This window comes from Juglans microcarpa x Juglans regia, chromosome 3S, assembly GCF_004785595.1.
Source record: "Juglans microcarpa x Juglans regia isolate MS1-56 chromosome 3S, Jm3101_v1.0, whole genome shotgun sequence".
Lineage (NCBI taxonomy): Eukaryota > Viridiplantae > Streptophyta > Magnoliopsida > Fagales > Juglandaceae > Juglans > Juglans microcarpa x Juglans regia.
The window spans coordinates 11,777-300,134 of NC_054599.1; the positions used below are offsets into that span (position 1 = coordinate 11,777).

Genomic DNA, 288,358 nt, shown 5'->3' on the forward strand with positions numbered 1-288,358 from the left:
CCCTGACTCCCGAAGGGCTGGGGCTGTTTGGTTGCTGCTTGTTCCACCAATAATCCCCTTGTTTCCGAGCACGAAGTAGTATTTTTCTCTTTTTTTCGTTTCTTGTTCGTTTTTTGGTTCCTTAATCCTTGTTCTTTTTCAAAAAAATGGCCGTATGCAACAGTCCGCACACCCAACCGGACTTTTGACTCTTGCGTACATTTTGACAAAACAGTCCCGATTAAGTTCGTATCTGGATCACCTGCGGCTCTACCTACTTCTGGCCTGGATTCGTTGCTTTCCTTTCCTCCTGGTCAAATTGGTTATCCAAGCCTTCCCTTTAATTTTCGGGATTTACCATTATTTTTAAACCATTGACTTCAACTTACGCTCAAAACTATTGTGGTTTTAAATTTGAAAAAAAAAAATTCATCATTAATTTTTTCAATTAATTTAAATTGATACTAATTTAAATTTACACCCCAAATTACTATATTTTTTTCAATTTGCATCTCATATTTTTTAAGACATCGTCGTGGACCGAAGAAACCAACCGGACCTACCATTTCGGTTTGGACTGGATCGAACCAAAGCTTGGACCGGTCAATCTCGGTCTAAGGATTTCTCAACTTTCAGTCTTCAGTCCGGTCCCGAAGTGGGGTTTTCTCAGACTAGACCGACCGAATTAGAAAAATATATATTTTTTAATTTTTAAATATATTTTATATATATTATTTTATATAATAATTGTATAATTAATTATATAATTTTCATATAATTTATTATCATTAAACATATAAAATATTTTTTTAATGAATTAGTTATATAATCCACATTAATAATTCACTTAATTTTAATTTAGTAATTTAAATAAAAAAAATTATTAATTTATTTGAAGAAAGAAAAAAATAATTGGGCTAGACCGAAAGGACAGACTGGACCAAACCTGACCGATAACTACCGGTCCGATCTAGTCCCTATGGATATTCGGTCCGGTCCAGACCAGACCGAACCGACCAATTTATACCCTTACCTACAACTCTCAAACAATTATTGGAAGAGGGAAATTGGGGGGCCCATGTCATGGACCAAGAGACTTAAGAGCCCAAGTCATAGAGAGTTCAGCCCATGCTCCATTATGAAGGGGCTTGATTAGCAGGGGAGGGATCTGACTCATTTCATGCACTGGCTTAGGGGACACGCGAGGATTTCCTAGGAAAGGACAAGTCGCCGACAAGAAGCCACCTCATTGGGTGTGGGCGTACGATGATATGTGAAATGGGGTCGCTATAAAGGGGGCAGGTGACATTCTTATGGGGGATGGATTTTTCGGAGTTCTTTCTTCCTCTCTCTCTCTCTCTCTCTCTCCTCCTTTTTTCTCTAGCTCTCCCTGCAAATGCGAATACTCACTAGTTCTAACTTCGGCATTGGAAGGCCTCCGGTATCGGCGGTTTCCTCTATTTCTCTCTCACAGGTGTCTGGTCACGATTGCAGAAGGTGGCACAGTCTTCCTCTTCCAACCCTCCTAGGAATTCGATAGGAATCGCATCAAAAGGGATCTCCTCAACATTCCTGAAAGGCACTCCTACGATAGTCGGAACTGTCGACCTTGGGTCCAAGAAAGTCACGAAGAAGGCTAGGTCTAGCTCCTGGTTGTTGCCATCAGGCCCCACAAGGGAGTCCGACCCACCTAGCATGGTGGAAGCTAGCGCTTGGAGGCGAGTGGGAACTACCTGCAAGCTTGATACGGACAGCCTAGTGCCCATGGCAGCCACATAGTCTGCTTCTGACTGCTCCATGAGAACTTGAACATTGCCAAGCGGGGACGGGTCTTGCTGCCCCACCACAATCCTTCCTCTCCCTTCCGCGACGATGTGGCGAACGACCCGAGCAAGACTGCGGGTGAAGGCCTAGGCAGGCGGGGTGTGCTCTTAGGTTAGGACGAGATCCTCAACCCTCTGGTGCCGTCTTTGAGGCCTTGCGACTCCTCTTGCTCGACTCCCCTATCTGCGGACTATGAGGCATGTTCTCTCCTCTGGAATCAGATGACCCCCTCAGGAAGTCACGACCCGAAACCTCGGATCGGTTCGACAACACCACGAATTGCATGATATTTGCTAGGGTCAGTTGGGCATCGCTCCATACATCATCCTGATGTGCTTCCACCAGGTGTATACTCGCCCGACACGTCCCAGCTCATGAGCAGACATTTTATCACAAAATCCTTGTCATCAGGAACTATACCCCAAACAGCCCGAACGAGGAACTCTTGACGAATCCTTGACACAATTATACTGGGGCTTTAGGTGGGCAACTCGAAATCGCAAGCAAGATCTGAAGTTGCACATGTTGTCTTCACGGTGCTTGATCTGGTTGGTGTGAAAGAACTCCCTTGCCGTTAAGTTCGAATACTCCTCATCCACGTCACGCAACACCCAACGCCAAACTACGTAGCATGACATCAAAATCCTCCAAGAGTTGGGGTGAAGCTGCATTGGAGCCAACCTAATAATGTCCAAAATGTCACGCACGAACGGCAGAAGGGAAACCATAACCCATTGGCGAACATCATAGGATAAAAGGCCACATTTGCTGCAAACCCTTCTGAGTCTAGAGCCCTCTACCATAGGCCTGACCTCTTTAGGTTGATGTACTCCAATATCCCGTAAGAACTGAGCACGACATCAATGTCGGCTAGAGATGTGGACTTTGACCAATGATATCCCTCAAAATATTGTGAAGCGTCACAAGGTACATTTCCCAACCTCCAAACAGGAATTTTGGGACGCGATTTGTTGACCAAGGGAAAATAAGAAGATTTGGGAACCATTCTCTCAAGCAGAGGATTTTGCCGAACTCTGGGCAAAGGTAAGGAAAGAAAGGGAAATGACTAGGCAGTAAGGGAAAAGTGTGACCTAAACTGGGCACTATAGAGGGGGAATGAAATGAAAAAGCATGAGATATGGATATGGACACTGCCCCCAATTGTAGAAGAGTAAGCAACTGCATGTGGCAAAATGATGGGAAAAGGTAAAGAGGGAAACATAAAATTTCTATCGTTCGTACGGCAAGAATTGGCAGGGTAACTGGAAAGGGGAAATTGGGGCATGGGGTCATGGCCTAAGAGACTTCCAAGCCCAACATCCTGAGGGTCCAATCCATGCTTGAAGGGGCTCAATTAGCAGGGGAGGGATCTGCCACATTTAATGTGCCGGCCTCGAGACACGTGAGGATTTCCTAGGAAAGGAGAAGCTGCCAACAAGAAGCCACCTCATTGGGTGTGGGCGTACGATGATCTAGGAAATGAAGTCGCAACTAAGGGGGCAGGTGACATTCTTATGGGGGACAGATTTTTCAGGATTCTCTCTTCCTCTCTCTCTATCCTCCTTTTTGTCTAGCTCTCCCCGCGAACCTCGCAGGATGGTTTCACTCATTGGTTTTGACTTTGACATCGGAGGCCCTCTGGCACTGGCAGTTTCCTCTCTTTCTTTCTCGTAGGTGTCAGGATGCAGTTGCGGAAGGTAGCTACAAAACACGCCTCAATAATTCTTTTACAATTCATTTCACAATCAATCCGTTTTAACGTAGCACTTACTAAAAATGAAATTCAATATTACCAATAAACCCTTCGTTAAATATGGAGTTATAAGAGAATTTTAAGTCAATCATTTTTCAAAAAATTAACTGGATATGTTGGGTCACCCTATTTCTTTATTTATCTAATTTATTAACCGTTAGTTGTTTGTTATTCATTTATTTTTTGTAATTTTTCCTTTTTTGGAAAATCAAACTCCATTACTCAGCATTTCCATTACACCAACCGTTCTCATGAATTTATACCAAATAGTCTTCATCCAGTACATATTTAATTTATGTATACTTCTAGTTAGATTTTAGCTAAAGATGGCATCTTATTATTTCCATGACTCTAGATTGAATGAGTCCACAAAAAGATAGGTGGTCGTGAACCCACCTCCTAACTTTGCTCTACTTTACTTGGTCATATAGAGCTCTTTTATTTCTACCTCCAACCTTCAAGGCATCAAAACGATTACGAGCACCTTCTAACTAATTATTTCTTGGATTCTTTTTAGAAGATTCATATCCATGATGTTCATGCAATTTCCTAGTATGCCTGCGAAGTACCCTAATGACTTGCAACCAAAAATGAAAAGAATTCAATTGGGAATGCTTCTAATGCTTAAGTCAGCAACAAGTTATCATTTTTCTATAACCAATGAATCTATGCCCCTATAATAAGCACCTTGTAGGTTATTTGTAAGGTTTAAGATAGTCCACTATGACAAAACCTCTCCTTGAGGATGACTCTTAGTGCCCAATTTGGTATATTATCTTTTGGAGCACGATTCGGCATGAATACTTCGCTTGGGCTTATCCTCAAAGATCTATATCTTGTTGAGTTACGATTAGTTAAGTTTTCATATTGGTTACAATCTTTTAGGGCTTATTTTTATGGAATGGTCCCAATATTAAAGGGATATGGTGGTTGACTTTGTCCTGAACTCATATGGTGCGTTTGATTTATTTTGAACCTTTAACAGTCTTCTGTCACATCAGTCTCACATGATCGTGGACTTTAGTTGCCTATACCTCATTCATTGCCTACTAAACATATTTATACCTAATAGTTACCCTGCAAATTATTGTTGCACGTGTGCTAGCAGAAATTTCTATATTTAAAATAAGAAAATTCATTTCTTCCTTATGTTTCCATGCTATTCATTTCAAATCTAGTCCCTTTCTTCTGGACACATGTTCTTCCCTTGTATCGCAAGCAATTCTTCTATCCCCTATATCTTATGGTTCACCTATCAACTTATAATTCAATTCATCGTGCAACGTGAAACTCATCAGCTCGTCTAACACACGTCTCCTTGGGTAGCGTAAGATACAGGATTTGTTCAGCGTGTTCTCTCTGATTTTGAAACGTGGCATCCTTCCTTTGGCTTCAACCATTGTGCTCTTTGTCATTCCACATTCCTATAACCGTCACCATCTTCTCCTCTTTAACCTCTGTCGTTCTATTTTCTTGCTCTAAGTGTCTTCTACTTCATATTCTTCATGCATTCTTGAACACTCTTCTCGACCTGTCACCTTTGAGGGAAGTCTTTGGACCGCCATCACTACTCAGGTGGAGTTGGACTTTGTAAGGGATTGGAACATTAAACCCGAATCGGTGAGGATGACTCTTCCCAATTCTCTCGATGACATTGTCGAGCCTTAGGGGGTTGCTAAGCATGTCTAACTCTATATCAACATGTTTCTAATGGGCTAAGACTCCTCTTATGTCGCCCAATTTGCAACTTTTTGGACCTTTTAAGCATGGTTCCCGCCCCTGCTCTTGCCTAATGCATGAAGATCATGTTATCATGTTGCATCGTTTGAAGTCATGCCTTAAAAGTTGCTGGAGAGGAAAACTCTAACACAATTTCTTGCGAATTATTTCACATCTATCGCATTAGACGACATGATGGGAACCAGTGTAGCTTTCACTCAAGGATGAGCTATACAGTTGTGCATTTGGAATCACATTGTTCTCAAGTCAAAAACTAGGTAAGAAAATTCTTTTGTGTTTTTGGAGCTGGATGGGAGCTTCTCGTTGGTGAGGCCAACCATCATAAGTTTCCAGTGAGGGCCTCATGGCGTCGTGTTCCCGACAATCGTGATTGTGAAGTTGCTCCCACTAAGGGAGAGATGGAGCGTTTGGGTCTCATTTATTCATAGGTTAGGGAAAACCCAAACTCTTACATGATCCTCACCTGAGAGAACATTGAACATTTCTTAGTGTCACCAGATTGGTTGCAAGTTGTAGGCCGCCAAATGCCAGGTTTGGTGCGTCCTAGACTTTCCCTTTGGCATCAGAGGGCTGCTATTACTTAGTCAAACCCCAAAGAAAAGAGGTCCTATATTGAAGGTGATGGAATCTGTGATGGGCCAGGTACCTATCGCGACCCGCTAGCCTAAAGAGGGCCATAGAGCGTCTTCAACCACCAACTGCCCTTTTGTTCGGCATTCGTCAAGAAACTCAATGCTCCCCTCCACTATTGCATCCTGATCACCTCACAGATATGATCAACCAATGAGCCCAAGACTTGGACTCCAATCATGTTGGACTTTTCATTTTTTGACTCAATTCCTAATGTCTTCCTAGGCTTATTTCTCGAGGCCTTATACGAAAGGTTTGAGTCGTTGTCCTCATTTTCGATGGCGAGTGAATTCGTTGAAGTGTTTGAGGTTGGTGGGGAGAAGCTTGCTCCCATCACTCCTGAGATTGTGGCAAAGGATGTTGGGGTTGATGTTAACTCACCTTTATCATAACAAGCCATTGTTGGTGGGGAAACTCCTAAGATTGATAGGGAGGTCACCACTTCTCCTGTGGGTGAATCCTCGCCCATCATTACTCTTGGCGAGGAAGTTCCAAGGGCTTCCTTCTAAGCTGAGCTCTAACATTAACAGAGTCAGAAAGCCCAACTCTGACCAAATTGAGCTCTAACTTCAACTTTAATTGGAGCTCTGAAGTTGGAGTCAGAGGTCGGAACTCTAGTCGAAATTGGGCTTCCTTAAAGTGGTCGACTCGCAATGGTGTGTAGTGGAAGAGATGCACAATTCTGGTGATGGCATCTCACGGGCTCATTTTCTTTTCGTTGTCCTCTCTATGGAAAAATAAAACAAAATACTAATGGAAAATAGGGAAATATGAAGAAAAGAAGCAGAAGAGAGAAAAAATACAAAGGGAAATAGAGAACGATGAGAAAGAAGATAGAGGGATTTAGAGTAGAAACATTATAATTGGGGGATTTGAGAAGAAGAAGTATATTTATTTTTTGTTGATGAAGATTATTGAAAGGATAGTGGAGGCTAGGCTGGTAAAGGGAAAAGAGTAAAATGAAAGGACTTTTGATGGTACCAAACGAGGAACATGCTACACTAAGCAACTAGCTTATAAAAAATTTTAAAAAATAACTTGCAACCGAAGTTTGGAATGCTGAAAGACATTACCATACACATTTGCCTGCAACCTCCCTTCGATGGGGATTTGACATCACTGCCATACACCAAAATAAAATCTGCCCACCGCCACACACCTGAGTTTGAAATGCAAAAAGAGAAAATTTTCGGAGTTGGAGCCTATATCGGCTCTGACTCTGACTTTGACAATTTTTTCAAAGCAACTTTTGACTCTGAATCTGAATCTTCTGACTCTGGCGAAGTCAAAGTCAGAGCATGTGTCGCCCAAAATCGGAGCTGCTGAAAGTTTTGCCCACCCCTATTTCCTCCATTGTAGGTGAGTCCTCGCCCATCACTACTAATGGAGAGGAAGCTCCACGGGCTATTGAAAGGATAGTGGAGGCTAGGCTGGTAAAGGGAAAAGAGTAAAATGAAAGGACTTTTGATGGTACCAAACGAGGAACATGCTACACTAAGCAACTAGCTTATAAAAAATTTTAAAAAATAACTTGCAACCAAAGTTTGGAATGCTGAAAGACATTACCATACACCTTTGCCTGCAACCTCCCTTTGATGGGGATTTGACATCACTGCCATACACCAAAATAAAATCTGCCCACCGCCACACACCTGAGTTTGAAATGCAAAAAGAGAAAATTTTCGGAGTTGGAGCCTATATCGGCTCTGACTCTGACTCTGACAATTTTTTCAAAGCAACTTTTGACTCTGAATCTGAATCTTCTGACTATGGCGAAGTCAAAGTCAGAGCATGTGTCGCCTAAAATCGAAGCTGCCAAAAGTTTTGCCCACCCCTATTTCCTCCATTGTAGGTGAGTCCTCGCCCATCAATACTAATGGAGAGGAAGCTCCACGGGCTGCTGGTTTTGTAAGCCTAGCACACTCCCTGTTGGTTCTTGGGAGAGACTTTGCTTTTGTTGAGATTCTGGGGAATTAGCTCACGGTTCTCACGCCAAGCTTAGGGACATATCTTGCTATGGCCTCTCTGGTGGCTCCAGCTGAACAAACGAGCCATCCTTTACCTGGTGCAATTTTTAGAGGCCTAGTTCTTGCATGGCGATGTTGGATCCCTCTCTGGCTCAACCTTCTCCATCCACCCCATAGGTGGGCTATTCTTCATATCCATTAGTCACTCATATTTTATTCTTTACTAAATTTGCCTCCCAAGTGTTGAAGGTGTCAAGTTGATTCAAGGGAGAGTCCCAAGGTTGATTTCACAGGGACTATGGTGGTCAAAAAATTACTCCAAACTAAGATTAATCGAGGATGCTTTTTAATTCCAAAAAATGGTGTAAGTGTGATGTGAAACAATTAAATGCGTTTAACTAATCTAAATTCTAAAAGGGAACTCAGATGGATTAATATATGTTTAAAGAAATGTCATGTACCATATGAAAAAGACCTGCCAAATTCGAATGTACCAATTCAGATTCCTTGAGATATTTGTTGAGTGCATTAAAAATAAAAACAATGAATGAAAATCACTTTGTATGCAATTTTTTTGGTGTCTAAGAAGCAAAGGGTCGAACACCTAAGCTGTAGATTCATTCTTCATGGGTTTTTTTTCAAAAAAGTGCCGATTCTCCAATCCTTTCAAACACCTTCTCTATCGAGAGAAACGTGCTCGAAAAATTTGACAATAACTTGCAATTTCAATTAACACTAAAGCCTCAACTGAATTGTTGAACAATCTTTTCAAAATGAACATCACCAACATGTGTTTTCCTTCCAATCCAAGCATCCATCGTGCCATTTGTCAACAATGAATCAAAGGTCGATGGGAAAAACCCATGTTGAATCTTGTTAAAAGTTGTTTGCAATCCCAAAGATTCAGAAATTAAACCAATAGGAATTAAACTTATAGAAATACAAACCAATCCAAACTTTACCCGAGCTTAGGTATGGATAATTAGTCGTGCATGATGCACTAAAAATACTCTCCTACTAATGCATAAAAATTTGACATCTAAAGTAAGAAATGGAAGAACAACGATAAACAAAGCTCTACTTCTCAGGAATTCTGCCCCAGTCGAATCTATATTTCTCGTCTCCTCCCCCCCTTTCATGTCTTTTTCCTTTGTATGCCTTGTTGTATGTGTAACAAACTTCTTGCTGCATAGACCACAAAATATTCCATCTTCTTCCCACTCAGCTCCAAATCTTTTGCTACTGACCCTTCCATTACATCTGTGGTCTACTTGTGGCAGTGTAGGTATGTAAGTTGGTGAGGGTGTGGGGTTAAAATCAGAGTTGGTTTTTCTAGAAGTTTGCTGGTTTATCACACAGGTGTGGAGTCAATTGGACTCACATATTTATATGGGTCTACACACTTTAAATAGATACGAAGTCCCAAAATGTTACCAGGCCCTAATTTCTGCAACCATTTTTATTCTTAATGTATAATTACGCATGTAACAAATGTTTTGTTCCACATTTACTCAATTACCATGCCTAATTGTACATTATTATCTCCTCATCACACCCCCTAGTTAGCATTTTGCTAGCCTCTAGCAAGTTGAGCGATTGGAAGAAAAACATAAAGTTAACTTCATTCCAAAATTATTGAGATAAAAAACAAAAAAAATCTATGCCAAACTAGAGATTGTCAAAAGCTTGGGTATTAAACTTTAGATAGGTCAAATTATAGCTTTTCTCAAAAGTTGTTGAAATACTCAAGTACTTAAACAAAGGAAACATGTAAAAATGTTGCAAATTACTAAGTGTAATAAGTATGTCACAAGGCTACCAAGGTTGGCTATCAAATTTTATTAAGCACTTCCAATATCAATAGCTGAGTCAAGAAGAATCAAAACTAATCTTGCTCTAATTCAAAACCATTGCAATTGGTGGCCTTCATGCTACCACACTTTAAAAGGATTTTTTTTTAAACCCCAGTGTAGACAACCTTTTCCAAAACACCCAAAACTTTTCTTGATCTCTAGTTTGTCCATTTTCTCAAGTGTTTTGCTCATTTTCAATCAAGAGATGCATTGGTGAAGGCCTTGCTCTTTTATTCTCTCTTTTTTTTTTTTAATTAAACCATTAAAATATGGTTCATTAGAGCTCCTATCAGCTGCAATATTGGTTCAAACTTAGTAAAATAAGAAGGCAACTAAGGTGTCCTAGATTGTGTATAGTTGAGTTTAGCAACCAGCAACTTAATCAAACATTTCCCTTGCCCGACTGATAGATTATTTGATGAACTTCTATGTTAAGCTACACCTAAGCTATTGGAACTTAATAAAAACCCATTATCTAAACAACCCTTTTCTCAAGCTTAGACTTTTAAATATGGTCATTGCACAATTCAATCAAGCATTTTTTTAAAAATCAAAGAAACAAAAACCAAAGAAACACCATGGGAACTTTTAGAAACATATTTTCTCTACACCCCCAGCTTAAATTAAGCATTGTCCTCAATAAGTAAAGAGTAAATGAACAGGGAGAAGGTCCTGAATCTAAAGGGTTATGACAATAAGAAAAGAAACAGAGAAAGGTGGAACAGAACCTGCAAAACAAAACAACAAGAAAGAAAGAGAAAAAAAAAGACAGCAAAAAGGAAAACATCAAGCAAAGCAAGGAGCTAGGCAACTGCAGTGTAGATAGGATCATGCAAAGGGATGGTGGTGTCTTCGAGTGAAAAATTTCCCATAAAAGGTTTGAGTCTTTGGCCATTGACTCTAAAAATATTTCCATTTTGAGGGTTTGTAACCTCAACAGCACCATAAAGAAAAACTGTTTTTATCACATAAGGGCCACTTCACCAAGATCTCAATTTATCAGGGAACAAATGAAGCCTAGATTTATAGAGTAGGACTTGCTGATTTGGCTCAAAAGACTTTCTGAGAATATTCCTATCATGAAAAACCTTCATATATTCCTTGGTCAACTTAGAATTCTCATAGGCATCTCTCCTCAACTCATCTAATTCAAAAAACTGAAGCTTCCTCAAAGACCCAACCTAATCCATGCCAAAATTAAACTTTTTTATTGCCCAATATCCAGTTCAACAGGCAGATGACATGTCTTACCATAAACCAGCCTATAGGGAGACATGCCAAGGAAGGTTTTACAAGCAGTTCTATAGGCCAACAAAGCATTAGACAACCGTAGTGACCAATCTTTTTTGCTGGGATTAACTGTTGTTTTGAGGATTTGCTTAATTTCTTTGTTAGTTAACTTAGTTTGACCATTTGTTTGGGAATGGTAGGGAGTAGACACTTTATAATGAATCTTATACTTTTTCAAGGGGGTAGTAAACGGCTTATTACATAAATGAGCTCCATTGTCACTAATGATAGCCTTAGGCATGCCAAACCTAGTTAAAATATTTTCTTTTAGGAACTTAAACACTACTTAATGGTCATTCTTTTTGCATGGAATAGCTTCAACCCACTTAGAAACATAGTCTACTACAACTAGAATGTGCAAATACCCAAAAGATGAAGGAAATGGTCCATGAAATCAAGCCCCCAACAGTAAAAAATTTCAAGAAGTAAAATAGGTTGAAATGGCATCATGTTTCTCCTAGTGATTCCACCTAGTTTTTGACATGGTTCACACATCCTATAGAAGGTGTAGGCATCTTTAAACATGTCAGGCTAATACAAACCAGATTGTAGGATTTTAGCAACTGTTTTGTGGCCAAAAAAAGTGTCAACCACAAGCTTTAGTATGGCAAGCAACAAGAGCAATAGATATATTACCATTTGGAACACATTTACGGATGATTTGATCAAAATAGTACTTAAATAGATACAAGTCATCATAGAAGAAATGCTTAACCTCTGTTCTAAATCGTTTTAAATCTTGAGCAGTTCAATGGGGAGGTGTTTAGCCTATCACCAAAAAATTTACAATGTCAGCAAACCAAGGAACTGAGTCAACTGAAAGTATATGCTCATCAGGGAAAGAATTAGATATGGGGTTTTCAATTTCTATAAATGTGAGCTTATAAAGGTGGTTAACAACTACATTCTCCACACTCTTTTTGTCTTTTATGGTGATATTGAACTCTTGGAGGAGTAATATCCATATGATAAACTTTGGTTTGACATCCTTCTTGATCAATAAGTATTTTAAAGCTGCATGGTCAATGAAAATAACAACAAGAGATCCAAGGATGTAAGCTCAAAATTTATCTAAAGCAAAAATAATTGCAAGCAATTCCATCTCTGTAGTGGAGTAATTCTTTTGGGCCCCATTTAAAGTTTTGCTAACATAGTAAACAACATAGGGAAGTTTGTTCCTACGCTGCCTAAGCACAACTCCTATGGCAAAATCGCTAACATCACATATGATTTCGAAAGGGAGGGACTAATCAAGAGGTTGCATGATAGGAGCTGTAGTGAGCAAGATTTTTAATTGATCAAATGCGTCTTGATGTTCTGAGTTCCATTCAAAAACAGTGCCATGCATGAGCATTTTACATAGAGGTTTGGAAATGGAACTAAAGTTCTTCATGAACCTCCTATAAAAACCAGCATGCCCGGAAAATGACCTAATGTCTTTCACTGTCTTGGGTGTAGGGAGTTTAGAAATCAAATCCATTTTTTATTTATTGGCCTCAATACCTTTAGATGACACTATATGCCCAAGAACTATACGTTGTTGAACCATAAAATGACACTTTTTCCAGTTAAGTAGTAGGTTCTTCTTTTCACACCTGATCAAAACAACTTGCAAGTTAGTTAACCAATTCTCAAAAGTACTTCCAAATACAGAGAAATCATCCATAAACACCTCTAAATTTGTGTCAATTAAATCACTGAAAATACTGAGCATACATCTTTAAAAGGTGGCTGGAACATTACACAACCCAAATGGCATTCTCCTAAATGGAAAATTTCCAAAAGGACAAGTGAAAGTGGTCTTTTTTTTTATCCTCAGGTGCTATTCAATTTCATAGTAACCTGAAAATCCATCCAGAAAATAATAAAAGGCATGGCCATCAACTTTTTCTAAGACTTGGTCAAGAAATGGCAAAGGAAAATGGTCATTTCTTGTGGCTGCATTGAGTTTTCTATAATCTATGCACATTCTCCAACCTGTGGTTCACTTTTGTGGGAACTAACTCAGTTTTCTCATTTCTTATCACAATTTTTCAGATTTTTTGGCACTACTTGAATAGGACTAACCCATTTACTATTTGAGATGGGATAGATAATACTCATATCTAGCAATTTCAATAGCTTTTTTACTACCTCTTTTATTGTGGGGTTCAATCTCCTTTGCATCTCCTTAGAAGGTTTTGTATCCTCTTCCAAATAAATTTTATGGGTGCACACAAGGGTTTATACTTTTTATATCAGCTAATGTCCATCCAATGTCTTTTTTATGTTTTTTAGAATTCCCAACAACTTTCCCTCTTGCTCACTAGTTAAATGAGAAGAGATTATCATTAGGAAGGTGTTGTGAGGTCCCAAAAAGGCATACTTCAATGCTGATGCTAGGGGCTTGAGATCCAAGGTTGGTATCTGCTCCTCTGAAGGCTTTAGTGTTGCTGTCAATGGAGGGAGTTGTTCAAATTTCAACTTCCATTGCAACTCTGCTCGATTCCCTACAAATAACGCAGAGGGAAGTTCATTAGAAATGTCCATTGGCTCAAAGTCTTCTTCTAAATCAAGAGTTGAATCAATAGTTTGGTAAGATAGTGGAAAAGGTTCTGAAAGGATGCTTTCCAATTGGTTTACTTTCTATACTTCTTCTAACTCTTGGGTCTGCCTGCACAAGTTAAAAATATTTAGCTCCAATGTCATATTTCTAAAACTTAACTTTAGGACACCACTTCTACAATTCATCAAAGTATTTGAAGTAGCAAGAAATGGTCTTCTTAAAATTACAAATACTTGAAATATAGAATTGGCTGAGAGTTGCATGTCAAGAACAACAAAATCCACTGGGTAGACTTATCAACCTAAACTAAAACATCTTCCATTACCCTAGATATTTTGTTAGATCTGTCAGCTAGCTGCAGGGTAATCGAGGTAGGTGTCAACTCACCTAGGCCAAGCTTTTCATGAACAATATAAGGTAGCAGGTTCATACTAGACCCTAAATCTAGCAATGCATGACCAATTTTGAGTTCCAATTATAAAACAATAGTGGATGAACCTAGGTCTTTATATTTGCATGAGGGTGTTGCTTTGTATGATTGCACTAACTTGCTCAAGGAGGAAGACCTTCTTTTTCACACTTAGTTTCCTCTTAATAGTGCATAAGTCCTTTAAAAATTTTGCATAAGTGAGAATTTGCTCAATGACATCTAATAGAGGTATGTTAATCCTTACTTGCTTAAAACCTCTAAGATCTCAGCATGATTCTTATCTTTGTGCAAAGAAGCTAACCTTGTAGGAAAAGGTATAGATATTGGACAATAACTTTTCTCAGCTTCAATTTGAGGTATGTTAGAACTCTTACAAGTGTTGTTGTCTAACCTTGGAGTGGGAGTTTCCAGTATTCTACCACTCCTCAATATGGTGACAGCTTTTACTGATTTAATGCTAGAACCTTTAGCTGCATTAGAAACTTATTGGACTTGGCCTTGTGGATTTGGTTGTGGCTGTGCAGGGAATTTCCCTTTCTCTTGGATACTCAAGGTTGTGGTCAGTCTTGTAAGGGACCCCTTGATGTCATTTATGGCATGTGAGTTCTAGTTATTAATTGTGGCTTGTCCTTGCGTGAACTGCTGGAAGTTTGCTGCCAATTGTTGGACAATGTCTTCAAGATTTATTTTCTGTGCCAAAGGTGCTTGTGAAGGGTATTGAGAAGGCCCTGGTGTTGCTGGATTTGTGTTGGCTGCATACTGAGAAAGTCTAGGTGCATTGGGTGTCAAGCGAGCTGCTTGGTCATTTCTCTAACTGAAGTTTGGGTGGTTCCTACAATTTGGGTTGTAGGTGTTGGAGTATGGACCTAAAAAAGGTTTAGAAACCATATTAATAGTGTTGGATTGATCTAAGAGAACTACTTTGAAAGCTGGGATTGTAGGGCAATCATTAGTTGAATGCCATTGATGCTCACATATAGTACATTTCTCAAAAAAATGTGTACAGCTTGTATCTCATTCACTTTTTTCATATCAATGGTTTCTAATTTCTTAGAAATCATTGCTAATCTAGCATGTAAATCATCCACATCCCTCAAGCTATATTTTCCACCCCCAGTTATGGTCTTTGAAGGCTCAACCCTATCATAGACATCTGAGGTGTTCCATGATTGGGCATTTTCAGCTAGATAATCAAAGTGCTCAACGGCTTCTTCAGGTTCTTTGTTAAAGAACTCCCCATCGCATATTGTTTCCACAAACTACCTCATCTTGGGTTGCAAATCCTCATAAAAAAAATTGACAATTCTCCAGTTTTCATAACCATGATGAGGACAAGCATTAAGTAACTCTTTAAATCTCTTCTAGCACTAATAAAAGGTTTCCGTGTCCTTTTGAGCAAAGTTCATGATTTGCCTTTTTAATGCATTTGTTCTATGCATGGGAATTTTTTTTTTTTTTTTAGGAACTTAGTTTGCATTTCCTGCTACATTCCTATAAATCTAGGTGGCCTCAAAGAATTCATCCATGTTTTGGCTTTGTCTTTTAAGGAGAATGGGATCAACTTCAGCCTGATCACTTCCTCAGTGTAGGTTTGATCCATGAAAGTTGAACAGACCTCTTCAAATTCCTTGATATGCAAATAATGGTTCTCAGATTCTATACCATGAAAATGAGGTATCAAAGGAATCATGTCAGGTTTAAAGTTGAAATTATTTGCATTCAAAAGTTGAATTATGCAAAAGGGTGAAACGATCCTAACAGGTTGTAAGTAATCCCTAAGGGTTTTGTTATGGCTACCCACTCTCCTTTCATCTTGTTCATCCTCAACCATTGTGCTAGACTTTTCTGATATTGAATCAAGTGAAAGGGATGCACAATCAAAATATGTCACTGATTCTACTCTAACCAAGCTAGATGTATGATCTCTATTCTAAACATACATACAAGATAGCAAAATAACTAGGAAGAAAAGGGTTAGATGTCACTGAGAGTGTGAAAAGGTTCGTAAAAAAAAAATCCTCTCAACAACAAAGGAAGGCTCTGAGTTTCACTAGTAGACCCCGACAATGGCGCAAAAAACTTGATTCTTTAGTAAATCTACCTCCCAAGTGTAAAAGGTGTCAAGTTGATTCAAGGAAGAGTACCAAGGTCGATTTCACAAGGACTATGGTGATCAGAAAATCACTCCAGACTAAGATTAATCGAGGATTTTTTTAATTCCAAAAATGGTGTAAGTGTGATGTGAAACAATTAAATGTGTTTAACTAATCTAAATTCTAAAAGGAAACTTAGCCGGATTTATATATGTTCAAAGAAATGTCATGTACCAAATGGAAAAGACATGCCAAATTCGAATGTAACAATTCAGATTCCTTGAGATATTTGTAGAGTGCATCAAAAATAAAAACAATGAATGAAAATCACTTTGTATGCAATTTTTTTGGTGTCTAAGAAGCCAAGGTTCAAACACTAATTGCAGATTTGCTTTTCACAGGTTGTTTTCAAATCAGTCTCGATTCCCCCATCCCTTTAAACACCTTCTCTGTCGAGAGAAAAGTGTTCGAAAAATTTGACAATATCATGCAATTTCAATTAACACTAAAGCCTCTATTGAATTGTTGAACAATCTTTTCGAAATGAACATCACCAGCATGTGTTTCATTACAATCGAAGCATCCATTGTGCTATTTGTCAACAGTGAATCAAGGGTCGATGGGAAAACCCTTGTTGAATCTTGTTAAAAGCTGTTTGCAATCCAATAGATTCAGAAATTAAACCAACAGGAATTAAACTTACAAAAACACAACCCAATCCAAACTTTACCCGAGCTTAGGTATGGTTAATTAGTCGTGCATGATGTACTAAAAATACTCTCCTACTAATGCATAAAAATTTGACACCTAAAGTAAGAAATGGAAGAACAATGATAAACAAAGCTCTGCTTCTCAGGAATTCTACCCCGCTAAATCTATCTCTCTCATCTCCTCCATCTCTTTCATGCATTTTCCTTTGTATGCCTTGCTGTGTGTGTAACAAACTTCTTGCTGCATGGACCACAGAATATTCCATCTCCTTCCTACGTAGCTCCAAATCTTCTGCTACTGCCCCTTCCATTCCATCTGTGGTCTACCTGTGGCAGTGTAGGTGTGTAAGTTAGTGAGGGTGTGGGGTTAAAATTACAGTTGGTTGTTCTAGAAGTTTGTTGGTTTATCACATGGGTGTCGGAGTCAATTGGCCTCACATATTCATAAGGGTCTACACACTTAAAATAGATATAAAGTCCCAAAATGTTACCAGACCCTAATTTCAGCAACCATTTTTATTCTTAATGTATAATTACGCATGTAACAAATGTTTTGTTCCATATTTACCCAATTACCATGCCTAATTATACATTATTATCTCATCATCAGTATTGCTCGAGAACTTGAGCAATTTCTTTCTCCAGTATGTAACCTCATCATTGGTATGCGTTATTTTTTCTTTGTTGCTATCTAACCCAAGTTGTTTGTCTCAGGATTTGCATTCCTTAACCTTGTGGATTGTTTCTCACAAGTCTGGGTTAGAGCAATAAGTCCAGTCCTCTCATTCCTTCATGGAAGGAGCCTAACGAGTTGTTTCTGAGGTAGGGGAGGGGAGGAAACAATGGGAAGCCACATACTCTCGACAAGGTTCTCACTTGCGCGTCCAAGATGTGGAGATTATCATGCTGAAGATCGAGGTATCTGGAGTCCAGCACACTAGCTCGATCTTCAGCGCACCTTGGCTTTGGAAAAGTCTTCCTTGGAAAGGATGCAGATGACTTGGAACAGGCCTTAGAACGTGATTAGGAGGCTAGCCGTGCCTCAATACTCTTGAAAGATGTGTTGGAGGTGGAGCATGCGTATAACGAGCGACTGAAGGCCGAATTGGAGGAGGAGTTGAGGTCTACGTCAAAAGCTAGAAAGTGGTGTTTGGCCTGCGCGGAGAGGGCTTCAAAGGTTGAAAACTCTTGCCAGTTGCTTTATTTGGACCTGGATGTCATTTGAGGGGAGTTGTCCCAAGCTGAGGCCAGGCATCTGTCTACTGAGACCTTGAGGCAGAAACTTGAAAGGTCTTAGCAGAATGTCTATGAGTTGGGTACGATCTCAAGCTCAAGAAGCTATAGAGATTGTTTGCCTTTACCCTCAATTATCTGCGACCTCTTTGGTTCATGATCGAGCATGGGAGTTGGGTACAACCTCAGGCTCAAAATGCTATAGAGGTTTTTGCTAGCTCACCCTGAGGTAGATTTAAGGACTTTGGAGTTGCAGACTGTCCTCCCTGACCCAACAACCTTAGTCTACTTGGACTCCTTTAAAGCTGACATGATGTCAGGCACCTTCTTGAACTAGTCGCCTCCCCCTCCTCCAGATAATGGCTCTACTTCTAAGACTTGAGCTTGTTCCTCATGTTATATTATTTTGTGTTGATTGAATTGTATTGTCTTGTTTTGGACTTATATTAATAAATTTGTAACTTTTAACGGGCATGACACATCAATTTAGGGGTGTAATGGTTCCAATTTTAGGGGTATTTTAGAACTGAACCTGTATACACCGATTTTGATAATTGAATAATAGATACCAGACCGATTCACCCATAAAATCGATACTTCCAGTTTTACCGGTTTCGTTCCAGTTTTACCTATTTTTCATATGAACTAGCAAGGTCGGCTGCTTAGGAAGCCGAGCTTGGAACAACCGATAAATTAAAAAAAAATCGTCTAAATATAAAAATAATATGTAACAAAAATTAAAAATTATAGTAAAACTATTATAGTATACATACATTATTTATAAGAATCATATTATCATATATGTTAATGATAATATGAAGAATCATTATTAAGATCAGACGGTATTATTGATTTTCATAATCTTACATATGGTGATATAATAAGTAAGATTAATAGAACTGGATTAACTATGTGCAATGATTTAAGATTAAAAAAGCAAATGGAGAAAGAAAAGAAGTTTGCTAGAAAAGAATTAGGTACTTTTTGTGAACAATTTGGTTACACTCCTTTATTAGCCCCTCAAGAAGACACAAAAAGGGAAAAAGAGTTTATAACAATTATTCCAATAAAAAACGAAAATACAGAAAACCTTATAGTAAAACTATTATAGTATACATACATTATTTATAAGAATCATATTATCATATATGTTAATGATAATATGATGATTACATAAAATTAAAATTAAAAGATTTTATATTATATTAATTTTATGTTACTTATAAGATTTTATGTTATAAAATTAAAACTTATATATTATATCAAATGTTATTACAAGATTTATAAAATTAAGTTTTTTTTGATGTTATATCAAATACAATATTAATTTGATGTTATTAGATTATTATACATGAATTTTAAGATTTTAAAATTTCATGTTATATTAATTATAAATTTAGCATATAATATAAATAGATCATATAAAAAATTATTTATATATAATAATAATATATATGAACCGGTCTGGTCGAGTGTAAAAAAACTAAAATTGGAATCAGACTAGTTTGGAACTGGTTTTGAAAAAATGAAACCGGTACTAGACTAAATCGGTTTTGCATTGAACCGAATACATTGGTCCGATCCGATCCGGGCTGGTTTACTGGTTTACCAATTTTTACTTTCAACCTTACTCATCATGTACATATTCCTTTGGTGTCTAATTTACTATGCTTTGTTTTGTATTAACAATTTTGTAACTTGTAATGTTTCGTTTTAGGTTTCCTCATAAAAGACTTACGACGTTGAATACATATTCTTTCGGTGTTTAATTATCTATTGTTTGTTCATTTTGATGTCGACTTTGTTTTTGTCATTTATTCCTTGTCATGCTTACCCTACTGGACAATGTGGTTGTTGTTGAGGCGAACGCTAACCCCGGTTGCATGCGCGTGATTAGCCTTTGGTTGTCACAAAAGAGTCAAGTGTTAACCCCGATTGCATGTACGCTGTTAACATTAGGTCAAGTTAAGTGAGCTGGAGATTTTTTCGACCTTTGGTTAGGCGAAGGCAACTTCGATTACATACTTGTTGTTAGCCTTTGATTGCCATGAATTAGCACGAGTGTTAACTCCGATCGCATGTGCGTTGTTGACACTAGGTGTGCTAGGTGAGTGGGAAATTTTCTCAACCACTACTTAGGTGAAGTCTAATCCTAGTTGCATGGGCATTGTTAGCCTTTAGTCACTACGAGTTGGATCTAGTGTTAACCACGATTGCATGTGCATTATTAACACTCAGTGTGTTAAGTGAGCAGAAGATTTTCTCGTCCGATGATTGGGCAAAGGCTAGCCCCTGTTGCAAGCATGTTGTTAGCTTTTGGTTTCCATATTGGCTCAAGTATTAACCCCAATCACATATGCGCTGTTAACACTAAGTGTGCTAAGTGAGAGAGAGATTTTCTCAACCGTTGGTTGGAGGAAGGCTAACCCCGGTTGCATGGGTGTTTTTCACACTCTGAAGGCTAACCCTAATAGCATATGCATTGTTAGCCTTTGGTCATCATGAATTGGCCCGATGGCTAACCCTTGATCGCATGTACATTGTTAACACTCATTCACTTGCCCAAAGAGCATCAATTTTCTTGCTGGAAAAAAAAAAGAAGAAGATAAAATAAGCGCTTGCAAGAAGTGTAGCATACCCACAAGAAAACTCTTTTATTGCATATCTAAGTTACATAAAATTAACTAGACAAAATATTTTCCAAGTGCTCTGCGTTCCATGGGTTTGGTAGACTCTTCCCATTCATGTCTTCTAGGAGGTATGAGCACGACTTGTAGTTTGCTACTATCATGTATGGTACTTTCTAATTAGCCTCGAGATTTCCCTCTTCTTACCTCTTGGTTCTTGTCCCGACTTTCCCAAGCACGAGGTCTCCAACTTTGAATGCTCGGTGCTTGACTTTCTTGTAGAAGTATTATGCATTTATTTTCCTATAAGTTGCCACTCTCGCCTCTTCCCTATTTTCCTTCAACAGATCAAGGTTTCCTACCAAGCCTCTGTCATTTAGCTTTTTGCAGTACTCTTGTGCCAGATAACTTGGCATGCCAATCTCCAATGGTATCATTGTCTGATTGTCTTAGGTCATTACAAACGGGATTTCCCTAGTTAAGGTTCTCATAGTGATTCTGTATGCTTATAGCACCCCTAAGAGCTCTTCATTCCACTCTTATTTTTAGTCCGTAAGCTTATTCCTCTCTATGCGGAACACTGTTTTATTTGTCGTCTTTACTTGTCCGTTAGCTTGAGGGTGGCCAGGGGAGGAATATTTTACTTCGATTCCCAGCTCAATGCACCAATTTCTACACTAGTAATAGTCAAGCTATCGTTTGTTGTTCGAGATTAGTGATCGTGGTATGCCGAATCAACACACGATGAGCCTCCAAAGAAACATTATGATGTTGGCATTGTAATCTCCACCAACGCCTCCACTTCTACCCACTTCATGAAGTATTTGATGGCGACCATTGTGAACTTAACTCCTCCCCTTTCTTGGCAGCATGAAACCTACAATATCGTTTCCCTACTGCACAAATAAAAACCTTGTGCGTTCTGTCACCAGAGTGGTTTTCGCATACTCGATCATGTATTTCTACCATCATAGATTGTGCTTCCTCCACAATGATACCATGTAGGAATGGGGTGGAGAATCCTCTCTTATATAACACCTCTTTTATAAGGGTAAACCTCGTTTCCCTGGATTTCATATTCCTTGCTTCTATTCGTTCGTCTAGGAGTTCCCATGGTTAGGTACCTCACCACATCTAATGCCTAGTACGACATAACAATTCTTATCATTGATACCTTGTTTCCAACTAACGGGGTCTCCAATACATGTGTTGTTATGTCCCATTGGGGAGCGAGCCTTCCATTCTCGAGGTAACTCGTGCAAGTTTGTTTGCACGCTAGTTTTCTTCACTTGGTATTTGTTAGATTCCAAAATATTGGAGTCGATTGTAGCACTCCCATACTCATTGTAGGTACATTTTTAGTCTTTCTCCCTTCACCAAGTACTCCCCTATCATTTGGCTCACCACTAATTGGGAATCTACATATACGCCAACTTCCTTTGTTCCCAGCACTTCTGCCAGGTGAGTCCTGCCAACAATGCTTCATATCCTGATTTGTTATTGGTTGTTTCAAACGCTAGTTTCATGATGTAATGAATTTCCTTGCCTCTTTCAGTTACAAGGTAGAGCCATAGGCAGGTGTATGTTGATGGCTACTTTGGTCGTAGTGTCAAATCTATGTTTGACTTTCTTTAAGAGGGCTTCGGTCGACACCTTCACTACATGGGCTTGAAGTAGGCCCTTAGCCGACGCACTGGCACCATTAGGGAGAATGCCAAAAATTCTATTCGTGGGTAGCACGTTTTTGCTCCTCTTACCCAACTCGTGTAATACACAAGCCTCTACTCACTCTCTTCTTCCCTGACCATTGTGGCACTCACTACCTCCAGTGTAACTAATAAATACAAGTACATGGTCCCTTGTTTGGCATGGCTTAAGAGGGGAGGTTGGATAGATATGCCTTCATCTACTCGAACACCTTTTTGCATTCGTCATTCCAATTTTATGCCTTTCGTAGCACCCAAAAGAACAAGTACCTATCCATTGATCTTGACACGAACATGTTTAGTGTTGCTATACAGCGTGCCATCTTTTGTACTTTGTTCAAACTATGCAGGGGCTTTATCTCCATTTTCACCTTGATCTTTTATGAATTGGCTTCGATTTCTCAGTCCAACACCATGAATCTTAGGAATTTGCCCGACCCCAAACTAAAAGCACATTTGGTTGGGTCGAGTTTCATCTTATACTTTTGCAATATAGTGAAATCTTCTCGCATGTATGCTATGTGAGGGTCCGTCTATTTGCTCTTAACCAATAAGTCATCTACTTAGACCTCCATTTTCTATCCAATCTACTATTTGAACATGCATTTCACTAGCTTCTAATACGTCGCCCCCGTATGAGGTCAATCTGTGGTAGGGAAAGTTGTCATTTGGCCATGCCTTGTTCAGGTTGGTAAAATCTATACACATCTGCCATTTGTCATTTGACTTCTTCACCAACACGATATTTGAAAGCCATTTCGGATAATAAACCTCTCGGATAAACCCTGCCACCAAAAGGCGTTCCACCTCCTCCATAATGCTATGTACTTCTCGGCACTGAAGCTTCTTTGCTTCTGCCATACGTTTTTGGCCTCTAGGTTGACGCAGACGTGGTGTCACATCACTTTTGCATCTATGCCAAGCATGTCCTCATGGCTCGATGCAAATATATATCTATGCTCAATGAGGAGCAGTTTAATTTGCTCTCTAAGCTCTAGTGTCATTTGGGTCCTTATCCAAGCAGTTGCATCCAGTTAGTCTAGATACAAAGTCAAAAGCTCCAGGTGCTCAACTGCCTTTCCTTGCTTTAGCTTCCCTCATCCTGCACCTCTATTCCTGACTCGATGTGTTCCAATGTTGGAGGGATCACTTCTTCAATTTCTGATTCTTTAGTGGCCTGAATGTCCATACCCCATGCCAATACTTGCTAGCAGAGAACTTCCTCGACACCTACATCTGGAAACTTCATCTTCAAGTGGTAACTTAAGGTGACGATCCTCACCCTTGTTCAAAGTTGGGCAACCAATGATGTCATTGTATGACAGATGGGCTTTAACAAAAAAAGAAAAAAAAAAGAACTATCATTGTCGTAATCATGCAGGGCACTGCTCCTGCTATGACGGGCAATGTGATAGCTCCTACAGTTTCCTTGTCTCTTCCTAAAATCCCTTCAACAGTGTGGGGGGTGGGCGTAATCTATCTTGCTCAATGCCCATATTTAGAAATACATCCAAAAATAGGTTGTCTGCTGAGCTCCCATTGTCGATTAAGATCCTACAGATAATGTAATTCGTGATTAGTAGGGTCACTAACAATGTGTCATCATGTGGGTACCAAACACCTTCATAGTCTTTTGTCACGAAAAGTTATGGGAGTAGTCTTCCCAATTTTAGTTTGCTTTGATGGTTTGTCGACAAAAAAAAATTCTTCATACATTGCCCTCATAGCGTGAGCTTTTCTCACTAAAGATGATGCGCCACACTCAGTGAACCCTCTACTCTAGTTCTAATCTCGCCAAAAGGCTGATTCGATCTGGCAGGGATGTGGCGGGGGTCATGCTCCCTTATTGTGTTCTTGCCCCTCCTTAGGCTCTCACTCTTATGCTGCCCTACCGATCTATCCTGTCGTGTTCTGGTTGTTTGCATTAGTGGCGGCTTTTGCTCAGCACAGAGTCGGTCTACCTCCCCATTCTCTCGCATGACCTTTATCCTATGTTTGAGGTTGCAACAGTCCTCAATTCTGTGCCCCTCATTCTGTGGTAAGCATAGAGCGATCGGTTCCTCGATTGTCAGAGTCGCGTAAGTTGTTCCATCGTGTCCATGCCTCCTCATTCCCTTGCACATTCATAATTGAATGAGCCATCCTAGGCTTGACCGTGGGAATGAGAGCTTTAGTCCTTCCTTTTCTCATAATGGATATTCCTCACCTTGTATTTTGCCTCATTTCCTTTGCTATCGTTGCTCGCCTCTTTTGCCTTCTTGTTTGCCTCTTCTACTTCGGATTTTCACATGATCAATGCTCTAAGTGTGTTTATGCAATGATAAAATGTCCACCATATCCATAAATTCTTGCAACGTTAATGTTGGCTTCTTCGCCAACTCTGTCATATAAAGAATTCCGAGCCAAATCCCTCCTAAAAGCGCCACTAGTGTTATTTTCTTGTCTTAGTTGTCCGTCGTTAGGTGCTCCTTGTTAAACCAAATCAAGTATGCTTTCAAGCTTTCATTCTCCCACTATTTCATAATGAAAGCTATGTGGTCGACCGTCTCCTATGCCTATTGGCAATGAACTGCGTTATGAACTACTTACCGAGCTCCTTGAAACTAGTAATAGAGCTTGGCTACAAATTCTTGAACCACCCTATCGACATACCTTTGAGGATTAACGAGAAGGCTCATCATGCAATCTCTCATAGAAGTTTAAAGTTTCCAAATGCTCGATTGGGTCCTTAGACTCATCATAGAGGTCGATCTATGGAACTTCAAGTTTTTGGGAGATGGGCACTGCCATGACTGCTGCACTGTACAACATATTGGTGCTATTAAGCAAGTTATCGACCAATGATGACATTCTCACTTGCTATGACATTGTTCATACTTGTCCATGAGATCGCGTATGCTGTCATGAATCCTTTTCTTTTTTTTTTTTTTTTTTTCTGGTCTCTTGGACTCGACCCTCCTTTGCTTTGAGACTCCTTGTCGAGCTATTTGCTACAATCTTGGTATGTGCTCTCTTCATGTCCTGTGTCACTTTACTTTAAGGCCTCGTTCTCCCTTTGCAAGGCCTCCATCTCCATGGTCATCTTCTTCAGTCTTTATTCCATCACTGTGAAACCTCCTTTCCATTGCAGTTGCTTCTTGGTCATGAATTGTATGAAAGCGCATAGTTGCAGGCATCTGAAAAGCACTTCACTAATAACTTACAAGTTCTTGGTATGTCTACAGCGTGCCTTTATGACCTGCAAGAAGAAATGAAAAACTTGGGGAACGTAGTGGGGAATGCCTCTGATGCTTAAGTCAGCAAGAAACTTGCTATAATTAGGGGTGTAATCGGTCTAGTCCCGGGGGGGTCAGTCCATCATTTTCGGACCAGACCGGACCAATTACCCCTATAGATAGGACTGGACCGTTAGCGGCCAGTCCAATCGGTCCGATTCGGTCCATGAACATTTTTTTTTCTTTTTTTAATAGAAAAATTAATACAAAAAATAGTTACTAAATTACTAACTTAGTATTCATAAATTATAATGGCCTATATTAAAATTTTAACATTTTATATATAGTTAATCAATATTAATTAATTTCATTGTCCATAGATTCTCCATGCTAATATGTAAATTAGGTATCTTAAAAAAAATTACCTAATTAATTTAATTATGTGTAGATTGTAGAGTATGTATCAACATATAATAGCATTATTCATCATATGATATATTAGTTAATTGATATTAGTGATTTTAGTGGCTGCCCAACCATATGTTATGGAGACACGTGGCTGGGCATCAACTATGAGATCTATTTTGGTTTGACATTGAGTTTTGGTAAGTGTTTTGAACTGTGACAGCTGGAAATGGATGATATATTGATATGGTTTAGATTTAATTTCAGACTTTATTTTGTATTTGGCTTGTGGGATTGTTGGTGTATGGCTTGGACTTAATTTTCAAACTTGTTTTGTATTTGGATTGTGGAAACATTGTTGGACAGTTTGGATTTAATTTCAGATATTGTTTTGTATTTGGATTGTGGGGCTGTTGGTGAATGGTTTGGATTTAATTTCCAAACTTGTTTTGTATTTGGTTTGTGGGCTCATGGCTAGTTCAGATATTGTTTTATATTTAGATTGTGGGATTGTTGGTGTATGGTTTGGATACTGCAAATTTATGTGTAGGTTGTAAATCTGGAAATCTGTGTGTAGGCTGGAAATATGTGCTTGTGCATACGTGTATAGGCTGAAAATCTTGTTTCTATGTGCTTGTGCATATTGTTTGTTGTGCATATTGTTTATTGTGCTTGTGCATATTGTTTCTATGTGCTTGTGCATAAGTGTGTAGGTTGGAAAAAATGTGCTTGTGCATATTGTTTCTTTGTGCTTGAATTGGTTTTGAAATTTGTGTGTAGGATGGAAATCTTCTATTGAAGAGGGTTTCCTTGAAGATTGTTTTGGTGTTTGACTGTTTGTGTTTTAGGGTTTGATTTTAGTCTTATGTCTTGCCCCTTTTTGGGTTTGATTTTAGTCTTGTATCTTGCCCCTTTTTATGGGATTGAGTGTATGTTGTTCTATCGGTCTCAACCCATTTCAGTATTTAAAAATGAACAATGTAGTTGGGGTAAAATTTGCTGTCCAAGGTTTTGCGTGGAATATTTGTAAGAGAAGGTGAAAAGAATATTTATCATTTAAGTAAGTCAGAACACAAACAGCTAAATGTCGAGGTTGTACATTGCTATTGGTCTCAACTCCTTCCATTTATGTTAATTAATATTTAGCATTGTTAAAATAAATATTACAAAATATGGACATTAATTAACATTGGAGTGTATTTCCAAAATATGAAAAAAAAAATATTATTAAAATATATAATATTATATTATTATTTTAATTTTAGGATATAAAGTGCAATATGAACACAAATCTTGAATAGCTTTGAGTTTAGCCAAAAATTCTAGTTTTAGGCTACGTTTGGGTAGACAAGTCTTCTCAACACTTCTCAAGTATTTTCGTACTTATAAAAATACTTCACATGCCAAACACAATGAACCATCTTCGTACCAAAGTCTATCTAAAAATCATTATAATATTTATCACTATTAAATATAAATAAAAAATAAAATCATTATAATATTTATCACTATTATATATAAATAAAAAATAAAATCACTATAATATTTATCACTATTATATATAAATAAAAAATAAAATCGCTATAACATATAAATAAAAAATAAAATTACTATAATATTTATCACTATTATATATATATAAATAAAATCATTATAATATTTATCACTATATATATGAATAAAAAATAAAATCACTATAATATTTATCACTATTAAATATAAATAAAAAATAAAATCATTATAATATTTATCACTATTATATATGAATAAAAAATAAAATCACTATAATATTTATCACTATTAAATATGAATAAAAAATAAAACCACTATAATATTTATCACTATTATATATAAATAAAAAATAAAATCGCTATAACATATAAATAAAAAATAAAATTACTATAATATTTATGACTATTATATATATAAAAATAAAATCACTATAATATTTATCACTATTATATATAAATAAAAAATAAAATCACGATAATATTTATCACTATTATATATGAATAAAAAATAAAATCACTATAATATTTATCACTATTATATATGAATAAAAAATAAAATCACTATAATATTTATCACTATTATATATATAAAAATAAAATCATTATAATATTTATCACTATTATATATAAATTAAAAATAAAATCATTATAATATTTATCATTATTATATATAAAAATAAAATAAAATAAAATCACTACAATATTTATTAATATTATAAAATCACTATAATATTTATTACTAAAAATAAAATCATTATAATATTTATGGGATCCATACATTTTTCAACTATCTATCTAAAAGTCAACAATTGAATATATTTTACACATCTAAATAACTCAAAATATTCTAACCTACAAACTCACTCTAAACTTTACTCATAATTATTTATAAATATTCTAAATACTTTTTAAATATTTTCACTATTCAAACGTACCCTTAATTAAATTTTGTTTTTGACCAATGCTCTAACATACTCCCATGCGACACATTCTTTTTTAAAGAAACCTTCTTTACATTTTGTTGGTTTCTTTAAATTTTGTTATCTCCGAGTTCAAACAGTGTAAAAAATTTGCATCGTTTCTAAACGTACTGCATGCTACTGGCTAAGGATTTGTTTAATCTTGTATATTTTTTCTCTCATCGTTGCAGTATCGATTCTCGAAACTTCGTCTCGTCCAAGAAACCTACTGGCAGAAGCCTTGCCCCCTGCCAGTGAACCCACAGCAAACTCATCACCGCCGCACCGCCGACCCACGGTCTTCTTCGCCGCCGCCGAACAAGTACTCCATAGGCGACTCTTCTCTCATCTCCCAGATTTATTTGATTTCTCAACGCAGTTTCGCATTTTTTAGTATGTGAGTTTTTGCTGATTTTTGTTTGTTTGGGATTTAAATTTCGGTTACTAAGCATTTTTGCGGGGGATTCGGAGCAAAATAAAACAAATATTATATGGCGGGCGGATATGTACAATTATCCGCCTGCCGGAATTATCCGTCCACTGCGGAGGCGAAGACGTGGGTGGATTTTATTATCCGCCCAATGCGGATGTGGGGAAGTTTCATGTCAAAACCCACCCCCGCCTCCGCATTGATGGTTCTAATAAAAAAATACTTATCTTTTTGATTTGGTATCTCTCTCTCTATGGGCACCTCTATGATGTCTCTTCCAGCAATTCAGCCCATCTGTGTGTGTATTTGCTTTTCTCCCTTCTTGTTTGCAAGTTCCAAATCTGTTCTGGTGTATCATTTATGTTATAATAACAATAATTAGTATTTTATCATTATTATCAATGCTGATATTAGTATTATCAGATAGAGGACGAGGAAGAGAGAGAGAGACATATAAGAGGGGAAATGCTTGAGGGACTTGTTCGGCAACTACTCTTGGGATATCTTGGCCGATACGTCAAAGATATTCAGAAAGAACAGCTTAAAATCACCCTGTGGAACGGTAATGATTTCTTTCTTTGTTTCATGTTTCTTAAATTACTACAAATACGGGTATTTGGTTTTTGGTGTCTATGGCGTAGTCCTCACTAACAGTGATGTAGGATCTTTTTGGAAGTTTCTTTGAAGGTTTCATGGGCAAAATTATACTCAATCGAGATTAGTTTAAGTGGGAGGGGAATGAGAATTTGGTTGCAGGAAGAAAAATTACAGTTTTCAATGAAACATTGTTGTTATCAAGTGTTGATCCACTGATATTAGAAGTCAATTTCATGTTGTCGTGTAGAGGAAGTATTGTTGGAGAATGTAGAGCTTATTCTTGAAGCCTTTGATTATCTGCAGTTGCCATTTGCTTTAAAGCAAGGTATTGTAACATCCTCTTACAACGAATTTATTTTTTTTTGAAATTGCAAACTGGAGTTTCTCATGAACTTTGTCCCTTTTAACGAAAAAAGTTGGTTTTGCATGATTCACGCAGAAGATTGCTGCGTGGATGATGTATTGCCATTTTTACTTGTCATTAAAGTTATATAAGCATAAAAAACACTTGTGCAATATTTCTTGGTAATTTTTGTGTGTCAAACAGTGGTGCTGGAATCTTGCACTGTATTCTTTCTTGATATTGATATGTTAGGAATCATAAAGTTATTGAGCAATGATGTTTGTTGCATTGGCATGCCTGTAAAAAAAATCATTTTGAAAAGATGAGGATTGATGACTTAAGAACGCTTTGAAAGTAAAACATTAAGAATCGAAGATGATTGTTCTTATTTTCTATTGGCGAACAAAATTTTATTGATCATGAGAATAGGCAAGAGCCGAAGTTTGTGGGACATATACAAGAGCATCTCCTATGCATGCAGAAGATGATTGTTCTTGGAATGTTATGGAATAAAGTCTTTGAGCTTGAGGACGTTTTGGTGGTTTTAGATCAAATTAAGCAGTGGAGCAATTAGAAAATGGAGTGTGAAATATTATCTACTTGAAGGAGGAGACTTTTAAGGTAGCAATGAAAGCTAAAGAAACAGAAAGATAGAAAATTAGATGTATGATGAACTGGATTAGGGTAGGAAAATTTTTTGTATTTGACTTGGTTGCAAGTAATCTCGAAGCTGAAATTGTAATGCATCTGTGGGCTAACTGGGGACTTTTTTAAATGGCAATAAAATGTTCATAATATTGGACTGAAATGCATTTGTTGATTTAGAACTTTTAATTTAACCTAAAATCAGATCCTTGTCGTGTCTTCTTCTTGGGTTCAATTGAGTGTACTCTGTACCTTAATTTCTGTTGTTTTGAGCCTAACCCACACTGCTTAATGTTTTCCTCACCCAAGTTTCTTGGATGTTGTATTAGTTCTTGCCAAGTATGTCTAACCATGTGTTTATTTGATAGGTCGGCTTGGGAGGTTAAGCATTAAAATTCCATGGAAAAAGCTTGGATGGGACCCCATCATTATTATTTTAGAGGATGTATTTGTTTGTGCATCCCAGCGGGATGATCATGAGGTGATTTTTAAATGTTTTTTGAGAAAGAAAATCTGATTTGAAATAAGGAAATAAAATAGAAGCCTTGGTTTTGCATCTATCTTTTTTTTTTTTTTTTTTTTTTGTTGATACATCATCTAGCTTTTAAGTAGCAAACAAGGTAATTAAGGAAAGTATCTTACAAATGATATTAGTTTTTTCTATATTTCTAGGGGGTTAATTACTTTCGCCTTTTACTTATTAAAAAAATTACTTAGGAAAAAAAGAACCAATTATCTTCAAACCAATTTTCCTTTGTGGTAGTGGAGCTTGGATGCTGCTGAGAAAAGAGAATTTGCTGGAAAAAAGGCTAAACTTGCTGCAGCGGAGCTGGCCAAATTATCAAGATGCGTATGTGGTGAGCTTATTTTACTTCCACTTTCACATGTCCATACATTATTTTGTGCTTTTTTTTTTATCAGTAAGAGTAACTTTTTTGGTTCTTATAAATACACTACCACATTTTATGTTTTTGGGTTACTGATGCAATTGGATACATGATGATAAGTAGTTATTAGCCATAGAAAAATTTCATTATTTGATTATAACACAAGTAAAAATATTTAAATATCACTGTTTTAAAAATATTTAAATATCACAATTGTAAGTGAACTGTGGTAGTCTTGTAGAATTTTGCTAAGGAGGCTCAATGGAACCTTCTTAATTGGAGGATTGTTAAACCAAAATCTTTGTTTAATTTTTTTTTTTGATCGGTAATGAAACAATGAAAGTAACAAATGTGGACGAGCAACAATCGAATCGCCAATAAAAAAAGATGATGACCGAAACGATATCTCGGCCATTGTTTAATATAACAAGGATTTTGAACTCTAAATATTTTTAATTTCTTTTTGTGACCTTCTATATGCCCATTTCCAAATTCTCAAAATAGATGGGCAATTTGATTATAAGACTAGAACCTTCTTCTTTGAAACAATGAAAGTAACAAATGTGGACGAGCAACAATCGAATTGCCAATAAAAAAACATGACGACTGAAACGATATCTCGGCCATTGTTTAATATAACAAAGATTTTGAACTCTAAATATTTTTAATTTCTTTTTGTGACCTTCTATATGCCCATTTCCAAATTCTCAAATAGATGGGCAATTTGATTATAAGACTAGAACCTTTTTCTTTGAAACCTTTAAATTCTAGCATTTGCTTGAATACTCTACTTTGGACCTAGCTAGTGACTTGGCTAATAAGATCGTTATTTCAAATGGTAGTATATTTTCTTTGTTTTCTTCTTTGAGGGCCAGGTTATTGTAATGTATTGGTATAATAATGGTCCTTGGGCATTGCTCTTGTATATGTCCCGTATACTTGGGCTCTTGCCTACTCTTTTGATCAACAAAATCTTGTTTACCAATAAAAAAAATGATGGTCCTTGCTCATCATCTCTTTAAGAAAGTAATAGTAGTCCTAGTCCTTTTGGCTTTTTATTCTCTCAAATGTCTGAATGCATTATACCAAATTTCCTCTCCAAATCTACATAATCACATTACCTAGTGTGCTACAAGGTTTATTTGTTTTATCACAGTCGACACTCCTATGCATTGGGCAAAGTGTCCTGGATATGTGTCTTTTAGCATTTTGTTAATTGCTTTGATCTTTAGCGATGCTGCATACTACTTAACTTTTGGGGATTGATGGTCTACCTTAATTTTAGAAGAATTCATGGGCTAGGCTTGCAATCGTGTCTTCTTATGTTTGCTACAATGCATCTTTTAGGCCTTGAAAGGCACATTTTTCTATGCGAATGGATGATTTGATTTGAAAGAACCTGGCACCGATAAAGCCTTTGGACTTCCTTTAGGGGCCACTTGCAAGACCAAGGCAATTTGGAATGAGGTTATTGAGAAGACTCAACAATGTTTACTAATAAATAAAAAGGAAGATTGAGCAACACCTGGTTGGCTTGAAGAGAATGCGTTTATTCAAGGGTTGTTGGATCACTCTTAACTATGAGCACTCTTTCTAACTTACCTACATATTTTGTCTGTATTTCCACGTCCTTCTATTGTGGTTAATTGCATAGAGAAGCTGTAATGGGACTTCCTTTAGGTGGGTTAGGTGAGGAGGTTAGATTTCACCTAGCAAACTAGGCTAAAGTATTTACTTCAATCTTTGAGGGTGGATTAGGAGTTAGGTACTTGCTCTTGTTTAATCTTGCACTATCGGGGGAAGTGGCTTTGGAGATATTGGAATGAGAGAGAGGCTTTGTAGAGGTTAGTTGTAGATTCTAAATATGGATGCTTATGGGGTGGGTGTGTTCTAATGAGGTTCAAGGATCTTATTTATTTTGCCTTGCCCTTCGGATCCACCTCCGTAGGGTAAACCTCGATCCCGTGCACCGCACTCTCGAAAGTTTCCCCACATGGAATTGGTTAAATCACTGGCTTTTCACCAGGGAGTGTGGCCTCAAATGATTGTTTGTACCCATAAGGTGTTGAACCATGGACCTTATAGGGAGTGATACCCCAAGACCAAGGCCTTCACCACTTGGGCCAACCCCTTGGGGTTTAAATGGGTTTCAGGAGTGGAACATTAATCTCACTAGGGAGATACAACTTTTGGAATGATGTGTGGGTGGGAGATATGGCCTTTAAAAATGCTTATCCTAACATTTTCAGAATTGCAAGAGAAAAGGAAGCTATGGTGGTTGATGTGAGGGTGGTTAGACAAGGTTCATAGGAGTGGAACATTAATCTTACTAGGGAGGCACAAGATTGGGAAGTGAGTGAGTTGGTGGATTTTTTCAGCTTACTATAAAACATCACTACCGTGGGTCCAGCTGACGACATGATGGAATGGAGGCCTTCCAAGAATGGGAAATTTTCGGTACACTCTTTCTATGACATTCTTACAGCTCAAGATAGGCCCTATTTTCCTTGGAAGAACATATGGAGGAGTAAAACACCTCCTAAGGCTGTATTATTTGTTTGGACAACAGCTTTAGGGAAGATACTAACCATGGACAACTTAAGAAGGCGTGGACTCATAATTACGGATTGGTACTATATGTGCAAAAATAGTGGAGAAACGGTAGATCATTTACTATTACATTGTGATTTTGCAAGAGACATATGGACTTACTTTTTCAACAGATTGGGAGTCGCATGGGTAATGCCAGGAATGGTGGTGGAATTACTAGCTAGCTGGAGAGGGATCACAGGGACACCACATATTACAGCGGTGTGGAAGATGGCGCCTATTTGTATTTTCTGGTGTATTTGGAGTGAAAATAATGGTAGATTCTTTGAGGATCTTGAATGCTCCTCGGAGGAGTTTAGGAGTTTTTTTTGGAAGATTTTATTTATGTGGGCATTGCTTTAAAGTTAAATGGTCTCAGCTTCCATGATTTCCTTGTAACAATTTCTAGTTCTTAATTTGGTATACTTATATGTATACCTCCTGTGTACTTGGGCTATGCCTATCTTTATCAATACAATTGCTTCTTACTTATCAAAAAAAAAAAAAAAAAGGGTTTCAGAGAATGTTTCATCATCCTATTAAAAATCCTCAGGGAAACAAGAGAAACTACATCAAGAGGATATTACTTGAAGATGATAATGATTCATGATTTCGCACACAAGGATCTTATGGGGTGGCTACAAACAAACATAAGAAAATGAGGGGGGAAGTTCTCTAACCATATTAGAAATGAAGTGCAAGATGGAGCCGTGATTAAAATCTAGCATGATTTGTGGTGTGATGGTAGGACTCTCAAGGAAGCTTTCTCAAATGTGTACTGTAATGACCCAAAGAAAGGCCTAACCTACATCTAGGATTATACTCCAAAAGGACTCGTCAATGTGGCAGATTATATGTACAACTCCAATGGCTCTTTATAGTGGAATGTGAAGCTTATTAGAGCTGTACATGATTGGGAGGTGGGGGACATCTCAGATTTTTACAGCATGTTGTATGTCTTGAATAGGGAGAGTGGTGGGGAGGATAGATTCCTTTGGATTCATCTCGGGAACAAGAACTTTTCAGTCAGATCATTGTACAAGGTTATGTCATATCAACTCTCTAATGATTTTCCTTGGAAGTGCATTTGGAGAAGCCAAGTGCCTGCCTCTCAAGGTTGCTATTTTGGTTGGTTGGCATCTTTTGGGAAAATTTTGACTATAGATAATTTGAGGAAGCATGGTCTAATTATTATGGATTATTGCTTTATGTGTCAAAGGAATGGAGAATCTGTGGATCATCTACTTCTCCACTGTGAAGTGGCAAAGGTTCCCAGAGATTTTTTTTTTTTTTTAAAACGACTTTATTCATAACCCTAGGGGAACGGGGCGTTACAGAATTCTTTAGCCAGGTTAGTTTGGCTTGGGTCATGCCCAAAAGAGTAGTGGACCTTTTTTACTCGTAGAGATGATTAGGCGGTAGCCCAAAATTTGCAGCAATGTGAAGATGGTTCCTATTTACCCCATATGGTGTATTTGGAGCGAAAAGATTGATAGAAGTTTTGAGGATCATGAACGGACAATGGAGGAACTTCAGAAGTTTTTCTTCAATACTCTTTGTTTGGGCAACTCACATAGACTTAAATGAGTTCAATTTACCAGATTTGTTTGGTATCATTTTTGCATTATGTCCTTTTTATATACATCCCCCACATACTTGGATCGTGTCTTTTGTGCTTTTTAACGAAATTCTTATTTTTTTTCCAAAACATTCTTACGTTGATGTCTCTCTATCAAGATGTAGCCTTCTTTTCCTATTGCTAATTCGGTAGATACTTGGGGCAGTCCCCCAATATTTTAGGGGGAGCTGCACCTCATGGAACCAAGGGTACTAATGATTTTTTGTTTGACCCAATAATTGATGTCTGAGAATGATGGTGAAGATTCTTTCATATTACCCCAAGACCTGCCCAGCTGCGAAACTCATTCAGCATCAGCGCATTACGCATGAAGCTATATGCAAAAATGAGCGCATCATTAGCATATGTTAAATAGGAAACATAGAGTTTATGAAATCTTCTTGAATGGGTGATCCGTTCCTGAAGCTACGAGTTATGCACTAAGAGACCTGACTCCAACTGCAGATCTGCTCCTGAAGCTAAACAACAAAGAAGATTTATACCTCTGAATCTGTTGTTAGTGTATCTTCTGTTGGGCAATCGATCAGACTATTTATTGTTTGATTGGCTTAGCATCTCTTGAATCTTCTATTGTGCGGTGCCTATGCACATATGCATACCCTTTCATGAGATTAAAGTTTTGTAATCTAATTCTTTGTTTGTTAGATGTTATTATTTTTTTTCTGATTTCGGTTTTATTTTATTTTCTTTCCTAGGTCTTTGCGCTTAAATACACTGTGCCTTTTTATAACACAGCTCTAGTTGCCCATCTCCTTGTGCTAAATCAAACCATTCCATTCTTTTCCCCCCTTTTTATGCTTCAAAGAAAAAAAACATTTTTTTATGAGATTTTTGCTACTTACAAGCGGGTGTGGATACACAACACTTATTGTGGACCCATTACAGTTATAAAAAGTCGAAACACAAATACTTTTTTATTTTAGTTTATGTGGTAGACTTCCACATCAATATATTAAGCCATTTAATTAAGAGCTTCACAATTTATTTTGGACATTTGGTCTCAATAGCATTTTTTTATTATTACTTTTACAGATAATCAGGCTGGACAAACATTTATCTCATACCTTACTGCGAAGGTGACATTACTTTGGCCTTATTTTTGTTGCTTTTGTTGCTTAGGTTGGCCTTTTGGTGTCTTGCCCCCTTTTTAGTAGCCAAATTGCAGGTCAAGTTCATGCAATAAGGCCCAGGATCAGCATGGAAAATGTATAAAAGATCATTGGGCCATGATGTAGGTTCTCCATAATAATTTTATGAGCCATTCCTTTAGCCAGTTTAGCTCTTAATACATGATCATTCAGTCCTCAAATTAGTAATGCCATAATTGGACTAACTCTTGATGTTATTAGAAATGCATGGATATTTGGGCACAGTTCATGCCTGCACAAACAGATGTTTGGGCACATGTATATTTTTGTTTTGTTCATGTTTTGTTGAAGTTTTATGTGACCTCTTGTCAAAAAAGGGGAAAGAAAAGAAAAACACTGTTCTTTAAAGAAGTTATCATTATTCCCAAAGCACTGTTGATGTTCTTCCCTTTTTCCCCTAGATTCTTGACAGCATCCAAGTCTCCATCAGAAATCTTCATGTCATGTACCGTGATATGCAGAGTGACTTGGTAAGTTTATTTTGTTAACATAACTCCCGTTCATTCACTACACCTAATGATGATGGTCCTATGCTTTAGTTCAATGATTTCAAATAAACAGATAGGGATAGATTAAAATTATTTTTTAATTTAGTGTAATATAAGGGGGTCAGGAATAAATACTGATTTAAGTGAAAATTGGGGGTTATTATTATAGAAAATTTGTAATCAAAAGAAAAGAATAGGAGATTGTCATCTATATCAAATGTACTTTATTTTGATTATGGCGCTATCAAATGTCATGATAGTCTATATTTTATAAAACACAAGGTCATTGCCTTTTGGTATATTTTGGTTCAATTATGTACATATTTTGATTATGGCTATCAAATATCATGGTAGTCTATATTTTATAAAATAGAAGAATTAAATAAATGCTTTGTTAAATTTGATGTAATTGATTGATCACTTGATTGTCATGTTGCATGATGCTCTAATAAATTGAGTTAATCTCATTGTGGTGCATTTGATTGTAAAACTATTTTTATCTAATGTATCTCATCCGGCTATACAATTTGTGGATTTACTTTTATGAAATCTCTTTGTGAACCTAGTAAGGCTCATTAAATGTGCGTTTTACTTAAATTTGGCATGCTCTAGGCAATGTTTGCGCCTAGGCTCTAGGCAGTAATTGCACTTTAGTGCGGCTACCACTTTTACTGATACTGGATCCACCTAACTGGCAAAACGAAAAAGTGCTAAAAAATAATTAAGAAGCAGGGAAATCTACAGTATTTTTGATAACTGTCCAATAAAATAGGGAACTAAGAAAGGATGGCTTAATGTTGTATTGGGAATTTGAACCTTTCCTGATTAAGGGGATGTTTGGAAAAGTTTTTCATTTCATCCCATCTCATTTCTTTCCCAAACATCATTCAAACACAAACACTTTCAAACTTCATTACAACTTTTTCAAACAAATTATTAAAACTTTCTCAAACTTTCAAATAAAAAAATAAAAAACAATTCAAAATTTTCAAATCCCAAAACAAAAATTATATTAAAAAATTATATTATAACAATATTTTAATTTTATAATATTTTTTTTTCAACTTTTTCTCTATCATTTCCCAAAACCCAATAAATACGTAATTGAAACTATCTCACTACTATTCACAAATTATCATACTACTATTCATAAAATTCTCATCTCATCTCATTCCTCAGGCATCCTCTAAGCGTAGGGTATGCTCTCTTTTGTAGACATGGTAGCATGCCTTATAAATATAATAGTGTGTATCTAGTTCCACCAATGGCTCTCCTCGATATGTTCCAAATTGTGGATGCTAATACATACAAATAACAATGAATACAATTTTTTTAATAAGTAAGAAGAATTTATTAATCCACATAATTAGGCAAGGCCCAAGTACACAGGAAGTATGCAAAAGATGAACTTAATTACAAGCTAAGCGCTGTGAAAAATAGAGTAAAAGTCATTAAAACTAGTCCCATTCAATACAATAACCGAAGCCCAAAGTAACAATTTATGAAAGAAAAAGTCCCTAAACCCTCCCTATGAGCATTCCCTATTATCAAAACAACGACCATTCCTCTCGTTCCAAGTACACCACATTAAACATAGAGGCACCATCTTCCAAACAGCCGCATTTGACGACTGCCTTGAATTCCTCTCCAACATGACAATAAATCTACCACCGTTCTAGCATTACCCATGCAATGCCAAGCATAGTGAAAATTTCATCCCATAAAGCCTTAACTACTTCACAATGAAGAAGAAGATGATCCGCCAGTTCACCGTTTCTTTTACATATGAAACACCAATCTATTATATAAAGGCCATGCTTTCTCAGCTTATTGGTTGTCAATACTTTCCCATGGGAGGCCAACCAGCTGAAGAAAGAAACTTTGAGACGAACATTACTCCACCAAATGCACTTCCAAGGGAAAACAATGGAAGAACGGGTCGACATAACCATATATTAGGATCTGACCGAGAAGTTCTTATTCCTTGAATGAGTCCAAAACAACCTATCCTCCCCTCCAGCCTTCAAATTCAGCGCGTATAATGTCCTGTAAAATTCAGTAATATCCCCCGCCTCCCAATCCTGGACAACTCTAATAAACCTCACAGACCATTGAAGAGAATCAGTAAAAATGCCCATGTTGTCAGCCACTGAGGCACCCTTATCCAACGCAATCCTATAAAGAGAAGGGAAAGCATTCTTCAAGGCAATATCACCGCACCAAATATCGTACCAGAATCTGATTTGTGTTCCTCTTCCCACCTCAAATATGAAATTACTGAAGAAATCTTCCCATCCATTCCGGATAAATTTCCTAACTCCCACACCATATTGCCCTCTTACTTCATTTGAGCACCAACCTTTCCAAATACTCCCATCTTTAACATCAATAACATTTCTCCAAAGAGCATCTCCGTCTATCTCGGGCTCGAGAGCTTCAAGCTGGCGGTTGCTCTGGTCACCTCGCATAGCCTAAGGAGGCATTTGATCTGATTACCATTGATAATGATTGGCTGTTCTCTCGTATTCCTCCATATCAAAATTGGTTTCCACAAACCTTTATGTACGCAACATAATAATTGCTACTTGTTTGTATTATGTGGAATATGTACATAGTTTGTACAGACTAGAGCTGTTCTTTGTCAGTGTCGATCTTATAGAAAAAAAAAACATTGCTTCATAGCCCTTGTAATGAAGCATTGAAATAACTTGTCCTTGAATGTGAACATAATGGTGCAAACTGTAGCAAAAAATAAAAAATAAAAATAAAAATAAAAATAAAAATAAAAATAAAAGAGCAGGGGAGAATTGGAACTCAAAGATCTCATTTAGGAGTGTAAAAGGGAATGAACCTTTATGAGTTGTCACTTTTGAAGAAATACCCTTCCCTAATACTATTCCTAGTTGTTCGTCTTGATTAATTCTGTACATTTTTTTTCCTGCTTAATGTTTCCCAGGATCACATTATGTTGGGTTTGAAGTTTTCCAGCTTGACGATAATGAAGCATCGGTAATACTCTTACATTTGCTGGTAGTTGTACTATTTTTCAATATGTTGTCCTCAATAGATTGGTTGGAATCTTACCTTTTACTGAATTTAGGATTATGGACTATCTCCATTTGAAAGAACTATAATTTGTTCCAATATTTGTGTTAAGTGCATATGCACTTAATTTGTGTTTGTATAGAGAGATCAGTACAAAAACACACACATTGATTTAAACATAATACATTTTGTTGTCATTGGGACCATATATCTCTAATTTTTTCCATTTTGTTGTCATTGTCATCATTGTCTAAGTCAATACATTTGACTGGGGTCATCTGTTTGAAGATCATTTGATGGCTTTGCTTAGTGCTATTGAAGCGGGCCACTCTTATCAGGGATTGGCCTCTACTTCTAGGCAATGTGCAAGAGAAAATAGAGGATTGAAAAGACTTTTATGATGTATTAATTATGAACTTTGAGGTGGTAACTTTAATCGTAGTAGTGTAGGGGAGGGTAATGACTGTTTCTTTATGAAGCCTAAATTGATTTCTTGGAGTGTTATAGGCTTGAATGATCCTGGCAAATGCCTTAGAATCAGAAGTCTACTTTGGCAATGGAATAGATATATTATTCGCTTGCAGCAGATTAAATTGGAAAATGTTTCTCTTGAAGATGTGTTCAAAGCCTGTGGGGATCCCCCAAATAGAGTGGTTGTTAGTTAGCCTCTTGAGGGGCCTTTGATGGAGTATTGCTGGTGTGTGACATTAGTGTGAAAGTGATGTGTGTATGGTGGAGCATACTATGGCTTATTCCTTTAGGAATGCTGAAGATGCCTTTGCTTGGGCTTTGGTAGGAGTTTATGGGCCAAATTGCGATTGCAAAAGAAGGTTTCTGCATGAGTTGTCCAACTCCTATAGACTTTATTGGTTTAATTTTCATGTTTGTTTTGTGTTTTTTCTCTTCTTTCTACATGAGTATCTAGTACCGACTCTCAATACCCATTAATGAGTGCAGTCCAAGTAACCACATTCCTACTTGAAGTTTCATCAGCACTGGAGCCTTAACTAATTTACTGAACCCCTGATAATTACTAATCAAATTGTTGTCTACCTATGGGACAGAATCCTGTAAACATCTCACATCCACCATGTAATCTTACAACCTTTTTTAAACTATGAATCAGTCAAAATCAGTGCGCAAGCCAGCCAATATTGAGCCACTAACTATCAAATAGTCATCAGAAAGATTGCCGTTTGGGTTTTCTTAGGGTATAGAGATATTGCTTTGGTTTTGATAGTGGAACATCGAGTTCAGATCTTTTGTACAAAAAACAATGAAAATTCGTGGTGGCCCTATAATGCTTATTATTTCCTGACCGTAATTTTTCTTGTGGGGAATGCGGGGCTTGGCTTGGCCCAAAAGCTGGCTCTCTACCTTGGTGGGGGTGGGCTGCGGGGAGGGTAGCATCCCTAATTGGTTGTATACTCCATGTGTGTTATTGTATATACTAGATAGTCATTCTTACCATGTATAGATAGTTAGGAACTTATACGTTGGCTGTTACCTTGTATATTTCTTACCTTGTAAGGAATGGTTGATTGCCTAGTTAATGAGAAGGAGGCTGCGCACATAGCAGACAAGTTTTTCCAAAAAGTTCTTTGAGTATTCTCGGTTCCTTGGCAATTTGACATGGTATCAAGAGTAGGATCATAGTTTTCCTGTCTTCTACGAATGTTTTTTCCTTTCTTGGGGGCTTCTTTGTGGGTTCTTCATTCTCGGTGCTGTTTGAGTTTGTGTTTGGCCTTTCGTGTGCTTCTCGGTGCCGTCAGAGTTTGTTCTTGGCCTCTCGTTTGACTATCGACATTGTCTGAGTTGAAGTCTGGGGTTACTTGTGATTTTCGGCGCCCTCTGAGTGCTTCTTGTGCATTATCGGTGCTGTCTGTGTCGGTTTTTGGCGTTCCTAGTGTTTTTCGACCCCGTCTGTTGCTCTGTGGGATTTCATCTCATTGTCGGTACTTTTCTTTTTCTGGTTTTTGGGATTTTGACGCAGAGTACTATGTTCTTTTCTTTTTGACGCAGAGTTATTTTTTTTTGGCCTGGGTGTTATCTCTGAATCTAGGACACATGGTTGTTGTCTCTGCAGCAATTGGGTGTTATTTTTTTTGTAGTTCCTAAATCTTGTCGCTGCGACATCTCTCTGGTGGACATTCTTGTGGCTGCATCATGTCATCAGATAAGTTCGATTCCTTTCATCTTCGTTTTACTGGCAAAAATTATTCAGCTTGGGAGTTTCAGTTTCAATTATTTGTCAAGGGGAAAGAGTTGTGGGGTCATATTGACGGGAGTGATCCTGCACCTAGCGATGTAGAGGCTTTGTCTAAGTGGGAAATCAAAGATGCTCAGCTTATGACCTGGATTCTTAGCTCGGTTGAGACTCACCTTGTTCTCAATATGAGGCCTTATAAAACTGCCGCTGATACGTGGAATTACCTTAACAAGGTTTACAATCAAGACAACACGGCTCAATGCTTTCAATTGGAGTATGAGATGGCTAATTTCACACAGGGAAGTCTCTCCATTGAGGAATATTTTTCTGGTTTTCAAAATTTGTGGGCTGACTATTCAGACATTGTTTATGCTAATGTTCTCGCTGCAGCTCTCTTTGCCGTTCAAGTAGTGCATGAAACAAGCAAGAGAGATCAATTCTTGATGAAGCTCTGTTCCGATTTTGAAATTGCACATTCTAATTTGATGAATTGTCATCCTGTACCATCTCTGGATGCTTGTTTGAGTGAACTTCTTCGTGAGGAGCAGCATATGGTAACTCAGGCTGCCATGGAACATCGGGCTAATGTTAGTGCACCTGTTATTGTGGCTTATGTAGCACAAGGGAGGAATAAGGGTAGCGACATGCGTGTTGTCCAGTGCTTTAGTTGTAAAGTTTTTGGCCATATTGCTCGGGATTGCCCCAAGAAGTTCTGTAACTACTGCAAGAAACAAGGCCATATCATCTCCGCTTGTCCCATTCGCCTTGAAAGGAAGCAGGGTGCTGCTTATCATGCCTCCACTAGTGCCTCTAGCTCTGTTGCATTGCCTGCTGTCTCGCCTGTTGTTCCTATTCCTGCTCCTATAGCCTTAGCAAACCCGAACACACTCACTCTTGAAATGGTACAACAGATTATCATTTATGTTTTTTCTGCTTTTGGGCTCTCAGGTAATCATAAAAATTTCTTCTAAGCCATGGTATTTTGTCTCCGGAGCCTCTAACCGTATGACCAATACTGTTGTTACTCTTTCCAATGTCAGAAATTATGATGGAACTCTGAAAAGTAACACCGCTGATGGCAGTTCTTTGCTTATCAGCGCTGTTGGTGATCTTTTCTCTTCCTTAACTGATGTTTTTGTGTCTCCTGACGTCTCCACAAATCTCATTTCTGTTGGTCAATTGGTTGATAATAATTGTAATGTCTATTTCTCTCGTTCTGATTGTGTTGTGCAGGATCAAGTGTTAGGGAAGATGATCGCGAAGGGGCCTAACGTGGGACGACTATTTCCTCTCCACGTTTCTCCTTCCACCATTATCCCTAGTTTTCCTTTACTTTCTTTGCATGTAATGTTGTTGGTTCTGGAAATAAGATGTGGCATAGTCGTCTAGGCCACCCAAACTCTGATGTACTTCGTACTTTGTTTAATTCTGATTTATTGGGAAATAAAGCATGTTCTTCTCTTGATCTTTCTTTTGATTGTACATCATGCAAACTTGGCAAAAGTAAAGTTCTACCTTTTCCTCATCATGCATCTTGTGCCTCGCAATGTTTCGATATTATTCATAATGATGTTTGGGGATTGCACCTGTTGTTTCTCATGTGCATTGCAAGTACTTTGTTACTTTCATTGATGACTTTAGTCGCTTTACTTGAGTTTACTTCCTACGGGCCAAAGCCGAAGTTTTTTTCCGTATTTAAGTGCTTTTTTGCATTTCTTGAGACTCAATTCTCTACCAGCATCAAGGTCTTGCGCTCTGATTCTGGTGGAGAATACATGTCTGATGAGTTTTAGGACTTTCTTCAAAGCAAATGGATCATCTCTTAGCATTCTTGTCCTTCGACACCGCAATAAAATGGTGTTGCTGAGAGCAAAAATCGTCACCTTCTTGATGTTGTAAGAACTCTTTTACTTGAATCATTTGTTGCTCCTCGTTTTTTGTGTGAAGCGCTTTTTACTTCGGTTCATTTGATCAATCGCTTACGCTTTCCTACGTTACATCATGTTTTTCCTTTCCTTAAGTTGTTTGGCCATTCTCCTTCATATTCTGATCTTCGGGCATTTGGTTGTGTTTGTTTTGTGCATCTCCTTGCTCATGAACGACATAAACTTACTGCTCAATCTGTTAAGTGTGATTTTCTGGGTTATGCTATACCTTAAAAGGGTTATGTTTGTTATGATCCCCATACTCGTCGTATACGGGTTTCTAGGATTGTGGTTTTCTTTGAAAATCAATATTTATTTCCATCTCATGTTGAGTTGTCATCTTCATCTTTATCTCTTTTGCCTAGCTTTTTTGATTCTCCAATAATTGTGGAAATATTTAAACCTGGTTTTGTGTATGAACGACGTTGTTGTCATGAGTTTGGTTCCATTTCCTCTGTGCCCTCTCAAGATCTCAACCCGGCACCTGATCCTGCTCCTGTTTCCACCACTCTTCGCCGGTCTACTCGTCCATCTTGACCCCCTGATAGGAATAGTTTCTCATCTCCTATCTCTCTCGTAGCTATTTTATCCTCTATTTCCATTCCTTCTTTCTACAAACAGGCTATGGAACATGAGTGCTGGCAAACTGCAATGCAAGTAGAACTTGGTTTCTGAAAAATGCCGCTTAGCTATTGCCGCTTCACAGTCGTGGTAACTACATCAGATGGATGTGAAAAATGTCTTTCTTCATGGTGATCTCCAAGAGGAAATCTACATGAAGCTTCCCTCTGATATGACTACTCCTCATGATGTTTGTAAGCTAAGACGTTCTTTGTACTAGCTCAAGTAGGCTCCTCAGGCTTGGTTTGAGAGGTTTCGTAGTACACTTCTTACCTTCAGAAGCTATTGCATGCAACTTTTCATATGAAAGATCTTGGCCAGCTTACATACTTCTTGGGACTGGAGGTCCATCATCGGGCCAATGGTATTTTCTTGAACGCACATAAGTATATTCAAGATCTTATCACCTTGGTTGGTTTGGAGGACACTTCTTCTGTTGATACACCTATGGAGGTAAATGTCAAATACAAGAAAGATGAAGGGGATCTTCTGGATGATCCTACTCTCTATCGGCGCTTGGTTGAGAGTCTTATCTACTTGACCACTACTCAACTGGATATCTCCTATGTCGTTCATCAGGTCAGTCAATTTATGTCTTCTCCTTAGCACCTTCATCTTGCTGCAGTTTGCCGCATTATTCGCTATCTTCGAGAGTTGCCTACTCATGGGTTATTCTTTCCTACAGGCACATCTCTTCAACTTGTTGCCTACAGTGATGCTGATTGGGTTGGGTGTTCAAATACGCGTCGATCTACTACGGGTTGGTGTATGTTTTTAGGTGATGTCTTAATTTCTTTGAAATGTAAGAAACACGATCGTGTTTCTAAATCATCCACTGAGGCTGAGTATCGTGCCAGGTCTACTGCTTGTTCTAAAATTGTGTGGTTACGTGGTCTTCTGGAGGAGCTTGGGTTTCCTCTATCCCTCTTTGTGTTGATAACACTAGTGCTATTCAGATTACAAATAATCCCGTATTCCATGAACACACCAAGCACATTGAGGTTGATTGTCATTCTATCAGCGATACCTTGGAGAGTCGGGTGATATCTCTTCTTTACATTTCTTCTGATCTCCAAGTGGCCGATGTCTTCACCAAAGCCGTGACTGGACAGCGGCATCAATTTCTTGTTGGCAAATTGTTGCTGGTTGACTTACCAGCGTCAATTTGAGGGGGGATGTTATCGTATATACTAGATATTCATTCTTACCATTTTTGGATGCTAATAGTTAGGAACTTATACGTTGGCTGTACCTTGTATATTTCTTACCTTGTAAAGAATGATTGATTGCCTAGTTAATGAGAAGGAGGCTGCACACATAGCAGACAAGTTTTTCCAAAAAGTTCTCTGAGTATTCTCGGTTCCTTAGCAATTTGACATGTGTACTTGGATAACATCTTTTTTTTTTTTTTTTAATAAAACCTATTTATTTATTTAGTTTGTTTTATTTCTTTGGAAAAACTTCTGTAGATGTACTCAGGTTGCAGTATTGTACATACATCTTATCTACCTACTTTTGTTACAGAAATCTCTGGGAACTTATATATGTTTCTGGAACTTGTGAATTCATTGTTTAGATTCTTGACTAGAATACTAGATTGTAATTCTTAGGCACTCCCCTAGTGTACTTGGCCTTTCTCCCATTTTCATTAATGTAAATATTTTACCTTTTTTTTTTTTTTTTTTTTTGGGGGGGGGGGGGGGGGGGGGGGGGGGGGGGGGGGGGGGGGGGGGGGGGGGGGGGAGGTGCGCACTTCGCTAGTATTCTGCTGGCTGCTATTTTTGCAACAATATCTTCTGGCATTTTGGGATGAAGTCTTGGACTGCGAGTTTGTGCTTGCAATCTGTTTCTCTCTCTGAAAGTGCACACACAATGAATGATTGTTAGGTTTCTTTGTTTAGAAATTGTACTCATTATATATTGATTAATCTAGCTTACACTTGATTTCAACTAGGGCTTAAATATAAAGCTTAGAATGCTCGATCTGTAGCATTAGTTGGAAAAATATCTCTTTGCTTTTTATTTGTCGGATTTAGAGGTTGGTTAGCTTGGCTCTAGCTGTAAAGTTACCAAATTCTAATTCTTATGTTCATTTTGTGTCAAATGGCAGTTAATTTGATATTCTCTAAACTTCAGGTCCTATAGTGGATGGGCAAGGGGGGCCAAGTCAACAAAGTTGTGGAGATAATGGGTTTTGAAATTTATTGTAGCACATTTCAAGGAAACCTGGACTTGATGACTCTGAATAATACTGGGAACTCCAACTTATGGGTTGATGAAGGGTCTGGAGGAAAATGTTTTGACTCCTTATTTGCACCTTGTGATGTATCATTATCACTTTTGGTATGCAATTTTATTTTAAATCGTTCTTTCACTTCCGAGTTGTCCTTTTTCTTTTTGTTTATAATTTCATTTGAGCCATAATTGTAACTTGCAAAGTTGAGATTTTAACTGTTTTTTTTCCCTTGGATTTCTGTAGATGGTAGCTGACATGTTTGCAATGATATAGTTTCTGTTTATGTATGCAATGAATACATTTGTATGAAGGACATTAATTTTATTGGTCTGGCTGGCTTGCAGAATATAATATTTCTTGTGTCTCTTGTTGGCAGCCTATACAGAACACATAAAGAAGTTGGTGTCTGAACTCGACACATCAGACTATACACTGATCTTAGATTAAAATTCTTGAAATTATGTGTTTTTGCCTCGTCTACTGTAACTGAATGTGTTTGTTATATTTCTACAGTGTATTATATTTGCTTTATCGCCTTCCTTGTTGGATTACTTCTTGCTATCGATGAATATGCTTGAATTTGGTACACTTGGTTACAGAAATGGTGGTGGTGGGGGTACACGTTGGATGAGTTGTTTTGGTGCTTGAGATGCAATGTTGGTATTAAATATAGTTTTTCAAGATGCCTTGGGATATTTCCTAGTGGTGTAATCTTGGTTTTGGACATGAATACTTTCTGTTCTAATCTTAGATTGTCTAGATGCCTTGTGTTTTTTTATTGTCTTAAACTAATTAACTGGCCAAAAAATTGGCTTAGGATAGAAAACTTATCGAGAGTGGGGTAAATGTTTGCAAGGCAAGACAAATAATGCTATAGGGGGCAAGGGTTAGAGTACGTTGTACAGAACTGTGCACAGTTCGTTTAAGAATGGAAACACAGATGGATATATACCTTTGTTGTGTGTGTATTGAAATGTGAACTCTCACCCTCAAGAAATTTAGCAATAATATTTGCTTAGTTAGGGCCTGCTTGTGTGCGAGCTATGGGTGGAGGCAACAAGAAGATTTCTTATGATGGGTTATGTAATTTGTTCTGCATTTTACTTAAAAGTGTTTTAAGTGCTGAAATAAAGCACTTTTGGTCCTTTCTTTCTGGTTACGTCTAGGTGCTTACAACCCATTTTGAGTTGGATGCATGCATTAACCTTCCAAATACATGCCTAAGGTAACCTTGGAAGCAACTTGAGGCGTTTGTTTTTCGCCAAGTCATTCCCTAATCCAAGAGGAGGTTACACAAGAGGAGGGAAATTATATGCTGTATGTTAAATACTGTACAATATAGGTCACAAGGTACATATCACGATCTCTTCCCAAATATGTGTACTAAATAAGAGACGAAATGTGAGGAGGTGACAAAAGGACAAGTATAATTGTCTTAGGAACAAAATGGCTAGAAGCTTGAATAAAAAAATGATATTAGAAGGTAGTTGTCTTGAAGAATTATGGTGGAACTGTTGGCTTGTTGGAAAGGGAGGTTTAGCTGTCCACAGAGTGAACATTGTGGAAGATGATCCTCTGGGTTGTTTGCTGTGATGCATTTGGAGCGAAAGAAATGACCAGAGCTTTGAAGATAAGGAAACTACAGTGGCGGATCTTATGGTTTTTGTTTTTTTTTTTAAATTATTTTAAAAAAACCTTTATCATTGGATAATTGCTCAGTATTGTTATTCTATTTCTAGCCTTCGTGACTTCATTACTCTTTTCTCATTTTCTTATTAGGCGTTTCTCATATGTATGCCTTGTGTACTTGGGCAACACCTTTGCAATCATTAAGAAGATGTAACTTATAAAATGCCATGAACTTGAATTTTGAAATGATAAAATATTGATGTGACAAAATCCACCTTTCAGAGTAGCCTAGGAACTCCAAAGGATCTTAATCCATATGTCTAAAAGGGATGTACAATGAATATATGATTTGCTATTTTGTTGCCCTTCAGCATTGGGGTTGACCGGAATCTATGGTAGACTTGATTACTTCTTGTGGTAGAAAGTTTGAAAGGGAAAGAGCCTAGTTTCTTGGAGAGCATTTCTTCTTATTTGATGTGGTGCATCTGGTTGGAGAGGAATAACAAGTGTTCCAAGGCAGAGAGACATCATCGAGATAGCTCAAATTGGGTTTTTTAATGGCCTTGTTTGAATGTATCTTGGCACATCTGTTGTTTTGATTCTCGTGCTCTTTCTTATGTTTTATTGATGTCCTTAACCTTTTAGAATCTGATATGCAGTTATCTTTGTTGTTTTTCATGGGCGGTGCCGTTCAGTATATGTTCTGTGGACATTGATTACCCCCTTTCTGTTTCTGTTTTTTGCTTTTTTTCCCCTCCAAATATAAATTTCATTTCACATAGTATGGAAAAGATATTGGTGTTTCACCGAATGAAGTTGTTAATGTTTTTTCTTTCATGTACTTATAAAAAAATATTGTTTGTTCTTTCATGTAGGTTAACAGATCAGGAAAGTTTGATAAAGATGCTCCACAATATTCTATCACCGCTGAGTTAACTGGCTTGGTTTGTCCATTGTTCTGGAAACATTTTAATTAGAAAAAATTCTCGATCGTTTGCCATTGGTGTGGCATACTTCATTTTAACATGCACTTTTTGATTCTATTAGGTTATCTCATTGAATGAGGTCCAGTTACAGCAAATTTTGGTTCTCTGGGATTATTTAGGCACATGTCGATTGAGGGAGAAGTGAGTTCATTATTTTTTCCTACTAGTTTTGTATTATTATTATTATTGGCTTAGGATAATTATTATTAGTAATGTTATTGTATTTTTTTTTAATCTTGTAGTATCCATTGAGAAGTTACTCAGTATGGATGACTAATAATAAGAGCTCACTTATCATACTTAGGTCTTTCTCTTCTATATGTCATGTGAACATGGGCTATGCCTATTATTCTCATCAATAAATTATTTACTACTTATAGAAAAATAATAATGATAATAACCGATCTAAAAAAGAAAAATAATAATGATAATATCTCACTTTGGAAATTTTATCTTTTCCCTTTTCCTTTTAGCTGGCGCAGGGGGTTCCTTTGAGCTGGCATCACTTCAAAAAGTTTTCTTGCTTTTGACATGTAACTTGGGTTTGCATTGCTCTCAGTATTATGGTATTTGATTTGTTTTTTAAAAAGGGACACTTGTAAAGAAATTCACCTTTTATGTTTGCATTTTTTAGATTCGCAAATAAGTTAATTTACTAAAAGTAAAATTATGCAACAAAGAGAGTTGAAACTTATTTTGACAAGCTTTCTCATTATGGAGGATATAGTGAAATCATAATGGCTGGAAGTCACTGTTTAGTGATTGGAAACCCATCTGAAACAGAACTTCTAAGAGTTGATACCTTGCAGCTGACATGGGGGATTGCTTGCCTGCCTGCAATAGCATGGAGAGGATGCTTCTGTTTTTTGTTCTTCAGTTTTGGCACTAATGGGTGGCTAATATATCTGGGGCTGATTAACCTATTAAAAAAAACATCTGGGGGTGATTAAATCCAACTTGCATCATCAAGAGTTTCTGATCTTTTTTGTCTTCATTTGTAGATAATGTTACTTTGTGTCTGACTCTCCTATATACTTGTAGACCTATAGATAACCTGTGTGAAAACTCAGCTAGCCTTGTACTCCAATTGCTTCAAGATTTTTATTTTGGCAGAAGATAAGAATGGAACATTTGATTATTGCTATCATTGCCCTTGTTGTTCTTGTTATTTTTACTTTATTGTCCATTTTTGGGTGAGATATTTTAGGTTGCAACTTGTAAGCATTAGTAACGTCTGATGCCCAAAAAGGGGATATATCTGATGTGTTAGCATCGACCTATGTAGGTATGGACGTTATCGTCCCTGGTGTTGTCCTTTATCAAAAAAAACTGGAGGGTTGGCAGATATTGTGGTGGCACTATGCACAGGAATCTGTCCTATCCGACATTCGTAAGAAATTAAAGAAAACTTCATGGAGATACCTTGGACAGCGGCTGTAAGTATATAATTTGTTGAGATGTAAACCTTATTCTGGAAATTGTGCATTTTCAACAAGCATAAGGTTTTATTTGATTTGGTTCTTATCTTGCACGTTTTTTACCGTATAACAAGCAAAGGTACTGTGTGCATGTGTCCTGAAGGTGATTTTAATATTTCTTTTACAGTGTCATGTTCTACACATGGTTTTAGTTTTTGGCAAAGCATGTTTAGTGTCTTCATCTACTGCCCCAAGTTCCAAATAAATTGCTGCTAGTGGTAAATGGCATCTTGTTCTCCTGTGAATAAGCATGTTTAGTTTTCAATACTTTCTTTCGTTGGGCAGCTACTATAGATTTTGATTGGCTCGTTTCATGATTCCGTTGTCTCTATTTCCATTTCTATTTTTAAGTGGTTCTCTTGTATATTGCCTGTGTATTTGGGCCACGCCTTCTGCCTGTAATTTTGCTTATATGCCTCTTTTTTTTTAAGATAAAACATTGGTTAGTTAATCAAAATGAGTAACGAGGGAAGGGCGAGGTCAATTTTTTTTACAGGTAAACAAAAATTTTATTGATCATAAAGAATAGGCATAGCCAGGAGGAAGGGGCGAGGTCATACGTTAAATCCTACAAGGATGTTTGCATGATATTTACATATTCAAATAAACAAACATAGATGGTATTTATTTTGTGTTTGATTGAAGGGCAGTCTCAATTTCTTTTCAGTTAGCTTTCTGGTACTACAATATGTGTGACTTCCTGTTGAAAAACTCATGTCCTTTGTATTCATGGAGGATAGTTTCCACTTGATTTTTATTTTTATTTTTTTTATTAGTAAATAGGAATATTAAATATAGGTGAAGCCAAGTACATGGGACACATATAAGAACCACACCTATGCATGACTGTCTAAAGATACAAGAAAATCATGTATGTTCATGCCATTAAAGTCTTTCACAATCGACCAATGGAATAATGTATGAAGAAAAAAAGTTCTAATCTCGTCCATTGTCTGTTCACGATCCTCAAAACTCTAACCATTCCTCTCCATCCATATGCACCACCATAGGCAAATCAGTATCATCTGCCACATATTTGTGATTTGAGAATTACCTCGAACGCCTTGCCAGCTGGCCAAAAAGTCAACAACCCTTCTTGGCATTACCCAAACAAGTCCCACCCTGGCAAAGGTATCATTCCATAAGCTCATGGCTACATCATATAGCACCAATCCAATACCATCGATTGGCTTTTTCTTATATTATCTAAGGTAAGAATCTTCCCTAGTGAACCTGTCCATACAAAAAAAGAAGCTTTTAGGGGGGCCTTAGTCTTCCATATGTTCTTCCATGGGAATGTTCTTGTAGAATGTGTCATGAGGGACTTGTAGTATGACCGTACAGTAAAATTCCCCTTCTTGGATTGTGACCTCATAATCTTATCTGCTCCTCCAATCACTCTACAAGTATAGACAAGGTTGAAGAAATCTGTAAATGTGTCAATTTTCCAATCTTGGGCAGCTCTAAGGAAAGTGATATTCCACTAGAGAGATCCACGAGCTCTACTATGGGCGATGTCGTATAGTGTTGGGTAGGCTTCTTTGAGGATTCAATCTCCACACCGTAGGTCATTCCAAAATTTAATTCTGGAACCATCCCCAACTGCAAAACGTGTGTATCGATGAAGATTGCTCTAGCCTCTTCTTATTTGTTTCCAAAGCCCATCCCATGTGATCCGCTCATCTCATTTGAGCTCCATCCTCCCCACAGTCCACCATATTTTAACTCTATAATCACCCTCCATAAACCCTCTTTGCGGTATCTCCACAGCCATTTGCTCAATAAAGCCATGTTGAAAACCAACAAATTCCTAATTCCTAGCCCGCTTTCTTGTATAGAGGTACAAACCGTAGCCCAATTCACCAAATGAATCTTGAATTCTTCGTCTGTTCCCCCCCAAAGGAAGTCTCTTTGCAATTTCTTTATCCGGTGAGCCACTTTGCATGGTATTGGAAATAAAGATAAGAAGTAAGTCGGTAGGTTGGATAGATTACTTTTCAATGTAACTCTTATCACCTTTGGACAAATACATCCTCTTCCAACTAGACAGCGATTTAAAGGATGCACCTATTGGAAGACCGAGATACTTCATTGGCAAGGTGGAGACTTTGCATCCCAGCATATTGGCCAAGCTCAAAACACTATGAACATTTCCCACTAGAACTAATTCTGACTTGGCGAGATTCACTTTCAAACCCAAAGCCGCTTCAAAGCAAAGTAAAAGAGCTCGCAAGGCTTGAATATGATTATGACTAGCCCCGCAAAAGACGAGTATCATCTGCAAATAAGAGGCGAGTCATCTCAAGTGTGCCGATTCTTGCCTCCCTTATGACAAATCTAGATAAAAATCTACCTTCCACAAGACCTGCAATTATTTTACTAAAAGCTTCCATTATGAAAACAAAGAGTAATAGAGATAGGGGATCACCTTGCCTCAAGCAGCTTGAACTTCCAAAGAAACCCATTGGGTTACCATTCACCAAGATAGAGAAACGTACGGTGGAGATGCAAAATTTGATCCAAGAGCACCATCTCACTCCAAGTCAACACCTCTCGAGCATATGTAACAAAAAATTTCAGTTTACATAATTATATGCCTTCTCCATGTCAAGTTTGCATAATAACCTAGGCTCACCCGACTTGATGCGACTCTCCAAGCATTCATTGGCAATGAGAACCGAATCAAGGATTTGCCGACCTCAGATGAATGCATTTTGGGGCTTGGATATGATCTTCTCCAATACTGTACTCAATCGGATAGCCAGTACCTTCAAAAGGATTTTGTACATTCCACTCACCATGCTAATAGGACGAAAGTCCTTAATCTCCACCACCCCAGGCTTCTTTGGGATAAGAGTAATGAAAGTAGTAGTAAGGCTTTTTTCAAAAATACCTCGTTCATGAAACTCTTGGAAGAAGCTCCTCCCAACATGCCTTAAAGAAGGCCATAGAGAACCCATCAGGCCGGAGCTTTGTCATCGGCCATACTTCTCACCACCTTGCGAATCTCCACCTCCTCGAAAGGCCTCTCTAGCCAACTTGCTTCTTGCTGATCGATGGACTAAAAAACAAGGCCATCCAAACAAGGTCTCCAAGAAATTTGTTCGGAAAGTAGTTGTGCATAGTAGTTAGTAATATGATCCATGATCTCAGATAGATTCAATGTAATCCTCCCATCTACCAATATGGACTCAATGATATTGTGTCTTCTATGCGAATTAGCCATGCGATGGAAGAACTTAGTGCATTTATCCCCTTCTTTTAGCCATAAAGCCCTTGATTTTTGTCTCCATGAGATCTCTTCCATTAAAGCCATCCTTTCAATATCCGAGGTGACTTGCTTTTTGCAAACCTTTTCTTCTTTTGAAAGCCCCCTCTCCTCCTCCACATCCTCCAAACCCTGTAATTTGTTGAGGAGGGACTTCTTTTGGTGTTCCACATTCCCAAACATTTGCTCATTCCACTTCTTCAAGTCCTCTTTGAGAGCCTTTAACTTACAAGCCAGCACATAACTCAGGTTGCCTTGTATGAGATAGGACGACCACCATTGTCTAGCTCGCTCAACGAAGCCTTCGGATTTCATCCATATGTTCTCAAACTTGAAATATCTTTTACCTCCTTGTATGCCTCCACAATCAATCAGAATGGGGAAGTGATCCGAACATAATCTTGGAAGCTATTTTTGGATTAAATCCGGAAAATATGCTTCCTAATCGGGCAAAATGAGGAATCTATCAAGTCTTGACCATGTTGGGTGTTCTCTATTACTGGACCATGTGAATGTGCCACCCACTAGAGGAATATCCGGAAGATCTTGCTCATAAATTAAGTCTGAAAAATCTGTCATTGCTAAGCTAGAGCTAGGTTCTCCTATTTGTTCACTTGGGAAGCGAGTGACGTTAAAATCTCCCCCAATGCACCAAGGGAGGCTCCATAAGCTACAAAGACCAGCCAATTCATCCCACATACCTCTTCTCTCAGTATTAGTATTGGGACCATAAACACCGGCAAAGGACCATTGATACCTATCTTCTACATTTGTGAAAGAAGTAGCCACCGTATAATCCCCCACACACTCATCTGTTTTTTCCACCATCCTTTTATCCCACATTACCAAGATGCCTCCCGAAGCCCCCTTAGACGGCAAATGCGACCACCCCACATGACAACAATTCCACAAACTCCGTATGATGTTATGGGAGATGAGTTCCAGTTTTGTCTCTTGTAAACAGACAACATCCACTCTCCAACTACGAAGCTGGTTTCATACTTTGGTGCACTTCTCTAATTGGTTCAACCCCCTTACATTCCAAGAGACTATTTTGAGCTTCATAAAACCACCGATTTTGCCCTACCCTTCATAATTTACCGAAGAAGTAAGTCGCTTTAATTCCCTCTCCCTTTTTTGGCTGAATGGCTCTTCATGGTTGCATTGGACTGCCCAGCTTCGATGGCAGCAAGTAAGGCCAAGAACTAATCTTTATAACCGAAACATGCGAGCCCGACACACAATTGAATCTCCTTGGCTTTAAGTAAAACCCAATCTGATGCTAGTTGTTCTTTCAGTGGGGACATTAAATTCAATGGAGTAGGCTCAACCCAATGATCATCAGCTCCCATATTTCCACTTGCTTCTCAGGCTTTGTTCCTTTCAAGATTCTATGGGAGTCGAATCCCAATTGCAGCATTAATTGATTTTTTTTTCTTTCTGTTTCTGGGATGACTTGTATCGATTCACTTCATAATATAGTGGAAACTCCAGTCACTTGTAGAGGTCACAACTCCAGAAAAACTATTAATAGTGACCACTTTCTTATAGTGGTAATCCTAAATGTTTTCACAGTTTAGAAACAGGATCGGCACACCCATTGAGAGTTTGATATGCATTTGGTCAGGAGAAATTGTCAAGTAGTCCTTTTGGCTGAGGAGGTTGGGTTTGGAGTTGATGATTTGGTGGGAGTGATTGATAGGAGGGACGGTAAAGCAATTGCTGGAGGTTCTGGAGAGCATATGGTTATCTCTGATTTTTCTCCTCAAAGCCCTTTTTATATGGATGTTCATGCGTGTGTTAACTGTGGTCAGGAAGTGTGCATAAACCTTCATAAAGTAGTGGAAGCAATGGATTACTGGGACATGTCAATCTTTTTCATGAATATGAGCGATGTTAGTATTTTTTGGGTGTATCTTTTGCAGGCATCTCAGGGGAAGTAATTGCTTGTAGGACGCAAAAGAACTTGAATTTCCCAATGTGCACTTGCGGGAAACTCTTTGCCGAGGGCCTGTGCACCCCCAGGATTAGTTAGGATGCTATTTCCGAACATCCGGTGCCAATAAAAAAAAAGGTTTTTTTTGGGGTGGCATGTGTGAAGAGTTTGTCTTCCCTTGGAAGAGTATTTGGAAGGTTAAGGTGCCAAATAAGGTGGAGGTTGTTTCCTTCTATAGCGTCCCTTGTGTTGATTCATTTGTTACTCCAATGTCCTATTGCTCATTAAATGTGATCTCTTGTTCTCAATGTTGAGAATCACATGGGTCATACCCAAGACACCGGTAGATTTGCTAGCTTGTTGGAATGGAATGTCGTGCCATTATGTCCCTTGTCTTAGAGAGAGAAATTCATCAACAATTGACTAATTGAGTTTATTTTGGCTCTCTCTTTTCTTCTTCTTCTTCTTCTTCTTCTTCTTCTTCTTCTTTTTTTTTTTTTTTTTTTTTTTTTTTTTTTTTTTTTTTTTTTTTTTTTTTTTTTTTTTTTTTTTTTTTTTGCAAATCCTTTTTTTTAAATGGATAGGGAATTCTAACAGTTCTTTTGTTTTGTTGAAATAATTTTTTGTAATCTATGACGTTATGTTTAGGCTTTTCTCTTGTATTATTGTATACTCCATGTGCACTTGGTAAATACCTGTCTTTTTCAATGAGTTTTGGGTGTGATGCTTGGGACCATGAAAATTTCAATATATTAGGTGCGAAATATACCTTAATAATTTTGTTTCTCTTGTATAATTACTTTGTGGCAGGTGTGACCTACTTATTCGATAATTTACCTATTTTTAATAGGAAATATAATTGTTTGAACATTTTAGTCTTGTAAATTTAAGTTTTCCAGTAAAAATTCTGAGTGTGTATATGTATATATATATATATATATATTTCCCTTTTTTTGCCTGAATACAGAAGTTATCGTCGGAAATATGTAAATCTGTACAGAACTAAATTGGAGTTTCTTCGACAGGAACAGGTGATGTTACTTTCCTCGATGAAACATGTGTGTGGTCTTACTTTCTGGCCAAACGAATATTTTGACTTGTGTTAATATTTGTTTATCTGATCTGTTTCCCATCCTCTGTCAATGCTAAGGGGCTCTCACATTTGCCAAAAGTGTTTTTTTTAGATGTTGGTGACGATGCCTCTTGTGTGTGGTACAACTAGATTGTGTATTGCACAGTGTTGGATACTTATTATAGCTTGAGGAAACGAGTTGACTCAGTAGTTGAAATTCTGGCTGAATTGGCTACACTATTTGCCATGTTGTAAAAAAAAATAGAAGCTTTTGCGAATGCCATTTACGTTCCTTTTTTTTATCAATTGCTGATCCTTTTCTTAGTATGGTAGAAGGTTCTCACTGTGGATGCCTTAAATTTTATGGTTTTGATATGTGGATTTTAATGTCATATTGATATGTCATTAGTGTGTCGTCCATACTTTCTCACCTGCTAGCGAGTTAATGCTTTTCAATTTGTATTATTAGTCAATTGATGTAGATATAATTCGGGAATTGGAGCAAATGGAGAAAGAATCAGATATTGATGATATTTTAACTTATAGAACTGCTGCTGAACGTGAACTGGAGGTATGAGTTCTGCCGATATGTTGAGTTTGAAATTAAATGCATATACTGTTCAGTGAATTTTTGAAATAATTTTTGGAAAAGAAGCATCCGTCTGAAAAAATTTGATCTCCCTGGCTTCATTTTATGTTTTCAGACAGTAGGACCATTGTCTTAATTTTTCATGTTTAATGTGCTACAGGAATTTTCCTCGAAGTCTTCCACATCCAGCATGGGAATGAATGATTCTGGTATTAGTGTGGAGAAGTCACGAAATGATGAATATTCAATAGGCAAATCCCGAGGATGGTTAAATTGGCTCTCCCGTGGTATGCTTGGTGCTGGAGGAACAGATGATTCTAGTCAATTCTCTGGTGTTGTTTCTGAAGAACTTATAAAGGTACCCGTGCTCATTGTCTCCTGCTTAAAAAAAGAAATTGTTGTGAAAAGCTAACATCAACCTCTGGCTTTGAGCTATGTTATGGGAAGTCACCGCTGCCACCCTTATCCAGTGACCATTCTGAGTTTTTGTACAGGATATTTATGAAGCAACCGAATTCCGTCCTAGTCTTTTATCCAACGGTGATGATGTTGCGAATGATAAGACCTATCTGTTTGCAATCAAGTTCAGCATTTGTCAGATTTCTGCAACACTGAAAAGCATGTATGGATGCCCCTCTTCCGTACTCTCCAGACAAACATTTATGTTGTGATTTCTTGCACATAATAGTGAAATCAACAGCCTCCATTACCAGTTTCTTATGCCTCTCCTCTTGGCATGACTCAAGCCCAAGCAACCTAACTAAAAAAGTTACTTTGGAAAGCACTAGCATTCTTACAATGGAGTATAAGATAATCGACGGATTCACCACTCTTACATGTGCAGCACCAATCAATAACAAAAATATGCATTTTCCTTAGATTATCAATGGCGAGAATATTTCCTTGGCATTCTTGAAATTAATATTTTCTAACACTCATCTGGGCTCAAACCTCCAGAGTAACAAATGGGTTGGGCAATGTCATACTTTTGGTTCAGTCTTGTTTAACAGACATGCCTGAACTTGCAGCCACCATGGATCTGTTGTGTGTGCCTGAATTTTTCGAGTAGTCTTGTTAATTTACAGCCCTAATTACATCTGTGGTTTGTGACACACTCTCCTCTCTCTCTCTCTCTCTCTCTCTCTCGTCCATCTAATTTCCAAAACCACTGCTATGGGTTTTTAATATCAATTAGTTACACAATTGAGAATCATGGTGTGCATGAAAAATTATAATTTTCTATAGATTATATTGTTTGATAGCTCCTTCATATATAATTTCTAGTTGTTTAAAAATATCAGCTCCTTAATCTGCAAGTTGAACTTGTAGCTGCTTGGGTCCCAGCTGATTTATAAATGAGCCTGACCATAAGATTTGCTCATAACCTGTTTTTTATCGGTACTTATCAAAAGAAAAAGAAAAGACTAAGAAATAACCTCTTTGTCGCCGGCTTGTATACTTTCATCACATTGGTCTAATCAATTAAACAAATGGGCTGAGCAATCTCGTACTTTTGGTTCGGGCTTGTTTAACAGACATGCCTGAACTTGCAGCCTCCATGGATCTGGTATGTGGTCTCTAGCTTTCAATGTTAATATAATTATTGGGGTTGGTCATGTGTGGTTGTTTATTTTCTTTTTCATTAGTTTCTCTGATTCAATTACCATGTACTTCAATTTTTCAGGAAGTGCAGGCAAGGAGTTGCTGATTTATTTCTTCATGGAGTAACTATTGAGTGTAAACTTTGCAAAGAATGTGCAACCATCACTGCCGTGGTTGAGTCGGGGGAGATGGTTTATCCATGTAGCAAGAAAGTCATTCTACTTATGAAAATGGTTTGTAGCTCTGCATGTCTTCTGTACATCTGGCCTTTATTTAAAATTTTGTGGAAAATAATGTGCACTTTTTGGCAAGAAAGTGCACATTATGCTTAAACCAGTTGCCTCGTGGATGCTATGCTCAATGATAACACTGATGAAACTTCTGTGATTGACTTTATTTATTTGTAGCCCATTTTTGAGGAAGTAGTACTGGATAGTAAGCATCCCTCCTGTACCATCCAGGTGGATGTGTCACCCAACCGTGACGTTGAATTGTCGGTAAAGGTATTTCTCCATTTGTTACTCTTAATCCAATGGTCTAAGCGAATGAGTCTTCACTCTTTGTTTCTTGCCTTGTTTTGGTTCATATTTCTTTTGATTCAACTTCTTACTAACAGACTCACATTATTCTGCCGGGGTTGTGTTTAAAGCCTGACTTCACTTAATAATTTTTTGAGATTGGGTTACACACACCACCATATTACTTAGATTTCTCTACCTTGTTGCTCATAAAAAAAACTTCTAACAGTTTCTGTATTATGAACTTTGTCTTCAGGGCATGTTTCAGCCACTTGAAGTTACTTTTGATGCAGAATGCCTTGCGAGTTTCATGAATTTCTTTGATGTGTTAAAATCCATAAGTTTTCAGCATGAAAGGGTAAGCATTACTTTTTCTTATAAGTAGCCCCATTCTGTTACTTTCGATTCCTAATTATCGTTCTTGCTTCTTCTATCCTTCCAGTAGTGAGCTTATTTGTTTAGGGCTTTAAAATGCTATTGCTGCATATTTTAGTGGTCAAAATATCACAAACTGGCCTTGATTTTGTATCTATCATTCTCAAATCCAAATTTATATCTTTAAAGGATTATTGAGCACATCATGCTTAATGTTTTGGGAAGAAAAATTTAATGGTAGAAAATTATGAAGATTATGCTGGAAGAATTAGAATGAATTTTCATTTCTTATATTATTAGCTCACCATTTCCTGTGTTGATCTGTTATGATTTTTTTGTTATTGTGTCCATATTTTGATGGGAAAATAAAGCACCCCCATTGTTTCTTTCTCTTGTTCTCATTGATTTGTTTGAGTCTTTGGATAATGATTTGGTTTAGCACTGCACTCTTGATTTAATTGTTTTGTTTCCAGTTTCTTTAGCTTGTTTAGGTCTAATTTGTTGAGGAAAAAGTCACTTTTATTCTTGATGTAGAATCCCAAGAAGAAAAAGTTGGTTATGGAACAAAAGCACGAATTAATATTTGTTTTGTCATAATAGTTAATGATGACTAGCCTTAACAGGTGCTAGCGAGTCCCAAGGTTCATTCACTTGCAGTTTCCAAACTTTATTTGTTTTTCAACAGTAATGGTCACAAAATTAACCCTTTCACATTTTATGTGGAAATATACTGTGTATATGACAACATAACATGCCGAAATCGAGAAGAGTTTCTGAATAATTATTCTGTGGAAGTACTTTCCTTCCTGTTTGATCTTATTTTGGAAGGCACATGGCACATGCCAATGTGAGGCAGCCCTTTGATTTCTTGGTTAGGGTTCTAACTATCACTGCAGGTAGGGTAAAATGTAATTCCCCAGTTTTACTCTAAGATGGTAGTGAATGGGGATCCCACATTACATTGGCTGTGTTTGTTTTGGGGTTTAGAAATCATTGCCTGAAACAAAAGATGTTACCGTCAAAGACTATGAAGCTGTTTCATGAGTTTTTAGTCATCTTATTGTCATCCTATGTGCACTTTTGAGGGTTTTGACAAATGTGGCGAAATCAACTACAAATGTGGTGAGGTGACATTATATGTCTACAAGAAACGAAATTGGAGTTTATCTCTTTAAGCATCATTAGGAGTTTATGGGCATGTAATTAGGTGGGTTGGCACTATCTACCCTCGAATGGAGCATCGGGGGGGCATTCTAGTGATGTGGGATAAACGGGTGGTGGAAAAGGTGGAAGATCACATGGGAGATTTCACAGTGGCTTGCTTGTTTAAGAATGTTGAGGATGGCTTCTGGTGGGAGGTGTCTACGGTCCTAATATAGATCAAGCAAGACAACTTTTATGGGACAAGTTGTCCAGTCTATGCAGCATCTGAGATATGCCTTGGTGTATGGGGGTTATTTTAATGTCACGCATTTCCCGAGTGAAAGATCAGGTGGTTCCAACTACAATTCAGCAATGGTAGACTTTTCTAAGTTCATTTCTAACCAATATCTTAAACCCATTCCAAACCTCATTTAAAAGCGTCTTCCCTGACTATGCTCAGACCACTTGCCCATCCTTATTGACTGTGGAGGAATATATGGAGGTCCAAGGTACTTCAAATTCGAGAACATGTGGTTGAAATCTGAGAGCTTTATTGACCGAGTTAAACAATTGTGGACCTTTTTTTTTTTTTTTTTTTTTTTTTTTTTTTTTTTTTTTTTTTTTATAAATAAGTAAGAAGTTTTATTAGAAATGAATGTATAGGCGAGGCCCATGTACCCAGGAAGTATACAAAAGAAAACACCTAAGTATGTTCTAGGAAATGGAAAATAATGGTGGACTTCATATAAATTCCAAGGAACTCCAAACTATATTCTGGCATGTAAATTGAAGGCATTGACAAAATATTTGAAGAGCTGGAATGAACTGCCGTTTGGTAATGTGGAAGGCCAAAAGAAACTACTGGAGGAACTTAAGGGTCGAGAACATATTGGAGGTAAGGGAAATGTCAAAAGTGGAAAGGGCTCGCAAAACCAATGTTTTGAATACCGTACCGGACGCCGTACCGGTCAAGGCACTGGAACGAAATATTTCGGTACCGGTACCGTTTCGGGATAGCGTTTTGGGATAACGTTTCAGGATAGTCGATATATGAATAAATTATATATATAAATATATATAAAAATTATATTCCAAAATAATAGTCTATATATAAATAAATTATATATAAATACATATATATATAAATTATAAATAGTCTAGTTTGAATTGGGGGTTAAAAAATAAGCTTGTAGTTTGAAAAAACGAAAAAAAAAAAAAAAAAACACAGGCCGAAATTCATGCCGGTACGGAACAGGTATAGTACCTGTACCGGCTGGACGGCTGAAACGAAAAATTTCGGCCGTACCAGCCGGTACGGTACGAAATTTAAAATACTGCGCAAAACTCAAATGTCTTGTACAGTTAACATGGCGGTGTCCTTAGTTTTGACTAGATTTCTCTCTGCTTTTACTCTTTTATTCTTTTGTTCATGTTTCCTAAAATTCCTGTTTTAAAAATAATAATTGCTCAATCTATGTTTCTTAAAATTCTTGATGTTTCAATAAGATGCAAAATCGAATACTGACTGCTGTACAAGATATAATATAAAGGAAGTCTTAGTATTATTATTTGACTGTCCTTCATTATTCAGGGTGTTTTGTTTCAAAAGTTAGTATGATGATTTTAACAGTAACACCTGCTCTACTGCAGGTCCTCTCATCACTCAATGGTTTTGAAAATGTCAGTGCTAGACTCTTATCGAAAGCTGAGTAAGTTTTATTGTTTACAGTTGAGATCCACTTTTATGCTATGAGAACCATTTATATTATTTTTTTTTTTGGGGGGGGGGGGGGGGGGTTGTATTCATTTTTTATTTTTAGGACTGCTATTCAGAGCTTTCCATTCTAATTTCTAGGTGATATTGTTGTGATCTGTATAAAATCTATACGGCAAACATGTAGGCTGTAATATCAATGTCAATATTTTTGCAGATATGTTTTATCAAGTCGTACGAAAGTGAAGTGGGATATCAGTATCATCAATATCATCCTAAATGTTCCTTGGAGAATTTCTGAGGAATTTAACTTGGTACTTTCTTCTTTTACCATGTCTCCACTGCAGTGTCTTAACATTGACAGAGTTTATGTTTTGGCGAGTGTATGTGGTTCTTTGTGTTTAGTTCAAATGCACTTATCCCTCCCAGTGACCTAGAAATCAGAAAATGTGAAACATACTCTTTTTTTATTTTTCTTTGAAAGTGATGCCTGCCCATGTTAAAAGGCGGTATTGATCCTGAAAAATTGAGTTGTTGCACTTCCTTTCTAATACAAACAGTTGTAGTGTAATGCCCTAACGGAAGCCTAAGCCACATTTGGGCTAAACTCCAAAAGGAGTAGTCAAATGGTACAGTTGGAGCCCCATTGGAATCATATTAAAGAGCAAGAACTTCTCCCCCCAAGCAATGCGGGATACCATGTACCACCTACACAAACTACTCACATTAAAAAAAAAAAAAAAAAAAAAATCTATACTTGGTGGGTGTTCATAGTCCAGTCTGCGAATAGGTTTATGGTCTTTAATTTATATGTTTTTTCTTATATATCTTATTTTTACTGTGATTTTCTGACAGGTACTTGCAGTTGGGGCTCTTCTTTTCATATCCAAACCTGTGGAACAACCTGGTAACCTGAAAAATTTCTTAAATTCAACTCCCACCTCTAACTTATCTTTGAGCATCAATCTTCCAGATCTTTATGATCACTTTGAAGTCAAACTAAATGATTTCGAGGTCAGTTTTTTCCTTTAATCTGTCAGATATTCTGAAAATGAAAGATTTCTTAGCAGCAAAGTAAGACCAAGATTTATGTTATGCAGATGAAGATAAGTACGCCTAGTCATACTCAAACAATCCTTGAGAAATGTTGTCCTTCTATTACTGTCATATCTTGCGCTATCCTGGATGAAGCTATATTCAAACAGTTGGAGGTAAGTTTTAATTTTGATCATATTAAAAGCCAGCATGTATTTATTGTAGTACTTCATTGATGTTATGCATTTGTGTGCTTGATATACATTGCTGGCCAAGAAATTGATTGCTTAAGCTTTTTGAATTTACAGCCTTCAAGGTGTCCTTGGTTCAAGTGTCTATAAACCCTTTTACCCGATGCCAATAAAAAAAAAAAAAAAAAAAATGTTTCTAACCCCCTTTCTCTTACTTGGACTGAACTGAGATCAGCTTAATTCAGTTTAATTTTAAGCTGAGTCTAACATCCAGACACTCAACTCTCAAATCACTAAACTCATCTCAACTCAAAACCTCTATACACTTGGGACCCACAACATTTTTCAACTCAACACCTATTTACACTTAGGACCCACAACCTTTTTCAACTTCCTATAAATACATCTAAACTCATCTTAATATTTAAACACATCTAAACTCATCTTAGGTGGGCCCCACAAAACTCACTTCACCATCTCAACTCACTACTATTCATAAAGAACTCAACTCATCTCAATTCAGCTCAACATCCAAATGGGGCCTTAAGCTTCTGTGTTTGATTGCATCTAATTGTTGTGAACTGAAGAAAGCTATCATTCTTGTTTTGGATTTTGGATTTGTAACAATTGTATGAGATGTTTGAAAGCTAGTAATATATAGCCTCCCTTATATTCGTTACTTCTCCTAATAGTTCTTCAATCCTTGAGAAATTCACATATTTTTTATAAGTAAAACAAATGTGAGTTTCTTGTTTGATGCCTATTAAAGGAATTTTGCATCACTCTACCCTTGAACTAGACTTGAATTGCAATCTATATTTCCAAGTTTGAGCTACTTGAGTGATTGGCATTGGATTATTTATGTCGTATTCTTAGAAGTTCAGCAAGTGGTAAAAGTGGTTTGAAAAAGAGTTTAGGTTGTTGAAGTTTGGGGGTGCTACCTGCCCCTAGCGGGAGCCCAGCATGGGCGCGGGGGGGGGGGGGGGGGGGGGAGTTGGGCCCCGGCCCCATCACTCTTGGCCGGGTGCTCCTAGCAGATTAGCCCCCTGGGCTGTCCGCCCACCCATGGGCCTCAAACAACACAACATCCAAAAATCAAACCCCCAAACACCGAAACTCAAACCCCCAAAAATCAAACTCTACAGCATCCAAAATGCAACCACATCCTCAATTGAAACAATCCCATCCTCCCCATCCTCCATTGCAAAAAATAAAATAGACATATTTCGGAATTTCAAAGAAATTAGGGTTCGAGTTCGAGATAATTACAACTGCAACGTGAGATAGGGGGACGACTGGTTTAGGCAATGGTGTGAGCTGTGGTGACCGCTGGTTGCAGCGACTGTGAGTGATAGAGTTGAGAGGGAGGGTCTGAGAGAGAGAATCGAGACACCAGGGGGGGTGGGAAATTGGGTTTTATTAACCCTTGTAATAATATATGATACCTAAAACGCCGTTGTTTTATTACAAATTTTATTTTTTAATATATATATATTTGTAAGTAAATTTTTTTAAGAAATATATATTTATTTGTATATATATTGGGCTGGATGTGGGGGCCCCCCTACAAGCCTAGTCGAAGTAGGTAATCTCGCACGTTTGCCATTAGCCATATTTGTTGTCTCTAAGTACTTTGGTTTGCATCCCTTTCTCCGTGTCAGATTGTGTGGACATGAGCGTACTTACGACCCCTACAACTTATGATGTCATCATTGATTTGTGAATTGAAATTGTGGCATTTCATTAATTAGAATCACGTGTTGAAGTGGAAAAAATGGAAAAAGAGGATATCAAAATAATACGAAGCAGGAGGTTTCAACATCGATAGCCATAAGGACAAAAAAAGATTTTTTTTTTTTTATCAATAAATAAGAATTTTATTGAAAATAGCAAAACCAAGTACACAGGACATATACAAGAGCCACACCTAGGCATGACTGTCTAATGATACAAGAAAATCATGTATGTTCATGCCATTAAACTCTATTACAATTGACCAATGGAATAAAGGGTTGAGAAAAATAATTATAAGTTCGTCCGTTGTCTGTTCATGATCCTTAAAACTCCGACCGTTCATCTCCATCCATATGCACCACAATAGGCAGGTCGGTATCATCTTCCACATAGCTTCAATTTGAGAGTTACCCCAGATGCCTTGCCAACTAGCCAAAAAGTCAACAACCCTTCTTGGCATTACCCAAAAGAGTCTCACTCTCGCAAAGATATTGTTCCATCAGCTCATGGCTACATCACTGTGCAATAATAGGTGATCCACAAACTCGTCACTTTTCTTACACATCTAACACCAATCCAATACAATGAGTCGGCATTTCCTTAGATCATCTAAGGTGAGAATCTTCCCTAACGAAACTGTTCATACAAAAAAAGAAGCTTTTGGAGGGGCCTTAGTCTTCCATATGTTCTTCCATATGTCATAAGAGACTTATAGTACAACAATACAGTAAAGTTCCCCTTCTTGGATGGTGACCACATCATCTTATTCGCTCCTCCAGTCACTCTACAATTGTACACAAGATTCAAGAAATCTGTAAATGTGTCAATTTCCCAATCTTGGGAAGCTCTAAGGAAAATAATATTCATTGGGGAGAGCCACTAGAGATATCCATAAGCTTTGCTACGGTAGCCGCCTTTCTTTGTACAATGCTTATAGTATTGGGTAGGCTTCTTTGAGGATTTGATCTCCACACCATAAGTCATTCCAGAATTTAATTCTAGAGCCATCCTCAACTACAAACCATGTTGATTGATGGAGATTGGTCTAGCCTCTTCTTATTTGTTTCCAATGCCCCACTCCATGTGGTCCACTCACCTCATTCGAGCACCATCCTCCCCACAATCCACCATATTTTAAATCTATGGTCACCCACCTCAAAACTCCCTTCTCTTCAGGATATCTCCATAACTATTTACCCAATAAAGCCTTGTTGAAAACCAACAAATTCTGAATTCCCAACCTTCGCGTATAGGGGTACAAACTGTAGCCAATTCACCAAATGAAACTTGAATTCTTCGTGTATTCCCCCATAGGATATCTCTTTGCAATTTCTCTAATCGATGAGCCACCTTGCTTGGTATCAGAAATTAGGGGTGTAAATTTAAACCGGAAAACCGGACCGGATCGGACTGGTTGGTCCGGTTTTGAACCGGTTCCTATATTATGAAAACTGGCCGGAACCGATCTGGTTTCGATTTTGTAGTTTCCGGAACTGGACCGGACCGAACCGGACTGGACCGGTTGGAAAAATATATATATATAAAAATTAATTTATATATTATACAAAATATTTATATATATAAGTTTTATATATAATATATTTATATATAATATATAATTATATATCATATATGAAATAATTTCATATTATAATTTATAAATTATAACATAAAATGTTAATCTTAAAGATGAAAATTTAATTGATCATATGTTTTAAACATTATATATATATTAAATTATTAATAACATTTTATCGTAAGAAGTAACACTTTATTATATATTTTTTACATTTTAAAAAAACCGAAAAACCGGACCGGACCGGATCGGAAACCAATAAAACTGGATGTACCTGTTTAGGAGAGTAACCGGGACGTAATCGGTTTTGAAAAATGAAAAACCGGTACATACCGGTTACACCCCTATCATAAATAAAGATAACTAACTAGGTAGGTTGGATAGAGTACTTTTGATCAACATAACTCTACCACTTTGGACAAATAAAGCCTCTTCCACTTCGCTAGTTTGCGTTCCATTTTTTCCAACACCCAATCCCAAATAGACTGCGACTTATAAACCAAATAGGAGACGAGATACTTCATTGGCAGAGTGGAGACTTTGCACCCCAAGATATTGGCTAAACTCAAAACACTTGGAACATTTCCAACTAGAACTAATTTTGACTTATAAGATTAACTTTCAAGCCTGATACCGCCTCAAAACAAAGTAAAAGAGCTTGCAAAGCTTGATGTGATTACGACTAGCCCCACAGAATACAAGAGTGTCATCTGCAAGTAAAAGTTGGGTCATCTCAAGTGTGCCGATTCGTGCATCCCCAGCAATAAAGCCATAAGAAATCCCCCTTCCACGAGACCTATGATCATTTTAGTAATGAAAACATATAGTAATGGAGATAAGGGATCACCTTGCCTCAAACCTTGTGAACTGTTGAAGAAACTCATTGGGGCACTGTTCACCAAAATAGAGAATCGTACAGTGGAGATGCGAAATTTGATCCAAGAACACCATCTCGCTCTGAGTCCACACCTCTCAAGCATGTGTAACAAAAAATTCAGTTTACATGATCATAGGCCTTCTCCAAGTCAAGTTTGCATAATAACCCTAGTTCACCCGAGTTGATGCGACTCTCCAAACATTCATTGGCGATGAGCACTGAGTCAAGGATCTGTCGACCTCGTATGAATGCATTTTGAGGCTTGGATAGGATATTCTCCAATACCTTAATCTATTAGCTAATACCTTCGAAAGAATTTTGGACATACTGCTCACCAAGCTAATAGGACAAAAGTCCTTAATCTCCACAACCCCCGGCTTCTTTGGGAAAAGAGCAATGAAAGTATCATTTAGTTTTTTTTCAAATCTACCTCGTTCATGAAACTCATGGAAGAAGCTCATGATGTCATCTTGAACTACCTCCCAACATGCCTTAAAGAAGGCCATAGTGAACCTGCCCAGACCTAGAGCTTTGTCACCTTCCATACTTCTCACCACCTTGCAAATACCCACCTCCTCAAATGGCCTCTCTAGACAACTTGCTTCTTATTGGTCAATCGACTTGAAGACAAGGCCATCTAGACATGGTCTCCAAGAAATTTCTCCGGAAGTAGTTGTGCATAGTAATTGGTAATGTGATCTGTGATCTCAGATGAATTTGATATAATCCTCCCATCTACCAATAAGGCCTCAATGGCATTGTCTCTTCTATGCGAATTAGCCATGCGATGGAAGAACTTGGTGCATTTATCCTCCTCCTTTTAACCATAAAGCCCTCGATTTTTGTCTCTATGAAATCTCTTCCATTAAAGCTAACCTTTCAATATCCAATATGAGATCCTTTTTGCGTGCTTTTTCTTCTTCTAAGATCCCCCTCTTCTCCTCCACGTCCTCTAAACCCTATAGTTCGTTGAAGAGGGACTTTTTTCGGTGTTCCACATTCCCGAAAATCTGCTCATTCCACTTTTTCAAGTCCACCTTGAGAGCCTTTAGCTTACAAGCCAGCACATAGCTCGGGTTGGCTTGTATGAGATAGGAAGAGCACCATTGTCTAACTCGCTCAATGAATCCTTATGATTTCAGCCACATGTTCTCAAACTTAAAGTATCTTTTATTGCCCTGGATGCCTCCATAATCAATAAGAATGGGAAGTGATAGGTTGCAAAGAACTCCTTATCGTTGGTCGAACATGCCTCAAGGGCTCTAGTGAACCCGTTCTCCGTGGACATTTCTAGGACTAATGCTTTCGTAACCTTTCAACTTCTCTCTGTTATGTGAATCCATCGGCTACCTTCCTCAGTTTAATTCAAAAACTTTGGATTCTATGAGAATCTGTTTCGAAAAAGCCATGATAATCTCGTAGTTATGCACCAGAGATCATCACCAATGAGAAAGTGTATGCAGAGAAAAAAATTGAACACTTGCTTGTTTGTTTGGATGAAAAGTTTGAATGAAAAACAAAGATATATTAAAGAGAAAAGGATAATTCAAGAGGGAGGAATGTGAGTCCCCTTGTAATTAGGTTCGGTTTATCATCTTGCATGTGATATTTCCTGTGCCACCAAATTAAAGCCAAAGACATCTGACCCTAGAGTGGCCTTACCTGGCTTATGGGGGTGTCTCACATTCCAACTTTTGGCACAACAGAACATAGTTGTTTTCAAGCAGAGCCAACTTCCTGAAATTGGCTCCAAAGTCGGCTTGCCAGATTGGTAGTTGATTGCAGCCCAATCATCTTTTCTTAGGCTCTTCTCTAGCCCTCACCGACATTTTCAGCCCTTTCGGGCTTGTTTCCAGCCCTCACTGAATAGAAAATTATATTAGGGGTTTTATATGGTTCTATTTTAAAATATTTAAAATAAGGTTTGGGTTAGAAAATGGAAGAAAAACCTCATCCTACTTCTCACCCGACTTTGGTCAGAAGAAAAAAGCCTATGTCAGGTTGGATTGGATCTGAATTACAGATTAGTATGAAGTTTCATTCCAGTGAACAGCACTACATGCTGATATATTCTGGTGCCTGCTGCCCTTAAGTTGGTGTCTAGTTGTTCATCTCGTTCGTCACAAACCTTGTCAGACCAATTCCTATCAATGCATCATAAACTATTCAATAAGGCAATCCTATTCCAACAAATTTTCTACTTTTCACTTGACCTCTCACAATTATTTACCCCAGGATTTTTGGCCATTTTGGAAAAAGCATATGATGGCATAGGAAGACCACTCAATATATCCGAGTAGCAGGAAATTAACTATTAAAACTTAATAGGTACAGGATGATTATGAACTTCATAGGTGCCCGATGATAAGAATAACCCCTTAAATTTCTTTAGTTCTTCATCAGACAAGGGAATATTTCATAATCCAGATATTTGCACAGCCACTTTTTTTTGGGCAGACTGCAAATCATCTTCTACCCTTTCTTTGGGCCATGCAAACTTTTGAAGCCACCAAATATAGTGGATTTGTAAATAGGATAACATATACTTGGCTAGAATGTTCCGCCTGAGAAAATTCTAATTCATTCTGAGTTTTCTATTTCTCCACTATGTCTGTAAGGTTGACAAATGCAAAAGCATGTTTTTAATGTGATAATAGGCTTTCTTTATCCCATCAGTTTAGGGACCCTAAATCCATTACTTCTATGTGTAATTTAAACTTCTATGCGATGATTTAGTATTCTAGTCACATCTTTAATCGTAGTTGCCCTACTTGTTCACTTCCAAATACTTCTCCCATATAGACTCTCTCAACTCCTCCAGATCCCCCCTGCTTCGCATTTTACAGCACCTATATCCTTTTCTGCCTACATGAGATGGAACTTCTTAATATCTTACAAGCCTTGCCTTTATCTTAGCTTTCACTAAACCAGATTTTTGAACCGGTAAATCCACTATTTGTGCGATTCAACAAAAGCTCTCCTCCATGTGACACCTTGGTCCCACATTGAGAATCAGAGTGGATAGCTGATGCAGGGGGATTCGAGTCCGAATCCGAGACCGATGAGGCTCAGCTGACAGATGCGACATTAAGGCTACGTTTGGGTAGTGAGAATACCTGAGAAGTGTTGAGAATGTTTATGAATAGTTATGAGTAGAGATTGGAGTGAATTTGTGGGTCTCATTGAGAGTATTTTGAGTTGTTTGGATGTGTGAAATATGTTGAGTTGTTGACTTTTGGATAGGTAATTGAAAAAGGTGTGGGTCCCATAAATATTAAAGTGATTTTATTTTTAGCAATAAATATTATAGTGATTTTATAATATTAATAAATATTGTAGTGATTTTATTTTATTTTTATATATAATAATGATAAATATTATAATGATTTTATTTTTAATTTATATATAATAGTGATAAATATTATAATGATTTTATTTTTATATATATAATATAGTGATTTTATTTTTTATTTATATTTAATAGTGATTTATATATTATAGTGATTTTATTTTTTATTTATATATAATAGTGATAAATATTATAGTGATTTTTGGAAAGATTTTGGTATGAAGATGGTTCATTGCGTTTGGCATGTGGAGTATTTCCAATAGCACGAGAATACTTGGAAAGTGTTGAGGTATGTTGCCTACCCAAACATAGCCTAAAAGCACTGGACTACTTAGAGAAAGTAGACCAGCGCAAAGTAGGCAGGAAGTAGGGGTGTAAATTCAAACCGGAAAATCGGAAAACCGGTCCGGACCGGACTGGTTTTACCGGTTTTGAACCGGTCCGGTCGCGGACCGGTTCTTAGAATGTGAAAACCGGCCGGTTCCGGTCCGGTTCCGGTTTCAGGATTTTTTGGACCGGATCGGACCGGTTGATAAAAAATATATATAAAAAATAATATTTGTATTATTGTATATATAAGTTCATACAAAATATTATATATATATTAATATATATAAGTTTCATATATTATGTATAATTATAAATTTTTGTGTGAAATTTTTATATATAATATATATAATTATATATATTCATATATGAAATAATTTCTTATTGTAATTTATAAATTATTACATAAAATGTTAATACTAAATCACTAAAAGTTTATAACTAATACTAATAGTCTAATATAGACTAATGACTATAGTTATACTTATAATTAATACTACAAGTTTTTACTAAAAGTTTATAACTAATACTAATATATAACTTATAATATACCAATAGTCTAATATTAATACTATTGTATAGTCTAATATATTAATAAAAGTATAAAACATTTTTTTTAAATCAGTTTTTCTTTTTTCTTTTTTTTTTTTTTTTTTTTTTTTTATAAACAAATTTTTAATGACAAATTGGGAAACTTACATTTTAAAAAAATCGGAAAACCGAACCGGACCGGAAATCGGTAAAACTGGAAGTACTGGTTTAGGAAGGTAACCGGTGCGTAATTGGTTTTAGAAAATACAAAACCGGTACATACCGGTTCGGTCCTAGATTTTGTCTAAAACCGGACCGGACCGGTTACACCTCTAGCAGGAAGAGATAAAGATTTGGGCGATGAGACTTATCCCTCGATTGGGCAAGGAGACTTATCCCTTGGGAGAAGATGAAGGGTCACTTCCTTCCTGTTGGCTACACTCAAACTCTGTTTCAGCGACTTCACTCGTTGAGGCAGGGCATGAGATCGGTTGATGATTACATAGAAGAGTTCTATCAATTGATAGCCTGTAATGATCTATCTGAGACAGAAGAGGAAATGGTGGCGTGGTATTTGGGCGGATTACGACAGTCCCTGCAGGATGTTCTCAGCCTTCACGCGCTGTGGACAATTTCTGAAACATACCAGTGTGCACTTGTAACGCTCCGTTCCTGGAGGTCAGGAGAGTTAGCTCTTGTAACCTAAAATTATCTCTCATAACATATTTATATACTCCAAATTCTCCATAAAAAATACAAATCCATTTATTCAAACCAAGTATATATGTTCCTCCACCAGAACACCAAAAAATACTTTATGAAATAATTTAAAAACTCCATAAGGATTCAGAAATATCCATGACTCCAAATACTAAATAACATAAAATCATAAACCTACTAAATAAGACTCCAATAAAAACTTGTACCCTCTGACACTTATTCCTTCATGATCATCAAACATTGCTAACACTTCATACTCTTGATTTTCAACTGAGACATCAAAATTATCTGAAAAATATTGTGGAGATAATGAGTGAGTTATCAACAACTCAGTAAGCAGAGAACATATACTAGTATGTAAATATGAGCATTTTCAGAATTTAGAATACAGAACAAAATATTTACTTTCAGAATGCAGAATAAAAAATATTTATTTTCAGAATGCAAAATCAAAACATGTTATCAAAAATATCAGAGCGAAACTTTCAAAAAACATTCTCATTCAAAAATCCTTTGGCATATCAAAATCTGAGACCTCATCTTCATCAATCATAGCATCACATCGGGACAGATACCATGTTTAACTCATGTGGTAGGGTTATAAACCACAATTCTAACCCATGGAAGGGTCGTATCTGCTATTAACCTGTGGTTGGGCCGTATACCATGTTTAACCTCCGTGCTAGGGTTATAAACCGTCATTATAACCCGTGGAAGGGCCGTATACCATGTTTAACCCCCTTGGTAGGGTTATAAACCCAATTCTAACTTGTGGAAGGGTCCTATCTACTATTATAACCTGTGGTTGGGCCGTATCCACTATTATCACCCTTGGTTGAGCCGTATCCACTATTATCACCCGTGGTTGGGCCGTATCCACTATTATAACTCATGGTTGGGTCGTATGCCACTATTATCACCCGTGGTTGTGCCGTAATGGAAACCAAACAAAACATTATAATCAGACTTAATCAGAATACAGAATCAGAATTCATGTCAAGCTTTTCAGATGCCTCAACTTATCCAAATAGAGTCTTGAGCAAATTCAGATCTTTTCACATATTCAAAAACAATTTCAGAACATTTTCGCATCACATGCACAAATTTTCATAAATTTCATATTCGCTCTTTTTGCATAGATCAGAAACAGAATGCACAAAATTAGCTCATGTCTACACTAGTCATGACAGAAAATATTTTCTCTTATACAGCTATCATGCATATGCAGAACACATATCTGAGATTGCTTTCAGATTTCTTTTCAAAACAAATTTGCGTATTTTCAAAATTAACCTCGTTTCATTTTCTTTTTATGCAAAGTGTGGTATAGGAATCCCGTTTACCTGAACTTCTTAACTTTTCAGCAATTTTCCTTAATAATGCCGAACAAAAATTGCTCGTCACCTATAAAATAATCATATAATTTTCGTAAATTTCCAATCGAACACGTATCTCAATATTTAACTTGAAATGCTAAATTAACCTATTTTAACTCAAAAACCTAAACTCTTATAACCCCAAAATACCATCGCTTCCCAAATTCCTCAATATCCACTTAATTTCTGCGGCAAAAACATTAAATTCTAACTTATTTACTATTGAGGTCCAACTAGACAATATAAAATTATTATATCAAAATCTATTAAAGTAGAAAAAACAAAAATATCATTTAATTAAAATAGACTTAATTAGTTTCTGTTTAAAGGGGTTTAAAAATAAAATTTTGCACTTACTATTCCCATCTAACATTCATACTTTAATAATATACGTCAAAATCTTTGTTTATTTTCTTTATAATTTATAAATATAAATATGAAATTATCGTACAACAACACTAGATTTAATATAACACTCATCTAAAGGCAGGGTGTTTTAGTAAATCAACTTAAAGTGCATGGGCTATGGGAAGGCACGGCACAACAGAAACGTAGACACTTTAAGCTTCTTGATTTAACCACGCAGTAGAGGCATGCTCACCGTTCGGGAAGGAGTTGTGTGAAGAGCTGGGAGGTGGACGGTGGCTACATCGGCAAGCTGGGTGGCTGAGCACAGAGAGAGAGAGAGAGAGTGATGAGAGAGAGACCAACTGATGAGAGATAGAGAGATTAGGAGAGGAACAAGAAAAACACCGAGAGGCAATGCATGGGGAGGATCGGCGTGAGCTTACCGAGAGGTGGTCACGGCAGACCAGGATGCATGACCGGCGTCTTCTGGTTACACTGGTGGTTCACGACTACTCTGTCGTGGGTCTGGAGCCCGAATCAACTATGTCAACGTAAGAAGTTTTCTTTGTTTCGGTAGTGAAAAACAGAGCACTCTTTCTACAAACTTTTGGTGGTTGGCACGGTGGTGATCAAGGATTATGGTGGTGGTGCACCGGGGTAGTAGTGTTGCGGGACTAAACGTAGGGCTGTGGCCGTGGGTTGTGGGGAGTTCGTGAGGGTGCAGCTTCGTGGGAGGTTGCGGCGTGGACAACTCGACAGTGGGGTTACTTTCGGTGGTGGTTGGCGACACACGACGTGGAGTTGTGTGCTTGTGGCTGGCCTTTTAGGAGTGTAGAAGAGGTGGAACGGTGGTGCAACGGCAATATTTAGGCATCATCTTTGTTTCTCTCGATCAGGTGCAACGGCAGGGTGCTTTGGGCTATCTTCTATATGCTGGGATGAGGATCTCCACTTATACATATCCATATGTATATCTAGATGACTAGAAACCCTAGTGAAAAAGAGAGGGAGAAAACTGCATAACGTGAATGTATATCTTCTATGCAAGTTGTTGTTGTGGGGATAGGAACGTGCATGCTGTGGAGAAAACTGATATCAAGAGTAACCCTAGGTGAGGGAGGTTCTACGTGCATGAGATGATGCCTAAATAGGTGGATAAAACCCTAGGGAAAATAGGAAGAAGCCTACATGGCGTGATCTCACTGGCTTGGGCTTTAGGGCTCATTTCAAAGTATTTGGGCCTTGACTTACATCCAAACCAATCTAATTCTTTCCATAACTATGTCGGGCTCGATACTAAATAAAATAAAAATCCCACTTGTTCCATAAAATATTAACTAAATTAAACCTAAATATTAAAGCTAATAAAAGTCCATATTCCATAATTATAAATATTGGGCCCATAACCTATTTCCAAAAATACTCGCTAAAACTCAAATGGGTTTTTCCTCCATATAAAACAAATTCGAACACGAGTTTCGTATTGGGCCCGGGTGTTACAGCCACTGTTTTTAATCTCGTATCGTACTGGTCGATACGGCCAGTATTTGCCTTACTGGCCACTGGGCAAGTACAGGTATCATATATATTTCGTACTGGCCCAAGTACTGACCGTACCGGCCTGTACTTATTTATTTCTTCTTTTTTTTCATTTTTTCAAACTACAAGCTTATTTTTTTACTCCCAAAACGGTACACGAAACGATATCGGTATCGAAATATTTCGTTCCAGTACCTTGACCGGTATGGTATTCAAAACATTGGTTACAACGTTCGTCGTGGAAAAGCAATAGAATAGGAGGCCAATGATCAGAAGTGATTAAAGCAACCGAGTAGTTCGCCCTCAAGAACCTCATCCCGCCCAACAACCTCCACAGGGTTAGAGTTCTAACTCTAATATTAGATGTTTTAGATGTGATGAACGGGGGCATTGAGCGATTGAGTGCAGGAAGTCTGCTACTCAGAAAGGCAAAAATCTCCTAATTGAGGAAGACGTGGTAGAAGAAATTGGGGATATTGGAGAGCTTGTGTATGATGATAATGAGGATGGAAGCGTGTTGTATGGTGATGGTCATGAGACTCTGGTCGTTCACAAGAGTCTACTAACTCCCAAGGGTGACTTAGGAGGGTGACTTAGGAGACAATTGGCTGAGAACCAATATTTTCCACACGACCTGCACAGTTGCCGATTAAGTCTGCAAGATGATCATTGACAGTGGCAGTTGTGAGAACGTGGTGTCTGAAGAGGTTGTCCAGAAATTACAGTTGAAGACAGATCATCACCCCAAGCCATACAAATTGTTGTGACTGAATCAAGGTAGTGAGGTAACAGTAGATTGGCGATGCCTGGTGTCTTTTTCGTTCAGCAGAAAATATTTTGGTAATGCTTGGTGCGATGTCATATCTATGGATGCTTGTCATGTATTGTTAAGCAGACCTTGGCAGTACGATCACAGTGTTATTTATGACTGGTGGAAGAATACGTATTCCCTTATACCAATGGGAAGAAGATTGTGTTGGCACCTCGTCTGGAAGGAGCCACTCTTACCCCGATGGCCATTAGTACTAACCTGCTTTCCATGTCCAAATTTACTAGCAGAGGTGCAACAACTGCTAGTAGAGTTTTTTGACGTAACGCCAGGGAATCTTCCTCCTGGGCTACCGACTATAAGGGATATTCAACATCAGATCGACCTTGTTCGGGGTCAAGTTTGCCAAATCAACCTACATATCGCCTCAGTCCTAAGGAATCTGAAGAGTTGCAGCGTCAGGTGGTGGAGTTATTAGAGAGGGGCTACATCCATGAGAGCATGAGCCCATGTGAAGTCCCTACCCTGTTGGTACCGAAGAAAAATGGTTCTTGGTGTATGTGCCTTGACAGTAGAGCAATTAACAGAATCACAGTGAAGTACAGGTTTCCCATTCCACGCCTGAATGATATGTTGAATCAATTGTCCGGTTCTAAGGTCTTCTCAAAAATTGACCTTAAAAGTGGATACCACTAGATCAGGATAAGACCTGGAGATGAGTGGAAGACGGCGTTTAAGACGCAGCATGGGTTGTATGAATGGATGGTCATGCCTTTTGGGCTGTCCAATGCGCCCAATACATTCATGAGGTTTATGCGTTAGGTTTTACGACCCTTTATGGGGAAATTCGTTGTAGTTTACTTCAACGATATCTTCATTTATAGTCCGACATGGGCGTCACACTTTGATTACCTTCGAGCTGTTTTTGATATGTTGAGAACGGAGTGTCTTTCATCAATCAGAAGAAGTGTTCTTTCTTCACTACTTCTGTAACTTTCCTTGGTTTTGTTGTGTTTACTGATACTGTTCATGCAAATCAATCAGAGATAGATGCGGTCTTGGAGTGGCCCAAACCTAAGACCTTGCATGATGTCAGGAGTTTCCATGGATTGGCATCCTTTTACCTCTGGTTTCATCAGAAACTTCAGCACATTGATTGCCCCTATCACAGAGTGCCTCAAGGGGCGTGACTTCCAGTGGTTTGAGGAGGCAAAGGCCAGTTTTCAATTGGTCAAGCAGAAGATGACAGAGACACCATTCTTAGCACTTCCAGATTTTGATAAGGTGTTCGAAGTCAATTGTGATGCATCTAGGGTTGGCATTGGTGGTGTTTTAAGTCAAGAGGGGCGGCCAATAGCCTTTTTCAATGAGAAGTTGTTAGGGTCAAAGAAGAATTATTCCATTGATGATCTAAAGTTCTATGCCATAGTTTAGTCCCTGAAGCATTGGTGTCACTACCTGGTATAGAGGGAGTATAGAGGGAGTTCATCCTTATCATTGACCACGAGGCCCTGAAGTACATCAATGGCCAACACAAGTTGTGCAGGCGGCATACTAAGTGGGTAACATAGTTGCAGGAGTTCACATTTTTGCTGAGGCACCAATCGGGAAGTTTGAACTAGGTTGCAGACGCATTAAGCCAGCGAGTGGCACTCTTCGCCACCGTTAGTAGTGGAGTGGAGGGCCTTGACGCTTTCAAGGATTTGTACGCCGAAGATCCGTCCTTTGGAAAGATTCTTAAAGGAAGTAACTGAGAGAAAGTGAAGTGATTTTCTCTTGCACGACGGATTTTATTATGTCGCCTACAGTTGTGTATCCTAGATTGTTCCTTGAGAGAGCACATTATACGGGAATTGCATGGCGAGGGGTACTTTGGGCCAGAAAAGTCCTTGGCTTTAATCGCCGTTGATTACTATTGGCCTAAGTTGACTAGAGATGTGGCACGATACGTGGCGAGATGTTTCGTGTGCAGAGGGCGAAGGGCGAAGGGAACCCTCACCAATGCTGGCCTTTACACTCCATTACCTGTACCTGATGGTTCGTGGCTTGACGTTCGTATGGATTTTGTCTTAGGCTTACCCAGGACCCAACGCGCCATGGATTCAATCTTCGTTGTGGTCGACCGATTTTCTAAGATGGCCCATTTTGTAGCTTGCAGAAAGACCATGGACGCCACCCGGATCGCCCACCTTTATTTCAAGGAGATTGCTCGCCTGCATGGTGTTCCTCGGTCTATCACTTCATACCGGGATACGAAGTTTATGAGTAATTTCTAGAAGACTTTGTGGGAAAAGCTCGGAACGAAGCTAAACTTTAGTAGTGCCTATCACCCCCAAACAAACGGGCAAACCGAGGTGGTGAATCAAAGTTTGGGCAACCTCCTGAGAAATTTGGCGGGTACTAAGCCAAAGGACCTCGCCTTATCGTAGGCGGAGTTTGCTTACAGCCGATCCAAGAACCAGACTACGCAGTTGAGTCCATTTGAAGTTGTGTATGGTTAAAATCCACCGGGTGTCCTTGATTTGGTCCCTGTCCCACAAATTGGTCGCCTGAACATGAAGGCCGAGGAGATGGCAGAGCACCTTCGGGGAGTACATGACCAAGTCAAACAAGAAATTCAGGCGAACAATGCAAAGTACAAGCTTCACGCCGACAATTGTCATTGCCAGATATTTTTTGAGGTTGGTGATCTTGTTTGGGTTGTACTAATCCGTGATTGTTTTCCTATTGGCGAGTACAACAAGTTGAAGGATAGGAAGATTGACCTGGTGAAGTTATTCAAAAGATCAATAACAATGCATATAGACTACGTCTTCCCAGTCATATGAGAACTTCGGATGTGTTCAACGTCAAACACCTCAGCCCCTGCTTTGTCGACGATGGTGTGAACTCAAGGACGAGTTCTTTCCAACCCAGGGAGGCTAATGCAGGGGGATTCGAGTTCGAATCTGAGATCGATGAGGCTTAGCTGACAAATGCGACGTTAAAAGCACTAGACTATTTAGAGAAAGTAGACCAGCACAAAGTAGGCAGGAAGAGAAAAATTTTGGGCGACTTATCCCTTGAGTGTGCGAGTAGACTTATTGGATGGACAAGGAGACTTATCCCTCGGTTGGGCGAGGAGACTTATCTCTTGGTTAGGCAAGAAGAAGTGGCAACTTATCCCTTGGAAAGCTCTTTTAGGCACGCACGTCGTGGTCACCAAGCTTTGCTTGGTGGAACCTTTCTTGACCCCAAAATCAGCCCTTTTTACCTCCGAAACGTCAACTTTAGCCATCTCTTTCAGTTTTGGTTAATTTTCTTTTATGGTAATGTTTATCTTTAGTAATGATTTTATTCTGGATTCTTAGGCTAGATATTAGTCGTAATTATCTTATTCCGTATTTTATTGTTTTGCCTTAATTACAGTTTTGCCATTTTTCATTAGCTATTTATGCCCGGCTTGTGGGGTTCAGAAAGGATGATTGATTTATGTTATCTTAAAACCTTAATCTCAGAATTTATCTCAGAGTTTATCTCTGTTTGCAATTTTTTCTTAATCTCAATCTCTAGTTTTTGTTGTTTAACCAGCTGTCAGAATAATCTTCTATTCTGCCTGGCATCAATCGGTATAAAGGTAGTAATGGGTGCTAAGTCTCACGTTGGCTACTTTTTACATGAAACTAGCCTTTATTATATTGATATAACATGGTGACCTTTTGGATTAAAATATTCAAAAGTTCTATATCATGATTAATGACACTTCAAATGTTGTTCCTTTATAAAATATGGTTTTACCTTGATTGTCTAGGCTGCTTGGGTAGGTCTTATTGAAGCTCATATTCATCCTCCAGTAAGAGATTGATCTAGCGAATCTTCAAATTGACTAGTCTTTTTGGGATTATAGCCACACATGACTAGTGCTTTCCTTGGGTTGCACTTACGATATGACTCCATCGTTTTCTCTGTTAGATTATTCGTTGTTAAAATCTTTCCTAAGGCAGCCATTCAAACAGAGAAAGTACCCTTGAAGGCGCCTTGTTTGTCGAACTGGAGGGATGAGTTGAAAATGGATTTAGCCTCGAAGATCTGTCTTTTGGATGGTATCCAACATTTATGATCATCACTGCATCTTCTCCCCCTAAAAGACTAGAATTGATTGAAGACCTAAGAAAACAACTCCATGCACCAATCAAGGGCTGATCTAGCATAGGTAACCTTACACTTGGGCATATTATCAGAAATATGCAAGTGTTCAACAACCATAGCCTCCTTACAATGCAGAAAATTTGTATTTAGGTCTGATCCCATTTTTGTCCTCTTAGTTACTTTTCACAAAGACGAGAAAAAGGATAACCAAATGATCACTTCTTGATAGTATTCTATTTGACTAAATTTATAGACAATTAGCTTAATTTTTGCTATTGTGTGTGGTCAAATTCAACTTTAAAGAGATACCCCCGTTAGCCGGCTTTTGTTGCAAATTCTATTTGTTCTTCGCCGCTTTGGGTTGTGGGGCTTACTTCCTAGCCCCAGTGGGAGTAGTGACTAGCGTTATAGGTCGTTGGGCGGCCGGAAGGTTGCCACGAGTAAGTCAGCAAAAGAAAGTAGGGAAGCAGAAGCAAGAGGTCTTTTCAAAGAACTTTTGTGTAATAAGGCTTCTCGGTCGCATTTCATTGGTCTCTAAGGCAAAGTCTCGCTTAATCGTTTAAGGGGACGGGATATTTCTTGTTGAATATTTACAGTGCTTAAATTATTATTATATAGAAAAACTTTGGTAGGTTGCTTTGGATTATAATTTATTTCTGTTTAATCTCATTTTCTTTTGATGGAAGATGAGAAGCTTCTGGGTGGATATTTTTTAATTGTTTCACTTGTTGCATAGAGTGGTGCATGTATCAGATATTTCAGCATTGAAGAATACTTGAAAAATTCGATGATTGAAATTTTAAGGTTTAGGATGACAGTGAATTGGAGTTATTACTGAATGCCTGTTTGTATGTAACACATTTAGATTTCAGTTGCTATGAAGTTATCTCAAAAAGGGACTTGAGTTGCACTGACTGCTTGTTTGTCTGTGTGTTTTGTCATGTGTCTGCACCTATGTATTTATCTTCTCTCTGCTAGATGTAGTATGAGTAGAGTTTGTTTCTCAGTTTTTGTGATTCTGATTTCAGGTGTATATTGTAGTATCTTCACTTCATGCATGCTTGTCTCCATGGATATATGGTGCAGTTCTGGAATTAATTGCACATCTAAGTACTCTGCATTCAAAGTCTGAGTATATGCCATCAGAAACTCTGGATCCACTTAATATGGCATCAAATGGATGGATGACTCCTTATTTTGGTTTCTCTTTTGGTGCGAATTTGGGGTCTGTTAGTTTACAAGTTGATCTTGCAAATAATGGAGATACCAGTGCTGCACTCATGCTTGTTCTGCAAGACTTAGATATACAGTACGCTATTCTTTTAAGATCTTATGTTCTTGCATACATGTAGGCCATGGATACGCTCTCTGAATCACAAACCCATTGACTTGCACCTTTTGCCATGTATAAAACATTGAAACTTGCATTTTGATGTCATGTTGGAGGCTTTTCTGCAGATTTGCTTTGGTCATTGCTCCATAAAACGCTATATTTTTTCTGGAAAACTGAAGTTCATGCACTGTTGTACAATTTCAGGTATGCTTCTACAAAGTTTGAGGAGTGCCGGATCTGTATGAAGGCATTGGAGATCACCACATATCCATTGAGAGGCCAAGGGGAGTGCCATGTTCTATTTTCATGTTCGAATGCATCTTCTACCAGTTCTGTTTATCGGCATGATACTGACATTGGCATTGATGATGGAAATGGAAGTAATAATTCCAATGACAAAAATTTATCAATGGAAGGATGCTTTCTTTTACATTATGAATCTCCTAGAACAGAATCACTTTGCCACAAGTGTACTGTTTGCTTGAATGATGCTGACCTCCACTGCTACCCCTATATAATTGGATTGCTGGTCGGATTCGTTGATAAACTGTCTGTTTATGGTAAAGCTTCTGATGGTGCTGATAGCACAACAGTAGATGCTGAAGTTCGAAATACCATGACTGGCTTTGGTTTTCAAAGATTTGGTTTCTCAAACTTTTTTGAAACTGGGTCATCTGAATATGCGAGTATTCCATTATATCACTTTCCGTTTGTAACTATTTCCAACTCTGGTCCTATTGCTGGCCTTGAGAGTTCACTTCTTTATCCCAATTCTGAGTGGAGGAAACATCTGAATCTTAGGAATAGAAAATTCAAAAGTCCAAAGTTCAGTATAGAGGTGGGGTCTAAACTTTTTCATGCCCCGCCATCAATATCCACACCTGGTAGTGAAGCATTTCATGTGTGTGGGACTTCCATTGTCACTGATCCATTTGTTGTTGATTTGCATTTCTGTCGAATCAGAGTGCATTTTCATGATTCCTCCTGCATTGTTGGAACTGTTACACTACCAGTTTCTCAGTCTTCATTCTTTATTAAAGAAAATTCTATGGATATTTTGTGCTCTACAGAGGGATTAACACTTTCCTCGTCTTGGTGTACACAAAATTTCCATGAGTTTGTATGGGGCCCATCATTACCAAATCTATCTCCCATTTTGAACATGCGTGTGAGGCAAGAAAAAAGTACATCCTTGAGATCTAGCTTTGAAGTAAGCATCAGCATTCAGCATGTGTATTGCGTTTTACCAGCTGAATATTTGGCTATAATCATTGGTTACTTTTCATTATCTGACTGGAGTTCAAATATAAATAATCAGCCTGTTACTGGAGGCCATGAGTACATTGCTACTGGGAATGAGAGCTCCGTTGTATATAAGTTTGAGATACTGGAATCCACTTTGATTTTGCCAGTGGAAAGCAATGAGCGTCAGTTTTTGCAGGTTGATATTCGACAGCTGTTTTGTAGTCTCATCAATGATAGCATTCCAGATAATGTATTGGAGGAAATTCCTCTGGAGTATGTGGTTCCAGCGCATAAACTTGCTAGAAGTAATCAGTGTTTAAATGTCTTTGGACGGGACATGCTCTTATCATTTCTGCTGTTCAAGGATGATGGTTACGGTTGTTCAACATTAGCTAAAACTACTGATTGTGTACGGATTACTTTAGTTTCATCCCTGAGTGCTGATGTTTGGGTTACAATACCCTGTAAAAGGGAATCCCCTTCGAGAAGTTCTCCATCAACCACATGTGTCATGACAAGGATCCTAAATTGTCAAATTATGGCTGATGGTAGGAGTTTTTCCTTTTATAGGTCACTTATAGAGAGAACTGTAGAAATTTATTGTCTCGTGTTTTGTATATGTTTTAATGCATTAGTTCTCTCTTTGTTTACAGATGGGCACTGTCTTGATGGATTTGAGGCTCTACGGGATGTCATAAATCAATTTTCCTTGGTACATGATCAATCAAAAGGATTCAAGTCTGATGTTCTACAGTTTCTTCAGTTAAAGAGGTGTCTAAAACAGATTAGTGCAGTTTCACCTGTTGGCTCTAGCATGATATTCACAGAAGTTAGTTGTTATGTTAATTCATTGTTAATAAAATTGCATCACTGTGAAAATGATTCACTGGAACTGGTTGCCAAGGCTGACATGCGATTTTCATGCTCTGCATCGTTGAAAAATGGTGCTCTCTTAAGCCTGGGTCTTGCTTTCTCTTCCTTGGAGTTAAAATCTTTGCCGAATACCCTCATATTAGCGCAATGCACCTTGACATGTCCACCCTCACATGTTCTTGAAATTTCTCTTTCCAAATCAATTCATGAAGAAAATGAACTTGGTGTTTCTCTTCCATCTCTTGATATTTGGCTACATTTATCTGAATGGACCAAGATTCTTGACCTTATCAACTCATATGCCAGACAACTGACCAAAACCACACTCCTTGAGCCATCATCAAAGAATTTGACCAATCCATTAAAAAATGATGCAGTTGACGTTTCAACATCTTCTCATTCTGCTAGTATTTCATCTCAGGCTCCATCAGTAAATGTGAATAGGGACCCTGTTTTTCTGGTTGTAAGGTCTGAAAATGTCGGCATTACATTTAATGTCCCTTTGTGGGTGAGCAAAGAAGCATGCAGGAAACTTCAACTAACCTACGATTACTGGAATAGACCGCAGAATGGTTCATCTGATGTGCTTGAAGAAAAGGACTGTAAATTCATTGCTGTGAACTTGTATAGTAAAAGCACACTACTCTTTATAAACAGCCAGAATATAAAAATTAAGTCCAGCTTCGAAAAATTGAGTGGCACAGTGTTAATATGTAACATCAAGAGTGTTCCATCTTGGCCTCTTTTCCAGGTATATCAGGTTGATGTGAAAGCCGAGATTAATTATAATCATAAGGAACTTGCGCATGTTGAAGTGGAGATTGTGTGCGACCGTTCAGATGTGTGGCTTTCACATCGCATCTTCTATTTGTTGGGTGGTGTGCATTTCAATGTTCCTGAAGCGGCATCTTCTGAGTTTGCATATGGTGGGGCATGTTTTAAGGCCCACTTAAGGAAGGTCTCACTCCTGCTAAGCGATGGAAGGGTATACCATCTACTTGACCACTTAAGCTTTAAGTTTTGTACGTGCATTATTGATATGAAAGACATACTTTCCAAAATTTTATCTTATCTAATGTTTATACAGGATCTATTATTTAGGTAGAGCCAATTTTATTGTCTGTTGGAATTAAGGTTTAAGTTGAGTTAATTTGAGTTGTAGAGCTAATTGTTATAGGCTTTTTAATGGTATGAGGTATGTAAAGTAAAAATTGGTATAATCTTTCAAAGTTTTTCTTGGTCAACATTGGTGGCATTTTAATGGTATCAATTTAAAAATGAAAAAAATTGATCAGCAGTTTTTCTTAGACAACCCATAATGAAAGTTAAATTGGTAATCTTGTCTCTGTGACTAATGTCCATTATATCCTCTGTTTGATCTCACTCAAGTAGTACTGCATTATTCTCTAAGGGCATGCCTTCAGGAGAGGCGTATCTCTGGCGGTTATTCCAGGAGTGATTTTGCCCTTGATTATTTGTAGTCTTTTTTCCTTGCTTTTAATTAGTCCCATTTTTTAGTATCGTTCTATGTGGACATTGGATTTGTTCTTTCCTTTGTGATTTATATTTTATAGATCACCTAATATAGAGGGCTGGTTCTTTCCTGATTTACTTCATGCTGCTAATATTTCCTACATGCTTTTATTTAGTGGAGTTGTGGTGGACCTTTGTTGGAAGTTCTTTTGAGGAATGTCATACTGCATGCTAATGTGACTGAAAACAACATTGAAATTTCAGTCACTACCGAGTTTCAAGTGAACTACAATAACATTCACAAGGTATATGGTCACTGACAATTGGCGTCTTTCAAATTTTCTTGTATGAATAACATGCTAATAGCTGCTTTATCTGCTAATAATGGCTGAAAGGTATTGTGGGAGCCTTTTATTGAGCCTTGGCAGTTTCAGATGGCTGTGATTAGAAAGTTTGAGATGAGTGCTTTGCTTAACAGCTTCATAATGACAGAAATCCAACTGAAGTCAACAGGGCAGCTTAACTTGAACTTTACAGAATCCCTTATTGAGGTACTTTTGATTTCTTATATTGTGTGCTTGCAAGATCGCCTCTGTACCTAAATGAATTTAATTTTATCACATTGTTTTTGGACATTTTAAATGTGATTCAATTTAAAATCTGTAATTTTAAAAGTGAGATTTAAAATGCATGTGTAAATTCCCTGCAATGCCTCTTACAAACAGAGTGAGGCAGTTGACTCCTAACTGGCATCTAAATATGCCGTAACAATTTGAGTGGTAAGTGGTTGCAAGTGTATATTTAGATCAAGTTTAGTCTTTAATTCCTTATGCGTCAAGCCACAACTGGATGCTTTTTAAAAGATATAACCTTTTGATTGTACTCTTTTGTGTAGCTTCATTTGGTAAGTTTTCATTATTTGTATGTGGTGTTCAATTGGGTCTGTTTCTCTCTGTACAATATTGCTTTTCCGATGAGATTTGTTGGGTTTTAACGGTGAGAGTACATCTGAGATTGTGTTTTTAAGTGCGAGTAATGTGAGTATGGGGCGTCTAAACCTCCTACTGATAGAATCTAAAGTGTTCGACTTGTTGAAAAATGGAAACTCCTTGTTCATTACTCAGAGGAGTAGGAGGGTGGTGAAAGAGATGAGGCTGGGGATGTCCACGTGTAATGGTTTGCCAGAACACTGGAGGACTGCCTGAAGAGTGATAAAAAGGATCTGTACACCACCTCAAGGAAGGAGACCAGAAGTTTCATTGCGTAGAGGTGTTCAAATGCCCGTGGCCGCTACATGGCTCTAGTGGAGTGCAGTTGTGGCAGCAGATGCAGTTTCATTTTTATACCTGAAGAGCCGGGAAGTAAGGGCTGGAGGAGAATGGCGGATGCACTGTGGGAGGTGGTTAAGGAGGGAGGGAATGCGATTCTCAACAAAGGAGGGGTTACTCAGAGGCCATTGGTGGCGGTGAACCACCCACAGAACCGGTTGTATAGGGGGGCTCTGTTGCAGAAGACATTGCCTACTTTACTCTCCTGGGCTTCGGCCATTATTTGTAATGCGGATAATCTCCATGATTTGCTTGTATCTCTTACTAGTGCTTAGTTGTATTTAGGCTTGTTCGATGTATACTCCCATTGTACTTGGGCTATGCCTTTATTATCAATAAAATTTTACTCTTGCTAAAAAAAAAGTTTTCATTATTTTAATAAAATCCATTGCTAACATATTCTTTTGTTTCAGTGTCTTTCCAGGACAATTGAGATGATTGAGGATGCTTGGGATCTGACGGAACCGGATGATCATCCTGAAAGCCTGAGATTCTTAAATTCCCCATTTAGTAAATATATGTCTGACGGAAAGTATGCTCCTTATATACTTCAAAATCTGACTTCTGTGCCTCTATTATATCATATTTACCGGGGGCTGGTTAATTTGGATGAGTTTGAGACCTCAGAAGTGAGAGATGGAAATTATGTGCAACCAGGTTGTTCTCTTCCTATTTATATTAATGAAACTCCTGAAGAACAATTTCTTCGTTTTAGGCCTGCCCATTCTTCTGATAGACTTAATGAGCAGAAATCAAATGGGGTTGCTCATCATTTTATTACCATTCAGCTCGAGGGAACATCTGTTCCTTCGGCTCCAATTTCAATGGATCTTGAGGGACTTACCTACTTTGAGGTTGATTTTTCCAAGACATACAATGAAGAAACTGATGAAAATGCAACATATACCCACAGTGGTTTTGTAGTTCCTGTTGTGGTTGACGTTTCAGTGCAGCGCCATTGCAAGTTATTACGGCTATACTCAACAGTATGTGCAAAGGCAATTTTATTGTGATTCTTAATGCCAATAAAGTTTTCTTGCGTTTCATATACTGTGCCTTTTCTCTCTTTTTTTCCGGTTTTTTCCCTTTATTTCTTTCTTTGCTAAGGCACAGTTAATATGCATAGGTTGTACTTTCAAATGCAACTTCAACACCTTTGGAACTGCGATTCGATATTCCATTTGGCGTATCACCAAAGGTATGAGCAAAAAATATAATCTTATTCTGTAGGCAATTTATGGTGGAAATTACTCTGTGTAACTGTACACGAGAAAACCTTGTATTTTACATTTTCAGATATTGGACCCAATATATCCTGGTCAGGAGTTGCCACTGCCTCTACATCTGGCTGAAGCCGGTCGCATGAGTTGGCGCCCAATTGGAAATTCTTACTTATGGAGTGAATATTATAATCTCTCAAACCTCCTTTCACAGGATAGCAAAATTGGATTTCTTAAATCTTTTGCGTGCTATCCACTTCATGCAAGTGGCGATCCATTTCGCTGTTGTGTATCTGTCAGAGATATCGGCTTGCATTCCTCAAGTCGGCTAAAGAAGACTGGTCAAATCTTGCATAATCTGGATGACTCAAAGAAGCGATTTGTTCACCAAGTGACCCTTAATACTCCATTAGTAGTGAACAGCTACCTTCCCGAGGTAGTTTCATTGACAATAGAAAGTAGTGGAGTTACTCGTACTGCATTTCTTTCAGAGGTTTGTGGCTTAGTTTTTTTATGTAATATATTTTAATTGGAATTCAGATTTCTGCACTACTTTGTTTTTCTCGAGTTTTATTGAGTATGGTGCAAGTACTGAAGAAATATTATATACAAAACTAAAGCAGGTGGAAACTTCCTTTCATCATATTGATCCATCACATGACCTTGGATTGGAAATCCATATGCAACGATTCAAACCATTGGATTTGAAGTTCCCTCGAATGGAAAAATTCTGTGCAATGGCCAAGTTCAGTGGGACCAAGTTTTCACTGTCTGAATATGTGACCTTTCATCCAGATTTGTCAAATGGTACTGGATATTTACCCATATATTTACGATTGAGGTTATTATTTATGATAAATTTGCTAATTATATTGGTGTTACTTTATTCTAGGTCCCATATATGTAACTGTGGAGAAAACAATTGATGCGTTCTCTGGTGCCAGGGAAATCTTCATTTTCGTTCCCTTTTTGTTATATAATTGTACTGGTTTCCCCCTCTTGGTATCACATTCTGCTGATGACATGAATGGAAGGGGCTTCATTATTCCTTCCTGCTATGATTTGGTTGAACATGAACTACTACTGGGCAAAAAAGATGGTCTCAGCCTGCTATCTCTGAATCAAGAGCCACATGCAATGGCTCCACCTAGTTCGTTGAGTTTTTCCTCAAAGAACCGCATCATTTCAACTAGGGAGAATGTAAATTTACACTCGGCTAGATTTCATAGCAAACCTTTTATTTCATCTGATTCCCTCTCATATTCTCACAATATGTTGGATAAAATTGATTTGGATAGTCAAAAAGCTTTTCTAAACAGTCCATCGACTTCAAGCAATCCCAACTCTGTGGGACATGAGCATGGAAGCGTTAGGGCATGCATGTATTCTCCGTTTCCTTTTTCCTCTACAAATGAAGTTATGGTTAGAGCAAGTAGGTGCGTACCTGAATGTGTTTCAGAAACCATGCCAAATTCTTCGTGGTCAAGTCCCTTTTTTCTTCTTCCACCAAGTGGTTCGACTACTATTCTTGTTCCCAAATCATCATCAAATGCTGCATTCATGATATCCCTGACATCTAGTGCAGTTGCTGGACCACTTGATGGGAGGACAAACGCCATTACTTTCCAGCCTAGGTGACACACTTGGCATAACTAGAGTAAACAAAAAATTTCTTTATATTGTTTCAATGCTGTCTTTGTCATGTTGATACTCTTTTTTCTTTGGCAGATATGTTATCAGTAATGCTTGTAATAAGGACTTGTGTTATAAGCAAAAGGGAACTGATTTTGTCTTCCGTTTGCGCATTGGAGAACATGCACATCTTCACTGGACAGATGCTACCAGGTTGTTGCACATCTTCACACTCACTCGCATATCCACATTTCAAATGCATATTTTAAGGATATCCGGTCTGCATATTAGAAGCAAATACAAAGGTGTGTCTAGAAATGTCCAATGAAGTAATTCACTCAATATATGTTTTTATTATATTTTGAGTATTTTCTGAGCCATGTATCAAATCCTATAGTACTTTGCCCCCCTTTTAGGTAATACATAAAATGGGGGTATAATATTATGAACTTAGCTGATGTAGGCATGAAATAATTATTTTTAATTGGGACATTGAACACACCCAATGGGTCTCCAACCCCATGATCTCACACTCCGCCCTCTTGTTACAAGGGGAGGAGGTGTCACATTTTAGCTAAATCTCATTGGCAACATGGGTAAACATAATTAACTTGTAAATGAATTGTTCAGTGCAAAACAGAGGATGCACATCCTTTTCTGTGCCATGCACTTGTCAGAAGCATGTGCCTTTTGCTTAAGCTAAGCCTTTTTGAAGGAGTGTTGTGAGGCTGTACATATGAGCCTTCTAAGCTGCATACTGTAAACGCACCCAGGAATGCTTTAATAGCTCTGAATAGAACCCCCCTTATATTTCATGTAGTGTATTTCCCCTTGAAGAACCCTAATTAATCTGAGACTAGTGTATTTCCTTAAAGGGAAGTTTACCGTCCATTCATTCCACTAGTCTCTGAGAATGCGAAACGCAAATCCATTGTCGTGGTTGGTTTTCCTGCTTTCATTCTATGGATAATGGAATGCATTACCATCTCTAGATTCTCTACCAATATAAATGGGGAGCAGGACAGATCGTGCACGCTTCCCTTAAACATGATTCCCCTTCTTCGCTGCACTAATCCTCCCCAAGGAGGATTGAACTCATAACTCTTAACTCTAATATACGGGATCGTTGCTTCTCCTTGCTCTACGCTCAGTGATAGAGAGTCAATAGAGGTCGTGGGGAACCTCCCCCCCCCCCCCCCCCCCCCCCCCCCCCGGTGGGGACCAAACCCCTTAGCTCACACCTTCCGTGGCTACTGCCACTCTTGGCTCCCAAGAGTCGTCCGCCCTTTACACAGGAAAATTAGGAGGTCCTCAGCAGAACAAAGAAATCTTCATTTTTTTGACACCTCTAGTGAAATTATTTTCAAGATTGAGCACCAGAGCTGCTCATAACAATGCCAAAAACAAGGTTCGGTAAACTCGGACTCTGATAGGATAGGATTGTGTGCACCAGGCACTTTGGGTGTCAAATTTTGGCCGAGTTTACCTCTTGCACTTTGGACAGTCGTCCATAGCATCATAAAGAGGGCCTCCCTTTCAAGGTAAAAAAATGGTACGATACATAGGAGGTTGGTTTCTCAACGTGGTGTATAGCACGAAAACCCGTTCGATAAAGGTCGTTTACATGAACTAAGAGAAGAAAGGACCAATTCTCTTCTTTCTCTTTCTCAGGGGGGAAAGAGAAAGAGGGTCTTATGGAGGGTGGGGGATTGGCCCAACACGCGTGCATGAAACGTGAGCAAAAAATGATGAAATATGCCTTAAAAGCTCTTGGACCCCTACCGATGTCAGTATGTACGGTCATGAATCCTCAAGCATCTTTGGACAACTATTGTCGTCTTGTCTTCTAGCATGTATACATCGGATTTGATCGCTGGAAACAGAACGGTCTACTCTTCATAGCCGTACCCAAGCCTTTCGGCCTTCATGAATCCTGGAATATGCAATTAAGCTTCTGGTATCACCAATAAATTCCGTATCGTCCTCAAGGACGCTTTGGAAGGATCAATGGTCACTTGTGCAATTAAAGAGTCCGAGTTAGTTTGGCATCCAAGGTAACCGAAGTAGCTGAAAGTTGGTGCAGTAGTTGGTTTGTATAATCCCCCAAGGGGGATTTAGGGCAGTAATGGTCCTATCTAATCTGTAAGCAATAAGCTATGGGTTCATTGCAAGCCTGTAACTCTAGCAATCTGCCAAAAGCAATTGAAATATTCCTTAGTGAATAGGGTGAAAACTTGAACTACTCACTAGCTAGCCGGACTAGTAGGGGGGGTGGGGCCTATTTGGAGACCCTAAAGATAGTTTTCTTTTTCTTTTTTTTCCATGGACAACTTAGAAAAGATCTTTAGCTTAGAATAAATATTAAAGGAAATGCCAAATCCTTGTCATGGATTGGTGTTGTATATGCAAAAAGAGCGATTCCATTGGCCACTAATGCTCCATTGTGAGATTGGCATGACCCTATAGAATGACTTCTTTGCTAGAGTGGGGTTAGCTTGGGTGATGCTGAGAATGGTTGTTGATTTTCTAGCAAATTGGAGAGGCCTTCATGGTAATCTACTAATTGCAACAATTTAGAAGATGGTCTCGATATGCCTACGGTGGTGTCTTTGAAGGGAGATGAACGAAAGAAGTTTTGAAGATCACGAATAGTCAGTGAATGAGCTTAAAGCATTCTTTTTTAACACTTTACTCCATTGGTAGATTGTAATTGATTTTTTTTCTTTTTTTGATAAGTAAGACAGACAATTTTATTAGAACGAATGAAATAGGTGAAGCCCATGTACACAGTATACAAAAGAAAACACCTAATTACATTCTAGGAAGTAGAAAGCAACAACAAAAAGTCAGAGATTGAAATTAATTTTAATGGCATGAGCTTTCATGACATTCTTGTATCACTGGATTATCATTCATAGGTGGTGCGCTTGTATATGTCCCATGCACTTGCACATTGCACATTATTTTCTTCAATAAAATTTGTTTACCAATAAAAATAGTTTGTGGGAGTAATTACCAGAGTTCTAGCCCAAAGCTACCATGCGAGGATTTCTTGCAGAATGAGAGAATCAGAGGAGGTGTTTGCTTAAAAGCATAACAAATTAAATATTTAAGCTGAAGATGTTAAACTTGGATGGTACTTATAGATTAAACTTGGGTAATTTCTACTAGACTGTGGACATTGGTACTCTGTTTCACCTGCTGAATCATGGCTATAGCCTCTTTGTTTGCTTACTTTTTTCCATTACTTGGAGTTCCCTCTTCCATTTGAATTTTTTTAAGTATTCTGCTTTTCCTCCTTTATTTACATTTCAACATGCAGCAGGGAGTTACTGGTTTCCATTCGTTATAATGAACCTGGATGGCAATGGTCAGGCGGTTTCTTGCCAGATCATCTAGGTGATACTCAAGTAAAATTGCGGAATTACGTCTCCAATGCCTTGAATATGATACGGGTTGAAGTGCAGAATGCTGATGTTTCCATTGGAGATGAGAAAATTGTTGGAAGCCTCCATGGAAGTTCTGGGACAAACTTGATTCTTTTATCAGATGATGACACAGGGTATATGCCATACAGAATTGATAATTTCTCAAAGGAGGTCAGTATTGTTGTTCATTTAGTTTATTTGCTACATATATCCCAAATTACGGTTTCATGGTTGATTTTGTGTTTTTTTTTTCTGTGATAATGTTTCTAATTGGCCCCCTTGTTTTACAAAATATTTTTCTTCACTCATCTCTTTCTCTGTACCACCCCACATCTATGGGAGGGAAATAGGTGGGATCCCCCATTGCTTGGGAAGAAATGTTCTCAACATTTATAGGATTCCAAGTTAACATTTATTAGTCCTTTTGAAATATAAGCCTGGATGTAGCTTGTGCCTTACTTGGGTCGTTCTAAGTGTTATTCGAGTCAATCCTAACCAAGACTAGGGTGTCAAGCATGAGTGGTGAGATTGTAACACCCCCACATCAATGGAAAATTCTTGCATGGTAGTGTTTACATGTTGGATGGGATTCTAAATTGCCTGGTAGGAAGAAGTTCTAAACATTTTTAATAATGATTCGACCAATTGTAACCTCCATTAGTTCTTTGGGAGTATAAGCTCAGATATGGTTTGGATTTTTCTTATGCTTATCAGTGTAAATTTATCATTTTTATAGGTGTTCGATAGTTATATAGTTAAATGTTCTTGCTTCCTTTAGTCTTTTGCATGTTGCTTGAACCCATTGGTCAAATGTCAAAATGCATGGTCAACGGTGTATATTCTCCACAGTCCTGCACAGCCATGATGTTCAAATCTTGATTCACTATTTTTGGTACTTGCCACTTTGTAGAGGCTACGGATCTACCAGCAAAAGTGTGAGACTTTTGAGACTATTGTTCACTCTTATACATCTTGCCCTTATGCTTGGGATGAACCCTGCTACCCACACCGTCTAGCTGTGGAGGTAAGCCTATTTGGTTTCATTTAATATGATGGTACCTTCTATTGTTTACTAAGGAAAGCTTGTTGGTGCCTTCGGAACTGCAAGGTACCTGGAGAGCGTGTTCTGGGGTCATATTCTCTTGATGATGTCAAAGAGTACAAGCCTGTATACTTACCATCATCCTCTGAGGTATATTTGTTTAGCCTTTATTCTTTATGTTACCCATAACGGTCAATGGTTTGCAAAACATTGGTGTCAAATTCTTTAGTTTGTATCAACTTTGCATGGTTTAATTTTCTGAACTGATCCTTTTTTGAAGTCCCCAGATCATCTGTCCAAAAATGACCAACAAATCGATCTCAATTTCGTCCCTTGAATGTTGTGTGAAAATAGATAACCAACATCAGCTCAATGCTCCTGTAAAACTGTGCTTAGTCGAGTTCTTCCAGAGTTGCATGACAAAAGAAAAAGAGCAACAAATTGAATAAAGTTTTGTTTTTGATATGCTTATCACTTTTTTGTGTTGGCTGGGAAACCTTCTTTGTCTTCTCACTGAAATTACAGACAATATTACACAATTGGAGAAGTGATTACAAAGAAAACAAAATAACACATTGTATAATTTAATCAGATTGGGATGTCATAACAACTGCAGAATTTGTAAACCAAACTATACATGAGCTATCCACTATCATTGCTTTGCTTATATGATCTAGAGGAAAATATTTTCTTAGGAATGAGAAGACAGGGCTTCTCTTTAACAATAGAGATCCAAAAAACTTAATCAATTAAAAAATAGCTGCCTTATAAATCCAAGTAGTCTTTCATTATTGTCATGACTTTCTTAACAGAATAGAATTCAAAATGGCTTCATTAATTAGCATAGAATATGTAGGTAGTTATCACATGAAATTATTTTTTTATGCTTCATATATGATAAAACCAATTTAGCCATGATAAATGCACAGATAAAGTGAGACACAAAACTTAAACTTGCATTGAGTTTTTGTGTTAAAAAAGGGTTTTTCTTTTTAAATACTACCAGTCTACCAGGAAGGTTATTTTTTTTGAAGTAAATGGGTTTGTTAGGTGTATCTCTTGTATAAATCCTGTGTGCTGGAGTACCACTCTTTTTCATTATTAATAAAATCTTTGTTTCTTGACAAGTAAAAAGTTTGAATGACAAAAGAGTTGGAATAGCCTAAGTACACAGGAAATATACAAGACAAAATACCTAACTAGGAAGGAGGAAAGGATCCAAGAAAATTATGAAAAGTAAGCCCATTAAATCAACAGCTACTTTTCTTAGAAATAACATATTGAAAAAGAAAGATCTAAGCTCCTTCAATTAGCGTTCCCAATCTTTGAAACAACAGTCGCTTCTTTCCTTCCAAGTCCACCATAAATCGCAAATGAGAGCCATCTTCCAGATTGCAACAGTATGTGGAATACCTTGAAGGGTTCTTCAATATGCAATACCCTCAACCACCTTCCCAAGCATGACCAAGGCTAACCCGACTCTTCCGAAAAACTCATCCTACAAGACCCTAGCAACCTCACAATGAACTAGTAAATGATCCATTGTTTCACCACTTTTTCTACGTATGCAACACCATTCAATACCGATGATCCAGCATTTCCATAGGTTGTCCGCTGTCACGATCGTCCCCAAAGGGGCATTCCATACAAAGAAAGTGGCCTTTAAAGGTTCCCTAATCAAGAGAGTTTCTCTTTCTTAGAGGGAGCCCACTACAATTTATCCACCTCTTGATTACTGACTCCTGTGGAATACAGCAAGCTGAAGCATTCTGAAATTCTACCTATTTCCCAATCATGGGCCTGAAGAAACTAACATTCCAAGTCTCCCAAAACCAATTTCCCAATCATGCCTCCGGGTGACTCTGATCCTATAGACAAGTGTCATACTAGAATCTGACCCTATAGCCATCCCCTACCACGTATTTGATGTGTCTAGAAAATACCACCCAACCTTTTCTAACGCTCTTCTATAGCTCTTTGTACCTCCCAAGCCCCCCCCCCCCCCCCCAAAAGAAAAAATCCCCAAAAAGAAAATCACCCCCATATTTTGAATCAATCACCATCTTCCACAAGGCCTCTCTCTCATGGTTGTGCCAACAGATCCATTTCTCAAGATGAGTTTGATTAAATACCCTCAGGTTTTGGATCCCTAAGCCACCACCTGAAATTGGACATCATACCAACGTTTAAAAAACCATTCCGTTCCGATTGGAATGGCCGGAATTTTTTGTGCCGGAACAGTAACCGGCACAAGGTAAGTACCTATTCTGTCTCGGGTCAAATTCCGGCTTGATTCCGGTATTCCGGCTGGAATGGAAATTCCGGTCCAAAATTAAGTTAAACGTTTGAATGAAGTTAAAGCAATGGTCCTTTTATAAATCAGCTGAAGAATGAGGGATAAAATTATATTTTTATGGCCCAGTCAACTACCCCCCATCTTCTGATCTGCCCTTCCCCTGCGAGACTCCATCTAGAAATCCCTGCCAAAACACTTTTGACATTTGACTTGTCATCCATGTCTGACACCTGATTGGACCAACTCCATCTCTGGACGTCTAGTAAAAATTTATTTTTGTGTGTTTTAAAATTCTGCGACACCGGATTGACCCAACTCAAAATTGGGACAAAAGTTCAATTTATAATGCTTTTTTAAAATTCTGCATGATGCAAGTCAAGTCGGTGTGTTTACCATGGTTTAAAAATAAAATAAATATACCAATAAATATGTATGTTTTACATATATGTGTGTTTTTAAGACTTATATTAAAAAATATTATTAAGTTTCCCAGTTATGTATATTTTTAAGACTTGTATTGATGTTATTTTGGAATATAGTTTATATATATATAATTTATCTATTTAATGTCTATCCCGAAACGGTACACCGAAATGTACCGGTACCGAAATATTCCGTTCCAGTGCTCCAACCGGAACGGTCACCGGAACAGATTTCAAAACTTTGCATCATACCTTGTCTCAATTGACTAAATGAAATTTGTCCTCTTCACCTAGTCCACCCCAAAGAGAATCATGTTGTGACTTCTGAATCCGATAAGCGTTTATTGGCAGCGTGTGCCATAGTCTCTGTCATTCTTGTAATTAACTTCCATACTTGATGGATATCTGTGGTTCTTACTTGTTAGTTAACCTTATATGCATGAATTCTTGCACGATTCGTTTGCTGGCTTACACTAATTTTTGCCTGCAGAAGCCTGAGAGAACATTGCATTTGTCGGTCCATGCGGAAGGGGCAACCAAGGTGCATTTCTAATAGTTTAGTGCATGCAGTGGACTATTTGGTGTGTTATCTTGATAGCTTAACGTTGCATTCACCCGTTACAGGTCCTCTGTGTTATTGATTCAAGTTACCACATATTGAATGACATCAAGAATTCAAGTGTCTATCACTTTAGAGAAAAAAGGAAACATTCTCAGAAACATGAAAAGCTTGTTGATTACAAGGAAAAAATATCTTTTGTTATTCCACATGTTGGTATCTCCTTGATTAATCATGGCCCACAGGTATATGGAATATAGAATTCTCTTCATCAATGAAACTTCTTCAAACTTTGTTAATCGGTTTATTATTTTGCAGGAATTGCTTTTCGCTTGTGCAAAGAATTTAACAGTCGAGCTGCTACAGAGTTTGGATCAGCAGAAGCTTTCCTGTCAAATCTCATCATTGCAAATAGACAACCAGCTGCGCACTACCCCATATCCGGTTATCTTGTCCTTTGATCGTGAACCATTGGCTTCTGAAAACTCTTGCGAACCTGTATTCTACCTAGCTGTGTCAAAGTGGAGGAAGAAAGATATTTCATTGGTGTCATTTGAATATATAAGCTTAAGGTTACATTTTCTGAAATTAGTATATCTTAAAAGTTTGATACTTTTGGTGCTTATTATATAACTTTTATTGCCTGCAGGGTAGCAGATTTCCACCTTGAGCTTGAGGAAGAAGTGATACTGAGCTTGTTTCACTTAATCAAAAATGTGTATTCAAGGTCCCAATATAGAGTCTTGCCATTTTCGGATCCCTTACTTCATCCTCATATCTATGATGTGCGTTTGGTGAAGGAATCCTTGACAGATGTTCAGACAATGTATGTTCCTTTGTTTAATGAAAACAATAGGGGCAGTCTTTCATTGCCTTCAGTAGTTCCAATTGGAGCTCCTTGGCAGCAAATTTATCTTTTGGCGAGAAGACAGAAGAAAATCTATGTTGAAGTGTTTGATGTGGCCCCCATCAAGTTGACATTAAGGTGAGTCTGTTATTCCTCCCAGCAGCCATGAGTTTGCTGTATATAGCTTATTTCTTACCCTATTCCTTGAAGCCAATTTATTATGATGAATATCTCTTGCACAGCTTTTCCAGCTCTCCATGGATGCTCAGAAATGGGGTTCTTTCCTCTGGAGACTCTCTCATCCATGTAAGCTACATCTTTTTCCTGCTTAGAAAAAAAATGCAGCGTATTTTTCCAAGAAATGGTGTCCAAGATATTATAACTAATTCGTCCAAGCCCACATAGGAGAGTGGCAGTAGGTTGACAGGCAGTACAAAACTCTGATATTTAATAAACATGGTATGTACTAGAAAGGTAGTCTAAAAACTTTGGGTCATGTGGAGTTTTGTTACACAAAGTTGGGTGCTATCTGATTTGTATAATCTCAAAAAAAAATCTCCAAATGGTAGGATGCGTGGAGTGGATTATAAAAGGTTAAAAATTGGGTCTCTGTACATGGGGACATCATACATGAATAGGCATGACAATCCATGTAGAAATCTTTAAGTTGCCACCTGAAGTAAATTTTGAGTTACACATGCACGACACATGTATTTGTATTTTACTTGTATGTATATGCGAAGCCCCCCACTACAGGTGGAGATTGAGTATCCTCTATTTCTGGAAAGAGAATGACAAAGGATGTGGACTCGGAGAAACAGTCTGAACTGATGGATATATCCGCCATATTATGATAACTTTTCTCAGAACTAAAATCTAGCACCACCGTCATTTTACATGAATACTTATGGTGATAATAAATTACAGAGAGGCATTATGGCTCTTGCTGATGTGGAGGGAGCACGTATTCATCTCAAACAACTGACTATTGCGCATCACATGGCTAGCTGGGAATCCATTCAGGAGATCATTATCAGGCATTACACTCGACAACTTCTTCATGAGATTTACAAGGTAAATTATTTATAATTATAAGGTCATTTTCATTACACTTTTTGCTTTATTAAGTATTTTTATTGCATTGCACATCATTGATGAATTAAAGAATGTCATTGTGCAGTAAGATGAGGAGTTGTTAAAAGTGTTATTGATTTTTACTACCATTTAGAAATTAATTTTAGTTGCATGCTTCAAACTTTGCCACAGACTACTGTTTTTGTCCAGCTAATTCTTCTTCCTAGTTTCTAGGTTTTTATTAGGATAAATAATGAGAATTTGTTCCCATGAGGCTAAGATTCAGTTTGTTTAATGTTTACTGCTTTTGGCAGATGTATTTTCTTGCCAGCTTCTCCCATGGGACAGTATTTTCATGCCTGCTTTCTAACTAAAGGGTTTTTTCAATACAACCACCATTATTTAGTTTATCTCGATGAAGCACGTGTGCATATATTGTGTGTTTTCGTGAAATTTGTTAAAATACTTTGTTAGAGTGAGAAGGATATGTTAGTTGAAGGAATAATTTGTTATGAGGGAATATTTGTTCATTTTACTTTATTTGCAACACAACTAATATATAAACACTCATTTATAATGAAAGTCTGACTGAGGCTATTACATAGCCTCCTCTATCTTTCTTTCATGCAATCCTTATTAGCATGGCATCGGAGCATACCGATTAGGGTTTTTAATTGTCTTCAATCCTCTCGATGTTTCCACCTCTTTATTTTCTTCTATATTTCATTCTCTATGTGTCCATTGTGAAGTACAAAACCAATGGGCTTCATGCCCATTGTTAAAGGATGGTGCCAATTTCACTTTCATCATCAGTGTGATGTCATCGCCACCATTGTGTCTGCTGTAGTTAGTGGCCTTGGTGTAAATTGTAAAACCGAGATTGTGGCTGCTATGGTTTGAGTTTTGCATTGTGGCTTCCGTGCTTTGGTTTTTTTTCTTTTTTTTCTTTTTTTTTTTTTTTTTTTTTTTTTTTTTTTTTTTTTTTTTTTTTTTTTTTTTTTTTTTTGGATAAGTAAGAAGCAATTGTATTGATAAAGATAGGCGTTGCCCAAGTACACCGGAAGTACACATATAAGTACACCAAATTAAGAACTAGAAATTGTTACAAGGAAATCATGGAAGTTGAGAGACCATTTAACTCTAAAGCAATGGCCCACATAAATAAAGTCTTCCAAAAGAAACTCCTAAACTCCTCCGAGGAACGTTCATGATCCTCAAAGAATCTATCATTCCTTTCACTCCAAATACACCAGAAAATAAAAATAGGAGCCATCTTCCACACAGCTACAATCTGTGGTGTTCCTGTGATCCCTCTCCAGCTAGCTAGTAGTTCCACTACCATTCCCGGCATTACCCATGCTACTCCCAATCTGCTGAAGAAATAATTCCATATGTCCCTTGCAAAATCACAATGTAAGAGTAAATGATCTACTGTTTCCCCACTACTTCTGCACATACAGCACCAGTCCATAATTATGAGTCCATGCCTTCTTAGGTTGTTCATGGTTAGTATCTTCTCTAATGCTGCTTTCCAAACAAAGAACGCAGCCTTGGGAGATGCTTTGCTCCTCCATATGTTCTTCCAAGGAAAATTGGGCCTAGCTTGAGTTGTAAGAACGTCATAGAAAGTGCACACCAAAAATTTCCTTTTCTTAGAAGGCCTCCATTCCATCGTATCTTCAGCTGGAACCACAACAGTGATGTTATATAGTAAGCTGAAAAAATCCACCAGAGCACTCACTTCCCAATCTTGTGCCTCCCTAGTGAGGTTGATGTTCCACTCCTGTGAACCATGTCTAACTACCCTCACATCAGCCACCATAGCTTCCTTTTTTCTTGCAATTCTGAAGATATTAGGATAAGCATCTTTAAGAGCCATATCTCCCACCCACACATCATTCCAAAAACTGATTCTATTGCCCTCCCCCAAACACAGCCTAGTATTACTCAAGAAAGCCCCCCACCCTTCCCTTATGTGCTTCCACAACCCAACACCATAAGCCCCCCTCCCCTCATTAGAACAACAGCCCCCCCTTGCACACCCATACTTTTCATCAATCACCCCTTTCCATAAGGCTTCCCTCTCACGATTTTATCGCCACAACCATTTTCCTTATAGAGCCTTATTAAAGAACCTAACATTACGAACCCCCAACCCACCAGCTCTCAAGGGGGTGCACACTTTATCCCATCCAACTAAGTGAAATTTAAACTCATCCCCTAGTCCACTCCACAAAAAGTCACGTTAGAGTTTCTCAATTCTAGATGCAATGCTTGCCGGAAGGGGAAATAAAGACAAGAAATATGTGGGAAGGTTAGATAGAGTGCTCTTGATAAGAGTGATCTTCCCCCTTTCAATAAGTATAACATTTTCCGCCAGGCCAACCTACGCTCTAATTTCTCTAACACCTCATCCCAAATTGTCTTGGCTTTAAAAGTTGCACCCAACGGACACCAAGATACTTCATAATTAAAAGTTGCACCCAACATTTGGGTTTTGCCCAGTGCTCAAGAAAAATCATCCACAAAATAGTGAAAATACATCATAATTAACCAACTCAAAAGCCAAAAATATCTCTGAATAGGAGAGCCAAATGAGTGCAAGGTATTGAAGATTCTTAGATGGTAACCTAGTTACTTGGAAAAATAAAAGACGGCAGTGGCACAGTTTATTGTCAAAGCAGACTCTGGGGCAATGGCGAATATTGCTAGTGAGTTGATGTGATTACAGAACTTTCTTCTAGAGTGGATTCTGATCTCCTATTCCTATTCCATTTTGTGATAACCAAACTGCTTTACATATTGCATCTAACCCAGATTTTAATGAATGAACCAAGCATTTTGAGGTTGATTGTTATTTGGTTCAAGACAATATTTCTACACGATTCTAGAATTCTAGAGACCAGTTGGCCAACAAGTTTACAAAATCTTTATCTCAAAATCAGTTAAAGTTTATTTGTTCCAAGTTGGGCTTATGTGATATATATATATATATATATATATATATATGCTTCAATTTTAGGGGGGAGTGTTAGTGGACTTTGTTAGAGTTAGGATATGTTAATGTTTGCTATTAAAGGTTAAACTGTCATGTTTCTCACTCAAATAGTACAGTGGAGACAATTTTTGAATATTTTTTCTTGTCATATGTTGAAGGATCTTCTATTAGATTTCTAGAGTTCTTTATGAATTTTCCTATTGGATATCCCTCTTCGATATTATGAACTGCCTCTTCATTCCTCCACTCATTAGTCAGTCGATCATGCAGTCTGAGGACCATATTTTGGGGGGGGGGGGGGGGGGGGGGGGGGGGGTGGTTGATGGATACATTGGAAGACTTTGCATCTGTTTATTTGGACTGCCACAGTTTCTACTGCATAATTTTGCATCTGTTAGTAAGATGCCTTAGCTTTGCTTGAGTTGACAACCTATTCGCTTGAAGTTTTATCGAAATTGGTTGCATTTGTGATAATATGACTTGTAATTTTAATTCATAATCTACTCGCAAAATAGAAAAATTAATCTTTTAAAGATTATTGGCTGCAATAAAATTTTCACTAGAAAATTCGCTGTAAATGCTGAGTGAAGGAACGGGGAGAGAGAGAGAGAGAGAGAGAGAGAGAATATAAGGGTGAGAAAACATCAAATCTAATAATCTTAGCAAATTTTGTTCATACACCCATTGTGCTATGGGTTTCTTCGATTTAAGGCATTCTGCTAGTTTTTTTAACTATAACCACATGCAGTATGAGTTTATATTGTAAATAAAATCCTCCGCCATGCGGTATGAGTTCATATATCACCATTAACAAAAAATACATGCACCAATCACAGACCGCCATGTTTCAATTTTATTTTTTTCTTTAAAATAATTTATTTATTTTTCTAAATGAGAAATATAATTTTATAATAAAAAATTATTGTATATTTTTAAAAACATCAACAAATTTTCTGAATGCCACTTGTAGTGGCTACAAGCACCACGGGTGGCCGAACTTTGGCCTCCATGGGGTGGCCAGATTCCGGCCACCTCACGAGTGGCCAAAACAAAAGTGGGAGATAGTTGTTTTCTACAGTTTTAAGTTTCTAAATATATAAAGATCAGTTTTTATTATAAAAATATATATTTCTTAATTTTAAAAAAATATTTAGTAAAATAATTTTAAGAAGAAATCGACACATGGTGATCTATGATTTGGCCACGTCTATCTTTTACCTGACAGGCCGAGTGAAGCAAGGGGGGTGGAATGACTTACAGTCCTGGAGAGGGGCAAGTCATTTTCCACCCCCGACACATGGTTTTCCCATTGACCCACTACTTTTTCATTGACCTCTCTTTTCTACCCTTTCTGAACAAGCCAAGAGATAAATATGTTTTCCCACAAAATATTTTCATCTGAAACAAACACCGAAGTATGTATGAATTTTCTTCTAGATGCAAGTATTTAGTGGTTTGTAGGTTTTGGGGAAAATGGGTCTGAAAAAGTAAATATGGGTTTGTATGCTTGAGACCTTAATCATCTACTAACTAGTTATTTGACTACTTTATTTACCAAGTTTTCAGCTCTATTGGATATCCTAGACTGATGAAATGGTTGTAGATTTTAAATTTTCTATTAGAATTCAGGGAGAGTGATCTGGAACTTCCAAGTAGAGATGAGTTAAACTTGTCATCAGCAGTCACATCATTCCTTGGGCTTCCTATTTGCTCTGTGCCTGTCTGGAATGAAGGTCACGGCATGCTCTTCTCATTCATCCGTAATTATTTTATGTGCAGGTGTTTGGTTCTGCTGGTGTTATTGGTAATCCCATGGGATTTGCAAGGACGCTTGGGCTTGGGATCAAGGATTTCTTATCAATGCCAGCCAGGAGTATTTGGCAGGTATATAGTTTCTAAGATAGTTGGAGGGAGATCATCAAACAAAAAATGATGCCAACTGTGAAGTTGAGGAAGATAAACACAAGATCAAATGTACCTACCAAATATAATAACTCCTAGCTAGTGACTAGGATATTGTAAATGATAATGTAGATATCTCATAATTAACGTTCTTATCCGGTCAAAAGTTTATGTAAATCTGATTACATAACCAAAGGATAAAATAACAGAACTCGATCTCCAATTTTTCGTGTGGCGACTATAGTTTATGCATTTTCTAGGCTATAGTGTTTACTTTATTAAATGATAAGTTCCTTTCTCTACTATTTTTCTACAAGCAAGCAAGCCTTGTAGAACTTCATCAGTTTCGGCATAGGAATAGATAACAAGCAAGAGAATAAAAGATCAATGAAAAATGAAAAACGGAAATTACCTTGTTCAGTAATATACAAATCTTCTATTGGCAGAGCCCTACTGGACTTATTACTGGCATGGCACAAGGTAGCACTAGTCTTCTGAGTAACACGGTGTATGCTATAAGTGATGCTGCCACTCAGTTCAGTAAAGCTGCGCAAAAGGTATCACTTCTTTCGATAAACATTTGAATGGTACCAGATCAGTTTTCTTATATATTTAGTGGGTTTCTTTACATGTAGGGTATTGTTGCATTTACATTTGATGACCAAGCTGTTTCAACAATGGAAAAGCAGCAGATGAGTGCTGCATCACATAGTAAAGGTGTGATAAATGAAGTCTTGGAGGTATGTTTATCACACTTTAGTGGTTCCCATTATGCAAGTATTTTGGGCACATCCCCCGATTTTCTCCATTTTTCATATAGTGGATCTATTGGGCACTGTCTGAAACCAATTTGCAATGGGAAGTCAGTTATATTTTCGTTATTTTTTTCTACTGTAAAAGTAATATTTTATTAAATCAAACATTGGAAAACCTCATAATATATACGCCATGTATTAGGCTAATGAGCAAGTCACAAGGGCCCACATCACATCTGCACTCGGAACTATTCCAGGAAATTGAATCGCATGTACAGTCTATGTGCATGGCGTATATATAAATTGATATTGGGGTAATGAGCAAGTTACAAGGGCCCACATCACATCTGCACTCGGAACTATTCCAGGAAATTGAAATGCATATACACTCTTATGTGCATGTCATATATATTATGAGGTTTTCCAATGTTTGATTATTAGATCTTTGTATGACTTGAGCAAATACTAGCCAGCATACGCTTCTTTGAAAAGAAACTAAACGCCCTATATTATCTGTCTTTTGTTGATTTTGGATGCTTGGAGTATCTCAGAATTTTTTGAATGGTAGTGAAATGGTTTAAGTGAAGATGTTTTGAAGTGAAAAGAATTTAAATATTATTTTTGTTTTGAAGTTTGTAAAAGTTGTATTGATTTTTGTGTTTTATTTTGAAGTTTGTAAAAGTTGTATTGATTTTTGTATTTGAATAATGATTAGGTAATGATTAGTTGAAAATTTTGAAATTGAATAGTGTTTTGTGTTTGGGAATGAAATTATGAGAAATTTGAGAATTCTCATGTTTGCCAAACATCCCCTATTGAGCTATGTTTACACCATTAATTTCAGGGACTCACTGGCCTTCTCCAGTCACCGATTAAAGGAGCTGAGAAACACGGCCTTCCTGGTGTTCTCTCGGGTAATCCGTCTGCCAACACTGTAATTGTATGCATCATATGAACATGAGTACTGCTACTCATACGTATAGGAAACGTAGGGATTTTTACGTGCTGGCAGCCTCTTTAATTTTTTTCATAAAAAAATAAAAATAGATCAAAACGTAAAAGAAAGACTTGCCCAGCTATTTTCAATCTAATCATTACTCATTTCGAAATTGCTCCTACCATCTTCTCCCAAATCCTGGCCACTTTATCACTGAAATTTGGACCAATCTGGGTTACAGATTCTGGGTTTGTGCCACATGATTTCAAGTTTACAGATTCTTGGGTAGAAAGGAGCTAGAGTCCAAATGAGAAACCAATTTGATCTGATCTGCAGTAGAAGGTTATCTGGAAGATAATTGGATCTGGAGACTGATTGAGACAGAAACCATCGAAACTGAGAACATTAACGTTTGGATGTTGAGCTGAGTTGAGATAAGTTGAGTTCTTTATGAATAGTAGTGAGTTGAGATGGTAGAGTGAGTTTTGTGGGACCCACCTAAGATGAGTTTAGATGTGTTTGGATGTTAAGATGAGTTTAGAAATGTATATATGGGAAGTTGAAAAAGGTTGTGGGTCCCGCGTGTAAAGAGGTGTTGAGTTGAAAAAAGTTGTGGGCTAGACTTAAATTTAAACTCAACTCATATGAGTTAAGTTGAGATGATTTTAGATGAAATTGAAAGTTGAATAAAATATTATTAAAATATTATTAGATGAGATGAGATGAAACACTTTCACTATCCAAACGGGGCCTAAACCATTTGACATCGAAACCCACTATTAACAGGGTAAAAAGCTACTGCAAATTTCATGTTATTTTGGCTCTACATTTTCTGCAAATACCACTTACAGCTGCCTTGTACTCGTTCTCTTGCTCAGATTTGAGAGAATGGAATGGTTAGGATTTGAGAGGATGGAAGAAACAGTAAAAGAAATTGGTTTGAAGAGTATAATTTCATCTCCTTGGTCAGGGGTTTGGTAGTTTATCTCTTGTTTCGACTTTTGATTGGTTTTTATTTTTTAAAATAAAGTCAAAGGTTAATGAGGCAGACAGCACGTAATGAGCCATATGTTTTTTGCACGTAAGGATAGCATTATTCTATGATCATCACCATAATTGCCTTAAAGAACAAGATCCTCATAAGGGATCACTGACACAAACATTGTCACTTGAGATGCAGAGATGACTGGCTTTGTTTTCCTGGCTCTTGACATTGCCTATCTCTTGGTGCAGGAATAGCTTTAGGAGTCACTGGACTTTTGGCTAAGCCAGCAGCTAGTATCCTTGAAGTTACTGGAAAAACTGCACAGAGTATCAGAAACAGAAGTAGGCTATATCAATTGGGGCCACAGCGCTTTAGGGCCCGTCTTCCAAGGCCTCTAAGCATGGAAACTCCCCTGAGACCCTACTCTTGGGAAGAAGCAGTTGGAACATCGGTACTTGTGGAGGCTGACAGTCGTTTGAAGCTCAAGGATGAGGTCTTAGCCATGTGCAAAGCACTTAAACAAGTTGGTAAGTTTGTTATCCTCACCGAGAGATTTGTATTAATTTTTAGTTGCCCCAGCTTGGTGGACCTGGGAAAGCCTGAATTTCGAGGCATTTCTGCTGATCCGGAATGGGTGATGGAATCACAAATTGGTTTGGAGAGTATAATACATGCCAATACCGATCAAGGAGTGATACATATTGTCAGTAGTCCGGATACAGTATTGAGGCTGAACCAGCATCGTCCCCGGAAAGGCAGTGGAACAATGACAGTGCGATGGGATAATCCTCCTAATACTCTTCCTCTTTTTCAGACGAATTTAGAACTGGCAAGCGAGGAAGATGCAGAAAACTTATTACAGATTTTGTTATCTTTGATTGAACTTGGGAAAGAGCGAGGCTGGGGTTATGGGCATCTTCTGCATCAAAGTAATATCAAATAGCTTGGATGTGATCATGTAGAGCGCATTTATATGGTACTATGAAAGATTGGATTCATTGCAAGGCCTGGCGCCTGCTACACACTTGCCTCGTCCCCACTCTGCTCAAACAGTTGGAGAGAGAACCAATAACCAAACGTTAAATAACTGATCCATTGATGCCCTAATTGAAATGCAGCTTTAATAGCACGTTTAGCACACTGCGATATTTTTTTGTGTACCGTGTTGTATACTTTGTATAGCGGCCATCCCTTTTCCTTTTTTTCTTTTAATTACTTTGGTAGGCAAGTTTTACGAATTCTAGGCTTCATGTACAGTATCATCGTGAACTTTTGGCCATTTTATCCCTTATTTATACATGTAAATATAGAATTAAGGCACAAAACTTGCGTACTGTTTTAAGATGGCTTAATTCGAAATGGCCAAAAAGGGGTTGTATATTCTTCACTTTTGAGGTGGTTTTGTCCTGTTTATGTTTAGTTGTTATTTTTAGTGTGTTTAGATTGAGCAGTGCTACATCCACCGAGGATGTAGCACGAGACCAGTCCGAACAAAAATGTTTTTTATTTTTTTATATTCTTAAAACAAAAATTCACAACACCACTAAAAAATATTTTCTTAATCATTAAGTAAAAAAAAAAAAAAAATTGTCGGAACCCAACAATCTGACTAGCATTTTTGGTTTAGATTTCACGTGTGCTTTATCGACCAGCAAGTATGATTAAAAAGTTAAAACTAACAGCTTCACATGCTACCCATACGACAGTACAACATAAAGTTGTATTACTCTCGCCTCCTCAGACTCACGTCTAGGTTCTAGCCATAATCAGATATTGTGAACGATGACAGAAGGAAATCATCTACGCCCAAGAGGTGCTATTGTGCAGTTAACTCAATTAGGGTTGTACAAAATCCAAAAATCAAACTTCGGCATTGACTCCGTACCGTCAAAGTTGAAGCTCCGATAAAACGGAGTCGGGGGTTTCTTTGTAATTTTAGTTGGAGTTGGAGGTAGTCAGAAAAACTCCAACTTCCGACTTATACCTCCAACTCAAATATTAACGTACATAGGTTATAAAAACATATATTATTTATTTATTGATTATATAGACCAAACCAGCCAACACTCTTGATAAAATTAATCAAATATTTGCTAACTTAAATAAATAACCTTCTACCAGTGCTTTAAGTAGCAAAGGTGAAGAAATGGTTGCTGATTTTTCTACAGAAGAATCATCTTATTTTGATTCCTCTAAAAATAAAGATGTTCTTTTACTTAAAAAGAATTTTGAAAAAATTGAGCTGGAAAAATATGGGATTAAACTATTTTAATCCCATGACTATTACAAAAAATTGATATTCCAAGCCTATTCCTGATTTACAATTTGAAGAAATATTTTTTCAAACTCAATTTATATATACAAATAATTCAGGGAAATGCTAGATGTTTCAAGGATGGGTCCTAATATAGTTTTTTTTTACTTAGTGATTAAGTAAATATTTTTTAATATTATATTTTTTAAAAAAAAATGTTTAAAAATATATTTAAAAAAATGTATGAAAAAAAAAAAGTATTAGCCTTCTTGAGAGAATTCATCAGGCTACACCCTCAATAGATATAGCACGACTCTATAATTAAAATTTCTTACCTCATTTCATCGGCCCCATTTAAATTTCTGATCTTATCTACTCTTTTGATTGACAGTACGAGTAGGCCGAGCAACAAGTCCCTGCTACCTAGGCCTCAGTGCAAGGTAACAATGCACACCTTGCCAAGTTAGGGGTCTACTATCTTGTCATTTGAGTTTTTATCTCTAGTAAAATAACAAAGGTTTTTCAGGTTTAGCAGTAGAAATTAGACTTTTAATATTTTCTTTAATATGATCTAATTGTTGACTAATAACATAAAAAATTTTATTGATAAAATTATTTTATTCAATAATTTTCTTTGTTTCAGTAAAAGTAGTAGCATCAAAATCAACATTAGGTAATTTAAAATGAGAAGTATTTATATCTACTCCTTTATGGGAAATAATCATTGTCTCTAAAGGGGAATAACTAGATCTTATAACCGCTTTCCTTCTTCCTTGACAAAATTTATTTTAACAACATTTAAAATATTTTTAAAAACATAATAATTTTCAACAAAATCAAATAATAATATATGCTTTTGTAAGGCATACATTTTGTCTTTCCATTTCCGTTTAATACGTAGTTTTTTTGAATCAGAAAAATTAGTATGATAAGATTTTCTTTTATCACAATTTTTAACATAACTATATTCATTATATAAAGCAATCAAATCAATTTCAAAATCTCTATCGATTACAGTTAATTGGCTGTGATGAATAGGAGCGATCATATCTGAAGTTGTTGGGAATAAAGATGAAGCATCTTTCTTTCTTTATCGGCTTCTTCCTTTATGGCTTTACGTTTGGATACTTTTGTATCTTTGATAGTGTAGTAAGCAGAAGTAACTTGAGATGATGTAGAAACACTTTTCAATTTTAAATCAGGTTTAACAGTTTTGATTGAATCTTCCAAAAAGTTTTTGGGATTATGGTCTCTTCTATCAAGATTGTAACACCCAGTTCCAGCACTAAGCCGCTTTTTAAAATTTTTTTTATAAGGGATTTATACGTATGAATAACTCAGTTAATTTTCGAGTATTATTTTTTTTTTTATATTGATTTCGGGTCCAAACTGTATTTTGGCGGATATCAAATATTTTTTTAATGGACTTGCTATTTTAGTAATTTCCTTAAATATTTTGGGGTCAGATGGAAAATCTTTTATAGGCCGAGAAAATTTAAGTAACAAGTATATTTTTCTTAAGGATAAGTCGAGGCCCAAAACTCTGGGAAGACACCATTTATTAAAATTCTTTTTGTTCACTACGAAACATGGTCCAAATTTTTGAGATGGGCTAAAAGCCCAAGCTCATGTGATCTGGTATCGACTCCCATGGCATGCATGTCCATTTCTTCTGCATGCGCGTTTGTTTCCGCTAGGGTAAATGACAACACTTTATATTCACATGGTTCACAAGTTCACACACAGCCCCCACATACTCCTTTTCATAAACAACTTCATCATGTCCGTTTTCCACAGCATGCATGATGCACGTCACCCTCCTACCTTCTCTAGGGTTTTATTAGTTTTCCTATATATATTCGTTACACAGTATCACACATATACCCCATAAGCCATCCTCAACCTAAAAACTAGGGCTGTCATTTCATGTTCCTCCTGCCTTCAAGGTACTGTCACTGCTGCCACTTCAACACAGCCACCATAAACAACCACCCACCGACGCTCAGCCCCTTGTTCGGCCACCCACGCCTCCACGTCCAGGAAATGCCAAGCACCACAATGCATCGCAGCAACCCATGCTTCATGGCTCCTTCACACCATGGTAAGCCTCCACTGCACCAGAGAACCACTGCCATCCCCCCTCATGGAACCGCAATGTCAAGCGGCTATTGTGTGAAACACCAAAGTCGAAAGTCAGTTCCTTCGAGTCCAACCGCCAGCCCTTGGCCGCCTAGCCGTGACCACCAAACCTCACTGCCCACCCTACCCCTCATCCACTCGTGGTGCCACCACCATAACCCAACCGTAAATCCACATTGGAGCCATCGTTGGTCATTACGCCAAAGGCTCTGTTTTCACCACACCGAAATAGAGCAGCCCATTCTCCTAGCTCACGTTTTTGTTAGGTGCCACCAACCTCGGCACTGTGAAGTCCAGCTTGTCGGTGTATCCACCTCAGCTGCCCAGCTCTGCCCGAGTGCCCTCTGCACTCTTTCTTCCCTCTCGGTAAGCCCATTGTGTCTCGTCGTCTTTCTTCTTTTCACATCGAGCCCCCTTTCTCCGCTCCCTCTCTCTCGCTCATCTCTCTCTCTCTCTCTCTCTCTCTCTCTCTCTCTCACAGAGGGTTCAACCACCTTGCTCCACCCAAGTCTCCTCTGCATCTCTCTCTAGGTAAACTCTTCATCCCAATGTCAGTTTTTTTCCTTTGATTTCTGTCTTCTTTTTTTCTCTGTTTTGTTTTTTTTTTTTCCCTTCAGAAACAAGTATTTGTCGTGGACTCTGTGAAAAATAACTGTTAGCCAACTTTAAACCTGATGGTCATGACCTGCCTAGTATTTACGAAAAAGCCATCAAGCCCTTTTGTCATTGATTTTCCGTAAAGCACCTCAAATCTTTTGAATATTTTTACATTTTTGCCCTAATAGGAAAGCCTTGGTAGAATAAGGGTTGGGCTTGACATTTTAAAAATTTGGATATGTATTTTAAGTTGGGTTTTGGTGTTAAATAAACTTGTGATTCAATTGGATTTATGTTAAATGAATATTAAGTGAAGATGTATTTTGCATGAGTTTAGTTTTAATGGAGTACATATATAGCCATACACGTTATTTAATAGTAAAAATTTAGATTTTAATGTATTAGTCGAAGACATTAAGTGGATATCGATTTATTTAAGAAGTGATTTTAATTTTAGGGTTACAAAAATTTTTGGATATTTTCTAGAAAAATATATTGTTTTAATATTTTAGGCTTGAATATCAAATTATGTGTGTAATAAGAGATTTAAGTTAAGTGTGTATTTTATAGGTGACGAGTGTTATTCCTTCGGTACTATTGTGGAGAAATTCAGAAAAGTTAAGAAGTCCAAATAAACGGAATTCTTATATTAGACTTTGCATAAAAGAAAATGAACTGAGGTTGGTTAATAAAAATGTGCATGATATGTTTTTTTGAAAAGAAATGAGAAAATAACCTCAATTATTTGTTCTACATTACTCATGAGATCCAGATGAAAGATAAAAGTATTTTTTGTCATGATTGGTGTAGACATGAGCTAATATTGTGCATTCTGTTTTCTGAATTGAGAAAAATGAGCGAATATAAAAATTTAATCATTTTTGCATTTGACGTGAAAATATTCTGAATCTGTTTTTTTTTTTAAGATGTGAAATAATCTAAATTTGTTCAGTACTCTGTTTTGATGTGTTATGGCATCTGAAAACCTTGGCATAATTTTCTAAAGTTGTATTATGATTAAAGTCTGATTTTGATATTTCTATTCTGTTTCGATACGGCTAGCTACAAATGATAATAGTGGCAAATAGCCCAATCACAGATGATAATAGTGACATCCAGCTCAATCATGGGTGATAATAGTGGCATACGACCCAGTCATTGGTGATAATAGTGACTTATGGGCCAGTCACGGGTGATAATAGTAGCATACAACCATTCCACATGTTATAATTGTGGTTTATAACCCTACCATAGGGGTTAAATATGGTATACGGCCCAGCCACGGGTGATAATAGTGGCATACCCTCCATGAGTTATAATTATGGTTAATAACTCTACCACAGAGATTAAACATGGTATCTGTCCCGATGTGATGTTCTGATATGATGAAGATGAGATCTCAGATTTTGATATGTTAAAGGATTTTTGAATAAGAATGTTTTCTGAAAGTTTCGATTTGATATTTTTGGTAACATATTTTAATTTTGCATTCTGAAACCAAATGTTTCTGATTTTGCATTCCGAAAGTAAATATTTTGTTCTACATGCTGAATTCTAAAAATGCTCATATTTACATACTAGTATATGTTCTCTGCTTACTGAGCTATTAACAACTCACCCCTTATCTTCACAATATTTTTCAGATAATTTTGATACCTTAGTTGGAATTCAAGAGTAGAAAGTGTTAGTAATATTTGATAATCGTAGAGGAATAAACGCTAAATGGGTACAAGTATTTATTAGAGAGTCTTATTTAGTAGATTTATAATTTTAAGTTATTTTGATGCTTTGAGTCATGGATATCTTCAAGTCTTTGTAGAGTTTTTAATTTAATTCACTGAGGTATTTATTTGGTGTCTTGATGGCGGAACATACATTTTTGATTTTGAATAAATGGGTTTATATTTTATGGGGAATTTAGAGTACGTTATGAGAGAAGGTTTCAAGTAACATGAGCTAACTCTTCGGACTTCCGGGACCGGGGGCATTACAGAGATTGTCAGTAATATATCTAGCAAAGGAACTTCTAGTTCCAACGAAAGAATTTCTTCCCATTGTTTACCGAAGGTTGTTCAAAAATAATTTAACAATACCATTTAAAAAATGTTAAATATAATTAAAGTTAAGTTGGTTAGAAATAACCTTAGCAGTGAGAACTTTATGTTCCAAAATCCATTCATTGAGAAGAATAATATCTTTCCAATAAATCATTTTTGGAACTTGAATAGTAGCATCAAGAGTAGAACTTTGGATTAATAAAGTTTTATTTCTTGAAGTTTTCAAAATAGTTTTAAGATTTAAATTAGTTTTTAACACGTGATAATAAATATAGTAAACTATGGCAAGAGGCTTCCTGTCTTCTTCTATATCATAACCATATGTTAGAATATTTAAAGTTAAAGTTTTAAGGATATTAAGATCAACGAAAGCAAGAGTTAAATCAGGAAAACAATCAAAATGAACAGAATCACTAAATAGAGACGATTAAATCATACCAATTATGCTAGTCTCATTTTTTTTGAATCTAGCATCTCCCAATCAAAGAAGTACCAAAGCATTGATGCATTTTCTTGTGAGAGGTTTAACAACTTGAATAGAACCAATATATAGAAATTTGTAACCTTTTACTAGAAATTCTATTCATACCAGAAATTCTTGAATAGATTTTATGTTAAATATGCAACATTTTTCATGTGATTTTGAAATAACATAGGTTTGTGCAACAATTTTAACATTGAACTCGATTTTAAAAACAGTTTGAGTCGAGGTAGTTTTGTAAATAGATTTAACATTAATTTTTGGAATACTCCATTTATTGAGATAAATATTATTAGTTTCTTCAACAGAAAAATATTTCTCATTGATAATATCAGAATGTATACTAGATCTAGAACTAATAGACGAATTAAATCTAAACATCTTATTCATCTTGAATTCACCCAAAATCTAAATTTAATATTCACTAATCGTGTCTTCACTCTTGTCTCTATTACATATCGTAACACATACCCTAGCCAACCGTCTACCCACTCATGCCCACTCATGCCCTAAACGCTATATCTAGCAAAACAGATCTTATAGACATGGCTCTCGGGATTCACTGTACGATTGGGGTGGCGCCAATAGAGACAAGAATAGAATACAATTAACAAAGTACCAAGGAAGGATTGGAAGATAACTCAATGAATTGAAATGAGCATATATAAATTATCTACCAGCAGCCATAATAGTGGCTCTGATACCAGAACGAGGTTGAAGCAAGACAAGAAGCAAGGTAAGTAGCAAATACCATATGACTAGAGTTGAAGTACCCGATAACTGGAGTGATAATGCAAGTAAATAAAATAAGTAATTGAAAGTTGAGACCAAATAACTGGAAGCCAATTAAATGAGGACTAGTAAACAGAGATAATTGAATCATACCAAATATGCTAGTCTCAAATCTTTTATTGAATCTAGCATCTCTCAAACAAAGAAGTACCGAAGCATTGATGCATTTCTCATAAGAGGTTTAACAGCAACTTGAACAGAACCAATATGCAAAAATTTTTGAATAAATTTTCTGTTAAATAAGCAACATTTTTCATCGAATTTTGAAACAGCATAGGTTTGTTCAACAGTTTTAACATTGAACTCAGTTTTGAAAACAGTTCGAGTTCTGGTAGTTTTGTAAATAGATTTAACATCAATTTTTGGAATATTCCATTTATTGAAATCAATATTATCAATTTCTTCAACAGAAAAATTTTCGTCATTGATAATATCAGGAGATATACTAGATATAGAACTAATAGACGAATTAGATCTAAACATCTTATTCATCTTGAAATCACCCAAAATCTAAACTTAGTACTTATTAATCATGTCTTTACTCTTGTTTCTATTGTATATCGTAACATATACCCTAGCCAACTGTCTACCTACACATGCCTTAAACGCTTTCTCTAACAAAACGGGCCTTATAGACACAGTTCTCGAGATTCACTTTACGACTGGGGTGGTGCCAACAAAGATAAGAATGGAACACAATTAACAAAGTACCAAGGAAGGATTGGAAGATAACTCAATACATTGAAATGGGCAAATATAAATCATCTACCAACAACCAGAATAGTGGCTCTGATACCAGGAGGTAGGGGTGTGCAAAATTCTGAAAATTTCGACTCCGTCCGACTTCCGCTCAGACTCCGACTTCGTCGGAGTCATCTGAATTCGGAGTCGGAATTCGGAGTAGCTCCGAATATCTATTTGGAGTCCGAGTCGGAGCTCCAAGAAGCTCCGATTCCGACTCCAAAATTTTTTTTACTGTACACTTGCGCTCGAGCGAGGTGTCGAGCGCAAGTCGAGCACACGTTGTATTGAACATTAGCTCGATCGACATGTCGAGCGGAAGTCGAGCGAACCTCTCTGAAAGAGTTCCGCTCGAGCGCTACGTCGAGCGCACGTTGAGCTCCGATCTTATGTCGGAGCTCCTATAGGAGGTCGGAGCTCCGACCGGAGTCGGACTCCGACTCTTGTCGGAGTCGGAGGTCGGAAACGAGCACTCCGACTCTGTCGGAGTCGGAGCCCAGCCCTACCAGGAGGGGGCGGAAGCAAGATAAGTAGGAAAGACCAAATGATTGGAGTTGAAGTAGAGACAAGGTAACTCAATAAATTGAAATGGACAGATATAAATCATCTTTAAGATTGGGGTGGCGCCAACAGAGACAAAAATAAAATACAATTAACAAAATACATGTAGCCTAATAATTCCTTATACTTAAAAAGCCTTTATAAGATATGAACAGTAATGAATAGTGATGAACAATAATGAATAGTAATTCTTGTTTAACATTTTTATTCCATCAATGCCCTTGGTAGTTAGGTGTTATTACGATTTTAGTCTTACTTTTTGTGTTTTACTTTTTCCATTTGCACTTTGTTAGCCACTCTTATTTGATTTGTCATTATGGTTTTAATCTTCTGGTTTTGTCAGCCAACCCTTTATCTTGAGTTTCTAAATTTGATCCAACGGTAGAGGTTAAAACATTTAAAATAAACTAACTTAAATAGATAATTAAAATATAAATATCATATCATACATTTAAAATTAACTTTAATTTATAAAATACTAATATTTCATCATTAAATAAATAATGAAATTTTGCTAAATATTTTTAAGAGAGTAAAACCATAAATAATTAGAAAATTTAACATAATTTAAATTTCATAATAATTAGGCTATTTACTAATCAATCTTATGTACTCTTTTAATTTTGATGATTGTGAACTAACATCTAATTTAATTATTCAAGATTCTGTGCTGCATGTATAGAGTCACACTTTATTTACAGTTTGGATACATTATTTTTAAGAATTTTATTTTTTCTTCCAATTAGACAAATGTGGCAAACGTACTTTGCTAGTGTATATATATATATATATACACATCTGTACGCATAATCCTAATTCTCTCTGTTCTCGCTTTTTTTTCTTCCTCTACCCACTTTTTTCTTCAAGACTTGACACTCTAAATTTGTACAAATAATTTTTGAAAATATTTACTTGCAGGGAAGGATGTTAGGCAGATTTTCCTATTTTAAAGTCTGAAATTCACGATCCACCCGAAAAACCAAACCCGAGCCGGTTCTGATGACCTGAAAATTGAAACCCCCAAGAGGAGAGTCGTTGTGACTTGTGAACCTATTCAAGCCCTCGAAAAGGATCTCCCACGTCAAAGAGCGAACCCTCGAAGATCTCAGCTGAGCCTTTTTACTCGCTTCATTTCAGTAATAAACCTTAGCCCCCACTGTCGCAGATTTTCATTGCTGCTGCCACTCTTCCTTCTTGCTATATATATATATATATATATATATATATATGTATATTCTTGTTTTTTACAAGTTAAAATCACTGCTCATTTGAATGCTTTTGTTCTATTTTTCCCTAACGATTGAATTAATGTCCAGTGCGTGTGGTTATAACTTCTTCTTGATATATTGCAGGGCATTGATGAATAACATATTCCTTTCAATTTTCACTCCGCATATTTCCGCTCGAGGAAGACCGACACCGATATTACATTAGCGCATCGAGTGCTCTCGTATCGGTAAAATGGCTGGGAGAGTGGAATCTGCCGCATTTGATTGGATGGAAGAGAATAGCGTGCATCAATATGAGACTCCTGTAAGAACTAAAAGGAAGGTAAGATCGAAGAAAAAGGAGTTTCTTGGTTGGGGATCGAGACAGCTCATCGAGTTCCTTGAATCGATTGGAAAAGATACGAGTGAGCATATCTCTCAATATGATGCTGCCGCCATTATAAATGACTATGTTAATAACAACCACCTTCTTCACCCCACAAAAAAGAAGAGAATTCTTTGTGATGAGAGGCTCCATTCAATTTTTGGAAGGAAAACAGTAAGCCGAATCAAAATCCACGACTTGCTGGAACCACATTTTGCCGAAAACCAAGAGGAATCGGATGAAGTTTTTTCATACAGCTCTGATGAGAGGGAGAACGTTTTGGAGACGTATGAACGGGATAATATCTCGAGTATGGAAAGAACAGCCCACCAAAAGAAAAAAGTTTCCTTAACTCCGACAAGTTGTTTTGCTGCCTTAAATCCTCACAACATTAAGCTTGTCTACTTGAGAAAAAGTCTAGTTGAAGATCTTCTCAAGGACCCTGAAACCTTTGAAGATAAACTAGTAGGAAGCTTCGTCAGGATCAAATCTGACCCTAATGATTACCTTCAGAAAAACTCTCACCAGCTTGTCCAAGTCACAGGTAGTCTGCTAATTTCTAAACCCTCTTGTATGGGCTGAAAGTTTATCTCGAGGCCTTTTTTTCCGCTAGTATAGTTTCAAAAGCATTCAGCAGCTTGTATTTACACACACCCAAAAAAAAGTAATAGAAACTTTATATTATACCACTTGAGAAAAGATAAATATAAACCGTTGACACCTAAGAAAAATAATCTCTCTTTATTGGTTGATTTGTACTTTTCTTAAGCGATTATAATTGAACTTTTCATTTTTTTTTTTTTTTTGATAAGTAAATAAGTAGCTTTATTGAATAGAATGAAACTAAGCAATGCTCAAGTACACAGGAAGTATACAAAGTGAGACACCTAACTACATTCTAGTGAACTGAAAAGAGGATAGAAACTCATGGGTATTCTCACCCTTCAATACAATAGCTGAAAACCATTGTAAAAGAGAGAATACAAAAAAATTTCAGATTTCCCCCACTGCACGCTCCTTGTTATTAAAACACCTATCATTCCTTTCTGACCATAGACATCACATTAAGCACAAATGTATCATATGCCATGCTGTTGCCATTTGTGCACTGATATGTCTCTAGTTCCAGTACGCTAGTAGTTCCACCACACTCTTAGGCATTACCCAACTCAGTCCGACTCTATCAAGGATACTAGCCCATAATTCCTCCGCCACCTCACAATGTAAAAGCAAATGATCTATCGATTCTCCATTCCTTTTGCACATGTAGCACCACTCCATGACCACCATACCCTGCTTTCTTAAATTATCAACCATCAAAATCTTTCCAAGCGTAGCTGTCCAAGTAAAAAACGCAACTTTAGATGGAGGTTGTGTTTTCCAAATACTCTTCCACAAAAAAAAGGTGGCTATTGTACTGTCAAAGCCTTGTAAAAAGATTTAACAATAAACTTTTTTCTTCCTGTGTGAATCCACAACATATGGTCTCCCCCATTTCCTCCTACCTTTGCTGAATACAAGTGACTAAAAAAGGCTGCCATCTCATCAAGTTCCCAATGCTGAACATTTATAGTAAAAGTGACATTCCAAGTTACCGTCCCATTGGCACAACACAACAAATCTGAAACTGCCGCTTGCTGATTTCCAACCATGTTAAAAGCAACTGGAAAGACAATGGAAAGAGATCTCTCCCCACTCCAAGTGTTTAATCAGAAGCGGAGTCTTGCTCCATCACCCACTCCAAACCTAATATATTTTTCAAAGGTGTTCCACCCATTTCTAATAAATTTTCATAGGCTTACTCCATATGACCCCCTACCCTCCTTAGAACACCATTCCCCCCACTCACTACTATACTTGTGTTCGATTACCTCTCTCCACAACGAGTTCCCTTCCATTTGATACCTCCACAACCACTTACCAAGAAGGGCCTTGTTGAAGATGCTCAAATTTCGCACCCCTAATCCCCCATTTGCAATTGGACAACACACCCTTTGCCAACTTACAAGGTGAAATTTGACTTCCTCCCCCATGCCACCGACAAGAAAGCTCTAAACAACTTTTCCATACGGTTAGCCACTCCCACCGACAATGGAAAGAGGGAAAGATGGTAAGTAGGAAGGTTAGAAATTGTACTTTTAATAAGTGTTAACCTCCCCCCTTTTGATAGATATAGCCGCTTCCACCTCGATAATCTTTTCTCAATCTTCTCTACCACCCCATCCCAAATGCTCTTTGCTTTAAATGACCCCCCCCAAGAGGAGTCTAAGATATTTTATAGGAAGTGAAGCAATTTTACAACCCAAAAACTCTGCTAGAGAAGCAATATTACTCACAACCCCCACCGGTACCAACTCCGACTTCCCCAAGTTCACCTTAAGTCTCAAAACAGCTTCAAAAACAACAAAACCACCATTAGAGCTTGAATCTGGTCACTAATAGCATTACAAAAGATAAGTGTGTCATCTGCAAATAATAAGTGAGAAATAGAATTGACAATATTACTGTTGTTACCCACCGAAAAACCAGCAATAAATCCCCCCTAGTGGCAGCCTCCACCATGCGGCTCAAAGCCTCCATGACTAAAATAAAGAGGAATGGTGATAATGGACTCCCTTGTCGCAAACCCCTCGAAGGCTGAAAAAACCACAAGATTTTCCATTGACTAAAACTGAAAATTGAGTGGTCGAAACACAGTGTTTAATCCATTCGCACCACTTGTTTCCAAAACCACATCTTCTCAACATATAAAAAAGGAAATCCCAACACACATGATCATAGGTCTTTTCCATGTCTAACTTGCAAAGGACCCCCGGAGTGCCTTCTCTTAACCGGCTGTCCAAACACTCATTCGCTATCAAAACGGAGTCCAAAATTTGCCGCCCCCGAACAAAAGCATTTTGAGGTTTGGAAATGAGTTTGTCCATCACCAAACTCATGCGATTAGCTAACACCTTTGAAATGATCTTGTAGATCCCACCTACCAAGCTAATAGGCCGGAAGTCTTTCAAATTATGGGCACCAACTATCTTTGGGATAAGAGCAATAAAAGTAGCATTTAATGACTTCTCAAACTTAAGATTAGAATGAAAAGCATGGAAAATCCGCATCACTTCTTCCTTCACTATCTCCCAACATTCTTGAAAAAAAGCCATAGAAAAACCATCCAGACTTCTTTTCATTATAGAAAGAAGTCTTGTTTCTTATCAACACGACTAATCTTCCTAATAAAATTCATTTGCGTCCACTGACAAACCACTAAGAAATCTTATTCAATGAGCTTAGTTTTCACGATTTCTTTGTACCTATGTCTATATCCTAACTAGATGTTTTTCTCTTGTATACATTTGGTGTACTTGGGCTATGCCTATTCCTCTGTTAGTATTAATAAAATCTCTTTTACCTATCAAAATAATAGTAATAATCCAAATTGCTCTCAGTATATAATTAATTATGTTTTGTTATCATTGGCAAACACTAAAAGCATTAAGTGTTGGGAGTTTGTATATGCAATCTCAGAAAGTTAATCTATGGTGGTTTTATAATATATTCCCTAGGTATAAAGAAGGCATTTGGAACCGGTAGTACAAGTATGGAAGTCCTCCTTCAAGTTTCCGGTGTGGTAAAAGACATCTGTGTTGGCATGCTTTCGGATGATAACTTTTCTGATGTAAGATTTTTTCAAATTAATTTACAGCTTTCGGCTTAATTTTGAGGAGCTTTGTTTGCAAATTACAAGTTCGTCAGTCAGCATTTTCATGCTTTCAGTTGATAACTTCTCCTACATAACCCCAAGGGGTTGGCCCAAGTGGTGAAGGCCTTAGCCTTGGGGTATCACTCCCTTCAAGGTCCAAGGTTCAACACCTCATGGGTGCAAATAATCATTTGGGGCCACACCCTCTAGTGAAAAGCCAGCGATTTAACTAGTTCCCTGTAGGGAAACTTCCGAGGGTGTTGTGCATGAGACTGGGGTTTACTCGCCAGGGGTGGGTCCGAAGGGCCCTGCCTTGGAGAGGTTCCCTGACATAAAGAAAAAAAAAAAAAAAAATTCTCCTACATGCTTCCTTCTTGATGAGCTTTTGATTGAGGTGGGCACTTATTGCATTTTAATTTTGGATTTGAGGCATGCCTACACATTGACCCCTTTCATATCTCAGTTTTGGGTTTGATCTGTCATTTGCCTGCCTATCAACATGTTGGATGCCTCTGGGGTCTTCCTTTTCAAGATCCCCCATCTTTGCTGCTTTAAAGATTGTCCACTTGGTCAGACGCCTTAGTCGGTTCCATCTTGTGGAAGTGTAATTGAGTGTAGTCAGTTACTTTGCTTTGGTCATTTGATTTAAAAAATAAAATGAGGGGGGTGGGGTTGTTTGCACCTTTGATGGTTGTTTTTTTTTTCCTTTGGGTTTCCATAGTCCATTAAGTTAACACTCCTGAATGAGAGGTCCTTGAAGGTTTGTGGTGGAGATGGATGGTCTTTGGATGCATATGGTGAGAAGAAAGTAAGGTCATGGGTGGATTTTTTGTATGCTTTCGGATCCCATTTTGTAACACTCTTCAAACACATTGATATCGGATTGCATATCTTTACCTGTATATCTGGTTGTTGGTGTAACTGCTCCATATGGCATAGACAGAGAGTTTTATATGTCTTGCTTACTGGCTTCTTTTAATTTTGAAGACTGTAGTCTTGCACAAGAGACAAGACTACAATCTTACTGGCTATAGTGTTTTTCTTACTATAGTTTCTTTAATATTTTAAAATATAAGTCTTGTACATTTGTGCAATTGCATTTCTATGCATGGACTGTCTTATCTTTTTGGATTTAGTTGCAGGAAGAATGCATGGATTTGAATCAGAGAGTAAAGGATGGCTTGCTCAAAAGGCCAACTGTTGTAAGTTTTCCTTTTGGAGTTTATTTTACAACTAAGATACAATTTTATCAACAATGAAAGAGGGTGTAAACTTGGTACATAGTAAGCATTCAAGAGATCCACGTAGCTAGCAGAAGGAAAAAGTGATAGAAAGTAATGAACAGTAGTCATAGAAGTATACTAATTTCGACCACTATCGTATAATGCAAAGTATGACTTGAGCCCCAACATTGTTTGTTTGCAGTCTTCGAAACGACATTAACTTCTTTCCCTCTGAATACACCATAACAGAGCCAGTGTCATCTTCCACAACAGTTCACAATGGTGGCTCTTAAACTGTGCTCTCCAACATGCTAGGAGATCCACTACTCAGAAAGGCATAATCCACTCTATACCAAATAGGCCAAAAACTGCCTTCCATGAAGTACTTGCAAACTTCCAATGTAGGAGAAGGTGATCCACTGTTTTACCATTCTTCTTGTGCATGCAACACCAATTAATCATTACAATGCCCGACTTTCTCATGCCATCCAGGCTAAGATTCCTCCCCAATGCCGCTGTCCAAACAAAGAAATTCACCCGGGTTGAGCCTTATTCCCCTAAATAAGCTTCCAGTGGAAAGAAGTCTCATCATGAGCACATAGGACATTGTAAAAAGACTTCACATTGTACACTCCTTTCCTAGAAGGGCACCAAAGCATTCTTTCGTCATTGTTGCTTCCAACCCGACTTCGAATACAACCTATCAAAAAACAAAGAGAAGAGATCCACTTCCTAATCATTGGCCCCATTTTTGGAATGTTATTCTATTAATTATCATTTAGATAACCTGTCGAGGCATAACCTATTCAACTTCTAGGATCTTTGTAACACCCCCTTCATGTAGATATAAGAATGCTACTAAAACATGAAACTTGTGCCAAGTAAGAGACATAATAAAAGGGGTTAGTGTGTAGGCATGCCAGTTACAGAAAGCAGAAACAAAACAATGTCTTGTAATAATAGAGTGGAAATAAAGGGCATTTAATAATAGCAGTTCAGACCAAAATAACCTTTGGCATAAGCATAACTGAAACAATATCATAAACAGAAACAGAGGCCTTGTTTACCTCGATGGCAGGGTTGTGCATCTCTACTGTTAACCAAGCAGAAACAAAAAACCATAAGCCGCATTTTATACCTGTGGCTAGGCCAGAAACATAAACAAGAGGCCACATTTTATACCTGTGACAAGGCCAATAACAGAAACAGAGGCCACAATTAAAGAAACAGAATCTTATGCACTAGGATTTTCAAATTCAGTACATTAACAGAAATGGTTGAATAAGCAAATAATATCATGTAATCAGAAAACTAATCCGGAAGTCACATTTGCATGTTATGCAGTGGAGAATCAGTGTACAAATTGCTCATGTCTATACCAGTCATTAGGGGTCCTACACGCACCCTACGGAGCAGGGTTGCCCCCTTTCCACACCCCGCCCCCACATGGGTGCCAGGGGGGGGGGGGAGCAGAATCTGCCACCGTATCCTAGGGACGAGGCCCCCGTTTGTGTGCTGGTGTGCAGGGGCAAACCCCTGGTCCGTCCGCCCCCATCCACTGCTTGAATGGGAAAAAAATTCAGAAAAAGACAACAAAATGCAAAAAACCACAACAACCCAAACTTGCAATCAAACCAATCAACCAAGGTATTGGAATTCCTAAATTTGCCACATCAAGAATTTTTTTTATAAATTGCTTGAGATGCCACCATAATCTCGATCATTTATTTTAACAACCTGAAACATTTAAGACATCCACTTAAAGATAACCATTCACGTCACCCTCTACCTGTATAGACGTCCTCAACCAATTTATCCACGAATTGAGCAAGCCAACAACAACTCAAGCATTCCACCAAAACCACACATTCAAGCAATAGTCAGGCCTTCTAGCAAACCAAATATTCCCACCATAAACTCACGCCTTACAGATCCTATCGCACTAAAACAACAGCCACAACTAGCTTCTTAGTTAGTCCCAATCCAACAATTTTAATCCTGCGGACTAAGATGAAGAAGGGATTGCGAGACAACCCTATTATTTGTTCAAACCAACATCAACTCAATCCATAATAAAGTCTAGGAATTTACCTACTGTCCAATGGCAGCAATTTCATTGTAAGAGGAGCAATGATGTTAAAGCATTACAATGGCGCGGTGGAGATATTGTCTGTCCATGGCTATGGCAATGGCACAAGAAAGAGGGAAAACATTGTGAGAGGGAACCAACAAAGAGGTATCAACTGGGCAGGGAGAAGCCTCATCTTACCGAATTGGAGTGGTGTAGAGCTGGGGCTTGTGACTAGACGTGGTGTAACAGTGTTTGTGCTTGTAGAGGAGTGGCTCGGCTTGATGGTGTGCGGCAGTGCAACATCGTTTGATGTTGTCGGTGGCATGGAACTTGGTGGTGGGGTAGCAAGGCGACGAGTGCTCGGTGTGGCGGTGTAGTGAAGTTCCAAGTGGCAGTGCGGTGGGATGTTGGTAGCAAAACAGAGAATGTGGTGGTGTGGCAGCAATTGAATGGGGTAATGGCAAGGAAGAGATGCACAGAGAGAGATGTAGGGATGAGGGAAGAGGAAAGACCGAGAGGGAGGGAAAGGGCGGTGACATTTGGTAGCCTAGTGTTGGACGACCACTTGAAGTGCAGAGAGAAAGGGAGAGACCGGGAGGGATGATTAGGGGAAAAGCGACTGCGGTGTGGGCAGGGATGAAAGAGACATTAGGTGGTGTGTGATGTAGAGGGAGGAAAGCTTGGGCTTCAAAAAAGTTGGGTTGTGACAACATGTTTCAAGGATGCATAAATGATCAACGTGTTCTTTACATAGCTTATTAACCTTGTCTTCCACTTGCTTATACCCTATACGAATGGACCAAACCTTGAAAACATCCTTTAGTCTGACCACAACCTGTCCCACTGCTTGTGATCACAACGGTGACTGCTTAAGTCACTCATAACTTATCTCTGATGGACCACACATTCATGTAAATGTTCTTCAGTGTAACTACAATTGGTCTTGATCACAAGGATGATTGCTTAATAGCTCATAACATATCTATGATGTATTTATCCAGAGGTGGTAGGGTCACTTTAATCAAAAGTAGCCTTTCCAACTTGCGAACCTACTTCCTATCGCTATTTCTACTTCCCACCAAGGTGGCTCATCGCATGGAGAAACTCCAACAATATTTCTTATGGAGGAAATGAAGGATGAGTTTAAATTCCGCTAGGTAAAATGGGCCATAGTGAGCTCCCCTGTTCCGAAAGGAGGATTGGGTATTCGGAACTTGCAATCTTTTAGCAAAGCTTTGCTTGGGAAACGGCCATGGATATACCACAATGGACAGGGAGCATTGTAGAGAGTTGTCATAGTATCGAAGCATGATGGACCATGGGGAGGATCGTGTTCAAATGAGGTGAGTGGGCCATATGGGTTGGGGCTATGGAAACACATAAGAAGAGGATGAGACATATATTCAAGAAATATCCATTTTGAGGTGGGTGATTGGTCCAAAATCAAATTTTGGCATGATGTATGGGGTGGCAATAAGGCACCCAAGAAGCTTATCGAGAATTCTATAGCATAGCAAGAATGAAAGAAGCCTCAATTTTGGACTCCTATCCAATGGTACTCCCCAAGATTAGGAAGTTGACGCTTCTTCGGAGTTCTATGATCTAGTGTACTCTACCCATATGATGTGGGGAGTTGAAGATGATTTTTTAGCACCCCTCTAAGAAAGGGAAGTTTACAGTACGTTATGCTCATGCATAATATAAATCCATTGCCATGGAAGAGTATTTGGAAGACAAAGGTGCCCCTTAAGGCAATTATTTTGTATGGATGGCTTCCTTGGGGAAGATCCTCACACTAGACAACCTACGGAAACGCCACATCATAGTCTTGGATTGATGTTGTATGTGTAAAAAGAGCAGAGAGTTTGTTGATCATCTATTACTTCATTGTGAGATTGCTACAACCTTGTGGAATGAGTTATTTGTTCGGATGTGATTAGTTTGGGTGATGCCAAAAAAGGTAATCGACCTCCTAACTTCTTGGAGATGCATTCAAGGCAACTCCTAGATTGCAACAGTATGGTTCGGATGGTTCCAATTTGTCTATGTTGGTATATTTGGAGGGAGATGAATGCATGAAGTTTTGAAGATCGATAGCAGTCTGTGGATGAGCTTAGAAACCTCTTTTTCAATGCTCTATTCCATTGGTCAATTGTAATTGATTTTAATGGCATGATTTTTCATGAATTCCTTGTGTCACTAAACTAGCATGCATAGGCGATGCTCTTGTATGTGTCCCATATACTTGGGCCTTTGTCTTTGGGATGTGATATGATTAGTCATAAATATGTTTTCTGAAATCATAAAGTTAGAAAATCCGAGTTGGGCTTCATGCTTAAAAAATGTGACAAGCTCTAACATCTTACATCCAAACCAGCAACCTATCACTTGGTTATCATCAGATACACCCCCCGTGTAAGCCACAAGGTTGGTCCAACCACCCCTGTAGGTTTTCCTGGGTGGCTGGGCACCAAAAGTGGTGTCTGGCCGGCCACCAGTATTTTTTCTTATGTTAAACAAATCCAAAAATACAAATTTGTTTTAAAAATTTGCTATTCCAAAGCCTCAAGAATAGTCACTCCTCCCATTTTTTTGAGGAATAACTATTCCTCATTTGGTGGAATGACTTCACACGGAATAGCCATTCCTTATCCTAAAAAGGCAACCAAACCTAGGATAGTTATCCCACGGGAATATCTATTCCTTTCCAGCATTCTATTTTGTGAACCAAACAGACCCTTGGTAGTTTTCTAGGGTTTTTTAACATAAATAAGCCAGCTGTGACAGATTAGGAAGCTAGGGATCATGTTAGGCAAGTTTTCCCCTTGGAAATTTGCCTTAAATGACATATTTCTACCAACAATGAAATCTGAAGTCCAACCAAGAGTTAAATTTCACCCATATTTAAATAATAAATAAATAAGCAGAAAATAGTCAGACCCGTGGGCCTACAATTCGAAAAGACCTAGATTTCTGGGCTGGGGTGTGACAATTTCTCGGTACCTTCCCATTCCTTGGAGAGTTAGAAGTCTTACTAAGTTAACCAATGAACTTTTGGCAGATGCTAGAGTGAGTATTTCTATGGTTTCTCTTATGACAGCACTGCTGTGCAGATCCTAACCTGTCTAGGACTGGTTTAGGGAAGTTTGCTAATCTTTGAAAACCTGCTTAGGTGGCTGACTTTTAATGAAAAACAATCTGTCTGCTTTTAATAAAAATGAAACAATATCTAAACTTCCCAATTATTTATCACAAGACAACAATCCTAAAATACGAATTTCACCCCAAACCTGGAGATTCTAGGGCCAGGTGTGACAACCCGTCACCAGAAAGCTTCCCTTTCTGTAGCGTTACACCATAATCACTTCCCAAACAACACTTTTTTAAACCAAGTCAAACTTCTTATCCCAAAACCAATTATTTACTTTGAAGAACAAATCTTCGACCAATTCACTGAATGAAAAATTTTACTTATAAAAAAAATTCACTGAATGAAACTTAAAAATCATCACTAATCCCACTCCATAGAAGATCTTGTTGAAGTTTCTATATCCTCTTAGCCACACCAATCAGAATGGGGAAAATTGACTACAATAAGTGGGCAAATTTAATAAAGTACTTTTAGTCAAGGTTAACCTACCTTCCATTTGATAGATAAGGCCTCTTTCAACCAGCTAACCTCTTTTCAATTTTCTCTGCAATATCGCTCCATATAATAGTGGACTTATGAGATGCACCCAAAGGGAGACCTGAATACTTCAATGGTAATGAACAACCCTACAACCCACCCCACAGTACTGGCCAAGCTTTCCGCATCTCCTACCTCACCAACTGGAATAATCCTGTGAGGAACACTCTAATCCTGTTGAGATATTGTGATAGCCTCTGCCTGCTGATAAAAGGTTGATGCCCAGAAATCCAACCAGAGTGGCTAGTGAACAAGGCCAAGGGAATGAGTTGAGAGGTTTTGAAGGGAATAGATAGCCTTTGGACCGTTGTTGGTGAAAGCACCAGGCCCAGTTTAGCGCAAATGCTGTTTAGAGCCTAGGTGCAAAGAGCAAGCGCACGCTTGACTGAAATAAAGCACATAATTTTAAAAGTTAATGTATATTAATAAAAATATACACAAAATAAAATTAAAAAAAGGTTTAAATAGCATATTATGCAACATGAAAATCAATTACTCAACTAATTACATAAAATTTAGAAATTTAAGTCAAACACTACTGTGTTATAAGGTACTTATGTTATGACCCTCCATGGCAGTGAAGATAAGAATAGTAGCTGTCGAGGAATGAAGAAGAAGGAAGCTGGGCAACGTCGTTCACTAGATGGAGAAGAAGCAAGCTAGGTGGCGTCGTTTACTGCTATGGTCTAGACAATGTCGTTTTACCTAAATAAATGAAGTAATGCATTTTTATTCAGTGAAGTACACGTGACTCCGGTGCGTACCTGCTGGGAATAGAATTAGTTAGAGTTTGTTATTTCCTTTTATGTAATTTCTGACATCCAGGGATATAAGAAGGGAAGGGAGGGGAAATGGGGGAGGATCTGAAATCTGGAATATCTTGTATCTAGAGAATTATTGTAGACAGTAGAGTTTTTCTTGGAGGAATTGGGGACCTCGAATACCCCAAGGCGTAGCCATTTTCATCTTTAAGCTGTTGTACTCTCTCATTGTCATTTTATCAAACACTTTATATGCATTCTGTTAAACACTGTAGCACTCACCAGTCCATTTCCACACTATTTCCTTACTACAACACAGTGAAGAATAGCAAGGACCATTACAATTGGTATCTAGAGCCAACGATCTTGCCATGGAGTTGAGTAAGGAAGAACTTCAAATATGTTTTCAGAATTATCATCGTGCACTCTATGATGATTTCTATAGAGATCCAGGCCAAATGGTTCTTACAGTGAAGTCTTCCGACGGTAAAAATCTAAAAATCTTAGTCGATTCTTCCTTCACTATTTACTATGTGAAGCTCAATATCGAATATGCTTATGGGAGAAACATCTACCCGTTGGAGCAACACCAAGTGAGACATAGAGGAATTGTTGTAGAAGACGATGTTATGTTGATAGGGACGACGATATTTGACGATGGGTATGTTGTTCTTGAAGCGAAGAAGATGGATTCAACTGCTGAAAATCAAAAGTCGGTAGTGCACGAAGCGACAGAGGATGTCCGATTGAAGGGGGAGAACAAGCCATTTCCCGCGGATACCATTTCATTCGGGAGGCAAAAAACTTGTAAGTTTAATAGAGAGATGGTGCGATACAGGGAAAGTAGCATTTCGACAAAGAGGTCTTCCTTTGACACGTACGACATCGATGGTGAGGAGATGAACGTGAACTCTTCTGCTCGTCATTTCATTGATGACGACGATGATAACTTCGTTGGTGGCGGTTACGGATCCGGATCCTACTCCAGTTTCCCAGCTGCCGTAGGAGACTTCTCCGGAGGGTTCCCTGTGGACGATGACATCGCTGTCGAAAACGCTGCTGACTATCATGGGCTTTTTGGATTTGATGATCCAAATGCTAGCTACTTCCAGTCTCCGTACGATCAGATCCATGCGGCGAACGGAAATGGTTACGGTGTAGGTGAAAACGATGCTAATGACAACGTTTTGGTCTCGGATGGGCCCGTGCTCCCACCGCTGACTGAGATGGAGCCCGAGGAAGGGTTTGCTCTTCATGAATGGAGGCGTCAAAATGCCATTCAGCTTGAGGAGAAGAAGAAGAGAGAGGTAAGAAAGATCAGCAACACCGAATTTATTTGTTACTTCAAATAGAAATTTGTGGGAGCCCCTCAAGAAGTTCAGAGCAAGAGTTTAAGCCGTTGGAAAATGTTGGTGGTGATTACGAATGTGTCTCCACTTTAGAGGATCATGGGAATGATGTAAAAGGTGTTTCGTGGAATGCATCGGTAACGTTCCTTGTAGTGTGTGGCCAAGATGAATCAGTTTGGATTTGTGAAATGCAGCCTGCCAACGAGTTCGAGTGTGTTTCGGTGTTGCAGGGACATATTCCAGAGGTTGAGATGGTTCAGTGGCAGCCAACTACGGATATTTGGTTCACTTATAGCTACGATAACACCATTAAGGCTTGGACGGATGAAGCTGAAACAATAGAGGAATTTGGTGATACTCTCAGGGGTAAGTACATTTTCCCTATCTCCATTTTTAATTTCTATCAAAATTTGGGAGCAAAGTATATCACTGAAGGCAATTTTGAGCTATTTAAAAACCTTTATGCTTCTCTTGTAATCTTTGGCGGGGGGCAATGGAGAAAACTGCTCTTAGTAGATACAAATGCAGCCCTTCAGTTGCTCAAGGAATTGCTAATTAGAGCTGTTTTTGAGTGGTATGGGATAAAACTGCTAAAGCTTGGGGAATATCACTTGATAGAGGAAAAAATCTGGTGGCATTTTGATAGAGGAAGAGAAGGAAAATGTGAATCGACCTTGATAATTGATAATGCGTTTCTAAATGTATATGGTAAAATGGGTAGGCCTTGGAATAAAACTCAGAATTTTGTTGAGATGTCGATGTATACCTCAGCCGCTAGTAGTTATAACTTCGAGTTGATTGGTCATTTTTCTGGAATGGGATCTTCTTAAAAAAAAAATAAATAAATAAAAAAAAAAGGAGGCCTGAAGTTTAGTTTATCAAGTTTAGGGGCAACTGGTAGTCCATATGAGGATGAAGATGAGATGGTGTTCTGGGTGGTGAAGGGGGTGAAGGTGATGTTCATATACAGTCACATTCACGAAAAGCCACTCCCTTATTATTCTTTGAGTGCTATAAACCTTGTGGACAAGGTTCTTTAAGGGGGGGAGAATGTTATGACCCTCCATGGCAGTGAAGATAAGAATAGTAGCTGTCGAGGAATGAAGAAGAAGCAAGCTGGGCAACGTCGTTCACTAGATGGAGAAAAAGCAAGCTAGGTGGCGTCGTTTACTGCTATGGTCTAGACAATGTCGTTTTACCTAAATAAATGAAGTAATGCGTTTTTATTCAGTGAAGTACATGTGACTCTGGTGCGTACCTGCTGGGAATAGAATTAGTTAGAGTTTGTTATTTCCTTTTATGTAATTTCTGACATCCAGGGATATAAGAAGGGAAGGGAGGGGAAGTGGGGGAGGATCTGAAATCTGGAATATCTTGTGTCTAGAGAATTATTGTAGACAGTAGAGTTTTTCTTGGAGGAATTGGGGACCTCGAATACCCCAAGGCGTAGCCATTTCATCTTTAAGCTGTTGTACTCTCTCATTGTCATTTTATCAAACACTTTATATGCATTCTGTTAAACACCGTAGCACTCACTAGTCCTTTTCCACACTATTTCCTTACTACAACACAGTGAAGAATAGCAAGGACCATTACAACTTCGCTTTAAGATCCTTCAAAATTTTTTTGAGAATAACCTCTTGTGGTTTGAGTTAAATAGAAAGAGGACTGTGTTAATTTTGTCCATCAACATTAACTGAAAATGCATGGTAATAAATATGTAAATGCAGGTGCACCTCAATCTCACTATTTCATTATCTATATTTCTACTCCAGGGAAATAAATATGTAAATGCAGTAAACTATAACACTTATTTTCACATATATGTACACATTTCTGTATTGTAAATTATTGGAACCTGAAGAAAAGAATCTTTCCCTTATCGGAATCTGAAGGAAAGGGAAAGAAGGAAGAAACTAGTATAAATTTTGTTTATTGGAATTTTCTTTAGAAGCTTGTGGCAAGAGCAATAATTGTTTTGCCAATGTCCTTTAGGCTTAACGTCACCTCCACTACCTGTAAAAAGGGAATGCTGTACAACATCACCAGTTTAAGTCCTGAGACATGTGAGTTATATAGCAATAGAAACAAAGAGGAGGGAGGGAGGGAGATGTAATCATTAAAATCTGTTGGTAACCTTATTGACTTTTGAATTTATTTGGATCACTGGCATAATATTATACTTCTATATGAAGCTGGAATTTCCTGAGATTTTGTTGAATTATATTAATAGCAAGTGACATGTCAGCAGTATTTTTTTATTTTTTTTACCTTCTTACACCTATTTCAAGTCCATTTGAATAGCTCATATCATCATCAAAGGGTATATTGCATACTTAAATTTCTTCTCTTCTTGTTTTTGGCTAAACATTATAATCAGTTGCCTCTTTAAATTCTCCAGTCTCTTGTTTCTTTTTCTTTATTGGGTCATACATGGTATTTCAGGTTTTTTCCCATACTTCATTTTGTTAGTGTGCTTCTTAAACCTTTACAGGTGGATCTTCAACACAAGGCGCAAATATTGCACGAGGATATTACAAAGCATGTAGGTGTTAAGTATACAAAAAATTGACTATTTGCAAAGAGATCTGCTTGCATTTTTCTTTCTCATATTTTTATTTTTATTTTGCCTGTTGGGTGCAAGTTTGTCAATATTACGTCTCATGTAGTAGTATATTGTTGGCTAACTGTAAAACAGTAATTTCAGTATCTTCCATGAGAAAACACATGCTTATCAATGCAAACATTAATTTTATCTCATTCTCTTGGTGTAATTGGGATTGATTTATTCATCCAACTCACTTTTTCTATGCGATGTGGTGGTTTTGTTGCAGTGGCTTGCAAGAGAAATTCCTTTATTACAAAACCTCATTGATCGAGCCAATGAAAAAGGATGGCGTAGAGAATATCCTTTCATGATATTTTTAGATTGCAAGCCATGTATGATAGTGTTGGCCTCTTGCTGTATCTTGTGATGTAACCAGGGATTTGGTTTAAACATATAATTGAGTCATCTCTGACGCTTTTGAACCAATTAGTAAACAAGAGAGAGGGTGCAGCCACTACATATTGAGAAACATTTGGCCATATGAAACTCTCTGGCAATGAAGTCAACTTTTTGGCTCAGAGGGTGCAGCCACTACATATTGAGAAACATTTGGCCATATGAAACTCTCTGGCAATGAAGTCAACTTTTTGGCCATTACATTGGAGTTATTCTCATTGGAGCCGATGGTGATCAGAAGAGTGTTGGCAATGTTGACATTGTTGGTATTGAGTTCTTTGAGGAAGAGATCAATGATCTACAGTTCTTTTACTCCTTTCAGAAAATCTTTTCTACTGGGTGACTCGTAGGAGGTGAAAAGGGCCCCTTACTTTATCCCACACAGTGCACTACTATCGGCCCTACCAGGCAAAATCTGCCTGCACAAGCTCAATCAGGAGAGAGGATCCATCAGAAGTACAAAATTTCAATCTAATTCTCTGGTGGGCTCCTCTGGGGGTATAATCTTGTGGCATTGGTCATGGATGACAACTGTAGCAACATGAACAAAGATGGTGTGTTTGAACCAACGGTAACTAGGCATGGTTACTTGGAAATGTGACATTTTGCCTCGGCGTATTCGTTTCAATGACATTTTTTAAAACAAATCTATTATGAGATACATGTTGAGCCTCATTGATGATGGGATACTTTATTATGGGATAAATCTCAACCTTCTCTCAAATATTACTTATGAAGCAATTACAAACCAAAGCACAAATGCAAGAATGGTATGCTTGTATGGTATGGGCAGGTCAAAGAATTGCCATCCCAGATTTCCCAAGGTCCTTTATCATCTTTGTTAAAGTTAATCTGGTGGTGGTGGATCTGAATATAAGTTCAAACTGATGCTTTGCTGGATTCCATCTAGAGTTGGGTATCTTTCAGAAGTTGGTTCTCATCAGAGTTCACAGACTGGAGCAGCGTATGATGGCCTGTGGAAAGAGAAATAGTTAAGAGGAAAGACTAATCGTATGATGCGAGTACGGGATTCTCTAGCCCCTTGGAAGTTGACATCTTTAACCTTGTTTGCTTTTTGGGATAAAATATACCATACTACATTAAAAATTTAACAATTTATAGGATAATTTTGTGCCACATCTAAAATTTGTCTGCTCATCCATTATTACAGTTCTTGCTTCTGTAGCATCTCTAACAACCAGGCATCCTACTGTGGAGGATTGTTCATTTTTGCCTCTGTTAATATTGAAAGTGAGAGACTAAACCAAAAAAAAAATGTTTATGGTGAGAGAAAAATAGGATAATTTACAAGGATGTGCCTTGCATCATCAGATTATAAAAATTTTACGTGAGGCATTTGTTTGAGTTTCTTCAATGGATACATGGGATTGTCCTTTTCATTGTAATACCATATCTTTGAAGGCTGTCTTCTCATGGTTTTTTTAAGAAGAGGATGGTATCCGGATTTTCTTGATCATCTTTCCATGGTAATGTGGTACATTTTATATTTTGTTTGAACCCACGCTTTGTGTCACACCCATGTTATGGAAAGAAACATATCCTAGTGAAAATTGTAAGTCAACTTGCATGTAAATCATATTTGGATCCTTAATTCATTTACGCTTGATCAGTACCTGGAGAAAAAGCAGCTGCTTGAGACACCAGATGAACAGTCACGGCTGTTGCATCAGGTTCCAAAAGTAAATGCAGATGCAGTAGAACCGGAAGCTACACCGAAAGATATTCTAGATAACGTGGAACAAGGAAACAATGGTTCACCCAGGTCAATCCTCAATGGAGCTTCAGAAGTTCCTTTTCACATTATAGCAGCTAATGGTGCTGCATCAACCTGGACATGTCAGAGCACAGAGTTTGCAGGTGCATCATTTACATCTACTCTTTTATTTCCCTCAGGTACCTCTTTGAAATGGTTGAGGTCTCTAATCTTCTGTTTTTACACATTTCTGCAACGTTCGTGCATATGGTTTTTTGTGGTTTGGAGAGTTTTTTACGTGAATCGTGAGAAAATACTGACCTATTGTGGTAAGAATAAGTGAATGCATTAATTTATTCTCAGAAATATTTCAATTTAGTCCATGTTATTCATGCAGCATTTGGAAGTTTTCATGAAAATGATGCGTGAACCTGTGAGATACATGACTTTTTTCCTTTCTTTTTGCCAGAGAGCGTCCTTGGATAGCGTTACATAATAAGATAATCCAATTTATGTCAAAGATTGTGGGATGTACTTGTATGTTCTGATACAATGGAAATCTAAACTGGTTCATTGCATGTGCATGCAATTTCCAATCTGCCCATCACATAAGTTGCCCTGCACTTTCTGCTCCCTGATTTCAGTTTGGAAATCATACCGATAACCTAGAAATACAAGCATGTGGAGGTCCATTGTCATTTGTGCAAGTTACAGAAGTTGTTGCATCCCTTGATGCTTTTACTTAGAACCTTAAGTATTGTTGACTGTCATTTGTGCTAGATAGGAAGTTGTTTGTCCGTTGATGCATTTAGATAGACATTAAGTATTTATTTATTAGTGTCTTTTTTTTTTTGGGTGGGAATGGGGAATGTTGAAACAGCATTTTTCCCAAAAAAAATAATAATATAGTTTTTGATGAACGTGAAGAAAAAGCAAGCTTAGGAAACTGATATTTGAGAAAAATAGCTTCAGGCATTACTGCCAATTTGATGCTATGGCCTAAATTGCTTTTGTGAAGGGATTTTTTTCCTTCATTGAAGCTGTAACCAATGGAGTATAAGTGAGAAAATTTTCAATTTTTAGTAAAAAGCTGGCCCTGATGGACACTTGTGCTCCAGTTTTGAGGTCTTCAGTTATTCAATTGTCAGGGACATCATAAAAACATATATAGAAGTTGGGCTCTGTGGTAGTTCTCATTCTATCTTTACTTATCCCACAATTCCATAAAAGTGGAGAAATAATCGATCTATCTTCAGGGGATTCCAAAATTATTTTCTCTCTCGTCTGAAACTATCCACTTGACCCTCACTAGGTGATTGTGTAGGCTTGTGGAAGCATCACTCAGCCATGGGTTAGAGGGCTTCTCCACTCTGGCTCATTATCTTCTCCTCCTATTCTCTCTTCTTCCTACCCTTTTCTTTCTGTTTTCCTTTGATCTGCTTGCTCTGTATTTGGATGGCATCCTTGAAGTAGCCTGCTGGGTGTACCAATGTTGCAATTGGAGATGATGGGCAACTGGTGATTGTTCTTGGAAGGAGTGGACTGTAACTCTGGGAGAGAACATCTGATCTGTCAAGGGTTCCCGAGACTCAACCATTGGCATTGGTAGTGATGAAATCTTCAGGTTTTGATAGGGACTTGGTTGGCTCCCTAGTGCTGATTTCTTGAAATGGAGGTGTCAGCCCTGGAGGAACATTGGATGCCAGATCTACAAATGGCAGGAGGCACTGTAGGTTAAAGGTGGCAATGGGGGCAGAAGAGGCCGAGGAACCAAAGGTAACTTCTGTAGAGGTCATGGAGTCAGCTCTACTCTAGTCCAATTGCAATGAGAGCTGTGCACTGGGTCCAAGTGTCGCCAACGGACTTTGTTGCTCTGGAGTGTGCGGAGATAGGGAAGGGCAGGGTTATAGTTAGGCACCTATGATTGGGTTCATTGAAGCCCTTGATAGGGTCCATCAACCTAGTGGGAACAAAGCTTCGAAGTCTTAATCCTAGATCATGGAAGCTCATGTAGGTGCAAGTCCAGAAGCTCCAGCTGCAAGGGGTAAGGCTTCCAAATTGAGATTTGTTGAGCTTTAGTAGAAAATGGGAAAATCATAATTCAGCCATTAGAGATCACATCTTTTCTTTTTATGAGTAAAATATTTTATTCATACTAATAGAAGAATAGGCATAGCACAAGTACACAAGGCGTACACCAGAGGAAACACCTAATTAAGAGGAGGAAACAAATACAAGGAAATCGTGAAAATCAAGCCCATTGAAACAAATAGCTTAGCCCTAATTCAACTTATTAAAAAAGAGTGATCTAATCTCCCCAAGAGAGCGTTCCCGTTCTTTGATGTTCTGATCATTTCTTTCCTTTCATATGCACCATAGAATACAAATAGGTACCATTTTCCAGACTGGTGCAACTTGTGGAATGTTAAAGTCAAGAGAACAAAGGTATACGAAGAGATTGTTTGGAAAACTTGACTGCTATGTGCAGTGGAATTCTCATTAAGTAGTAGGTATCGGCCCATGATGCTTTACAAGGAAAGAAAGTATTACTATACATAGGAAGTTCTAATGTAAAAGTCCATAAGAATTAGCATCTATACATGTTAAGAATATTACTTGTACAGCTGGTATAAACAGATAAATATACATGGTAACAATGAGCATTTATTATATGCGGTAACATCCCCCATCAAATTGATGCTAGTAAGTCAACCAGCAACAATTTGCCAACAAGAAATTGATGCAGCTGTCGAGTCATTGCTTTGGTGAAGACATCGGCTACTTGGAGATCAGAAGAAATGTAAGGAAGAGATATCACCCAACTCTCTAAGGTATCGCGGATAGAATGATAATCAACTTCAATGTGCTTGGTGCATTCATGGAATACGAGATTGGTTGCAATTTGAATAGTACTGGTGTTATCAGCATGAAGAGGGTAGAAGTAGTATGAGGAAACCCAAGCTCCTTAAGAAGACTGCGTAGCCATACAATTTCAGAACAAGCAGTAGACATGGCACGATACTCGGCCTCAGTAGAGGATTTAGAAACACGATCTTGTTTATTACATCTCCAAGAAATTAAGGCATCACCTAAAAACATACACCAACCCGTAGTAGAGAGACGCGTATCCGGACACCCAGCCCAATTTGCATCACTATAGCAACAAGTTGAAGAGATGAGCCTGCTGGAAAGAATAACCCACAAGTGGGCGAACCTCGAAGATGGCAGATTATGCGGTGAACTGCAGCAAGATGGAGATGTCGAGGAGAAGACATAAATTGACTGAACTGATGAATGGCATAGGAGATATCAGGGCGAAATAGATAAGACTCCCATCCAGGCGCTGATAGAGAGTAGGATCATCCAAAAGATCCCCTTTATCTTTCCTGTATTTGACATTTACCTTCATAGAAGTATCAACAGAAGAAGTGTCCTCCAGACCAGCCAATGTGGTTTGAATATACTTATGCTGGTTCAAGAAAATATCATTGGCCCGATGATGTATTTCCAATCCTAAGAAGTATGTGAACTGACTAAGATCTTTCATATGGAAAGTTGCATGCAATAGCTGCTGAAACTTAGTAATCAAACCACAGTCAGTGCCAATAATGATAGTGACTCTTTGAGCCCATACAAAGAATGCCTTATCATCCACATAAACCAGAAAGACGTTCTTCACATCTATTTGATGCAGATGCCACGATCGTGAAGCGACAATAGCTAAGATGGTTCAAAGCGTGGTCATTTTGGCAACAGGAGCAAATGTCTCCTCATAATCAACCCCATATTCCTATTTGTTACCCAGAACTACTAGGCGAGCTTTGTACCGGTCCAAAAAGCCATTAGAACGAAGCTTTACAGAGAAAACCCATTTACTCCCAATAGGCTTGACTGTAGGGGGACAAGGAACAATATCCCAAGTGTGATTCTCCTCAAGTGCTTGAAGTTCTGTTTGCATTGCATTTTGCCAACACTCATGTTCCATGGCCTGTTTGTAGCAAGAGAGAATGGAAGTAAAGGATAAGGTAGCCACAAGAGAGATAGGGGAGGAGAAACCATACCGATCAGGGGGTTTGGAAGGGTGAGTAGACCGGCGAAGAGTGGTGGAAGCAGGATTAGGAGCCAGGTCAAGACGTGAGGGGGCACAGAGGAAGTGGAACCAGACTCATGTCGACTACGTCTTTCATATACAAAACCAGGTTTGAACCTTTCCACAATCATTGGAAAATCAGAGAAGCTAGGCATAAGAGATAAAGATGAAGATGGCAACTCAACATGAGATGGAAAGAAATATTGATTTTCAAAGAAAACCACATTCCTAGAAACTCATATACGACGAACATGGGGATCATAACGAACATAACCATTTTGAGGTATAGCATAACCAAGAAAAGCACACTTAACAAATTGAGCAGTAAGTTTATGTCATTCATGAGTAGGGAGATGCACAAAACAAACACAACCAAATGCCCGAAGATCAGAATATGAAGGAGAATGACCAAACAACTTAAAGAAAGGAGAAACATGATGTAACCTAGGAGAGGGTAAGCGATTGGTCAAATGAACTGAAGTAGAAAGTGCTTCACACCAAAAACGAGGAGGAACAGATGATTCAAGTAAAAGAGTTCTTACCACATCAAGAAGGTGACGAGTTTTCCTCTCAGCAACACCATTTTGCTGTGGTGTTGAAGGACAAGAACGCTGAGAGATGATCCCTTTGCTTTGAAAAAAGTCCTGAAACTTTTTAGACATGTATTCTCCACCAGAATCAGAGCGCAAGACCTTGATGCTGGCAGAGAATTGAGTCTCAAGAAGTGCAAGAAAGCGCTTAAATACTGAAAAAACTTTGGCCTTAGCCCGGAGGAAGTAAACCCAAGTAAAGCGACTAAAGTCATCAATGAAAGTAACAAAGTACTTGTAATGTGCATGAGAAACAACAGGTGCAATCCCCCAAACATCACTATGAATAATATCGAAACATTGTGTGGCACAAGATGGATGATGAGAAAAAGGGAGAACTTTACTTTTGCCAAGTTTGCATGATGTACAATCAAAAGAAAGATCAAGAGAAGAACATGTTTTATTTCCCAATAAACCAAAATTAAACAAAGTACGAAATACATCAGAGTAAGGGTGCTACCCACCCCCTAAGGGGCAGGGCGGGGCCACCCATTCCCCGCACTGCCCCTCATTGGGGGGGTGGGGTGGGCGGGGTTTTCACACCTTTCCCCAGCCCCTAGGATGAGGGGAGGGGTACCCCGCTCTGGTGTGCGAGGTGCGGGGCGGATTCCCAATCGGGAATCCGCCCTGGCTGTCTACTTAAAAAAAAACTACATTTTACTTGGTTTAAAAATTATTTCTAATCCAAACGTAATTAAAAATACATTTTAGACCCAAATTATAAATTTAAATTTTGTAAATATGACTATAAGTTAAAAGCTATGTAATTTTTAAATTTGCTAGTGCATATTTTATGTAAATTGTAGTGTATTAGTTTTTAAACTATGTAGTTTTTAAATTTGCCAGTGTATATTTTGTGAACAAGTCTAACAAATTGTAATATATATTTATATATACACAAATATATATAAAATAATATATATATATATATATATAAATGTAAGCGGGGGCAGGGCGGGGTTGGGTTGGGCCCTCCTCGCCACCCACCCCCGTTAGGGGCCCTAGATGCGGAGGGGGGTTGCTGGGCCCCGCTGCCCATCCCTACATCAGAGTTTGGGTGGCCTAGACGTTTATGCCACATCTTATTTCCAGAACCAACATCACATGCAGGAAAGTAAAGGAAAACTAAGAATAATAGTGGAAGGAAAAACGTGAGAATGAAAGAGTAGTCCCACTTTAGGCCCCTTTGCAATTATCTTCCCTGACACTTAATCCTGCACAACACAGCTAGAATGAGAGAAATGAACATTACAATTATTATCAACCAATTGACCAACAGAAATAAGATTTGTAGAGAGGTCAGGAGACACAAAAACATCAGTTAAGGAAGAGGAAAGATCACCAATAATACTGATAGGCAGAGAACTGCCATCAGCGGTGTTAATTTTCAAATGTCCATAATTTCTGACATTTGAAAGAGGAACAACAGTATTGGTCATATGGTTAGAGGCACCGGAGTCAAAATACCATGACTTAGAAGAAACTTTATGATTACCTGAGAGCCCAAAAGTAGAAAAAGCAGAAATGATCGTCTGTTGTACCATTTCAAGAGTGAGTATGTTCAGGTTTGCTAAGGCTGTAGGAGTAGGAACATGAACAACTGACGAGGCAGCAGGCAATGCAGCAAGACTGGAGGTACCAGCGGAGGCATGATAAGCAGTACTCTGCTTTCTTTTAGGTCGAATGGGACAAGCAGAGATGATATGACCCTGTTTCTTGCAATAGTTACAGAACATCTTAGGACAATCCCGAGCAATATGACCAAAAGCTTTACAATTAAAGCACCGGACAACATGCATATCTCTACCCTTATTCCTCCCTTGTACTGCATAAGCCACAGTAACAGGTGCACTAGCATTAGCCTGATGTTCCATGGCAGCCTGAGTTACTATACGCTGCTCCTCACGAAGAAGTTCACTCAAACAAGCATCCAGAGATGGTACAGGATGACGATTCATTAGATTAGAACGAGCAATTTCAAAATCGGAATGAAGCTTCATCAAGAATTGATCTCTCTTGCTTGTTTCATGCACTGCTTGAATGGCAGAGAGAGCTGCAGCGGGAACATTAGCATAAACAATGTCTGAATCATTAGCCCAAAGATTTTGAAAAGTAGAAAAATATTCCTCAATGGAGAGACTTCCCTGTGTGAAATTAGCCATCTCATACTCCAATTGAAAACGCCTAGCCGTGTTGTCCTGATTGTAAACCTTGTTGAGGTAATTCCACATGTTAGCGGCAGTTTTATAAGGCCTCAGATTGAGAACAAGGTGAGGCTCAACGGAGCCAAGAATCCAGGTAATGACCCTAGCATCCTTGATTTCCCACTTTGACAAAGCCGCGACATCTCGAGGTGCCGGATCACTCCCATCAATATGACCCTAGAAACTCCCAAGCAGAATAATTTTTGCCAGTAAATCTAATATGGAACGATTCTAACTTATCTGATGACATGATGCAATCGAGAGACATAAAAAAATAGTCCACCAGAAAGTTGTTGCGAGAAGCAAAAGTATATATTGTGCCAAGAACACCCAGACCAGAAAAGGCAAACATAAGTTGCCGATAGTTGACTCACACCAGAAAGTATAATCAGAAGATGTCGAAAAAAAAGGAGCCACGCAAGAACAACAAAAAAATTGCACCAAAAAAACTAGCACAAACCAGAAACGGAACAGATTGCACCAATGTGCAGAGGAGAACCAGAAACTGCCACAGAGGGTGCTAATATACACCTTGGAACTAGAAATAGCCAACTGAGGCGCCAAGAACCACAAACCAACCAGTCTACTGTGTGGAGAAATCTTCCCCACAAGCCCTTGGCACCTCCATAGAACTCCAACACACCATGTAACAACCCGATCCTAAGATTAGGATATAAGATAAGTTTTATGTATTTTTTTATATAACTAGAAATATTCTATTATTATTATTATTATTATTATCATCATCATCATCATTATTATTATTATAAGATTTTACAGTTGTTAATTTTAATAATTACTATTATAATTTTGTTTGAATTTATTAGAATTTTGTTTTATTATTAATAATTATTACTAGATTTTATCAGATTACTAGAGTTTTGGGTTGAATTTAAATCTTGTTTCTTCCTATCCCTACGACATTCACGGCAACAACTTGCATGGGAGATACACGTTCACATTACGCAGTTTTTCTACCATTTGTTTCTCAAGGATTTTTATCAGTTTCTACCTATATATATGCGTTACACACTTCACGCAACACAGAGAAGGAAAACTCATGCACTCGTCAAAACTTCCCCACGTCTCAGCCCTGTTCTACGCTCCTCAAAACAGAGCAACCAAACTAGGCACTGCCGCAAAGTTGAACCGAGAACCACCATAAAGCAGCCCTGCCGCACCGCCAGTCATCCCCAACCTCTTGGAATACTCTGTTTTTCTATATGAAAACAGAGCATCTTGAACGTCCGAAACCACCATCACCCATGTTCCACCGCGGCAACTCCACCATCCAGACCATGCACAACCGTGCACGCTACTGTGAAGAGACTTCCACCACCGTGACCTCACTTCGCACCACCAGTCGAAGCACCACGTTGCTACATCAACAGCCCCCATGCACGACAGTTCGCGTTAGGGAGCCATGAAGCCGAAGCTCGGATAGCCACCACCCAACGCACAGAATCAACTGCCGACCACCCCAGGACGTCGGAGAACCACCCACGGTGCCAGAAACCGCCGAGCATCACAACCCCGTGGCACCTACTCCATCCCGGTTGGCCTACGACTCTCAACCACCTAGCTCAGCACGTGCTCCTCCCTCCCTCTCGGTTGCACTGCCGCATGGTTCACTACCTTCGGCGTCGCACCACCATAGACGAACCCCTAGTCTCGTCGCCGGTCACTCCCAGACCCCCATGAGCCGCCGTCGCACTCAGCCCTCTCTCAGTGAGTCTTCCTTTCGCAGAACCTCTCTCCCTCTCTCGAACTCTCTGTCGTTTTGTTAGCCTGTGTATTTCGGTTCTAGAAGAAACCGTGCGTTTTGATGGGCCCTAGGCCTTTATGTGCGTGTGTTTGAGCTTGCTTTGTTGGGCTCAGGTAGTAGTAATAATAGGTTATGGGCCAGGTTATTTTTTTCAGAAACTATTCTAATTATTTTAAATGAACTTGTATTTTAATTTGGATTTGATCTTATTCTATTTCAACAACAGTTTTAATAATTTTATTGGGCTTACAATTTAAAAAGTCAGTTTTCTTAAATAAATATATTAGTCAAAGGCTATTTTTATAAGGATGTTTTGCGAATATTTTGTTAATATTCCTTAGTCTATTTAGTAGAATTTTAATAAATTATTATGTTAAGAATATTTAAACAATATTAATATTTATTAGGTTTCTTATAAGATTTAATAATTTTTGTTAAGAAAGGAAACCTATTTTAAGAATTTAGGTTTTTATTATTTACTTTAATAGAATTGATCATATCTCAAAGTATTATATTAAGTTATATTTTGAAAGTAAGAATATGCTATTAGTATTGTAAATAATTTAAGATATCAGTATTCATTAATTTTGTGATAAACAGAATATTTATTTGATTATGTTCTACGATGTGATTTTAATTAAGTAGGATATTAGTACTTATTGTTCCCAGACAGATTTAGTGATAGATATTATTGCGTATAGGTGTCGAGTTACGAAGTGTATTCAAGAAGAAGCACAGCGAGGTAACTAATTTGATCATAAATTAGGATCATCACAGTTTAGCTTATATATAAGTATTATTCAAGCCAGTTCATTGACAACCATTATTTATGAACTGCTCATGTCATATGTAAGCATGTCATCCAGCATAGTATACGATCATGTTATTCCACATCATGTTCAAATTCAGAAATTATAATTATGTATGTATTATGTCATGCATCTCATGTGTATAAGACACATAAGCTATCTTAAATTCAAAGTGCAAGATAAGATCAGATCAGTTAATAATCAGATGGCCATTCAGATGCATGGTACCAATGTAGTTCAGTTTCAGGGTGGATGTGCAAGCCACGAACTCAGTCGTGGTCCACCATAGTATGCCAGAATACTATTAGCGGCTCCCCTTGCTGCAGCGGGACGTGGGGCCGATGCATAACCTCACACATAGGGTTAAGTGTGTTGGCCAGTCAGTTAAGTTAGATAAATCAGTTAAATCAGATAGATCAGTTAGTTAATTCAGTTAAATCAGTCATATATAGCATAAGCATCAGTATGATCAGTCATGAATTTAAACTCTCAGCATGAATTTTTTATGAAAACCTTATGTTTATTACGTTTACGTTGTGATGGATTTCTTACTGAGTCTTCGACTCATTTTAGTTTGTTTTCATATTTTTAACCACCCAAGTGAGGATGATGATCACGAGCAGGCAGGCTAGGGTTAGGAGTAGTTGTTTTAGTTTCAGACCTTTTAGAATAAAATTTCTTTGATGACATAAATTTTTATTCAAATTATTCATTTAATATTTTTTGAAGACATTTTTTGTTAGACAGTTTTTCTACAACATAAATCCTAATTTCAGTTATTAAATATGAGATCTCTTGCCGGATTTATTTTTATGAAAAGTACGTGACACTCCTTGCCTAAGGGAAATGGGGTGTTACACACCCCCTTGTCAAATTGGATTGAATGACCTCTTTGTGAGGGTTCTCCTCATTATATAGAATGATATCACTAATTACAAGGCTGAAAATCAGCCATTACGACAATCAAATCTAACTAAATAAGGAAACTATAAAGGTCCTACTAATTTACACAATCATGGCTATGATCAAGCTATTTACAACTTCAAAATATTGTCTAAATAAGGAATACAAAATATTGTCTAAATAAGGAATAAAAAAATATTGCCTAAATAAGGAAGGTATGACTAAAATCTGTACAGTGATAACTACATTCCTGCTGACATCTCCCCTCAAATTGATGCTGGTTGGTCAGGAAGCATCAATTTGCCTAAAAGAAACTGATGACGTCATGTCATGGCCTTGGTAAACACATCGCTATCTGGAGGTCAGTGGAAATATGAGGAAGACAAATAATACGAGATTCCAAGACTTCCCGAATGGAATAATAGTCCACCTCAATGTATTTTGTACGCTCATGAAAGACGAGATTGGTAGCAATCTGAATGACACTAGTATTGTTAGCATGGAGAGGAGTAGGATCCGATTGAGCACAACGAAGCATAGCTGCGAGCCCACGAAGCCAGAGAATCTCCGAACAAGGAGCTAACATCGCATAGTATTCAGATTTAGTGGAAGATTTAGAGACATGATCCAGTTTCTTGCTCTTCGAAGAGATCAAAGAGTCACCAAGAAACATGCACCAACCCGTGACAGATCGTTGTGTATCAGGAGATTCAGCCCAATCAGCATCACTATAAGCAACAAGGCGAAGAGGAGTCCCAGCGGGGAAGAACAAACCACAGCCAGGGGACCCTCGAAGATATCTAATAATGTGATGAACAACAGCTAAATGTAGATGACTTGGAGCCTGCATGAATTGACTCCTGCTGGACAACAAAAGAAATATTAGGTCGAGTAATAGTCAAATAGTTCAGTCTACCCACTAACTGTCAAAACACAGTTGGGTCAGAAAGGAGATCTCCCTCCTCACGATGATACTTCGTGTTTACTTTTAGAGGAGTATCCACAGAAGAAGTATCCTGAAGGCCAGCCAAAGTAATCAAATCCTCAGTGTATTTATGTTGATTAAGAAAAATGCCGGATGAATCAGTATGAACTTCCAACCCCAAGAAGTACGTAAGAGAACCAAGATCCTTCATATGAAACGAGGCGTGAAGATGTTGCTGCAGTTGAGTAATCAAAGCGGAATCCACCTCCGTAATAACAATATCATCAACATAAACCAGAAGAAGAACAATACCAGTGGATGTCTTGCAGAGAAACAGAGAGGAGTCATATTGACTTTGCTTAAAAGAAAGCTGAAGCAAGGTGGATCTAAATTTATCAAACCATGCTCGGGGAGCTTGTTTCAGCCCATATAACGAGCGTTTCAACTTACAGACATCCAAGGAAGAAGAAGATGGCAATCTAGGTGGAGTGGTCATGTAGATATCTTCTCTGAGATCACCGTGAAGAAAGACATTTTTAACATCCATTTGATGAAGGGGCCAACCTTGGGAGGCAGCAATAGATAGAACAGTCGCACTGTAGTCATCTTGGCAACCGGAGCAAAAGTCTCCTTATAGTCCACCCCATACTCTTGTCTATTGCCGAGTGCAACCAACCGTGCCTCAGAGTCCCATCAGAACATAGCTTAATCGAGTAAACCCACTTGCAACCAATGACCTTAACAGTAGCAGGACAAGGAACAACATCAGGACAAGGAACAACATCCCATGTGTGATTTTCCTGGAGAGCCCAAAGTTCTTCAGCCATCGCTTCATGCCAACATTCATGTTTAACTGCCTCGGAATATCCTGATGGAATGGGAATTGAAGACAAAGTAACATGGAGAGAGGTATGTGAAAAACCATACCGATCAGGGGGATGTGATACTCTGGTCAAACGTCAAGGAACTGTGTGGAAGTCCAGATCACCCGTAGAGGAGGCAGTCTGAGCAGGGCCAGATGGCTGATCAAGCTCAAGAAGGGTCAAAGTTGGTCGTCGTCGCTCATACACAAGCCTAGGTTTGAATCGGTCAAGAGAAGAAGTCAAGTAATCAAAATACAGCAAAACATGCATCTCAGGTAAAGACTCAACATGAGTAGAGAAGAACACTGATTTTCAAAGAAAACAACATGACGGGAAATACGAAATCTGTTAGAGCATGGATCATAGCGAATATTGCCTTTGTGTGAAATACTATAACCCATAAAAGTGCACCTAATAGATTGAGCAGATAATTTATGACGTTCATGGGATGGCAAATGAACAAAACAAACACAACCAAAAGTATGCATATCAAGATAGCGAGGGTGCTGATGATAAAGACGAAAGTAAGGAGTGTCAAAATTCAAGACACTAGTAGACAATTTATTAATTAAATAAACCGCCATAGACTTCAACCCAGAATTTAGGCGGAACAGAGGATTGAAGTAATAACGTACAAACAACATCCAACGAATGTCTATTTTTTCGTTCAGCAACACCATTTTGTTAAGGTGTATAAGGACAAGAGCGCTGGAAAATAATGCCTTTTTGTTGGAGAAACTCATGAAACTCACGAGACATATATTCGCCACCTGAATCATACCTTAAAGTTTTGATCCCTGACGAGAATTGAGTCTCAACATAGGCAATGAATTGTTGAAAGACAAAGAAAACCTCAGATTTAGAGCATAGAAAATAAATCCAGGTATACTTGGTATAATTATCAATGAAAGTAACAAAGTATTTATAATTCGCATGTGAAATGACAAGAGAAATTCCCCACACATCACTATGAATCCCATCAAAACACCGTTCAACACGACTACCATGAGAGGGAAATGAGAGGGACTTACTTTTACCTAATTTGCATGTGGACCAATCAAAAGAAAGATGAGATGAAAATTGATCTTTATTGCCCAACAAACCAGAGTTTATTAAATAAGATAAAACAACAGAGTTAGGATGACCCAACCGTTTGTGCCATATTTCACCCTTATTGTTTGCAGTGTTACAAGCTAAAGAAATAACAACAGGAATGGAAAAATGCAGAGGAAACAATTGTCCAACTTTAGGCCCCTTCGTGAGTATCTTTCCCGACACCTGATCCTGCGCAAGACAACCATCACGAGAAAACGAATGTCACAGTTATTATCAACCAACTGGCCTACTGAGATAAGACTAGTAGAAAGCTCCAAAGGTACAAAAACATCTCTAACTGTGGAATTAACATCACCAACAACATGAATAGGTAACTAACTACCATTAGCAATCTTAATATGCGACGATCCATTATAAGTCCGAACATTGCTAAGAGTGTCAGAAGAACTAGTCACATGATTAGACGCACCAAAATCAACAAGCCAAGATAAGGATGGTAGTGAACCGTTACCTTGCAGCCCTAAGGCTGAAAATGCTGAAATAATCTTTCGTTGAACCATCTCAGGAGTAAGAGCAGATGAATCACCAACAATAGCAGAGTTAGTGGAAGTAGATGGACTCACAATGGCCTGATAAGCATTAGCCTGACGATTTTGGGGACATATAGGACATTCTTTGATAATATGCCCTGACTTCTTACAATAGTTGCAAGATTTCCTCGCACAGTGGGCAGCAATATGGCCGTATTCCTTGCAGCTGAAACATTGAACTTTCTGAATGTCTCGTCCCTTGCCTTTCCCGTGAGCCACATAAGCCATTGCATATGGTATCATTTTGTCTTGCTGGTATGTGGCCTGGGTGGCAAGACGCTGCTCCTCACGAAGTAACTCCCCAAAACAAACGTCCAAAGAAGGCAATGGATCACGGTTCATCAAATTGGAACGAGTGGCCTCAAATTCAGGTCGTAACTTCATTAAAAATTGATCTCACTTGCTTTGTTCATGAACTTCCTTGCACAATAGAGAGATTCCTTCAGTACCTTGGCATAAGTCATATCAGTAAATTCTCCCCAAAGATTATTAAACCCAGAAAAATAATCTTGAATGGAGAGATCGCCCTGAGTGTAACTAGCGATCTCGTACTCCAACTGAAAACGCTGGGCAGAATTGTCTTGATTATACACTTTCCTTATGTATTCCCACATAGTTTTAACAGTCTTATAAGGCCTCAGATTGATGACTATAAGAGGATCAATAGAGCCTAAAGTTCATGCTATCACCCTAGCATCTTTGATCTTCCACTGAGCCAACTTAGAAAGCTCAGTAGGAGCGGGATCACTACCATCTATATGACCCCATAATTCTTTCCCCAAAACAAATAAGCAAAATTGAAATTCCCATGCAGAATAGTTCTTACCCATGAATTTCATAGCAAAGGAGTTTGAAGACATGATGCTCATAAAAGGAAAAAAAAACGGCCAAGAAGAATACCTGCCCACATACCTACTGAGCACCAAGGTTCTGATGGGTTTACTTAGAATATCAAGAAGTGAAAATGTCGAGAACCAAAAGGACAGAACTACCGTGAACCAAAAAACAACACAGAACTGCTGTGAACCAAAAAACTCCACAGAACTACCGAGAACCCCAAAGCTTCCATAGAAATTGCCGAGAACCCCAAAGCTTCCACAGAAACTGCCGAGAACCCCAAAGCTGGCACAGAAACTGCCTAGAACCACAAGCCCAGACAGTGCCGGGAACCAAAAAAAAAAAAAAAACTCCAAGGTGTTGCAGCCCAGCAACGACGAAGAGACAAAAAATCCTCACAGACAGTGCCGACAGTGGAAACACTATTGTCCCCCAATGAAAAAAAAATTCCCAAGAGAGAGCACCAGAAATATTTGGTAAGTTATGGCTCTGAAACCATGTCAAATTGGATTGAATGACCTCTTTGTGAGGGTTCTCCTCATTATATAGAATGATATCACTAATTACAAGGCTGAAAATCAACCATTACAGCATTCAAATCTAACTAAATAAGGAAGCTATAAAGGTCCTACTAATTTACACAATCAAGGCTATGATCAAGCTATTTAGAGCTACAAAATATTGTCTAAATAAGGAATACAAAATATTGTCTAAATAAGGAAGGTATGACTAAAATCTGTACAGTGATAACTACATTCCCGCTGACACCCCCGGGCAACGTTTTCCCATATTTGGAATCAATTGCCATTTTCCAAAAGGCCTCCTCATGGTTATACTGCCAACCCAACACTCGAAATCGGAGGGCATACCTTGCCCCCACTTAACTAAATGAACTTTCAACCATATCACCTAATTTTCTCCCAAGGAAATCATGTTGGAGCTTCTCAATGCGATTCACCACACCAAAAGCTAATAGAAACAGTGATAAAAATTTAGTCGGAAAATTGGACGAAGTGCTCTTAATTAAGGTAGTCGTATCACCTTTCAACAAATACATTTTCTTCCAACTTGCCAACCCATGCTTGATTTTCTCAATCACTATGTCCCAATTAGATTTAGCCTTAAAAGGAGGCACCCAAGGAAGGCAAAGGTACTACATGGGAAGGGAAGATAGCTTACACCCTGAGGTGTAAGCCAAACTCTGAAGATTGTGGACATTTCCAATTGGGACCAATTCAGACTTGGATAAATTCACTTTTAAGCCAGAAACAGCTTCAAAGCATAGTAGAGTGCCCTTCGAGAGTGAATTTGGCTTTGCTCTACATCACAAGAAATCAATGTATCGTTAGCAAACAATAAATGGGAAATGTTGAGGGTTCCCCAATTAAAACCTCCTACCAAGAAGCCCGACATAAAGCCACCTCCAACCATAGCTAACATCATTATGCTAAAGGCTTCCATTACATTGATGAACACTAGAGGAGACAAAGGGTCACCCCTCCTCAGTCCGCAAAAACCATTGAAGAAGCCAATTGGAGTGCCACTTTCCAAAATGGATAACCTAAAGGTGGAGATGCAATACCTAATTAATGAACACCATCCATCCCCAAAACCACACCTCTCAAGCAAGAACTGCTAGTTGACTTGATCATAAGCCTTTTCCATATCCAACTTGCATAAAATACATAGTTTACCTGATTTTATTATCTATCCAAACATTCATGCAATAAGAATCAAATCCAAGATTTTTCTTCTTCTGATAAATGCATTTTTTGGCTTCAATATACCCCAAAATCTCACTCAAACGATTATCTAGGACCTTGGATGTTATCTTATATCCCCACTATAGTCCTTAATATCCGAAGCCCCAACTTTCTTGGGTATGATTGCAATAAAAGTGGCATCGATACCTTTCTTAAATTTCCCAAACGAGAAAAATCTGAAAAAAAACCATCATTCATAATATCTTCCTTCCCCACATCCCAAAAGGATTGGAAGAAAGCAAAAATGAATCCATTCAGGGCAGGTTGGACTGTAGGGCTTTGGTGAAAAGGATCGTTCATGTGCTAGAAGCTGGACATGTAATTACCCATCCCGTGCAAAGAGGCTCCAATTGATTAAAACAATTCTTTCTTTCCATTCAATCATACTAGTCAGACCTATTAATTTTGCGTTAGTGTGTCATCAAGCAAGCGGACAAACAGTAAGATTCTTTTTATGGTAGGGGAGTGAACATAGCCATGTTTGCCTACTGAAAAGGGAAGGAGGTCTCTGTTTAACTTGTTTGAAAAACTAGATCCTAGCTGCAATGTTGAAGCACTTGCAGCACATTCTGACTGATATGGATGAGTCTATGTGTGTGATGGTGTTAAGGCCTATATACTCAAGAACAAATGTCCTTGGGATTTACCAAGGAATAAAAGGCTTTGTGATTTGAAATCCCCAAGGGATTGCACTTGGACCTGGCAAAAAATCCTCAAACTTAGACACTTGGCGCATAATAGGGTCATGCATATAGTAGGTGATCGAGCTTCCACCTTTTTATGGTTGGACAACTGGCCCCCTTTGGGCTCCATTATCCAAAGAGTCAATAGAGATTCTCTAGACATCGATCAATCTATCATAAGCCGCTCTGTCATTTTTTATTTTTGGTTGTTTAATCACACTCGGAATTATGTATTAAGGTCCAGGAAGTTATTAACAGGATAGAGTGGAGTCGGCCCTAGGGAGCTCCAAAATGTATGCTCAAGTATAGCTAGAGAAGCGCATTGGGATGTAAACCAAATTCCACATAAAGTGATAGGGTACAGTGGACGGTAGATCCCAAGGGTACCTTCTCTATTAGAAGGAATCTATTTGTTCCAAAGATCCTAAGGTGCAATGGTACAAGCTTGTTTGGAATGGTAGTATACTACCTGGCACGCTTTCATGTTTTGCCATTTGAGATTGGGATTGGGCCACGTTTTTCCGTTAACGTTGATGGATGGAAACCTTAAGGAAGGGTCCTATGTCTAAATAACTCATATCACAGGGTATTATTCCTAAAACAAATTGCACAGAGACGCAAACCTAAGTCAGCCATAGCACAGGATATAATAGTCCAAGTTGGCTTTGAAAATGGATTGATATTGGATTGCTCTTGTCAGCATAGAAGTCAGTACCTACAATTCTTGAGATTTTTATATATTTTGATTGAACAATGTATTTTAATTTGGTTATAATTATCAAATTTTTTTTATGAGTGCCTATTAGGTATCATATATGCGTGTATTAAGTAAGCAGAAGAGAATTTTATAAAATGTTATGTTTAAGCACTTGTGGTAGCTGTTCTAGTTTTGATATTTTTTAATAAAAAATCTGTTTTTACTATAAAATTTAATTTATTATTTAAATAAGGGTTAAGTACTAAAATAGTCTTTGTGGTTTGCCTCTAAGACAGATTAGTCCATAAGTTTTAATTTTGGAAATTTTAGTCTTTATACTTTCAACTTTGATCTAATTAATCATTTCATCACTATTCCGTTAGTCATCTACTAGAAGTGCCAGATCAACACCAATAAATATTGGGCATGTGCATCATATTTTAAAAATTAAGAAAATACAAAAATAATAGAAAAACAGAAAAAACAAATCTAAAAAACAAATTTTAATGTAAACTGCTAAAAATAGTTTTTAGGATTTAATTTGAGTTTAAAATAAAAAAGCTTCTAAAAAATCTTCAACCTGAAAACCAAACTTCTAAAAAGCCTCTGTACGTGTCAAACTGACTTTATTTAAACAAAAATAGAAATCATAAGAAAAACATAGGTATTTATTTTAAATTGATTTTTTTAGAGGTTTTTTAATTTTTAAATGACTTTTTTTTTATATATTTTTTCGGTATTTTTTAATTTTTTAAAATATGATATAGATGTGTCAAATATTTATTAGAGCTGACCTGGCAATTTCAATAGTTGACTAACAGAATACTGATGGAAGGATTAATTTGATCAAAATTGAAAGTACTTTGGTCTCCCCATGGGGGTGTCACACAAGGCAAAGTCAATATGGATGACATTGAGAAATGGAAAGGTGACTAGCCAACTAGAAACATCTATATATGTTAAAAGGGGGTTGGATTTACCTTAATCAAAAGTACTGTCTCTAACTTATCTACCTTTCCTATCCCAGTAAGTGTGGCAAAGGGACGTTTGCATGGTCTCCAGGATTCCTAGTCATCAAAAAGCAAGTGTGGCGAAGGGTATTGAGAAGCTAGTCAATACCCAATGGGGGGTGGCTTGTAAGGCATGCCTAAATGTCATCTAGTCATTTAATTGGGCATTCCTTGGTAAATGGTTGTGGCATTATGCAATAGAGAAAGGCTCTATGCTGTTGGTGGTAATTGGTGATGGAAAAAATTACAGGGTCTTGCGGGCTGAATGGTATACTAAGTTTGTCAATGGGCCCTTCAGAGTAGGGGTGTGGGAAAACATTCATTGAGGATGATGAGATTTTTCTAGATCCATTAGATATAAGGTGGGAGATGGGCCTAGCATCAAGTTTTGACATGATGTGGTGTGAAGATCAGGCCCTGAAGGAAATCTGCCTAGAATTGTATTGTATCTTCTTGCATGGAGGCTTCCATGGCTGAATTTCTCCTAGTCATGAATGGTGGTCCATAGTGGATTATATCCTTCATCATATTAGTGCAAGAGTGGGAAGTGGAATCGATCACTTCACTGATTCAAATATGGTGTTCAATAAGGATGGGGGGAAATCATGAGGACAAAATGGGGTGGACCCATTCTAGAAGAAGGCAAATTGAGGTCAGATCATTTACTGTTTTCTACATCCTATGGTTGTAGGCTCCTTTTCTTGAAAAAGTACATGGCAAAACAAGGCACCTATAGAGTGGCCTTTTTGTAAGGCTGAGCACCGCCCCTACAGGTAGGGCTCAATCTTGTCCAGGCATTGGATCCACCTTTCCAGTGGGATGAAAGATTCAGCACCCAGCTTTTTTCCCTTTCTAATGGTACCTTCCACCTGCAACATCCGCTCTAAACAGAAATGATGAACTAGCCAAAATCAACCCTAAATTTAGAAATGAACCCCAATATAGAAATGAACCAAAAATGATGAATAGGTGTTCCCTTTGTATACCCCTAATTTATTTAGATTGCACCCTTAGTGCTTTTTTAATAAAGTGTGGTATCTTTACTTATTGGAAAAAAATTGATGCAAGGGTTTCAAGGTTCTCAAGAGAACTAGTGCCTTTGCAAAAAATGGAGTTTCTCAGACTGTCTTGAAATCTGGACAATCAACTTAGAAGTTTTCTTTCCACTTTGGTGTTACTTGATGTTTGCTATTTGGTCTTTCTGCATGCTCTTGCTGTATTCTTGTGCTTGTTCTGCTTGCTCTTGTTGCTCTGCTGTCACTTCCTGCCCCAAATTGGTTGTTGTGGCTTGAACGAATTATGAAAGCCTTCTTGTTGGGTTGAATTGTTGATTATCCGGCTGTTGTGTACAGACTTTCTGGTGTGGTTCTGCTAAATCTTGGTGGCTGGTAGCCTCTTGAGTCAATTTGTTTGTCTTGGCCTCTAATCCGATGGCTTAGTTTGCTTGAGTCTGAATGTATATATCTATTTGATGATTAGGTAGCAGCTGGTTGGTTGTTATGCTGCTACCGTGATGATGCATGTTGTACAGATCTCTTGGGTTCAATACTAATTCTTACTCAGCAGTAAAAGGAAAAGGCCCAACCCCCTTCACCACCCACTTTCACATTGCTCAACCAAACATTGATGTCTATATGTTATGGTGCTCTTTAATCTTCAAGGACGATTTCATTTTGTTGCATCTCAAGTTCTCAACTATCCTTTAAATTCCATTTATTTCATTTTGTGCATTCTAGGTTCCTTTATAGCTTGAAAATTTTCAATATTCCTAACTGTTGAGTCTTATCATTTGCTTGACTTATTTATAAAATAAAATTAAAAAAAAAATTGTTTGAATTCTCATGATTTTGTTGCAGAGTTTGAAAATGATGTTATTGAAGAACAGCCAAAGCAACCATCCGGCTACATAGACAAAAGTAATGGTGAGACACAGCTTGCAAATATAGAGAGGAATAACCAAGTGATTGATCTGAGTGATGATGAGGAGAAGGAAGAACCAAGTGTTGGCAAACGAATTCCTGATGACCAGTTGGGAAGCTTGCTGTGGCATTATTTAGATCCCCAAGGAGAAATACAGGGCCCTTTTTCTTTAACATCCCTCAAACGTTGGAGTGACGCTTATTACTTTCCTCCGGATTTCAAGGTCTGGAAGACGGGTCAAAACCAAGATGAAGCTGTTCTATTGAAAAATATTCTACACTAGGTTTTTGCCCAATTGATTGTACTAGACTAGATTTGTTGCTTATAGTAGGGCGTAATCTATAAATAGCAATTGCTTGGTATGTGAATGATACGAGGTTTCTGTGGAAGAACTAGCAATTGTACCATGATAATATTCACTATCGGGGGGTACATCTGATTAACTTTTAGTTGAATAGCGCAAGAGAGAATGAGAGAAAAGGCAGCTTGTGAGGAGAACTAAAAGATTTTAGTCACGTTGTGAATGTGGATCACTACAATTTGGGCTTCCAAGTCAATGGGCAGGGTTGATTCTCAAGAGGCCTCTGTCCTTGAACTCATCTATCTTAATGGTACAGTTTCTTTTTTGCAATGCGTACTTTAGCATGTGTACGCCATCTCACTTGTATCTTAATGCGTTGATACGGTAATGTGTTAAGAGTAATGCTAGATATACTCGTGGAGTTGAGTCTTATATTTATTCACTTTTTTTTTTAAATAAGATTGCGCGGCACTTGTGCATTTTACAACTGTAAATATCATTGCACTATATATTAACCTTTAAAATGGTTATTTTAAAAAATAAGAGATAGATTTTATGATTTATGGACAATGGCACATAAATACCATATGATGAAAGTAGAATGAGCATAGAACATAACATCCCCCTTAATTAAAGACCACAAGGCGAGAAGAGAATAATTAGCAACTAACATGATCTCACTACAAAAAGCCTTTATTGTTTGACCTTAAAATGACATAACATAAGAAATATACCATTTCTTTCGCAAAGTACCCATGACCAACCCAGGACAAATAGAAACGGTATCTTAGACAGGAATTAAAAGGTATTCCTCCGATTTATGCATCGAGCAGACACAGGGACAAGGAAAGGTGATGACCGAGTTACTTAGGAAGGTGTTACGCACGTGATGATGCCTTTATAACATATAATTGTAACCCACAAAATAAGAAAACAGACAGAAAAAATCCATTAGTCTTCAGCTCACATTTTTAAACTGTAAATTACCATTCTCCCAACAATTTCTCGCTCTATATATCCCCACATCTCTAGGCAACAGTTTTGGATTTCTTTGGGAAATGGTATCCACCAACCACACAGGCGTGGTCCCGCTCATAAGGCTCAAGCGTCACTTGTTCAAAAGACTCGAACTGATCCTGCTTTAGCTTGTTCACTTCGCTCTGGATTAGCAGCAAAAAGAAAATTTCTACTGGTATGCGGTATTGTTTATTTGAATATAGAAAAGTCCCATTTAACTATTAAGAGTTGAAAACAAGAGAAAAAAGTGTACCTCATATTGTTACTAGTCTGATCAAATCATTAGAATACTCCATATAAGCATAAGTGGTAAATAACATCACATGCTGCTTGAAAATGAGATTTTCTTGCGGTTTTATAATGATTCCAATGGACTCTAATTTTTATTTTTTTTCTCTGATAGATGACCTCTATTTAGAACATTAACTAATCCTTTTTCAATGTAAACTCCTGTGACTTCGATTTTTCTTAGATCTTAAGGTGGAGATTGGAATATCCCACAGATTGAATGTAGAATGATGGTTAATTGGGATCCCACTTTGCCCGTGTAAGCGAAGCTATTATGAACTATAATCCACCCTTAACATTTGATTTAGCTCATTTAGAATATAAGCCATCATGCAGTTTATAGTTTCCTTGTGTCACTATACAACATATATTACAAGGATGAGAGTTAGAAGGCCAGAGACATGTCCAAGAAAAACAACTCCAAAAGAGAACCGGACAACGCTAAAAATATCTGTTATCTGACAAAATTTGTGGAGCCAAAGCAACAATTCATGTACAAACTGAACAGAATCAACTTGGGGGCAATCCAAAAGTATAACTTCAACTGTTATTTTCAACATTTAGCTTAAAACATATTAGAGTAAACATAACATAGCTGTTAAATAGACATCATAACATTTAACAAATATTAAATTAGAGAAGTACCTATGTAAAGCATTCAAAATTCTCTTTTTTATATATAAGCAAAGCATTCAAAATATCTGATTCAGAAAAAACACCCACAAAGGGAGATGCAATATATAAGTATATATTAAAAATATATCAGCAAAAGCGAGTCTGCCACCATGAAGACTGATAAATTGTTGTCTAAAGAATATGAAAACTGCCACCGCCAGGTTTCCACAAGGAAATTTCATATTAAACACAAATAGAATAATGCTAAATGACAAAACACAAGATAAAATGTAAAAATGCATGTATGAATAGATATACAATGACCTACAGAATGATAGTAAATTCAACAGTATCTCTCTAGGAGCATCTGAAACGTGAGCTTGCATCAATCATAACATGTTGAAGGGAAACCCAAGTAACTCACATAGATTTTGCTATACATTAGCCACTATTCATCCCCACCCCCCATACCTGATTTTTTATTTTTTTTTATTTTTTTATAGAGTGTGTGGTGTTTTTTATAAAATAAGAAACAAGTTTACGACACCATGAGAAACTCGATTTTGCATCACCCATTATGTCTTGAAGGGGAATCCGAGTTAACTCATCATATGGTCATGATATAAAATAAGATACAAAATTAAAATTTGATGTAATAAGTGTAACACAAAAAGGAATGAAACATACAAATCCCAAGTCCAAAATGTATAAATTAACTAAATGATAGACAAATAAAAGCCATCCAGGAATATCCCTTAAAGAATCTTATTATCCCATAACGTGGCAAGTTTGAATGTTTCCAAAAAGCACAAAAATAAAATTCAAATATACCAAAGGATCTAAGGTGGATTTGCAAAAAGGAACCAATCAATAGCAAAGGACAAAACACATTCACTGTAGAAATGTCATGGGACCTTTTTTAATAGGTAAAAGAATTTTTATTAATAGAAATGAAAATGGGCGTAGCCCAAATGCACATGGCGTATACAAGTGAAAACGCTTAGTCAAGAATAAGAAATTGATATAAGAATCATGAAAACTGTGTTGATGTTGTGTTTCACAGCCTGAATAGTTCTGCAAAACCCAAGCTTCCATGTACCTGCAGCTAAGAAGAAGATGAGGCTCCCGTGGCCTCCGAGATTACTCCGATGCCTAAGTCAGTGATTGCTCTTTGGAGAAGGAAAATATAATGCAGAATAAGAGTTGCACAAATTGAATCGATCTCTTCCCGTAAGAAGGTTACCCCTATTTATACCTGAGTCGAGCCCTCCAGTCGCGGGAGATCGTGGCATGTCAGATGCTAGGCCTGCCACTACTCATTCGTTGTCCCCTTAGTGGGGGCTAGTCTGTGTTTTTGCGAGGAATTGCACCATGTCTATTGTCCTACAACTGTGCGGCCACCACCTCTCTGTCATGCCAGGAGATGTCAGATTGTGTGCCAGCTGTCCTTGGCTCGTGGAACACTCCACTGTGCGCTGGATTTCCTGACATCGATCTAGGTTGGCTCGTGCTTGGGATTTGATATCCTGGGGTTGGAGGTATGACGATGTGTTGCCCATCGGGCCCGGTAACTCGATTTTGCAGACCCCGATCCTCCTGAAGCCTGAATGGACAGGCCCGAATAGGCCGGTCCCATGCTTACTTAACTCCCCGACCCTCTCGCCCCAGGTCTTCGGCCCCCTACTCAAGCCCGGACTTCGCGGTTCAGCTTTCCTAGGCCTGGGCCCTTCAGAAATGGGCCTCGACTTTCTTAGGCATGGCCCCTACTGGAGCGGGCCTTCCCTCACACCTTGTCCGTTTAGATTTATAGCAATTGACTATGACATTAGTGTATCGAGGAAGAAACGTCTAAGTTCATCCACTGAGCATTTCATGTCTTCAAAGTTCCGATTGTTCTTTTCCCTCTAGACGCACCACAATAGACATATGGGAACTATTTTCCATAATGCAACAATTTGCACGATGCCATATAAACCTTTCCAACTGGCAAAGAGGTCAAAGACCCTCCCAGGCATAACCCATGCCAGCCCCATTCTACTAAATATATTATATATCATCCCATAGGGCCCTAGCCTTCTCAATGAAGAAGCAAATGATCCATTGTCTCTCCACTTCTCCTACACATACAACATCAGTCAATTACTATAATCCATCTTTTCCCTAAGTTCTTCATGATCAAAATCTTCCCTAAAGATCCAGGTAAAGAAAGCGGCCTTACAAGACGCCTTACTCCTCCAAATACTCTTTCAAGGAAAATGATCATGGTTTTGAGTAGTGATGACATCATAAAGAGAGGACAAAGAATTTTCCTTTTTTGGAAGGAATCCAACACATCTTATCGCTTTCTCCATCCCTAACTTTCGAAAAATATAATGAGTTAAAGAAGTCAGAGATACAAGAATATCCCAGTCTTGGGCTATCCAATGGAAATTGATATTCCACTATGTAGAGCCCCTTTTGAAACTCCCAACAAAATTGCAAGCAAGGCTTCCTGCTCAAGTGCTAACCTATACACTGCTAGAAAATAGTCTTTTAGGACATTATCTCTCCACCATATGTCATGCCAAAATCTAATCTTGGAGTTATCACTCACCATGAATCCTCAATGCCTCCCTATCTTGGTGGTAACACCACTACTATCTCCCAAGAAGTGCCCACTTGAACATCCTCAAGTTCCGAACTCCTAACCCACCACCAAATATTGAAGAGCATACCTTCTCCTAGGGGTGGGTAGCGGGGCCCCATACTTTACTGCCTCGCTAGCAGGGCAAAACACTGGCTAGGGCGGGGGCGGTTTGGCCCCAACAGGGCTCTGCCCCGCCTCCCATCCCGCATATTGTCAATTTATATATATATATATATATATATATATTTATACATAGTAATATATATTAAGTAGAATTTTTACGTAATACTTTATATAAATTATAGTGTAATAGGGTGACCCTTTTATAAGTTATTTTACTAATACAAATTTCACATTTAAGCAATATAAAACTCTCGTATTGTCTTGACATGAATATGAATTTTTTATTATTGTATTGAAAATAAGCAGTCTACATGGGTATGATTCTCCATTAATATTTTGACTACTCAAGATTTTTACTGTAGTCATCCCACTTAATTAATTTCTTTAAGCTGACAGTATTATCCCCAGCCCACAAACTTTATGCATGCCATTTCTACATTAGTCATCATCGATTCCTTTACGGCTCTTCTTTTTAGTACTGTCATAATTTACGGCATGTTTTCTTGTATTTGTTGAGAAATTTCCTATTGTCCATGCTCATGTAACACTTAAGTGTCCTTTGTTTTCGCAGATAAAGTGGGATGTGATGAGAGGAGATGAAATGAATTGAATTAAGTTAAGTTAAAATTAAAGTTAAAAATTAAATAAAATATTATTAAAATATATTTTTTTAATATTATTTTTATTTTAGAATTTAAAAAAATTGAATTGTTTATTTTATTTTATGTAAAAAATTTAAAAAATTTATAATGATTAAATTAAATGAGAAAAGATAAATTGAAAAGAATTGTAAAAATAAAGGAGTGATTAGAGAGAGACGTTGCAGCTTGCTTAAGTGCTGTTTAATGCAAAAAGCTTCTCATCAGCCCACTGGTTTCATCAGCCGTTGCACCCCCTACGTGGCAAACCGGGTTCACTATCAAGTGAACTGGTTCTGCGCTCTTTCGCCCGAAGCCTCCCTCACCAGTCACCCCTCTTCTCAGCCCTAGACGATTTCCCCCAAAATCTGGTCCCCCCATGCTTCATCTCCCAAAACCTTCCTCTCCTCTACTTGTCTTTTAGTTCTCTCTTGCCCGACTCCACCTCTTTGCAAGTCTCTCATCGCTCTGTGATTCTAGGGCTGGTCTCTCCCTCTTTATCTTCTTCTGGAAACACACAGAGTAAAAATCCCTATGAAGAAAAATGCTTGCTAGAACAAAATAAGCGGGTACAGAAAGAAAACATTGCACCTGTAGACTTTTCAACTTTTATTATAGAAGGTTTGTGTCATGAAAAAAGGAAACGGAGCGAAAATGGCGATTTAGGGCTGCCACTATGTTTCCTGGAGCAAGGTTCTCTAGTATGAAACTCAATTTCTTTCCATTTCTTTCTGTTTTCTCCCCTTAAATCGCCATTGTCACTCTGTTTGAGAAAATAAAAAAATTTTCTTCGTTTCCAAGTGCGATTCTATCCCTTTCTCCCACTTTCTCTTCCTTTCTCTCTATTTTCTCTCTTTCCTCAAGCGTTGTCTCTCCATTCCATTCCAGAAATTTTTTTTGGTCCGTTTCCTGATTATCTCTCTTCCCTTTTTGCGATTTTCTCTCTTCTTGAGGTTGGTTTTTCAATCGCTTAACAATTAATCTCGTGTGGCAGCTAGGTAAAAATTCATTTTCTTGTTAATCTTGTAGTTGGTTTTTACTTCATTGTGTTCTAGTTTTTAATCCTTCTTGGTGGTATTTTGTATATATTTTAGATAAATTTAGGGTTTTTCAAGTTATTATCATTAGATTAATTTTTTACTGGTTTCATTAGATTAATTTTGTATACTGATTTGATTAGATTAATTTTGTATACTAGTTTGATTAGATTAAGTTATTATCATTAGATTAATTTTGTATATTGGTTTCATTAGATTAATAGTTTGCATACTGGTGTTTGTATACCTAGAAAATGGTTAAAGTACTTTTGCAAAATTTATGTCTCTACTTCATGGGGTAAGGCTGTTGCAGTCTTGTGGCATTAGAAAAGTGGAACGAGAAATGGACTCAATGATTCTTGTGAATTGGATTATTTATTCCTCTTGTGTTGTGTGGTATCTGGAAGATTTATGGGAAGAGTTAAAAGTTAGTTTGCAAGACTTACATTCACCATTAGGCATGTTTTTCGACGGGGCAACATGGCTCTGAATTCATTACTAGGTTCGGATCTCAGGTAATTACAAGTAGATGGGATTCTATGGAGACTATTCCAAGCATGCTGAGAGGACTTATTCATACAGATAGGAGTGGTATCCCTTATGTTAGGAACTTCTAGTAGTTTTTTTGTTATTCTTGGCAGCATCTGATCTTTTTTTCAATAACCTTTTGTAATAAAGCTTGCCTTCGCTATAGTAAGGTATTGAAATAAAGGTTCTAGTGGTGATTCCTCTGTTTTTATTAAAAAAAAAAAAAAAAAAAAAAAAAAAAAAAAAAAAAAAAAAAAAAAAAAAAAAAAAAAAAGAAGCTGCTTCATGTTACAAAGGAACCAAAACAGGTAATACAAAATTGCTTGCATATGATGGAGAAAATAAAGAGGATAGAAAGAAGAAAATCAAGCACAAAAATGGATAATTGAACAACAAATGTTTTCCACTAATTGGATAATTGAACAACAAATGTTTTCCACTAAGTTTGTAAAGATGTTTCTATGACAACAACTTTTTGGGATGTGAACAGGCAAGTAGATAATTTTCCTTTTCTGTTATGGTTCCTATTTGAATAGTTAATAGCATTTTGTAACTTCTCTGTCCATCCGTCACTTGTGCAGATTTATTGATTTAATTTTCCATTTCTTGGTCTGTGAATGGCAGGTATAGCTTGAGCTACATCCCTTTCGCAAGGTCCATGGTTTCAAATCATGAATAATTGTGTTTCTGCATCTAAATCAAATCATGGATCAAAAGGATGAAATATTGGTGCAACTATATCTTGTCTCATATAAAATCATACTGCCTATTAATTGGGCTCTTGCCTATTCTTATAATCAATAAAATTGTTACTGAAAAAAAAAAAAATCGTCCTGCCTATTGTACTTCCTTTCAATTTGTTGGTTAGTTAATTTTGTTTTTGGTGAATATTCAATGCAATGCAAGGTGTGCATGCAGACATTTATGTGCACCACTACGAAGGTGAAGTGCAGGGACCTTGCGGAAGGAAATCACCCCAAATCTGATGTTTATACTTGCTTCCCTCATCTCAAAAAATGAATGAATGTGGAGATGGATTGAGAGTATCATCATATGTAAATCTTTCTATTATGATGTGCTTACATCGTGGTTGCTTTATGCATGTTGTGGTACTGTCTGTTTAAGAGAGGGAGAGGGAGAGGGAGAGGGAGAGTGATGTATACTTGCTCTTTGTTCAAGTGGAACTCAGTGTTCAATTATAATGAATATTGATGCCATTGGTGATGCAAGCTTATTTAATTGTGATGAGAAATGCATTGATCATGAAAAGCTGGCAGTCATTTTAATTATTTTCAATAGCTAAGCAATCGATCTAGATATTTCTTGTATGAGCAATATTGTTCATGTTAAAATTTGTCATTCCCAAAAAAAATTGCCATGTGGCTTGTTTTACGGCTTATTTTAAGTCATCAATGCATGAAAGTTGCTTAAAATGTATCACAGCAACAAGTGCAATGAAGAATGATAAGATATAGGATGAGAAAAATGTTGCCCTTTCAATAGTGAAACAAGGTTCCCAAATTGTCACTTATGATTAATCACTCAGATGGGTAATACATGATGAAGTTTTAATTTCATGCATGCGAGCTCTATTCTCCGCATCTTGGCTTCTAGTTGCTAACTTTCCCATGCTTGGATTTTTATTTCCTCACGCTTATATCCGAGAAAATTTAACATACTCCTGTCATATTAGCACTCATCATACAGAAAAATATATACATGGCCTTGAACTTCAAAAGAACTGCGATTTGGTATTAAAAAAACCAAGAAGTATGTGGGTTGTGGAAGACTCTTTACTAGGGAACCATTTATTCAGTTCCATTTTATCACTACACTGTTTAGTCATTAACTATATAATCAAGCAACATAAACATTCCATCAAGAGTCTCCACTATCGAAGGCTAACAAGCTGTTCTTCACAAACTCAGAATCCTCAAGCTTGGAAGGAGAAGTTCTCGCAGAGTTACCATTTGATCCATCCTTTTTTTTTTATGATTGCGAGGCCCAATGAGCTTCATCCTCAAATTACTAGGAGAAATAATACCAGTCTGTAATTGAAGAAACCAGACCAAATACCAAATCAACCTATTAATCTAAAAGTAATTTAGGAAGCTCTAAAGCTGTCAAATTTCAACAAATTCATATCTTCCTCATAAAACACCAAGTGTCTCTGTATTCTTGTGGCTTTCCTCCTCTGTGAAAAGCAAAGTAATGGTTTGCACTCTTAATCAAAATCAAATGACGAATACATGCAGTGCAGTAGGAAAAATTTCCAGCCCTACTTGCTGAAAAAATGGTTTGTACATGGTTTATCTGAAAAAATGGACACAATAAAATAAAGATAGCATGAGATTTGAAACTGCTTGTGCCAAGTTTTAAAACGTTGAAAGTGAAAATAGACTCCCACTCTCTGATTTAGCTTGTTTGACTTTGCAAACACTGTAATGATGAAACTTTAATAGTCAAAAGACTCCATTACACCTATCTGCACATAACAAATAGACATAATTGCTCTAGAAACAAATCCCATAACTAAATATTGCAAAGTTGTTCAAGAAAAAACTAAAATACAGTTTGTTGGACATGTGCATTGGATACTCCCATGAGTGGGTAAAAATTTATTGCCCTTGTAATGAATTTTAAACTGTTTGGGATAAGCTTGTGTGAGCACAATGTCTAAGGTGCTAGGGGTTGTGGGTGAGGCAGACAAGTGTGGTCCATGTACGATATTGGTGCTCACTTATGTGCAACAATGATTGAGAGTTGAAATGGCAGTAATGGTCGTTGTGGATGAGATAAGGTCTATGCTTGATCAATATCCTCTAGGATTACCAATTACTAGTCCAAATATTATAGCAGATTGAAAAAAAAAATATACATTCAAAACGTGTGAAATATAGCTTTCAAAATATAAGACTCACATACTCTATTAATTGCTCCAGAACAACTCTCCATCTCACATTATTTTAACACTGTAGATTCTGGATAATTTCTGACTTAAGATTAGTCTCAGTATTGTATTCACCAGAAAGTGCTCTACCCCAGCAATAAGTTATGTGGAAATGGGTTGTCTTTTGTATAGTTTTATATCATTAATGGTTCATTTGCTTTTTATTTTCGAGTATTATTTCTGGACCCCATCATGCGGCTGCCCCCTCGGTCATTTATATGCTAGTGGTTCTTCATTTTCTTGGTAAGCATTCGACTCAATACGTTGATTGTAAGAGAATTTAGAATGTACCCCTTGATTATAAAAAGACAGTAGCATCTACTCAATAGGGACTGAAAATGGTCACATTTAAAGGGGAAAATGATATGAGAATGGACTAGAGTCCGTTTTCTCGATTAAAAATCGTAATTTGTTTTTTGGATTTTTAAGAAAACCAAGAATTACATGTACCTTTGTTGATGTATTAAAATAAGATTTTTTTTCCAAGTTAAGGAGACAGTGAGCACTAAATACCAACTAGATTATATTTATGTCATTTGAATCTGGTCTAAAATCAAACACCAACAAAGAAAGAAAACTCTTTCCTCACTAAATACCAACTAGATTATATTTATGCCACTGAGATTTGGATCTGGATTGAGCTATGGAATCATCCCAACTAGATTGTATTAAAACGAATAACAAAAGCAAATAGCAGTCAAAAGTTTTTTTTTTGTTGTAACAAAAAATTTAAGAGCACAGCAAAGAAGTGGAACAAAAAATATTCACATACCCCGAGATTTTTGGTTGATGGTCAGACAAGATGCAACTCATACAGATTGGCATTGAATACCAACTAACAATTTTCAACTAGAATGGCAACTCATACAATAAGGTGCAAATTAATTCAAGAAACAATCCTGATATATTGAGCTTGAATACCAACTAATAATTACAAGCTTAACAGATTTCTGAACACACCTTTATACCAAGGGTTTCTAAAGAAAAAACAATATGCATAGATCTTTTTCTCGAAATTGAAAATGATTTGGATTGAAAATCTTTGGACACAATTGAATTAAAAAAGGTAACAAATATTGTAGCTCATACAACAATTAGGAAGTTAAGGACATCATTCAAACTATCGTTATTTGAAACTTTTTGTGAATTTCTGTAAGTACCATCTGAAAATTGACTCATTGAAGGAACTCACGAACAAAACAAAATCAAATGACTAACTTTTAGAGTCATTCGAGTTTCGAAGTCCAGATAATTCAGACTTCAATGAAAATAATCAACAAGTACGACTTATTCGTAGTCGTAGAAAGCCAGTTACAAATGCTATTAATCCCCTGTTCTTCTATGAAAATTTATGAAGTCCTTGTAATTTTCTCCATTCTATATGACGTCCAAAATGAGGTCTCTTTACCTTGAAGGATATGATTATTTCGTGTTCGATCTAACGAGACATGATAGAGTTCAAATTCAGGTACAGTGGATCTTACAGCCATAATGAAAACTTAAAACTGTATATTTGTTTGAAATTAGATGGCATTTTCATCCCTCAAACTCTATTAAACAATAAAACAAACAAGTTCCAAACAAGAATCATATCTTCCAAACCCAAAGAACAATTTTTTCTCCATTCCCTAAGCCGCAATACCCCTATCTCACAAAATCCAAAAATCACTTCTCTCAGTACACAAGAAGAACATAATAGTATGGAAAGAAAAATGGTACAACATTTACCTACGAAGCTGATGGTGGGGCGGCGACGAAACAGATCCATTAGAGCAGTGTTGCTAGTTTGGTCCGTTCAATCAGCTCGCGGGAAGTGGCAGATGGAGGAGCGTCGCGAGGTGGCGCTGAACAGAGAGACGCCGTCGTTGGGTGGCGTTGTGGTAGGAACCCATGTGTTGTGGCCCATGGGTCAACTTGGTCCATGTCAACTATGTTATTTTTTATTATTTATTTTTATTTAATTATTTATTTTTCAAGGGACTTATTGGGAGTTTTCAAGTTATAATCCTTATAATTAGGACTCTTAGTCTTTGCATTTATATCTTTTGACAAATTCCCTAGTGTGTAGACTATTTTGTTCTTGAGATCACCATCCGGTGCTAAGGCACTTGGGCTCTTTGGGGTGCAATACGTGAATCTCTTGAGAGAGGATCACACCTTGAAATTCATGAATAGGTGTGGTTCAATCTATCTTGTTCTTGCAACTTGGTGCAATTCGTGAATCCAAGTTGTTATTCTCTTTGTTATTTTCAAGTTTATCAATAAAGAGGTTTATTTCATCTATGTGCAATTCGTGAATCATAGTTGAATTGGCTATCTTTTGTTCACTTGTTTTTTATTATTTATCACTTGTTCATCGTGTTCATCATTTGTTCTTAGTGTTCATCCATTCCATTACTCATTTGATCCATTTCATACCACATACTCGACCACCATCTTGTTTGTCATCCTTTCCATAAATTGACAAACTTTATATAAAGCATTCCCATCATCCAACTTGCCCTAGCCGAAATACCTAGCCACCATCTTCCATCAAACCCTAGCCATATTCCCCACTTACCATACTCGACCAACCCTAGTGTTGCCCTACTTTCCATAATAGTTCACATTCCCATAATTGCCATTCATCCCTCATATTCATTGACCTAGCCAATCTCATATTTCCTACCAACTTCCATAATGCCCACTTACCATATTCAACCATACCAAAGTCACCCATCATAAGACCCTAGCCCTACCATCCACTTACCAAATTCGGCCATCCTAAAGTCATTCATCCATCAAGAGTCCCACTTGAGTCAATTTCCTTAATTTTAGGAAAGTTGATTCATCCCAATCACATCTTTAAAATCTCTCCATCCTCTTTCCATATTCAAATTCAAATTCAAATTTCAATTCAAATTCAAATCCCAATTCAAACCCCTTAATTTAAGGAATTGCAAATCCTCTTCAATTCCTTAAATCACTCTTCCTACAATCTCTCTAACTCAACTATTGACTTGTCATCTTAATTCAAATTCAAATCCCACTCTTCACTCAAAGATTCCTTCCATCATTCAAACTTCCCATATCCACTCCTAAACCAACAAAATCTAGCCAATCTTCCTAAGACCAAGTCAATCCCAATCCGTCCACCTTAGCCACCAAACCCTAGCCTCACTCTTCTATCTCATTCCCAAACCCTAGCATCATCCTAAACTCCAACTCTAAGCCAACTCTTCTAAATCTCGAAATCCACCCTAGCCACCTCACAAAACCCTAGCTACATTTCACCTTACCAACCCTAATCACCATCCAAGTGCCCAAACATCAAGGGCAACCCTCAAGCCATTCCCATTGCATCAAAAAATTCTAATCAACTCTTAGAACACTCCCACTCCATCAACTTGGCGCCACTCTCCAAGAATAAACCCTAACCTCATCTATTTCATTCAACCCTAGCCTCCATCATCTTGGCACCTCACTCAAGAACAAGTCTAGCCACCCACATTGATTTGCCTTAGCCTAAACACTTAGCCTACCCAAGTGCATCATCTTCATCATTCCATTACTCAAACACCATTCATTTGGTGAAAGTCAAGCAAGATAGCAAGATCACTCAGTCATCATTTTCACCAAGGTATGCTCGTGGACCTTAGTATTAGGGACAAGACTGGAGTCCCTAACACGTTGGGAACTGGAGTCCCTAACACGTTGGGAAGGGGAAGCCGACACGGGTCCTGACAAGGGAGGAGGGTGGGCACGGATATGAATCAAAATTCGAATAGAGTGAAATGTAAAACCCACGAAGCAAAACGTGTGTTTTGCTTGAAAAATAAATAAAAAAAACTTTAAAGCGGTGTGCAACGGATGATCCCTTGTATTACTCCTTTTTAATTGTATAGAAGTTACCAATTAGTCATATATGATGACTAATGCTAAAGATCAATGCCGCATGGATGCATTCATACATGACTGATGTATTACCACTTCTGCTAATTTTTTTGGTCGCTAGCTAGCAGTTTCGTCTCATTAAACCAGCTGGGAGAGAAAAGAATTAAGAGTGAGAAAAAAGAAAAAGGTACGTTTTACGTACAGTGAATTCTATATATATATATATATGTATGTATGTATGTATGTTTCTATATATGGCTTGATTTGGTGATTCGAATTTAAATCACAGCCAATATAAAAATGTCAGATAAGTTTTACAACATATATGTATATGTAGGAGAAACAAAGTCTAATTAAACTGCATGTCTTGTTAAAAAGAAGCATTATATTATTTATATATCTGAAAGTGACTTCTGCCTTTCTGGACATATCGATATATATATATATATATAAATATATATTTAATTATAAACTATCCTGATCTTGAGGTTAAAAAATAAAAAATAAAAAACAAAATATTTTTGTAACTGGTATTCAATAAAATTTATTCAAAATTTGATTAGAGAATTCATTGTTATAAATTTAGTTAATCATTTTTCAATAATATTAAATAATAGATTCTCTAAATCTATCATTATTTATTAAAATATTAATTGTGATATTTTCATATTTTAATTTTAATATTAATTTAAATATTTATTCGTTATTAAAAAAATATATATTAATTTTTTAACATTAATATTAGATTTTAAAAACAAATTAACATCAACTAATTATAATATTGCAAACTTGAAAAGCAATCCACCGTTACCTTCCCTATACGTTGCGTTTAGAGTTCACTTCTCACTTCGACAGAACACTTCCCTCCTTCCATCTCAACTCTCAAGTACCTCCTCGTCGCCTCCCTTCTCCCACTTCCTCGAGACGCCATAACACTCTTCGAGATGTGGATATTAGTCGGTGCGATAAAATAACCACCATTGGTTTTTCCGAGCTTGTGCAATATTGCAGACATTTAGATGCGAAGGTTCCCCAAGGAGTGACTACAGTGCACGTAGATGCTTGGGTATATTTAAACCAAAGCAGAATGATGTGAATGGTGATGCATGGGAGGAACTTGATACCTCTATACTTGATACGCATGGCTGTATGAGTTTTGCGCATAACATGTTCGCTAAAATGCGTAGGAGAGGTTTATGTTCCTTGATTGAAGCTCGCTAAGCTAGTTTCACCAAAAAGAATGGCACTCTAGGTGATATATGCGAAACTGTCTCCGAAACTGTCTCAGGCAGTGATCTTGTGTTGATACGATTATCTAACTCCGCACAGGCTATTAATTATTAAAAAGTATTCACCCACATGAAGCTAAACAGCATGCAGCTTGGACTTTCCCATGGTTTTCTTTTTGGCCATTTGCAGTCAATAGGATTTGATTTCCCCAACGACTTCTGTGTGATTGGGAATCTACTTGTCCTTGAAACTTCAGTCGATGGTGTTTGTGTCCTACATGGTGATCTTGACTACTCATCTGACCCCTAGCCTAGTATCTCCGACGGTGCAAAGGATTTAGTAAAGAGAAGGCTTGGTTGAGATCCTAGAAGACGCCTAACTGCACAAGAAGTTTTGTGTGTTTTGCTTTTGTGTATGTGGCACGGAGTCTCGAAAATTCACCTTGAATGGTATGATTTTAGCAATCACAATTTTCTTCATTTTGCACCAAAAGTAACCTTGAAATCTATAATGAATGAAGATGCATTAAAATTAGTTATATTAGGAAGGGTTCTAGGCATCCTATTGCAAGCCATATTTCAAAATAATGGCTCTGAAGTGGATAAGGATGAAAATGGAAAGAATATCAATTTGGGAAACAGTCTTCCCAAGTGGTGGATTGAACAGAAGCAGCAACCTATCAACTCCCACCTCTTGTCTATCTCAACTAATGAAAACTTCTCATCAAGTTGGTATTAGATTCGTTACTTTTTTTTAAAAAAGTTGGTATCAGATTCAACCACCGAAATTAAGGTTCAAGTTCTGAAGTTTCAAACAAAGAATTACACATTGCCTGAGTTTGCGGAGAATACTAGTTATGGGGTAACTGGGTAGAACATTTTGTTGTTAAAAGATTATGGTCTGGGTTTGGCAGCGATTTCGGGTCTCTCAGAGTTCTTTTCAATGGAAGTTGCCGAAAAGCATCAGTGGACCTCTGCTGATAAGCATCTTATGAGTTCTCGTTTATCATTTAAGTATTGTGAAGGATGGAAAACTAAATTTGTAAAAGATGATGACAGTGTCCAGCTACATTTATCAAAATCTAACCTTATCTGTTTGGACTATCAAGAACTAGTTGGTGGCAAGACATGTGGAGGGGACATTAGAGGCTGCAAATATATGGTTGGTTCAGAATCCAATTTTAGTTCATTTTCACACAGTCTGGTGCAGATAGTGTCAGCTTATATGATGCTATACCTCCAGCTGACAAGAACCTCCTCGAGTCTGCAGTTGGTGGAAAAATTAAGGTGGATGGTAAAGCTTTTAATGAAAATGTGTTGTTACAGATATATGAACCTTCCAAAAATACTTGAGAAAGTTGGACTTCCAAACCGAGTTGAGTCACCTGGATATATGGAACGCATCTTTGAATTTTCTTGCTGGCTGTGAACTCCATGAAGCACTTGGACCAGTTTTTCTCAAATAGAGTAATTATTTTTATTTGGAAGCGGAGAAGACTGAAAATAATGTAGTTGTTAAGATGCTAGAAAAATTGTTGTTAAAAGTGAGATTGTATCCAATATTTGTCCAAGTGGCAGTGATGTTAAATCTAAGATGGAATGCTGGCAGGAGGCAAGATGCTCTTCCACCTCGCGGGCTAGGTGTTCTAATGGGGGAGGACTTGTAATAGTCCGACATGTGAAAATATTTGTAACTGGGTCTTGGGCTCATGGGCCTCATTGTTATTTTGCTATGTTATTTTCTTGAAAAACTCTGGATACAGGCGTTTTCGCGCACCCCTTGTGAACGAAAATGACCTGGCAAATTAAAATGCTGCGTTTTGGAGTGGGACTGAGAGAACCCTTCTCCACTTCTGAATCATGCCTTTTCATTCTTAGGCGGGTTCACTTTACCAACACCACACACTGTGACGTGGCGAACCCGGTTTGGTCGCCACATCACGGTTTCTCACTTTCCTCTCAGACGGGGTTCACTTCGCACGCTGTCCAGTTGAGTCCTTTCCCTTCCTCCCCCATCTCCCTCACTTCCCACTGTCTACAACCCCCTTCAGATCCTATCGTCTCTGTCTCCGTCTCCCTCACACAAATCAAATCTCTGCATTTGCATCTGTCCAGTTGAGTCCCTTCCTCCCCGTCTCCCTCACTTCCCTCTTTCCGTAACCCACCTTCACATCCCATCGCCTCCATCTCCGTCTCCCTCACGCAAATCAGATCTCTGCATCTGTCCTATTGAGTCCCTTCCTCCCCGTCTCCCTCACTTCCCTCTGTCCGTAACCCACCTTCAGATCCCACTGCCTCCGTCTCCGTCTCCCTCACGCAAATCAGATCTCTTACCCTCACTTCTCTCACTCTGCCGAATCCCTCTCCCCCGTCGATACCATCTCTCGAGAAAAACCCTAACAGATCTCAGAGATTCCCCTCGAAATCCACTTCACGATAAAGCCCTAACACTGGCCACCATTTCGTTTGTATTTTTGTTGGGATAAAGAGATGAGCTGCTGTGTGGAGACGCTGCTTCGGTATCACACTGCCACTACTTCCGCATTGCCCAACTCCATGCTCTCCGCCTCTCTTCGCAGCACCAAGTTGGAGTCTTGAAGGTAATTTCAGTTTTTTTTTTTTTTTTTTTGTTTACATTCCAATGATTTGGAATTGATAATTCAGCATATCATTTGTATTTTTGTTGGGATAAAGAGATGAGCTGCTGTGTGGAAACGCTGCTTCCGTATCGCATTGCCACTGCTTCCGCATTGCTCAACTCCATGCTCTCCACCTCTCTTCACAGCACCAAGTTGGAGTCCTGAAGGTAATTTCAATTTTTTTTTTTTTTATTTTTATTTTTTACATTCCAATGAATTGGAATTGATAATTCAGCATAAATTTTTATTCGATTGTCAATTTTTATTCGATTGTCCATTGTGTGGTGGTGGAACTGCATTTTTGAGTTATCTTTGCCTGCAAAGAGATTGAGCTTCAGAAATGTTCGTCTGGTTAGACCAAAACTCAAATTTCCTTCTTTTTCTTTTCCTGAAATAGAAATGTGTGTGTATAATCACTGCACTTGCAATATCCATTTTCTGAAAATCTTCCTTTGATATGTTCTTGCAAAGAACGATGGAATTATTCCTAATCATCCTGTCAGCGACACAGCTTACATAAATTGCAGCAGCCTTCATGGCGCTGCATTAAGATAAACTTGAACGTGGAGACATGGTTTTGGTACATGATACTGAGATATGGTTTGGAAAGAGCAGAGCATTCTATATTCTGTATGCAATAAGAGAGATGTTCTCTCTAGTTTCTCAAATTGAAGAGCCTATTGTACCATCGACTATTACCTGCTTGGAATTAGATGTATTACCGCACAACGCATTGTAGGAATTAAGCACAGAGAATTGACTTTTGACCAAACCATCGTCATCTCAATCACAAGCATCACAAAAAACTAATTATTATTATTTCTTAACATCTGCAACCATGCTTCAACAAGTCTGAAACAGAAAAATGGAGTTCTAATTAATTGTTCGTGCTCCGTTGATGAGTGTAAGAAAGTGCACTCTAAATACCCTATTACTGGACTAAAATATTAAAATGTTAATAGAAATCATTGGAATTAATATGTATTCTTGAATTGAGTTTCTATTTACTTTGGGATACTCCTAAGCAGATTTTTATGTTTAATTTCAGAGTCTATAAAAGAGTAAGTCCAAACCCATTCAAATTCAAAGGACTTTCAAGGGGGCAAGACGTTGGAACAACTTAAGAACTTTCAAGGAGTGTAGGACTCTTCAAATAAGGATAATAATGGGGTTTGAGAGTAATTCAGATCAGAGTCCAAAATGCGTTAGGAGACAGAATGGACACACTTTATTATTTTAATCATAACTTTTCGCTCAGATATTGGATTGATGTTATTCTTAATGTGTTGGAAAGCTATCTTAAAGGGCTACAAAGTTGTCTCTAATAAGGATTTTCAAATTCGAACTCCTGAAGTGCGTACGTGGCTGCCAAGTTGAGTCCTAAAATTTAGGCGATTTTGTGTGCGGGAATATGAAGACATTAGGGTTTCTTTCCTACCCTATTTAAGCACATTATTAGCATGAAATTGGGGGTGAAGAAGAAGAGGGGAGACGGCTCAGTTTAAAGGAGGAAGATCTAAAATTAATTTCCATGGCCACCGTTTGCTTTATTTTTTCTCTTGAGATTTTTGTTGTCCATTATATTTATGGATAACTAAATTCTCAAGTAGAGCTAGGGATGAACTTGCACATTAGATGGCATTTTTAATTTATCCTTGATTTATGTATTTGATTTTCAATTACTAAAACTCTTTTGTTTTATCATTCTCAATTCATCGTTAATGTTTTCTTCTCCAAATAATCATAGAATTTATTCTATTTATAGATTCAGTCATGCTTTTTCTATTGAATGGATTGACTCTTTGATTATATTTGGATCAATTATTTTTCTATATTGATTTAATTCTTTGTTGCAATATCGCTTCCTGAGTATATTGTCGTCGTTGGGTTTTCTCAATAGTGATAATAATTTATATATTTTAAAAGTGGTGAATGATTTTTCAAAGAGTTGCATATGGTTTGATCTTGGTTTATAAATCTATACCTTTCGATTGTGAATATTAGGAATTGAGTTCCCAATTGAGTTATTCAATGAATTAATAATAATTAAAATACCATATTTGTGCAAATGATTCTGGACGTTTTACTGTTTGTCAAACTTGAGTATTTTTTCCGTTAGTCACTTTCTTTCACTTTAATTTGCATTTAAAATTAATCTTTGTTTTCCCATTAATAATTTAATCTCTTTATTTAGTTTCTTTGTTCTTTCTACAATTCTTTTAATTTGTCTCTCTTTGGAATCGACACTCTAAAGTTGTGCTACAACTACCGCATTATTCTTTGGGTGTAATCAAATTTTGGCGCCGTTGCCGAGGAGACAGTAGAAGAATTGCTAAATAGGTTTTTATTTTAGCAATTTGTAAAGGTGGTAACTTCGTTCTCTCTTTTGGCTTGTTGCATTATTGTTATTATTATCTTTTTTTTTTCTTTCCTTTCATAGTATTTTTAGTTTTTAGTATTTTGTTACCTTGCATGCACAGATATAGAGACACTTTGGGTAGATTTGCTTATAGGCCTGTGGAAGAGTCAGAATCAAGCTTTTTAAATCCTTTATTTGACAATCCATCTAGTCCCGAAGAAACGAGTGAACACGAAGATCAACCCATTAGAACTCTTCATGATTACCTCCACCCTACACGCACAACCACACCGTCATGTATCATGTTTCCAGCTAATACTCGCCAACTGGATTTTAAAACAGGGATGGTACAATTACTCCCTACTTTTTATGACTTGGAAAATGAAAACCCATATGTGCACATTAGGGAGTTTGAGGAAGTAGTTGTAACTTTTCATAGTCAAAATGTAACTAATGACGTTGTGAGACCTAAGTTCTTTCATTTCTCTTTGAATGATAGAGCTAAGAGTTGGCTATACTCACTAAGACCCCGATCTATTGGGTCATGGAGTGAGATGACTCAGGTCTTCTTTAATAAATATTTTCCCCAACATAAGACCAATGCTTTAAAAAGATAAATTTTCACCTTTGTACAAAAGGACAGTGAGATTTTGTATCAGTCTTGAGAGAGATTTAAGGAGTTGTTGAGTTTATATCATCACCATGGGTATGAGAATTGGCGCTTAGTGAGCTATTTTTATGAGGAACTTACACCTAGAGAGTGTCAATTTGTGGAGATGATGTGTAATGGTGAATTCTTATATAAAGATCCTGATAAGGCCATAAAATACCTTAATGAGGTTGCTGAAAAAGCTCACACTTGGACTGGACCTAGTGCTACTAAAAGCACAAATAGGTCACAACCTGCAAGAAACCCAAATAGTGGGGGAATTTACCATCTCAGGGAAGAGGATAGCCTAAAGGCTAAGGTTAAGATGCTCACTAGGGAGTTAGATGTGTTAAAGACTAAGGAATTAAAGCCAACACACGTGGCTAATCATGCAGAGTCTTTTGGACCATGTTTTGTGTGTGGCGGGGTAGATCACCTCTCCCAAGAGTGTCTCACATTTGCTGAGATGAGAGGGATGTATGAGGAACAATATAATGCCTTAGGTATGTACAAAAAGCCTTTTACACCTTATTCCGATACCTATAATCTGGGGTGGCGCAATCACCCAATTTTAGCTGGAAGTCTGAAAACCAACCACCTGCACAACGTCCTAGATCATATCATGCACATTCATCTTCTAGAAGTCCTTTAGAAGACACTTTACACGCTTTTATTGAGGCACATGGTAAAACTAATCAAAAGTTTAAATCTTTGATTATGCAAGTTGTTGAAGAAAACAAGGAGATAAAGAGCCAAGTGTCTAAATTGATGAGCTCCTTAAGTGTGAATGAGCGTGACAAGTTCCCTTCTCAAGCTCAATCCATACCCCAAGGTCAACATATAGCTAAAGGAAATTTGAAAGATGTCAATGCCATTGTGACACGAAGTGGTAAGTCCTCACACATCCCAACAACTGATAAGCCGGAGGATGTTGAAGAGGAACAAAGCAAGGATAGTGCTGAATTGCCCAAAGAAGCCGAGGTAATCAAGAGCCCAGTTAAGGTACCATTTCCTCAAGCTTTAAAATCTGGTATGCGAATTTTAGATTCTAGCAATGAAATTTTGGAGAACCTCAGGCAGGTAAAGATCAATCTTCATCTTTTGCATGTTATTAAACAAGTTTGTACTTATGCAAAAGTTCTCAAAGATTTGTGTACAGTTAAGAGGAAACACCATGTTAAGAAGACATCATTTCTAATAGAGCAAGTTAGTGCTCTAATTGAGCAGTGAATTCCTTCTAAGTACAAGGATCTTGGTTGTCCAACCATTGCATGTAATATTGAGAATTATGAGTTTGGACAAGCGTTGCTAGATTTAGGAGCTAGTGTAAATTTGATGCCTTATTCCATTTATATGCAGCTTGGTTTGGGTGAAATTAAGCCTATTTCTGTTGTGTTTCAATTGGCTGACCGTTCAGTTAAGAAATTAAGAGGGATAGTTGAGGATGTTTTGATCCAAATTGACAAGTTTTACTACCCTGTTGATTTTTTAATTTTGGATACTTAGTCGGTTGTTGACTCTGACTCTAAGATTCCTCTCATATTAGGTAGACTTTTCCTTACTATGGACAATGCACTTATAAACTGCAGGAATGGGCTAATGAAACTATCTTTTGGAAACATGACTATGGAGGTCAACATTTTCCACATCAATAATCAGTCCAAGCAGGATGATGAGTGCCACCAAACATACATGATTGACACACTCATAGACAAGGGAGTTCACACAACTCATTATTTTGATTATTCTGAATATTTTCTTGTTAATTCTAAGTTTGATACTATGAATGATTCATATGATGTTGTTGATGTTTGTGCTATTTTTTATGAACCTCAGGATTATGGTCCACATATTTGACAATCGAAATTAGAGGAGCTATCTAAGAAAAAGGAAAAGCAGATTCTTTCATGCATGGATAGTCCCAAATTGGAATTGAAGCCACTGCTCTCAAGTCTTAAGCATGCATTTCTCGACTGAGGCGACACTTTTCCTATTAGTTTTTCTTCGAAATTGAATGCTGGTAAGCATAAGAAATTTCAGTTGACCGGGTTGAAGGAGTTGAGAAATGATGTTTATGAGAACTCTAAAATCTATAAGGCTAAAACGAAAGCGTTTTATAATAAAAATATTGATAGGAAGATGTTTAAGCCTAATGGCCTTGTGTTCTTATATGATTCTAGACTCCATAAGCACTCAGGAAAACTTAAGTATAGGTGGACTGATCCTTTTGTTGTGAAGAATGTTTTTACAAATGGGGCGGTAAAAATAGAGGATCCTAAGGATGGTCGGATCTTTAAAGTAAATGGTCAACGCCTTAAAGTATTAAATGGTCAGGCGCTTACTTTGTTGTAAGGGACTTGAGTCATTGTCGTTTGGCGCTTGGACACAATTCGCATTTTCTGTTTTCGTCGCAAAGAATTAGAGATTGATGCGTTTTATTCAAGTTAGATGAGCGATTCCGGTGCTTATTTGCTTGTTTCTTCCCCATTAACTTGAGGTGAAAAAGTGTTAGTTTCAGAACACAATACAAACTTAAACGTGAAACAGCTTTTGTGCAACACATACCATGACTTTTGGAAAGGAATAATTCTGTTGTCATGCCATATTATCTTGAGAGATCTGTGTTGAATGTCATTCCCTCAATTCAGAATATAAAAAAAGCACAAGCCAACAGAAGCACCACGATGTGGGTGTGGTGTCAATTAACAAGAGGCTACGAATATAACATTACCATGCACCTACTGGAACAAATCCACCCACAGTGTCATCAGATCCACATTAAATATAAAATCTAAATATTACTTTCCTTCAGAATAATAAGTTAGCCAAGTTTATAATTATTATCTAAAAGAGGGCATTCCATTACTTATCATCAAAAAGTGGTTCAACCACTGAAGAATATATATTGAAACTCGTTGATCACCAGTACAGTACTCCTCTTTTAACATGTATCGCATAAAACAAGAGGCTACGAATAAAGTCTTCATCATATAATTTGTTGTAGTATACCTGCCAGACCAGATTACATCACTCTGCATCCCGCACTACTTTCATATCACCAACCACAGTTCCGTAAATATAAAAATAGAAATAGAAAGGTACTTGAGCAAATAAAAAAAAAAATTGTATTAAAAATATATTTCAAAAATAATAATATTTTATTATTATAGAGAATGAGATGACTAATCCAACGTAAAGTTCAAGTTTTGAATAATTAGTCAAATGTCAAAAAATGACATATTAACCAAATTTTAACTTTGAGATAGCAAATCTGATAAAGTCATCTTAGCTTTCATCTACAAGTTGATTTTCAACATATTTGGACAATACCGTAGCTTAGCCATCTTAATTTTTAATTATTATTTTTGTCACCGCCGAACATTGCCTTTCCTTCACTCGATTTCAATCATATTTCCTTTTTTATATACATTGTTTTCTTCGTGCAATTTGAGGACATTGATTTTATTTAATTTGACGTATAGATTGCTTTCTTGAAAGTAATGAAAATGAAGCTAATTTAATGGATTTAATATATGTATTAAAAAAATAAAATAATATTTTAGAAAAAAATAATAAAAAATCCGAAAAAAAATTATATTTGATTATTTATATAGAATTTAGATAGAGTGCCATAAAAAAAGATAAAAAGTAGGATAATAGGTAAAATTTGACTAATAGACTAGTAATAGTGGCAAGGAGAGAGGCAACCCTGACAAAAATAATAATAATAAATAAATAAACAAATTTTTCTAGATCCACAATAGCCCCTCCTTTAATATTTTGCAGTTTTTATTGTTTTTTTCGTTTTTGTTTTTACCTTTAACCCTCCCTATGTTACCAAACCTATAGCATCTGCCGTTTAAACTATCGAATTTTAACACTTTGTCAAGATCTAATTGTATAGAACTACGAAAAATATGATGTATTGCCTGATTTTTCCAGTCGAATCTTTGATGAATGGTACAAATTGCCAAAGCTTGCTAATTTAAAATGGAAGTTATATTTCTATTATTTTTGTGGAAGACTAAAAATGTAGTGACAGTTCATTAATGCGAAGTGTGATTTTTCCCAAGTATTCTAGTGATTTGCTGGATCTTGAGTAAAGAGCACTTCCCCTTATCAAACGTCACTTGTAGGTGAAGCCGTGAAGGTAGGTAGGTAGGCAGCAGGAGTTTGTCTACATTTCTCGTCTTGTGTATTTCCTTGTCAATGTTCAACCTATCAAGTTTCCCGAGAACGATGACTTTGGGCTTTCTAGTAACAAATTTACGTCCAAAATGCTTCATCAGTAGCAATTAATCCGCATGCTCAAAATCCATTAACCTGTCGATGGCTGTGGATTTTTCGGGAGTTCCCTTCATAGTAAATAGGAACGACTTATGATATAGCCATCAATGCAAACTTGCGTGAATGAGCCTATCATGCTGTCATGGACCAAAACGCCTTTTGTCCGTACTCAAATCAAGGAAGAGTAGCATTTCTTAGTTGCAGGGCTAGCTTACTAAAAAATCATACTCTACAATTAGTAAACACCGACAAGTTGTGCTTCGTTGTCCTCTTGAAACCAATACAGAAAACTTGAACTCTAGCAGTTAACAATTTCAAAGAAAAATGAATGGGAGCAGGGAGGGGGGTGGTCATCATATACATGGAATTTCATGCCAACATAGGGCTTGTGAAATACCTTTCATTTTCCTTCACGAGGTTTGTTTCATTTCTCGCTTTCAGTCTCTTGATGTGGAGGCATCGTAGTGGCAGCTTCTCGAATATTAGCTGAGATCAAATCACACAAACAAAATTAGAAAGAGACCTAGAGAGAGAGAGAGAGAGAGAGAGAGAGAGAGTTGTTGAAGAATGACTAACCTTGAGGCAGAGTCTCAGTTTCCAACTCGCCTTCTCCCAATGGAGATGTCTGCACCTGCTGTTGGACAGCAGATGCCTTTAGTTGCTCTTCTGTTATCTTTAGGTACTCTTCCGTGGTGTATGCTCTATTACTGGATGGAGCACCATCTGCAAGTTTTTATGGCATGGTTCTATCAGATTTGTTTTAAAGGAAAGGGTGGTGGGTCGAGGTGGGGACGGGGTGAAGGAAGAAGAGAACAGGCCGAACTTTCCACGTAGTTGTAAGGATATGAAATGGCATGACCATAAAGCAAACAAAAGGCACTGCATCTCAAACGGAGATAGAATTATCTTTGTTTAAAGAACGCAATACTTGGACTGGACCTGACAAAATCGAGGATCTATTTCCAGACAGGAGCAGGGTATACATTGATAGCCATTGATCATGACAACTGCATACATGCCTGACATATACATCAGTACCACGGCCCTTGATATGCCCGCTATCCTAATCGGTGTTTCAGTAAAGTGACCACCTAGATTGTACATAGGCAAAACAAAGATGTTTAGTAAACTTGTTGGAACTCCTCTCATTTTTAGCAACTTGAGACATTTTTTTTATATGTAAAAAGTACTTGATGACTTTTTTTTTAAAATCACCAAGTAGCTTTGTCTTGGTAGCAATTTGCTTGTTTATAAGGGTGGAATGCAACAGATGAAATTAGGTGTGGAAAGACTTTGTAGCTTTGTCTTGGTGGCAATTTGGTTGTTTATGTGGAATCTAACAGATGGAATTAGCTGTGGGAAGAGTTCACTTCCTTGTTCAGACTTTGGCTCAAAGTCCAATCCTATTGTTGATATATATCCTAAGTACACAAGGCGTGCACAATAGATACACCTAGTTAGAGAGAGCAAAAAGATTTACTAAGTCCTGAAGGCTGGCACCAGGTTGTAGTCCTTGATAGGGATGCGATGCCATCTTCCTCCTCCCCAGGTTCTATGATGACTGTTTCAGGAGCTATGTATCCTGATACTTGCCCTTCTGAGTCTGTAGACCTCGTTGGAGATGGTAATGTGGTTCTGGAGGCTAGGGTTGCTCTTGACAAGGGAGAAGCCTCGGGTAATTGGTTCTTGACATTGGAAGGGGGGAACCTTTTTTGCTGGGTTCTAAGACTAGGAGTGCTGTTGTGATTCCAGAAAGGTCCAAGAATTACATCTGGCGACGGGGGGGTGATATGTGAACTGCTGCAGGTCCAATTTCTGCAATACCAATTCAAGCAAGGGAGGGGACAGATTAGCTTTGGTGACAAGGAGTGATCTGAGCAGTGCCACAGGGACCAGGGAGGAGCCCCTATGCTGTTTGCCCCTAATTATCCATTGCACCAGAGAGAGATTAGTTTTGTAGGGAATAGGGTAGCGTCATGAGCTTGGGTTTTGCAGAAAGTGAAGACTTCTAGACAATTTGTGAGGATATCAAAACAAGAAGTCGTGTGGTCCTTGGTGTGTACTTGCACTGGTTGGCAATAAGGTTTCTCTAACCTCTAACCTCCACCATATTCAGCGAGAGCCAAATATCTACCCTCACTGTTGGAGCAACATTGAGCAATATAGACTCTATTTCCTACCATCAAGAACTTGGTGAAATCTCTCAATCCTTCAGCTTGCATGAGAGCTTCCCTGGAGGACAATGACCAGAGCACACTGGCTTTCCCCAGAGGCCACTCCTGTTCCTCTTTCCCCAGAGGCCACTCCTGTTCCTCTCTCACTAATGTGCATCACTCAGATACATTCCCCTGCCAAAATCTCAGAACGGTTTTTGACTTGATGAACCAACTAGAATATCCCATCCCCATGTGAGAAAACAAACACGCTCACAGACTGATTGAAGATTACAAGCAGCTAAACCAAAAATGGTAGAACTCTTGTAAAGGGACCACAAGCAAGAAAGATAAGAAGGGAAGGAGAGAGTATTACTGGCAAATGTCACCAGGGACACATCAGAGAGAGAGAGAGAGAGAGAGAGAGAGTCTATGTCACCACCCTACCGCACTTTATTGGTAAAACAATTTCAAACAATATTTAAGTTTCTTGCACCCAAAAAAGAATCCAATACAAGCTAAATTCCAAAAACCTTAACTCTTATTGGTTCATATATTAAATTATTTTTAACGAAATGGAAGCACTAAAACAATTCACAACAAACCTTAAACATGGGAACCTGCAATTAAATGGGATTCCAAGGGCCAACTTTTCCTAAAGTGGACCTATTTTCCTATTAGAATCCAACTAAATTTTCTTTCCCAAAATAGAAACCTAACCCAGCGAGTTGCTGCAAACAATAATGAATCTGGAACAGAATAGAAACAGTTCTAATAGAATCCTTTCCAATCCAATTTTCGAAGAGAATGGAATGAATGTTTCCTGGAAAACAAAAATGAGAAACTGACATTTCCTTCCTTATCTCTGAAAGCATACAATGAAACAATGATACATTTATACAGATTAGAAAATTCAAGATTTCTCCTAAAACCAAAGATGGCAAAAACTCAGGGGAAGCTTGGGGAATGAGATGAGATGAGAATTTTGTGAATAGTAATAAGATGGTTTGTGAATAGTAGTGAGTAGGCCAGCACATTGGCCACCCAAACACTTTTTTGGCCTGCAACTATGGACAGGGAAAAATAACCCAACCCGACCCGAACCATTCGGATCAGTTTCTTTTTTTTATTTTTTTTTATTTTTTTATTTTTTTTATTTTTTTATTTTTTATTTTTAATATATACCTTCCTTTCTCACTACTTGAAAGCCCTTCTCTCTTTGCCTCTGCCTCAGAGACGCAGTCCATGGCCAATAACTATAAAACTCGTTCAAAGAACAAAAAAGATGTTAAAGACTTGAACTTTGATCGTCTGGGACCCAAGAAAACTAAAATCTTTGATTTTCCTTGTTGTCTAATGAAGACGGAAACCGGATAAAAAAGTTTAATACTTTAGGAGAAGAAAAATCAACGAAACCCATTATCAATTTAAGAGCTCAAAAGAACTCCAAATAAAAACGAAGTGAGAAAGAACAAAAAAACCGAAGAAAGAAGAAGAAGATATTTCTGGGTTTGTTTTTTATTCCCACATGGTTTCCAAAGAAGATGTATACTTGTATAGATATAGATATTACGTACCTTGAAAATCCGGAACATTATATTCTTGGAAACAAGACACAGATTGAAAGGAGACGAGACACAGATTGAAAGAAGGAGACGAGAGGTTCTGGAGGAGGAGCAGTAGAAAATACCTGCCGATTGAGAGGCTTTTTCTTTCGTTTTGTCCGAATGGGATTTCAAGGTACAACCTCGTCTTAGTCCAGATCCGGCGATGGAGAAAGGCAACGTGGAACAAAAAGGGTGGCTACACTGGCTAGGGTTCGAGTGAAGTGCAACTACGGTGAAGGGAATTGCCCTGAATGGGCAATCTTAGAGTTGCAAGGCGCAGTAGAAGCTCAACCTTCCTTCCAAGACCGTCTCCAAAACCTCCAAATCGGCATCCTTTGCCGCCCTTCTTCTTAGGAGGTGTATACTTTTACAGTTGGGTATCATGAATTAACAGGATCGAAAGTCTTGTTGAAGAAGCCACTATTGGTTCTGAAGAAAACTAAACACTCCGACCCAGACCGTGAGATCGGTGACGGTGATTTTTCGTCTAGCGTGGAATTAGAAGTTACCGGCGTCATTCGGCATCAGATATTGTTCAAGACGAGGCCAAAGGTACTCTACCTTTTCGGGTCATCGGTTTTGACAAAAATTGGGTGTTTAAACCTAATAGGAAATTTAGATCCGATGAACCTGTCTTTGATCGGGTGGGCTATATCGGGTATCTCGGACGGAGCGGGTCCCAGCGCTTTATGCACAAGTCTAGTAGTGAGATAATCTGAGTTAAGTATTTATTAGGTTTTAGGAAATGAGAGAGAAAAAGTTGAATAAAAAATATATTTTTTTATAAGTAAACAAATTTTATTGATCAAAGAATTAGGCACTAATTAAAAGGGTGCAAAAGAGACAAGAAATTCATGTAGGTCCATGCCGTTGAAATCAACAGCAATGGCCCAAGTACATAAAGTTTTTTTTTTATCAATAAAAGATAGATATTATACATATGAATGAAATAGGCATAGCCTTTGTACACAGGAAGTATACATAAGAACTCCTAATTACATTCTAAGAATGATAAATTAAAGACAAGAAATCCTAACACTATCCCCATGTAAAACAATAGTGGAAAACCTCCACATTAGAGTGTGGAGAAAAAAATTATTCAGCTCGGGCAATGTACGTTCCTTATCTTTGAAGCAACGCGCATTCCTTTCCGTCCAAGTGCACCACATAATACATAACAGAACCATCTTCCACACTGCTGCCACTTAATAGCAGCCTTGCATCTTTGACCAACAACCCAACAAATCCACCACCCTCATAGGCATAACCTAAGCAACATCAACCCTTGGAAAGATCTCATCCCACAACACCCTTGTTACCTCACAGTGTAATAAGAGATGGTCCACAGATTCTCCATTCTTCTTGCACGTGTAGCACCAATCTAACAGTACACATCCTCTCTTTCTCAAGTTGTCCGTGGTCAATATCTTCCCTAGAGCAGCACTCCAAACAAAAAAAAAAACTGCTTTTGAAGGCACACGAGACCTCCAAATAATCTTCCAGGGGAATGGCATAATATCTTGCGGTTATTAGACCTCCACTTCAAACTATCTCCCTGTGCCATAGGAAACTCCGTGGAATATAGTATGCTGTAAAATTCTGAAACAATAGGTAATTCCTAATCATACAAATCCCTATTAAAAAGAATATTCCACTGGTGCGCACCATGAGAAAATAAACGCACGTATACCACTGAAGCCTCCCTATTCACTGCAATATGGTATAAGGCCGAAAAAGCCCTTTCCAAAGCGTGGTCTCCACACCACACATCCCTCCAAAATCTGATACGAATGCCCTCGCCAACTACAAAGCGAATTTGATTTGCAAAACATGGTCGTCCCTTCCTTATATACTTCCATAAACCCACACCATACCCCCCCTCTCACTTCTTTAGAGTACCAGCCACCCCAATCGACACCATATCTAGCGTCAATAATATCCTTCCACAATGAACCCCCCTCCAAATGATATCTCCAAAGCCATTTTCCCAAGTACATAAAGTGCTGTAAAATAAAGCTATAAGTTCTCCTAGCGATCTCTCTTTGTCCTTGAACGTCCTCGCATTGCGCTCCTGCCACAAACACCACATGATGCATATAGGGATCATTTTCCAAACCGCTTTAATCTGCTATATGCCTCTTATATTTGTCCAGCTAGCCAGCACTGCCACTACAGTCTCCAGCATAACCCAAGCCAGCTCTACTCTACCGATCACCTCATTCCACAACACCCTAGCTATCTCGCAATGTAATAGGAAATGGTTCACCGAATATTGTTATAATATTATTTTTGTTTTAAGATTTGAAAAAATTGAATTATTTTTTATATTTTACTTGGAAGTTTGAAAAAGTTGTAATGATTAGTTTAATAGTATTTGTGCTTGAGTGATGTTTGGGAAGAGAATGAGATGAGATGAGATGGGATGAGATGAAAATTATTTCCAAACAACCCTTCAATGTAATAACCCGATCGTAAAATTAGGCCATAAAAGAATTTTGATGTATTTTCATATTAATATAAAAATTCTATTATTTTTATTATATTCTATTAACATTTTATCAAATTTTAGGTCATTAATAAGTTATTAATTTTTAATTCGGATTATTACTATTAATTTTAATTGTTAATACGATGAGTGTAGTGGATTACTTTGAACTTCCACGTTCTCCCTCTCCTCTTGTACGTTACTCCTATAACTGACTAAAACAAGCATCTTTAAAACCTCCATCAGCAGCAGACACCGCCTTTAGGTGTTTTCTTGGTTCATAAGATTTTGACAATTTTGTAACCGAATAACACACCGGAATTCTCAACTATTTATATATCTTCATTTCCTTCCCCCATGACATTCCTCCCTCAACCCTCGGCAAACAAAACGTCGAGCCACTCCCTCTATCATATGCATCGTTCGGCAAGCACCACGACCAGTTTCTCTCTCTGCCAACAAGCCACAGCACCACGAACAAGTTGCTGCCAACGACGCAACCTCCACGATGGCACCATGAAATCCACTACACGTACCATCACTATGGAGCATAAGCCCCTGATCTTGCTCCTCAAAACAGAGCAGACCCACTGCCATGAACGGTGAAGTCCAGCAGCCGCAGCCCACGTAACTTGTAAGTGACACCTCCCTCCCTGCCGAGACCCAAGCAACCATAACCCTACTCCTCCATACAACCACCAAACCAGTGGAAACTGAGAAATCAAGTCAATATCATCGTGCACCATGCCCATGTACGCCGCCTGTGTTTCCTGATTAGTCACCTCCCATCATCTCACGCCACTCCAGTTAATATCTGTCACACATCACTCTCTCCCACGTCAAAAGCCCCATCCAACCACCGTCACATATCTCTCCTCCGCACCGCAGTAGTCACAGACAGCCACCTTCCTCCACCAGCCCTTCACGTCGCTACATTCGCACAGTAAAACACCACCCGACGCCAAGCAAGCGTTGTTGTGTTGCCAAGCCGTGTACCCATATGTGCCCACAGCCTTGTGCCGCTACAAACAACGTTGGAACACCACCCACGTTCATTTGCGTTGCTCTGTGAGCCACCATCAACCCATGGCAGCAACCATTGTTGTGTTTCTCTTCGCTCGACACCCACCACCATGCATAGAGGAAGCCAACTAGCAACCACCGTGAATCTCAGCCCAGCCACTGTTCCGTCAGCCTCTGTTTCTCTTGCATGGTAAGCCTCCATCACATTGCTCTTTTCCTCTCAAGGGAATGTAGGCTCTATGTAAAAAATGATGCTTTCAATTCTTCCGCGATCATGTTACTCGTGTACTGCTAGGGTAAATTTTGGGTGTCATCACAACTTTACCCTTATCTCTTTTCACATGGAATTTACTTGTTAGCCTGTTCATAAAGTATGTGCAGATCGTAGTCCTTTTTCTGTAAAACATGTACAGATTTAATTTTTTACAAAAATATGCCCTTTTAATCCTTTGTCGTGTAGTGTTTTGTGAAGCACCGTGAAGAATTGTTTTAAGTATAATTAAGTTTGTGCCCTTAGGTTTTAAGTATTTGTTTTAAGCTTCTCTCATTTTCGTGGGCTAGGCTTAATTTTCACATCGGCTTGGTTTATTGTATTTCAGGAACTGTTATAATATTTTAAGTAGACTGATTTTCATATGGGCTTTGATGTTTAAGTTGGGCACAGTTTTAATCTATGATTAGCCCATAAACTTTATTTTTCAGAAACCTTATTTTTCCTACAAAAAAATATTTAAGGATTTAAATTGTGTTATTAAGTATTAAATTTTTCAGAAACCTTAATCTTTATTTTGAATACTTTAAATGTGATTGAGTCTAGTTTATGAAACAAATGCCATTGTTTATTTTGTCAGATTAGATCAAATTTGTTCTATTACAGTTATAATTATAAAATAAAGAAATATGTTAAGAATATTTAAATGATATTAGTATTTATTAGATTTCGTATCTCTGAACGCAGCAAAATGATGGCTAAGTTTCTATGAAGGTCATCGTCTTCATGGGTTGCTAAGGGTATAGAGGATTGCTTAGAACTCCTTTGTCATGACGGATTCTTCAGGGAGCTAAGGATGACAATGGAGTTCTCATCATTCAACATCATATTAACAAAAGGGGCAGTTTTCTGCAACTTTCAGGATTCTGGAATGGGAGGAAAGGTTTGTTGGTGATCCCTGAAGGTGCAAATGGCATTGGATGGAAAGGTTTTGTGCATTCCATTCGAAGCATCCCTGGGTCCAAAGCCCCTACTCTGGAGCATGCAAACAGAGGGCTGTTCGTTGATGGAAAGATAGTGGGAAGGCCTTTCTCGGTCAAAGGTGCCTCATATGCCTTGGTGTTAAGGTCACCAGCATGTATTCCGGCCGAGAGTAGCTCCGCGGCGGAAGGAAAGGGTAAAGCACTTGTAGGAGACAAAGGTTGTCAAGTGACATTGGGAGAAATGGAGGGTAAGCACGTTCCTCATGAGTTGCAAGGTCGAATGGGTGCCTCTGTTGGGTGTGTGTGGGTGGGAGAAGTGGAGGGGATCTTGTGGTTTGTCAAAGCTCAATTGACGAAGTTATGGAGAATGTGAGAGATCTAATGATTAAAGTGAATAAGGGGTTGGACCTGGTCATTGGTTTGGGTGGTGGGCCGAAAACCGGGGGGGGGGGGGGGGGGGGGGGCTAATCGATCCTATGGGTTTGAAGGCTCAAATTCGTTAGCGCAAGGCACATCAACACCGTCACAGATAGGGTCGTCAGATGCTGGCATCTTTGTTCACGTCGATGTCACTCAGTTCATCGGCAGGTTGCCGTCTAACTACCCCCAGTCACCAGTTGCAAATGGGATTGGTACTTTTTTCCAAGGTTCACTTTCAGTTGAAGATGGGGGTCCTTCCAGGGTTTTAAGTACTTTGGAAGTAGACGAGTCTCTTTCAGAAGATAAAAATGGTGTAACAAAAGGTAGTGCTTCCCCACCTGTTTCGAAAGGCGGGGATGAGCTTATAGCCCTATTTCTTCTATGCCTCTTGGGGCATTTTGAAGCCGTCCTCATAGAGGGAGCTTCGGTTGGATAGAGGTGTAAATTTTAACAGGAAAACCGGTCCAGACTAGCCTGAACCGGTTTCTAAAATGCAAAAATGGCCGGAACCGGTTCTATGATTTTTAGGACCTCACTATAATATATATTTAAATTAATTTTTTTAATATTATATATAATATTTTTATATTATATATAATTTTTATATATAATAATATAAATTATAATTATATATAAGATATTATATAATTATTACAATGAACACATATTATTATATAGTATTAGTATCACTATATCATTGGTTAAATGGAACTGGCTAAATCACTGACTTTTTACCAGAGGGTGTGGTCCCAAAGGATTGTTTGCACCCATGAGGTGTTGAACCTAGGACCTTGAAAGGAGTGATACCCCAAGACCAAGTACTTCACCACTTGGGCCAAAACCTTGGGGTTTAGTTAGATTTAGGACTAGTTTAGATTCAGAGATAAGATAAGATGGTTTTAAATGAAAGATGAAAGTTGAAAAAAATATTGTAAGAATATTATTTTTTAATAACATTATTGTTCTGAGATTTGAAAAAGTTGAATTGGGATTTGACAAAGTTGAATTGTTTATTATATTTTGTGTGGAAATTTGAAAAAGTCGTAATGATGAGATGAGATGAAATACTTTCTGAATCCAAACGGGGCCTTATTCAGTTAAGAAATCTTGTTTGGCTTTATTTACTTAAGAACGTAACATTCCTAGCCCTAGGGAAGGGGGGTTACACTCAGCTTCTTGAAAAGATAAGTACTTGACTAATTTAAAGACAACTCTACAACTGACTCTTTAATAGTGCTATAAACAGCTGGATACTTGTATACTTTGAACTCATAGACTTTCATCCTTATCATTATTCAGAAATATTTAGGCATATTATGCCTTTATTCCACTTTTATTCCACTTTTATCCAAAACTTACAAAAAGTAGCCATATAGAAATATTACTACAAAAAATTAAGAAAGAATTTTTATTTTTTATAAGTGAAAAAAAATAAAGTAAGAAAATACATACAATAACTTCAGGACATCAAATAAGGATATGTTTTTGCTTAAATGAACTTCTTTATACTTGACAAAACGTATAGAGTTCTGCAAGTGTAAAAGGTTCCCAATCCACATGCTAGACCTCAGTATAATGTTGGGCTTTAGATGATTGCTTTTATAGAAAGTTAGGTCTCCAGGGAAAAGAGATCAAGAGGTAGATGTGATGTTGTGGACTCCCTTTAGAAAAGGGAAATTTTCTGTTGGCTCCTTCTATAGAGTCATCGCCAATTTGGAGGACAACTCTTTCCCTTGGAAGAGCAATTGGGGAAGTAAGGTTCCTTTAAATGCCACATTCTTTGTCTGGAAAACCTCGTTGGGGGAAGACCATGACCATGGACAACCAATGGAAATGGCAGATTATTGTAATCAATTGGTATTGTATGTGCACGAAAAGTAGCAAAATAGTGGATCACTTGCTTCCTCATTGCGAGGTTGCTAGGACCCTGTGGGATGATTTCTTCAATAGAGTAGGGCTAGCATAGGTTATGCCTGGTAGGGTGGTTGATCTTCTCACCAACTGGAGAAGTCTTAATGGTGTTCTGCAAATTGCAACAATTTAAAAGATGGTTCTCACATGCCTTTGATGGTGCATTTGGAGGCAAAGAAACAACTGGAGTCTCAAAGATAAGGAACGTTTGTTTGAGAAGCTTCGAAGTTTCTTTTCAACACGTTATTTCTTTGGACAATGGCTATATATTACAATGGGCTTAATGTTCATAATTTCCTTGTATCTATTTCTTCTTGTTCTTCCTAACTAAGTATCTTTTCTTGCATGCACCCTGTGTACTTAGGCTTCACCTAGATTTCTATTAATAAAATTTTTACTTGTAAAAAGAAAAGTAAGATTCCCAAAATGAAGAGAAAGTGTTTTCAATTAACACTCATATTTTCCATTTCCGCATACTTACGAAACCAGTTAATGTCAGAATCTATCTAACAAATTCTATTAAAAGTTAATATGTAGCTATAATATCCTAAAAGCTTATCTCTTTGTAATGGACAGCTTCATTAGGGAAGATCCTCACCTTAGATAATCTCAGGAAGTGCCAAATCATTGTGTTGGATTGGTGCTACACATGCAAGAAAAGTGGGGAGTCCGTGGACCGCTTATTATTGCATTGTGATGTAGCCATGAGCTTATGGAATGATATCTTTGCTCGTGTGGGGCTACATTAGGTGATGCCACGAAGGGTGGTTGATTTGCTAGCAATTTGGAGAGGCATCCAACGTAACTCTCAATAGTAGCTATGTGGAAGATGGTTCCGATCTGCTTATGGTGGTGCCTATGGATGGAGAGGAATGGACGGAGTTTTGAGGATCATGAATGTACAATGGACGAGCTTAGAAGGTTTTTTTATTAATACCTTATTTCATTGGTCAATTGTAATAGATTTTAAAGGCATGAATATGCATGATTTCCTTGTATCTTTAGACAATCATGCATAGGTGTTGCTATTGTATATCTCTGGTGTACTTGGCTATGCCCATTTTTCATATTCATAAAGTTCTTACTGATAAAAAAAAAAAGGCAGCAGGGGGCTCAATCAACAATATCTTTTGGAGGATAATAAGCCACACACAAATTTAATGCCCATTGCTCTGCGAAATAAGAATATAGACGCTGAAGTACTTAATCACTTACTGGGATCGACTAGAGTCTGAGAACCCTCGGTGCTGGTTGTAGATGATGGGTTTGCTGTATTGGGTTTACTGGAGCTGTATGTATTTTCCGTTGAAATGTCATCAAGACCAATCTCCCGTTCAAGTGTGCTCTTAAATTCCTTTGAAACTTCCTACATACAAATAAATAGGCACCGCTACTAAAACTAGAGCTTCTCATGAGTAGCATAACACAACAAATTCAACCTGAAGTTCTCTAATGGTGGGTTGAAATGCACGCAATGTCTTCCCCAAGTTCCGAGCAACCTGCATTTAGCCAGCTTAATCAAAATACCAAATAGATCACCACGCATACTGACACACACAAAAGAAGACGGGGAAAAGAAAGCCTTTAATACTGAAGCAACCAGTATCCCCCTGTAATTGGGCAGATCCATTGCACTCTCATATTTCCACACAGTCAGCCTAATCCTTTGAGAAGATAGGGGAAAAAAAGGCCTAATAGTACTGAAACAATCAGTATCCCCCTCTAATTTGGCAGATCCAATGCACTCTCATATTTCCACACAGCCATTCTAATCCTTTTAGAAGTACAGTGTTATCAATTAGTGTTGTCAAGAGTTAATCTTTAAGTCATAATTATGCAAGACAGACTTCGTTACCACTCACTCACACACTCAAACGTGACATAAACAAAGTTGTGACTACTTAAAGAGCCTAGAGCAAGCAGATTAGGAAGATACTAAGAGCTTCCTAGGAAAAGGCAGCTTGGAGTTCAGATGATGCATCATTATGATCTTTCTCTTGTGGGAAACTTCATGATCGATTGATAACATCCATTCCCATCTGCCATCTGATTGGCAACTCTTACCATTAAATCTAGATTACGTTACACCCTAGAAACACATTATTGGCGTAATCCCAATTCCTTCGGGAAAGTAAGACATAACTATCTAAGTCATCCCTATAGATCTATTTTTCCAGAGAACCAGCATGGAATCGATTCAAATTAAGACCATCTAAATATACATAGACTATTAATAATTTAGTAATCCAAATCTTTAACAAACTAAAAGTAAAATAAGGTCTGAGGTCACTTATCAAAAAACAAATAAGGTCTGAGGTTTTAAGTTTATACACACAACTCACCTCGGCAAGACCTTTGGGACCAAAAACCAACAAAGCCACCACCCCAATGACCAGAGCCTCGGGAGCTCCAACACCAAAAAGAGATGCATAAATCACCATACCTTTACCCCTCCGCTTCCTCTCTGCACGAACATCATTTCGAGAAAAAAAAATGAAAAAAACGAAAGAAAGATAACAAGGAATCACATTCCAACTAGATTCAACAGATTAAAAAGAAAATGAATAATGAATGTCCAAAAGATAAAATACCCACGAACCGAGTTGAGAAGAAGAATCTGAATTGAGAGACTTTGGCGTGATTGAGATTATACCCAGATGCTTCAAACCACTCCATGGAGAGAAAAGACTGGCGCCCAGTGGAGGAACCGCTTTGGGGAGATGAAGTTTTGGGGTTTTAGAGTGTGCCGCAGGAGAAGAAGATGTTGTGTAAATAGCTGATTTTGTAGAACAGACGGGTGATGATAAAAACGTGGGAGCACAGATTGCCGAGGCCATGACCATGCGTGTGGTCGTTTGCAGGTCAGTCTGCTTATTTTGAAGTCTGGTTTTTGAGTAAAATGGCCTTGGAAGCATCATGAGTCTATAAATATTCTCCGGCAAGTTAAAATGGACCTTGAGCAGATTTTGGACTTTGCAGATAAAGGTTTTAACCCACTCAACCCAACTGTGAGTGCTAAAGGATTGGGTTTTGGACTCATTTTGGACCCACAACCGTTGCCAGAGTCCAATGCCAACCAATTATCCCTGAAATGCTAAAAGCACCGGCTTCGGCTTCCTGGAGATATTCATCGAGTTTATGGAACCAAGCCGCTTTTTTCTAGTTTTAGGAAAAGCTTTAAGATATACTTATTTATTTTTCTCAATCTATATATTATTTCTTTGTAATATTTTTTGTCGATTATCTTTTCAAACCATAAAATTTATGATAGCTGTTAAGGAATAAAATGTAATAAAAAAATGGTAAGCTCAAGGCGCCCATGACAAGTTGAAACCCATCATGAAATGAGAAAAGGGAGACAAAGAGAGCTTGTCAATTAGAATACACAAAATAAAGTAATAAAGTGACTTCAAACTGAAAAGTAAGGCTTTGCAAATCCTTCACTGGCTCCGACTCTGGCAGACGCTAGCTTCACCTCTGGCAGTAGTCTAAATTCTAATTCGAAATCGGAGCCAGAATAACTCCGAAATTTAATGTTGGAGTCGAAGTTCAAAGCCCAAAATCAGATGTAAAACGACGTCTGTGTGAGTTTTAGTTTTTTTTTCTTTTTTTAAAACCATACACACATGGTTTAAAACACATATTTTCTTTTCAAAACAATATGCTTGCTAACAAAAGAAAAATCCCAATAGGTTGTTTTGAAAGAGTGTTCTAGCTAGATTCTCATTCCGTAAATTGATCTTAATGTGTTTCCAATGTCTAGATTCTTTTTGTGCCATGTCTTTGTTGGTTGTTTCTTAATTGTTACGGCGCAATTTATATGGATATGGATGCTAAACCTACTCGGGACGATCGTCCACAAGGGATGTCACAGTTCCTACACCGACAGGTACTTCCACCCCTAGACCCACGTCTGGAGCAGTTACTTCCTATGCAAGTAATCAAATACTTATAGATAAAAAAAGATTAGGGTATTCTTAATAAGGAGGAAGATTTGGATATTGATGTCGATCGACCACCATGACCTAGTAAAACAAGGTCGTGGACATGTGAACATTTCACCAAGCAAGATGCCACCACTATAGGCAAGTTTATGGTTGTCATTTGAAGAGGCAAAGCAATTCTATATTAATTGTACATCTTATGAATTGCTAGCGATATAAGATACATAAGGGGCTGGTGGCCAATGACATATAAAAAAACATATATATAGCGAAGTCAGTGGCAAAAAATGAAGTCAAATAAGTATAGTCGTGTTGCTTCATTCTTCATCATTGTTTTAAAAACTAGAGAGAGTAAGATGCATCCACAATTCAACTATAAAACTAAGCCCAAATAAACATGATAATCTAAATTTTTATAGTCCACAAAAATCATTATAAATGAAAACCAAATTGAAGGGGTCAAAAAATCTGAAAAGGGTGTCGAAGCTGTAGGATGGACAAATTGAGAGCTTGAGAATCCGAGCCAAAGATCATGTAGAACTTCAAATCAACAAGCCAATGGAAGATTGAGCAGGTAAACTATGAGACCTAGTAAAATGCACAGGAAAGAACAAAGAGAAAAGGAAGAGAGAGAGAGAGAGGCCCAAAAGGTGTCATGGACATGGGAATGATAGCAAGGGGTACTTAGTGAGAAAGGAAGAAGAATATGAAAATCCCAGCGTTAAGTACAATGCATTTTGGGTGTTTAGGAAGTATCACAATGCAGGGCATTTTACTTTCATACTGATATGGGTTTTGTACTTCTATTAGTATAAAGGGGCAGGAAAAGATGACATTGGATCATCTGAGAATTGTATGATGCTTGTATAGTGGAGGGTAGTACTTCCTCGAATTAATTCTGATTCTTACTTCAATAAAGATTTTCCAAGATTCATTCTTTTGCATTCTTTATTCTGCTACCATATTCTTCACACACTCATAGTTAACAATTGGTATCAGAGAGTCTATCCTCCCATGGCAGACGACACACGTTCCATGACACTGAAAGCGCATCAGAAGAGTATCGAAAGGCAATAGAAGGCAATACAAAGGCAGTTGGATGACCAACAGTAGTCAATTCAGACTATCACAAATAAGTTAGACCGAATGAATGGCATGATTTGCACTTTGGTTGAACATCATCTTGTTAATCCTTCTAGAGTGGGAATTCAAGAACACGGGTAGTAATTCAAGAAGATAGGAATGCATTGCCGATGGGGTATAATTAGATTTTTAGATTTTTCTCCATTTTGATGGGAATAATAAGCTGGGATGGGTTTCAAGATAACCCAATATTTCGAGTTCCATCAAACACTTCTACATCAAAGGATGCAAATGATCTCTTACTATATAGAGGGTGAGGCCTTAATATGGTATCAAGATGCACTGGATGGAGGACAATTCACGGGGTGGGAATCGTTTGTAAGGGTTTTATAGACAAGGTTTGGTCCACTAGCTTATGATCACCCCATGAAAGCCTTAACTAGGTTTAAACAGATAACGACAGTAGCTGATTATAAAGTCCGGTTTGAGAGTCTCTCAAATAGGTTGAACTGTCTCTTAGATAGACACAAATTGAGTTACTTTTTGAGTGGGTTGAAGTATGAGAAATCATTACCAGTATGGATGCTCAATCCTATTAATTTAAGTGCAGCATTTGGGTTGGCAAAAATCAAGAGGAATACATTTGGAGCTCTCAAAAGGCTTTAAGATCTACGATAAATGTTGTTAATAATCCTTGTTATGGGAGTGGAGAGGAAGCAGAAAAAATATTTTAAAAGAATTATGTTCAGGGAAGAAAGATTTCTTCTTCTCAAATGGATGAAAAGAGAAGGAAGAGACCGTGTTACCATTGTGAGGAGAAATATTTGTAAAAATCTCAGGGTGTACCTCTTGCTAGTGGAAGATAATGTCATGCATGAGGAATCAACACAAGAAAAAGGTTTTGATCATGAGTTAGCAAGAAAGAGCACAAAAAAGGGGCAGGAAGAGAATTTAGAAATATTAATACATGTTAGTTATGGTTCTCCTAGTCCTAACACTATAAGGATTATGGGGGTATTTGGGGCACAACCAGAATTAATTCTAGTAGATTCAGGAAGCACACACAGTTTCTTGGACCTTATGGTGGCACAAATAGAAAGCCTAAAGGTGGATGATGGATCTAAGTTGCAAGTGAAAGTGGCAAATGGTGAAGGCTGCTTAGTAAGGGTAGATGTGAGGAGACCAATGTTAGAGTTCAGGATAATAGACTTCCTATTTATTTCCATCTATATTAGCATTGGGAAGGTGTGAAATAATGCTTGAAGTTCAGTGGCTGAGAACTCTTGGGCCAATTATATGGGATTTTTTTACAAATGAATATGGAATTTCAGTTGATGGAAAGGAAAATAATATTGCAATGGTGGAAGGGTTACCACTCTCACATGGAGCTAGTGTAGTCTTTTCAGTAATTGATAGGCTTACCAAACATGCTCATTTTTTCCATCTCTCTCATTCTTACACAGCCATTAAGGTAGTTCAAGTATTCTTCTTGGGATGTTCAAGTTATATGGAATGCCCAAATCAGTCATTTTAGATAGGGATGATGTATTTACTAGTGCCTTCTAGAATGAGCTCTTTTATCTGTAGGGTACTACTCTAACTTTTAGTTCTGCCTATTATCTACAAATGGATGCACAAACTAAAGCTCTTAATAAATTTCTAGAAGGGCATCTGAGGTGCTATATCGGGTCCAAGCCAAATGATTGGATTTGTGGCTTCCTATGGTTGAGTGGTGTTATAATACCACAAGCCACTTTTCTGATAGGATGACACCCTTTGAAGTATTGTATGGCTACTCTCCTCCAAAGTTATTGTCCTATGTCCCAAGCACTACTCTGCTAATGCTGTTGTTGACCAACAGATTAAGGCAAGTGACGAGATTTTGTGTGTGCTAAACGAGAATTTGCATCAGGCCCAATAGAGAATGAAGTTCTTTGCTGACCAAAAAAGAACCAAGAGAATTTTCGAGGAAGGTGACTGGATATTTTTGAGGTTGCATCCCTTTAGACAAAAGATGGTAGCATTGCACCATAACTTGAAATTAGCACGATATTATGGTCACTTAAAAATCCTAGCTAAAGTAGGAGTCATGGCCTATAAGTTGGACTTGCCAATTTCATCAAAAATTCATCCAATGTTTCATGTGTCTTGTCTAAAAAAGAAGTTGCAAAAGTAGATTTCATCATTGCCAACTTTACCACCAGTTGATCGGGAATGAACCATTCAACCAGAGATAGAGGCTATACTTGACAGGAGAATGAAGAAGAGGGGCAATCAAGCTGTTATTGAGGTCCTTACCGAGTGGACAAGTACACTTCTAGAGGATATTTTGTGGGAATCTTTGTGGAAGCTGCATGAACTTTGCCCTCACCTTGTGGGCAAGGTTCTTTAAAGGTGGGACATTGCAGTGACCATGTGGTCAAGGCTTTCTCAAGTGGAAGAGAATTGTCATGGGCGTGGGAATGATGACAAGGAGTACTTTGTGAGAAAGGAAAAAGAATATGCAAAATGTGATGCTCAATGTATTAGTTAAACAAAATGTTTCATTGTATTAGTTAAACAGTGCATTTTGAATGTTTAGGAAGTATCACAATACGGTGTGCTTTGGGTGTTTACAAAGTATTACAATATGGTGGTTTTACTTTTATACTAATCTGGATTTTGTAGTTCTTTTAGTATAAAAGGGGTTGGAGAAGATGACAATGGATCATATGAAAATTGTAAGATGCTTGTATTGTGAAGGGTGAAATTTTCTCAAATTAAATCCAATTCTTGCTTTAATAAAGATTTCCAAGATTTATTCTTTTTCATTCTTTGTTATGCTACTAAGGCTGAGCTCTGACCTCCGATCGGAATTCTGGCCTCCGATCAAAATTTCAGCCTCCGTTTGGAGTCGGACCGTTTGTTTCTCTACGTTTCTTGCAGATCGAGTTGTACGTCGGCTTAGGGCGTTTGTTTTGTGTATATAGGACGTTGTGGAGACAAATTAAAATGCATTTGGGGTGCCAATACTACCATATATATCAAATGATTCAAAACTTTACTACCGGCAAAAGAATGAAGAATCTGATACTAATAAAAGTTTTAAACAACATGACTCAATTGTCCAAAATCCTAATTGCAAAGAAGATAATAAATATTGGAGAATATGAAAAAGAAAAAGACAAAAATAAATGCGGCTTAAATAAGAGTATCACGTGGTGGGTCCTTGTTTCAGTCTTTGCTTGGATCAAGCACAATGTAATTAACTACATAAATATAACTACATAAATATGATTACCAAAGCCCAAGTCCAAATCTGTAAAAAAAAAAAAAAAAAAAAATACTGAAAAGATATATAAAAAAAAAAACCTTAAATACAATAGTTTAAAAACTAAATAACATATATGATGTAGCAATAAGTTATAACAGTCTCATTTATAACGCAATAACAACATTGACCTAGCTTTGAAATATAACTATATAAATATTAAACACGGATTTCACTCAAATGCTTTTTGGTCCATTGGTCATGCTTGAAATGAAGATAGAAAGTTGCAATCAATAAATGAAAAAAATTAATAATAAAAAATTGAATATGGTAAAAGTAGAATTTGATTCTTACCAGGAAAGGGGGTTCTCTTAACTCCATCCCAACTCTCAAGGGGTATCAGTCTCAGACTCTCAGTAATCGGTAATTATGTTAGGGTTCACAATTAAATCTTTAAAATCATAAAAAGTAGAAGTTACAAACATTAAAAATAATTAAATAATTATTTAAAAGCATATAAACTTACCCGATTCAAGTCTATAACTCTCGGCATCAACGCCAACGATATCTAGTCCAATAGGCGTTTCACTTATCCAATTATGTGTGCAAATGAGGGCCTCCACGATTGACGGTGACAATGAACTCCGATAAGCATCCAACACGCGACCTCCAGTGCTAAATACAGACTCTGAGGCAACCGTAGTGACAGGAATGACTAGCACATCTCGGACTACATGGGAAAGGACTGGAGACTTGGTGGAATTAACTTTCCACCAAGTTAATAATTGAAATACATCACTAGGTGCCTCGACAGCTTCCATAAAATATCGTTCAACCTGAGATGTACAATGCATAATATTCCTTTTCGACATGAGTTGATGATACAATTGTATAATACGATGGCCTTTAACCCCTGCAGATGGGTCAATATCACCCGAGGAAGCTGTCGACCCCATCGGCCTCGAATATAAGGAGCTACAACTATTGTTGTAGTGATTATATATGTCATCTATATCACTTTTTAGTAATTTAATAAACTCTACAGCCTTCACTGCCCCGAGGATGAAATTTACCCAAAATTCTAGAACGGCCAACTTATATCGGAGGTCAAGAATCACAGCCACGAATAGCAACCTATTTATCTTCTCAATATTCTCCCAATATTTATCATTTTTGGTCTTCATCCTTGTAGCCATAGCAGATAACAATCTACCAGAGTCAATACAACTATTTTCCACCTAGAAGTGAAACTCCGAGAGCTCGCTGAAGAATAAGTTCGCAGTTGTATATTTGGATCTAGATAGTTGCATGGTTAGGTCATAAAAAATTCTTAAAAATTCAACAAAATAGCTCACACTGGTCCAATCATGTGCATCCGGCGCACCGAGCCCCTGTCTTGCTGGCTCCAACAAAGCATACCTGAGGCCCCCATCCTCGACCTCCATTCGCTCGAATACTTTTTGGTACTTCTGTGCCACATCCAACATCATGTATGTAGAGTTCCATCGAGTCAAAACGTCCAAGAACAACATACTAGAACATTCAATTTTTAGATCTTCTGTTATTGCCTTAAACTTGACAAGCCCTTGAGGGGAACCCTTCACATATCGTACAATGTTGCGGACTCGGGTAATAGAATCATCAACCTCTTTTAACCCCTCAACAACGATGAAATTAATGATATGAGCACAACATCGAACGTGAATATACTCGTGGGCCCGAATGACATCATCTCTCACCATCGTGTTCCGCTTAAACCAATCAATTGTTGTTTCATTGGCATTGGCATTGTCAACTGTAATACACAGCACTTTTCAAATTCCACAGTCCTTTAAACAATCATCCATCTTCGCCTGAATGGATATACCTTTATGATCCACAATATCTTTAAAGCCAATAATTTTTTTATGCAAAATTCACTCACTGTCAATTTAGTGTGCTGTGATACACATATAGCAGACGTTCTGTATGGACGTTCATATATCAGTCGTAAATGACACCTCTGGCTAATGGTAATAAACATCTTCCTCATCTCTGCCTTGTCTTTCGCATGCATTTTCATACAATCTCGCATCACCGTATATCGTGATGGAATGAGAAATCGTGGCTCAACAAAGTTTAGAAACTTTCGAAAGTCTCTTTTCTCAACTGTGGTAAAAGACATCTCATCAGTAATTATCATCTCTGCAAGCATGTCTCTCAACATCTTCTCATTGTATTGAGGGATGACTAATTTCTTAGTCTGTGTACAATCAGTGGCTGTAGAAGTTTGGTAACTGAGGTTGGTTTGATTAGTGGCCGCCAATCCCTTCGCTATCTTATATCGTTGGCAACCATTTAGATGTGCTATTAACACACTGGTACCTTACTTCTTCGAATGACATCCACAAAATTGCCCACAGTAATAGTATCTTGCTACCAGGTTCGCGATATCACCAAGAATTTTGGTGAAATGCTCTCATGTCCATGACCTCCTTTTAGAAGACCGTGGTGGTTGATTTTGCTCAATAAGCATCTCTTCCTCTTCGTTGAACATATATTCATCCTCTATATTTACTGGGAGTGGGAGTCGACTACTCGTACAAGATGTAGCTGCTCTAGATGTAGCTGCCCTAGATGTGGCTCTAAGGGTGGAAGCACCCACCGATGTAGGAGTTGTAGCGTTGGCATCCACCACATGCCCTTGTGGACGATCATCTCCACTAGGTTTATGATTCATATTACAATCAATGAAGCTGAAAAAATAAATTAGAAGTAAAAAATTATTTTAAAAATAAACTAGGCTATATTAAAAATTTAAATCAACGCAAAAATATAGGACATGTATTATTGTATCATAAAGTGTTCCAAAATATTACTAATTTAAGCCAGCATCTGATTAAGATCAACTTTGACAGATAAAGAACATATGCATGTAAACCTCGGCCTCGACAATAATTCTAGACAAAAGGTGATTACAATAATAGTATGCGTATTTTGTCTAATCTATCTAGCTTTTGCACTTGTTAAACACTTGATGATAAAAAGTCTATCCACCACAGGCCATGGTACCACACACGCCCAGCTAACTAGCCAATAGTCTCTCATGTGGCGTTGTCCTATCGACCAAATTACAAAAATTGTTATCATGTCATTAAAAAATATATATATATTAAATTTTCCACCTTCTAGCTAATTAATAACCTTAATTATATAAAATTGTTATGTATTTATATATAGATCAAGATGCATTAAATTTATCTAATTCAAACGTACTTCTATATATATAAATATATATGGTCATGCATGTAACAAAAATAAATTATTTGGGGTATTAAATTAATAAATGGGTTTAGCTAGGGGTTGTTAAATCGAGCTTTATGGAAGGATGTCCCTTTCTGCTTGCACTGATCTTTATTGGTTTTGGATTATTTTTAAACTATGATGATTTGTGTTATTTTGTATGATGTGTGTGGCTTGTTTAGTTGGTCCATCACTCATCTCCCTTTTAGACACTTAGATTCAGTAGTGAAAGTGAAACCCCACTAAAGAGTGGTACTTGTGTCTAGCTCATTTGCTTTCTGCTGATTAGGTAAATTCATGATAGACAACATTCCTACTCAAAGAAAGTTAAATTGAGTAGTTATACGTGGTTCATGAATTAATGCTTCTCTCTTTCTCTCACACACATTCTGTGCATATATACATATAAACACTGACTATGTTTTCTAATAATTCAAGCTCAAATTTTAAATTTATATATAAAGTTACAAGAAAAAAAAATATTAATATACCCAAAAGAAAAAAAATAACATTGCAACAACAAACTTGTGAGTCCATTGTTTTAGTAAAATCATATCTGGAACCATTGATTATTAATTATTATTATATGTGCATATATGGACTGTCACAGGCTCAAGGTCTCAATTAATCAATTATATCTAGGCTCAAAGTCCCAAACGTCCCAGCTTGTAGACTATTTTCTATGTATAATATATAACAATAAGATACTTTCGGTTGTTCTTGATACTTTCAGATTAAACGCATTCCAATATTGCATGCATACAACACAACTTATAAACACATTACACATTTTATCAAACACATTTCTTTACTACAAATTTACAAAACAAATTCATTTCAATCACAACAAAATACCTACAAGTGCATGCTATGAGAGTATGAGTAACGGAACACATAAAATTAAATCAAGCAATTTAATTTTAGGGCTCGGAATCGGGTTCTCACCGTAGGTTGAAGCTCGGATTGAAGTCGCGCACTACAGAGGAGCAAAGACTCACGACGACAACAGAGAGGGAACGAGGCGGCGAGGTGGAGGTTCACTGGTTCAGCCGTCTAGACGTGAGACTTGAGAGAGGAGGAAGGAGAGAGAAGGGAGAAGGGAGAAGGGAAGGGAAGGGGGTCCTGCGTTTTGGACCCCCCATATGATGAAACGACGCCGTTCCACGTTGTTTGATTTTTTTTTGAAAAAAATCAGAGTTAGAGTCGGAGCTCCTTCGAGCTCTGATTCTGACTCCAACTCCGACTCCCTATTCGAAGCCACTCCGAACTCCGACTCCGTTTTCCTACCAATCCGACTTCGACGGAGTCGGAATCGGAGCAGATGTCGGGCGGAGTCGAAAATTTTGAAATTTTACACAGCCCTATCTGCTACCATCTTTTTCACACACTGATACTTAATAGAGGGGATGAAAAAGTTAAGAATGGCAAAGAGGTGTGGGGGGACAATAGCTAGGGTTAGAGGAGAACAATGGGTCATCAATGTGTCATTGCAGGAAGCATAAAATGAGGAGGTTGGGGACCTCAATTTTGCCGAACGTTTTATCGAGTTAACTATGTTCAACCTGACTTTATTCAGGAGAGCAGGATTGGGCTTCACAGGCTAGCAGGGCCCATTTTATTTTTACATAGACCTACCAGTTGAACCATAAAATTCTAGTCATTCACAACAACGACACAAACATGTGTTTTGATTTTGAGGAGGATTTGCGACACACGAGTTTGTTAATGCTGGCAGCACATGGCTAGAAAGAATAACTAACCTCTTGGTGCCTTTTATGCTGCAAATTTGAAGGCCAAATCAAACCTGCCTCATTTATCATATGGAAAGTAACAAGATGGCTACATGAGTTTAATGGTAAGCTTAAGCCATCGATAGTCTAGCAAAACAACATATTATTACTTTGAACTTGCTCAAGGTGCCTGTACTTGAGGTGAAAGCTAAAACGCAAGTTTTGGTTTCTTGGATGCCTCCTATGAGAGGTAGATTGAAAGTAAATTTGGATTGAGCCTCTAAAGGGCTGGAATCCTAGACTGGTTGTATGTGGTGGTGTGATTCGTGATTCTCAAGGTCTTTTTTATGTGGTTTTCTAGCAATCTTGGGCGTTGGCACTAACGCCTATGTTGAGCTTTCAACTTTAAAGCTTGGACTTCTTATCTCCTACACGTTGAGCATCAATTATCACCTTACCATCTCACTTCCATTTTAAAATTGAACAAATTTTCAGAGAAGGAAATTTCCTTTCAGTGGTCTTGCTAATATAAACGTAGCAGTCGGTAGGGGTGTGCAAAATTCTGAGAATTCCGACTCCGTCCAACCTCGCTCCGACACCGACTCTGACGGAGTCGAAGTTGTCGGAATTCGGAGTAGCTCTAAATAGTCATTCGGAGTCGGAGTCGGAGTCGGAGCTCATTGTAGCTCCGACTCTGACTCCGAATTTTTTTTTAAACCCAGCTGTAAAACGACGTCATTTTACAGCTGGGTTTAAAAAAAATTATTGAACGACACCGTTCCACTTAATATGGAACGGCGTCGTTTCATATGTCTTCCTTCATACGTTCCCTCCCTCCTTCTTCTTCCTTCTTCAGTTCTTCTTCCTTCTCCCTTCTCTCTCGCGTCTCCCGTCCCAGTGACTGAACCATCCCTTCTCTCTCGCGTCTTCCGTCCCAGTGCCAGCGTGCCGCTGTTCGTCGTTGCTCCTCCGTGCCGTCGTTCCTCGTTGCTCCTCTGTTCAGCTTCCACCTACGGTGAGCTCTAAATTTAATTCAAGCACGTCTCTTATGAATTGGAGCCAGCAGTTGTGATTCTTGTGAATTGGTTGTATTGAATATTCAATATAGTCCCAACACGGCGCTCAAAACCCTGAATTTTACATTGTATTGCAGACTTGCGCTCGAGCGAGGTGTCAGCGCAAGTCGAGCGCACGTTGTATTGAACATTGGCTCGAGCGATATGCCGAGCGAAAGTGCGAGCGCCACGTCAAGCGCATGTCGAGCGAACCTCTCTGGATGGATTCTGCTCGAGAGCCACGTCGAGCGCACATCGAGCAAACAATTCTGGATAGGTTCTGCTCGAGCGTCACGTCGAGCGCACGTCGAGCGAACCTCTCTGTATGGATTCTGCTCCAGCGCACGTCGAGCGAACCTCTCTGGATGGGTTCCGCTGAGTCGAGCGCACGTCAACCGAATCTCGATGTAATAATACATCGATACAATAATATATTATGATACAATAATACATGTCCTATTGTATAATACAATAGCCTAGTTTATTTTTAAACTAATTTTTTGCTTCTAATTTAATTTTTTCAGCTTCATTGATTGTGATATGGATCCTAGACATAGTAGAGATGATCGCCCATAAGGGGATGTGGCGGATGCCAATGCTACAACTCATACACCGGTGGGTACTTCCACCCCTAGAGCCACATCTAGGGCAGCTACATCTAGAGCAGCTACATCTTGTGCGAGTAGTCGACTCCCACTCCCAGTTGATATAGAGGATGAGGATATGTTCAACGAAGAGGAGGAGATGCCCATTGAGCAAGATCAACCACCACGACCTTCTAAAAAGAGGTCGTGGACATGGGAGCATTTCACCAAAATTCCTGATGAAATTGCAAACCCAATAGCAAGATGTCATTATTGTGGATCACTTTGTGGATGCCATTCGAATAAGCAAGGTACCAGTGTGTTAATAGCACATCTAAATGGTTGTCAACGATATAAGATAGCGAAGGGATTGCAAGCCACTGATCAGACCAACCTTAGTTACCAAACTTCTACAGCCACTGATGGTACACAGACTAAGAAATTGCTCATCCCTCAATACAGTGAGAAGATGTTGAGGGACATGCTTGCAGAGATGATAATTACTAATGAGATGCCATTTACCACAGTCGAGAAAAGAGGCTTTCGAAAGTTTCTAAATTTTTTTGAGTCACGATTTCCCATTCCATCACGGTATACAGTGATGCGAGATTGTATGAAGAGGCATGCAAAGGACAAGGAGGAGATGAGGGAGATGTTTATTACCACTGGCCAGAGAGTTTCTTTTACGACTGACACATGGACTTCCATACAGAACGTCTGCTACATATGTATTACAGCACACTACATTGACAGTGAGTGGATTTTACATAAAAAAATTATTGGTTTTAAAGAAATTGTGGATCATAAAGGTGCATCCATTGGGGCGAAGATGGATGATTGTTTAAAAGACTAAAGAATTCGAAAAGTGCTGTGTATTACAGTTGACAATGCCAGTGAGAATGAAACAGCAATTGATTGGTTTAAGCGAAACACGACGGTGAGAGATGATGTCATTCGGGCCCACGAGTTTATTCACGTTCGATGCTGTGCTCATATCATTAACCTCATAGTTGTTGAGGGATTAAAAGAGGTTCATGATTCCATAACCCGAGTCCGCAACATTGTACGATATGTGAGGGGTTCCCCTCAAAGGCTTGCCAAGTTTAAGGCAATAGCAGAAGATCTGAAGATTGAATGTTCTAGTATGCTGTGCTTGGACGTTCTGACTCGATGGAATTCTACATACATGATGTTGGATGTGGCACAGAAGTACCAAAAAGCATTCGAGCAGATGGAGGTCGAGGATGGGGGCCTGAGATATGCTTTGTTGGAGCCAGCAGGACAGGGGCTTGGTGCGCCGGACGCACATGATTGGACCAGTGTGAGTTATTTTGTTGAATTTTTAAGAACTTTTCATGAGATAACCATGCGGCTATCTGGATCCAAATATACGACTGCGAACTCATTTTTCAGCGAGCTCTCGGAGCTTCACTTCCAGTTGGAAAATAGTTATACTGACTCTGCTGGATTGTTATCTGCTATGGCTACGAGGATGAAGATTAAATATGATAAATATTAGGGGAATATTGAGAAGATAAATAGATTACTATTTGTGGCTGTGATCCTTGACCTCCAAGTTAAGTTGGCCGTTCTAGAATTTTGAGTAAATTCCGTCCTCGGGGCAGTGAAGGCTGCAAAGTTTATTAGATTGATAAAAAGTGATGTTGATGACTTATATCATCACTACAATACTAGTGCTCAGCCTTCATCCGCAGTTGGTAGCTCCTCACATTCGAGGCCAACAGGATTGACAGTTTCCTCAGGTGATACTGACCCATCTGTAGGGGTTAGAGGCAATCGTATTATACAGCAGTATCATCAACTCATGTCAACAAGGAATATTATGCATTGTATATCTGAGGTTGAACGATATTTTATGGAAACTGTCGAGGCACCTAGTGATGTATTTCAGTTATTAACTTGGTGGAAAGTTAATTTCACCAAGTATCCAGTCCTTTCCCGTGTGGCCCGAGATGTGCTAGTCATTCCTGTCACTACGGTTGCCTCAGAGTCGGCATTTAGCACTGGAGGTCGCATGTTGGATGCTTATCGGAGTTCATTGTCACCGTCAACCGTGGAGGCCCTCGTTTGCACACAGAATTGGATAAGTGAAACGCCTATTGGACTAGATACCGTTGGCGTTGATGCCGAGAGCTATAGGCTTGAATCGGGTAAGTTTATATGCTTTTAAATGATAATTTAATTATTTTTAATATTTCTAACTTCTATTTTTTATGATTTTATAGATCTAATTGTGAACCCTAACATAATTACCGATGATTGAGAGTCTGGAACGGACGCTACTTGAGAGTTGGGATGGAGTTGAGAGAACCTCCTTTCTTGGTAAGAATTAAATTATTCTTTTACCGTATTCAATTTTTTATTATCAATTTTTTTCATCTATTGATTGCTACTTTCTATCTTCATTTCAGGCATGACCAATGGAACAAAAAGTATTTGAGTGAAATCCATGTTTAATTTTTATGTAGTTATATTTCAAGATTGAGTCATATTGTTATTACGTTATAAATGAGACTGTTATAACTTATAGCTACATCATACATGTTATTTACTTTTTAAACTATTTATATAGTTATATTTATGTAGTTATATCCCGAGCAAAGATGTGAGATAAATACTCTTTATTCTATAATTTCTATTAGTACTTATCCATCCTCTCTCAAACGTTTAGAATTTATTATCCAACTGAAATTAATCGAATTATAGAAATTCGTACCATCATTCTTTTTTATAAAATTTTAAATTTGTGTAATTTTCAACTCATGAGTCATGAATACTTTTACTGCTAAATTTCAGGCGGACATAAAACAAATTAAAGATATAATCAAAATTCAGTAACAAAATCAGAACGAATATTTAAATTATTGAAAACTCTTGAATAAACCAAATATTTGTAGATCGTTCACTTTTAAAAAATATATATATATGTTGCTCACTATCTGAAACGAAATTGAACAATAAAATTTAAATAATAATAAAAAAAGAACAAAATTTCCAAAATTGAGTTCGAAAATTTTGTTCGGAGTCAGAGCTCCGACCTCCGTTCGGAACTCCCTCCGAACTTCAGTCAGAGTTCCGATCAGAGGCCGGAGCTCCGACCTCCGTTCAGAGTTCCGATCGGAGTTCGGAGCTCCGACCTCAGATCGGAATCGGACTCCGACTACGTTCGGAGTCGGAGTCAGAGGGGACATTCAGCTCCGACTTTTGTCGGAGTCAGAGGTCGGAAATGACAACTCCGACTCCGTCGGAGTCGGAGCCCACCCCTAGCAGTCGGAATGCCTTTTTCTTTTCTATATCCATGCTTCCAAAACTATTGGTAGGTGTTTTAACACTTGATAAAGTTGGTTTGCCTTCTTTTGATGTAGATAGTTTTCTTTGTTTCTACATACCTTGTAAAAAGATGCCTAGATTAGTGCTATTTAGGCCTGTGCAAAAAGCCCAATGGACCGCTCAACCCGCATGACCTGACCGGGCCCACCCGACAAAAGTCGGGTTCATCGGGTCAAAACTTAAAAACGGGTTAATAAAGTCGAGTCCGTTCAACCTGTCGAAACTGACATAGTCTTTTCTCCCACAGCGAAACCTTAGCGTCCATCGCGCTCTTCGTTGCATTCTCCCTTCTGTTGCTAGTTTCCTGGCCAGGGTTAGTTTCTTAAAAGCACTGAAATGCTTCTTACCCCTTCCTTCCGCTCTCTGTTTCACTTTCCACGATTCCAACTGTCTCTTCTTCTAAAACCACTCTATTTTGGTTCGATTTCTCGTCATCCATTTCTTCTCTTTGTTTCTTCTCATTCTTTTTATTATTTGAAGAAAAGAATATGCTTTTTTTTCCCTACTTTCGGAAAGTTGATTTCCTTTTCTTTTCCGCTTGAGGAACTCTTCGATGTTGATTTCCTGGTTCTGGAAATGGCTGTATTTTTGTGGGTTTATGGTTTTTTGGCAATCGTGGAGTATACTTCGTTTAAATGATGCCGAAATAGCTTCTTCATGTTGTAGAACTGCCCGAAACCTGCATAGAAATTGAACTTCTTCATGTTGTCTGTTATGAGGCCCGTGGCTGAAGGCTAATGAAGAGGAGAATGGGCCAGATTTGATCGATTCTCTTCTATCCACTCTGATTTACATTTACATTTCCATATACATGCAAGATCATAACATTGTCTTAGGTTTTAGCTAATACTTTCCATGATGATTTTATATTTGCTGCAGTTATTGGCAAGGTAAGTAAAGGAGTTCATCATGAATTGGATTTTGGATTTTTTTGATTTTCTTCAATATTGTTTTGTTAGAAACCTTCCCTTTTAGTGTACTATAGTCTGTTTGTAATGTAAATGGTGAAGAAAAAGGTAAACAAAATGCTAGAAGCCACAAGAAAATAGATGCACAGTCAGTGTTTGATAAAAGTCCTCAAATGGAATTGTAAAGGATCTAGTCAATTTTTAATAGCTTGAATCCAACTTTTTGTATGTCTTCATGGATTTTGAGATCTGAATATACTCTCAACGTTTTTTATAAACTCTCAACTATTGTTATTATTTATTGAGAAAGTGGCTAAAAAAAAAAAACACACCGACCCGACCCGCACATTAACGGGTTGGGTTGGACCGGGTTCGCTCGTAAATGGTAACGGGTCGGGTCGGACAGGGTCCAGACCTGGTTAAATGTCATCGGGTTGTAGGCCTAGTGCTATTTGATGTATGTCAGACCCGGTTAAATGTCATCGGGTTGCAGGCCTATTGCTATTAGCATACATCAAAATGTATTATAGATAGCTTGATAGTTTTATTTTCAAAGTTTAGGTTTTATGATTTTGTTACTTCAAAGTTTTCTTTTTATACATGGTATTCGCATGTAGAAAGTGAGATTTATTAACAAAACTAGAGTACCGTCTGCCTTCATTAAAAAAAATCACACTTATTAATGTCATCGAAGTGATAGCCACTCAAAATGTGCCACATGACAAGTATAATTGGGGGATATATTTCTCTTTTGACAAAGAAGTCAAATAGAAAAAGAGTGAAAAAAAAAAGTACTATCTTGATAAAAATACCGTTTCTATTTAACTATGATAATTAGCTTTAAATTATTTGTCCTTAATTTAGAATAAAAACATTAAAATACAAAATAAAAAATGAGAGATGCTAGGAGCCGGATGTAGTGAAAAACCCAATTGTACACCCTCCCTCCAATAATTGAGCGACACATCAGCGTTTCAATATGCTTACCATATACTCACATACAACTGATAAAACTCATTTGTTTCCTCTTTCTCACACCCGTGACTCCCTCTCCCTCTCCCTCTCCCTCTCCCCTCAAGATAGGAATACTACGAGAAGGATAGGGAAAACATGGCTTTGCTAACTTCGGTTCCAGCTCTTCGTTCTTAGGCTTTTCCGTTAAACTTTCAACTGGGTAAGGTATGCAGAATTCGGGAAAAGAATCGTCGCAACCCATGCTATTTTGTCCATTTCCAGGCGACAAGTCCTCAAAAATTATTTGTAGGGTCAAAAATTTACCGTCATTCCCTTCCTAAATCATTTGTAAAGCCCAAATCCAAATTTTTGTTTTGCCTAAATAAACACATACAGGGAAAATCCAAATCATTTGTTAAAAAAAAATACTTCGTCTAAAAAAACCCAAAACTTTCTTCCAATTCACAGCTTCCCGTTTCTTTCCCTTGAAATTTTTTCAGTCTTCACATCTCTGCTTCCATGGTTTCTCTAGGCTGTCGTTGTGCCACATTTGCTGCTCCTCTGCTTGTCTGAAGTTGCTTCTTTAAACTCAGCATCGTTTCGTCGGTAGCAACGCCATCGCACCACCCTTCCTCTCTCTCTCTGATCTCGCGTGTTCTCTTCCTCTCCCAATTCAACCAGATATTTCGTCTTCCTCACACACGTATTTCTTTCCCCATCTGTTTCTCTCTCTCCTAAAATTTGTGTGCTCTAAACCCAGAAGATCTTGTTTATGTTGTTTTCTCATTTGTTAAATGGAGAGAAGTTTGGGACCGACGATTTTGGGGCTTGTTGTGCCTGGTCTTTGACTCAAAAGAGTGAACCAAAAATCCAGAGCAGTTTTACCTGCAAGTATATAGGTGTTGTATTACCTAACAGGATCGAATCCAGGGATCGACTTATATGATAAAAGAGAATAAAATTTAAACAATGAAGACAAATTTAAAAGGAACGTGCAATCAAATAGTGGAGATTACTGAGATTAGGATTGTTTAAGTAACAGAATATAATTGAAATGATAAAATAAATCAATATAGAGAATGACTAAAGTTTCGAGGATTTGTCTAATAATTTAGAAAGTTGTTTCCAATCAATTTAGCTCAGTTAAACTAGAAAAATGATTCCGTCTAGCTGGAAAATTTAACAATTAAGCCGAGAAAATTAATCAATAAAGATTAAGTTGGAACACTTGTTGATAGCAACATTCATAAGCCCATTTGAATATTACACGAATTTTTCAAGCATCCAATGTATTCGAAAATCACAATAGATCAAGATAAATATATAGATAAACAAAATTTCTAATAATAAAATCTTTCAATCGATCAAACTCACAGTATAAATTTTATTATTGATCTAAAACAATATTTAAATCATTAGACTTCACCTCTTAACCTTAGTATGAAAATTTAGCCAACCATGTTCATCACAAGAACCATGGAATTCAAGGATAAATTTTCCATAAGAAAACTAAAATAAAACACAACACCAAATATTACAAAAACAAGTTTGAAGAAAATAATTTAATTCTCAAATGAAATAAACTCCCATAAACTCTACGAAGGAAAATGAACTGCAATTCTCCCTCCTCCTTTCGTCCGTATGATACCCCTTTATATAGAATTTCATTTCATTCATCTCCACTGACAAGCAGGTCCCATTATTTTCCTTTCCGTGTTTTCCTCCCTGCATTCCCGCATGAGTTCATGTCCGTTTCTCTTCTATTTCTTTCGTGTGTTTCTCCTTCCCGTGCCTTTCTCTCTTTTCTATTTCTATTTTATTTTTTCTGCTTTCCTCCATTACTAACTGAGAGAGATGGAGCCGAGAGGTAGAGAGGAAGTTGCAACCGTGGAGGGCTACAGAGTGGCTGTGCGTTGTGCTGTGCATGTACTGAATGCTTGCATGGAGTGTGGGTAGAGGGAGTGGTGCTTGCATCGAGTGATGTGGTTGGTAGTAGCAGTTAATGGAGGCTGTGGTTGAGCTGGTGGCTGAGGAGGAGGAGGTGTGGAGGTGCTACTGTTGGTTTTTAATCTTAGAAATGTTTAAAATATTTGATGTAAAGTGAAAATAACGTGAGCCATTATCATTGTTCAATGTATCGGTTCGGTTGTCTATATTTAAATGAAAATGTGTCTTCATAACTTGAACCAATGTATAGCTCTTGGGGATATGAGCCTTAACTGCTTCCCAACCAAACAAAGGGTTGTGTCCTTTAGTAAATTAGAAACTTTTTCAATATATTCTCTAATATTTGAGAAGTTGTGACTTCTAAAAAATATTCCTTCATTTTAGTTGTTACTGTTCACAAATACCCTTTCATTTATATAAATTGTGACTTTTCACAAATACCATTTCATTTATGTGATATGAATTTTCACAAGTGCCATTTCATTTTCTATAAATAGGGAACCTCACCCACAAATTCATTAACTCCAAATTCTCTACAAAAATTAGAGAAACACTTCCTCCTTCCTTTTGTCTTTCTTTTTTTGGATTTTACCTATTTTATATCGGATTCGAGGATCTCCTTTTGTGTGCACTGAAAAGATTAATGGGAATCGACGTTGTTGTATCTTGGGAGTAGACTGTCAAGAAGTCTAGTGCATGTTTAAAATTGGAGGTGGCAGAATCTACTCTAAGAAAAGCTTCTATCACAATGTGCCTCAACACCGGGTTCTCTCTTTCTAAATTGTTCTTGTTATTTTATATATTCTCTAGTTTACAAAGCATTTCAGAATATTCCCAGCAATCTTAGAGTAGATTCCCTTTGTTAAACTAGATGTGTATTTTAATTGATTGATTGTCACCATGATTTCAAACAAACCTATTGCACCCGAGAAATTTGGAAGAGTCAATTTTAAGCGTTGGCAAGAAAAGATGAAAATCTTTCTTACAATGCTTGGATTATATTTTGTTAATGAAAATAATCCTCCTTCTAATGATTTACATGAGCCTGCACGTACTATAGAATTGCAAACATATGCATAAAATTATATTTTGTGTAGATGTAAGATTTTAAATCATTTAAGTGATTCCTTTTTTTATGTTTACCTATACATTAAATCTGTCAAACATATTTGGAATGCTCTTGATAAGAAATATGGTGTACAAGATGTCAGAATGGATAAGTACACCGCAAGCCAATTTCTTGGCTTTAAGATAGATGATTCCAAATCTGTGGTAGAGCAAGCCCATGAGTTAACTATTCTTTACCATGAATTGGGCCAATGGGGAGTGGGTATTACCGAGCATCTCCAAATTGTTTGTACAATAGACAAGGTGCCTCCTTCATGGAAGAAATTTGGCCTAGTTCTTAACTATAAGGATCCAAGAACAACACTTGGAAAATGATCATATCCCACCATTGGTTTTTGATTTTCGGTCTAAAGTAAATATTGTAGAAGGCCATAAAACATATAAGAACCCATTACATCAGAAGTCTAAATTCAATAAGGGTAAAACTAATTATGAGAATAGTTTGAAACCAAAGTCCTATATTAACAAAGATGATAAGAGACCCATTTGTTTTAACTATAACAAACCGGGTCACTTGGCCAAAAATTGTCACTACAAGAAGAGGAAATATCAAGGCAATGAACAACCAAGATCGCCTAACCTACAGGCTCATATGGTGCTTTCCGAGACCGACTCTGTTAGAACCGATGAACGATATGTAACCATAAGTCCCCACGTTTATCTAACTTGTAGTGCTACTGATTGAATAGTAGACACAGGAGTTAATGTACATGTTACTTCTAACCGTAATATTTTTTCAACATATCACGACACAAGCGGCATGAAAGTGACGATGGATAACTTCACCTCTGCACAAGTATTTGGAGTAGAAAAAATTGAACTCAAATTGACGTCTGGAAATACTCTTCCTTTAGAAGAAGTATTTTACCTACCAGAGACGAGGAGAAACCTAATTAGTAGATTTTTACTTAGTGGGGCAGGCTACACATTATTATTTCAATCTAATAAAATTATTATAGCTAAATATGGGTCATTTGTGGGGAAAGGCTATGTGAGTGGTGGTTTGTTTGTAATAAATACTCAAAATAATGTAGAAGACAAATTTGATTCTAATAATAAATTTGTATTTTTTACATGTTTCTCTTCAGTATGGCATGCTAGATTAGGCCATGTTAATTATCATAATGTAAAAAGAATGATAGATTTAGAGATTATTCATAAAGTTCCTGTTGATTTGGATGAAAAATGTTTAATCTGTGTTCAATCAAAATAGCCTAGAAAGCCATTTAAATATGTTATAAGAAATTCATCACTCCTTGAATTAATTCATAGTGATGGTTGTTATTTAATGGTATCTCCTCTAAAGGTGGTAATAAATACTTCATTACTTTTATAGATGATATGTCCAAATTTTGTTATGTTTACTTGATAAAAACAAAAGATGAATCATTTAGTAAATTTGTCGCCTATAAAACTGACGTTGAAAACCAATTGGAGAAAAATTAAAATTATCAGGTCTGATAGAAGAGGTGAATACTCCTCTAATCAATTAGTTCAATACTGTGAGGAGAATGGTATTATACATGAGGAAGTTGCTCCATATTCTCCTCAGTTCAATAGTGTTTCTGCAAAAAAAAATAGAACCTTGGTAGATATGGTCAAATGCATGCTCTCTAGTTCCGGCATACCTGAGCAATGGTGGTGGGAAGCAATACTTGCATCTTGTTTTATCTTGAATAGGGTACCATTTAAGGGATCTGACAAGACACCGTATGAACTCTGGAATGGTAGAATACCCAATATTAATTTCTTTAGAATTTGGGGTTGTCTTGCAAAGGTTAATGTTCCAAAAATTAAGAAAATGAAATTAGGTCCTAACACAGTAGATGCAGTATTCATTGGGTATGCTAGACATAGTTCTGCATATAGGTTTTTGATTATCAAATTAGAAGCCCAATGCATTGATCCCAACACCATCATGGAGTCTAAGGATGCAACATTCTTTGAAGATCTATTTCCTTTAAAAAATAAGTTAGAAAGATCTTTACCTATAATAAGTTTTCCTTTCACCAGTAGTCAACCTACTATTATATCTAATCTTAATAGTGCATCAGGATTAGAAAATGAACTTGGAAAAGGAAAACGACATGATTTTATACTTATTCTATGGAGGAAAACCCTTTGACTTTCAAGGATGTTATGCTTTCCATTGATTCTACTTTCTGGAAAGAATCAGTAAATAATGAGATGGAATCTCTTAAAACTATTGATAAATTTAAAGCTAGGCTGGTTGCAAAGGGCTTTACACAAAGAGAGGATATCGATTATTTTGATACATATTCTCCTGTTACTAGAATAACCACAATTCGTATTCTAATTGCTCTAGCAGCGATCCATAAACTTGAGGTCCACCAAATGGACGTAAAGATCGCATTTCTTAATGGCGATCTAGAAGAAGAGATATATATGGATCAACTAGAGGGGTTTGTGGTTCCAAGATAGGAAAGAAAAGTTTGTAAACTTATTAAATCTCTTTATGGTTTAAAGCAAGCCCCTAAACAATGGCACCAAAAGTTTGATGAAATAATTTTATCTTATGATTTCAAGATAAATCAATCAGATAAGTGTTTATACACTAAAATAGTTAATGGTGCATGCGTTATGCTATGTCTTTATGTGGATGATATTCTCATCTTTGGTACCAATATAGATATTGTTTTTTATGTTAAAAAATTTTTATGTAAGAATTTTGACATGAAAGACATGGGAGAGGCACAGGTAATTCTTGGTATTAAATTAATGAGATCTCGTGATGATATTAGCATAAATCAATCTCATTATATTGAAAAGATTCTTAAAAAGTTTGAGAAGATTCGAATGCAAACCTGTTAGTACTCCTCTTGATCATTGTTTGCATTTAAGTAAAAATATTGGAGATCCTGTGTCACAACTGAGATATTCCCAGATTATTGGTACGCTACTGTAAATTGCTAATTCTACTAGACCTGATATTTCATATGTTGTGAGTAGACTTAGCAGATATATTAGTAGACCTGATGATTCTCATTAGAAGACATTGGACAAAATTCTTAAATATTTGAGAGGAACCATGACATATGATATCCATTATTCTGGATATCCCACTGTATTAGAAGTATATAGTGATGTTAGTTGGATAACTGACACAGTAGATTATAAGGGAACAAGTGGATATATTTCTACTCTCGGTGGAATAGTTGTGGTTTGGAAATCTTTCAAGTAAACTGTGATTTAACGATCTACAATGGAGGCTGAATTAATAGCCTTGGATAATACCTGACATGAGGTAGAGTGACTTAAGAATTTATTATCAGAAATTTCACTAGTTAAAAAACCAATGCCATCTATTTCTATTCTTTGTGAGAATCAGGCTATGATAAGTGTTTGTAATAATAAACACTTTAATCATAAGAGGAGACATTTGAGTATCAGACATTCTACGATAAGATACCTGATACAGAATTGATACCTGACTTTAGAATATGTAAAGTCAGAAGATAACCTATCGGATCCTTTGACGAAAGGACTGGCAAAGTCGAAGGTTATACGTACATGAAGGGGGATGGGACTAAAGCCCATTAATTAGGTCACCGGTAGCAGCAACTCAACCTTCCTGACTGGAGATCCCAAGAAGAAGGTTCAATGGGAAGAACAAACTATTTGAGTGACTGGATAGCACTATTAAAATATTATTATAGGTTTATCCCTAGGGTGTGAGTGCTACAAATGCAATGGTAAAGGAAAAGAAAAATGTTTTGAATGAGTCCAAGACTAAGGCAAGGTATTGAATTGCAAGTGACTCACCTATGTGAGTGTGACTGTGGGGCCGCAGTCTATGGTAATTGGGCTAATCCCTAGAGCGCTCATGAATCCAAGATACGGTGCACGGCCTTTATGCACCATCTTGAAAGGAACCTAATATATGATGTACTATGTGTGTGGTGTGAAGAAACCTGAGTTAAAAGATTCTGGTTCAAGACTTCGTTCACCATGGATCTTCAGATGGAAACTTGCTAACACTAGGTAAATGTTCAAAGCCGCAAGCTACCTCTATTGATGCATAGTACTTAGTCCAAAGAAAATTGTATTCTATTATGTTCTTTAAAATATTTTAATCAGATGGGAGATTATTGGTTTTTAAACTTAGAAATGATTAAAATATTTGATGTAAAGTGAAAATAATGTGAACCATTACCATTGTTCAATATATCGGTTTGGTTGTCTAGATTTAAATGAAAATTTGTCTTGGTAACTTGAACCAATGTGTGCCTCTTGGAGATATGAGCCTTAACCGCTTCCTAACCAAACAAAGAATCGTGTCCTTTGGTGAATTAGAAACATTTTCAATGTATTATCTAATATTTGAGAAGTTGTGACTTCTCAAAAGTAATCCTTCATTTTAGTTGTGACTTTTCACAAATACCATTTCATTTATATAAGTTGTGACTTTTCACAAGTACCATCTCATTTATGTGATGTGAATTTTCACAAGTGCCCTTTCATTTTCTATAAATAGGAAATCTCACCCACAAATTCATTAACTCCAAATTCTCTATAAAAATTAGAGAAGCACTTCCTCCTTCCTTGTCTTTCTTTCTTTGGGTTTTGGCTATTTTATATCGAGTTCAAGGATCTCCTTTTGTGTGCACCGACGAGGAGATTAACGGGAACCAATGTTGTTGTATCTTAGGAGTAGACTGTCAAGAAGCCTAGTGCATGTTTAAAATTGGAGGTGGTGGAATCTACTCTAAGGAAAGCGTCTATTACAACGTGCCTCAATACCGGGCTCTATCTTTCTAAATTGTTGTTATTTTACATATTCTCTAGTTTACAAAACATTTCAGAATATTCACAATAGCTACCACTGCAGTTGCTCTGTTTTGTGGAAGAAAACCAGAGGAAGAGCTCATGGCTGGTGGAGAGTTGCAGCTGCACTGTGCATAGAGCTTCAGTGGGAAGAGGTGCACTGTGGATTTTTCTACGACAACATGGATTGATGCTACCGCTGAAGGAGGCTGGGCACGGCTAGACAGTTCAGTGGTGCTGCGGAGGAGGATTGCAGTTTGTGCAGGAGCATGTTATTGATGTGTATGTGGGTTGTGCAGAGGCTTAACATATGGTGGCAGTGGATGAACTTGGCGGAGGTTTACGTGAAGATGGAGGAACTGGCGGAGGTTTACGTTAGCTCATCTGAAGGTGCAGTGCGCTGTGGACGTGCGGAGGAATGGTGCTGCTATTGGAGGCCGTGCATGGTAATGGTGCAGTGCATGCGTGGCTCACGATTGTGGAGAGGCTGAGTTGCAGTGCATGGTTTCAACGTGTTGCTATGCAGCGTGGAGTTGAGTGGTTCTTGGCCGTGCATGGTGATGCACTGCAGAAGTTTATGTGAAGGTGCAGTGGTGCTGCCAAAGTGCAAAGGAGCATGGAGGTGTAGCGTGTGGTTGTGGATGAAGGGTGGCAGCGAGGTGGTGATGCACAGGAGGTTCACGGCTTCGTGTGGATGCAGTGTGGAGGTAATGGGTGGAGGTTGTAAAGGAAATAGCCGAGAATCATGTTGACAGCAAAGACTAAATCACTCTGCACCATACTTTGCGCAATCTACACTTATGTTGACTAAATCAATTTGCAACAAGTCTTATGGGATTTGCAATATTAGTTAGGAAGCTTTCCTTGTGTAATGCCTCAACATATTACTTTGATGTAAATTAGCTGTTGTAAATTTATTACTCTAGGACAGATTGTTTCCATATTTGTACACTCTATTATATGGACAAATATATATAAAGGCACCACCTCTCGCAAACATAGGCACGAGAGCATTTTTCATATTCATGTCTTGTTCTTTTATGGTATCAAGAGCTTAATCGTGACCCCTGTCATTTTTTTTTTCTCACGATCCAGAGATATGGCCTCCCCCCCTTCCAACTCAATCAATCTCATTAGCATCCATAGCCTCGTTACTGTCAAGCTCACAAAAGACAATTACTCCTATGGAAAACACAAATCATCCCTTATCTTCGTGGCCAACACTTATTTGGCTTCGTTGATGGCACAATATCCAGTCCCTCACCAACTATTCTCAACCCTAAAGCTGAAACTGCCGCCACTGCTCCACTCTCAATTCCTAATCCCAAGTACATCACCTGGTATGATCAAGACTAGGTTGTTCTTAGCACTCTAGTGTCTTCATTGTCTGAAGGCATCTTGGCACAAATGGTAGGACTCTCTATTGCTAGAGAAGTCTGGGTTGCATTTAAAAAAATGTTTACATCCCACTCATCCACCCGAGCCATCCAAACTCAGCAATTCTTGGCTTCCACAAAAAAATGCTAACTTGTCCATTTCAGATTATTTTCAAAATATGAAGTCCTATTCGGACAATTTGGTTGCCATTGGACAACCTTTTCAAAGCCATGAATTCACAGCTTACCTCCTCGGAGGTCTTGATTCCTCATATGATGCAATTATTACTTCCATTTCCACTCAAATTGATAAAATGTCCTTTGTAGAGATGCTTAACCATCTCCTTGCTTTTGAGTTATGGATTGAACAACAACAATCTACTTTAGAAGTAACAGTTGGCTCGGTGAATGTTGCTACCCGCAATGACAACCGTTCTCATGGTGAGAAATTTCACTCTCAATAACGTCCCTCACAACAAAGTTCCAACTCCAATTACAGAGGACGGGGACGTAGCAACCTTGGACGAGGTGGCTCATCGCAACACTTCTCCAATCCGAGACCCACATGTCAAGTATGTGGCAAAAATGGCCACACTGCAATACAATGCCATTATCATTTCGATCATGCCTATCAAGGTATACCTCCCAATATGGTAGCATACTTGACCTCACAATCCTCGACTACAGATGTTAATTGGTACCCAGATACCGGCTCCACAAATCACCTCACAAATGATTTCAGCAATCTCATGGTGACTTCTAAGCCTTACAATGGAACTGATCAAATTCATGTAGGCGACAGGGCAGGTTTGCCTATCAAAAACATTGGTTCTACTACTCTCTCTACACCAACTCACTCATTTTATTTAAATCGGTTATTGCATGTACCACATATAAAAAAAAAAATTTTAATTTCTGTGAGTCAATTTACAAGTGACAATAACGTGTATTTTGAGTTTCACTCCTTTTCTTCTTTTGGTGAAGGACGAGGCAACGGGGAAAATTCTTTTGCAAGGCAAAACTAAAGACGGGCTCTACACATTTCCGCCCTCCATCACTCCCATCAGATCTCATCAAACATACCTGTCTCAACGTGCTCCTCTTGATGAGTGGCATTGCCGAATGGGCCACCCCTCTTATCAAATTGTCCGTCATCTTGTCTCTAAGTTTTTCTTACCTATTTCATCAAATAAAATTGCGGGTGTATGTTCCACATGTCAACAAGGAAAGAGTCATCACCTTCCTTTTTCTAATTCTCAATCAATTTCAAATTCACCTCTTGAGTTAATTTTCTCTGATGTTTGGGGTCCATCTCCCATGATGTCTACCAATAGAAATAAATACTATGTGTCATTTGTTTATCACTTTAGCAAATTTATATGGTTATATCCAATCCCAAACAAATCTCATGTCCTGCAAATATTTTGTTCTTTCCAAAAACTTGTGGAACGACAATTTAATTGCAAAATAAAATCTGTGCAAACCGACTGGGGTGGAAAGTATCGTCCTCTTAACAAATACTTTGCATAAATTGGTATCCAACACCGGATTACCTGCCCTCATACATCACAACAAAACGGGTCCGTTGAATGGAAACACCATCATGTAGTTGAAACCGGTCTATCTCTTTTGTCTCATAGTAGTGTCCCTCACACCTATTGGGATGACGCTTTTCTTATGGCCACTTACCTCATTAATCGGCTTCCCACAACTCCTCTTAGAATCTCCCATTTTGAAAAACTCTGCAAGCATGCACCTGATTTTTCAACTCTAAAAATTTTTGGTTGTGCATGTTGCCTTTATCTCCACCCTTTTGAACGCCACAAACTTGATTTTCGGTCAAAAATGTGTGTATTCATTGGCTTTAGTAATATGCACTGTGGCTTCAAATGCCTTGATACAACCAGTGGAAAATTTTTTGTATCTCGGCATGTTATCTTCGACGAACACACGTTTCCCTTTGCAAGCACACAAATCATGCCGAATCTGCACACTCTCATGTCTAGCCCCATCGTTACCCTTCCATTCCCTCTATTCCCACACGACACGTCCTCACCCCCTCAAAATAATCATTATGTCTCCTCCAATCCACTAAACACAACGACGTCGTCTTCCCATAATCTCCCAACGTCACCCCCTCACTCACACGACATGCTATTCTCACCTTCATCTCCGTCTATGTCCTCTTCTTCAGAGGTCCTTATAACCTCATCCCTGCCCACCATAAATTTGCCCCTACTACTTCGTCTCTAGAAGATGTCGCTGCTACAGTACACTCTGATCCTCATCCTCATCAAATGAGAACTTGCTCTAAGAACAACATTGTCAAACCAAAGACATACACTGACGGCACGGTTCGGTTCCCGCTGCCACAATCCTTTCTTGTTGCAGGTAGTGTTTCGGAGTCTCCATCTTGCTACAAAGAGGCTTGTAAACACAGTGAATGGCAGGCAGCCATGGATGCGGAATTTACTACCCTTATGAAAAATGGCACTTGGTCCCTAGTACCTGCAAAACCAGGCATGAATATACTCGACTCCAGATGGCTTTTTAAATCTAAATGCAAGTCCGACAGTTCTCTGGAATGCCGGAAGGCCCGACTGGTTGCCAAAGGCTATCACCAACAACAAGGCGTTGACTTCGACGACACTTTCAACCCCGTGGTGAAGCCCACCACCATCCGCCTAGTGTTGAGTTGTGCTATCTCCAAACAATGGCCAATCTATCAAATAGACATCTAAAATGCCTTCCTTCATGGGAATTTATCTGAGGAGGTATACATGTACCAACCCGTTGGTTATGTGCATCCTAGTTTTCCCAATCATAGATGTCGGCTACACAAAGCATTGTACGGACTAAAACAAGCCCCACGGGCTTTGTACCATCGGTTGCAAGAACACCTTCTATCTCTTGGCTTCCTAAACTCCACCTTCGACACATCACTCTTCATCTACAAACAAGGTTCGACTACATTGTTTGTCTTAGTCTATGTCGACGACATCCTAATTACTGGCTCAAGTGCAAAGGCAATTTCACAACTCATTTCGAACCTCAGCACCGAATTTGTCGTGAAAGACTTAGGCGGTCTAAGCTTTTTTTTGGGTATTAAAGCTCATCAAGTGGCTGAGGGCCTTCTTTTGACACAAAGTCAGTACATTTACAACTTACTTCAACGCACCAAAATGCTTAAAGTAAAGCCGGTGTCGACCCCAATGTCTTCCTCACAAAAGCATTCACTCTTCTCGAGTGCACCATATGAAGATCCCTCAAATTACAGGAGTGTTGTGGGTGGCCTACAGTATCTCTCATTGACACGCCCTGACATTTCTTTTGCAGTCAACAAGGCTTGCCAATTCATGCACAAACTAACTAAGGAACACTAGACTGCAGTGAAATGGATTCTACGGTATCTAAAATTCACCATCAACTATGGACTTCTCATTCGGCCCAGCTCCTCGACTCAACTTCTCATTTACTCCGATGCTGATTGGGCTGGATGCGCAAATGATCGGAAGTCAACATCTGGTTTTTGCATTTATTTTGGTGACAACTTAGTCTCATGGAGCTGAAAGAAACAATCAACTGTGGCCCGATCAAGCACTGAAGCTGAGTGTCGAGCAGTTGCACATGCCACATTCGAGACACTTTGGTTACAGTCACTCATGTGTGAACTTGGGATTTTTCTATCTCGAAAGCCTATACTTCGGTGCGACAATATCGGGGCCACATATCTCACTGCCAACTCGGTCTTCCATGCACGTACAAAACATGTTAAAATAGACTACCACTTTATCCGAGAAAAAGTTCAACAAAAGACGCTGGAAGTTCGATTTATTTCAAGCAAAGATCAGCTAGCCGATGGACTGACTAAACCATTAGCCTCACCAAGATTCGGACTTCTTCGATCCAAGCACGACGTGTGTGCCTCCACACTGAGCTTGCAGGGGTGTGTAAAGGAAATAGCCGAGAATCATGTTGACAACAAAGACTAAATCACTCTACACCATACTTTGCGCAATCTGCACTTATGTTGACTGAATCAATTTGTAGCAAGTCTTACGGGATCTACAATATTAGTTAGGAAGCTTTCCTTGTGTAATGCCTCAACATATTACTCTGATGTAAATTAGCCGTTGTAAATTTATTACTCTAGGACTGATTGTTTCCATATTTGTATACTCTGTTATATGGTCAAATATATATAAAGGCACCACCTCTCGCTGACATAGGCACGAGAGCATTTTCCATATTCACGTCTTATTCTTTTAGAGGTGCACTACGTGTGGTTGTGTATGAACGATGGCAGCGAGGTGGAGGTGCTGCCATGTATGGACACTAGACAAAAACAAAAACAAAAACAAATAAATAATTAAAGACAAAATAAAACTAAATAAAGAAAATAAATAAATAATTAAAGACAAAAAAATAAAACTAGACAAAAAATGAAGAATAAAATATTAAAAGTGTGTTGCGCATGTGAAGAAATATTATCCAATTAAGTCACAAGTCATAAAATTAAACATAAATTATGCTATTAATCAATTTAAATCACAACTCGGATTTATGCCTCTTAATCATTTTTTTAATCTAAAACTAATAATAAAATAATAAAACAATTAAAAATATATTGATTTTAAATGTATAAAATATACAATAATGTAGCTCAATCACATCCCTCAACTAGAATTTTGATAGTCTCTGAGCAAAATAATAAAAATTAATTAAGATGAATATTGCATAAAGTTCGAGATCCAAACAAAAGCAATCAAACACAATAATGAATTCTCACAAAATGCGACACATGACTACTCAACAAGAGTTATATCCACCAAGGCTGTCTCAACAATCTTTCACAAAGAAATAAGGAAAATGTCTCAGAACTCATATGTGTGTAGGTAAACTGTTCTTCATTACTGGATATGATTTATTCTAGGATTTTTCAACTTTGAGATTAATCATTGCTGATTCTAACTACCTCAAAGCCAAAGGGATTAGTAATTTTCACGCCAACTTTGTTTAAAAGTTGAATACTCAACCCCCAAAGTTTTGAGTAACCGTTTCTAACCTTTTACTTAGGAAAGCTCCATACGCTTCATCCTTTATTATTATTATTATTTCAAAAGGATTCAAATAGTGGGGAATCGAACCCAAGACCGTGCACTTAACCCACACATTCCAAAGTTCGCCCTTACCACTAAGGCAGATCTGTAATTTTTTTTTGTAAAGGCTCAGTAGTCCTGCAGTTTACTTTTCTTGTGTTAAATCAATAAACAGTAATGAAGTACACTACAAGTATAAGCATGTGTAAAATGTCCTTCAAGATTTTTCCTTCATTATATATAAATTATGCCAAGTCTATCTTAATAAATATAGCATCCCGATGTTTCAAGTCACACATCAAACAAAATATGATGCATCAGAAACTATGCTCTATGCTCAGGTTTGAAAATAAATCTTCATAAAAATAATTCCGCTCAACCACTCCACCAAGATATTCAAATTTCACAAAATGATATAAATAGAGTGTGTGTCAATCATGTGTATAACAATGCATATCGCATTAAGACAAAAATTTTGTAATCTAGTGCGCACACACTAATAAAGAAAAGATAAGCAATAAAAGAAATATTAACACAAAAAATAAAGAAAGAGACGTAATAATAGAAACAATACTTAAATAAACAAAGAGACGCAGAAACATCATTCAAATATGTATGCGAGAGTTGTAAAGAAGAACTTCCTGACCAAGTGTGAAATGCTAAGGGTAAAAAAAATTCATGCGAAAATTTTCATCCAATTGCCCTAAAACCTGAAACCCGACAATTCTCGTAAATCCCGGAGTCCGACAACTACTGTAAATCGTGGAATCTAAGGTCATTGATTTGTGCTGTAAAGCTCGACTGACAACGCTTTGGAGCCTTAAGCTCTGCCCTGGGTCCCGCCTAGATCAGTTTTCGTAGAGCCTTGAATGGTCTGGGTCTCTATATAAGGGACCATTTTCACCCTTCGAAATACAGAACAAGTTCTCTACATTTCTCACATTTCTCTCAATTCTCACAACTTCTCTCAATCTCTCAAATGGCCGAGCAACATTCTGTTAATAATATTCTTGATTTGAATCAGGTACTTGTTACGCCTCAACCATTTTCTTCTATCCTGATGTTATCAACGCCATGATCGGAGTAGAGATACATTTTTCTACCCGGTCCAATGCTGAGGTTGTTTCAGGATCGAGAATGCTCGGTGCCTAATATGTTGCTACTGTTACAACCATGTCCCGGAGATTACTGTCACAGGTGAGTGAGGTAGATGAACTTAAAGATCAAATTTCTAAGTTGCAACAAAGGCTTGCTAATAAAAGTAAAAAAATTAAATATTAAAACAAGAAAATAAGCAGTTGAAGAAATGTGTGAACTGGTACGCTCAAAACATGTAACCACGAATAACAGAGCTGGAACAAGAGAAAGAACAAATACAAAGCCAACATCAGCAGTTAACAGCAGAGGTCCAGCATTTACGAAAAACATAGGGACAATCTGAGTTATTTTATTTTATTTTTATTTTTTATTTTTTTTGGCTTCATTTGTTTTGTTCTCATTTTCTTCTCTATAAAATTAGTTTTTAGTTTTATTCCATTCACAAATCTTCTTTTTCTTCTTCTTCTTTTTTTATTTTATTTTATTTGTTGCTGCAACTTTACGCAATCTATCTCTCACCTAAGACATGAAACTTAAAAAAAAACATAGATAAAATTCAAACGACTGAACTTTTTTTTTTTTTACAAGTAGAACAGCGAATAAACACATGCTAAAAAAATGAATATATATTTGAAATAAATCTGATAAAACAAACAATGTAAGAACAGAAAAGAAATGACTCGTTCAAAAACGAGTTTTCTTAGACTCAATATCCCTAAAGAAATACTGCCAAACAAATGGGATAACAGGCAAGACAACTACTCTGCCAAAGCGAACACTTGCGATCATTGTGCTATCGCATGTCGGTATCACTTCATCATGACAGGGAATCCCTTTTTTTTTTTTTTAACATAAATCAAAGACTGGTGGAGACGAATAAATAAGTAACTAGCATATTTTCAACAGAAACCCACACCCTAACTACATGTGACATTGTCCTCAATGTTAAGCAAATATGATGAGATATTCTATAAAGGCATGAATTAAACCATGATCAACACCACATAAAACAGGAAAGAAATCGCCTGAGATAATTGAGTGCACATAAGAAGTAGATTTCTGTCAAATTTAGAAAACACAAAAACAAAGGAAGGAAAAAAAAAAGAAATAAGGTTAATGAAAAATAATAATGAATAAATAAATGAATAAATAAATAAAAACTTGAGGAAAGAAATTAATTCTGATAAGATCCTCGAGAGCAGTGGATTCAATCTCTGGAGTAAAATCACCCAAAAATAGTTTCAACCTCTATCCATTGACTTTAAAAATATTACCATTCTTTGGATTTTCTATCTCAATAGTCCCATAAGGATAAACAGTTTTTACAACAAAGAGACCAGTCCATCGAGATCGAAGCTTGCTAGGAAACAAATGGAGCCTTGAATTATACAACAAAACCTTTTGGGAAGGTTCAAAGGACTTTCGAAAAATATTTTTATCATGAAAAATCTTCATTTTTTCCTTGTAAACACGAGAGTTGTCGTAAGCTTCATTCGTGATATCCTCTAATTCATTAAGTTGAAACTTACGAAGAGAGCAAGCTTTGTCCATATCAAAATTAAATTGCTTGATTGTCCAATAAGCTTTGTGTTCCAATTCCACAGGCAAGTGACAAGTTTTTTCAAAAATAAGTCTATATGGGGACATACCAATCAGGATTTTAACAGCAGTACAGTATGCCCAAAGAGCATTAGTTAGTCGTAAAGACCAATCTTTGCGATTTGGGTTAACCGTCTTTGCTAAAATCTTTTTAATCTCCCGATTGGATATTTCAACTTGGCCACTTGTTTGTGGGTGATAAGGGGTAGCAATCTTATGAGTAATACCACATTTCCGCATTAAGGCCTCGAAAGGCTTATTACAAAAATGTTTACCCCCATCACTGATAATGACCTGAGGTGTTTCAAACCTAGACAAAATATTTTCTTTCAAAAATTTCAGCACAATTTTATGATCATTTTGTCTACATGGAATTGCCTCAATCCATTTGGACACATAATCAACAGCTACCAAAATGTAGAGGTTGCCAAAAGCGATTGGAAAGGGTTTCATGAAATCAATGCCCCAACAATCGAATATTTCAATAACCAAAATTGGATTTAATGGCATCATATTTCGGCAGGTAATTCCTCCCAATTTTTGACAACGTTCACATGCTTTACAAAATTCATGGATGTCCTTGAAAAGAGTAGGCCAATAAAATCACATTGTAAAATTTTAAAGGCTATTTTCTTACTAGAGAAATGGCCACCACATGCTCCAGAGTGACAAAAAGATATTACACCTTGGAATTCACTATCCAGCACGCATCTTCTAATTATCTGATATGGGCAATATTTAAACAGATACGGATCATCCCAAAAGAATTTTCGTACCTCTACAAAAAATTTCTTCCATCCTTGTTGAGTCCAACAGTGAGGAATTTCATTTGTAACAAGAAAATTCGCAATGTCAGCATACCAAGGCATTTGAGATATACCAAGAAGTTGCTCATCTGGAAATGTGTCTTTAATAGGAACTGTCTCCATGGAATCTAAAAAAACAAGTCTAGACAATGATCAACAACATTCTCAACTGATTTTTTGTCTTTAATTGTGAAATCAAATTCTTACAGCAAAATGATCCATCTAAGCAACCTGGGCTTTGCATCTTTTTTAGCTAAAAGGTATTTCAAAGCTGCATGATCAGTAAAAATGACAATTTGGGACCCAATCAAGTAAGAACGAAATTTGTCAGGTGCAAAAATTACTGAAAGTAGCTCTTTTTTAGGTGTTGAATAATTCATTTGAGCACTATTTAAAGTTCTACTTGCATAATAAATAACACTGCTTTTTTTTTTCCCTATGTTGGCCCAACATAGCTCCAACTGCATAATCACTTGCATCACACATAATTTCAAATGGCAACTTCCAATCTAGTGATTGCATAATTGAGATTGAAATCAACATACCTTTTAGCTTTGTAAAAGCTATCGCACAATCCTCAGTCCACGCAAAAGAATTTTCCTTTGACAATAAATTGCACAAAGGTTTAGAAATTGTACTGAAGTCTTTAATGAACCTCCTGTAAAATCATGCATGACCTAGAAAAGATCTGACATCCTTAATGCTCTTTGGGATGGGAAAATTAGTAATTAATTTAATCTTGACTTTGTCAACTTTGATACCTTGAGTAATCATAAAATGACACTTTTCCCAGTTCAAAATCAAATTCTTTTCTTGGCATCTAATCAATACTTTTTCTAAATGAGTCAAACATTCATCAAATGAATCACCAAAAATAGAAAAAATATTCATGAATATTTCAACAAAACGCTCTACCATGTCACTGAATATGCTCATCATGCATCTTTGAAATGTAGCAGGAGCATTACAAAGTCCAAATGGCATACTTCGATATGCAAAGGTACCAAATGGACATGTAAAAGTTGTCTTTTCTTGATCTTCAAGAGCAATCTCAATTTGGTTATATCCAAAATAACCATCTAGGAAGCAATAAATTTTATGGCCAGCTACCCGTTTAAGGATTTGATCCATGAATGGTAAAGGAAAGTGATCATTTCTAATAACTAAATTTATCTTTCTGTAGTCAATGCACGCACGCCAACTAGTAGTAGCTTTAGTTGGGATCAACTCATTTTCTGCATTCTTAACTACAGTCATACCAGATATTGTAGGTACCACCTGTGTAGGACTAACCCATTTGTTGTCAGAAATAGGGTAGATGATCCTTACATCTAGAAGTTTCAACACCTCTGCTCTAACAACCTCTCTCATGTTGGGGTTGAGTCTATGTTGCATCTCTCTGGAGGGCTTAGCATTGTCCTCTAAATATATTTGGTGGGTACAAATTAAAGGACCGATTCCTTTGATATCAGCTACGGTCCATCCTATTGCATCTTTGTGTTCAATGAGAACATCAATTAATTTCTTTTCCTAAATTTTATCGAGTTTTGAGGAGATGACAACTGGTAATGTCTCTGCTTGGCCTAAAAATGCATATTTGAGTTTAGCAGGTAGAAGTTTCAAGTCAAGTTTTGGTGTTTGGACACTTGAGGGGAAAGGCACAACATCACAAGGTGGTAACTCCTTAAAACGTGCCCTCCACTTATTAGTATCTATTATAGGAATGGATTCTAGCAAAAAGTTCGTAGAAGCAAGCACATAATCATCATCAAAATTTTCATAATGAACCAAACTGGTCTCTAGAGGGTTAGAAAAAATTGACAAATCAAATTGATTTTGAACAAGAGTTTGAATCAATTCACTTCATGCACATCATCATCATCACCAGGTTGTTTACAAATATTAAAATATTCAACTCCAAAGTCATGTTGCCAAAAGAAATTATCATCACACCACTCATACAATTTATTAAAGCATTCAAGGTTGCAAGAAATGACCAGCCTAAAATTATAGGAATTTGAGTGCAAACGTCAAAGACAGGTTTTGTGTCCAAAACAATAAAGTCCACTAGGAAGTAAAATTTGCCTACATGCACTAACACATCCTCAACTATCTCTCTCGATATTTTCATTGAACGGTCAGCAATGTGGAGTGTTACCTTAGTGGGCTTAAGCTCACCAAGACCCAATTGCTCATATACCGAGTAAGGTAGAAGATTAAGACTAGCACCAAGGTCTAGTAAAGCTTTCTCGATTTTAAAGTTCCCAATAACACAAGAAATTGTTGGACAACCTGGATCTTTATATTTTGAAAGAGAATTATTTTGAAAGATAGCACTTACATGTTCTGTGAGGAAAGCCTTCTTTTGCACCTTTATTGTACGCTTCACTGTACACAGATCTTTCAAAAACTTAAAGTAAGATGGAATCTATTTAATAACATCCAACAAAGGAATATTAGTTTTTGCCTGTATAAAAAATTCAAGAATGTCAGCATTTTGAACCAATTTATGAGAAGGTTGCAACCTTTGGGGAAAAGGGGCAAGTATTGGGGCTTTGACAGGCATATCTAACTCAACAGTGTCAAGTTGACCCCCACTCTTGGAATTTGAGAATTGTTGGTTTTACCATCTTTCATTAAAATACTTTTATCAATTATTTTTCCATTACGTAGAGTGATGATGGACTTGGCATGTTCAGATTTTGAATCATAGGAATTTGAATTACTTACCTCAAATTGTCTTTTGGGATTTGGCTAAGGTTGAGTAGGAAACTTACCCTTTTCTTGAATCCGCAATGCGGAGGTCAATTCACAAGTAGAACTCTTCAAGTCATTAATGGCTTGCATTGTCTGACTATTAATATTAGCTTGACCCTGCATAAAAGTTTGTAATGTCTCCTCAAGGGTTTTCTTATGTGGGGGCACATAAAGAGTAGAAACAAAAGGCCCTTGAGGATTTTGATGTGAATTGTAGTCATTTCTCCAACTAAAGTTAGGGTGATTCCTCCATCCAAAATTGTATGTATTTGAGTAGGGTGAAAGGGGCTTTTTATACATGCCAAGAGAATTGCAATGTTCTTTATACACTCATCTCATCTCAATAAGGGTTGGGCAATCTTGTGCAAGATGATCTACTTCCTGACAAACAATACAAAGTTTAGGGGCATCAGCTTGGTGAATAATGTTAGCTGCCATAGTTCCCTTCATCTTTAGTGCCTCTAACTCTCTAGTTAGGCCCTCCATCCTGCCTTCAAGTTATCTTATTCTCTAAGATGATAGATGCCTCCACTAGAATGAGTTTGATTGGGGCGTGCCCAATTGGTAGTGTCAAAAGCATTTGGTCCTGTCCAAGTGTGAGCCTTTTATGCAAGTTCATCCATATACTCTATTGTTTCATCCGGATCATTCTGCAAAAACTCACCATTATACATCATTTCAACAAATTGACGCTCTTTAGGAGTAAGACCTTCATAAAAATAGCTAACTAGACGCCAACTTTCATAACCATGATGGGGACACGAGCTAAGTGATTCTTTAAAACGTTTCCATGCTTGATACAAAGTCTCACTATCCTTTTGTTTGAAAGTTGAGATTTGCCTTTTCAAAGCATTAGTCTTATGGTGATGAAAGTATTTATTGAAAAACATTTGGGTCATCTCAGCCCATGACCCGATCGACCATGGTATCAATGAATACATCTGGCTCTTCGCCTTATCCTTTAGTGAAAAAAGGAAAAAACTTAAGTTGAACAGCATCCATAGTGGCACATTGACTATGAAATGTAGCAACAACCTCTTCAAATTTCCTAATATGCACATATGGATTTTCACTCTCCAGATCATGAAAAGTAGGGAGAAGTTGTATCATGCCAGGTTTGAAATCCATTGGAGGAATATTAGGAGGAAATATAATGCATGATGGTGTTGCTGTGAGTGTAGGATGAAGGTACTCTTGTAAAGTCTTAGGTTGATCTTCGTGCACACTCATGTTATATGAAAAAAATAATGAAATAAAATGTGTATCAAAATTAGATGGTGTGTCAAACAAATTATCAAAGAGAGTATCAGTGTCTACTTCAGCTCTCTTTGCAAATCTACCCAACTCATCTCTATATCGATGCATGCAAACACTGATAGACAAAGGAACGAGATTACAAAATGATATGAATATGAAAGCAATGCCACTCAATCCTTTTTTAAACAAAACTCGTATTTGCGAAAACAAGAGAAAGTTAACAATTTTTTTTTTTAATATCACATGTTACAATCCCCGGCAATGACACTAAAAACTTGTTGCGCCTGCTCTTTGGCTCAAAAGAGTGAACTAAAAATTCAGAGTAATTTTACCTACAAGTACATAGGTGTTGTAGTACCTAATATGATCGAATCCACAGAGATTAACTTATATGATAAAGAGAATAAAAATTAAACAATGAAGACAAATTTAAAAGGAATGTGCAATCAAATAGTGAAGATTATTGAGATTAGGATTTTTAAAGTAACAAAATATAACTGAAATGATAAAATAAATCAATATGGAGAATGACTAAGGTTTCGAGGATCTGTCTAATAATTTAGAAGATTGTTTTCAATCAATTTAGCTCAGTTAAACTAGAATAATGATTCCTTCTAACTGGAAAATTTAACAGTTAAGCCCAAGAAAATTAATCACTAAAGGTAAAGTTGGAACAATTGATGATAGAAACATTCACAAGCCCATTTGAATATCACAGAGATTTTTCAAGCACCCAATGTATTCAGAAATCACAATGGATCAAGAAAAATATATAGATAATCAAAGTTTCTAATAATAAAATCTTTCAATCCATCAAACTCACAATATAAATTTTATTATTGATTCAAAATAATATTTAAATCATTAGACTTTACCTCTTAACCTTAGTATGAAAATTTAGCCGGTTCATGATAGAAATTGTTGGTTGAAGTTGAGAGAGCCTTCCCTTTCTCTGGGAGAAAGTGTGAGGTTCTAGTGCCTTTGTTCTATCAAAGGTTAAAGTCTCACCTTCTGTGAGCTTGTGTAACGTTTCTTTTTACTGTTACTGGTCTTTGGGTGGTGAGACGTAATGGAGGTTGAGGATTTGGCATCACGATGGGAGAGGTTTTCCAAAGAAGAGAACACCTGTTTCCATTTCAAGCAAGAGAACACAAACAGAGAGAAAAAACGAGACAAATACTGTATAGTGGGGAAGGCTCTGACCGAGAAGGGAGTTGATAGCGAAGGTTTCAGGATCACAATGTCTCAAATATGAAGATTGGAAGGGTGGGTGACCTTTAAGGAGCTTGGTGAACAATGCTTTTTGATCGAGTTTCAGAATATAGAAGACAAAGAAAGGGTCCTGAGTGGACGTCCATGGTTCTTTGACAGACACCTCCTCACCATGATGGAAATGGATGATAAGGTATCCATATATGCATTGCAGTTTCGCTTTGAACCCTTCTGGATACAACTCCACAACCTTCCACTATCAGTCATGACAGAAGGTTTTGAAGAGCAGTTTGCAGAGACCATAGGCCCTGTCATTAGAGTTGATGCAGAGGCAGATGATCGTGCATGAGGTAGGTGTCTTAGAGTAAGGGTGGCTGTGGACCTCAACGAACCATTGTTACGAGGGAAATGGTTAAAGCTAGACGACAAGCAGCACTGGATTTCTTTTAAATACGAGAGATTGTAAAATTTTTGTTTTCATTATAGTGTTCTTAATCACACAGGAAATATGTGTGGTTTTGACGGAGATGCAATTGAAGTTGTTTGGCGATCAGCGCCACATCGATTTTGTATCCAACGGCGTGTGGGCCTTGAAGTTCCCCACCGACCAGGTGTTTAGAAAATTCGTCTTTGAATTTCAAGATTATTTGTTTGAAGTGTTCTAGATTTCGAGTTTCAGAAATCGGCAATTAAAAATTACAAAACGACGATAGTGCAATCCGCACCATTTCACTAACCCCACGTGGAATCCTGGTCGGTAAATAGCATTTTTGCTTAAAAAAGGCACAGAAAACGACTAGGGCAGCGGGCCGCCGCCATGACGTGTGACGAAAAGTTTTGAACTTTTCTCCTGTCTTTTCCAAAGAAGTCGTGACTCATGTGTTTGAGGCTCAATTTATAATTAGGCAGTTCGTTTCATCCACTTTCTTTCTTTCTACTCTGGCCCAAAAGTTTCAGTGGAATCTAATCCATCCAATCCCAAAGCAGGAGGCAGGAGCTGAATACAAGTTTCAACTTTTACACGCAGCACTTTTCTAATTTTGAAAGTTGCAGATTATTTCAACTCCCTCTTTGTTCAGTTCAGAGGTTGAATGTGACATCTTAGTTCCTCAATCTCAGGTTAGAAATTGTCTCTTGGGATTTACCTTAGAAATCCACCGAAACGGCCATCGAAATCGCACTTCACTACCTATAGATTTTGACTCGTGCGAGTCATGCCGTCTCAATCCTCCTGTGAAATTAAAGAGGGGCTTAATATATATTGACTTCTTATGCATTCCCTCACATTTCTTTAATGTATGTCGAAAACTTCTGATTCTGGATATTCTGGTTTTCTGAGACTCAGTTCGGAATCTCACTGAGATTAGCTGAATAATACGTTCCGTTGACCAACCAAGTCTCGTCGATCGACGATCAGTTCGTTTGGGAATACAGATATTTTTTATTTACTGATTAAGAAAATGATAATAGTAGGTTACTATTTGCCTACTATTTTTTTACTATTTTTTTTTTATATTAAAATATATTTTTTTAATTTTTTATTTTAGAAATGATTATTTGTAAAATTTTGTATTTTTTTTTTTATTTTTTTAATGATTCAAAATGTTAAAAAAATACTTAAAAAGTATGATAAAAAAAATAAAGAACTTCAAATTAGTAAATGGATAGTAACCTATCACTGCCATATATCCAAACCGAGTACATTTGACGTGCCTCGGAAACAGAAAAATTCAAACATTCATTTCGGCTGGATTTAGCTTTCAATATGAATCCTGGGTTCTCCTCTTATAAGCAGTTCTAGATAAAAGAACAAGAAACAAGAAAAATCTGGATTGTTAGTGCTAGTTGAACTTGTCGATCTCTTGTATTACTTGACATGGGCTTATTGTCTGTTAGTTTATTAACTATAGAGTATTCGAAGCTGCAACATATCTGCATTCGTATCTTCCTAGAATTTTTTTGAGCTTAGTCTTTACCTTCCAGCTGTTTAGTCGCAGTTCTTCAATGAATTTTGCTATCATGTTAGTGCGCTTAATGTATTATAGTGTCGGAAGATATATTCTCCACAGAAATTTAATTTTCAGTTGTTTTATAGTAAGATGGCGTCAGCTAGCTGTGGAATTTCAGTAATATATTGAGCCCTTGGAGCTGTAGAGTTTTTTGGCTTACCAAGCCGAAAAGATGGCCTTGGCTACTTCTGGGAATGTGGTTCTAGGCTCCCTTGCTTTCGCAATCTTCTGGGTTTTGGCTGTTTTCCCTGCAGTTCCTTTTCTACCAATTGGGAGGACTGCAGGGTCCCTCCTGGGGGCCATGCTGATGGTTATATTCCAAATCATAACTCCAAATCAAGCATATGCTGCAATTGATCTCCCAATACTTGGTCTCCTCTTTGGGACAATGCTTGTCAGTGTCTATCTCGAAAGGGCTGATATGTTCAAGTACTTGGGAAAGTTGCTCTCATGGAAGAGTAAAGGAGCAAAGGACTTAATTTTTCGAATCTGCCTAATTTCTGCCATTTCAAGTGCGCTTTTCACTAATGATACCTCCTGCGTAGTTTTGACTGAGTTTGTTTTGAAAATTGCGAGGCAACATAATCTCCCACCTCATCCTTTCCTTCTTGCTCTGGCGTCTAGTGCGAATATTGGGTCTTCAGTAACTCCAATTGGCAACCCCCAAAACTTGGTTATAGCTGTTCAGAGTAAGATATCTTTCGGGAATTTTCTAATCGGCATTCTCCCTGCGATGCTCTTGGGAGTTTTTGCCAACAGTCTAATTCTTATATGCATGTACTGGAGGTTGCTATCTATTCCAAAAGATGAAGAAGATGCGGCTATAGAAGTTGTTGCGGAGGAGGACCTGAATTCTCATCGCTTTTCACCAGCCACCATGTCACATTTTACATCCTCGAGTTCTCAGGAATGGAAGTCTACAATGGAAGCTATAAATGTGCAAAGTCCTCCCGACATAAATAGGAGCATGGGCCACGTCGAGACCATTAGAAACCGATTAACTCCCAGTGAGAATGATATCCACAGTGTCCATAGTGATATGTTGGAGTCCGCGAGAAATTCTAATGCATCAAAAGAAGTGGCAAATGATGCATCTTCTCAGAAAAGGGAAGAAACCACTACTTCACACAATGCTGCATCAGTGGAGAGACTAAGAGACGCACTTTCTGTACAGTCTTCAGAAGGGAAGGAAGATTTGACCTTGAGATGGAGAAGGATGTGGAAGTCATGCGTTTACCTTGTCACGATAGGGATGTTGATTGCTTTGCTTATGGGTCTGAATATGTCATGGACTGCAATTACTGCTGCACTTGCTCTCGTGGTTCTTGATTTCAAGGATGCTAGGCCATGCCTTGCAAAGGTATAATCTATTAACATGATGCTCTTTCTTCTTCTCCTTATTTTTCCCTTCAACTATTGGTGGAACTTGAAAATATTAGAGCATTCCTTGTAGTAGATAAGGAACGTGGATTGCTTGTTTGAGAGTTATATCTGAAGTCTATTTATGTTCATTGCTAGGTCTCCTATTTGCTTTTAATTTTCTTCTGCGGAATGTTTATCACGGTTGATGGCTTCAACAAAACTGGCATCCCAAGTACGCTATGGGACTTAATGGAACCCTATGCACAAATTGATCGGGTTAGTGGGATAGCAGTCCTGGCCATTATCATTCTCATCTTGTCAAATTTGGCTTCAAACGTACCAACTGGTATGTTGTTGGATTTCTTCCATGTATTTTTGTGTCATCCATTTCATCATTGTTCTTGAAAAATGAACCCTAGAAACCACTTGAAATTAAACAAAACCTCATGGACCAATACAAGAATTTACCCTTTTCATTACATGCTTTGTGTTTTCGATTGTTCCCATACTCCCTTTTAAATACTTGAGATTTTCACATGCATTTTCAAATCTCACTCAAGTTGAGAGTGTACCGTCATTCTTCTAAGCAGACCTTTCAATCTGAAAAAGTTTTCTAACTTGCACTCTTACACAATCTGGCACTTCTTAATTATTTCTGAAGACTTGAATAATTGCAATAATGGTTAGATCCCTCATGGTGGTTTGTCTCTCAATCACGGCACAGGGTGTTTGGGACAAAGTGCCAACTAATCTCGGAGATGCACAAACTCTCAGTAAGGAATTTTTCACAATTGCACCTCTAGTAATTAAAGGGAAAATTCGTCCAATCCAATAGCCCTAAGAGTGTGAATGCGGAGTTTCGAACCACCGCTTGGGCTTAGGGCCTTTTTCTCTTGCAATGTGCTAATTTCTCCTTTCCCAAAATCCTCCTTACCATTCCTAATCTCCTCAGGTTAGGGAGAATTCACCCTCAGATTTTGAAAGTCTTTGCTTCAATCCTTTGAATGCTGGGTCAGTCTCTTCTTTTTATTCAACATCACTCTATCACTCTTGTGCCTGTAAAACTCACTAAGATTGAAATTTCTTGCATCGAATTGATGGAAGCCAACAACCTCCCACAAAAATCGAGCTCTTCTGACAACATCTGACTGAATCCAAAATCAACAATTTTCTCAAGAAAAGTTGAAATAAAATTTTCAATCCCAGCAAAACCTACACATTCAGTTTTCCTAAAATTCACTGGCATCTCATCTTCAGACTATCACCTCATACTCTAGCATATCATTTGCTTGAATAAATGTAATAGAATCACCCAAACATTATTCACCTCCACAAGTTCATTCTCTACTGTCGGTTCTTCTTCACTTGTAGACACCTTGGTTGACAACAATTCCCTCTGTTTCCCGTAGTGGGTTTACATTTTTACTAGGTAAAAAGACAACCTTAACATGCTCAACGGTAAAACAGTAAGTGCTCCACTTTTCACTTTGAATGGCACCTGTATCATATTGCCAAAGTCTAATCTACCAAAGATCACACGCATCCATCTTAATGACATATCACCAAAGCTTATTTTTATATTTTGAATCAATAGAAAAAAAAAAAAAAAAAAAAAAAAAAAAAGAAGAAGCAACATTTAGAAACTGTTACCTCATCCTTTTGTGAAGCCAAGCCAATTTGTAAGAACTAAGATGTATCTCTGTCTGCAAGTTCAACTTCTTGACTGCTTCCTCGGAAACCTCATTCTTGAATCTCGTAGTTACTCGAATCAATCACTAGTTTACAAACCTTACCTCCACTAATCAGGTTGAAAGAAACATGTTGTGCAACCAATCATTAACCTCTATCTTATGAGGCATATAGTGCGCTATATGAACTGTTAACATAGGACCATTGTCTCCCTGGACCAACTCCTCTTCAGGTTGCCCCTAGACCCATCGTTATAAATAGGTTCCGAATCCACAATATACCCAAATCCTCATAAACAGGACTATGGGCCTCAACAAACAATCCCTTCCATACTTCCCACCCTTTGTGCAGTTTGCCACCCTATGATCCGATTACCATACTAACTATCGTGTCTGTGAGCAAGGTGACTGATTGGGTTGTATGTTTTTCACCCTCCTATTTGGCATGAGGGATGGTGGCCCACGTGCTGTAAGTGGTGGACTAGTGTTACTCGTGCCACCACCATCCCACCCATTGGCTATTACATCCCATTGTCTCCTAAACATGGCCTTTTCTAAATGAAAGGCTCACTGATGTTTCAGACACACTAACATGGTCAAAAAATTCAGTGTACTGAAATTATTGTCTCTTACCACCAAATATTGAGATGCCAATTAGTCTATAAAATTCATTAGTCTATGCATCTATATATCTGTTACCTTGTCGGAGATTTTGAAGTTGATGCATTGACCACAATCCAAGAATTCCTCTAAGTCAAAGACATGCTTGAAACTCCAGAATTTCTCTTGCAATGTGTGATTTACTCCTTTTCAAAACCCTCGTTGCCATTCCTAAACTCCTCCATGCATTTGATGGTGATGTAAGTTGCATCAAATATCCAAAACCCTCAGGCACATGATATCGAAAATAAATAATCACAAAAGAAGCAAGGGTTATTTTTATCACATTGACTGTGAGGTTATTTTTCATAAATAATTTGGTCTTTGATTGTATACTTTTTTCGTGGTTTAAACTGCATCTCAAGTGGGAACTTGCTCAGAGCTCTTTCACATAAAAAAGTATCTGGGTTACTTTTAAAAAGTATCAAGGGATTTTAAGTCGGAAGGTTGCTGCTATTATATATTGCTTGATATGAATTTTAACAAAACACGATTCATTTGAGCTCTTAAGTATTTTACTCCAACAAAAACATTGTGTTTTGAATGCACATAGCAACTTATACTTGATTATTTCAAATCCACATGTTAATAAAACTTAAATTCATCCACGAATTTCTGTAAGAAAATAAATTTTACTTGTCATTCTTTATTGAAGCAACTTTGGAATAAAAACAAAATCGAAATAATTATTTAAAATTCTTTTAATCCAACTGAATTGACTTACGAGTTGGGTGATACGTTTTAAACTTGGTACCACTGTATGTTATTTGTTGTGCGGTTCTAAAGATTCATACTAATGTTGATCAGTTCTTTCCGTTTGGGGAAAAATGTCTATACTACTGATTTATGATTACATGGCTATATATCCCTGATCTAAAGTACCATTATTGATCAGCTAGCGTTATAAAGGCCATTTTAAACTATTTTTATGGGGATTGCTTATATAGCTCATGCTTCTACCATGCAGTTCTCTTGCTTGGAGGAAGAGTGGCAGCATCTGCAGCTACAATTTCCGCGGCTGATGAGAAAAAGGCATGGCTTATTTTAGCTTGGGTCAGCACGATAGCTGGGAACCTCTCATTATTAGGATCAGCTGCCAACTTAATAGTGTGTGAACAGGCTCGCCAAGCTGATCCACACCTTGGGTACACTTTATCCTTTTGGAGCCATCTCAAATTTGGAGTACCCTCGACTCTTATAGTCACCGCTGTTGGTTTGGCACTTATAAGATGACTTTGACGATCACAAGAATTTGGATATTTTGTGTGTATAAAAAAGTGTAAATGTAGATTGTCTCAGACTTGAGCGACCAATAATGTGAATTGTGCACAAATATTGTTCAATATATTCGTTCCAAATCTTAGCATACAATATTAGATGTAATTTATGAGTAAAACACATCATTTCATGCAAAATTAAATGGAGAAAAAGCGACAATGTTTTGAGATGGGGTACGTGGACACTGTACAAGGCAAGGTATTGAATAATAAGCGACAATGTTTTGGTTTTGGTTTTGGTAGGCAGGAAAATTATATATATATATGCATATATTGTATTAAAAATATAGAGAAAAGAGAGGTAATTTATTGCCCGCATAAATTCAATGGTGAGTACATCTGTGAATGAAATAGAGGCAGAGATTCCGGAGTTCATTGTAATGGACTGGGAATTTGAGCGTAATATTCTTATTTTTTGTGTACACAATTGCATCTCATATATAAATCATTGAGCGACTCAAAAATAATATCCCAGTTAGGTCAGTAATGGGAATGCTACCCTCAAAGAGGTTGCTCGTGCATCGGATAGGATAAAATTGGTCAATTCACCAATTAATGTTATAAAACCACCATCCCATTTGTGTTATCACAATTATTAAAACACCTACAATATATATATATATATATATATATATATATTTATTTACTTGAAATACTAGCTGCATAAAGTTTTACAACTCAAAACATTGACCATTTATCAGAAAGGAATGGGTACTCTTAAGTACATATTTATTTTCATCCACCAATCAGCTAGTAATTGGGCATAGCTCATAAACCAAGTAATTACTCATATTCCCCGGTCCATTCCGGCACTTATCATCCACAGATGCTCAAAGGTTGCATTCATTTTTTCCCCACTCGCTCAGTTTAAACGCTCAATCAAACATTTTCTCAACGATAGTAGTGTAGACGCTGTACCATGACTTTCAAGGACATCGACATATATTGCTATTTTCATCTCGCCACAGTTCCCGGTGTTTTGCAGAAATCAGATGTTATGAGAATGGCAGATCTCTAGTCAAATTATTATAAATAAATAAAAAAGTAGAAAAAGGTAGCAAAAAGAGATTATGCGCGCACACACACGCACGCACATATATGATAAGACTCTCTTCGATTCGGGACATGATAAATATAGTTTTAATAATGTCATTTTATCTATATATTTTCAAATGGGAAGTATGAAAATCTTTGATGAGTTGAGTACATCATCTAACCAAATTCATGCTGAAATCCCAGAGTTTCTTTGCCAACTCGATGTCCCTACCTTGTTTGCTTGCCTCGGATCGGTTACTATCCACAAAGAATTCGCCACTCACCCCCTTAACTTGAGGGTGCAAGGCTGCATAACAAGTTGTCGCAGCTCCCTGTGATCATTTATAAACAATCAGAAGCAAGAACTTCTTTGTAATGATATGATGGCTGGATTGCATTCCCAGTAACACCCACGTGAACTTCCAGATTTTCATTCATTTTGTTGGAAACTAGGATTCAAGAGCATTTTAGTACCATCAGACAAGGCATCTACCCCTATAATGGTTATGAAAGGATGTACAATATGGTCACCATACTTTCATGAGACCTTATCTAAACGGTACTCATGAGACATTATAAACAGATTTGTTGGCGAGTAAAGATCTATTTGAAGCATTGATCTTCTTGTAGAACAAACAGGAGATTGAAGAGTTTAGAGACTATGTTAACAATAAGAAGCTCTCCCATTGACCCTTCTTTGGCATCCAGACAATGAGAGCAAAACTCAAGATGTCTAACACTTTCACGATAGAGGCAATTAAGAATTTAAAGTCTATTTGAACATTTAAATGAAGCGAATATCATCATAGTTCCCGGAAAATGTACGAAGGGTTCACGTATCTTAATTGATTCAGCTAACAGGTATAATTAAAATAATGCTTACCTGCTGAACATTTTTAAGCACAAATCGACCAAGCTTATCAACAAGACCTGCACCAGAATAAAGATATCTATTAACCCATGATATTTTGAATCAATCATGAAAGGAGTCATCCATGACCTTTGAGATTTTACACATTCTAATGTATCAGCCCTGCATATTTAAAATAGCGAAAAGAGTCAATAGCTTGCTCTAAGAAATCAAACATCTCCAACAATAGGGGTTTCAAAAACCTGTGAAAAGCCAATATATGAAAACATGGAGGAACTGCTGCATAATTTCTAAAAATATACCATGGTATATTCACAGGTATGGCTATGTTTACTCAAAAAAACTAAAAATCCATAGGATTGAAATAAACTAGGAAATCCAGTGGAAACTATAGTTCCACGATAGAACTACACCTACACCTACACCTATATACACGTATTTATAACGAGATTCAATAAAGTGGGTACCATTCACAATGTTGTTCTGGCGAAAAAGATTGGTGACAATTGTGCCAGGGTGAAGTGAATTTGCAGTTATATCCACCCCATCTTCCTGTTCAAGAAACAAGCACCAAAATAATGGATACAGCTTCAACATGACTTCATACAGACAGAAAAGTAAGCTCATGTATGTGTATATTAATATATATATATATACATATATATAAAAGCTAATACTGTAAATATTGCACAGAAAGGAGTTGCCAAGGACTTCTTTTGAAACTGTACATAAATATGACATGTAATAGGACAATGACAAATAACCTTGGCATGCTCTATACTTGTTAACTTTTTAATTGGCACACAATGTCAGAGAACAAACTCCCGACTAATCTTGGGGGTGCGCAAGCCCATGGTAAGGAGTTTCCTACAAGTGCACCTCGGGTAATTCAAGGAGAAATTCTCCCAGTCTGATGGCCCTTAGAAATTGTCTGCACCCAAAAGGATTCGAACCTTAAGACTTAGAGGGAGCATACCACCAAGACCAAAGCCCTTATCACTTGAGCCAACCCTTGGGAGTCAACTTGTTAATTGTTAGTTGAAGGTTCAAGTCTAAACTGCAAGAGCAGATACAAAGTTCAACAAAAAAAAAAACTTAAGCAAAATTTCACCTCAGAAATTCATCATTTTACAACAAAATATCCCTGTTGCTCCTAAAGATTAAACCACTAGGAAATGATTAAATATATATATCTTTATGCACAATAAGCAAGACTCTGACAGTCAAATTTGAAATTTCCCTCGTAGTCCACAATTGTAAATTGTCATTCCCTTCAAAGACTTATTGTACTGCAACTATTGAAGAATGAAACATGATACTCTTTATTAACTAAATAAAGGGTTTGTAAAAAGATAACATGGTCGGAAGCCAGAATACAATCATTAGGAGAAAAGAAGCACTTTGGATTAATTATAGGCCAGATAGCCTGCTAGTCATAAATAGATTGCATTCCACATAATCTATCACTTCAGCTTCTCTTTCCTAACAGGTCGGCATGGTGTTTCCATTCAAAGGCGTTAATTCCCCACTAATAGAGAATGAAACCATAGTGCGCTTAAGTTTGTTTTTTTGTGGCAAGTATGGTATTGTTAAGTCACTAAATACTACATTGTAAACAAATTTATATGTCCAGAAGTCTGAAGACATCCTGTAAAGGAAGGACTTAAAATAATCTTAGGCCACATGATCTATTAGTCACAGTTGGTTCCATATAGGGCAGCATTACACAGTGTAAAGCATATAAGGGACAAAGGGGTCCACATGTATTATCACCTAAAATTCTCTTAACATACCAAAATTTCTAACATTAATCTCAAACCATGAAGGAAGACTGAAATCCTGTCTTCATCCCTCTTCAACGATAACCAACACACATACAAAAACACACATGTAGATCCTATTTCATTCCTGTTATAGGACACTCAGTTGACCATGCATGTACTCAGACACACAGCAGAAATCTTTTTCTTAGTTGTCACAGGAGAGAAGAACACATGTAAGGCCCCTCTCCAACTTGGCCACTGAGAAGCTCCCCTCCTGGATGAAATGTTTAAGTATATAGTAGTGTACCTACATGGTTAGAAACAAGCTCTAACTTCTTGATTGCCATTCCTAGACTTCGAAGAAGGGAAAAGACAACCCCATTGGGCTATCCAAGAATATTTCCGATCACTACACCAAGGAATGACTTTAGCAAGCACACAGAATTTAAGATAAGCTATCATAACTGAAATACGTATCAAAAGCCAAATAAAAATATGAATTTTAGAATTAATTCAATGTTTACTAAAATATAATCCTAAAAATAAATTTATGAAAAATGGAAAAGAAAAGTTGCAAATAAAGGTAGATGAGTTGCAGTATTAAGCTATAAAAAGCATAAGCATCACAACAAACAATAATGTTGAGTTCAACAGTTGCCAACAATCAGAAAAGCTGCTTTTCTTTCATACGTAAATCATAAACTCTTTACTGCAAATTCATCTTCTTTTTCACTGCTCTTCTGGAGAAGTTCTGATACCTTGAAATGTCTTGCAAGCTCATTTGCGTGCAAAATATTGGCAAGTTTTGATTGGCCATATGCAGCTAGACTGCTATACCTGTATGTATGAAATTCCAAACACTATCAAATGTATGCAAAATTATCTGGTCAAAATATACCATAAAAATAAAATAAAATAAATAAGTACAGTTAGCAAAAAATACAATGTGACTAAAACTTTTCAGATTTTTAATTCTCAGATTAAGACAGTAATGTACATAAAGGTCAGATACTAACGGTGGATTCCGACTAAATAATTATTTTTTTAATTCACATCATATAACTTCAAGATTAATAATACTAAAATTATCAAGCAATTCATTAGCAAAACTCATTTATGAAGATAGACCTTGCTATAATGAATGGAAGAGGCTGACAAGCTATGCATTGCATCAAATTTTGAAAAATAAGAGTTTTTCTGTGAACTTGTTGGGTAGTGATGTAATTGACATATTGGTATGTGGTCTATTTTGTCAAGTGGCTTACGGTATCAAAGAGGAGCCCCTTTTGATTCAATGCTCAATGTGTCCAGGGCAACTATGTGGACCCAATTACTGGCTTCATGCAGAATGAATGAAGCCTAGGAATTAGGATCATATCTAGGAACCCACTTTGATGTGAACAGTATAGGTAATGATCTTTAGGCTATAATACGACAAAAGTTGGATGCATAACATGCACAAGAAATCCATTAGCCCCTGTTTGATACGATGCTTAATGTGTCCAGGGCAACTATGTGGACCAAATTACTGGTTTCATACAGAATGAATGAAGGTCAGGTCATATCTAGGAACACACTTTGACATGAACAGTCTAGGTAATGACCTTTAGGCTATAATACCACAAAATTTGGATGCATAACATGTACAAGAAATCCATTAAAAGTAGCTTAGGGTATCAAAGAGGAGCCACTGTTTGATACGATGCTCAATGTGTCCAAGGCAACTATGTGAACCCAATTACCGGTTCATACTGAATGAATGAAGGTTAAGAACCCACTTTGACGTGAACAGTCTAGGTAATGACCTTTAGGCTGTAATACCACAAAATTCGGATGCATAAAATGTACAAGAAATATGTTAAAAGTACATTCTGTAGATATAAAATGAAAACGAATGACAAAAGTTCTCTATAAAACTTAATAAGCCCCTTACAATTAAGAAGCAACTACATATTTATTGAGCATCCCAAGTGCTGATTTATCTGATAGGAACGGAATATCTTCTTGAAAGTGGATTCAAATGACAGACTAGTTAAGATTAGATTGTAGTACCCATGTTTATCATTTATTCTATCGAAACGGATTCCTTCACGGTATGAGAACCGGTGAGCTCCTGAGGACACATTAACAATTCTTCCTTCTTTACCACTTTTACGTGCTGTTCTTTTCAGTGTCCAACAAAAGATGTGTCAAAAGAAAATGACCTGCAAAAGAAAAAGAAATGAGAAAAAGACAGGACTAGTCCACTCCCACACAACTCAATTTAGCATCGAAAGAGAGCATTTGGTGATGATGTACGGACTGATGGGTCATTAGATAATAGATTCTCCGATTAATGCAAAATACCTAAGTGATTTATCGCAAACTGTAGTTCTATGTTGTCTTTGGAGAGCACGAATGGTGTTGCCATAACTCCTGCATTGTTGCTTAAAACAGAAAAGACAGAGTCACCCCTTGTTTAATCCCTTAGCTGAGGCTCAAGAAACAGAAATGTACAAAAATGTTTTCATGGGTGTAAAGCAGTGCAACAGTAATACATTTATGGACTAGTAAAAACTAACGTGGAAGTACAGCTACCATTACAGCTTGCACCCGTTTCTTACACTAGGATGTTCAGCGGAAGCCCAGAGGAATTGAAATCTGACGCAAATTTCCTTACAGACGCCATTGAGCTAAGATCTAACTCCATGGCGTCGACCTTGGCTACGGGGATTTCCTTAGCTATTGCTTCTTTGACATCTTTACCAGCAGCCATATTCCTAACTGCCATAACTACATGGACACCTCGCATCGCAAGAACTCGGGTAGTTTCAGTGCCAATACCACTAGATGCTCCTGTAATTGGAGGATCCACAAGCAACAAGTACGCCAGTTAGTGCAAGTAGCATATGGTTTTGAAGAAAATGTTACGGATGACGTTTTAAGATACTGACACTTTTTTGTGCAAAACAAGAATTCATGGAAAATTCCCATCAAGTCGAACAGATACATGGATTCCAGTTCTACTGATATAAACAGTCGAGATAATTAAATTTTGACAGCCAGAACATACAAATAGCTAAGGCTCTCATGGATTGTGAAAGCCAGAACATACAAATAGCGAAGAGAAGCAAAGCACAAAAATCATGCAGAAACCCCCTACAATTCAGTAACTTCGTCAGCAAGAAGTCTTCTTTCCTCGAAAATGAATGGCAGAGTTTACTCTATTTGAGCGGATGTGTGCTCTACACACCATCCACATCCTCGTCACAATAAAAAGAATTTGTCATAAAAAAAAAACGCGTCTTTTCACAACTTTCTTTCCAAAATCAAGCAGCAGTCATCTTTGATAGATCAATTTGTCAGAAAACCAAAGACAGATCAAGTTGTCATATTTCCGATACCATCAATGTGGGGTTCCCAAGTTGTCATCTTTCCGATATCAAAGACAACAAATGGGTAGTAAAATTCATCCTTCACGGAAAAATGAAATTTAAAAAGAAAAAAAAAAAAAAAAAAAAAAAAAAAGATAAGAACATGAACCTGTTACAATGGCAGTGAGACCAGTTCCATCAATCCCCTGAGTAACTTCCTCTGCCGTGGAAGATGAGGAAAACCCGGATGGCCCTTTTCGGTTAAACGGCCACATTCTCTCTCTATCTCTCTCTCTCTCTCAATCTCCCTCTACCTCTGTGTTTGTGCTTTCCTCGACGGTTCTCATCAGACTATAAAAGATCAGAATGGCAGCTCTGAATGACAAGTGTCAGGAATGAAATGATGGAGAGAAAAAGGTTTAAGGATCACTCGAGCTGCTCGCGTACTTCTAAAATAAGATAATGATAGGCTTTTTCGTGACATTCTTTTATAGAAAATCATCTACACACAATATTTTATATAATATATTATATAACAATATTTTAAATAAAAAATATTTTTATAAAATATCTTAAGTAACATAATTTTATAAAAATATTCTTATTTTATAACATTATTATACAATGTATTGTATAATTTATTATGTGTATATTATTTTATAATGTATTTGAAATTTTTATTTTTTTTTTATTTTTTTAAATATTCTTTAACATACTTAATTATTAAGAAAAAATTAAAAAAAAATATACAACTTTACTTATAGTCACTTTCCTAACCATTAAGTAAAACAATTTAAAAAAAATTAGAGAAAAAAAAGTAATAAATGAATAGTAAGAGGATAGTAAGCTTATCATTACTCTTTAGAAAATAACTTTTTCTTGAATATCAAAATTCTCTACTTTGCTGTAGACATGTCGAACAACATTCTAAATTCATAGTATACCTCAACCATAGTCTTCCATGTAATAAAATTTTATGGATTGTCATTTTTGTAGAGAAAATCATAGTATTTGTTAGTATTTTCTGATAAATAAAATTTGTAATATAGTATTTTTAAGTATAATAAATAAAATTGAGTGCATATTAAAGTTAGATTCATGTCTTTTTTTTTTTAAATAGAACTTACATTGATGTGAAATGCAAAGACAGAAATCTATCAACATTACATAGACTGTTCTAAATAAACAATAGACATAATCTGCATTCCATCTTCTATCCAAATTTGTTCATCTTCATGCACTAGACCAACTTTTACTAGTTGATGTGCAGCACAGTTTGCTTCTCTGAAAACAAAAGCAACCTGTCAGCTAGGTCTTTCCAAAAGCATTACTCTAGCATCATGTACTGAAGTCTCATAATCTAAACTTAAATCTTCATCACAGTTTGCAGCCTTGACAATAATCTGAGAATCACCTTCGAACACAACCCTTTCAAATCCCAAATTAGCACAAACTTTCGTTGCCCTTCTCAGTACCATGCCTTCTGCCACCACAAGTTTCACACAAAGTTTGCCATGATAGCTCCTTGATCATTCCTTATGATTATACCTAAACCTGTTTTATTCTGCTTTGTACAAACAGATGCATCCCAGTTTGCTTTAAGCCAGTTGTAGCATGGTTTCTTCCATCGTGCCTCTCATCTGTCACCTTCTTCATCAGCAGTGATAGACAATTCTTTAATTAGAAAATTTAATAACAAATTCCTATCTGAGCTTGTTGCCATCACCACCTAATAAGGACTCTCTAAAGCTTTCCCATGAACTACATAATTCCTCCTTATCCAAATCCTTCTCATTATAAAACAGACCAACTGAAAGTCATCCACCAATAACTTAGCAATCAAATCTGACCATAAAACACAGAAATCTATAGTTGAATTTGACCATTTGGTTATAGGACTTGGAGACTCAACCCAAACATCAATTGCAACAGGGCAACTCCACAATACATGAGACACTGTCTCTACTTCCCTTTTGCAAATATCACATAAATCAGATTCTAGCATCTTCCTTTTAACCAAATTCTGCAAAGTAGGTAGTAAGTCATGGACAACCTTCCACACAAACATTTGAATCTTCATTGGTATAGTTAAGCTCCACATCTGTTTCCAGTTGATCAAACCTGCAATTTCACCAGAGCACACTCCCTTCACTTGTCTGTTGAGAGTTTGTTGCAAGTAATAAGCACTTCTTACATTGAGTCTACCATTTGCAGTATACCCCCATATCAATTTATCCTGAGCATCTTTTCTGCTTATTGGAATCTTGCAAATTAGCTCCATTTCATCCACCTGAAGCAGTTGTGAGATCAAATATTTTTTCCAATAGCCTTCCTCTTTATCAATCAACTCAGAAACTGCTGCATCACTACTTAGAATTGTTATAGGGGATTGGACTTTTAAAGGACAGGTCTTGGAACCCATCTATCATGCCAAATTCTGATACTGTTACCATTACCAACTCTCCACACACTTCATTCTTTTATTAATTCTATTGAGGACCATAAACTCTTCCATATCATTGAAGAATTAGAACCCTTTTTTGCATTCAAAACATTACCATCTCTATAATACTTTTACCTCATTATTTTTGCTACAAGAGAACTTGGGTTATTCAGGAACCTCCATATTTGCTTTGCCAACATAGCTTTATTAAAAATTTCCAAGTCCTTAAAACCCAAACCACTACTCCATTTTGACTCCCCCATACTCCTCCAATTCTTTCACTGGATCTTCTTCTGATTTTGACTGTACTGCTACCAAAACTTCCCCATCATCGAGTTAATCTCCTTTAACAGTTTCTTTAGTAATTGAAAAACACTCATAGTGTAAGTTGAGATTGCTTGAATAATAGCTTTCAACATTATTTCCTTCTCTGCTTGTGATAGAAAATTGTTCTTCCAGCTTAAGATCTTAGCCCAAATCCTCTCTTTAATAGCTCTAAATGATTGCTACTTTGACCTTCCAACCATAGTTGGAAGACCCAAGTATTTTTCATAATTGTTGTTAGCTGAAACCCCCACAACACTTAAGCCTCGTTTGGTTGTTAAACTCATCTGAGTTCAATTCGGTTCAATCTAATTTTAAGTTAAGTTTAACATCCAAACACTCAACTTTCAAATTACTAAATTCATCTCAACTCAAGACCTCTTTACACGTGGGACCCGCAACCTTTTTCAATTCAACACTTCTTTACACGTGGGACCCACAACCATTTTTCAACTTCCCATAAATACATCTAAATTCATCTTAACATCCAAATACATTTAAACTCATCTTAGGTGGATCCCACAAAACTCACTCTACCATCTCAACTCACAACTATTTATAAAGAACTCAACTCAGTTCAAAATCCAAACGTAGCCTTACTAACACCTGCTTCATTTCAGCACTGGTATTGGAGCTAAAAAACACAGCAGTTTTGTCTCTATTGAAACACTTTCCAGAAACCTTCTCATAAAGTTGTAGCAAACCTTGTATCCTTTGCCACTCTTCAAGAGTTGCTCTACAGAATAAATAGCACACTATCATCAGCAAATAGGAGGTGGCTAATTCTCAAACCACCGCTTGCAGCAACACCACCTTTAATCTCTCCCTTTTCCTCTCCATGATTCCATAGCACTAAATCCCTCTACACATAAGATGAACAGGTAAGGAAATAATGGATCTCCTTGTCTTATCCCTCTTTCTAGTTGAAACAACTCACCATGCTTTCCATTTACAATTACTGAATATGTCACAATGGTAATGCAGTCCATAACCAGCTTTATCCACCTATCCCTAAAGCCCAACTTCTTCATAATTGCCTCCAAGAACTTCCACTCAACACGATCATAAACCTTGGAGATGTCCAATTTGATGGCCATAGTTCATGTTCTTCCTTTTTGCTTGGTCTTCATTTAATGTAACACTTCATAGGCAGTAATTACATTATCTGTAATTAGCCTATTTGGAATGAAAGCGCCTTGATTACTCGAGACTATGAGGTGCAGCACATGCTTCAACCTGTTAGCTAAAACTTTGGATGCCAACTTATATAATACATTACATAAACTAATTGGTCTAAACTTATTAACAACAGAAGGCTCTTTAGTTTTTGGAATCAAAGCAATAAAAGTGGAATTAACCCCTATATCCATCCTACCCCCATTAAGAAATTGTAAAATAGTATTACAAACCTCGTCCCCACAATATGCCAATAAGATTGGAAAAATTGGACATTGTATCCATCAGGTCTCGGTGCTTTTAATGATGCCATTTGATGTAATGCTTTTTCTATTTCTTCTCCTGTAAACAACTTCTGCAATCTGTCATTCATATCAGCATTCACCCTTTCCTCAATGTAGCTCAAACAACTGTCCAAACCTTCTTCAGTTGGTCTTGTGGAACTAAATATCTCTTTAAAATATTGAGTAAAAGCACCTTCAATTTCCATTTGGTTCTCCCATGTTCTTCCTTGCAAGTCTTTTATAACTCTGATTCTACTCTTCTTCTGTCTTTGGGTTGCACATAAGTGAAAGAACTTCCTGTTTTTGTCTCCAATCTGGTACCAGTTAACTTTTGCTCTTTGTCTCCACTTGAGATCTTCTTGTTCCAACATAAAATCAAGATCCTTATGCAAAATTTTGATAGCAGCAATATTCTGAGGACACTTTTCATCTTACAGTTTCTTTAACTCATATGTTTTCAATCTTATTTCCTTATCACAGTCAATATACTCCCCTGTACTCCAATTGGCAAGCTTACTGCTACAACCTGAAAGCTTACCCTTAATCTTCTCCCAGTGATCTTGCCTGTCTACCTCATCATTGCACCATTCTCTAATCACTTCCTCCCCCTCTACATCCTTAACCAATTTTGCCTTAAACCTGAACCTGTTACACCTGTTCATAGGCTGAACTTTTTTTTTTGTGACGTACCAATAAGATTGGCCTGTGATTTGATCTCCTTGCAGTCAAAGTTTCCACAACATATCTCTTAAACATAGCCTTCCACTGAGAATTGGCCAATACTCGATCAAGTCTTTCTTGAGTAAAATTAGAACCTGCCTGCTTATTACTACAAGTAAAAAGGTTTCCATTCCACCCTAATTCATGCAAACTGTTACAAAACACAGCATGCCTAAAATCTTCTATTTGTCTCTCATGCCTTTGCTTCCTACCATATTTTTCATGAGATAACAAAATCTCATTGAAATCCCCCATAACACACCAAGCTTTATTAAAACCTGGTCTGAGCATAGAAAGTAAGGCCCAAGTTCCACTTCTTTTACTAGTTTCAAGGTGACCATAAAACCCTATGAAAAACCATTACAACATGTCCTCTTGCTCAGTCACTAAAACATGTATATGGTTTCTAGAATAGTTAATAATTTCCATTGCGTACTCACTGTGCCAAAGCATAGCTAATCCACCTTTCTTTCCCATAGAGTCTACTACAAAACAGCAATCAAAGCCAAGCTTCCTTTTAATATTCTCAAATATGGCACTCCTTAGTTTTGTCTCCATGAGAAAAACTAAGTTGAGTCTCTTTTCTCTAACTAACAAGCAGAGATCATGAATTGCCTGGGGGTTCCCAAGCTCCCGATAGTTCCAACTTAAGTGTTTCATAATGATTGGCGGGGCTGCTGAACAACATTTGCCACTAAATTTGCCACCATGTTCTCATCAGTCATTTCTGTATTTTTTCCTTTTTTCAACAGCCCTTGGCTTTTAGAAGTATCCACATCTTCCACTAGACGTTTTTTACTGTCATTCCCACTATTGCATTGAGTATCATACTCCTTAGTGCCTTGGGTACCATGTAACCTAACTTTTCTTTTCCATCCTTTGGTACTTACCCTGTTTCCCCCCATCATTCACCATAGTCATTTATACAGGATGACTTTTGTTGCCTTCATATTCAATATAAGAGTTCATGGACCATTCAGCCATGTCCATAGAACCTGGACCTGCGGAAATGGGCCTTAACACTATTGGCCCCTTACTTGGATTTTCACCCTTCATTAGATTCGATTACACATCCCTCCCTTCCCCCATTGTTGAATTTTTGAAAGTTCAACAACATTATCCCTTTTATCCTCAACAACCTTATCATTTTCAGAATTAAACCCACCAGGTTGTATGCTATCCAAACTCTCTTTATTTGAATTCATACTCTCATCCCTATCATTCCTTATCTTATCTTGATTAACATAATTCCGTATTTTTTCTCTCCTATCCCCCGAAATCTTCTGCATGTCATCTTGCCTCACCGAAATATTCCTTATCTCAAAGTCTTCCCTGTCCACCACCTTCTTCCTTCCTTGTTGTTCTGAACTAGTCCACCCCTTTTGTTCATCCCTACTGAAATGATCCGTAGGTCTTCTTCTGGACACTGGCTTAGCACGTAGCCATGCACCAAATTGATCATGATTAGTAGCCCCTTCCAGATTACTGACTCCCTTACACTCTTGACTATCATGCATCATTCTTCCACATTTAAAACAAAGTTTAGGACCTTTTTCATATTTCACGGGAATCCATATATCAGATTCCTTAACTTTCAACATTCTCCTCCTTGCAATCTCGTCTCATCTTATTTAATCATTACAATTATCCTAAACTTACATCTAAAATATAATGAATAATTCAATTTTTTCAAATCATAAAATAAAAATTATATTATAATAATATTTTATTCATTTTCAACTTTTATATTGTCTATCTTGTAATTAAACACGAGGCCTATTTTTTTTTTTTTTTTTTTGAAAAAGTGATTATGTTTTACCCTTCGGTTAATGTGCAGTTGTCTTGATCTCATTAACTTTGAGCCCTTAATTTCTCACTCTGCACTCGGCCGGATCTTCCGTTTATGGTGCAAAGCTCAAATCGGTTTTAGTGCCTTTTAGATCAATGTCATTAGTGGCTTCTTTAATTCTATTTACTGCTAATTGCCGTTTCTTTTGTTTTTAAGCGTCCACTATATATTTAAATCATATTATTTACTCTATATATTAAGTAAAAAAGCCAAATCTCTTTATCACCCAATTTTAGCTGATGTCTTTGAGGTAGGAGTAACAATTTGTATTCGCGGATCGTATTTGTATCATTTTAAGTTATGGACATTTGACTATATGAGTTAATTTAAACTCGATTCATTAAGCTCAATCAGTTAGACCTTTAAACCTTAATACAATTCATTTAAATAATGAGTCGTGTCGTATTACTCGTTTAATAACTAATTTAGAAATAAATCAACACGACTCATTTTAACCCGTTTCATATAAATGAGTTGAACTAATCTGCATAAGCAATTTGATCTACTTAATATAATTTTACATAAAAGTTAAATTCTATATATATTATTAGCTATAATATCTAAAAAAGAGATTATTTACTAACAAAAAATATTAATATTTTTCAGACTTTTAACTTATAATAAAACCAATATTACAAACCCAATATAACAAATATAAAATTACAATCCTAACTAGGGCTGTAAGTAATTTGGTCCAGACTAGCAAAACTGACCAGACCAAAATTTTCAGTCTAGACTGGAACGGACCGAATTCTGTACCGGTCGATCTCGATCCCAAAATATGTGGACCGATAAAATTCAGTCCGGTCTCGGGATCTACAAATTTTGGACTGGACTGGACCAAATTGGACCAAACTCCTATATAATTTAATTTATTAATTTATATAGTAATTATATAAGTTAATAATGTAATTTTCATCTAATTTATTATCATTGACTATATAAAATAATATATACTATCAATTAATAATAAATCATAAATCATATGATAATTTATGTCATTATATGTAAATAGTTAATACATCATACATTCATTTATACTTTACTATTTACACTTAATTAAAATAATTAGGTAATTTTTTTTAATACCTAAGTAGCAAGCATGAATAATCTATGTATAATGAAATTATTTAATATTCATCAACCATATATAAAATCTATGATATTATTAATAATTATACATACTAAAGAATAAAATCTAAGTTAGTAAGTAGTAACTATCAACATCATAAATATAATTATAGTAAAATATTTTATTAATGAGTTAGTTACTTAATCCACAATAATTCACTTAACTTTAATTTAGTAATTTAAATTTTTTTATTAATTTATTTAACAAAAAAAGATGAAAAAAATAATAAAATAATTAGATCGGAACAAACGGATCGACTGGACCGGACCGATAGCTACCAGTCTGGCTTGGTCCCTATGGATGTTTGGTCTGGTCCGGTTCGGGAAAAATGATGGATCGAAAATTTCAATCCATCACCAGACCGGACCGATTTACACCCCTAATCCCAACAATAAAAATATAAGGATAATGAAAAATATCAATATTATAATCCAAAAATAATAAAATTGTAGTTTAGAAATAAAATTTAAATTGGTTATTTCAAGTTAAGTGGGTTGATCCATTATTGATCTATTTATATCAAATCAAAACCCGTTAATTTTATGTCATGTTCAAATTGGATCACGAGTGGTATTATATATTGTCATCCTTATTTTGAAGTCATGTTTTATTACTCTTACTAGACTTCTCGACTTTCTGACAATTAAAGTGTGGTAGTCTGCTTTTTTTTAGTACAAGAGAAAGAAGTTTAATAAAAGTTTAATAAAAAGGAAAAAAAGTTTGTGGATACTCATGAAAATTTTGCCAGAAAAGAGAGAGGTATTTTTTCTAGTGGTGCTTTGGGCTCAATATTTTTATAGAATTGGTTCGAGCTATATGATAATTAGTTAGATTTTTGTATCGACTCGAAGAAGACAAGTTAAGATGAGGTCTATTGTAATGGCTCATTTGAAACTTTATTTACCACAATGAACTTGAATCTCTTTAAAAAAATCGAGATTTTCGTGCTTAGTCGAAACTAGTTTTATTTTAATTTTAATTTCATTGTAATTATTATTTTATTACTGTGATATCTCCAACCATATTTTTCTTTTTCAATAAACTACTCATAATCAATTTCAAGTTTCAATGAAGAAAAAACTTATTTTATAGTGGTAATAGAAACAAGAGGAGTTAACACTGAACCAATAAACTTGTCGATTAAGTGATAAATCTTTCACATTTTCAAAATTGCTAATCCTCTTAATAACTCAAAGTAATGTCAATATATTCTAAAATAAGTTTTGCTACTTGCAAGTCTGGTGTCTCAACAACACATCACTTATTGTAAGATCTATTATAGTTATAAAAAAGTTCAAATACTAATATTCTTAAACTTTTTGGGAATAAAATAATGATATAGCAATTGTTACACCTTAGAGCCCGATTTAATAAGCCTAGTATTTCCCATAACACCTAAGCTTAATTTGTATGTTATTGTCAAAATCAACCCACCAAATTGTTTGAAGGGCCAAAGAATTTAAGCAAAAATAAATAAAAATTATTAAAAAATAGATTAAAATCAAGAAATATTAACTAATTTTGGGTGGCCCAAGCCACCACATAGGTGGCTACGTCCTAGCTACCACTGGGATGGTCCTAGCCACCCTAGAGGCCGAGTCCTATCAGGGGTGGGAAAGGGTTCACTTCCAGCGCCTTCTCCCTCACATCAATTCCTTGTTTTTTCGGTATATTTATTACTATTTGTTGAATTAGTTAATAATTTTTTGTTTTAATAATGCTTATATATTTGTTTTGTATTTTTTTCTTGAAAACTTTTTTTTTTCCTTTAAAGGAAGACTTCATTTCATAAAAACTTTAACTATTACATAGCTTTTCTCCCAAGATAATATAAATAATCTCGGAAGGGCACTCCTTTAACCACACCCTCTCACAATCTGTTTTCATAGCCAACTGTGCTACCATATGAGCAGCCTTATTACCAGATCTATAGATAAAAGAAAGCCGCCACCGAGAAAACAAATCTATCATCTACTTTATATCATCTATTACTCGCCCCATCCAGGAGTTATCATCTGGATTAGAGTTAACAACATCAATAAATGTCTTGACATCACCTTCAAAATCGACCTGAGTAAAACCCAATTCACTGCACAGTTCGATAGCTCTAAATAAGGCATAGCTTTCAGCTAGAAAAACTGAGGATACACAATCCCTTGGAGCAGAGAGAACAACTTACAAATCCCCTTCACCATCTCTTATAACAACACCTATGCCTATCCTTTCATTCCCCTTATTATAAGCAGCATCAAAATTGACTTTAAAATAAGGTGAAGTTGAAGGTCTCCACCTCTGTCCTCCTTCCCCTATCTGATCTCTTACTGCTATACCCGCCTGCATTTGATGCACTTGCTTGTAAGAACACAAATCAGCCATAGTCAATTCTAAAATTGTTGTAGGGTGTTTAAATTTGTTTTCAAAAACAAAAGTATTTCTCCTTGACCATATTCTATTAAGAATCACTGAAACCTGCTCCAATTGTTTCAAGTCTAACCTCTTGTATAATGTAGACCACAACATCTCAAAATCAGCAAAATTCTTTTGCCATTTCTTAATAGGGCTTGCATCTCCACCCCCACACATATCTGCTGCTGTAAATCAGGTCCACAAAACATGCACCACAGACTCTTCATCCCTTCTACAAATTGTGTATAAACTGCTGTCAATCACTTGTTTTTTAAACAAATTACCTTTAGTAGGTAGAATGTTGTTTAGAGCTTTCCACACCAATTGTTTTAAATTCCCTGAAACCCTCATTTGCCATATCTTTTTCCATTGTTCTTCATCCTTCATGCAGCCTGAAGACTCTCATTGCTTGTCTGTTATACATGAAATCTTCATAATATGCACTATTTACAGTAAACAATCCCTTGGTTGAACCCTTCCAAATAAACCTGTCATGTGTTCCCTTCTTGCTTATTGGAATAGCACGAATTACTTTTGCTTCCTCTTCATTAAAAACAGTTGCAATTACTTCTTTTCTCCACATCTTCTTATTACCATCAATTAATACATCCACTCTTGCTTCAGAATCAAGACTATTGATTGGTGTTTGTACCTAGTATGTGGATGGCCTAGGCAACCACTTGTCTTTCCAAATTCTTATGCATTTTCCATTCCCCACCCGCCACACAAGACCTCTCTTAACCAAATGCAAGCTTGACCAAAGGCTCCTCCAGATGAATGAAGGACAAGATCCCAAGTTTGCCTCCAACAACTCACCATGCTGAAAATACTTATCCTTAAAAATGCAAGACACCGTTGAAGAAGGTTCCTTTAAGAGCCTCCACCCTTTCTTAGCAAGCAAAACTCTATTAAAACAGTTGAGATCTCTAAAGCCTAAGCCTCCCTTTCCTTTCATCACTCCAAGCTTTTCCCAACTTCTCCATGAATGCCTCTCTCAGATCTCTTATGACTCCATCAAAATTGAAACAACATTGCTTCAATTTTCTTCAATAAATTCCTTGGTAATTTGAACACACTCATAGTGTATATAGGTATAGCCTGCAAAACACTTTTAATAAGTATTTCTTTCCATGCAGTGGATAGTAGCTCAGTCTTCCAGCTGTTAATTATCTTCCATATTTTCTCCTTCAGTCCTTTAAAGGAATTATACTTTGACCTTCCCACAATTGTTGGAAGCCCCAAATACTTGTTATAATTATTGCACATCAGCTCGTCAGCCTACTACAAAATGAAATTTCTGGTTGCAACCTTTGTATTAGAACTAAAGAGAATGCTAGTCTTCTGCTTGTTTAAAGTTTGGCCTGAAGCACTTTCATAATGAGCCAAAAGATTATTAACATAGCACCATTCCTCCTATTTAACTCTACAAAATATCACACAATTATCAGCAAATAGTAAATGATTAATCCTTATACATCCCCTTGAAACTGCTACTCCTTTAATGGCCCTTCTGGATTCAGCTTTTTGAAACAAAGAACTAAGGCCCTCAACACAAATAAAAAACAGATATGGAGACAAATGATCACCTTGTCTCAACCCTCTAGTAGGTAAAATAGTCTCTTCTGGTACCCCATTAACAATAACAGAATAACTCACTGATTTAACACACTCCATCACCAATCTTGTCTAGTTCAGCCCAAAACCAAGCTTTAACATCATGGCCTTTAGGTAGTTCCATTCTACCCTATCATAGGCCTTTGACATGTCTAACTTAATGGTCATACTACCTTCTCTTCCCCATTGTCTAGTTTGCATTGTATGGAGTAATTCATAAGATACCATTATGTTATCAGTAATTAGCCTACCAGGTATGAAAGCACTTTGATTCCAAGAAATAACCTTAGCCAAAGCATGCTTCATTCGATTTGCCATAACTTTAGAAATCAGTTTGTAGAAAACGTTACATAAACTAATGGGTCGATATTCATGCATAGAGCTTGGTGAATTTACGTTGCGAATCAAAGCAATATGAGTATGATTGAGATCCCTTAGCATCTTCCCATTCTTCAAAAAATCCACAACTGCTTTGGTAACTTCACTTCCTACTATCTCCCAGTGATCTTGATAGAACCCTACACCAAAACCATCAGGGCCAGGAGATAAAGGGCACATCTACTGAAGAGGTGCTGCTACTTCCTTATTAGAAAATTCTCTATCTAAAATCCCTCTCATGTCATATGTGATCCTCTCCTCTACCCCATAAAGGCATTGATCAATGCACATTACTAAAGGATTAGTAGATTTCAACACGTTTGAAAAATGGTTCCAAAAGCCAGCTACAATTTCACCCTTCTCAGTCAAAACCTTTCCCTTAGCATCTAGTACCCTTTTTATTGTGTTCTTCTTTCTTCTTTGGTTCACACAAGCATGATAAAATTTAGTATTTCTATCCCCTCATTCTAACTAATGTCTTTTGGCTCTTTGCTTCCATCTAGTATCTTCTTGATTCAACAAAAAACCAAGCTCATTTTGCAGCCTTTTCTATTCTACCATGTTTTTTAGGCCCTCATTCCTTTGTAGTTGACTCAACAACTTTGTCTTCTCTCTAATTGTAGTTGTTCTTTCTTGTACAAAATTTCTACTCCATTTCTGAAGACCCCTTCTACACCCTTCTAACTTTCCTTGCACCATTTCTACCCCATTCTGTCTAACACCCCCTTTCTGCCACTCAGTTGCAACAATAGCACTGCAACCTTTCTCTTAATCCAATTGGCCTCATAATTAAAATGAAACTGACTTCTTCTAACAATTCTTCTCTCATGCAAACAATCCAACACAATAGGTATATGATCTAAGCATAATGTAGTCAATGTTTCCATAGCTCTATACAACCTCTCATTGGTAAACAATACATCCTCATGAAGATTTCACCAGGTGAATTTATCCCCTCTCCATCCTAGATCAAATAAATTCTCATCTTCCAAAACTCATCTAAACATACCCATTAGATTCTCTCTTCTTGGCCTTCCACCCATTTTCTCATCATTCGTCAAGACTTCATTGAAGTCTCCAATCACACACCATTCCCTTTCTTCTGGCCTAAAAGAACCCAACAAACTCCATGCCTCTCTTCTCAGATTAGCCTCAGGTTGGCCATAAAAAACATGTTAACAGCCAGTTAGAATTGCTCTCCTCATCCTTAGCCATCACTTTCATGTCTCTGTGAATAGTTAACCAACTCAAGTTGATCTTGTTGTTTCCACAACAGCATCAAACCCCCACTTCTCCCCACAACTTCCACCACAGTACACCCTTCAAACCTAAGTCTTCTTGCAACTGCTTGAGCATGAACATAGGACAACTTAGTCTCCATTAAGAAGAGCACATGGGGCACTTTTTCCTTTACTAAACAGCAAAGGCTTTGAACTGTTTGGGGTTCCCAAGCCCCCGACAGTTCTAAGTTAATATTTTCATAATGTTTGGCAGGGCTGACCAGTCGCCACTGCCAAATCCATAGAAAAATCATCATGTCTTTGCACTTCCTTACTACGAGTCTTCTTAATTCTCTCTGTGGATGAAAACACCTCAACACTACCCTCCAAGCACCTCTTTTTACTAGATAAACTCAAAGATTGATCAGAAGGGGACACACCTTTTTCACGGGCTCGTTGCATCCACCTGCCACCTCCTTTCTACTACTTTAAAATCTGAGGTGATGCCGATAGTGAACAGGCCCATTAAGTAGCACATGGCCCTGAATGAACCCATCCCCTTCCCCTGGCCCATCATGACCCATTATGTTGTCTCTACCTTCCCGCCCACTATCCTCTAATGTTTTCTTTGAGAAGTCGTTATTTGGGAAGTTAGCTTTTGAACCTTTTGAAATCCTCTCCATGATCTCCTATCTATCCCTATTTGAAATGAAACTACATGTTTCGCCCTCTAACTTCACAACTCTCATCCCTCTCTTAACAGCTTCCAAAATTATCCCTTGATTCTCAGCCTTTCCTTCATTGGAATCACCACCATTATTCCCTTTTTGCCCCTGATCATAATTCTTCACCAACCACCCCTGAGCTGTATTGTCGACGGATCCCCTCCACCTCACCTCCCTCCTTTCTAGTCTCAGCCTCCTTCTTCCACCCCCCATTACCACTATATTCTGCATCTGACATGAATGAAGATGACCTGTGTTTCACATTACCATTTGCACGAAGCCATGAGCCAAATTGTAAGCTTTTGTTTGCCTCAACACCCAATCCTCCCTTACCAGACGTGTATCCTTTCTCCCCATGCACTAACCATCCACAGTTAAAGTAGATTTTAGGTAGCTTTTCGTATTTGAAATGTACCCACGCCCTCTGTCCCTGCAAGTTAATGAATTGCCCCTAGCAATGGCCTTCTGCAAAGGCATCTCCACCTTCATTCTCAAAAAGTTCCCCCATCCAATCCCATCATCCTCCACATCCACTTCTATAACACGACCAACTGAACTTCCTACCTGCCAACCACACTCATTCGTCATCTGTCCCAAAGGTAGATTATGAATTTGAATCCAAAAAACTTCATATTCAAACTTAATCTTCCCCGGTTGCAAAACTCCGTCATATGGTGAGATAAAAAACAAAACATTGTCAAACAACCAAGGTTCTCCTTCGAGAATCTTCTACTTGTTAGCATGTGTCACGAAAGTAATCACGAACACATTCTTCTCCATTTCCTGAAAAACGGCACGCTTGCTTATTCTCTAATTCCTCGTTATTGTGTTAGCAATAACGTTTTTTCCAACGAAACACTCTCAACAGACCTTCCCAATAAGACCCCTCTCACCCTTTTTCTAAACCTCCTCCCCATTCCCAGCAGGAAAATCTATAGTAACATCCTCCTCCTCCGTCAAACGGAGGTGCCTCCACATATCCTCTATACCCTTCATCATCACTCACTCATCCCACCTCACCTGGAACTCAACTAGGCTTCACAGAAGAAACTTGTTTTCTACACCACCTCTAGAGTCCATGAGAGTCTTACTAGAGAGGAGACCCTCTTTTATGAGGATCAAATATTTCTTTTTGAAGAATTTTTCTTAACTCTTAAAAACTCTTTGAGCTTTTCAAAACTAATTTCAGATTGTTCAAATTATTATTATTATTTAATAAAATGGCTAATGTGATATTTTTGTGCCAGGTGTAAGATTCAGTTAGATTGCCAATTTGACGTGTATTGATCAAGGTTTTTAATATCATTCTGTTTTGACTGAAATTGTTGGAATTTTTCGTATTGAAACAGTAGCCAGTATATTTTAGGTAAATGTTCCGTTTTGGGTTAAATTCCAGTCATTTCGAGATATTTATGCATTTCGGTTTGGAATGAATGTTAACGGCATTTTGGTAAATTTCTTGAAACATTAGGATGAATTTGACATTTTCTATTTCCTTTTCACCTACTCAGAGAGGCTGGCAAGCTATGATGAAGGCAAACATGAAAGATAGTTGTAATTTTTTATTTCTTTTTCACCTACCCACATGGTAGGGGTGGGTAGCTGGGGCCCGCACTCCACTAAGCAGCCCCGTTCGCCCCACCTCGCAATGAAAATACCCTAGCAGAGGCAGGCTGACCCCACATTACTTAAGTATGACTATTGTATTGTATTGACATCCTATATAAAGGTTTTTCTAAAAGGCTAAGACAATCTAAAATACAACTCTAATGAGTTTAAATTCTTTTCGTATTTATAAATTTTAATTTAAAATTTTAATTATATTATAATTTGAGTTCAAAAAAATATTTTTGGACTCAAAAATAGTTTTTAGACCCAATGGGTCAAGGGTAAGTATTGGTCTGGGCGGGGGGCCGAACATATAAGATTTTCAACCCTACCCCCAGCAGTTGGGCGAGGGGGCCCATTGAAAACCCTTCCCCAGAATGGTGCGAGGTGGGGTGCGGATAAGGGTTCACCCCACCTCGCATCATGCAGGTATCACCCCTACCACACAGAGGCTTTCATGAAGGCAAATTATCTCCAATTTTTTAAATGAATCTAATCCCTAATCTCTCTCCTAAGTCCTACACGTAGATTAAGCATTATCATCTTAGTGAACAATTGGATCATTTTTTTTTCTTCAATAACACTTTTTAAGATTTGGATTAAAAAAGTATTATTGAAGTATTTTCGAATATAATTTATATATATATATAATTATTTTATCTATATTATAGACTATCCCGAAATGATATATCAAAACGGTACTGATATCAAAATATTTCGTTCCAATACCTCAATCAATACGTTCACCAAAACTATGTTCAAAACTTTTGTATTGATGCCACTTGACAATCTTACCCATGGATCTAATGAGAGTTGAATGGAAAGAGTCAATTAAAATGCTAAAATTAAAAACTCAAGAACTTTCTTGGCCTACCCTGCCCTAACTCCTATCTCTTTCTTATCCAATATTGGATAAATGCCATCCTTCACTAAAGTGAAGAGCAATCAGCTATGCACTCAAATCGCTTGTTATATACATTAGGGGTGGGCTCCGACTCCGACTCCGACAAAAGTTGGAGCCGAATTTCCCCTCCGACTCCGACTCCGAATGTAGTCGGAGTCCGATTCCGATCGGAGGTCGGAGCTCCAAACTCCGATTGGAACTCCGACTGAAGTTCGGAGGGAGTTCCGAACGGAGGTCGGAGCTCCGATTCCGAACAAAATTTTCGAACTCAATTTCGGAAATTTTGTTCTTTTTTTATTATTATTTAAATTTTATTGTTCAATTTCGTTTCAGATAGTGAGCAACATATATATTTTTTTTTAAAAGTGAACGATCTACAAATATTTGGTTTATTCAAGAGTTTTCAATAATTTAAATATTCGTTCTGATTTTGTTACTGAATTTTGATTATATCTTTAATTTGTTTTATGTCCGCCTGAAATTTAGCATTAAAAGTGCTCATGACTCATGAGTTGAAAATTACACAAATTTAAAATTTTATAAAAAAGAATGATGGTACGAATTTCTATAATTCGATTAATTTCAGTTGGATAATAAATTCTAAACGTTTGAGAGAGGATGGATAAGTACTAATAGAAATTATAGAATAAAGAGTACTTATCTCACGTCTTTACTCGGGATATAACTACATAAATATAACTATATAAATAGTTTAAAAAGAAAATAACATGTATGATGTAGCCATAAGTTATAACAGTCTCATTTATAACGTAATAACAATATGACTCAATCTTGAAATATAACTACATAAAAATTAAACACGGATTTCACTCAAATACTTTTTGTTCCATTGGTCATGCCTGAAATGAAGATAGAAAGTAGCAATCAATAGATGAAAAAAAATTGATAATAAAAAATTGAATACGGTAAAAGAATAATTTGATTCTTACCAAGAAATGAGGTTCTCTCAACTCCATCCCAATTCTCAAGTAGCGTCTGTTCCAGACTCTCAATCATCGGTAATTATGTTAGGGTTCACAATTAGATCTATAAAATCATAAAAAGTAGAAGTTAGAAACATTAAAAATAATTAAATCATCATTTAAAAGCATATAAACTTACCCGATTCAAGCCTATAGCTCTCGGCATCAACGCCAACGGTATCTAGTCCAATAGGCATTTCACTTATCCAATTATGTGTGCAAACGAGGGCATCCACGGTTGACGGTGACAATGAACTCCGATAAGCATCCAACACGAGATCTCCAGTGCTAAATGCCGACTCTGAGGCAACCGTAGTGACAGGAATGGCTAGCACATCTCGGGCCACACGGGAAAGGACTGGATACTTGGTGGAATTAACTTTCCACCAAGTTAATAGCTGAAATACATCACTAGGTGCCTCGACAGCTTCCATAAAATATCGTTCAACCTCAGATATACAATGCATAATATTCCTTGTTGACATGAGTTGATGATACTGTCGTATAATACGATTGCCTCTAACCCCTACAGATGGGTCAGTATCACCTGAGGAAACTGTCAATCCTGTCGGCCTCGAATGTGAGGAGCTACCAACTGCGGATGAAGGCTGAGCACTAGTACTGTAGTGATGATATAAGTCATCAACATCACTTTTTAGCAATCTAATAAACTCTGCAGCCTTCACTGCCATGAGGACGGAATTTACCCAAAATTCTAGAACGACCAACTTAACTCGGGGGTCAAGGATCACAGCCACAAATAGCAATTTATTTATCTTCTCAATATTCCCCCAATATTTATCATATTTGATCTTCATCCTCGTAGCCATAGCAGATAACAATCCAGCAGAGTCAGTACAACTATTTTCCAACTGGAAGTGAAGCTCCGAGAGCTCGCTGAAAAATGAGTTCGCAGTCGTATATTTGGATCCAGATAGCCGCATGGTTATCTCATAAAAAGTTCTTAAAAATTCAACAAAATAACTCACACTGGTCCAATCATGTGCGTTTGGCGCACCGAGCCCCTGTCCTGCTGGCTCCAACAAAGCATACCTCAGGCCCCCATCCTCGACTCCATCCGCTCAAATGCTTTTTGGTACTTTTCTGCCACATCCAACATCATGTATGTAGAATTCCATCGAGTTGGAACGTCCAAGCACAGCATACTAGAACATTCAATCTTCAGATCTTCTGCTATTGCCTTAAACTTGGCAAGCCTTTGAGGGAAACCCCTCACATATCGTACAATGTTGTGGACTCGGGTTATGGAATCATGAACCTCTTTTAATCCCTCAACAACTATGAGGTTAATGATATGAGCACAACATCGAACGTGAATAAACTCGTGGGCCCGAATGACATCATCTCTCACCGTCGTGTTCCGCTTAAATCAATTAATTGCTGTTTCATTCGCACTGGCATTGTCAACTGTAATACACAGCACTTTTCGAATTCCCCAGTCCTTTAAACAATCATCCATTTTCGCCCCAATGGATGCACCTTTATGATCCACAATTTCTTTAAAATCAATAATTTTTTTATGCAAAATCCACTCACTGTCAATGTAGTGTGCTGTGATACACATGTAGCAGACATTCTGTATGGAAGTCCATGTGTCAGTCGTAAAAGACACTCTCTGGCCAGTGGTAATAAACATCTTCCTCATCTCCTCCTTGTCCTTCGCATGCCTCTTCATACAATCTCACATCACTGTATACCGTGATGGAATGGGAAATTGTGGCTCAACAAAATTTAGAAACTTTCGAAAGCCTCTTTTCTCGACTGTGGTAAATGGCATCTCATCAGTAATTATCATCTCTGCAATCATGTCCCTCAACATCTTCTCACTGTATTGAGGGATGACCAATTTCTTAGTCTGTGTACCATCAGTGGCTGTAGAAGTTTGGTAACTGAGATTGGTCTTATCAGTGGCTTGCAATCCCTTCGCTATCTTATAAAGTTGACAACCATTTAGATGTGCTATTAACACACTGGTACCTTACTTCTTCGAATGGCATCTACAAAGTGATCCACAGTAATGACATCTTGCTACTGGGTTCGCAATTTCACCAAGAATTTTGGTGAAATGCTCCCATGTCCACGACCTCTTTTTAGAAGGTCGTGGTGGTTGATCTTGCTCAATGGGCATCTCCTCCTCTTCGTTGAACATATCCTCATCCTCTATATCAACTGGGAGTGGAAAATAAACTAGGCTATTATATTATACAATAGGACATATATTATTGTATCATAATTATATCGAGGTTCGGTTGATGTGCGCTCGACTCAGCGAAACCCATCTAGAGAGGTTCGCTCGACTTGCGCTCGAAGTGGCGCTCGAGCAGAACCCATCCAGAGAGGTTCGCTCGACGTGCGCTCGACGTTCGCTCGAGCAGAAACCATCCAGAGAGGTTCGCTCGACGTGCGCTCGAAGTGGCGCTCGAGCAGAATCCATCCAGAGAGGTTCGCTCGACGTGCGCTCGAGCAGAATCCATCCAGAGAGGTTCGCTCGACCTGCGCTCGACGTGGCGCTTGAGCAGAACTCTTCTAGAGAGGTTCGCTCGACTTCAGCTTGACATATCGCTCGAGCCAATGTTCAATACAACGTGCGCTCGACTTGCGCTCGACACCTCGCTCGAGCGCAAGTCTGCAATACAATGTAAAATTCAGGGTTTTGAGCGCCGTGTTGGGACTATATTGAATATTCAATACAACCAATTCACAAGAATCACAACTGCTGGCTCCAATTCATAAGAGACGTGCTTGAATTAAATTTAGGGCTCATAAATTTAGAGCTCACCGTAGGTGGAAGCTGAACAGAGGAGCAACGAGGAACGGCGGCACGGAGGAGCAACGACGAACGGCGGCACGCTGGCAAGAAAGACACAAGACGTGAGGACGGCTTCACAGTTCACTGGTTCAGTCACTGGGACGGGAGACGCGAGAGAGAAGGGAGAAGGAAGAAGAACTAAAGAAGGAAGAAGAAGAACTGAATAAGGAAGAAGAAGGGGGGGAACGTATGAAGAAGGAAGACATATGAAACGACGCCGTTCCATATTAAGTGGAACGGTGTCGTTCAATAATTTTTTTTTAAACCCAGCTGTAAAACGACGTCGTTTTACAGCTGGGTTTAAAAAAAAATTTCGGAGTTGGAGTTGGAGCTACAAGGAGCTCCGACTCCGACTCCGACTCCGAATAACTATTCGGAGCTACTCCGAATTCCGACTCCGAATTCCAACAACTCCGACTCTGTCAGAGTCGGCGTCGGAGCGGAGGTCAGACGGAGTCGGAATTTTCAAAATTTTGCACACTCCTAATATACATCACTGCGAGTCGAAACATTGGTGGTATATAAGTCGAAACATTGGTAGTATATAATTTAAGGCCTCGTTCTTTTGGTTACACAGATAAATAAGATGAGATAAAAGTTTAATAAGATATTATTAAAATATAAATTTTTAATATTATTTTTATTTTAAAATTTGAAAAATTGAATTATTTATTATATTTTATATAGAAATTTAAAAAAATTGTAATGACTATACAATGAGATAGTTTTGTTAGTATAACCAAACAAGGCCTAAATCTGCATCAACACTACACCTGTATTATTTTATTTCCAGCTTCCATATTATAAATAAAACAGTGGAAAGTACATTTTGCACTCTCAAGCTGCTACTATTTTTTTTTTTTTTTTTTACTTTGTTTGAACCTTAAACCGTCAAAACTGTCAATTTACACCTCAAATTACCACTTTTGACAATGTGCACTCTCAATTTATGTCTTACTATTCAAATCTAATGAAAAAAGATGCAGCACGTACCATCTTGACAGTCAAACCATGAGCGAGGTGAAAATTGTCAAAAAATAGTGTTTGAGGTACAGATTGATGGTTTTGATAGTTTATAGGGCAAACTGAAAATATTGATATTTCCTCTAAAACATAAAAGTGGATAAGAAATCATAATCGTTGCTGCCACTCTAGAATTGCATTTTGAAGGGCATAATTAGGGACTAGGTCACAGTGTTGAAGCTTGAGATTTGTCATGGGCGAAGTGTTGTGGCCGCTTTCGAACCATCCTCTTATTGCCTCCGATTCGTATGTGTACCCATCTGCGGCGATTTGTGGATCTGTCATGACTTCCTGCAAAGTTACAATAGTCATGGTCATGAGATAAGCCTATCTATAAATATAAAATGTATGTCAATATATATGTAAGTCAATATAAGCCTATAAAATGTATGTATGTATGTATGACATATATGTATATATGTATGTATACATGAGTTAGTCATGGGATGGGTCTTAAACTTATTCTACTCATCATAGCCAAAATGCATGCAATTTCCTCCAACTAACACGACTTTCAAAGCTCCATCACTATCAATCACAGCGCAATCAAAATAGAAAAGGGTACTCTCATCAATGAAAAAGGCAAGAACAGACTGGTTTACTTCTACTTTCTACTATACAAGTGAAATGACAGGTGCACCCACTTCGATACAAGGCAGCATGTAGCAACTGCTGATAGCATATTGCAGAAGAGTGGCCCAAGGCTTTTGTAACAACAGATAAGTTGCTCTCCAGTTAATGAAAGATGAGTAGTTCCAATAAAATACACAATTGTGTGTGTGTGATGCTAGATTCTTACCTGATAAATGGGACACATAAAGTTGGATGGAATCTTGCCATTCTTCTTAGAAACCAAGCATGATGCTGAGGCAATGCATGAAGCTCTCATTTGCTCAAGAAGACTCCATATCTCGGACAGGTCTGGCCGATTCAACTGGTTCGTCTCACAGCACCTCAATCCCAGCTGAGCCAACTTTTTGGCTTGCTTAAGGGGCCAATCCCCAGCGGAAACATCCAACACTGCCTCCAGATTTTCATTTTCTAGTGCACATTCCACATCCTTCAATATTCTCAAAATTGGTCTCCCAGTTAAAAGTCTTAATAAAATAAGACCAAATGAGTAAACATCTGACACTGGCGTAAGCTTTCCAGTCTCAAGGTAATCTGGATCCATATACAGGGAGGTTTCCTCCGGGTTATTACATAATTGGTTGGTGTGAGGTGGATGTCCATTTTGTGGGACCATGCGGAAGATGCCTAAGTCACAAAGTTTACAAACAAAATTGGCATCAAGGAGGACCTTACTAGGTTTTAGATTCCCATGGATGATATGGGGCTTGTTGGAGTGAAGGAAGATAAGGGTAGAGCATATGTCAGCAGCAATCTTTGTACGAATTTGCCATGGAAGGGGGCAAGTATTGCCTTTGCAGGCAAGACGATCTTTGAGACTGCCATTTTCTACATGTTCATAGACAAGTGACCTAGATTCGGGACAAGTTCCAATTAGTGTTAGTAGGTTTGGATGCCTCACCCTGCTCAAAAGCTCAACCTGGAATTCAACCAACAGAAGAAACTGAAGGAAAATCAACTGAAACAAATTGATTAAGTAAATATAATGGATGATTTATGTTCATGTCTCAAAGTCAAACAAATATAATGGTAGAGATTTCATAATTACCAACATTCTAGTGCTTATAAAAAATAAAAACACCAGCATTCTAGCACCTGGGATAACACAAAAATCACCTTGATCATTTCTTCCTCATTGACCTTTTTATGTTTAAATTTTCTTAATTCTAGTCTCGTATTACAGTTGATTTTGTTCAGTATTTGATATAATCTTTGGAAAATCATTATACGAAATTTTCTAAATATTATTTTTCATCACCACAGGACGAGAGAAACTGAGATAACATTTGAATAATGCAACCCCTTTGGATTAGCAAAGTCACTAATCCATAGATTCAAGCTCATGTGGTAGGAGCCAATGTATCAAAATGCAACATGACATGCCCACGTGTTCAGTGACCTAAACCTACAAATTACCCCAAAAGACAAGTTAATTCTTGTTTTCAGAGGTCAAAGCCATGAATATGATGTTCAGCCTTTAGTGCACCGATATTAGTTGGATTTCAGTAAAGTAAAAATGTTTAAAAAATGTTTATAAAAATTTACCTCATTTTGGAAGTCCAACTGGCTTTGACAGCCATAGGAGGGCAACATCTTTATAGCAACATGAATATGGCGAAGAATTCCTTTATAAACACTTCCATATCTTCCTTCTGCAATCTTCCAGGATGGATCAAAATTTTGAGTTGCTTCATTGATCTCCATGAAAGAGAATGCAGGGATTTGTACACTGCAGAAGCTTGGAACTTCCCCATTTAACACTCTCCTCAGTTTTTGGAGCCCTGTTACTGCATTTCCATTCTCTATGCGCAGCTTATCCCTTTTTTCCTTAAAACTTATCAAGAGCTTCACAGCTGAGATGATCTTCTCCTCTAACTCCTTCACAATACTATGGGACTCTTCAAGCTGGGCCTCAAGTATTGATTTTTGGTCCTGCACCATCTGGAGTTCTTTCAAGAATTTATCCTGCTGATTCCTCATCCTTTCAACTTCTTGCTTTTCTCTTGCCAGCGCTTCCTCTATCTCTTTCCTTTGGCTCGTCTCTGTTGCGCATAAATTTTCTAATGCTTTGGCCTATAAAAATGTACAATTATCACAAAAGTTGTTAGTCCAAATAGTAATTGACCTATGATATGCATAAAACTGATGCCAGCATGCATTCATTCACTCGTACTCATTTTTTGTTCAAATTGTACCAGCAAGATGATCTTACTGCCACTGCTTCTTTCCTATTATTATTATTATCATTGTTATTATTCTTATTATTACTACTACTATGATAATCATGGTAGGGCAGGTGGTGATGGGTGTTATCGATGTTAGGAAGGGAAAGGACAGGGATAGGAAATTAAACTCAACTAAGCTGTTTGGGGACAAAAGAGCTAAAAAGTTTTGAATATCATTGAAACACATTGACCACAGTTCACTGCTACCCTAGTGAATTGCGATAAAGATCGCCAACCCAAAACATGGTACCTCCTATTTTAGTTACCATTGCAGAGAGTGAATATTTCTTATTTTCTCCCTTATTTATTAGTAACTGAAGAAAAGGCACATAAGTACAACAAAAATTTTATAGATTATGAAGCTTTTGGATAAAAAATTAGGCTTCAGTACATCATAGCTTCAAGACAAGTGATCTACATGGTTATAATTATTCCTACCCAAAATGAACCATGATTAAGGTAAGAACCATATTACCTTCCGTAATCACATTAGTTTACAATTTTATAGCACAAGATGAGGCTTCTAGAGTATAGAGAGGTGGCTTTGGCAAGTTGATAAACCCAAAAGGTTAAACTTTTAGCCATTCCCTCCACCAAGAATGGAGGTAAGGCATTCGCTCATCAGTTCATGGTTCAATCAAACCACAAGAGGTTCAAGAAGCGCCATTTGCCTCATTGTATACAAATGTTTATTTTCAGAAAAGTATAATTCATAACAATGTAAACCAAGTTTGAGAGACCTAACTTCGAGAAAAAAGAAGAAATACTCCCCCCCACCCCCTCCCCCCCCAAAAAAAAAAGCCACAAAAAATTCATTGGTGAAAATTTTTTTTGCCTTGCATCTAGCCTCCATGGCATTGTCTTCTTCTTTCCATCACTTAGCTACCTCTTCAAATTGTTTCTGTTTTGATCTCTTGACATCTCTACTGGCTTGTTCTAGTCTAGAATAAAATTCAATAGTCGCTTGTCTTTGAGACTTTTCCTCCTACAAAATTCATTATCCATTAAATATCAAAATAATGTTTTAAATGGTAAAAGGTGTTTACCACTGACTTGAATGAATATATGAAAATTGGAGCTGGACAGTATATATATGCCTTAAGGACCAAGAATGTTCTCCTGAGTTCTTCTGTGGTAAATGAAATTCTATCATATACTCCATTCTTACCCAACCCTACAGAAACTAAAGTTCAAAGAAGACCATATTCATGGCTTTTCTTCTTATGTATAAGAATCTACAGATGTAAGGTTTCCCACATAAAAAATAAAAAAATAAAATCTTTAATGATGCCAATCGAGTAATGGCGATGCATATTGAAATCATCTCAAGAAGTATGCATTAGCGTGAAGGTGAATCATCTTCTCTACCTCGTCCGTCAACCACAGGGCCAACTTCGAAGTGCCTACCACCCTGTTAGTGGATGAACTTGAACATACTGACCACTGGGAACTTAAGCTTCTCGATATTTTTTCCAGTTCATTACCATCTCCCTCTGCATCTGCATAGCACTGTGATAAAGTTATGCTCTCTTATACTCCACAGAGAACTTGTTGATCTAAGGCAAAACTATCAGGTTAGTGCGCACCCAGAAATCTCACCTCATTGGTGAGAGATTCTGATACTGAGTTCTGCAATTGCTCATTTTCTATATCTGAACCCAGAAGCAGCAATGGAGAGGCAATCTCCAAATCAACACTATCTTTGCTGCCTCCCCTGTTTCCAAATTCTTGTCATATAAGTAGCAATGATGAAATGTTTCTTTAAGAGATGATGGATAATGCTTTTGTTTTCTAGAAAATTAAAAAATGTTCAAGGAAGCTGTACTACTGCTTGCACTAGGGACACGGAAAACTAAAGATATGGATATTTAAATTTCCCCACGTGGTCTGTTATCTATTTATTTATCCATTTCTGGGTTAGAAGGAAAATGTGTTAGTACAATACAAGATGAGCTGTATTCTGTGTCCTTGTCATATCAATGATTAGTTCTCCGCATATGTTTCAAGCCTGAAAATTGAGAGCCAAATTTGGAACCATAAGAAGGAAAATAAAATTATCCAAAGTGAGTAGATTCCAAACACCACGTGTGTTAATGCATGCATTATTGACAAAGGTGTGAGACATGTATGTGGTGCTCATCCAGGTGCATTCAATTAGTTCAAGCCATAAAAGAGAGGTTTTCAGTGTATAGATACTGCCTACGTGACTAGAACTTCCATAGATCAATTGTGCAATGCCCCAAGGGAAGAACCAAGCCACATCTGGGCTTACACTCCAAAAAGATAGTCAATAGTACAATTGAAGCACCATTGAAATGATTATAGAGAAAAAAAATCCCCTTCCCAAGCAAAGAGGGACCGGAACTCCACACACCACTTACCTACACTCACTACTCTGTAGATATCACAGTCTCTCCCCCCCCCCCCCCCCCCCCCCCCCCCCCAAAAAAAAAAAAAATTCTGGCGTCCTTGTCGAGTCATTTCATCATGGGTGGCACAACTCAAGTTCCACAGTTTTTGTCAGGATTGGCTCTCAAACCATTTGTAATGCACCAAGGGAAAGCCCAAGCCACATCTGGGCCCATACTCCAAAAGGACTAATCAATGGTACAATTGAAGCCCCAATGGAATCATTATAAAGAGCAATAATTTCTCCCTCCCAAGTAATGTGAGATCCTAAACACCACTTACACTGAGTACTAAATATGAGGTATCAAATCAACTTAGTGCTATATTGAGCCTACCAATAGCTCAAGAATCAGCCTGATCATCCCAAAGATTGATAGAGAGAGGTGAGATTCAAAGAGTTAAATCTGTAAAATTAAAAAATGTTAATAAATCAACCAAGATTGAAAACTCCGCTAAGAATTTCAAAACTCATAATGTCAACTACTTTCCAGTACATTGCCAAAAATGATAATGCAAATTACCTAGTGTATATGAGGCGACCCTTGCAAACAAACCAAATATGACAGGAAATCGGAGCTCGTTGGCAAACAAAGAATGCTTTTTTGGACTTTAGCTCTGACAGTTCCCTGCGGTCTCAACAACATGAACCAATTAGTAAAACACATTTGCAGGATGGCATTGACACAATTCTATAACTCATCATAGAACATGAACCAATTAGGAATTTTTTTTTTATTCCACCAATTCACATCATCTTCAGCAAATGTAATTTAAAATTTTACAAACATCACCACTAGAGAACACCTATACATGCATGTTTTAAAAAGATCCACAATGATAGAAAAAAGAAATCCATCAATTTCACTAAAAATGATTTGCAGCATCATGGTGACAGTAAACCATAATTAATTATAATGAGTGGTTCATACTCTGAGTAGTGATTTTCTGCTGCTCCTCCCATGACAAGCCATCTAATATTGTGAGCAGCAATAGTGTCTACAATACCTTTCTCGACCTTATTCATCTCAATCCATATTTTATCTGCCTCTACCTGCAATTACATGTGATAGATGTATTATGAACATTCATTAAATCCCACATTGATTGGATAGATTGTGAGGGCACTCTATACAGGTTCTAGATCCCATATTGGGCATTTATGAGGTGGAACTAGATTTTATAAGCAATTCCAGCTAACTCCAAATGTAATTATGAGTGTCCTTTTTCTAGTATAATACAGATGTGGTTCCCTTGGATAGTGGTAAATGGTATCAGAGCAACTATAGTAACACCAAGTGGTGCCGAGACACTGCAGTGTGTGGTGTGCTCATAAGCAATTTGAAAAATGTAATCATTAATCACTGTGTTTCATATTGTTTTTTAAGAGACCTATTAATCAGTCCTCATGTCAACAATCCATTTTCATGGCAGAGCATTTGGTGGACAAAGGTTCCATCAAGAGCAGCCGTTTTTACATAGACAGCCACACTTGGGAAGATTCTCACAATAAATAATTAGGGAAGAAACACGTTCATGATTGACTAGTGTTGCATGTCTAAAAGAAGTGGGGACTCCATTGATCATCTCATTCTTCATTGTGATATTGCTAGTGCACTGTAGAATGACTTCTTTAGGCCGGTTGGATTGGTTTGGGTCATGCCTAGAAGAATTGAGGAGCTTTTTTATTCTTGGAGAAGACAAGGTAGCAGCGAACAAATTGCAGCAATATGGAAGATGGTCCCTATTTGCCTCATTTGGTGTATTTGGAACGAGAGAAATAATATAACCTTCAAGGACCGCGAGAAGATGATGGAGGAGCTCCAGAATTTCTTTATCAATGCTCAGGCCAAATGAAGATTGGCCCTCGAGTGCAAAGGCAAAAGTGAGCTTCTCATCCTTTGGATGGTATCTATAGACTTAAATGGTGTCAACTTGCACGAATTTTAGTATGTTTTTCCCCTTCTAGATGGGAGTTTCTCTTGTGTACATGAGTGGCACCTTTTGTGCTTATCTAGAAAGACTTATTATAATAAAAAATAAAAAAAACTATTAATTAAGCAAAAAAGAAAAACTTAATGCCGATGAACACAGTCGTTATAAGTAATCAATGTAAACCCTTTTTGGTAACTAAACTAAAAATTAAAACATCAAAGAAAACAATACCCCAGCTTGCACAAGAAGGAGAAGATATTGATCTAGAAGTTCATGCTGCTTTTGATGCTCAACTTCCCATAATTCCTCACAGATCGGTTGTTTAAGCCTTTTTGCAGAAAAATTTAAATCCGCTGCATATAATAATAAAAATAGTGAAGAATCAGGACATTGAAATTATAAGATATATGATCAAAGCTATCAAATAAGACTTACCCATAATAGAGACATTTAAATAAGAACCAGCGACAGTGTCTATAAATCAGCTGAAGTGCAGCAAAAAGTTGTCTGTGTGTGTGGACTAGTATACCAAACCTAAAGGAATCGCAAAGCAAAAATAAATACCAGTGGGATCTAAATCTGATATCACTAACGTGCATATTTAATCATAAAAAATATAGTAATACATAAATAACGTGTTAACCACGGCATCAAAGACAGAATTGAGCTCCCAGCAACCACAGAGGACCTCTAGGAAAGCAATATTCAACATCCAGATCAGTTCGCAGAGCAAAGACACTCACTCGGTTCAACTACGTGCTCAGGCTGGTGAACATGGAGCACGCAAATCTTCTTGCCCACAAAGTTCTGCACGGCCCAAAACAGCGTTGTTTTGCTCTCCTCCACATTCTTCCCCACCGCAACAACTATAGTCTCTTCCACGTCGAATTCTCGCTCCTCTTCAATCTCCTCAACGCTACCCATCCGCAAGCACAGTTTGATGGCTCTGTATTTGGTCGAAATTTGGGGTTTGGCTATCAAAACAAGCGACTCGGTGAGTCAATGAATTGTCGGTCAGAGTCGTGAACTCGCTACCAAGACTCGTAAGCTTTCTTGTCAGTATTTTTTTTTTTTTTTTAAAGCTTTCTTGCAAGCTTGTGTGGATTGAGAGTTCGTAGAATTTAAAAGCACTTTCTATTCTTTTAAATTTTAATTACTTCTTTAGTTTTTAAGAAAAATTTGGAAAGTTCTCTTAATCACGAAGTAAAAATAAACGTGACCAAAAAGTAGATGGAACTTGAAAGAAAGGGGGCAACATTTATGCGGCATAGTATTTCCTTCATAAAAATTAAAAAAAGAAAAAGGTCTCATTTGACAATTATAGTTTCTTCTTTCATGATGTATAGGTTGGATGTAAGTATGCTCATTAGGCGAGAAAAGCGTTTGAGGCAATTAAAGACCGTAGTCACGAGAGATCCACGTGGTAGAAGGCGAGTAGAGGAATAAACTACATCAACACATCGTATGAACTCAAGAATAAAGTCAATTACCCGTAACCCCCTAATGTTGGTATCAATCCATAAAGTTTGGCCATAGCAAAGACATAATGTTTCATTGACTTAAGCATTAGAGTCATCTCTCACTAGGTACCCCGAGCTCTTCTCTCTGTTCGTAGGTTGTTAGGGGACGCCTTAGGCATACTAAAAATTACATCAATAATTTGGCGCCATATGTTGAAAAATTGATTTATTCATAAAGTGTCTTTAGGATTCCTGGCACTATGCACTCTCTTACGAAGCCTTAGAACAGCGGGATGCGAGGTCTGAAGTAAGCATAGGCCAAGGCCACAGCAAATAACTCAATAAAGAGTCTCAAAGCGAAGTTGGCCGAGTCCAAACAACCAAGAGGAAAAGAAGAGGATGCACGTTAGCATGCACGATCTCATGCACAAGTATGAGGAGATGGTGAAGCAAGTAGGAACGTCATCATCAGTCGATAGCCTACTCAACAGAACTAATACGCCGAATAGTGCGGTGATTATGGCAGTCCCGCTCCCTCTAAAATTTAAAGTCCGACAGATTGACCTATATGACTAGTCTAATGACCCTGTCAAGCATTTAGAAACTCTCAAGGCCCACAAGACCTTACACGAATTTCTTGGAGAGATTGCATGTTGGGCCTTCCCATTAACCCTTAAGGGCATGGCAAGAGGATGGTTTAGAAAATTACAGTCAGACTTTATTAACAGATTTGAGGAGCTAGGTAGACAATTCCTAACACAATTCATGGCTAGTAGGAGCAGGAGACGGTTGGTCACATACCTCCTTACAGTGAAACAACAGGAAGACGAAAGCCTGAAGGCGTATCTTACACAGTTCAACAAGGAACGTTTGAGGATGGCACTCTTAGGAGGGATTTGGCCTAGGAGTCCCATTATGATAGAGTTGGTGAGACCCGTTAAGAAGACACCAGTGACCTTGTGAAAGTTTATGGATAGAGCAGACGACTTCGTCAATTTAGATGACATACTGAGGTCGTTGATCGATCTGTGAAGAGTTGAGAAAGAGGAGGAAAAAAAGGTAAATGAGGCGAGCAAAGAAAGAGAGAATGAGAAAGAGGTGAGGAAGGAACAAACTGCTTTTCCCAAGATCAAGGTTCTGGGATGACTCATTCGAGTATGAATGTCCAAGGGAGCGAAGAAGGGCAGACACGATGGAACGACAGCCAAATTATGGACAACTGAGGCACTAACCACTACTATGCTTACCATAGATTGGGGGGACACAGAATCGAGGATGTCGTAACCTCAATCATTGGATAAAGGTCATGTAGGAGAATGGGAGTTAAAGCGACTCGTTACTGGACGTGAGTTGCCGCCATGACAACCTGCAGGAAAACGATGAGAAATATTGGTAGAGTAGCATAGGAGTGAGAACCCAAGGAAGAGATAGAACACAAGAAGGGAGTGCTCTCCCTGCTGCAGCCCTGCCAAGCCAAATCAACCTTTCTGCGAGATCTGAACTATAGCAGGAGGGTTCGTCAATGGTGGAATGTCATCTTCCATAAGAAAAGCTTACGCCAGGAAGGTGAGGTATGAATAAGTGTCATTGACCGACCATCGAAGCAAACTAGGACTATGAAAGCAACTTCCATAACTTTTGGCGATGAAGATTTCAAGGGCATGTTGTACCCCCATGATGACACACTGGTAGTAACTCTAATCATCGCAAACTATATGACCCACAATATCTTAATTAACAACGGGAGCTCGACAAGCATCCTATTCTGGGATGCGTTCCAAAAGATGAGTACTGAGCAAGACAGATTACGCCTAGTCCCGAAACTGTCGAAGGGATTCTCAAGAGAGACAATGCAGCTAGTAGGCGTCATTGCATTACTTGTCACAGCGGGAGTGAGGTCCCATGCAACTATAGCAATGACAGACTTTTTGGTGGTTAAAGTTCGTCCCTTGTACAACGTCATCACTGGCTACCCAACGCTGAACAAAATTAGGGCAGTCACCTCGACCCACTGATCTGAGTACCGAAACGATTGTATAAGAGACTCAGTGCTTTTTTCTCCATGCTATCTTTTATAGGCATTCATTGGTGCCCGGAGTGATCATCACCACCTGCACCTCACATCTCGGCACACTGGAATGTGTAACCCACCTGCTGTCTCATTCAACTACATTTGTTCCTGTAATCCATAGCCTAACAGAACGCAGCAGCGAGGGACTACCACCTGAAAATGAAGTTTCTAACAGATGTGGCCATTGGGGAAGTACGTGGAGAACAAGTGTTGGCACGTGAATGCTACATGCAAGAACTGAAGAACAATGGTATGAATGTCCGAACCATTGACGATAGGGAGGTTGAAGAAGTGATTCCTTTACATGTTCAAAAAGCAGATCAAACGGAATATGAAGCTATATGTGGATTATCTGCTAGTTAAGAGCAAAGAGTCGAACAACCATGTAGCAAACCTGCAAGAAGCTTTCTCCGTATTGCAAAATTACAAGATAAAGCTTAACTCGGTCAAATGTGCCTTTTGCATGGAATCGACCAAATATGGTCTCAGAGTGAGGAATCAAAACTAACTTGGAAAAAATCAAGGCGATAATGGAGATGAAGCCCTTGCGAAGTTTGAATGAAGTACAAAGGCTGGCTGGCACGATAGCGGCTCTAAACAGTTTTTTTGTCAAGGTCAACAGATTGATGCTTGTTGTTCTTTTGGGTGCTATGGAAGACTCAAAATTGGGATGACGAATGTGATAAGGTGTTTGAACAAATGAATGCATACTTGTCCAACCCTTCCATCCTAAGTCAAATCAAATAGGGGGAGACCTTGTATTTGTACTTGTCAATCACACCAAAGATAGTGAGTGTCGCACTGTTAGGGAAGAATAAAGGAAGCAAAGACCGGTATATTACACAACCCGGGCTCTCATGTGAATAGAGATGCACTACCCGCGAATGGAGTTGCTGGCATTCGGTTTGGTGGTAACGCCACGTTGGCTGAGGCCGTATTTTCAAGCCCATGCAATAAGGGTACTGGTCCATCAAGCCTAGTGAGTTTGGTTTCAATTACCTCCCGAGAAGCGCTACAAAAGAGCCACACGTAGAACCTAAGGGAAACCCTGGCAAGAGTATCTTGATGGCTTTTCCTACTGCAACGACTGGGGAGTAGGCCTCTACCTTGTAATCAAAGTGGGTGAGGAAATTCATTATGTTGTAAATGGAGTTCAAGACGACCAACAATTAAGTAGAATTCAAAGCGCAGCTGGCAGGACTTATCATGGCGGTAAGGCTGGGAGCAAAGGAGGTTGACGTATATGTAGATTCCCAGCTGGTGGCAAACCGAGTATGGGAGCAATGTGATCGATTCTAATAATTTGATAGTCGACAAATATCGTTTGAAGATAATTGGCAAGCAGACAAAATCGCATGAGTTTCCTCAAGTATGGAAAGCATGCTCCCTCCATGGGACATTATGATCTAATTGTTGGAAACCACTTTGATTGGAAACGAGGTATTGGTGATAGAAATAGTTGTGCCAAAGTGGGCATAATATGTGGCGAGGTATCTGACTACAGGAAAACTTCCAGACAAATGAATGGAGGCAAGGAAGGTGAAGAACAGGGCAACTAGGTTTACCCTCATAGGTGGGGTTTTATATAAGCGCGGTTTCTCCGCCCCACTCCTGCGGTGCATTTCTTTGGAGGAAACACAATATGTGATGGTGGAAATACACGAAGGAGTATACGAAAACCATTCTGGTGGCAGATCCATAGCATAGAAAGTCTAAGAGCGGGGAACTATTAGCCCCATGCATTGAAGGATGTGGAGGAGTTTGTCAAAAAGTGTGCAAGGTGCCAATTACAGACTATCGTGCCTCACTACCCGCTTGAGGAGTTAGCCACAATAGCAGCACTATGACCATTCGTACAATGGAGAATCAACATTGTGGGCTCCACGCCACCAGGGAAAGGAAGAGTCAAGTTCACATTTGTCGCCATAGACTACTTCTTGAAGTGGGTAGAAGCGGAGGCGTTGGCGATGATTACAGACGACAACATTATAAATTTCCTCTAGAAGTCCATTGTGTGTCGATTTGGCACACCGCAAGCCCTAGTTTCAAACAACGGATGATAGTGATACCAGTGGAGATCAGCATGCCAAGTCATAGAGTTCAAAACTGTCATGAGGAAATGAACGATAGATGCTTGGAAGGAAACCTCGATCTACTAGAGGAAATGAGAGAAGAGGCAGACGAGAGTGCAACAACCTATAGAAGGAGGACCAAGTAATACTTCAATAAAGTCAAGGCATGGTCAGTCAGAGTTAGAGATCTCGTGCTAAGAGAAGTGGGGAGGTCAACCAAGAGGCAAGAAGAGGGAAAGTTCGGACCCAGATGGGAGGGATCGTACGTGATAGTACCAAGCAACAAACCAGACTCATACCAACTAAAGGACATGAACGAGAGGAGCCTAACTCACCCATGTAATGCATAACACTTAAAGAAATATTTTGTTTAGATGATTTCATGTAATTCGAACATGCAATAAAATAACCTTCTTATGAGTGAGCAATACTTTGTACAATCACTTATTTTATACGGCTTTCATCAAGAACGACGACGCTCTCAGAAATCACACGAGTGTTAACAACGTATCCGAGATTAGGGTCAACAACGTACACGCAACCAAGTTTAACACTTGCACCTAGCGATCAAAGGGTAACAATGTGCGATCGAGGTTTGCCTCCACCCAAGTTGTGATCGAGAAAATCTCCCGCCCACTTTCCAAGTCGAGTGTTAACAATGCGAATGCGATTGAAGTTAGCCTTCACCCAAGCAAAGGTCAATTAAACCTTGCACCCACTTTCCAAGCCAAGTGTTAACAGAGAGTATGCGATCGGGGTTAACACTTGCACGTGGTGATCAAAGCCTAACAAAGTACATGTGATTGGGTTTACCCTTTGCCTAAGCAGTGGTTGAAAAAATATCCAGCCCACTTTCGAAGCTGAGTGTTAACAATTCACATACGATTGGCGTTAGCCTTCACTTGAGCAACACCCACATTGATCAATAAGGCAAAAAGAAGGAATAAGGACAAAAATAAAGTTGGCAATGAAAAGAACAAGAAGGCCCACAACAAATAATCAAAGACGATAAGAATATGTACATAACATAGCAAGTGTCTTAAAAAATAAAAATCAATCAAAACCCAACACAAAATATTACAAGTCCATCGACACCTAAACATAAAACAAAATAATAGGAGGAACAAGCCCAAGCTTAAGGAGCTTAGCCACTATCTAGATGATGGTGAGATGGCTAGTTCAAGAAAGCTTATGGCATCCATCACGTCTGCCCCAAGAGAATCCAATTAGAGTAAGGTGGTCGAGTCAGGGAGAAATGCCTTAGCACCAAAGTCTTCAAGTCTGTCTTAGGGTGTATTAACAAAAACATCTTTAACGTCCTCAGCTCAAGGTTGTACCCAACCTCCAATGCTCAGTCAGGAATTTGATGTCACGCCCTGGTCCCGGAGGGGTTAGAAAGTTACTTCCTGCCATTTAAACTCACATTCCAATATTATATTTATTAGGGGTGATAAACGGTCAGTCCGGACCGGAGAAACCAACCAGACCGGTCGTTTAAGACCGAACCGAGACTAAGACCGGTCGGTCTCGGTCCATGTTTTAGAAGATCGAAAAGTTTCGGTCCGGTCCAGGGTTTTTCCACCCTGGATCGAACCAGACCAAATGAAAAATAAAATAAAAAATATATTTTATATATATTATTTATATAATAATTGTACAATTTATTATGTAATTTTCATCTAACCTATTACCATTAACTATATAAAATTTTAAATATGTTATTAACACTTGTTAATATTCTATCAATTAACTAATATATAATATCAATTAGCTAATTATATAGTAATTATATAAATTAATAATGTAATTTGCATCTAATTTATTATAATTGACCATATAAAATATTTTTTTATTGAGTTAGTTACCTAATTCACATTAATAAGTCACTTAATTTTAATTTAGTATTTTAAATAAATTTTTTTATTAATTGATTTTTAAAAAATGAATAAAAAAATAGTTAGGCCGGACTGAACTGATAGCTACTGGTCCAATTCGGTCCCTATGGGTGTTCTCTACGGGAAAATGATGGACAAAAAATCGGTCCAACCGATTTGCACCCTTAATATTTATAAACTCCAAATTCTCAATGCCATATAAAAATTATTGTTTCAAATCAACTACCTCAATACAACCAACCTCCCAAAATACCAAATCATCAGAATACGACAAAATTACTTAATAAAATTCGTCAATATTCATATAAACCTTTTATGCTTAGTCCACTATGCTTAAATTATCTCACTCATGCTCCGTAATCTTGATCCTCAGTTGAAACATTCAAATTATCTAAAAAATATTATGGAGATAAGAGATGAGTTATCAACAACTCAGTAAGCAGAGAACATATACTAGTATGTAAACATGAGCATTTACAAAGTTCAGAATGCAAAAAAAAATATTTACTTTTAAAATGCAGAATTAGAACATTTGCTTTCAGAATGTAGAATCAAAATATGTTATAAAAATAATAGAGCGAAACTTTCAGAAACATTCTTATTCAAAAATCATTTGGCATATCATAATATGATTTATCATCTTCATATCATATCAGAGTATCACATCGGAATAGAGACCATGTTTAACCTTCGTGATAGGGTTATAAACTATCATTATACCTGTGACGAGGTTTTATACCACTATTATACTCGTGGCAGGGCCTTAACGAAATAGATAAAAAAACATAACAGAATCATAAAGTCATGTTAAAGGTTTTCATATGCCACATCATATCAAAAGAGAGTATTGAATAGATTTAGATTGTTTCACGTATTCAGAAACAGATTCAAAACATCTTCACTTAATCAACGCAAAACTTTTCAGATCTCATATTCGCTCTTTTTCACAGTTCAGAAGTATAATTCTAAAATAAGCTCATGTCTATACCAGTCATGACAGAAAATACTTCATTCT

General features: G+C 37.7%; 7 protein-coding genes, 1 long non-coding RNA gene, 3 other non-coding genes and 2 pseudogenes across 22 annotated transcripts in view; 5 read left to right on the forward strand and 8 right to left on the reverse strand.

Annotated features, from left to right (window-relative positions):
• LOC121256876 overlaps positions 1 to 231 on the reverse strand; it is an 850-nt gene extending 619 nt beyond the window's left edge. The window contains exon 1 of the long non-coding RNA XR_005939123.1: positions 1 to 231. This exon is cut by the window's left edge and continues 39 nt beyond it. This is a non-coding gene — a long non-coding RNA (uncharacterized LOC121256876).
• Positions 232 to 28,543: 28,312 nt separating this feature from the next.
• LOC121258176 lies at positions 28,544 to 109,818 on the forward strand. Its single transcript, XM_041159561.1, is given in 50 exon segments — positions 28,544 to 28,867; positions 29,324 to 29,462; positions 29,745 to 29,822; positions 30,854 to 30,966; positions 31,249 to 31,342; positions 36,633 to 36,676; positions 37,150 to 37,218; positions 40,193 to 40,245; positions 47,173 to 47,191; positions 47,194 to 47,379; positions 49,777 to 49,845; positions 49,949 to 50,028; positions 51,173 to 51,218; positions 51,220 to 51,323; positions 57,537 to 57,600; positions 58,111 to 58,212; positions 58,391 to 58,588; positions 58,725 to 58,852; positions 59,915 to 60,065; positions 60,240 to 60,335; positions 60,607 to 60,708; positions 63,519 to 63,577; positions 63,800 to 63,896; positions 64,438 to 64,596; positions 64,683 to 64,793; positions 83,111 to 83,391; positions 83,620 to 85,208; positions 85,314 to 86,518; positions 87,183 to 87,311; positions 87,402 to 87,557; positions 88,748 to 89,320; positions 89,461 to 89,532; positions 89,631 to 90,047; positions 90,175 to 90,361; positions 90,447 to 91,188; positions 91,283 to 91,399; positions 94,509 to 94,785; positions 95,525 to 95,638; positions 95,723 to 95,806; positions 98,865 to 98,915; positions 98,999 to 99,178; positions 99,252 to 99,505; positions 99,583 to 99,918; positions 100,023 to 100,086; positions 100,708 to 100,854; positions 105,632 to 105,736; positions 106,201 to 106,311; positions 106,390 to 106,494; positions 107,354 to 107,423; positions 108,680 to 109,818. Coding segments are annotated over 49 exon segments (10,380 nt in total). The 5' UTR covers positions 28,544 to 28,867; positions 29,324 to 29,365; the 3' UTR covers positions 109,375 to 109,818.
• On the reverse strand, positions 31,722 to 31,837 carry LOC121258941 (annotated as a pseudogene).
• LOC121258940 lies at positions 31,934 to 32,049 on the reverse strand (annotated as a pseudogene).
• On the forward strand, positions 40,262 to 43,961 carry LOC121258174. The gene is made up of 3 exons (XM_041159560.1): positions 40,262 to 43,438; positions 43,531 to 43,591; positions 43,724 to 43,961. The coding sequence occupies exons 1-2, from the start codon at positions 42,448 to 42,450 to the stop codon at positions 43,548 to 43,550; spliced, it is 1,011 nt and encodes a 336-aa protein (XP_041015494.1). The 5' UTR covers positions 40,262 to 42,447; the 3' UTR covers positions 43,551 to 43,591; positions 43,724 to 43,961.
• A 9,084-nt stretch (positions 109,819 to 118,902) lies between the features above and the next one.
• Positions 118,903 to 158,486, forward strand: LOC121257153 (uncharacterized protein At5g08430). 3 transcript variants are annotated; one of them, XM_041158056.1, is made up of 8 exons: positions 118,903 to 119,161; positions 119,407 to 120,190; positions 123,204 to 123,316; positions 124,477 to 124,542; positions 134,927 to 134,977; positions 135,267 to 135,337; positions 137,058 to 137,314; positions 157,792 to 158,486. In XM_041158056.1, the coding sequence occupies exons 2-8, from the start codon at positions 119,515 to 119,517 to the stop codon at positions 158,136 to 158,138; spliced, it is 1,581 nt and encodes a 526-aa protein (XP_041013990.1). In that variant the 5' UTR covers positions 118,903 to 119,161; positions 119,407 to 119,514; the 3' UTR covers positions 158,139 to 158,486. The 3 variants fall into 3 exon arrangements, with proteins under 3 accessions (XP_041013990.1, XP_041013992.1, XP_041013991.1); XM_041158058.1 differs by having other exon boundaries at positions 124,483 to 124,542; XM_041158057.1 differs by having other exon boundaries at positions 119,148 to 119,303.
• Positions 158,487 to 160,438: 1,952 nt separating this feature from the next.
• Positions 160,439 to 160,513, reverse strand: LOC121258936. Its single transcript, XR_005939487.1, has one exon. It is a non-coding gene; the product is annotated as a small nucleolar RNA snoR60 (small nucleolar RNA).
• Positions 160,514 to 160,621: 108 nt separating this feature from the next.
• LOC121258935 lies at positions 160,622 to 160,693 on the reverse strand. Its single transcript, XR_005939486.1, has one exon. It is a non-coding gene; the product is annotated as a small nucleolar RNA snoR60 (small nucleolar RNA).
• A 22,487-nt stretch (positions 160,694 to 183,180) lies between these two features.
• LOC121257985 (sec-independent protein translocase protein TATB, chloroplastic) lies at positions 183,181 to 196,824 on the reverse strand. 2 transcript variants are annotated; one of them, XM_041159294.1, is made up of 6 exons: positions 196,407 to 196,824; positions 196,150 to 196,271; positions 195,247 to 195,306; positions 195,023 to 195,173; positions 183,591 to 183,737; positions 183,181 to 183,500 (listed from the first exon to the last, which is right to left on the reverse strand). In XM_041159294.1, exons 1-6 carry the CDS (start codon positions 196,723 to 196,725, stop codon positions 183,439 to 183,441), a joined length of 861 nt encoding a protein of 286 aa, XP_041015228.1. In that variant the 5' UTR covers positions 196,726 to 196,824; the 3' UTR covers positions 183,181 to 183,438. The 2 variants fall into 2 exon arrangements, with proteins under 2 accessions (XP_041015228.1, XP_041015229.1); XM_041159295.1 differs by having other exon boundaries at positions 196,425 to 196,793.
• A 38,464-nt stretch (positions 196,825 to 235,288) lies between these two features.
• On the forward strand, positions 235,289 to 235,396 carry LOC121258918. The gene has a single exon (XR_005939469.1). It is a non-coding gene; the product is annotated as a small nucleolar RNA R71 (small nucleolar RNA).
• Positions 235,397 to 237,887: 2,491 nt separating this feature from the next.
• LOC121257930 (silicon efflux transporter LSI2) lies at positions 237,888 to 244,076 on the forward strand. 7 transcript variants are annotated; one of them, XM_041159205.1, is made up of 4 exons: positions 237,888 to 238,131; positions 238,996 to 240,381; positions 240,540 to 240,729; positions 243,699 to 244,076. In XM_041159205.1, the coding sequence occupies exons 2-4, from the start codon at positions 239,194 to 239,196 to the stop codon at positions 243,962 to 243,964; spliced, it is 1,644 nt and encodes a 547-aa protein (XP_041015139.1). In that variant the 5' UTR covers positions 237,888 to 238,131; positions 238,996 to 239,193; the 3' UTR covers positions 243,965 to 244,076. The 7 variants fall into 7 exon arrangements, with proteins under 7 accessions (XP_041015139.1, XP_041015143.1, XP_041015140.1 ...); XM_041159209.1 differs by having other exon boundaries at positions 239,097 to 240,381; XM_041159206.1 differs by having other exon boundaries at positions 239,112 to 240,381.
• Positions 244,077 to 245,105: 1,029 nt separating this feature from the next.
• On the reverse strand, positions 245,106 to 251,437 carry LOC121257614 (short-chain dehydrogenase TIC 32, chloroplastic-like). The gene is given in 9 exon segments (XM_041158717.1): positions 245,106 to 245,375; positions 245,927 to 245,973; positions 246,382 to 246,466; positions 248,436 to 248,514; positions 249,730 to 249,846; positions 249,848 to 249,881; positions 250,024 to 250,103; positions 250,281 to 250,512; positions 251,200 to 251,437. Coding segments are annotated over 9 exon segments (939 nt in total). The 5' UTR covers positions 251,306 to 251,437; the 3' UTR covers positions 245,106 to 245,216.
• Positions 251,438 to 272,412: 20,975 nt separating this feature from the next.
• On the reverse strand, positions 272,413 to 280,957 carry LOC121257866 (U-box domain-containing protein 32-like). 3 transcript variants are annotated; one of them, XM_041159119.1, is made up of 10 exons: positions 280,589 to 280,725; positions 280,281 to 280,379; positions 280,077 to 280,198; positions 278,843 to 278,964; positions 278,435 to 278,539; positions 277,091 to 277,218; positions 276,873 to 277,003; positions 274,825 to 275,352; positions 273,449 to 274,198; positions 272,413 to 272,940 (listed from the first exon to the last, which is right to left on the reverse strand). In XM_041159119.1, exons 2-10 carry the CDS (start codon positions 280,282 to 280,284, stop codon positions 272,758 to 272,760), a joined length of 2,073 nt encoding a protein of 690 aa, XP_041015053.1. In that variant the 5' UTR covers positions 280,285 to 280,379; positions 280,589 to 280,725; the 3' UTR covers positions 272,413 to 272,757. The 3 variants fall into 3 exon arrangements, with proteins under 3 accessions (XP_041015053.1, XP_041015052.1, XP_041015051.1); XM_041159118.1 differs by lacking the exon at positions 280,281 to 280,379 and having other exon boundaries at positions 276,873 to 277,013; positions 277,104 to 277,218; positions 280,589 to 280,957; XM_041159117.1 differs by lacking the exon at positions 280,281 to 280,379 and having other exon boundaries at positions 280,589 to 280,957.
• Between the last annotated feature and the right edge of the window lie 7,401 nt (positions 280,958 to 288,358).

Excerpts from the sequence above, each read along its gene's own strand:
- LOC121258174 (XM_041159560.1), top strand. The coding sequence starts at position 42,448 with ATGTCATCAGATAAGTTCGATTCCTTTCATCTTCGTTTTACTGGCAAA. Across the intron at positions 43,439-43,530 it reads TTCTGCTTTTGGGCTCTCAG|AAATTATGATGGAACTCTGA; the intron begins GTAATCATAAAA and ends TTCCAATGTCAG.
- LOC121257153 (XM_041158056.1), top strand. The coding sequence starts at position 119,515 with ATGGCTGGGAGAGTGGAATCTGCCGCATTTGATTGGATGGAAGAGAAT. Across the intron at positions 120,191-123,203 it reads CCAGCTTGTCCAAGTCACAG|GTATAAAGAAGGCATTTGGA; the intron begins GTAGTCTGCTAA and ends TATATTCCCTAG. Across the intron at positions 124,543-134,926 it reads TGCTCAAAAGGCCAACTGTT|GTGGATCTTCAACACAAGGC; the intron begins GTAAGTTTTCCT and ends AAACCTTTACAG.
- LOC121257985 (XM_041159294.1), bottom strand. The coding sequence starts at position 196,725 with ATGATGCTTCCAAGGCCATTTTACTCAAAAACCAGACTTCAAAATAAG. Across the intron at positions 183,738-195,022 it reads TCAGACTCTAGTCGATCCCA|ATGGTGCTCCATCCAGTAAT; the intron begins GTAAGTGATTAA and ends AAAAACTTGCAG. Across the intron at positions 183,501-183,590 it reads AACTGAGACTCTGCCTCAAG|CTAATATTCGAGAAGCTGCC; the intron begins GTTAGTCATTCT and ends ATTTGATCTCAG.
- LOC121257930 (XM_041159205.1), top strand. The coding sequence starts at position 239,194 with ATGGCCTTGGCTACTTCTGGGAATGTGGTTCTAGGCTCCCTTGCTTTC. Across the intron at positions 240,382-240,539 it reads CTAGGCCATGCCTTGCAAAG|GTCTCCTATTTGCTTTTAAT; the intron begins GTATAATCTATT and ends GTTCATTGCTAG. Across the intron at positions 240,730-243,698 it reads GGCTTCAAACGTACCAACTG|TTCTCTTGCTTGGAGGAAGA; the intron begins GTATGTTGTTGG and ends TCTACCATGCAG.
- LOC121257866 (XM_041159117.1), bottom strand. The coding sequence starts at position 280,769 with ATGGGTAGCGTTGAGGAGATTGAAGAGGAGCGAGAATTCGACGTGGAA. Across the intron at positions 277,219-278,434 it reads GGTCGCCTCATATACACTAG|GGGAGGCAGCAAAGATAGTG; the intron begins GTAATTTGCATT and ends ATTTGGAAACAG. Across the intron at positions 272,941-273,448 it reads TTATGTGTCCCATTTATCAG|GAAGTCATGACAGATCCACA; the intron begins GTAAGAATCTAG and ends GTAACTTTGCAG.